The sequence below is a fragment of the Podarcis cretensis genome (genome assembly GCF_951804945.1).
Source record: "Podarcis cretensis genome assembly, chromosome: 5".
NCBI lineage: Eukaryota > Metazoa > Chordata > Lepidosauria > Squamata > Lacertidae > Podarcis > Podarcis cretensis.
Genome location: NC_137174.1, coordinates 1,582,342 through 1,822,285, shown reverse-complemented (window position 1 = coordinate 1,822,285; position 239,944 = coordinate 1,582,342). Strand labels below are relative to the sequence as shown.

Genomic DNA, 239,944 nt, shown 5'->3' with positions numbered 1-239,944 from the left:
GATCCTCATGGATCCTTATGCTTATTGCATTGGGCCAACCCAAATTCACCGTCAGATCACACATCATAGCCAGGGGCACAACCTGCACCACAAAAATCACGGATCCACGGCTTCCTGGCCATACCGTGGCCCAAAAATGTGGTTTTGAAACAGGGATCCTCATGGATCCTTACGCATTTTCCATTGGGCCAACCCAAACTCACCGTCAAATCACACATCATGTCCAGGGGCACAGCCTGGTAAAAGAAAATTAAATATGCTCAGAGTCCTGTAGTGATTTCATGCTCTTTATTGCAGCTTGTAAAACAGTGACTGAATTTCCCCCAAAACCTGAGGCTTTTATATACATTATTTACACAATGAGTCCCATCTGACTGGCTGATTCTGCTTCCCTCCTGGAGCCTGATTGGTCTTTTCCTGCAAGCCAATCAGTTCTTGCATTCTAGGATCCTACTTGCCTATTGTTCTAGGATCCAAGCTTAGTACATAACAGGGAAGGAGCTAGACAAAGAATGATCCAAGAAGTCCTCAACGGCAGAACAGGCAGGTGATAACAAGCCGTGTGTTACAACGGCTCTGAAGGCGGATGAAGGCTGCAGCAGATAGGATCCACCCGTTCGTCGTGACTACTCATGCCATCAGAACAGAGCCCTACGGCGAAGGCTGTGCGTTGGTCAGCGTGCACTGATCTACACACATAAAACAAATTCACGCACAGGCATCTTCCAAAAACCCAACCCAACCCCCCCAAACCGTCCCCCCATGGCGATCACTAAATGGCCACGGGGGCAGGAATGTGAAGCCCCTAGTCATGAACTGACACATGGGCGGTGGATACAGATTCAGTCATTCTGACTCAAGGAATGAGGCAGTTGAGCAGCTCAGCAGCTGTATCCATGACTGAGCAGCCCCTTTTAGGATCCACTATGCTCACCCCGAAAAGGGGAAGGGGCTGGAAACGGTGCCCTAAACATAGTCTGCCTCCCTTTTCCCTTGACTGGATTACCGTGCCCAGGTGGAATCTCTTTTCCCATAGTTTGAATCCATTATTCTGCATCCTAGTCTCTAGAACAGCAGAAAACAAGCTTGCTCCCTCTTCAACATGACATCCCTTCAAATATTTAAACATGGCTATCACGTCACTCCTTAATCTTCTCTTCTCTAGATTAAACAAATCCAGCTCCCTAAGTCTCTCCTCATAGGGCTTGGATTCCAGACCTTTTACATTTTGGTCACCCTCCTCTGGACATGCTCCAACTTGACAATATCCTTCTTCAACTGGACACAGTATTTCAGGTGTGGTCTGACCAACCAGAATAGTGTGGTGGCATTCCTTCACTTGATCTAGACACTATACTCCTATTGATGCAGCCCAGAATTGCATTGGTGTTCTTAGCTGCCACATCACACTGTTGACTCATATTCAGCTTGTGGTTGAGTAAGACTCCCAGATCCCTTTCACTGGTACTGTTGTCAAGCCAAGTGTCCCCCACCTGTGCATTTCATTTTTTCTATCCAGGTGTAGTACCTTACATTTCTCCCTATGGAACTCCATATAGTTGGTTTTGGCCCAGCTCTCTAGGCTATTCAGGTCATTTTGAATTCTGACCCTGTCCGCTGGTGTATTAGCAACCCCTCCCAGTTTGCAGTCATTTGCAAATTTGATTAGCACGCCCTCTATTCCATCATCCAAATCATTTATAAAAATATTGAATAGCACCAGGCCCAGGACAGAACCTTGTGGAACCCCAATAGTCATTTTTTTCCAGGATGAAGGTGAGCCACTGATGAGCCCTCTTTGGGTTCAGCCCGTCAACCAATTACAAATCCACCTAACAGTAGCTTTGTCTAGCCCACATATTACTAGTTTTTTTGCAATAATATCATGGGGGACCTTTTCAAAGGCCTTACTGAAGTCAAGGTAAGCTGGTACAAGGGAAAGCAGGATTGTAATTACCGTAAAAATTACTGATCATAGAATAGAATCATAGAGTTGGAAGAGACCACAAGGGCCATCGAGTCCAACCCCCTGCCAAGCAGGAACACCATCAGAGCACTCCTGTCAAGCCTCTGCTTAAAGACCTCCAAAGAAGGAGACTCCACCACACTCCTTGGCAGCAAATTCCACTGTCAAACAGCTCTTACTGTCAGGAAGGTCTTCCTAATGTTTAGGTGGAATCTTTTTTCTTGTAGTTTGGAACCATTGCTCCGTGTCCGCTTCTCTGGAGCAGCAGAAAACAACCTTTCTCCCTCCTCTATGTGACATCCTTTTATATATTTGAACATGGCTATCATATCACCCCTTAACCTCCTCTTCTCCAGGCTAAACATGCCCAGCTCCCTTAGCCGTTCCTCATAAGGCATCGTTTCCAGGCCTTTGACCATTTTGGTTGCCCTCCTCTGGACACGTTCCAGTTTGTCAGTGTCCTTCTTGAACTGTGGTGCCCAGAACTGGACACAGTACTCCAGGTGAGGTCTGACCAGTGGCACTATTACCCCTCTCGTTCTCCAGGCTTCAGGCAGCTATCCGCAAGCCTTCGGAGCGCAGCGGGAACTTGCGGTGCGCTCCAAAGGCTTCAGGCGGCTATCCCTGAAGCCTGGAGAGTGAGAGTGGTCGGTGCGCACCAACCCCTCTCGCTCTCCAGGCTTCAGCGAAAGCAACGCGTAGCCTCTGGAGTGCGGAGGGAGCGCTCCCTTTGCGCTTCGGAGGCTTTGTGTTGCTATCGCTGAGGCCAAGGAGCCTGCATTTGCTCCATAGGACGCACACACATTTCCCCTTAATTTTTTGAGGGTAAAAAGTGTGTCCGATAGAGCGAAAAATACGGTAGTCATATATTCTTCTATCGGCTCTAATAATAATATTGCAGTGGTGAAATTAACAGTGCATTTTTGTGATTTTTGTAGTGCAACTCATGATTTTTGTGGTGCAGGCTGTGCCCCTGGCTATGATGTGTGATTTGACAGTCAGTTTCTGGTGGCCCAATGCAAAAAGCGTGAGGATCCATGAAGATCCGTTCTTCAAAACCACGTTTTTGGGCCATGGTGTTGCCAGGAAGCCGTGGATCCTAGTTTTTTTGTGGTGCACGCTGTGCCCCTGGCCATGATGTGTGATTTGATGGTGAGTTTGGGCTGATCTAGTGCAAACAGTGTCAGGATCCATGAGGATCCGTGCTTCAAAACCACGTTTTTGGTCCATGGTGTTACCAGGAAGTCGTGGATCCGAGTTTTTTGTGGTGCAGGCTGTGCCCCTGGCCATGATGTGTGATTTGACGGTGAGTTTGGGTTGGCCCAATGCAAAAAGCATGAGGATCCATGAGGATCCGTGATTCAAAACCACGTTTTTGGACCACGGAGTGGCCAGGTAGCCATGGATCCGTGATTTTCGTGGTGCAGGCTGTGACCCTGCACATGATGTGTGATTTAACGGGGCGTTTGGGTTGGCCCAATGTGAAAAGTGTGAGGATCCATGAGGATCCGTGCTTCAAAACCACGTTTTTGGGCCGTGTTATGACCAGGAAACTGTGGATCCTAGGTTTTTGTGGTGCAAGTTGTATCCCTGGACATGATGTGTGATTTGACGGTGAGTTCGGGCTGGTCCAATGCAAAAAGTGTGAGGATCCATGAGGATCCGTGCTTCAAAACCACGTTTTTGGGCCACGGTGTTGCCAGGATGCTGTGGATCTGAATTTTTTGTTGTGCAGGCTGTGCCCCTGACCATGATGTTTGATCTGATGATGACTTTGGGCTGATCTTGTGCAAAAATCATGAGGATCCATGAGGATCCATGCTTCAAAACCACGTTTTTGGGCCACGGTATGGCCAGGAAGCCACGGATCCGTGATTTCTGTGGTGGATGCTGTGCCCCTGGACATGATGTGTAATTTGACAGTGAGTTTGGGATGATCTAGTGCAAAAATCATTAGGATTCATGAGGATCCGTGTTTTTTAACCATGTTTTTGCGCCATTGCGGCACCACAAAACAGTGGATGCGTGATTTTTTTGGTTCCTCCTACAGACTAAGATGTGGTCTACAGTAGCATGGTGTTTTTATTTTTTTTCAATATAAAAATCATATGAATTCATGAGGATCCGTGCCTCGGATCCATGTTTTTGTGGTGCTGCAGCGCGGAAAAGTGTTAGTCCACGTTTTTTATAGTCCAGTTTGTAGGCGTGCCTTTTAGGTGTGATTTGACATTGCATTTGTTGGAATTATTCTTTAAAAAGTGGAGGATCCATGAGGATCCGTGTAGATCCGCCTTTTACGCAGACCCCTTATAATCGTGCATTGGTTCACAGCAGCAGCAGCAGTAAAAACTATGCAGGCAAAATACTTACACTTTACAGTATATCACACTATAACCAGCTTCAGGCATGTGTTTAAAGCTGGAGCAAGTAGAGGCATGTCTGCATCCATTGCTGGTCAAAGTAAAAGAGAGGAGAGGAATACGGTGGGACCTCGGGTTAAGAACGGTCTGGTTTAAGAATGATTTGGTTTACAAATTCCACAAAACCGGAAATAGTGTCTTGCTTTGAGTATTATGGGAACTCTGTGGGCCTTACCTGAGCCATTTTTGATTGAAGCGGGGATCGCTCAGGAGTTTGCTTCCTTTGGGTGGGTTGTGTGCTTCTTGTAGGAAAGCAACGTGTGGTTTCATGGTGTTTACATATGAGGTGATGTGTTTTCTTTTGATAGGGTTTCCCAACCCCCACATTTAATGTAATTGCTTTTAAGCTAGCCATCTTGCTTATCTACTGTATAGGATGATTCCCTGCCAACTCGTCTGGGTTGCCCTGTGAACAAACGTCGGCTCCCTCGGCCAGTAAAGCGAGATGAGCTCCCCAATCCCAGAGTCATCCGTGACTGGACTTAACTGTTAGGAGTCCTTGACCTTGACCTTTAAAGGACCACCGCGGGGGGCATTACTGTTGAAAGTGGGTGGGGAGGTTTATGTAGGTAGGTATGTGATTTATTATTATTATTATTATTATTATTATTATTATTATTATTATTATTATATGTTTGGGGGGAGAAAAGAAAAGAGGAGAGGGGGGATGGAGGGGGGAATTTTTATTATTATTATTATTATTATTATTATTATTTATACCCCGCCCTCCCCAGCCAAGGCTGGGCTCGGGGCAGCTAACAAGCAATAATAAAAACAAGTTGAATGATTACAAACTTAAAAACAAGATTAAAATACAACAAATACAAAAGAATACAAATATTAAAATGCAGCCTCATCACAGGAGGAGAAAGGAAAAAGAAAGGGGGAGGGAATCAAATTAGCTCCAAGCCAAAGGCCAGGCGGAACAACACTGTCTTACAGGCCTTGCGGAAAGAAATCAGATCCTGCAGGGCCCTGGTCTCATGAGGCAGAGTGTTCCACCAGGCCAGAGCCAGGGTTGAAAAGGCCCTGGCTCTGGTTGAAGCTAATCGAACTTCCTTAGGACCTGGGACCACTAGGGTGTTGCTATTTATGGACCTTGAGGCTCTCCGTGGGGCATACTGGGAGAGGCGGTCCCGTAGGTACGAGGGTCCTAGGCCGTGAAGGGCTTGAAAGGTCAAAAGCAGCACCTTAAATCTGACCCTGTACTCCACCGGGAGCCAGTGCAGCTTGAAAAGCACTGGGTGAATATGCTCCCATGGCAGAGACCCCGTGAGGAGCCTCGCTGCAGCATTCTGCACCCGCTGGAGCTTCTGGGACAGCTTCAAGGGCAGCCCCGCGTAGAGCGAATTACAGTAGTCAAGCCTGGAGGTGACCATGACATGGATCACTGTGGCCAATTCGGGGCGGGAAAGGTAAGGGACCAACTGCTTGATGCAGCGAAGGTGGAAAAATGTCGCCTTGGCTGTTGCTGTAACCTCCACCTCCATGGAAAGGGAGGCATCAAGGATTACACCCAAACTCTTAACAGAAGGCAGTGGCACTAATTGGGCCCCCGCAAGAGAAGGGATTTGGTCCCTCATCCCCATGCCATCCCGACCCAGCCATAGGACCTTTGTCTTCGAAGGATTTAGTTTCAATCGGCTCCCACGAAACCATCCAGCCACAGCTTCCAAGCATCTGATCAGTGTGTCCGGGGCCGAGTCGGTGTGGCCATCCATCAGCAAATAGAGCTGAGTGTCATCAGCAACCCAGCCCAAAGCTCCGGACAATCTGGGCAAAGGGGCGCATAAAGATGTTAAAAAGCATCGGGGAGAGGATTGCGCCCTGCGGCACTCCACACACCAAGGAGTGGTGCGACTACATCTCCCTCCCAAGTGCCACCCTCTGTCCCCGACCAGAGATAAAAGAGCACAGCCATTTACGGGCTATGCCCTGTATCCCCACGTCGGCGAGGCAGTGGTCCAGAAGATCATGATTGACCATGTCAAAGGCTGCTGTTCGGGAGCAAGTGCGAACTTTTTTTAGCAGGGACTTTGCTGCGCAGCACCAGCTGCATCTACTCCTGCTTGACTTTCCCCTGCAAGTTACTATGATTTATGGGAGGGAGTTACTGGGGGGGAGTCACGCTTTAGACCCCTCCCATGAGAATGCGGATCTCCACGCACTTCGAGTCCATCACCTTTCACGTGGCCACATTGGCAGGGCCATTATACTGGGGATGAGTTGGTTGGCGTTGCATGACCCAGTGGTGTCGTGGCGCCAGCAGTCACTGACCTTCGGGTCAACCCACTGCCTAGAGCACTGTCTGGGAGGAGGGGAACCAAGGGAAAGGAAGGCCCAGGTGGCAACGGTATGTATGGGGGAGAAGGGCAATATCCCTCTGCAATATGTGGACTTTGAGGAGGTATTCAGCGAGAGGGAGGCTGACACGTTACCGCCTCATCAGCCATACGATTGCCAGATCAATTTGGTTCCGGGGGCCAAGCTACCGGCAGGTAAGCTGTACTCAATGTCTGTCCAAGAAATACAGGATTTGAATTAGTTTTTCGACAAAAACATGAGAAGGGGTTTTATCAGGGAGTCTAAGGCGGTTGAAGGGAGTCCCATGTTCTTTGTGGACAAGAGGGGGACGAAAGAACGCCGCCTAGTGGTTGACTTCAGAATGGTCAATTCATTGACGGAACCCGTAGCCTTCCCCACACCAAGAATTGACGACATTTTTGCGAGAGTCCGTAGGGGAAGGATTTTCACTAAGCTGGACCTCAGAGGGGTGTACAATCTCATCAGGGTGTGAGAGGGGGCCAAATGGAAAACAACCATGTTTACCCCCCTTGGAGCATTTGAATATCTTGTAATGCCTTTTGGATTACAAAGCGAAAGCCCATGTTTCCAGGCGTTCATGCACCACGTGCTGGGCCCGCTACTGTACCGTAACTGCACTTGCTTCTTGGACGGCATCTTGGTATTCTCAGAGAACGAAGAGCATGTTCGTGGCATGTTTCCATGCAGTGACAGCGGAGGAGACCGCCAAGATGTTCGTGGAGCACATTTTTCGACTGCATGGGGTTCCTTCAAGGGTAATTTCTTATCGGGGGAGGCAGTTCACCTCACGTTTTTGGCACAAGCTCATGAGTTTGTTGCAGGTAGAGGTGAGCTTCTCAACAGCGAGGCACCCCGAAACCAACGGACAAGCCGAGAGAGCAAATGCCATTTTGCAGCAGTACTTCTGCTGCTATGTCAGTCAGAGACGGAATGATTGGGTGGAGAAGTTAGCACTGGCAGAATTCGCCTACAACAACAATGAAAACGTGTCCACAGGAATGAGTCCCTTTCTTGCCAATTATGGGTGTCACCCCAGGGCTTTTCCAGGGCGGGGAGGGGGAAGACGTGTAGTGTGCCGGCCGCAGAACAATTTGCGGAAGAGATGGAGGCCATACACCAACAGCTCAAATTGAACTGGACAACATGAGGATCCACCCAGTCTTCCACAGGTCACTGTTGTCGCCTTACAGGGAGGGGGCAGGTAATGCCCACCACGCCAGACGTACTGGAGAGGGAGAAATGCAATGAGGTCATGGAGATACTGGACTCCAGGTGGAACGGGCAGCAACTAGATTATCTAGTTGCCTGGGAGGGGGCGCCCAGCTCGGAAAACACTTGGATTCCGGAGGGTTGTGTCACAGAGGAGTTTCTAGTGGAGGAGTTCTATGCTCTCTTCCCAGACACGCCGAAACCCCCGGGGAGATTCTTTAGGGAAGTGTTTGGTTCAACAGAGGACGAGGGGGATTTCGAAAGCTTCCCACCCTCGGAAAGGGACGAATGGGCACCTGAGGAGATCGCTGAAAGCTCTGATGCAGAGGGACACCCCAAGGATTGCCCCAAGCTAATGGGGCTGTGGGAGGGCTGGGAGGCGGTTTTTGAGGACATAGAAGAGGACAACGGCACCTTCCTAGGATTCCCTCGCTCTCCTCGTGAGGCCAGTGAAGGAGAGGTAGCCCTCAAGCCTGCCGACGGGGAGGGGTTTTTGAGGGGGGGGTGGATGTCAGGGATCTGCTTGCAGGGGAGGGGGGAGAGACAGGAACGTACAGAGAGCCTTCTCCTCTGTTGAGCAGCTGCACTTCGTCAGAGTCTGAGAAGGGGGAGCTTTCAGGAGACATGGAAGACGAGAGAAAGGGGAGCCTAAACCCTGCTACCAGGGAAGGGGATGTACAGCTTCTGTTGCATAGCTTTCCACGTAAGGAAAAGAGGCGGAGAGGGTTTTCCCGGGTTTCCATGCTGGAGGGGAAATAGGAAGAAGGCACTTCCGGAATCTGCTAGCGATTAAGGCAGACATGGTTTTGAAGCTTCTGCACTGTACATAAGTTTTGCACTCAATAAAATCTGAAAAGACAGGCTGGAGTCCACGCTGTTATCCTCGTGAACAACCACTCTCCCACCTTACAATAGTAGTGGGAGGGCAGGGGGAGGGAGGACTCCCCCCTTAAAAAATAAAAATAGAAAAATAAAAGAATCAGGTTTTTATTTCTGTTTTCTTTATTTTTCCTATTTAATTTTAAAAGATGAGTAATAAAGAATAAGTAGGAAGTCAGGGATGAAGCAGTGATCTCAGGAAGTGGCCTGTGTTGGTTTAGGGCTCCCTTCTGGTCACCACCATTTTGATTCTTAAGAGTTAGGGGGAAATGGAGGTTAGAAATTTGGGGAAGGGAAAGGGGAAAGATAAAAAAAAATTAAAATATTTTTGAAAAATTAAGGAAAAGGAATTAAAATAATAAAAAGAAGACAGATATAATAATAATAAAAATAGATTTTTTTAAAATTAAGAAAAATATATAAATACATTTAAAATATTATATAAAAATTATATAAAACCCAACAATTTCATTAAAAAATTACACTCTGGATGATAAATCCAATGTTAAATGTTATCAGCAGTCCATATGCAGTCTCACAATTATCATTACAATGGTCCAGGTTTTGACCTGAGGACACTGTTTTTTAAAATATTCTTTATAAGTTTCCCACTCCTTTCTGAAATTTTGGTTTGGCTGTCTCCTAATTGTCTCTGTCATTTTTGCCAATTTGAGATATTCAAATAATTTATCCTGACATTCCTCTTTTGTTGATACTAATTCTCCTCTCCATTTTCTGGCAATTAATATTCTTGCTGCTGTTGTAGCATATAAGAATATTCTCCTTTTTTCATTTGGAATATCTGAGTCTAAAATGCTCAAGAGAAAGGCTTCTGGTTTCTTTACAAAGGTTTGCTTGAACATTTTTTTTCAATTCCTCATAAATAATATCCCAGAAATTCTTATTTTTTTTGCAGCCGCACCACTTATGAAACAGTGTCCCTTCTACCTGTTTACACCTCCAGCAAGCATTAGATTTCTAATTTTATACATTTTGGGCAGTTTGCTGGGAGTTTATTTACCACATATAGGACATCTTCAAAAAAATTTCCTTTAGTGTATGACAGGCCGTTCTTTATTCCATACTCTTTCCCATGCTGATAGTTGAATATTTTTACCAAAATCTTTCACCTACTTCTTGCACCTCTTCATTTTTCACCTCCCGTTCTAAAAGAATCCTGTACATTCTGGATATTACTCTTTTCTGGATATTACTCCTTTCTTATTACTCTTTTCTTATTACTTTTGACTTATTACTTTTCTTATTACTCTTTTCTTATTACTTATTACTGGATATTACTCTTTTCTTATTTCTTATTTCTGGATATTACTCTTTTCTTATTTTCTGGATATTACTCTTTTCTTATTTTGTATTAATTCTTTCACCTACTTCTTACACCTCTTCATTTTTCACCTCCCGTTCTAAAAGAATCCTTTTTTTTTTTTTAAATAATTTTTATTCAATTTTCCATATATTTTTTAACAAATAAAACAAAACAACAAAAAACAATAAAATGCAACATGTATAATTTCCTGCTCTTAATTTCATATTTCTTACTCTCCCGACTTCCTCGTACCTCCCCTTTCTGCATTCTCATGTCAAATTAATTAATTAACAAATCCCTCCCTTACTTTCAAATTTATTATAAAAACATTCATTTTCTTCCACTTAGTCATAATCGCTGTTAACCCCTATTTTTCTTATTCAACATCAATCTAGCATTCACTAATTTTAGAGTATTTCTTTAAATAGTCTTTAATTTTTTTCCAATCTTCTTCCGCCGTTGCTCTTCCCTGGTCTCGGATTCTGCTCGTCATCTCTGCCAGGCCCATGTAGTCAATCACTTTCATCTGCCACTCTTCCACGGTGGGTAGGTCTTGTGTCTTCCAGTACTTTGCTATAAGAATTCTTGCTGCTGTTGTAGCATACATAAAAAAGTTCTATCCTTCTTTACAACCACTTGGCCGACCATGCCCAGGAGAAAGGCCTCTGGTTTCTTAGGAAAAGTGTACCTAAGTACCTTTTTCAGTTCATTATAGATCAGTTCCCAGAAAGCCTTAATCCTTGGGCATGTCCACCAAAGGTGAAAGAATGTTCCTTCTCTTTCTTTACATTTCCAACATTTGTTCTCGGGCGAATGATAGATTTTCGCAAGCTTGACTGGGGTCATGTACCACCTATAAATCATTTTCATAATATTTTCTCTCAAGGCACTACATGCCGTGAATTTAATCCCGGTGGTCCATAACTTTTCCCAGTCAGCAAACATTATGTCATGACCAACATCCTGGGCCCATTTAATCATTGCAGATTTAACCATTTCATCTTGTGTATTCCATTTCAACAGCAAGTTATACATTTTTGACAAGTTCTTAGTACTAGATTCTAACAGTTCAGTCTCTAATTTTGATTTTTCCACCTGGAAGCCGACTTTCCTGTCTAGTTTAAAAACTTCCATTATCTGATAATAATGCAGCCAGTCTCTCACTTTCCCTTTTAACTTCTCAAAACTTTGCAATTTCAGTCTGTCTCCTTCTTGCTCCAAAATTTCCCAATATCTCGGCCAATTAACCTCCATATTTAATTTTTTAACAGCTTTTGCCTCCATTGGCGACAACCACCTTGGAGTTTTACTTTCCAACAAATCTTTATATCTAATCCAGACATTATATAATGCTTTCCTGACAATATGATTTTTGAAACCCTTGTGAACTTTTACCTTGTCGTACCACAGGTATGCATGCCATCCAAAAAAATTGTCATAACCTTCTAAGTCCAAAATATCAGTATTCTCAAGAAGTAGCCATTCTTTCAACCAGCAAAACGCTGCTGATTCATAATACAATTTAAGGTCTGGCAGGGCAAATCCGCCCCTTTCTTTCGCATCAGTTAATATCTTAAATTTTATTCTAGGCTTCTTGCCCTGCCAGACAAACTTAGAAATATCTTTCTGCCATTTCTTAAAACAATCCATCTTATCCACTATTTGCAATGTTTGGAACAAAAACAACATTCTAGGCAGTACATTCATTTTTATAACTGAAATTCGACCCAACAAGGAAAACTTCATATTTGACCAAATTTCTAAGTCTTTTTTTTACTTCCGTCCAGGTTTTCTCATAATTATCTTTAAATAAATTCAAATTTTTAGATGTCATATTTATACCCAAATATTTCACTTTCTTAACCACAGTTAACCCTGTCTCCTTCTGAAACTTTTCTTTCTCCAATACTGTTAGATTTTTCTCCAAAACCTTCGTTTTAGACTTGTTTAGTTTAAATCCTGCAACTTGACCAAACTCTTGAATTAGTTCTAATACTCTTTTGGTACTAGATTCAGGCTCTTGCAGTGTAAGTACTAAATCATCTGCAAAGGCTCTCAATTTATATTGTTTAACTCCGACCTGTATTCCTTTAACCAACTGGTCCTTTCTAATCATATTCAGCAAAACCTCCAGGACCGATATAAAGAGTAATGGAGAGATTGGGCATCCTTGACGTGTCCCTTTTTCAATAGGAATTTCTTCTGTAACCACATTATTTACAATTAATTTTGCTTTTTGTTCAGAATATATCGCACTTATACCATTTTCAAACCCTTGACCTACCCCCATCCCCCGAAGATTTTTTATCATAAAACTCCATGAAATATTATCAAAAGCTTTTTCAGCGTCCACAAATATCAAAACAGCTTTAGTGTTAATATTCACTTCCAATTTTTCCAAAATATCAACTATGTTCCTTACATTATCTGACAAATGTCTTCTCGGAAGAAAGCCTGCTTGGTCCCTATGTATCTCCTCCATCAAAACTACTTTCAACCTTTTCGCTAAAATATCAGCAAAAATTTTGTAATCCACATTTAATAGGGAGATTGGGCGGTAGTTTTTAAGTTGAGTCTTTTCTATCTCAGTCTTTGGTATAAGTGTGATAAAGGCTTCTTTCCACGTGTCTGGTGCCTTCTTTCCCTCCAAAATTTCGTTACAAACTTCTTTCAAAGGTTGTATTAACCACTCTTTCAAAGTCTTATAATATTTAGAAGTCAATCCATCCGGTCCTGGAGATTTGCCCAATGCCATATTTTGAATGGCACCTTCTATTTCTTGCTCTGTTATTTTCTGATTCAAAATCCCTTTGCTTTCCTGAGAGATCTTTTTCAGTCCATTTTTCTCCAAAAACTGTTCTATATCCGTATCACTCTGAGGACCTTGTTTATACAATTGTCTAAAATATTTCTGGAAGCAATCCCTAATTTCTGTTGGTTTATAGATACTCTTTCCATCCACTTCTAAATTTGTAACTGTGTTCAATTTTTGTCTCTTCCTTATTTGCCAAGCCAGCAGTTTACCACATTTATCAGCCGATTCAAAAGTCTTCTGTCTCATTTGCTTAATTTTCCACTCTATTTCTTGATTCATCAGCTCCATATATTGTGTCTGATATAGTTTAATTTCTTTCAAAATATCCTGTGATTTTGGCTTTGATCTCAATTTCCTTTCCCCCTCTTTTATTTTCTCCAAGATTTTCTCTTTTTTTTCATTCTGGCTTTTCTTTTTAATTGCATTCTGTTGTATCAAAAATCCTCTCATCACTGCTTTGCTTGCGTCCCAGATAATTCTTTTTTCTATATTGGTCCTCATATTAATTTCAAAATAATCCTTCAAAGTCTTCTGTGCCTTTTTGCAAACTTCTTCATCTCTAAATAAGGTGTCATTCATCCTCCATCTAAAGGTACCAGTTGTTGTTAACTTCATCACCATCTTTACTGCATTGTGGTCGGAGCAAGTCTTTGGGCAGATTTCAACTTTTTTATCCTAGGTGCCATTCCTCTAGTAATCCATATTTGGTCAATTCTAGTCCATGTCATTTTAGCTTCAGAATAGAAAGTTCCCTCTCTTTCAAGTGGGTGTGTTGTTCTCCAAATATCCACTAGATCCATATTGTCAGTCATTTCAAAAAAGATTTTTGGCAGTCTTCCATCTTTTGTAACTACCTGTCTTTGAGATTTGTCCATGTTGGTCGATACTACTCCATTCATATCTCCCATCAATATTAGATTTGTGTCCGTATAGTCCATCAGTGTCTCATACAGCTTCTTAAAAAATTCAACTTTCCCCTCGTTTGGTGCATAAATTCCCACGATCAAAAATTTCTCTCCTTGATCTTGAATTTCAATTGCCAAATATCTTCCTTGTTCATCTTTAAATTTTAATTTCGGTTGCAATTTTTCCTTTGCGTATATTACCACTCCTCTTTTTTTAACTTTGTCTGATGAAATAAATTCTTGTCCTAATTTTTTATTAATGAGTAGTTTCCTATGTGACCTCGTCACGTGAGTTTCTTGTAGGCAGATCAAGTCCAATTGCTCTTTTTTTAATATGTGAAAAACATTTTTTCTCTTCCGGGGAATGTTTAGACCGTTACAGTTCCAACTTAGAAGTTGTAGAGCCATGGTCAATCTATTTATCTTCTCCTCCTGTCGCTCCTAGTAGTTCTTCTTCTTCTGTCGGTGGTTTCAGTCTATGTAATAGATTGTCTTTGTCCAAAGTTCCTCCTCCGGAGTGATCTTGTCCCAAATCCGCCCCCTTGCAGAGATCGTCTTCGTGTTGATGTAAGAACTTGTCTTTGTCTTCCACTGTCTTTATTTTCCTTTTCTTTCCCTTATATTTAAAAGATAGGCCTTGAGGAAACTCCCACCTGAATGGTATGTTATTCCTTTTCAGTAGGACCACCAAGTTCTGGAACTGTTTTCTAGCATCCAAAATTTGCTTTGGGATATCCTTAAAAATTTCCACGAAGGAATCCTCAATTCGTAGAGTTCTCTGATAGTGCAGATCCAAAATTTTGTCCCTCTCTTCTTTTGATCTTAACGTTATCAAGCAATCTCTTGGTTTATTCCTTCTTTGCCGTGTACCAAGTCTAAATGCACTCTCTATCTTAAATTCTTCCTTCTCCAAATCCTTTCGCCAAAACTCTAAAAACTCTTTTGTTAAATAGTCCACAAGGTTGTCTCCTTCGCTCTCGGGTATTGCTCTTATCCTTAAATTCCTCTCCTTCCTCTGCATCTCAATCATCGAGAGCGCCAAATCATGGTCCTCCAACTTCTTGATAACCGGTGGGAGTCTTTCGTCAGTTACGATTGCAATCTCTTTTGCTTCCTCTGCTATCTTCCGAATGGTGGATGTTTCCTCTAGTAACTTTCCAATATATTCTGTATTGGAATTCACTTTATTTCCAAGTTCAATTATACTTTTAGTATTAATGTCTATTTTTCCTGAGATCTCTGCTACAGTTTTATTTGTTTCAGCAACCTGTTTACTGGATTCAGCAACTTGTTTACTTGTTTCAGCTCCTTGCTTTTTTAATTCTGCACCTTGCTTTTTTAGCTGGTCTAAAGATTCATTTATTTTCCCCAGCAGTTTCGAAAGTGCTTCCTCAGACATAACTTTTGTCTTTTCTTGTGGAGTGGCTGCTGCCCCAGAAGCTCCAGATGTAGAAGGCCTCCTTTTCATGAAAGGCTCAATTCCGTATTGTCTACCAGACCTCAGTGCTTTTTCTTGAGGCTCTCCTTTATCTTGGTCACTTGCCATAACCGTATCTTACAGTCAAGGTCACTCTCACACTCATATCTCCCTTTTCCCAGCAGCTGGTTGAATTCCACTCTACAGCTGTAGTTAAGCTAAGCTCCTCCAGAGGGCGAATGTAACAATTCTTCTCTTTAGAATTTTTAAAATGGAGGAAATATTCCCAAAGCATTCAAAACAGTTCCCAAATCCTTCAAAGTCTCACAAAAGCTCTCAAACGGCCACAATATTAGTCTTTGACAGATTGAAACAAAGTCCCATCAAATCTGGCAAGAGCGTATCCTTTTAAAATACAATTTAATGCAACTTTGTAGCCTTAGCGTAGTAACAGTCCGCAGCCAGCTACCCTCTCCGGCAGTCCGCTCCAGGGTCAGAGCACAGCGGTATAAATTTTCCCCTTCTATACAAGCAGGAAGTTTGAAGCAATTTAAAATACAATCTCCCCCCCACTCCTGCCTTCGAGGGGGGAAGGGTCCCAGTCTTGGATCGATGATTTAGTTTTCAAAAAGAACTTTAAAGTTAAAGCTTAGTAGTTCTTTGCTTTGATGTTGCTGCAGATCGGAAAGGTAGACTTCCCTTTTAGACCTTTTCCGTTTCGGTATCCAAATTCACAATTTTTAGCTCCCAATTAGTCCTTAGATTTTATCCTACTCACGGATAGTAGATTCTTTTATTCCAATTCAGAAGAAGAAGTCAGCGCTCTCCGTCAATGGCGACGCGGCTTCACTCCGCAGGCTGGGTACGAGCGACTCTCAGCTCCACGCCACACACCCGCTGCCGTTCCAAAGCCTTTAAAAAGGCTTTTTCGCAACTTCGGGGGGGCGCAAACGGTGCCCACCGAGTCTCCAGTTCACAGGCTTCGTGCCTGTGACTTTTTAGAGTCCCCGCTTCGCCGTAGCTAGGGACCCGAACCCGCGGAGCCGATTCCCCTCAGGAGCTCCGAGGGAAACCCGCCATTAAACGATGGCGCTAACCGGAAGCCCCCGTTCTAAAAGAATCCTGTACATTCTGGATATTACTCTTTTCTTATTTTGTATTAATTCTTTATCTACTTTTGATTCTTCGGTTGCAAAACCCTTTTTCCTGTCTGTTTTAAAAAACCTCGTTTAATTGATAATATTGTAGCCAGTCCTTTAGGTAATGTCTGATTTCTTTGATTTTTTTCACTTTAAATTGATTATATTTTTCACTGCAATGGCCTCCAGAGGGGATAGCCACCAGGGAGTTTTTGGTTCCAGTAAATCTTTATACTTCTTCCATAATTTATATAGCGGTTTCCTTAAAGCACAAGAAATAAAAATTTAAAAAATTGTTTGTGCTGCCCTGATGCTAAACAGATTTACAGTACAATCCTAACCATGTCTACACAGATACTGTATTAAATTCATTGGAGCTTATACTCAGGTAAACTGGGGTAAGACTGTAGCCTTACTTAGCCATAAACACCATTTATGGTGTTATCACTTGCTGATCAGAAGGTTGGCAGTTCAAATCCCCTTGAGGGGGTGAGCTCCCGTTGCTCTATCCCAGCTTCTGCCAACCTAGCAGTTCGAAAGCATGTTAAAGTGCAAGTACAGTCATACTTTGGTTCTCAAATGGCTTAGTTGCCACACATATCGGCTCCCGAATGCCACAAACCTGGAAATAAGTGTTCCAGTTTGCGAATGTTTTTTGGAAGCCGAATGTCCGACGCGGTTTCCACTTGAGTGCAGGAAGCTCCTGCAGCCAATCGGAAGTCGCGCCTTGGTTTTCGAACGGTTTCAGGAGTCGAACAGACTCCCGGAACAGATTAAGTTTGAGAAACAACGTACCACTATAGATAAATAGGTACCAATGCGGTGGGAAGGTAAATGGTTTTTCTGTGTGCTCTGACACTTGTCACGGTTGGCACTTGTTGCACCAGAAGCAGCTTAGTCCTGCTGGCCACATGACCCAAAAGCTGTGAACAAACCCCGGATCCCTCAGCCTGAAGCGAGATGAGTGCTGCAACCCCAGAGTCACCTTTGACTGGACCTGGGACCAGGGGTCCTTTACTTTCTTTTTACTTTTTTATTATGTAATGTGTAATAATAAACTGAGCTTCTGTTACCACGTACATGCCAGGCTGGTTTCCCTCCAACTATAACATGCTTTTAAAAATAAAGTCCTCAATATGCTTCTGCTGGCCCAGGCACTGATGCTGGGTCTGCTTCATCTGCCTTGATCTGCTGCTCTTTGGGTAGCCACAGGTGGGGCGGGGCGGTGGGGCCATGGACTTTGGCTATTGGCTGCAGTCCTACCTGCACCACCTGATGAGATTGCTCCTACATGGCTGGCTATGTTCTTCCTCCACTGTTGGAGACAAGTGTGCTTCTGAATACCAGTTGCTGGAAACTGCAAAAGGGGTAAGTACTGTTACACTCAAGTTCTGCTTGCGGGCTTCCCATAAGCATATTGGAGGACCAGCAGCCAGCAACCTGGGTGAGGCTCTCTTCTTAACCCCATTGACTCTTCTACCCAATATGAGAGATGCAGGCAGGTCTGTACTGCCAAAGTAAGTCAGATTTCCGTTTCTAACACCAGTGTTATATATGGCCCAATCTCAGAACAGTGAAAAGATTCAGGGGTTCCAGTCCCTGCTGTTTCCTTTGAGTGAGGTCACAAGGTTTATGGCATTTCTTTCATGTAGGTGAAATCATAGTACTAGCAGCCCCAAAGAGCCTGTTCACCCATTAGTTTTCTAGGGAGTTTCCAGCACTGTTCAAGATGGTTCAGCTTTTGTGTCTGCTCTCTCCTTTTGACTCTGGGTCTCCTAAAACTACTAATCTATTTCCCTCTCTTGCACATAAACAGTCAGGGGGAACTGGGAAGGAAATCCTTGCCTCTTTTGCCATACTGGCTGTCAGCTTCCTAAAATGCCTCCATCTATTTAGTTTCAGTGGCTACAGCCACTAGCTTGCATTTCAGAAGGGGTTGCTTAATAGATTTGGCAAGGGCTGTTTACTTCACAAAAGAACTGGACTGCCCATTTTAGCCATCCTCCTCTTCTGCATAAGCCACTCTTGCAGCTATATTATAACATCACGGGGCTGGAGGGCATCCCAAGAGCTAGAAAAGGTTATAAGAAATAGGCTTCAAAAAGGAAAGTCCTGGCTAGAAAGTTGTACATAGGGCAGGCAACTGCTTTTCAATTGCTAAATTATTCAGCAGAATTATTAAAACATCTGAATAAATTTCTTATTATTGTACTGGAAGTACTTTAGGCTTCATTGGCAAAACATACTTTTTTTTTTGTTAACGAGATCGTGTTTTAACCACCAAGCCCTGAAACATTGTTTGTTTGAGCTTACAGAACATTCAAGAACATTCAGCACATGGGTTGCATTAACTAACATGCGAGTCCCTTTTAAACAACAGCAACTGCAAACAGCTTTCTTCTTAGAACTCTATAGAGGAATTCAACATTCTGCCCTGCACATCTCAGGAGACTGTAGATTGTGGTTTGCACTGCACCTTTAAAATGAAATAATTATATATGTATTGTAATTTATTTCTAGTATTGTAGTATACTTAGATCGGAACAATGGCAGAAGTCCATGCCTTTCAGCTTTGCAGATCAATCCTATGTTGGTGCTGTAGTCTAAACCACTGAGCCTCTTGAGCTTGCTGATTGGAAGGTCGGTGGTTTGAATCCGTGCAATGGAGTGAGCTCCAGTTGCTCTGTCCCAGCTTCTGCCAACCTAGCAGTTCAAAAGCATACCAGTGCTAGTAGATAAATAGGTACCGCTGCGGTGGGAAGGTAAACTGCATTTCTGTGCACTCTTGCACTTGTCATGGTGTTCCCTTGTGGCAGAAGCGGTGTAGTCATGCTGGCCACATGAACCGGAAAGCTATCTGTGGACAAACGCTGGCTCCCTCAATCTGAAAGTGAGATGAGTGCTGCACCCCATAGTCACCTTTGACTGGACCTAAGCATCCAGAGGTCCTTTACGTTTACCTTTATCTTTTAATCTTACAGGAGTAAAACCCACTGTTTAAATGTGAAGACAGACATGATACTTTTAAGTGTCCAATGTGTACCTTCACACTCCTGGAACACACATACATTTTTCTGCTCAAGATCAAGATCTATACACTGGTGGTGGTGGTATTGAACTCATCTTTTCTTTTTTCTTTTTAAATAATATTTATTCAAATTTTAAAGGTTACAAAAGGAAAAAAGAGAAAAAAGAAAAATAAATAATAAAAAAACAAAAGCAATACAATCAATTAAAAAATAAGTTAAAATACATCAAACCTTTACATAGCCTTCTTCCCTTTACTTATTTCCTTGACCTCCTCACACCTCCCATTTTTGTATTCTAATTCAAATTATTATTTCAGCAAATCCTTCCAACCTTATTATTATCTTAATAATTTATTTTAATATGCTATATTTTTACATTCTCTCTTACACCAATTCATTTTTACTTAAACCTTTATGTCATTACTGCCAAAACCACATAATTTTCTTTTTCCAACATCTTTCTATCCACCTTTACTTTATCCAGTCTTAGCTCTCATCCAAACCTATATATCTATACTTATTCTTAAAACATTTCCCTAAGGTCAAAAAATATTCCGTTCCACCAATTTCCCATCTCTCATTAAGAAAACAACAACAACAAAATTATACTATATACGCTTTGCATTCCCAATTTCCTTCCACCAGATCCCCTCCCCAGTTTTGGTCCCCAACAAAAGTCCATCAGTCTCGTAAAGCCCTCAACCCGGAGATCTTAAATCCGAGGCTCTTAAGTCTCTTTCATGTCCCCTCTGCCGGTCTTTTTGAAATTCTTTGGTATTGAAAACCAGATCTCGGGGAAGCTCCAGCCCAACGGTAATCATATTCCTTCCTGCCGAACTTCCATGGTTAAAAATAGGGCCTATAAGATATTCCAAAATTTGTTTCTCGCTCCTTTCAAACCCAAAGGCCCCCAAAACTCCAACCTCCACCTGGCGCAGATTTGTAATCCAAAGGTCATCTGATCTCCACATAAGGTGATCTCTCCAACTTTCATTTTCCAAACCAGGCCAGGCTTCCATCTCCAAAAATTTGCTTCTCCTTGTTGCCTTTATGTCAGGCCTCAAATTATAATTCACCATTTGCATCTGTAGGGTTACGGCTCCCCCTTTCTTCACTTCAATCACAGCATGATTCTCCTTCTCAAATTTCCCGGTTTGTTCAGTTGAAGGTTCCTGTGCCAAATTCTTATCGGGTTCTTTACTAATACCCTCTTTTGTTCCCAAAGTTATGACACTAGTAGACAAAACATTTATCCGGTCTTGCAACTTTCCCAAGAGAAAAAATGTCCTGTTCAATTCAAACTCAATTCCCTTCCCGATCACCATCGTTAAACAGTCCTAGGTCAAAAAACAATTTCCCAGCTGCTCCTTAAGACAATGTCCCAAAGCTCCCTCTAGAGGAATTTAAGTTCCATTTCACTCCTTTCAACAAAGACCCAAAAGTCCCATACGTTAAATTGTAACAGTCCTTCCTTCATTTAAAACATAGGCTTGTAACAAAGATAGACAATAGAAACAAAGTCCTTCTTTTATATCTTGACAGCTAACTTGACAGCTGTCAAATTGATCTATTCAACATCAACGGGCTCTCACGGACCACTCCCAGGTCCAGGGGGGTGGCACATCAAATCCCAAATCTTGTTCTTCTCCTGCAGGCTCCCCTGCTTCCAAGAAAAAATTCTGATAATCTCAATCAGTGGAATTAAAGTCCTTTACGAAAAGAAAAAACTCTCCACGACCTTAGTTGACAGGTTCTTTGCTTTAGTTTATTTACAGAAAGGGGAGGCGGACTTCCTGTTTGGACCTTCCCCGATCGGTGCCAAATTTAAGAATATTTTAAGAGTCCAATTTCCGTACTACTCACGGGTTGTTGTTTGAAATCCAAATGTCCACAGGAAAAAGTCAGTGCTCTCCGGCAACAGCTGTGCAGCTTCACTCCACGAAAATAGCAGTCGATTCGAAACACTGCGCCACTCACCCCACATCACTTCGGAACCCCCAAAAAGGGGTTTCCCTGTGAGTAGAGGGGGTGCTCCTGGTGTCCGCCGAATCCCACGTGCGATTTCTGTTCTCGTCCTGGGTTCTCCCTTCTGGCTTCCTACTCATTCTGTTAATAATGTCATGAATAAACAACACATGACATGGCACCATGGTGCTGTGAAATTCACTGTGCCGGATCAGTTTCATTGGCTTCCACTTATGGGGGAGGGCAGCAGAAACAGCCTAGATACTCATAGCACAATGACTTCAAAAACCTCAGGGGCTGAGAGACACCTGAAGTACATTATGAGAAAATGACCACGTTCCCAGGCTTCCTCCGCCTGGGATTTTTAGAGGGTCTCCGCCTTCGCCGCGGCGGCACGGCCTGATTTTTGCGGAGCGGGTTCCTCTGGATCAGAGGAATTCCGCCATTGCCGATGGCGCTAACCCGGAAGTCCTTGAACTCATCTTTTCAAGTGCAACAACACTACCTACATCTTCTTCAACATTAACTCTCCAAGCTGTTTTGAATTTATTTTTAAGGTGTTTATTAATTGGAGGGGGCATCAGATATATTATGTACATATGCATGTGATCATTTATTTTTTGAAACAAAACAGCAAAAAAGCAGCAGCCAAAGGCTTTGGACATGCCTCTGGCTTCCTACTCATTCTGTTAATAATGTCATGAATAAACAACACATGACATGGCACCATGGTGCTGTGAAATTCACTGTGCCGGATCAGTTTCATTGGCTTCCACTTATGGGGGAGGGCAGCAGAAACAGCCTAGATACTCATAGCACAATGACTTCAAAAACCTCAGGGGCTGAGACACCTGAAGTACAGCTGCTGCCCTAACTTGGGTGGCATAACCTGACCTTGATCACCTCTGCTCTGTTATTTTCAACTGGATTGTTGCAATTTGAACTAACTGGGCCTACTTCTAAAGATGGCGAAGAACCTTCAGCTGTTGCAGCAGGTTGCAGATTGGACTGGATATGTGACACCAATTTTCTGTGTGGCTCAGTTTGAACCATAGATAAGCCATTTATTGCTAGTACATACTGTGGTACCTCGGGTTACATACGCTTCAGGTTAGAGACTCCGCTAACCCAGGGTCAATTGCATTGGTATCTATTAATATTTAAGACCTTAAATGGTTTGGGACCAGGTTACCTAAAGGACAGCCTGCACATAATCTCTGCCCATAATCTAAGTTCTGCTTGGATAACTCTCTGGATAACACAGAAGAGTGGTATGAGACTTTGTACCAGCTAGAACAGTTTAACATCAAAGCACTAGAAACATCTGCGGGGTATATAAATTGAAACAGACTAGCTAAAACAAAATTTAATACCATTCCAAATAATGAAAACGTAGAATACAAATCAGTGTTACCGTAAGCCCGGATGTATTGCTATTAGAATATATTCTAAGACACACAAATTTCCAAGAGGAAATTTAAATAAATTATTATTTAAATAATAGATTTCTAATAGGAAATTAACCATCAGATTTGCTAATTTAAGAAAAGTGGGAACATAAATTTAAGGATTTAAAAGATAATAGAAGAATGGTAACCGGAATGAGATAGCTCAAATTGTGGAAGGATGGTTACCACCATGGTTTCAATATTTCCAGCAAAGGAGTATTGCTTTTGGCAGCTATAAGTCCTACATGGAAGATAATGAAGATGACAGCATGGGAAGTGCTAATAAAAATAATAAGTTGAAGGATCTGCTAGCAAAAGAACCCCAAGCCCCCTGTGGCCTGTTGTTGGAGTCAGTAGCCAGGTTAAGGTGGGGAGCGACAACTGGATTTCACCATCTAAGACTCAAGATAACCCTGGATATAGTGTTTTGTGAGATATCACCGAGTTTGTCAATATGTTAAGCTCAATTTAAACCTTTGCTGTTGGTATTTAAGTCCCATCAGGCTGAACGGAATGTATAAAGATTCTGGGTTTGAATGCTAGAAGTGTTTTGCAGTAAACATGCATCTAACACATATGTGGTGTGATTGCCAGTGTACCTCTGAATTTTGGAGATGAGTCTTGCATCGCATAATGTGAGACTCTATCCGATGTTGATTTTATTTCATTGGATCAATGAGAAGGTATCTGCAGAATCAGTAAAGATTTTATTGACTGCAGCAGTGGAAAGATTCTCCAACCATATGGGAATGGCTAAGGAAGTGTCTTGAATGAGCAGAAATGGACAAATTGACCTATTTGATTTATAAGAGGAATGATATGTTCTATGATTCAAATTTACAAAACATAATTTGGGCATTTTTTATATATTGCAATGCTGATTTTAGTAATATCAGATCTATTCATGTAAATTATTTCTGTGTAAATCATGATTTTATAAATAAAGACATATTTGTTTTGAAAAAGATCTGATTCTTAGGTGATATTGGTTATGCTGGTGAGCATATGGGACAGAGTCTTAACTCTTCCAGTTAATGTTTGCTTGGCCCCTTCAGTTTATTGAATTCTAATTCAATAAAACCTTAAACAATTTTGTTGTTGCCTTGCCTTTACAGAGCTTAGGTCAGTGAACATGTGTATTGCCACAGGTTCTTCATCTCTGGCTTAGAGGCTTCTAGCATTAGCATATTATAAGCCACTGTAAACAGCGACTCCCTCCAGCTACCTCTGGCACATGCCTTTTATGCTATGAAGCTTTGGTCTCTTTTAACTTCTTGTAACATATCCTGCATTTTCACTGCTGAATTCTTCCCCTCTCTCATTTGGACATTTGGAAGTTGCATGTTCCTGTGGTCTGGTGACTAAAAGTACCACACGCATGCTGTGACACACTGCTCAGATTTAAGAGTGTGCATGTCAAGCAAACCATTTTCACTTGTTTCAAGTCCATGTTTCATAATCAAATTACTTTTGAACTTTCCACAAATACAAAGACTCTTAGTGAGGTCTGCCTCAAGCAGTTTGCCAGACCAAAAGATCTTTCCAAGAACACTGATTGACAGGATGCTGCTCAGATCCTGCTATGAGTAGTCTGCTGCTATGCCAAGAGTCACACCAATCCTGATTCCCAGTGCTTTCTTAGTAGTAAGGAAAACATTCACTGCAGAACAAAGGCCACCATTGCAGTACCAGCAGACCGCGCCACCACATTTCTGGAAACTCCCAACACCACCCACTAATATAAGGTTGTTTACGGGTGCATCATAGTAGCCATGTTCAGAAAACACCCATCAGTATACTATGGTGGCCTAATGGACCCAGGACTTTACCTAACCCAGTTCTCACACGGCATAGAACCAGGCAGCCAGGAAAGTATCAGGGCTACTCCTTGCGCAAACTACCACAGTGCTGCAGGTAGGAGGCCGGCATGAAGAACTCCAGTTTTGCAGGAGAAAAAGATGAGACGTGCCTGCCCGCCCCTCGAGGGGTAAGTTTCAAGGCGCTCCCGCCATGCCTCCCTGCTCTGGGCTGGCGCTGCTGGGCTGAGCCGGCCTCGCCCCGGCCGGCCGGGCAGCTCCTTCCGCGCAGTCCAGTTTGATGGCGGGGGGGGGGAGCCCTGGCCAGGGGACTGACTCTCTCTCTTCCTTTTGGCAGGGAGGGAGGGGACTCCTTCCTGCGCCCCCTCCCCTCCCCTCCCCCAGGGGCTGAGCTCTGAGCATCGCGACCCCCGACGCTCCGGGCTGCGGAGGAGACGCGGCATCTCTGGCCGGCCGGGCCTCCCCTTCCCCAACGGCCACCGCTCGGCCAGCCCCGCTGCTCCCCCGCTGGCCTCGGCCTCTCGCCGCCCCAAGGCATTCCCCTTGCGACCCCCCAGGAGGAAGAGGCCAAGCCGGAAGGGGGGCCTGTCTCGGGTGATGGGGGGCGGCCTGCGGGCTTCCCCCTCGCTCCCGCTGTCACCACGATGCTGCCAACCAAACCCGGACATTTTGCAAAAATCAGAAAAAGCCGCCAGGATGTTGATTTCACACCCGGAATCCCCCGTATGTCCGGGAAATTCCGGGCACATGGCAACACAACCATGTGTGATGGTGTGCTATTATGTGCCACAGAGTCTCAAAATCCTATCCTTGATTGTAACTCTGAGGACAGTAATCCGGGGCTCTTTCTTTACTCTCATTGGAATGTTTCAACTTGCAGTGTAAGGCTACCTTCGTGTTGGGGGGCAGAACTTGCTCCTGGGTGGGATGTCCTCCCCCCTGTCCTCCCCTCCGCCCGTCTCCTGCCTTAGCAAATCCAGGTTGTCAGGGCTGTGCAGTGGCTGCTTCTCACCCACACAAGGATATTCCTCTAGTAGTGTAACTTCTCCACCAGTCTAGTGTTGCACCCCATTGGGGCAAGGTTTCATTTTGAACAACTCTGTTCCACCCCACAGACATAAAATGAGGACAATGAGCTATGAATTATTGGGGGGGGGTGCACAAACATATACACAATTTAACAGAAAAAGTTACCCAAGGTCTATCTGAGTAAAACTTAGTTGACTACCCATTTTCTATTGCTCAGTATTCAGCCGGTGTTGCTTTATTATATATCCTTGTTTGAATATTCATTTTATGCTTCATATTAAAAAGACTAGTTCAAACCCAAGATACATTGGATAATCACAAACATTTGGCTCTCTTTTCTGGAGGAGCAGTGTGTGGGCCTAGAATGTGGGGTTTTGGTAATATATTCTGTCTTTACAAAATCATTTATTTTTTGTCATTTTTTAGTTTACTGACATGTTTGCATTTTGTATATCTGTATTTCTAATGCTCTGTATTTCGGTGTTTTGAATGTTTTCTGTAAACTTCTTCAGGCACAGCTCATTGTGGAAAAGTGGCATTTAAATAAACTCAATTAATCAACATTTGAATAAATTCTTTTTAAAGTCTCTTATAAATATTACCTTTAAGCTGATGAAAAATTGCACAAGGAACCATGACTTTAGACAATAGCTTTTGAAATTATTAAGTACTGTTATAGACAGGATAAACCTAGAAAATAATAAATGCTAGGATTTTGGTTCCCCTTCATGGATCACTGCCTTGGCGTGGCGAAGGGGCTTGAATAACTCAGAGAAGCTATTGAAGGAATGGGTTTCTGTGCAGTCAGTTTAAAACTGACTCAACCCCCCCTCCCTTTCTTCTTTCTCCAAATGAGCACTCTAAAATGCATAAAACTTGAGCTGTTGAGCAAATGCATAACAAGAACACAGCTGCATAAACAAGGCTCTCTCCTTTATCAGTCTGTGACAATAAGGATGGCCTTGTCCACTCTAAAGTGGAACAGGGATGACACTCTAGGTCTTATCTTACCACAACCCTGACGCACAGACCTAAGTCCAGGAACAGAGCCAGAGTGTGTTCTCGGAGATGACGACCTCCAAGATAAGAGTAGGAAGAGGAAGATCCTTTTATGGTCAGAAGTAAAGGAAGGAATTCCCTTTTATGGTTAAGAATACCAAAGCAAGAACATATGTGATGTCAACCTGCGTACATAGGCTGAAGTGGTTGGATTTATATGGGAAGGAGGGGGAGGGTGCCTGGAGGGTATATATACTGCATGAAACTTGTCATTTCTTTGGACTTGCTGTGGACTCACCACGCAAGTGCCTTCTGCTATCTGGAGAGCAGAATAAACTCTTTCTTTGAATCAACCTTGGTGACGAGAACCCGCTCGCCATCCGTAAATAATCAGTCTCACACCATGATGGGTTGCAGAAATCTGGCCGCAGCTCTCCTCGAAGCTGCTGCAGCCCCAACCTTTTATTGTGAGCAGAAGAAGATACAAATTCAAGGAGAAAACTTTGCCTCAGTCAGCAGATTAAAGACAATACAATACATTAGTCTCATGTTCTCACACCAGACCACGCAGTTGATCATGCTATGCTACGTGAACCAATCATCGGATGGCATGAGCTGTCCACGCGTTGATCATGCTCCAAGCAATGCTTTCTGCTATGAAATCATCCTTGCAATAATAAACTTTTGCCCATGCTCTTATGGACAAATGACCACATTCCCACATCCCCTCTTTTCTTGTTTATATTATAAGAGAGACAATTTGTACAATTAGCAAAATTTTTCTTAACCATGTTCTATTAGGTAGCCAAGAAAACAACCATTCCATGGATCAAAACCTTCAGGTGGATTCAAAGGATAATCAGTAGTAGCAGAGATATTAGTCAATTGATCAGATATATACATACAACAATGAAAATGAATCAAGGCACAAACTCCACCTTTGGAAGCAAGGATTACATAAAAAAAGATTTTTTTTAAGCGCTACATCTCTTATTTCTGACATTTATTTCAAAATCATTTTTCTCAGCAGCTAAAAGGCACTAGCCAAGCATATCCCACTTGCTGTAACTAAAAAGATTGCAACAAGGTAGAGAACAGAGCCCATTGTCTTCTCAGGCCCTGCTAAAGAACCACATTGCAACTTGCTTTCTGTCCGGGAACCATGCCAAAGCACAAGAATGAAACAACTGGAACACACTGAAATCCCCTCACCCTCTTTCCTGCCAAGAGTCCACAACAGTTCCAAGACAGCTTTCTGTACACGCTCAGGGGAACACACCATGGGGCAGGACTCCTGAGGGAGGAGAAAAGAAGAAGAGATCTGGGGGGTAAAATCCAAGCGATGCCAGTATAGCGAGGGCATCCTTCAAAGCCAAGCTCAGTTCCCAAACAAGAGGCAGCAAAACTGTCATGATATTTGGTGGTTGAAGTAGCGTCCCAGGGAAAAAGGGGGGCCAATGCGGTAGAGATGAAGATGGCCTTTCAACGTGCCGGGAAACACTGGAACAGCTGTTGAAGGTGACTCCATCCCGGGCACGTCAATGGCAGCAAATCTGCGACCTGTAATGCACTAAAGGGCGCTTCAACACTTCCTCCTTCCTGAAGTGAAGTTCAGCAGGCGTAAAATCCCTTCTGTCAAATACCCAGGGTGGCCAGTGTGAGATCTAAGAAGTGCTTCATAAAATTGACAAGTCCTGGCCTGTATCAAAGATGGGGCACTTTGTGCTGGGGTGACATTGCTGTGCGATAGATCTGCACTGTGCATGAAAATGACCCACTTTGCCACATCCAAAACAGGTTTTATCCTTGGCAGGATTCTGAGACATGGTGGTGGACAAAGCCATGGCTAGCAGGCAAGCTTTATGCGTCTCAGTGCCCACTGACTGGCAGGCTTTAAGCATATCTGCAATGGCTATATTGGGAGTTGTCATCAAAGGGCGTAGTGCTTGCTTACAGTCCTCATTCGCATTATCAAACGCAAGCTGGCGAACAATCACTTCTTGGGCTGCCATGTCTTGAACTTGTCGCTTAAGGGTGTTATACAAGCGATCGACAAATTGTCCAGAAGACTCTGTAGGATCCTGTCTGACGCTGCCCCAATGGCCATCTCGCTCATTTTTGTCATCAGGTACAGAAGACAAAGCTTCCTTTATGAATCTCAAATCAAACTGTTCGTGCCGGGCTGGGCCTCCCCCCGGGGCGGCAGGAGCAATCACAGGAAAGAGATTTGGAGTATCAGAATCAAAAGCCAGCAACGGAGCGGCGGCACAGAGAGATCTTTGAAGAGGAGTTGTAGCTGATAATGTAGAAAGCGGAGGAGGGGCAGAAGGAGGCGAAGGAGACGAAGGAGAAAATTCCGGCGGTTTAGGAGTTACATAAACTGGTAGTTCCGAAGAAGGCAACGTGAGATATAGAGACGAAGGAGGGAGAGTAGGTGAAAAAGCCGATGCAGCAGCCAGGGGAATATTTGCAGGAGTTAAACTCGACATAGCTTTGTAGACTTTACACCAGGCATGTAACACTTTGACATCAATTTGAGGATGGTTCTGGAAAAATTGTCCTATTTTTTCCCAGTCTTTTAAATTCCAAGTGCCATTTTGAGGATACCAGGGGCAGTGGGTGTCCAGAGCTAATATAAGCGCTTTGAGGTCGGCATCAAGTACAACAAGGTTGTTACTGGCAAGAAGGAACTTAAGTTCATCAAAAAACTTCTTCTGTGGTGCAGAAAGAGACAGCCCCATGATAGTGAGAGTAGGGATCCACGAAGGATGAAAAGGAGCGAAACAAGGGAGCACTCACCAGGGATCCTAGGAAGGATGAATGGCGCCTGAAACCCTTGCCGGACGTGGTGGTGCTGAGAGAACCGTAGCGTCGTGAAGTCCGAAATCAGTCGAAGTCCGAAAGAGACTGCCCCACAAAGGCAGAAGGACAGGGAGCACTCACTGGGATCCGAAGCGGATGAAAAAGGTGTGGTGAGCGCTGGACGATGAGAAACAACGTGGAGTCCGAAGGTAGTCACACGGGGCACCAAATGATGAGAACCCGCTCGCCATCCGTAAATAATCAGTCTCACACTATGATGGGTTGCAGAAATCTGGCCGCAGCTCTCCTCGAAGCTGCTGCAGCCCCAACCTTTTATTGTGAGCAGAAGAAGATACAAATTCAAGGAGAAAACTTTGCCTCAGTCAGCAGATAAAAGACAATACAATACATTAGTCTCATGTTCTCACACCAGACCACGCAGTTGATCATGCTATGCTACGTGAACCAATCATCGGATGGCATGAGCTGTCCATGCGTTGATCATGCTCCAAGCAATGCTTTCTGCTATGAAATCATCCTTGCAATAATAAACTTTTGCCCATGCTCTTATGGACAAATGACCATATTCCCACACCTTGGTGTCATTTGACTTCCTTCCTCCTGTCCCGGAGCAACGCAGACCCAATTGGTGAACTCCAATAAGGCAACACTATGAGCTATGCTGTGCAGGGCCACCCAAGATGGACAGGTCATAGTGGAGAGTTTTGCCCAAACGTGATCCACCTGGAGGAGGAACCGACAAGCCACTCCAGTATCCCTGCCAAGAAAACTCCATGGACAAAGACAACAGGCATATAAAAGTTATGAGGCTGGAAGATGAGCCCCTCAGGTCGGAAGGTGTCCAACATGCTACTGAGGAAGAGCAGAGGACAAGTACAAGTAGATTCAGAGCTGATGAAGCAGCTGGGCCAAAGCCGAAAGGACGCTCAGTTGCAGATATGTCTGGAAGCGAAAGGAAAGTCCAATGCTGTAAAGAAAAATATTGCATAGGAACCTGGAATGCAAGAACCATGAACCTTGATAAGCTGGATGTGGTAAAAAATGAGATGGCAAGAATAAATATTGACATCCTGGGCATCAGTGAACTAAAATGGACGGAAATGGGCGAATTCAGTTCGGATGACCATCATATCTACTACTGTGGGCAAAAATCCCGTAAAATAAATGGAGTGGCCCTCATAGTCAACAAAAGAGTGGGAAAAGCTGTACTGGGATACAATCTAAAAAATGATAGAATGATCCCGATACGAATCCAAGGCAGACCTTTTAACATCACAGTAATCCAGGTTTATGCACCAACTACTGGTGCTGAAGAAACTGAAATTGACCAGTTCTATGAAGTCTTACAACACCTTACAGAAATGACACCAAAGAAGGATGTTCCTTTCATTATAGAGGATTGGAATGCTAAAGCAGGGAATCAAGAGATAAAAGGAACAACTGGCAAGTTTGGCCTTGGAGTTCAAAACGAAGCAGGGCAAAGGCTAATAGAGTTCTGCCAAGAGAACAAGCTAGTCATCACAAACACTCTTTTCCAACAACACAAGAGATGACTCTACACATGGACATCACCAGATGGGCAGCATCGAAATCAGATTGATTATATTCTCTGCAGCCAAAGATGGAGAAGCTCTATACAGTCAACAAAAACAAGACCTGGAGCTGACTGTGGCTCAGATCATCAGCTTCTTATAGCAAAATTCAAGCTTAAACTGAGGAAAGTAGGAAAAACCACTGGGCCGGTAAGATACAACCTAAATCAAATCCCTTATGAATACACAATGGAAGTGAGGAACAGGTTTAAGGATTTAGATTTGTTGGACAGAGTGCCTGAATAACTATGGATGGAGGCTCACAACATTATACAGGAGGCAGCGACAAAAACCATCCCAATGAAAAGGAAATGCAAGAAAGCAAAGTGGCTGTCCAACGAGGCCTTACAAACAGCGGGGAGAGAAGGCAAGCAAAATGCGAGGGAGATAGTGAAAGATACAGGAAATTGAATGCAGATTTCCAAAAAATAGCAAGGAGAGACAAGAAGGCCTTCTTAAATGAGCAATGCAAAGAAATAGAGGAAAACAATAGAATGGGAAAAACCAGAAATCTGTTCAAGAAAATTGGAGATATGAAAGGAACATTTCGTACAAAGATTACCATAATAAAGGACAAAAGTGGTAAGGACCTAACAGAAGCAGAAGACATCAAGAAGAAGTGGCAAGAATACACAGAGTAATTATACCAGAAAGATATGGCTGCCTCGTACACCCCAGGTAGTGTGGTTGCTGACCTTGAGCCAGACATCCTGGAGAGTGAACTCAAATGGCCCTTAGAAAGCACTGCTAATAACAAGACCAGTGGAAGTGATGATATTCCAGCTGAATTATTTAAATTTTTAAAAGATGATGCTGTTAAGGTGCTACACTCAATATGCCAGCAAGTTTGGAAAACTCAGCAGTGGCCAGAGGATTGGATAAGATCAATCTACATCCCAATCCCAAAGAAGGGCAGTGCCAAAGAATGCTCCAACTACCGCACAATTGCACTCATTTCACACGCTAGCAAGGTTATGCTTAAAAAAGCCACAAGGCAGGCTTAAGCAGTGAGTGGACTGAGAACTCCCAGAAGTGCAAGCTGGATTTCGAAGGGGCAGACCAAATTGCAAACATGCACTGGATTATGGAGAAAGCTAGAGAGTTCCAGAAAGACATCTACTTCTGCTTCATTGACTATACAAAAGGCTTTGACTGTGTCGACCACAGCAAACTATGGCAAGTTCTTAAAGAAATGGGACTGCCTGATCACCTCATCTGTCTCCTGAGAAATCTCTATGTGGGACAAGAAGCTACAGTTAGAACTGGATATGGAACAACTGATTGGTTCAAAATTGGGAAAGGAGTACGACAAGGCTGTATATTGTCTCCCTGCTTATTTAACTTATATGCAGAATTCATCATGCGAAAGGCTGGGCTGGATGAATCCCAAGCCGGAATTAAGATTGCTGGAAGAAATATCAACAACCTCGGATATGCAGATGACACAACCTTGATAGCAGAAAGTGAGGAGGAATTAAAGAACCTTTTAATGAGGGTGAAAGAGGAGAATGCAAAATATGGTCTGAAGCTCAACATCAAAAAAACGAAGATCATGGCCACTGGACCCATCACCTCCTGGCAAATAGAAGGGGAAGAAATGGAGGCAGTGACAGATTTTACTTTCTTGGGCTCCATGATCACTGCAGATGGTGACAGCAGTCACGAAATTAAAAGACGCCTGCTCCTTGGGAGAAAGCAAACCTAGACAGCATCTTAAAAAGCAGAGACATCACCTTGCCAACAAAGGTCCGTATAGTTAAAGCCATGGTTTTCCCAGTAGTGATGTATGGAAGTGAGAGCTGGACCATAAAGAAGGCTGATCGCCAAAGAATTGATGCTTTTGAATTATGGTGCTGGAGGAGACTCTTGAGAGTCCCATGGACTGCAAGAAGATCCAACCTCTCCATTCTGAAGGAAATCAGCCCTGAGTGCTCACTGGAAGGACAGATTGTGAAGCTGAGGCTCCAATACTCTGGCCACCTCATGAGAAGAGAAGACTCCCTGGAAAAGACCCTGATGTTGGGAAAGATGGGGGGCACAAGGAGAAGGGGACAACAGAGGACGAGATGGTTGGACAGTGTTCTCGAAGCAACCAGCATGAGTTTGACCAAACTGCGGGAGAGAGCCGGATGTGACTAAACGACTAAACAACAACAAAAGGATTTTGGTTATTTGTAGTAGGGAGAATGCCAGCTGCAAAGGAATTCCTGGGCTGAATTATGCAAACCAGCCTGGCTGGCTGGGGGAAGAGAAGACCTCTTCACATTACAAAAAGGTGTTGATGGGCCACAGAAGGATCCTTTGGCCTGGGGAGTCAGATGTCACAAAGGTTGCTGGGGTAACTGTGTGTTTGGGGGGACAGGAAAGGGGAGTTTTCTGGACAAGAGGAGAAAGTAAGGCTGAGATCCATCTTGGGGGAGGTTGCCTGCAATGCTTTGGGCCATGCTGTAGGATCTGGACTCCCTCCATGCAGACTGAATGTGTAAATAGGTGAAGAAACCATATTTCTTAAAGCACGACAGTGTCCGCCGTGTCTTCTATTCTCCAAAGGACACACATGGAGAGAGGCAGGTACCGGGCTTTTGTAACAGTACTAATGGCAGGGACTGAGCAGAAGAGTACATTGCCATGACATCAAGGGAAGTAGTAGTAATCTTGGTCAAACCACAACAGGAGTCCTGTGTCCAGTTCTGGGCACCACAATTTAAGAATGATATTGACAAGCCAGAAGGTGTGCAGAGGAGGTCAACCAAGATGATCAAGGGTCTGGAAACCAAGCCTTGTGAGGAGCGCTTGAAGGGTTGAGGGAGCTGGGTTTGTTTAGCCTGGGAAAGAGGAGACTGAGAGGAGATATGAGAGCCATCTTTAAATATCTTAAGGGCTGTCACATGGGAAATGGAACAAGTTTGTTTTCTCCTGCTCTAGAGGGTAAGACCTGAAGCAATGGATTTAAATTACAAGGAAGGAGATTCAGACGAAAGATCATTAAGAGCTATTTGACCATGGAACAGACTCTCCTTCCTTGGAGGTTTAGAAGCAGATGTTAAATAGCCATCTGTCAAGGTTGCTTTAGCTGAGATTACTGCATTGCAGGGAGTTGGACTAGATGACCCTCAGGATCCCTATGATTCTATTATTTTACATAAAAAGGTAAAGGAACCCTGACAGTTAAGTCCAGTCATGAATGACTCTGGGGTTGCGGCACTCATCTCGTTTTACTGGCCAAGGGAGCTGGCTTACAGCTTCTGGGTCATGTGGCCAGCATGACTAAGCCGCTTCTGGTGAAACCAGAGCAGCACACGGAAATGCTGTTTACCTTCCCACCGGAACGGTACCTATTTATCTACTTGCACTTTGACGTGCTTTCGAACTGCTAGGTTGGCAGGAGCTGGGACTGAGCAACGGGAGCTCACCCTGTCACGAGGATTCGAACCGCGACCTTCTGACTGGCAACCCCAAGGCTCAGTGGTTTAGACCACAGCGCCACCCACGTCCCAATTATTTTACATACATCACATTAAAAAGTATAAATTATCCATGTTTTCAGTTCCCAGTGGCAGAAATGAAAACTGCACACAAAAAGAGGACAAAACATGGCTGGATTATGTTATATTCTACAGTATCTCACTGCAATATCTCAGTATCTCTCATATCCCAAGTCTGTGTGACTACAAACTGTAAACTGCCCCCCCCCCAGACCTATGGATGAAGGGCAGGATACAAATTTAATAATAACAACTTTCCACCTCCCTGTGTAGCATAAATCACAGTGCTGAGTAGAGTATGTCTCCTGATTGGATATGATCTGTTTAGAGATTTTGAGGGTGCCATTCAGAATATGCAATTAGGCAAATCTCCAGGACCTGATGGTATTACCTCCAAGTATTACAAGACATTGAAAGATTTTTTGACACAACCACTAATGGAGGTTTGTAACCAGATCATGGAGGGGAAGAAGGCACCAGAATCGTGGAAAGAAGCTTTCATCACATTGATACCTAAAGTGGAATCTGAAAAGACTCAACTTAAGAACTACCGTCCCATCTCACTCCTAAATGTGGATTATAAAATCTTTGCGGATATTTTGGCAAGTAGATTTAAAAAAGTGCTAAATGAAGTAATTCATAAAGATCAGGCAGGCTTTCTTCCAGGTAGACATTTGTTTGATAATACCAGGAACATTATAGACATTTTGGAACTTTTGCAAACTAATATTAACACAAAAGCAGTGTTAATTTTTATTGATGCGGAGAAGGCCTTTGACAACATTTCTTGGAGGTTTATGAAGAAAAATTTGGAAGGGATGGGAGTGGGATGGGGGTTTGAAAATGGAATAGAGGCAATTTACTCAGAGCAAAAAGCTAAATTGATAGTTAACAATGTGGTGACAGAAGAGTTTAAAATTGAAAAAGGAACACGACAAGGTTGCCCCTTATCCCCTCTGTTATTTATTTCAGTCCTAGAGGTGAAAGCTTTTGCAGATGACTTGGTAATAACATTACAGGAGCCAGAATCTAGTACGAAAAGAGTTTTGGAACTGATATATGAGTTTGGTCGGGTGGCGGGATTCAAATTGAATAAGCAAAAAACTAAGGTTTTGGTAAAAAATTTGACATCTTTGGAAGCAGAAAGGTTTCAGAATGAGACAGAGTTAAATGTGGTTAAAAAAGTGAAGTACCTAGGGGTTAATTTGACTGCTAAAAATTTGAATTTATTTAAAGATAATTATGAAAAATGTTGGTCAGAAATTAAAAAGGATTTAGAAATTTGGTCAAGATTGAAACTTTCCTTGCTGGGTCGAATTGCAGCTATAAAGATGAATGTATTGCCAAAGATGTTGTTTTTGTTTCAAACTCTACAGATTGTGGACAGAGTGGAATGTTTTGGAAAATGGCAGAAAGATATTTCTAAGTTTATCTGGCAGGGCAAAAAGCCCCGAATAAAATTTAAAATATTAACTGATGCAAAAGAAAGAGGGGGGTTTGCCCTGTCAGATTTAAAGTTATATTATGAAGCTGCAGCTTTCTGCTGGATGAAAGATTGGTTACTTCTTGAGAACACTGATGTCCTAGATCTGGAAGGGTTTTACAATGCTTTTGGTTGGCATGCATACTTGTGGTACGACAAGGTAAAGATTCATAAAATGTTCAAAAACCATATTGTCAGAAAAGCAATATTTATTGTCTGGACAAAATATAAAGACTTATTAGAAAGTAAGACCCCGAGATGGCTATCACCAATGGAGGCTAAGGCCCGGAAAAGACTCAATATGGAGGCCTGCTGGCCGAAATATTGGGAAATAATAGAAAAAATTGGAGACAAATGGAGGTTGCAGAGCATGGAGAAATTAAAGAATAAGGTGCAAGAGTGGTTACATTACGCTCAAATTCAAGAGGTTTTTATATTGGATAAAAAGATAGGATTCCAGGTGGAGAAGTCGAAATTAGAGACAGAACTGTTGGAACCAAAGACTAAGGTACTTTCGAGAATGTATAACTTGCTGCTTAAATGGAACACACAGGATGAGACTGTTAAATCAGCCATGATAAAATGGGCTCAGGATATAGGGTATAACATTATGTTTGAGGACTGGGAAAGGTTATGGACCACCGGAATAAAATTCACGGCATGTAATGCCTTGAAGGAGAATATTATGAAAATGATATATAGGTGGTACATGACCCCAGTCAAGCTTGCAAAAATATATCACCTGTCTGATAATAAATGTTGGAAATGTAGAGAGGCTGAGGGGACATTCTTTCACCTCTGGTGGACATGCCCAAAAGTGAGGGTCTTCTGGGAAATGATCTATAATGAACTAAAAAAGGTATTTAAATATACCTTTGTTAAGAAACCGGAGGCCTTCCTCTTGGGCATTATCGGCCAGAAAGTGTCAAAGAAGGACAGAAATTTCTTTATGTATGCGACAACAGCAGCAAGAATACTTATTGCAAAGTATTGGAAGACACAAGACTTGCCCACACTGGAAGAGTGGCAGACGCAATTGATGGATTATATGGAATTGGCTGAAATGACTGGCAGAATCCGAGACTTGGGAGAAGAAACAACGGAAGAGGACTGGAAGAAGTTTAAGGACTATTTACAAAAACAATATAAGTTGTATGAATGTTAAGTATCTGCACGATTTAGAAAATCTCAGTTCCAGCAAATAGATTTTGTAAAATAGAAAATTAAGTTGTAAGTAAGAAAAGGTCGAAATTTAAGGTAACAATATGTTTAAATTTAAGGTATGAGTAAATGATAAAAATTATCTTAAATTTAGAAGTATAATATTTGGAAAGTACAAAATAAGGTATGAAACAAGGTAATAATTTGCTGATATTTTTAATATAAATAATGCAGGGTAAAGGAGATGTGAGGAAGTCCAGTTAGTTATATATATATAAAAAAAATTGTATTGAATGGTTGGTTTTTTCTCTTTTCCTTTTTTATCTTTTATTTCCTTTTTTCTATATGGTTTTTTGGTGTATTTGTTTTGGCTTTTTTGTGTATTATTTTTTGGTGAAGGGATCTTGTATGAAAATTTAATAAAATATTTTTTTAAAAAAGATCTGTTTAGAGATTTTAATGGGCAAACTTATTCGAGAATGTTTTATCTTTTAATCAGGATTGAAAAATTGAAAGTTCTAATCAGGTTCGATGCAGAAGTATTGCAGAATTATCTGAAACTTTCTTCTACCTGCAAAATCCAGACGGATTAGAATTTGGCAGGGTCACAGCAGTAAATAAAACAGGAATGAAACATATAACTTCTTCAGTGGATGAACTCCTCAGTTTTGAATTAATTTGTACCTTGTAACATGGCAGTGTGCACCCTGGCACAATAAAGGATTCAGCAGTAAAAACAGAATTATGTCTGAAGACAGACTATAATTTTAAAAGATTGCAATGTGGAATGCTAAAGCAATACCACCCAGTTTGTCTCACTATTGCTTCTGATCAATCTGGCAATGCAATTTCCAGAGTTCCACATAATTACAGAGATGATAGTGGGATGAGAGCAAAAAATACTTTCCTGCCTGCTTCAGCTCTTGTAATAAACGATTTCTCCGTTTCCACCATCGGACTCCCGTTAGCCATTGATGGAGATGGATGCTGACCACCCTGACATAAGCAAAGCCCTGTATGCAGAACAACAATTTAATCTATTTTTTATTTAAGCAGAAGTCAGTTGACCGATGACACCATACTGGACACTGTCTGAAATGGAAAACATGGACCTATGCTTCCCCCTTTTTTATATTCTCAGCTTTGCTTTTATTCTTTTATTCTGTGTAGAGTTATTTTTATGTACGCTAATGATTTAGTCACATATAAATGCCATATATATATGGTGGGGCAATAAATTGTTCCATCTTGAGCCCACTGGGACGTGGCTAATCTTTCTGAGCTCTCAGTGTCAGCAGAGTGAATATATTTGTTTGCCGTGTTAGGAGCCCCAGGCACCATTCCCCTGGGGAGCTTGTAGCCAGGGCTGCTGCAATAAACAGCTGTGCAAGCCTTTGGGAGGCAGACGCGTGAGAGTGCGAGGGCATCGGAGGAGGAAGGAAAAAGGGACAGAGGCCAGTGTCGCGCGCAGCACCCGACCAGTATTCCAGGCAGCCCAGGGTGACCTAGTAGGATACTCCGTTGAAGGTGGGTTTAGGATTGCAGCCTGCATATTAGCATATTTGCTGCCCTCTGGTGCTCACATAGAACATTAACTTTGCCCACTGTTCAGGGCCCCCCCTTCAAGAAATAGTACAGCGGTACCTCGGGTTACATACGCTTCAGGTTACATATGCTTCAGGTTACAGACTCCGCTAACCCAGAATTAGTGCTTCAGGTTAAGAACTTTGCTTCAGGATGAGAACAGAAATCGTGCCCCGGCGGTGCGGCGGCAGCAGGAGGCCCCTGTAGCTAAAGTGGTGCTTCAGGTTAAGAACAGTTTCAGGTTAAGAACGGACCTCCGGAACGAATTAAGTACTTAACCCGAGGTACCACTGTATCTGTAAGCAAATGTAAAGTGGAAAAAAAACTCACATTCAGTAGCAGAATATGGGGGTGGTGGTGTTCCTGCAAGCATTAGCTAACACTTATCTATATTGCTGTGAAAAGCTGATTTTGGCTGATCTAGTGGTAGACAGAGAAGCAGCAATGAATTCAAATAGCAGAAAAGCAGATTTAGGTTGCATATCAGGAATTGCAGACCAATGAATCAAAATGTCCAGAGAAAGTATCTGTACCAAGAATTTGAGCAGATGATTATGTTTAAAACATACAGAAACAGCAATAAACCGCTTAGAAAATCCAAATATGATTTGTTTTAATCTAATTACAAAATACATTGAAGCAGCTGTAGGCTATAGTCTTCAAGTGACTAAACAATGTTTTTAAAGGGGGAAATGTTATCTAAATTGTGCTTGGGTTTATTTTTTCAAAATTAATTGTTACAGCAAATGATGACGCAATATTTCCCATAAGAAAACCCTCATGGCAGAGCTATATGCTATTAATGTGGGACTGCTGCTAAAATGGGATACTCGTTTCAAGTTCTCCATAACTGACATCACTGTACTGCGTGTTGCGCTTGCCCTACCGCACAATGCAATGAGATCACAAGGAACATGGCAGGGAGTCCCCATTCGTAGCAGAGGCCCCATGTTTCTTTTAACATTTTGCTCTGCCCCATTTTGACTGAAGCCTGGTCTAAGTGTTCTACTTAGCACTTTGTGTGAGAAGCGAAATGGAAAATGGTTTGCTCTGAAAGCCTCTTGTGTGCTGTGTGGCATCTTGTCTCCAATCACACAGACGTTTGTGTTGATTTTTTACTGTGTGTGGAAATACAGTCAGACACAGACAGTATTTAAACTAAGTTCTGACTTCTGTTTCTGCAATGTCTAACATCACCACTCTTTTTGGGCAGACTGATTATCCCCTTCCTGCATGCCATATTCTCAACCATTCAGAGAAAGAGGTTGTCAGTCTGGTCAGTCTGGCTGCTGCACAAACTGCTCTGGCTAAATGTAAATGTTGCCCTTATTATGCAAGCAGGATAGAATGCCAAACTATCACAGACTTCTTGTTGCAGAAAGCAGGGGATTCGATATGCAACCAACACATGATACACACTGCAAACAAGCAAAGATACCACATGAGAACTCCATTCGTGAGGGAACTGAAACATTTAAACTTGACCTTGTAGGAAAGATAACATGTTCTCTGCTGTGACAAATCCAATCCATCTATAAAGCTTATAAATTTACCACTAATGTACTTCTTCATGTTTTTCCTCTGTCACATGTTCGCATACATGCCATTGATCAAGTAGTCTAGCTTAGTGTAACGCCTTCTCTGAAGAGATTCCAGCATCGTTCTACCTACCAGCACTGTAACTAAGAGAAAGAAAACCACCCCCAAAAGCAATGCAGCTATAAGTATGCTTTTGTCACCAAAGTGAGGGGAATGTTCCTTGCTGGGCTCTCCATTAATCATATGGCCTTTCAAGCCTTGTTGCCCATTGCCAAGATGGACATCATGTAAAGAAGCAGAAGAAATCTTCATAAGCAGTGGGCTGAGGCTACCAGCACTAGATCCAGCAGAGGTAGATGGGTTGGGAACAGTGGTACTTCTTCTTAGATTTGTAGTTGCCCAAGGTGCATTCTTATGATAAGCTGTAGTAGCCCTAGTGGTTGTTGCCTTTCTAGGAGACACGTGTGGAATTATAGTACCAGGCTGGGTGCCATTGGTAATAGTAGGTGACTTAACTGTAGGCTGTGCAGTGGGAATACCAGGCTCAATAGCATTTGGAGTACTTGGGGACAACAAACTCTTGAGTTCAGGCACTGTTGAAGAACCCAAGCTCTTTGAACCATTTGCCCTTCTGCTTTGTGGATGCTGGGAGTGTCCATCCATCTCATCTATGTGTTTATCATCTAAGTGGTTCAATATTTCCACACTCTTTGGGGAAATAGGCTTTTGCAAAGGACCTGACCCATGCAGAGGGCTTGTTGGGCTGTGAGGATTGAACATAGCAGCCAGTGCAGACACAGACTTCCCATTCACAGCTGGGTGGGAGAGCTGAACTGAAGAAGGAGTTGGCATGGGAACCTTTGCATCTAAAAAGGAAGAAAGGAGGTATATTATTATTTGTTAATACTCTCAACAAGCAAGTCCCCACACAAATACAAATTAAGGGTGAAGAGCCCTTAATTTATTTTAGAATCACTATCCTGCACCCCAGTAGAGGAGACACGCATTCTGATTCTGCTTACAGAGAACCCTAGAGATTGCAGATTCTGCAGGAATGTTGGGAATTATTATTATTATTATTATTACTCAGAATCCTATACACAACTACAATTTCCAGAATCCCTTGCTGGGGAACCATTACTGTCAAAAAGTTCACATGTATAGTTTAGACATGCCTTCAGTTCAATGGGATTTGCCTCCTGGTAGGGCTACAATCCTATGCACACTTGCTTGAGAGTAAGCCTTATTAAATTTGGTGGAAGTTACTTAAGAGTAAACTTTCCTAGGATCAAGTATGCTTAGATGCTCTAACACAACACTACAATGCACAAACTGTACAATCTGTGGAACATCCCTGTTGGTATGGTGAAGCTGTGTTGTCTGCAAATGGTCTGGCTAAAACAAGAACACACCACAACACTTACTTCATCTTAGAATCATATAACTGTAGGTTTTGGAGGGATCCCAAGGATCATTTAGTTGAACCCCCTACAGTGCAGAAATCACAGCTAAAGAATCTTTGACAGATTCAGTTTAACAGATTGCAATACATAATAAAATCAAAATTTATCATAGTATCAACATAACCCTGTTTAGGGAAGTTTTAATATTTGACGTTTTATTCTGTTTTTAGTGTTCTGCTGGGAGCTGCCCAGAGTAGCTGGGGAAACCCAGCCAGATGGGAAGGGTATAAATAATAAAAATTATTATTATTATTATAACCACCACGACCACCACAACTTCATTATCTATACTGCACCCATCTGGCTGGGTTTCCCCAGCTACCCTGGGCAACTTACAGCATATCTGAAAATATAATAAAAACATCAAACATTAAAAACTTCCCTAAATAGGGCTGCCTTCAGAGGTCTTCTAAAAGTCAGATAGTTGTTTATTTCCTTGACATCTGATGGGAGGGCATTCCACAGGGCAGGCACCACTACCAAGAAGGCCCTCTGCCTGGTTCCCTGTAACCTCACATCTTGCAGTGAGGGAACCGCCAGAAGGCCCTCGGAGCTGGATCTCAGCATCCGGGCTGAACGATGGGGAAGGAGATGCTCCTTCAGGTATATTGGGCTGAGGCCATTTAGGGCTTTAAAGGTCAACACCAACACTTTGAATAAAACAGTCAATAATAAAACAGCAACATGAAGCAAGAAAATCTTCCACTGTCAATCAACACTTTTTCTTTTTAAAAATCATTGTTTACCTTTTATCATTCGGTAGGTCACCAGTCCTGACACTTGTCTCACCAGGAAGGTTTCATTAGTGGGATAATAGAACAGGTAGCAATTTGTGTAATTTCCTTTGCTCCTGGTATTAAAGACCACATAGTTGCACTTCTTGCTGTCTGGAAAACACACACACAAACACACAACCTAAATATACTGTAACACTGGAGAGACTTTATATCTGATATATTTATGATAAGACATCTCAATCTAGAGTGGAATAGTCCTCAATATGCCACCTTGCTGGCTTAGTTCCCACTTGGGTGGGAAACCTGTTACTGGGCTGTACCATTCCAGAGTTTGTTCGTTCATGTGTGTGTAACTAGCTAGCTAGTCAGTGTCATTATTAGCCTAGCTTTCTACCCGATAGGCTAGTTTCTATATGAAGGAGAATTATTTTTTTCATATGGTGGAGCTCCCCTCATTCTGAAGTGGTATAGCCCAGTCATGACGTCACACTCACTATGAGAAGAATTCCAGACCTTTGTCAGGCTCCAGAAGTGCCACAGTTTAGGACAGCCCAATGTTAGTTGGAGATTCAGAGTTGCATCCAGCCAAGTTCAATTCCTAAGGGACGCAGGTGGCGCTGTGGGTTAAAGCCTCAGCGCCTAGGGCTTGCCGATCGAAAGGTCGGCGGTTCGAATCCCTGCGGCGGGGTGCGCTCCCGCTGCTCGGTCACAGCGCCTGCCAACCTAGCAGTTCGAAAGCACCTCCGGGTGCAAGTAGATAAATAGGGACCGCTTACCAGCGGGAAGGTAAATGGCGTTTCCGTGTGCGGCTCTGGCTCGCCAGAGCAGCGATGTCACGCTGGCCACGTGACCCGGAAGTGTCTCCGGACAGCGCTGGCCCCTGGCCTCTTAAGTGAGATGGGCGCACAACCCCAGAGTCTGTCAAGACTGGCCCGTACGGGCAGGGGTACCTTTACCTTTACCCTTTAAGTTCAATTCAGTGTAGACCCACTGAAATTAATGAAACTAAGTTTGTCATGGCCCTTAATTTTGATGGGTCTACTCTGAGCAATGGGTACCACTCTCATTCTCCTCCCCAGTGCCCTCTCTGAACTTGAGTCACAGACAGGGCAAACTCTGGTCTTTCAAATTTCAGTGGTGCTCTGTGCAAACCCCAAATTTGGTGCCACCTGCCTCTCGCCTTCCATTCTGTGTACTATGTCATGGTTGCAGTATCCTGCAGAGCCCCCCTTGGCTCGGTGCTGCCCCAAATCTGCCTCTGGGCGGAGAGGCTGAAAAAACTCAGAGAAACTGGTTCATTAACCTTTCGACTTATTTTGTGACATTTTTATCCCACCCTCCTTCTGGAGTACCAGGCAACCTGTGCTTTTTCTCCCATTCTGTACACTCATATACCCTGTAAGGTAGATTAGGTTGAAAAACCACACCAGCAGCTGGCTCTGTCCCATACTGAGAAGGAAAAGACTCCACTGTTATTAGCTATGCACTCACCAATCCATTCCTGCATTGCAGGGGACTGGACTAGATGACAATCACAAATTGTGGGCGTCACAATTTAATGATGTCAACAAGCTGGAACGTGTGTAGAGGAGGGCAACCAAGATAATCAAAGGTCTGGAAACCAAGCCTTGAGGGAGTTGGTATGGTTAGCCTGGAAAAGAGGAGACTGAGAGGAGATATGACAGCCATCTTCAAATATCTTAAGGGCTTTCACATGGAAGAGGGAGCATGCTCGTTTTCTGCTGCTCTGGAGGGTAGGACCAATGGCCTCAAGAAAAGAGATTCTGACTAAACATTTGGAAACCTTTCTGACAGTAAGAGCTGTTTGGCAGTGGAACACTCCCACTAGAGATGGTGGACTCTCCTTCCTGGGAGGTTCTTAAGCAGAGCTTGGATGACTGTCTGTCATGGATGCTTGAGTTGAGAGTCCTGCATTGAAAGGGGTTGGACTAGAGGACCTTGGGTCCCTTCCAACTCCATAATTCGATTATTCTATGATTCATCCTAGTCAGCAGAGCAGCTGTGAACTTGGCTTTCTAAAAGCAGCATGAATATGAACTCTGGGAGCATCTGTTCCCCATGTGTGCCAGACATAGCTGCTTTGAAAAAGCTAGGTAGTGAGACTACCAGCCATGATGAGGGTTAGATGGGCAGGTCTCCTGAGTCTTAAACCTGAGACTGAGGGGACAAAGCCTGGCAGAAAAGGAGTGAAACATTAGGGTCAGGAAGTGGGAAGTAGCTCCAGGGCAGGGGAGCTGAGGGTGCGGTCTGGTAAGCATCATGGAATAACTATTAGAGGGGGCAGATTAAAGCAAGACTCTAAGTCCTCTTATTGAATATACTCAACATTAAATTTTCTGTACTTCATGATTTCCAGAGATATAGATGCTCTTGACATATAGCTGCACGTGGCTGGAAACATGGGACTGAAGGAGGGGTGGGGAGAAGTCACATTTGGAGAGGGGATTAGAGGGAAATCACTAGCCATATCTGAGCTCCCACAATTGATTGCAAGCTCCAACTCAGTCCATCCCAGCTCATTTCAAGTGCAGTCAAGTGACACATCTATATGATAAACATAGACTGATTTTATGCCAGCTATAGCTGTCATGGATCCCCATAATCACCCCTCCCTCAATTCTGGGAACTGTAGTTTGGTGTAAGTGCTGAGAATTCTATAATTCACACACACACACACACACACACACACACACACAGGACAATAGTTCTCAGGGTTTCCTAGAGTGGGGAAATGACTGGCTGTCAAACCAATTTAAGCCTATAATGTAGATGCACCTAAAGAGCACCGTTTTTACCTGCACCCAAGCAGCAGACATCAACACAGGCTTCCCAAGATGAAGCATGGATTGGATCTTCCCCCCGGATGCCTTTGGAAAAGGCTGCTTTGATGTCAATAGTGATGTTCTCCATCTTCTCCGTGGAACACACTTGATTTTGGGATGGCTTTGGCAAGGTATAAAAGGCCATGGCAAAGAGGCAAGCAGAGCACCATGCAATCCGGATGGACATCTCTTTCCCTTAGCTGTGACAGACTCCTTACAGTTCTTTTGTTACCATCAGGGTGAGTAAAACTCAGGGTACAGCAGTTTTAAGAAAGCTGTGGTGTTTGCATTTGTTCTAGTGAAAAAATGATGAGATAATATCTTACTGTTTAATGTCACAAACAAAAATAAATTCTCATTTCCATTAATATTCACGTATAATTAATTTTTCAAACCAATTAAAAGGAAGTTTGTTGGCATCCATCTGTCTTGAAAGACAACAGAGTGCGCCTCCAGGGTGAAGTCAAACGGCTGTGTTAGCAGCACCCAAGTGACCTCCCCAGGGCGCCAGGCTGGGCAGTGAGTGCGGAGGTCCTGGGCTGCCCAGGTGACACCCCCCTCTCAGTCTCACTGATGTGGTCCAAAGCAAAGCAATTGGGTTGGCACCAGGTTGGCTGCAGGAGTTGCCAAAAGGAGGACTTACACCTTAGCCTTTCCTTCTCCCAAAGATATCCCACAAGACAGTGAATGTTTAGGGTCAGAGTTTTCCTTCTCTTAGATGGGCTACCTTTTCAGGTGGATGCTCCTCACTTCCCTCTACAGCATGTGCAGTAACTGCCTTCTTGATGGTTAGACCCACTCTTGGTCTCGTCTGCTCCATCCGCCAGAGCCGGTCTTCCCATGCAGGGGAAGTTCCTAACTCACTGAGGGTTTGAGACCCGTTGGCTACCCTCACCTGGTTTAGCTGGCCAGTTGAAGCTATTCCCAGGGTGTGGCCGTTGTCGCATGCTGACAGCTTCTAGAAGCCAACAGGTGAGAGCTGAGTGCAGGGTGGGGACTCCAGAAGGAGCATGACATGCCCCCCACCAGAGGCACAACACTTCCCCTTGCACCCCATACAGCCCTGAAAGCAGGTATGTGAACTAAAACAACAAAATTAATGTTAAGAGTAGAAAAAGGATGCACACAGGTCAATGTGCTGCTGGATAAAATCAAAGGCCCATTGAGTCCAGCCCCTTGCTCTCAAGGTGGTCAGACGCTTATCTGGCCTCAAGTGCAACAGCAGCCGTCTCCGCACTTGTGATTCTAAGCAACTGCTATTCAGAGGAATACTGCCTCTGACACTGGAGACAGAACATCACCCTCAGGTTTTGTAGCCATTGGTAGCCTTATTAATTTCTCTAATCTTCTTTTAAAGGCACCCCAAGTTGATGGCCATCATATCCTTTGGGAGTGAATTCCACAGCTCAACTATGCATTGTGTGCAGTAGTACTTTGCCTTTCACGTAGCTCATGAAAAACAACAGGCTTCATTTGTTGCAAATCAAGAGGTATACATTAGTTTCTCAGATATCTGCTTCTTGGCGGATTTTTATGCAAGACATTCATACTCTCAAACCAGTAGTTTATTTGGGACATTGAACGTACAAAAAAGGGAGAACCCCATATGCATGCGAGTTTCCACATGCCTCAACATTGCACTTAAAGGGCACAGAACCTCTGCACTTCCCTCTAAGCGAACAACACTCACACCACAGTGATCTGTGGCTAAGAAAGAAGCTGTGTTGGCTCAAAGTGTGTAATCCTATGAATGTCTCTTACAGGGCTCGGGAACAGATAAACAATTTGGAACTGTCCTCTTATATCATTTCCCTAGGTATAGTTACATTTGTAATCTCTTATTTATTGCACCCGATGTACATTACATCTAACATATGGTTGAAAACATGATGAGCATATTTGTTTAAGGTTTAAGAAAAAAGGCAAATTAAACACATTCTCTTTCCCATGCCACTTTTTCTTTTCTGGGTAGGCAACCTAGATATGAACCACTAGTCTTTCAAAAAATTTAGAATCATTCTTACAATGAGTGAAGGGATGAAAATGGAGGGGAAGGATAGTGAGAATAGTGAAGGAAAGGGGATATAATGAAGGGGCTCTTATCCTCACAGTAGCATAAAACATGTAACTCTTCCAGCTTTGCTTCTGATTGTATTTTAATGTCCTGACACTCTCAAATAACATATTCCAAGATTTCTGAAGCTTTTCTGCATTTGAGACCCACAATTTTTACAAGACTATCACAAACTGGAGTCTGCTAGGTCTGGCTCCCACCAGGTTTGTGGCAATTAAATACACTGAGAATTGGCATCCATCTGTCTTGGGAGACAATGGAGGAGCTGCACCTTTGGGGTGAAGTCAAACTGTTGGAAGGTTGCAGAACTTGTTGTGGCTGCAGAGACCAATTTGGGAAAGACATGTTTTGTTGCATTATATTATTAATTTTATTAAACTAATTAAACAATTTGCAATGAGTTTAATTTATTAAACTAATTAAACAATTTAGCTCAGCAATGGAAGAACCAGACTGAAAAACCCATGAACATATGCGAAAATATTATCTGGGATACAGCAATGTCTGAGCGTCTCACCAGACATAGGACAATTACAGGCTTAACAAATAGAGACACCTTCCATGGAACGTGGACCCCTTTCTTTTACTAGGTTAATGACCAAAATCAAGATCTCGTACCAACTGCTCAATATTCTCAGTGGAAAGGTTACATAAAGTAATATGTCTGAATGTCGAATGCTGGATAAGTGATTACTAGTTTTTGGATGTGCATTTGCATTAAAAAAACCAACAATAATAAAAAAAATGGTCCTAAAAAATATTAAACCAAGCAATTACAGCTGATCTGTATCAATTACCCAGCTGCTCAGTGTCAGATTCTTGCAGGTTTTATTGTAATTTTAGTAGCTCTTGGACATTCTGGAAGGTCTCCTGCTTCATTGAACCAGGACTCCACTGAAGGTCTTGCCTCCTGTCCCACCCATTCTGCTCAGGTGTGAGTCAGATGGAAGGCATAACACCACCACCATCACCTCAGGGATGTGTGACTCACACCACATAGGTGGTATTTGCGCAGTCTTCAGAGCACAGGTGGGGGCGAGAATGTAAGGATGTGTTTGGGCCCTCTCCTTCCTTCTTTCCTAGACCCGAGGCAGATTTCACCAAAGTAGCTGGATTTCCTGTGAAAATCCACTTTCCCAAAGAGAGCTTGCCAGAAAGGCTTCCTTCAGTTGGTTTATGTACTAAAATACTATGAATTGCCCTCTTGCCCATGTTACTTTAAGGAGTGCTAAAACGTTATATACATTTAATGTACATCTACGTTATACATTTAAAGGCACAAGCGCAGGGCCAGAGGAAAGATGGCAACCTTAGTTAGGAGGTAAAGGGAGAGCTTGAGAGGATTGGGGGAGAAATGGGAGGGTGCTTTGCACTACAGTTGCAATTGAAATCATTCAACCCCCATTGCAAATTGGGTTTATTATCAAAATTTACAGACTTTCTGCTATTTGCAATGAGCAAATCAAACAAAAACAATTGAAATAGCTCAACAAAACAGATGCTTCAAGGTGTTTCCCCACTTGAAGCATCCAAAGTCTCTAGGAACATTCAGTACCTTTAATATTTTGCTGTATCCTGCGCCTTGTTTGTGAAGCAAATTCCTTTGTTCCAGCCTCATACATATTGTCCGGGGGGGGGGGGGGAATCCTTATCATAATTTATCATCATCTCCCACGTAGTTCACGTGAGAGTTCATCTAATGTCTTCATCTAATGTCTTTCTCAACAGTCCGGCATACATAAATTACCGTATTTTTTGCTCTATAAGACTCACTTTTTCCCTCCTAAAAAGTAAGGGGAAATGTGTGTGCGTCTTATGGAGCGAATGCAGGCTGCGCAGCTATCCCAGAAGCCAGAACAGCAAGAGGGATTGCTGCTTTCGCTGCTCAGCGATCCCTCTTGCTGTTCTGGCTTCTGGGATTCAGAATATTTTTTTTCTTAAAATGGGCACAAGATATAGGATATAACATTATGTTTGCTGACTGGGAGAAGTTGTGGGCCACCGGGATTAAATTTACGGCATGTAATGCCCTAAGAGAGAACATTATGAAAATGATGTATAGGTGGTACATGACCCCAGTCAAGCTTGCAAAAATATATCATCTGCCCGATAACAAATGTTGGAAATGTAAAGAAACAGAAGGTACATTCTTTCACCTTTGGTGGACGTGCCCAAGGATTAAGGCTTTCTGGGAGACGATATATAATGAACTAAAAAAGGTACTTACCGTATTTTTCCTTCTATAACACGCTGATTTTTTCTCCTAAAAAGGAAGGGGAAATGTCTGTGCGTGTTATTGAGCAAATGTGTGGTCCCTGGAGCCAAATGGCGCGAGGGGAGGCAAAAAAAAGCAGGCAAAAATCAAACCGCGCGTCTCCTAGAAGGGAAACTTGAAAAGAGGAAGGGGCTGCTTTCCGGCATTCTGCCTCAGGGTCTTACTGCCCACCCACCTCTGTTTCCTTGCTGTGTTTGCTCAAACGGAACAAAGAGCAGGGAAAGCCCCTCCCCTCCAGGCAAGCAGAGGGGAAAGCTGAAAACATGCAGGAGGGAGAGAGAGAGAGAGCGGGCGAGCTGGCTGGCTGGCTTGGGTGGGTAGGTGAGGGAAAACTTTTGACTTCCTTTCCTCCCTACCCCTCTCCTGCATTCTTAGCCAGCTGCTTCTCTGCACACCCCTCTCCTGCTCCTTGTCCCTTCTGTGTTTTTCCTTCCCTCCCCACTTAAAATGTGGTTAAAAAGCATGGATCCACATGGATCCTCAGGATCTTTGCATTGGGTCAGCCCAAATTCACCATCAGATCACATAGCATGTCCATGGCTACAGCCTGCCCCCCAAAAACCACAAACCCACTGTTGCCTGGGGCTGCAATGGTGCAAAAATGTGGTTAAAATGCATGGATCCACATGGATCCTAAGGATCTTTGCATTGGGTCAGCCCAAATTCACCATCAGATCACATAGCATGTCCATGGCTACAGCCTGCCCCCCCCCAAAATCACGCACCCACTGTTGCCTGGGGCTGCAATGGTGCAAAAACGTGGTTAAAAAGCATGGATCTACATGGATCCTCAGGATCTTTGCATTGGGTCAGCCCAAATTCACCATCAGATCACATAACATGTCCATGACTACAGCCTGCCCCCCAAAAACCACACACCCACTGTTGCCTGGGGCTGCAATGGTGCAAAAACGTGGTTAAAAAGCATGGATCTACATGGATCCTCAGGATCTTTGCATTGGGTCAGCCCAAATTCACTATCAGAGCACATAGCATGTCCATGGCTACAGCCTGCCCCCAAAAAATCACGCACCCACTGTTGCCTGGGGCTGCAATGGTGCAAAAACGTGGTTACAAAACATGGATCCACATGGATCCTCAGGATCTTTGCATTGGGTCAGCCCAAATTCACCATCAGAGCACATAGCATGTCCATGGCTACAGCCTGCCCCCAAAAAATCACGCACCCACTGTTGCCTGGGGCTGCAATGGTGCAAAAACGTGGTTACAAAGCATGGATCCACAGGGATTCTCAGGATTTTTGCATTGGGTCACCCCAAATTCACCATCAGATCACATGTCTGTGGCCACAGCATGAAGCACAAAAATGATACATCCACTGTTTCATTCAGAATGTTTTTTTCCTTGTTTTCCTCCTCTAAAAACGATGTGCGTGTTATGGTCAGGTGCGTGTTATAGAGCGAAAAATACGGTAAGTACACTTTCCCTAAGAAACCAGAGGCCTTTCTCCTGGGCATAGTCGGCCAATTGGTGTTAAAGAAGGATAGAATTTTTTTTATGTACGCAACAGCAGCAGCAAGAATACTCATCGCAAAGCATTGGAAGACACAAGACCTACCCACTCTGGAAGAATGGCAGATGCAAGTAATAGAATATATGGAGATGGCGGAAATGACTGGCAGAATCCGAGACCAGGGAGAAGAGTCGGTGGAAGAAGACTGGAAGAAATTTAAAATTTATTTACAGAAATATTGTAAAATTTTTGAATGTTAATAGTATTGAAATGAACCGAAGGGGTTCCAGCAACGAGGTTAAAAACAAGATTGGATGGATAGTTAGATAAATAAATTGGATATGAATTTGCTGAATTAATTTTCAACAGGGATACAAAAAAGGGAGATGTGAGGAAGTCATGAAAATAAGTGAATCAAAGTTGAGAAGTAAAAAGAGGGATTTTTGTGTTTTTTCTTCTTCTTTTTTTTTAAAATGTGTTTTTTCTTTTCTTTTTCGAAATTATTTTTTCTTTTTTCTTATGTATTTTACAATTCTGTATTTTTGTGTATGTTTTTTCTTATGTTTCTTGTTGTCTTTTCTAAAATTTAATAAAATATTTTTGAAAAAAAAAACCAGAATATTTTTTTTCTTGTTTTCCTCCTCCAAAAACTAGGTGCGTCTTATGGTCTGGTGCATCTTATAGAGTGAAAAATACGGTAAGTCACTGGAGTGATGAAGTGATGCAGGCCCAGTGCAGATATGATGCTTTCATTTATCCTGGATTATATGTAGGTTTATAGTAGGGAATAAACCAGAGTTTCCCAGTTTGAATGTCACAGAAAACTGTGGTTTACCCAAGCACCTGAAACCTTTCTTATGGACTTGGAGTATGAGAAAAGAAAGGAGAGAACTCCTGGGCACACTTGTACTTGAGCGATTGTTACACTTGATTTAGGCTACATAACATTTATTTGCTTATTTGCTTATTTTTCTACCATCCTCAATCTGCACGATGCTTTACATAATATAGCAGGATAGACCTCTGCACTGAGGAGCTTACAATCTGTAAATCAGCACAAGAGAGACAAAGGAAGAGAAGGTGGGCACTGGAGGCAGGAGTAAATAGGCTTTAAAGATCAGCACCAACACTTTGAATTGTGCTCAGAAACGCACTAGGAGCCACTGAAGATTTTTTGGACCGGTGTTATATGGTCTTGGTGGCCACTCCCAGTCACCAGTCCAGCTGCCGCATTCTGGATTAGTTGTAGTTTCCGGGTCACCTTCAAAGGTAGCCCCACATAGAGCGCATTGCAGTAGTCCAAGCGGGAGATAACCAGAGCATGCACCACTCTGGCGAGGCAGTCCACAGGCAGATAGGGTCTCAGCCTGCGTACCAGATGGAGCTGGTAAACAGCTGCCCTGGACACAGATTTGACCTGCGCCTCCATGGACAGCTGTGAGTCCAGAATGACTCCCAGGCTGCATACCTGGTCCTTCAGGGGCACAGGACCAGGGAGTCCTCCACACCTGCCGCATCAAAAACTTCTGTCTTGTCAGGATTCAACCTCAATCTGTTAGCCGCCATCCATCCTCCAACCGCCTCCAGACACTCACACAGGTGGGCAAAGCTGGGTGAGACCAACTCCACCCTGTTCACCCACCCAGTTTCAATGATACATGCCAGATCAGCCTCCCCATCCATAATCAGATCATGGATGAGGGAGATTTTATTCTGGGCTGCCCAGGCACTCAACAGCAGCAGTCACAGACCTGAGGGCTGCCCCAGGTTGGAGGAGGGGCTGGCACACGGCACAGTCACTAACTGCCTGGGCTGTGTGCCCCCCACCCAGCCTGCCCCTCCTCCCTCACCATACCTACCCTAGAATCATAGAATCATAGAGTTGGAAGAGACCACAAGGGCCATCGAGTCCAACCCCCTGCCAAGTAGGAAACACCATCAGAGCACTCCTGACATATGGTTGTCAAGCCTCTGCTTAAAGACCTCCAAAGAAGGAGACTCCACCACACTCCTTGGCAGAAAATTCCACTGTCGAACAGCTCTTACTGTCAGGAAGTTCTTCCGAATGTTTAGGTGGAATCTTCTTTCTTGTAGTTTGGATCCATTGCTCCGTGTCCGCTTCTCTGGAGCAGCAGAAAACAACCTTTCTCCCTCCTCTATGTGACATCCTTTTATATATTTGAACATGGCTATCATATCACCCCTTAACCTCCTCTTCTCCAGACTAAACATGCCCAGCTCCCTTAGCCGTTCCTCATAAGGCATCGTTTCCAGGCCTTTGACCATTTTGGTTGCCCTCCTCTGGACATGTTCCAGTTTGTCAGTGTCCTTCTAGAACTGTGGTGCCCAGAACTGGACACAGTACTCCAGGTGAGGTCTGACCAGAGCAGAATACAGTGGCACTATTACTTCCCTTGATTTAGATGCTATACTCCTATTGATGCAGCCCAGAATTGCATTGGCTTTTTTAGCTGCCGCGTCACACTGTTGGCTCATGTCAAGTTTGTGGTCAACCAAGACTCCTAGATCCTTTTCACATGTACTGCTCTCAAGCCAGGTGTCACCCATCTTGTATTTGTGCCTCTCATTTTTTTGACCCAAGTGCAATACTTTACATTTCTCCCTGTTAAAATTCATCTTGTTTGTTTTGGCCCAGTTCTCTAATCTGTCAAGGTCATTTTGAAGTGTGATCCTGTCCTCTGGGGTGTTAGCCACCCCTCCCAGTTTGGTGTCATCTGCAAATTTGATCAGGATGCCCTTGAGTCCATCATCCAAGTCGTTGATAAAGATGTTGAATAAGACCGGGCCCAAGACAGAACCCTGTGGTACCCCACTAGTCACTCTTCTCCAGGATGAAGAGGAACCATTGATGAGCACCCTTTGGGTTCAGTCAGTCAGCCAGTTACAAATCCACTGAGTGGTAGCATAGTCAAGACCGCATTTTACCAGCTTCTTTACAAGAATATCATGGGGCACCTTGTCAAATGCCTTGCTGAAATCAAGGTAGGCTACATCCACTGCGTTCCCTTCATCTACCAGGCTTGTAATTCTGTCAAAAAACAAGATCAGGTTAGTCTGACATGACTTATTTTTCAGAAATCCATGCTGACTATTGGTGATCACAGCATTCCTGTCTAGGTCTCACAGACTGTTTGCTTAATGATCTGCTCCAGAATCTTTCCTGGTATTGATGTCAGACTGACTGGGCGGTAATTATTTGGGTCCTCTCTTTTCCCCTTTTTGAAAATAGGGACCACATTTGCCCTCCCCCAGTCTGCCAGGACTTCGCCTGTTCTCCAGGAATTCTCAAAGATGACTGCCAGTGGTTCTGAGATCACATCTGCCAGTTCTTTTAATACTCTTGGATGCAGTTCACCTGGCCCTGGAGACTTGAATACATCTAAACTAGCCAAGTATTCTTGTACTATCTCCTTAGTTATTCTGGGCTGTGTTTCCTCTGCTGAATCATTTGCTCCAAATTCTTCAGGTTGGGCATTGTTTTCTTTATCGGAGAAGACTGAGACAAAGAAGGCATTGAGGAGTTCAGCCCTTTCTGTGTCCCCTGTTTGCATTTCACCATCTTCTCCTCTGAGTGACCCCACGGTTTCTTTGTTCTTCCTTTTGCTACGAACATACCCATAAAAGTCTTTTTTGTTGCTTTTAACCTCTCTAGCAAGCCTGAGTTCATTCTGTGCTTTAGCTTTTCTGACTTTGTGTCTACACGTGCTGGCTATTTGTTTGAATTCCTCTTTGGTGCTTTCCCCCCTTTTCCATTTTTTGTACACATCCCTTTTTAATCTTAACTCAGTTAAAAGTTCTTTAGATAGCCACCCTGGCTTCTTTAGGCACCTTCCATGTTTCCGTATCATTGGTATTGCCTGAAGTTGTGCTTTTACTCTCTCCCTCTTAACAAACTCCCAGCCATCATGAACTCCCTTTCCTTTTAGTATTACTGTCCATGGGATCTCACCCAGCACTTCCCTAAGTTTTATGAAGTCGGCTTTCTTAAATTCAAGAAATTGAGTCCTAGTATGCTTGGCTGCTCCTTTCCGCTGTATAGTAAACTTCAGAACAGCATGATCACTCGTGCCTAATGATCCTTCCACTTCTACCCCACTAACCAGGTCATCAACATTGTTAGGACCAGATCTAAAATGGCTGTTCCTCTTGTTGCTTCTCCCACTTTCTGGACAACGAAGTTGTCTGCAAGGCCAGTGAGGAATCTGTTTGACCTTATGCTCTTGGCTGAGTTTGACATCCAACAAATATCCGGGTAATTGAAGTCCCCCATTACTACTATCTCCCTTCCTTTTGCATGCTTGGCCATCTGTTCCAGGAAGGCATCATCTATGTCCTTCGTTTGGCTTGGGGATCTATAGTAAACTCCCACAATGAGGTCACTGTTATTCTTCTCTCCCTTAATTTTGACCCAAATGCTCTCACTTTGGCTTTGAGGTTCTAAATCTTGGATCTCTTCACAGGTATACACATCCCTGACATATAACGCCACTCCTCCTCCTTTCTTGTCTGGTCTGTTTCTCTGAAATAGATTGTATCCCTCCATTATTACATTCCAATCGTGGGACTTATCCCACCAGGTTTCAGTGATGCCTATTATGTCATATTTAGTTTGCTGTACCAAGAGCTCAAGCTCATCTTGTTTATTTCCCATGCTTTGTGCATTAGTGTACAGACATTGAAGTCCATTAATCATTCCCCCGTGTCTCTTATTTAAGGATTTTTTCCTCCCACCACTAGGTCTGCGTGCTGTTTGCTCCATTTGACATTTGGATGATCATCTTCATCAATTGATAGACTCCTACCTTCAGGAGCATTGTCTCCCTCCCCCACATTAGTCAGTTTAAAGCCCTCCTGATGAGGTTTCTGAGATTTCTGAGATTACTTAGAACCCCTGTAACTGGGCCTCCCCCTGCTCTCTCCCGCTCCTCTCCTCCCAGGCCCATCCCACCAAGCGCCCTTACAAAACAAGTATCCAAGTCCCACCAAGCGCCCTTACAAAACAAGTATCCAAGTCAGATGGAGTTTTAAACTTATTAATTAAAACATTTCTGTACTCCTTTCCCATATTCCTTTCTGGCAGGGCTCAGGCACTTTTTAAACAGCTATAGATATGCATTTCCTCAAGACAGAGGAAACAAGTCTTTGCTTGTTGAATTTCTGCTTGCCAGGAAGAGAGCTATAATAATACTTAACTATTTTAACAGTAACAATATTTCATAGTTAAGTGGATCCAAAGCCCTGCCAGAAAAGGAAAAGGAAGTGACTCCAGATCCAACCCAGCCACTCCATATTATAAAGCAATACTTCCTTCTGGTGGGTCAGATTATTGGGTGTGTCAACAGATTTTTATCACAGGGCAATTCAGCACATACAGCTAAGAAAAGAACTTTATATGACTTAAAGGGTGTCTCCATAACAGATAAGATTGTGTTAAATCCACTGAGGGCAAGGGGGGCGGGCTGGGATCCACACCCTTCTTTTAAAAAACAGCGTAATTACCTGATGTGTGAGACAGAATCACACATTACATTATTATTAATACATCACACTTAATTTTCCTGGGGGAAATGTGATGGCTGAATAAGCCATTCTAAGAACAATATCCTGTGATTTATATGGCATTTCTCCTAATGCTTGAAGAATCTGAAGGACTAACAAGTTGAGGGAAAAGCCGTAAGACATCCTGACAAGACAGTAGCACAGGGGTGCTTCTCACTGGCCAGGAAATGGGTGTGCCCTCCATTCCAGATGGCCTTGCACTGAAAAAGCAGGCGCACAGCTGAGGAGACTTCTTGATCCAGGATCATACCCTTTAGCAGCAGCATTGCATTTTCTGGACAGGAATAGCTTGGCTACAGTGATCCATGCTCCCCCAGTTGCTTCACAGTGTTTACATATGGCTGCCTGTGAAGACGTCCCAGAAGTCGCAACCAATGCAGAATATAACAGGCAGAATGCAAACTGCCACAGCTAGATGGCATCATATTATTCTCAAAGAGCTGTACTAGTTACCTATTCACTTCAGAGCCCAGTTCCAGGTGGGCATCTTTACCTTAAAACCCTCAATGACTTAAGACCCAAATACCTCTCCCTATTTCAGTCTGCCCAGGCTGGCCAAGAATGTCCACAAAGGCCCTTCCTAGAGTTCCTTTGCCAAAGGAGGTGCATTAGGAAGCAACAAAGGCGTGGTGCCCCAGTTGTGTAACACCCTTTTAATTTGCCCAGGCATTTAAAATAGTCATCATCCTATATGTCTGTTCTCCTACATTCAGTGTTTCAGAATTGGTTTTACTTATTTCATTTTTTGTATTATTGCATTTTATTCTGGCATGATTACTTAACTCATGTCCATTGGGTGCTGCCCTGATATTTGCAAAGATGAAGTGCAGTTCAAAAACATTTTACATAAAATTATTTAACACTAAGAGAACTATAGTTTGTGCCTGTTCTGGAGCTCATTCACTCACTGATGGGCAGGGTTTGTCACTTTCCACTTTTGTACAGTGTCCGTGATGCACAGCTTACTTGGTAGAGCACGACTCTCTTAATCTCAGGGCCACATTGGGCAAAACATTTCTGTATTGCAAGTGGTTGGACTAGATGACCCTCGTGGTTCCCTCCAATTCTACAGTTCTATGATTCTAAGAATCTATTTCTTAAGCACCATTGACTATTACTAATTTGTACTGCATCACACCTCTGACATGAACTGGCTAAGCTGTTCCAACCGGCCCAGAATATTCAGGTACTCAAGGAGCAAAACAGTTTGCAGAACAAAGTCTATGAGGGAAGAGAACTGGTCAGTTTGGTTGTAATTAAAGCCCCAGGCAAGAGGTAGCTGTGGTGTGGTAAGAAGCCTTGGGATACGAAGAAGCAGACAAAGAGGCCTGGGTCTCATGAGGGGAAAGGGAGAGAGAGGGACCCTCCTGAAATACATAAGCTCACACAGCAATTCCCACCATCCCTGGACACTGGCCATGCTGGTGAGTCTGGAGGTGATAATGGTGGCTGCTTCATGCCCTAATTTTAGCCACATTATGCCCTCCCTTACTTTCTAAAAACCAAGAGCAGGGGGGGGGGGCTGCACAAAAGGTAAGGGCAATCCTTCTCCAGCCCCCTTGCTGCTTGAGGAAAAGGGCCACGGAAACATTAACTGAGCTAAGAACGCTGAAGAAACTCCACAAAGACCGGGAGGGGCCCTATGATGCGCCCAGGGAGAAGGAAGGGCCTTGTCTGGGTCAGGACAAGAGACAGAGTGCTGGAAAAGCAGGGACCAAAGAAAACTGGGGGGAGTGGAAGCACAGAGGAGCCCAGGAAGGAGGGCTGTGGCAAAACCTCATAGATGATGCAGTATTGTGGGCTGTGTTAAACTAGAATCCGATTCTTAACAGACACATGGTTTTTAATTAATATTTTGAGATTATTGTATTTTAATGATGTTATACACGCCCCTGGGCTCTGATGGGAGGAAGGCTGGTATGCAAATACAAATAGTAATCCTGGTGATGGAAGGGTGGAAGTTCACTGCCAAGAACCGATGTCGGTGGGACCACTGGACTACTGCATTCCCCTGCACACACGATAAATGTGAGGAGGTCCACACATATCCCTTCAGTTTCTATGAAAGCTGGAACCCTGTGCAGTTGGGGTTTCAGTTCCTGTGGAAATTATGTCTACACCCCTGGGCAGAAGCCTACAGACATCCACACTCAATGTGTGGACACTGGGGACAGGGGGAGGAAACATGACTCTGTTCACTGCATGAGTGGAGATTAATCTGCTTGTTGTGGTTTCTTCTGCCACTGCTGTATTTTGACCTGGCAACCACAAGAGGGCTACAAGGTCCAAGAAAAGGGGTGGAGGCCTGAATTTGCACATGAAGTTGAGCCAACCAGCTAATGTTTGGATGCAGGCTTCTAGTATTAATAATAGCCTTCTCACTTGCTGTTTTAGGGTAGAGGGCTGTGACTAAAAGACGACTGAGTGTGGTAGAAGCCGGAGCCCAGGCACAAAACAGGCTTCATCAAAATATAAAGTTCTGTTAGCTGACTTGCTTGGAGTTTTGGTGTTCCCAGAATGGACTATCAGAACTACTGCACAGTGGGAAACTATGGTCCAGAGCAGGGAAGGAGCCCTCCAGGCGCTCCAGATGCTGTTCGACTACAGCTCCCCTTGACCCTCGCCACTGGCCAGGTTGGCAGGGCCACAGATGCCCCATCCCTGACTTCGAGGCAACGGCGGCATCTGCCAAAGGCAGCACGAAGAGGACACGCCTCGTTCCTGGGCGTCTTGCGCTGCAGGTTGCAGGTTGCACCATGAATCCTAGAGATGCTTTGGAATCCGGATCTTTCTTCTCTTGTTCCGAGGAGCAGTGAAGCAGAGTCCGATCCCAAGCTCGGGTCTGCAACCCCACGCGCTCCCCCGGCCAAGAAGGCCACCAAGCGCTCTGCTCAACTCTGCTCCCATTTGGGGGGCTTACCTGGCAAGGCGAGCGGCGCGCTCCCTTCCTCGACCGCTGCGGGGGAAGAACTCGGCCTGCGAGTCAAGGGGGGAGGAGTTCGCGGAAAAGGAAGAGGAGGACCCGAGAAAAGCTGCACCCGAGCAGACGTCGCCTTCCCGCAGAAACAGGAGACGTTTCTTCAGAGGGGAGGGTTTCTCAGAGCGCCTGCCTTTATTCTGATGGGATTTCCTGCCAGTTGCCTTGAAGGCTGCGGCTCCAGGAATGTCTCCTGCTTGAAGCAAGCGCCGCTGAGCTCGCCGGGCTTTGCATGGCCGCGCCATCCGGCCGGGCGAAGAGGCCCCGCCTCGCCCTCCGCCGCTCCGCCTCCCGGCCTGGGCGAGGCTGACCCGGGAACCCAAAGCGGCTGGCTGCTGGGAAGGCGGAAGCGAGAGAGCTGCCTTTGCCCGGGTCTCGCCTGCCTGCGCCTGGCTGGCCAGCGCCGCCCTTCCTGCTCCGCCGGGGAGTTCTCTCGCCATGGGGGCCGAGCAGAGCGCAGAGGCGGAGAACCGGCACCCCGAGCCCAGCACTTCAGGTGGGGCTCCCTTTCCCTCCCCCGGCCGGGGGTTGCTTTGGGGGCGCGCGGGCTGCGCCTCTCCAGGCTGCTGCTCCGGAATGCTCCGCGCGGCAAACCGGGAGAAAGGCTCGCCTTCTGGGACGCGTCTCGGCTGCTCTCACGCTCCCAGCCGGGGAGCCGCATCCCATCAGCTAACCTGGCGGGCAGCGGTGAAACAAACTCGTGGAACTCACGTTTTTAAAATTACTTGCTACGAACGAACAGATCAGGCGGAGAGGAAAAGGTGTCTGTTCTAGGAGCCTTGCCCCCAATGCTCCAAAATGGCATCCCTGATCTGCCGCCTGAGCTGGTACTCTCTCCTCTGCTATCTGCCAGCCCGATCACCTTTCATTCAGCTTACAGGTGCAGACGAGACCTGGCTGATTTAACTGAGCTGAGTTGACCAGGAAGAGCAAGATAAAATGCCACATTCAGGGCCCAGTCCCATCTCAGGTTCCACTTTACAGCGGACACAGTTCATACATACATTTGCAAGTGAGACTTTCTGCAAAGTGATGGGCGTGCATGTAAGAATTGGACCTTGGCCTCCCAAAATAGAAGTTGCTAGAAGTAGAGACAAGAACAGAAAATGTGCAGTCTAATAAGAAATTAAATTTTACAAGTATTATAGTGAGAAATGTATACAGGCAACTCTTGATTTAGACGCCTCCAAATGATGCATGACGTGCCCAGCCCCGAACCTGGAAGTCTCCCCAAAACATCATAGAGATGTCGTGAGAAGGGGCAGAGTGGGCTCCAGAACGGAACTCCCACACAAAATGATGATGATTGCTTGTAATTCGCTCAGCGGCCTGTTTTGTGAAATCATGGTCTAAAATGGATTTTTGCCTGTCTCAAGCTAGTGTGCGTGGCTAATTCGTGCCCAAACCCCTGCTCCTTGTGCCACAGGGAAGAGGAAACAACCAACACACTGACTTTGTGTTACATGCAAACCACAAGTGGTAAGCCAAGGTCTGTTCTTGTGGTTTGTTTGGGAGACGTGCGTGTAGCATTATGTCAGGGGTCTGATTGCTCCCTCTCTGTGGCATAGGCAGAAGGGGCTGCGGGTGAATGAACACGGTGCACTGGCATGTTTCACATTTACAATAAACTGTGGTCTGCTTTAGACTATGGATTCAAATTATGTGCAAACCAGGCCAGTGGACCTTTCTATCACAATAATTGAGTGTGTGGGTGTTTTACGACAACACGCTGTTAAGTCGTTCTTTTTTGCTGGTACCAGATGAAGGGTAATCCTAGGTGTGCTTTGTGCTTCCTTATACTTGACTGGATATTTTCCCCAGCTTCTCCTTCACCGGCCAAGCAGCGAGCTAAAATGGATGATATTGTGGTGGTGGCACAAGGGACGCAGTCTTCGCGGAATGTCAGCAATGACCCAGATGTCATTAAGTTGCAGGAAATCCCAACTTTCCAACCCCTTCTGAAAGGTAAGATGTTACATGGAAAAATAAGGTTCCCAGGTCTGCCCCCCCACATTCCCCTTTGAGCCTCCTGGTTCATAACAGTGCCGATTTTTGATGATCCCATTTTACTCTTCTCATTTGTTTTGTCATGCATTGCTGAGTCCTCATGCTGCTATAAAGTGGTAGAGAGAACTGGGTAAAACATAAACATGTTTTAATGTATTGATGTGTTAAAGCTAGTGGTTTGTAGTTTGTCCAGAAAGCAGTTATATTTGTGCTTCTAGTTCTGTTGAGTCATTTTGTTCTGCAGTGTGAAGAGATGAACCTTATGGGAGGCTTGGGTTAAGGGTGGAGAACCCTTTTTGGACCCGGGATGCAAGTGGCAGGTGGGTCCACAGGCAAGATTAGGCGGGGAGCAATGAATGTACAGCTTCTACACACACTCCTCTGTTTCTCCTCTATCAAGGCAAGAAAGAAGTATTATTGGAGTCCAAGGACACATTCTAGTTAGGCAAAATCCCTCCAGGAGGGTGCAAAATAGATCTGGGGAGAAGGTGTGTGGCTGAGCAGGGAGGTGTAGCCTTGGGGAGAATTCTGTGGACCAGAGAGAGGCCTAGAGTGCTGCATTTGGAACCTAGGCGTGAGGCTTCCCACGCCTGGCCTGGGAATAAACTGGGAAACAGTAGTGCTTTAGTTAAGATGGTATTTTTATGCCCATTACCTCAGACTAGGCATCCCCTTGTTCATAATCTGACAGTGAATTCAGTAAACGTTGCTCTTGATTTTTGGGTGCCTGTGCTGCCTGCATGCTTGCTTCTGCACTCTTTCAACATCATCTTGATCTGTACATTGGTAAATAAAATGGCAGTTTTCCAGTTTTCTCCATGCCAAAGAGGGGGATCTTAAAAGACCGGGATTTGCTTTTTGAAAACGGTGTGGAAGTAATTTTAAAATTTGAGTCCATGGGTCCCTTGACCAACTACCTTCTTTCTGTGGGGCACAGGAGACCAGTTATGTCACCCCTTGCCTGCAGAGCTGGCAGCCCATCAACCCTTTTTGAACACCCTCCATGGTGGAGTGTTCCCTCAGCCTCCTCTCCCCTCTTCTTGGAAGTCCTCCGGGCAGCTGCAGCTGCTGCTTCTGGTCTCTGAGTCCCCCCCCCCCCGCCCCAAAGACAGGTGCCTCCTCACACTGCCCCACAGGGGCCGGGGAAGAGGATGCCCCCAGCCTTAGTGGCCCAATGGAGACTGTGAGGCCAGCACTTTACCTAGGAAGGCAGCCGGGCAGCAGAAGGCACTGCCAGGGCTGCATGGCGTAAAGGCTCCCCTTCAGCTCCCAGGCAGGCTTTGCACACAGCAGGCCAAAGAAAGGCCAGCGCAGCGCCTGCCTGCCTGGCTGCCCGGCCTCCCACATTCCCAACATCCAGGGCTGGCGGGCTGGGCTCCCTCACCCACTTGCTTGCTTACTCCAAGGCCACCTCAGCTCCTGGCAGCCAGCACCCCATGGTCCAGGGCTGCTGCAACAAACAGCCACACAAGCCTTTGGGAGGCAGAGATGCGAGAGGGCATCACAGGAGGGATGGAAGGAGAGAGGGACAGAGGCCAATGTTGCCCGTGGCACCCTTGACCAGCATTCAAGGCACCCCAAGGGTGCCATTGGCGCACTGGTTGAAAACCACTGTTTTAGGCAATCCATATATACTGACATCTGGTGCCTGTTGGGAAACACTTCAGCCAGTGTACCTTGTTTATTTATTTTGCTTATTCACCAAAATTTATATACTACTTGCTTGTAATAAAACTTCTAAGCATTTTACAAAAAATAGTGAGACATTTTGATTTGGGAATCTGCATTATTGTTATGTTATTGAAACACTAAGATGTGAGTGATTTTATTTTGTATTTTACTAACAGTCGGAACAGGATGAGTATATAATAGGAATATTCTATTGTGCATGGAATATACAACATAAATGGTAGAAGCATAATTGGAAACACAGCATTTATTAAATGTTCACAAAAACTAGAGCTCGGGGAAAAGTGCACAGCTGTTTTCTCTGCAAACTGTTCAGGAGGCCAGGCCTCAAACCTGAGCTGGTTCTGGTAACCAGCTCTTGCTTCCAATAGGCAATGCCTCCACAAAGGCAGGTAAGTTCGTTCCTTTTTGTACCTGCTACCCAGTGAGACAGTTTTGAAGGGGAGAAGTGGCAGGCGTCATGTGAGTGTACACCACCTTGAGCATGTTGGAGAAAAGGAGGGATATGCAATCGATCAATCAATCAATCAATCAATCAATACTGGACTAAGTCAGTGGTTTGACTCTGTACAAAACTCCTTCATATGGCCTTTGCATCATTGTGTCTGGCGGCAAGAACAGGAGTCCAATGCAAGTTTAAGACTCCATTAAACTAAAAATAATTTGTGTGGAAGTAAGCACAGTTGAGCATTTTTCCTTTATTGTTGCACATTTGCTGTTTTTTTCTTCATCTGCTCTCTTGCTGCATTACCAAGCAGAGACATTTTCCTCTTGGTTCTGAGGAATCTTCCTTCTCAGTCAGTGGGAAGTTAGAGTAAGCCCTGACAGGAACACTCTCTCTCCCTCTCTCTCTCTCTCTCTCTCTCTCTCACTCTCTCTCTCTCTCTCCCTCCCCCCCCCCCCCCAGGATCTCCACCCCTGAGTTACCTAACAGTTAGGTAACAAAAAAACACTCTCCCCAGTCCTAGACTGACACTCCAACCACTACCTCAACCCCTGGATTATTCTAAGGAAGGGTAGGCTAGACATTTCTTAAAATAAGTAAACATGTCACGTTGTCTGGGCATTTGTCCAGTTTGACCAGTCCTGGGGGAGCTCAGTTACATAACAGTGATCACATTTGGCAAAGAGCCACACTATTATTTTAATTGCATCAGGGTTTTTTTTTAAAGAGGCCTGTAAAACTGCATGGTCTACTTTCGCCCTAAGTTACTGTAAAGACTAGGCCCAAAGTGAGATTCATATACCCAGGCTGCAGGAATGTTGTGAAGTGCCCCAACCAGTTCACCACTGCAGCTCATAACATCATACTGTGAGTTGACGTTGTTTTCTGGGATGCCTGGTCTGATATTGTTGATCTTTTCAATTTGCCAATTCCAGTGCAGCCCACAGGTGGCCCTCTTCACTGCCTCTGGTGCCTTGCAGGGCTCCCAAGAGCAGCAGATGTTCAGAACTCAGTAAAATAATTTTATTTGGTAGGGACTCATGGTGTTTGCAGCAGAATAGCAATCTGCAAGCTCTAGAGGGAGGATTGAGTGAAGCCCTTTCCGTGTTAAACCCTCATGAAAAATTGGTTTTGTAATCATTTCTAAAACGGAGTGGAAATGAGGGAGAGGCTTGGAATGTGGCAGAAAAGCCCATGGCCCCAGATTCAGTCCCCAGTTCATAGTGTTGGGGAGCAGGGCTCAGAAAGAGCTCCCCCAGGACTGGTCAAACTGGACAAATGCCCAGACAGTCTAGGACTGGGGAGAGAGTTTTTTTGTTGCTGAGGTTCCTGGGCATATCAGCGCCACTTTCCGTGGTGTTAAGTACTACCTGTAGGTGAGTTTCAGAGTAAGTTCCCTTTTGGCTGATATGGAGATTAGATAGAATCATTATTTGCATCAGCCACTAGCCATAACAATAAAATAAAATAAAATGTACTGAAGATAACTATAGAAAATACATTTTGGGGTTTACATCAATAATCAAATAATAGATCTTATTCTAATTGCCCCGCTAAAAACCTTGCAGTTTTTGCTATCACCTGATCATCTTGATCTGCTAAAAGAATGGTTGAGCGACGACCCGACATGGACAATAGTAGAGGGGTAAGAACCTGATATGGACTTAAAGGGAAGTTTAGACCACATTCTAGTCCATTTGGTGGGGTTAATTTCATAGCCAATGTCATGCTCCCATTGTTCTTCGATTGCATCAAGGGGGGTTGTGGGATTCTGGAGCAGTATTTTGTACATTGTGGATGCCATCCCTTTGCCGTGTCCCTCTGCGGTCAGGAGAAGGTTTTCGAAGGTGGTCCAGGGCCTAGTGGCTGCTGATTTTACTGCTGGATTGTTTAAGAAGCGTATAGTTGACAATGTGTTAGCCAAGGTATTTGGGTGTCCCCTAGTTTGTCTTGTATTTCTTGTGCTGGTATGGATTTGTTGTTTTTGTAGAAGTCTTTTAGGCAGTGCAGGCCTTCGGCTTGCCAGGTCTTTATCTGGAGGTTTTGTGTTGTGTGTTGGAATAGTGGGTGTTAAGCCAGGGGGTTAGTGGGGATGGGGATAGTTTGCCTACTTTTCACTTCCTGTTCAGTGAACCTGTTCAGTATTGTGGGGATTTTCTTTAGTTTTTTTTGGAGAAATGGGTGTGCTGTTGTGGAGATGTTTTCAACGGTGTCTCTCTCCAAGACCCGTCCAAGACTCGTTTTCTAGAATATACGGGATTATGTGGTATACTTGGTTGCCGATGTAACATAATTCTATGTTGGGGATTCCCTATCCTCCTTCTGAGGAGGGGAGGTGCAGGTATTTAGGGCTTATTCTTGGCTCTTTGTGTGATAAAATAAACGAGTGTAGTTTTTTCTGCCACTTCTGGAGTTGGTTGGAGGAATCCAGATTGGGAGGATTTGGAATCAATAGGTTGGCTTTGAGAGAGTGATCATTTTGATCATGTCTATTTTGTCGGAGAAGGTGAAGTTGGCACTGTTCCATTTCCTCAAGTAACTGTTGATTTGTCGCCACAGGGGCTTGTAATTGTGGAGGTATAATTTGTTGTATGTGGGTAAAACCTCAGTGCCTAGGGCTTGCCGATCGCATGGTCGGCGGTTCGAATCTCCACAGCGGGGTGAGTTCCTGTCTTTCGGTCCCAGCTCCTGCCCACCTAGCAGTTCGAAAGCACCCCTAAGTGCAAGTAGATAAATAGGTACCGTTTTATAGCGGGAAGGTAAACGGCGTTTCCGTGTGCTGCGCTGGTGCTGGCTCGCCAGAGCGGCTTCGTCATGCTGGCCACGTGACCCGGAAGTGTCTCCGGACAGCGCTGGCCCCTGGCCTCTTAAGTGAGATGGGCGCACAACCCCAGAGTCTGTCAAGACTGGCCCGTACGGGCAGGGGTACCTTTACCTTTAATTTGTTGAGGTTTCTGGTTATTTGAACCCCTAGGTACCTGAATTTGGTGCGGCAAAGTTTTATCCTTGTGATGTTGGTGAATTCCTTTTGGGTATATGTGTGTGTGTGTGTGTGTGTGTGTGTGTGTGTGTGTGTGTTTAAGCACATAGCCTCAGTTTTTGCAAAGTTTACTTGCAGGCCCGACCCCATTGCGGATGTCTTGAGTTGCTGTGTTTATGGGGTCTGGCGTCGTGACCATCAGGTTGACCTGCGACCCTAGTTTATAGGTTTTACCTTTTATTTCCACACCCTTGATATCTGGGGCTGCTCAGAGTCGGATTGCAAGGGGTTCCAGGGCCAAGAGGAATAGGAAGGGAGACGGGGGCATCCTTGTCTTGTGCCTCTTTGGATTGCTATGGTATTGGAGTCCATATTGTTAATTCTGCATTTGGCTTAGGTTTGGGAGTAAATTTGTAGGAAGTTGGGCCCAAATTTCATGTTAGTTAATACTGCTAATAGATATTTCAATTCTAAGCAATCAAAGGCTTTAAAGATGTCTAGGGACCTGGGGGGCCACTAGGGGGTGCATCGGAAGATGGCTGACAATAACATCTCTCCGACCCACACGAGGTAATTTGGAGGCTATGATGGGAGTAATTAGCCTCCCTACCCCCCCCCCCCGGATGGTGGTGGAGGGACTGCCTTGCCTGCTGTGCCCTATACCACCCCCGAATTTGTGGGGATGGGGGCACTAGGCACAAAGCCCTCCTGTGGGATTCCGGCGCTCCTCGACGCCGTCCCTGATCCGCGCCACTAGCTGCAAGAACTTCAAAAGAAACAATTTGGATGAAGGAATGCACATATTTCAAGGAAGGAGGGGGAGTAAAGACTGCTAACAGAAGAGATCTCTGATAAAACAAGACAAGATTAAATCATGAGAAGATACGCCAAGACACGGTATGGCAAATGACTGATGGGGGAGGGGAAAAAAAAACTTTTCTTTCTTTCCTTATGTGATTAAACAAGAATCCCCTCCCTCACAAGTCAGAAATGTCTTTTTAAGGACTTAAGCTGTGGATTTAAGGCTGTGTGGAGATAAACCTTTGAACCAAAGCATGTTTTAAGAAGAGCGTGGAATGTATAAGAGCTTTGGAATGACGCAGTTAAAAATGCCGTCACCATATTGGGAAGTTCTGTCGGAGGACTTGAGTCTGGGAGGAGAAATAGAGAAATAGAGCTGTTTTTATATTGTGGGTGAAACTCCTCAGTGGGACTTAAGAGCGACAGTTTTGCGAGATTAATGATGGAAAGAGCGATGTTATCTAAGAAGGCGATGATATATGGAAACCATCTTGATTTGAGGATTGGAAGAACGGAAAAATTCACACAGGATTATTATTGATGTTTATCGGCTTAAGGAGACTATCAGAAGAGATCATAAAGAAAACAGAGAAAATATATGAACAAGAGGTGATGTGGAAACAGCAAGATAAGACTAGATAGAATTATGAACTCTGTTTGGACTGATTTGGATTGATTTGGACATTAACGCAGTAGCAAGAAGATGATCAGAATCCCCCTTCGGATCTTGAAATATGGGTCCCCCCAACAAAAATTTAAAATTCGGCTTTGTAATTCGGAATTTATGTGATGTGATTTAATTTGATTTGATTGGCTGGTTAATAAAAATTTATTTAAAAAATAAAGATGTCTAGGGACCTGATCGCTAGTGGGAATTTGGTCGTTTTGCTGTGTTCTGTCAGATTCAGTAGTTTCCTCCTGGGGTCTGTTACGTTGCAACCAGGAACAAAGCCTGCCTGGTCTGGAGTGATAAGTTTGTGTAGGAAGATTTTTAGGCGATTAGCCAGGATTGATGTGACTATCTTGTAGTCTTGGTTTATCAATGAGATTGGTTTGTATGATTCTATTTTGAGGCTATCTTTGAGTGCTTTGGGGATAGAGACTATTTTGGAAGAGGCCCAGATTCTGGGGATGAGGGCCCCTTTTATGATGTCGTTAAATAGGCGGGTCATGGAAGGCATTAGGGGTTCTTTGATTTTTTTGTATAATTCTGCTGTACAGCCATCTGGGCCTGGGGCTTTGTGTGCTTTCAGGTTTTTGAGTACTGTCTCTATTGCCTTTGGGGTGAGAGGGCTCTGCGTGAATTCTTGTTCCTCTGCAGATAAGGTTGGCATGGTCAGCCCTGCTAGGAGTCTTCTGATTTCTTGTTCAGTTGGGTTGCAGGAGGTGTATAGGTTGGCATAAAATTCAGCAAATTCTGAGGTTATTTCTTTGCTGGAGGATGTCATATTAAAGTCTTTTTTAGTGACACAGTGTATTCCTGTTTTGAGTGATTTTTTTCCTGCATCTATTTGCTAATAGTCTGGAGTTCTTCCCTCCATATTCGTAAAAGCATTGTTTAGAGTATAGGATGTTAATCATTGTTTTATTGGTTTCTAGAGAGTCAATTTCCCTTCTTTTTTGTTGTATAAGTTTAAGGAGTTTTATGAGTTTGGTTTTTTCGGCTCCTGTTTTTTGTAGTGAGATGAGAGGGTCGTAATGTCTTGTTCCAGTTTACCAATTTTTGAGGATGCCCTCTCCTTTATTCAGGCTCCTCTGATGACTTCTTTCATTGTGTCCCAGAGGAGGGGGGGGGTTGTAATGTCGCCCATATCGTTCTTTTGGAGAGTTTTCAGTTGACTCTCTCTAGCTAGTTGGCTTGTGGTTAGGATGGGTCTGAAGGACCACAATGGGGTAATTTGTGCTTCCTCTCCTATTTTGAGGGTAGTTTATACTGGGCCGTGGTCTGTGATTTTAATGTTACCAGTGTTTGTTGCTTCTACCAGGGGGAGCAGGCCTTGTGTGAGCAGAATGCGGTCCAGTCTGGACATTGTGCCATGGAGTCCAGACTGGAATGTGTGGCTGGTGTCTCCTGGGTTCTTTTCTCCCCAGATGTCATGAGACAACCAAAGGCAGAGCTTAATCATAATCAGGGTAAAAATACACACCACATGTTCCTAGAAGCTTGAGTAGATGGAGCCACTTAATCAGGTAGTAATAATCCATTGACTTTATAAAAAGTGTGTCTGGCACACAAATTGCTGCTAGGGAAAAGCAGTCTTATAAAACCTCAAAAGGCAAGTTAAAAAAAATCTATGAAAACCTCAACTTCAAAGGATTATTAACAAAGCTATAAAAAATGCAGCCATACCAACCTCAGAAGTTTAAAGCTGCAACACTATTTTCAGGGCGTATACCAAGCCAAGTGAATCTCGATAATTTGCCAGATACATACATTGCATTTCTGTAGTTTCCTAGAGATTTTGTGAATCCTAAATATTTCCAATCACAGCTTCCATTTTCTTATATATGATTTGATTCTGCATCTTAAAGAATGGGTCAATTAAAAGAAACCAACCAACCAACCCATAAGCCCCTAATCTGTATAGATACATGGGGGGGGGTAGCAGTTAATAGCATGTTGTCAATTCCTAATCTTTCTCTTCTGTTCCTCCATTGATGACATTCCTAATCAAAAAACATTTTGAATTGTTGGGGGCCCTTGCCATAGGGCATTGCACCATTGAATATTGGCTTCCATGCAGAGGCCGCAATGCAAAGGCTATAATGGCAATGAAACGGTGCAGTTTGAAATGGGCTGATAGTGGGACCACTCAGATAACATTTCCAGACCTGCCACGCAGCATGATAGCCTGGCCTGGGATAGCTCAGGCAATATAGCAGTAGAGCTCGGTCGTGGGTTCGAGCCCCACATTGGGTCAAAGATTCCTTCATTGCAGGGGTTGGACTAGATGACCTTTGTGGTCCCTTCCAATTCTATGGTTCTGTGAGGTGACATTGTGAGGGAATGAAGGGATAGATGAAGACAGTGTCAAATTGATGTTGCAAAACTGAAAGTGCTTCCTCTGATTCAGATTAACTTCCTCCTCTCCCAGGACTCTTGTTAGCTGCAAAGGGGGCAAAAAATAAGATAAAGCAGCTCTTGTGTTAGAAACTTAAGAGTGCAACAACTTGTACAAGATGTGAAAAGATGCTGGCTTTTTGGTGTGCTGCTGAAGTCAAAACGCATCCCTGTTGGTCTTAGTTTCAGACTTCTGAGGGTTGAAGCCAACCTGATTCTGAAGAAATGTCACTTTGCCCTCTGAAGCTTATGCATTGTATATATTGAAATTCTGCTCATTCTCCTTAGGCCAGTAATGTTCCTGCCTTAGCAGAATGCACACACAGAGAGAGAGTGCTGATGGAGAGAGTTTTTCTCAGTATTTCTGTTGTGATCATTAAACCCCTGAGCTGCACACCCTCGCCCATCTGCCTGCGTCTCTGCCCTAAATAAGCATTCATTTGGACAGTTTTCCTGCAAGAAAGATTTAAATTCTTCTGCAGCAGGTGATATTGCCTTTCATTTCACCAAAATTTTAGTTTACTCGTTAAGTGTGGCATTGTAGGAGTATTTTGCTACCTATACAATAAAAATTGAGACATTTCGCTAAAACTTGCTGCACAATTTTTCATGTGCCTGCAAGGGATAATGGTATTCAAAAATACCTTGATATTATCATGACAGTAATACCCCTCTTAATTTTCTTTTGCATCCAGCAAGTCTAATCCTGATAGATGTACATAGTCAGAGAACTTGCACATGTCCAGAATTGTTACCTGACAAGCAGTGTGTGTAGCCGGGTGCTGTTGTAGCAACAGAAGACAAGGATGCACAACCTCTTGCTGTTCTTGTGTTGTTCATCTACTGTACAACTTCAGCCTGCAGCTGTGGCCCCACACAGTTCAGGGCTCTCCGTGCAAAAAGAGAAAGAATCCTTGCAAATAGAAAGCTAGCTCAAACCATTCTGCCCCTCCCCCCATCTAGAGTTCTGTGGAGGATATTTTTTTATGAAAGAACATTCAGTCATATGAACAGTCAGAAGTGGTACAGCCCAGACACAGATTTACCAAGTTAGTGAGAAACTACTAAATCAGTTTCGTAGTGTGCTGGGAATATGGTCATAACTATGATGAGCCTTAAATGTTCTGCCTCTAGTCAAATTTTCAGGTATTTATTTTAGACTTGTTGCTATTTAAATGTGCAAATGAATAGTGACCAGTTCCTTTGCTGTGTCGTCTTGTAGGGACTTCATAACTCTTATTTTGCACTTGCATAAAATGATTTGGTTTGTGTCAGATGGCTGTTGTGGTTGCTCAAGAGTAACCAGGCAGGACTCCGGCCTGTCTTTTACAGGCTTTATTTTGGTGCAAACTATTTACAGTGAAGAGCATCATAAGTTCATGTCTGGCTCAGTCGCTAGCAGAATCCGGGAGTGATCTGTTTTTGTACCTCCCCCAACATAAAAGTTTCATTACCCCCAGCCGTTTCCACCCCTCCCTGCGCCTCAAACTACTGCGCAGGATGGGCGATGGCAAGGGCGTACCTCCCTCCTCTCCGGCTTGCTCAGGAGCGGTGTTACGGCTCCCACTAGCATCCTCTGGTCCTTGCACCTCTTCCCCCCTGGAGGTGGGGCTTTCCTCCTCGCTGGAAGAGGAACTGCTTTGCAAGATTTTCGGAGGCTCCCTGTGACACAACTGCCCTTCTATCTCTCGCCTCTGAGCCGATGGCAGTTCCCTGACAGTTTGACTCTTGTAAAAATGTTGTTCATAGGGAGGGTGATTTATTTAATACTTTTAATCTTGGGTGTAGTCCTGTATTGCATTTTTGACCATCTCTTGCTTCAGTATTGCACATTCCTTATGCAAAAAGACTCAAAAGTCACACTTGCTGTTGGGGGGTGGGGCGAGGGGGAACGAGTCCAAATTCCTGACAAAAGGCGTCTCCTAAAGACTGGCGCAGGGACCTGAAAGTGTCACATCTTTATTTTTAATGCTTCTTCCAGTATAATGACTTCTTGCATGAGCAAACCAAGTAAAGAATAATGAAAAAGAAGCAGCAAATGTAGCCAGCAACAAGGTGCCAATAACCTTGAGACTTTGAAACTTTGCAAATGTTTGCTTGAGTGAAATTCTCCTGTGTATCACCAAATAAGAATGAGCTGAGGTCACTCTTGGCAAGAGCAGGACTCTTTTCCCCCCTGCACAAACAGCATAACATGAGAAGAGGGAGTGGGTGAAGGAAGGGGGCAGGAAAAGGAATCAAGGAGGACTGGATAACATTGTAGACATAATTTTTGTTTGAACATACTATATACAAAAAAGCAGCTTGCTTTGTTTGCAGGCTTTGAGTAATAATAATAATAATAATTTATTATTTATACCCCGCCCATCTGGCTGGGTTTCCCCAGCCACTCTGGGCGGCTTCCAAAAGAATATTAAAATACTGTGACACATCAAACATTAAAAGCTTCCCTAAAAATACATAAATATACAAAAATTAGGGATGCTTTTGCTGTCTTTCTACACCATAGTATAACCATGGCACAGAATCCCCTACTTAAAGTTGCATAATTCTTTGTGGTTCTTGTCCGGTGATATTTTGGGGGCTGCCCTGATTTAAGTCTCTACTCCAGCAAAATTGCCAAAATTCAACAGCAAAATTTTTCCAGGCTTATGAAACTCATGGCAACTGCCGTTTATGAGTAGTCAACTGGCCACCTGATAGTTTGGATTTGAGTTTGGATTTGATATCCCACCTTTCACTCCCTTTAAGGAGTCTCAAAGTGGCTAACAATCTCCTTTCCCTTCCTCCCCCACAACAAACACCTTGTGAGGTGAGTGAGGCTGAGAGACTTCAGAGAAGTGTGACTGGCCCAAGGTCACCCAGCAGCTGCAGGTGGAGGAGCGGAGACACGAACCCGGTTCCCCAGATTACGAGACGACCGCTCTTAACCACTACACCACACTGGCTCTTGAGCCAGCTTGAGCCAGCCTCTGGCATCTGGGCCTGAGAAGCCCCTACTCCTAAAGAATTTTTCTGCTTTGTCACTTTCTCCTTTGTGAGATGAGGCACAGACCCCAAAGCCCCTTAAAACTTTCCTATATGCACCCTGTGAGCAGCAATGCAATTATGGCTGTTAGGCATGTCAGGTGTCTGCACTGGCAAGTGGAAGCCCAGGAAGGCAAAACAGCCGCTGCCACCAAGTTACAGACAGGCATCCAGACCCACGCAGAGAGCTGCCAAGCCTAACAAAGGAGAGGGCGGAGCAGTATCTGTGAAGCCATGACAGCAAGGCATTTGCGGAAGTTCAAGGGAAAGGGTACACGAGCAGCTCCCCAGTGGCTGTTTGGCAAACTAGTTTTATTTTTATTTGTTTTATTTTTAAAATTTCTATACTGCTTTATATTTTTAACCAAACTCTCAAAGCGGTTTACAGCATATTAATTCAATAAAACATAAATAAAACAATCTGAAGAAAGTTAAATACAGAGTATACACTCAAAGCAACATAACAGAAAACTAAAATATTTTCTTAAAGATTTCAAAATAAAACATTACAAAGGAGGTCAACTACAGAATACATATTTAACATAGTGGGGCTGGTGAGTCTAGGCCTCGCCCCCTAGGCCAGGTGGAAAGGGCCTTGCGGGGAGCGGCCTTCATGCCTCACAGCCAGGCCACGTTCCTAGCTGCAGATCAGGCACCTGGTAGCACAGGCTTTTATTTTCTTTAAGCTTCCAGTGCCATTGACCCACATGCCCTCTAGATGTCTATAGATTTCCCTGTGCAAATTATTTTACCTGGGCCACATTGCCAAAGTTGCTGTCATGTTAATGGTTTATGTGGTCTAAAGGGTACATTGCAAATGCTCTTTGTAGTGCCTTGTCTTTTGTTAAAATGTGTGCTTTGCCATGAAAGGCATTTAAATCTTGTACAGTGCATGTAAGTAATAAGGGGACAGATGCATACGATTCCCAGGGAGTTTTGCCCCTTGAATTAAATTTTGCATGCACAGTTTCACGTTTGCCCCCACAGCCGTTTACTTTGTGAGTAAAGATAAAGTACAAGTTAGACTCCCCCCAAAGAGCCCCCCCTGTGTTTCTCTGGAAGGGATGGCGGAGTGCTTCCTGAATGCACTCCGTGGGCAATTCTGCACCCACCCCTTTTATGTGGAGTTGGGGAAGAATTGCAGTATGTGATGTAGTGACACAGCAGGCACCCTCTTCTGTGGGTGGGCCCACAAGAGGCTTTTTAAATATGTAATTTAATTTATGTGGCACCAGCACTTCTCTAACAGCACACGGGATTGGGAATAAATAGTCTAAACTACCTCGCTCTTTATTTAGAAACTGAATAGCCAGAGGTGCTGTGTGTGAGGGAGTAAAACAGCTTTATGACTATTGAATGTGGGGAAGGGGAGGGGAAATAGAATATGATTGTTAGCAGACCTTCTGCATGGCTTTTCCTTTTTATAATTCAGCCACCCATGTTGTCTCTGCCTCCCAGAATATGATTGCAAATTGTTGTTGTTGTTTAGTCGTTTAGTCGTGTCCGACTCTTCGTGACCCCATGGACCAGAGAACGCCAGGCACTCCTGTCCTCCACTGCCCCCCGCAGCTTGGTCAGACTCATGCTGGTAACCTCGAAAACACTATCCAACCATCTCGTCCTCTGTCGCCCCCTTCTCCTTGTGCCCTCCATCTTTCCCAACATCAGGGTCTTCTCCAGGGAGTCTTCTCTTCTCATGAGAGAGCCAGTGTGGTGTAGTGGTTAAGAGCGGTAGTGTTTGTTGTGGGGGAGGAAGGGAAAGGAGAATGTTAGCCGCTTTGAGACTCCTTAAAGGGAGTGAAAGGCGGGATATCAAATCCAAACTCTTCTTCTTCTTCTTCTTCATGAGGTGGCCAAAGTACTGGAGCCTCAGCTTCACAATCTGTCCTTCCAGTGAGCACTCAGGGCTGATTTCCTTCAGAATGGAGAGGTTGGATCTTCTTGCAGTCCATGGGACTCTCAAGAGTCTCCTCCAGCACCAGAATTCAAAAACATCAATTCTTCGGCGATCAGCCTTCTTGATGGTCCAGCTCTCACTTCCATACATCACTACTGGGAAAACCATAGCTATAACTATACGGACCTTTGTTGGCAAGGTGATGTCTCTACTTCTCAAGATGCTGTCTAGGCCTGTCATTGCCCTTCTCCCAAGAAGCAGGCGTCTTTTAATTTCGTGGCTGCTGTCACCATCTGCAGTGATCATGATTGCAAATAGACATTTGGAAAAGCTGAGAATACGTTGCTGTTTTAAAAAACGAATAAAGCAAGGAAATAGTGTTACAGTTCTGTTAATGTAAGAGGCAACAATTTCAACAATTTTTTCTAGCAGCATGAGTAGAGTATGCGTGCAAATTACGTGGGGTGATGTCCTGGGGTATGCTCCTAAAGCCAAAATCTTGTAGTCAAAGCCCATTGGGTTCAATGACGGGTGGGATTGCCAAAGCCTTTTTTTAAAAAAAAAAAACTCCACCCTCTTTTGCTTCCCCCCTTTTGTACATTTTTTGCCATACGTGTATAGCTGAATGCACACAAGTTAAATGTGCATCAGTTGTGGGCTTACTGTATTCCTAATGGAAGATTTTTACATGCATGATGAGTAATTACTACCTAAGTGTCAGTCACTAGTTTCCAGAGAGTTCTCCCCAAAGCAATACAGTTATACCTCGAGTTGAAGTAGTTTCAGGATAAGTATTTTCGGGTTGTATGGTGCGGTGAGCCGGAAGTAACGGAGCACGTTACTTCCGGGTTTTGCCGTTCGCACATGCACAGACGGTCAAAATGATGTCACGCGCATGCGCGGAAGCGGGTGAATCGCGACCCGCACAGACGTGGGTTGCGTTCGCTTTTGGATGCGAACGGGGCTCCGGAACGGATCCCGTTCGCATCCAGAGGTACCACTGTATACAACATGTGGCCTGACAAAACACAGTAAAACACAATAATGAAATAAATGCTATAAACAGGCAAGAACACCACCCCAGCAGAAATGGTATGGTTTCTTTGGAGTCACAATAATAGTTTTGTAACACACAGAGTGGCCCTTCATGCCCTGGCTGGAAGGAAAGAAAGAAAGGAAAAGGGAGTTAGATAAAATCATTGTGCTGATTCGGAGGTGTTTAGTCCATCAGGTCATTTTTTCAATACCATGCCCCCACCCCCCCGGTCAGTCAGCTGACATCACTCTGATGGGTGGGGAACATCAGCTGATGGGCAGAGGGTAGAGTTCGATTTTGTGTTAGCTGCGTATACAGTATCAGGTTTACTCAAGTTCCCATTGCAGGCAGGTTTCCCACACAGTGCAAAGGGTCCCCCCCCCCCATTTTAGCAGTGTCTTGCTGCCTGCAAGGAGCTTTGAAGGCCTTTGTGTCCCACATGATAGATCACCAGTAAGCTGTTGAGCTGCTTCTGGATTTGTCTTTGTGTAACATGGTAAATGGCACTAAGAACAGGCTGATTACAACTGGGGATTTATGTGGAGATGCTGTTACATGTGTTTTGTTTTTGATCAAACCAATCCCTTTGCTAGTTCTGCTGTTAGCCATTTTAGTAAATTCCTTTGCTGTCAATTTTCTTCTAGGTCTTCTCAGTGGGCAGACAGCTCCTACCAACATAAAACTGGAGAAACTGGATTCTCAGCAAGTTCTACAGCTCTGCCTGCGATACCAAGACCACCTTCACCAATGCGCAGAAGCGGTTGCCTTTGACCAGAATGCTTTAGTCAAACGGATCAAAGAGGTATGGAATATGCTGGGGTTGGAGAAGCAAAGGGGGTTCTGTGAAGCCATCTTCAACAGCACTTGCCCTTTTGAGGCAAGAAAAGCCCTTCAGCTTTCCCACTTTATTCCCCCCACCTCTCATTTGTAACATGACTGGAGAAAACTGCTCTATAATTATGTCTCTCTGGGGGAGAGAACAGTAGTTTAAAGCAGGTTAAAGTCCTATTTACACTAGTTGTGTTGGACCAAAGTGGTGGTGTTACAAGGCGTTGCCCTGCTCCACCCCTCTTCCCACCATCATCCACTCTAAGCTGCTTCTGTCACAGCTTTCCTCAGTTCCATCCACGCAAAGGTCCATCTGCCTCTTCAGCCATGGAAGCCCCTCTTACCAGCTTTATTGAGGCAACCCCTTTATGGAGAGGAGGAATCCTCAGTCCAGGCTGTCATATGCGTTTTGGTCATCACTTTTGTTTTGATATTTTGCTTGGTATTTTTATTACACTTCATTGCATTGTAAATTACATCATGGAGACTTTATTTTTGTAGTAAAAAGTGATATACAAGTTAGATAAATCAAAGCAAGCTGCACTTTCCATTCTTCAGCTGCAGTCCTACTTTCTTCGTGTATCATCTGTTTTAGATTATAAACTCCTGTAAATACTGACCAATTTCTTGATTGTGTACATCTCCTAGCTGTTGTAGATGCTTGATAGTTGGCATTAATATTGCATTTGAGCAAATATGTGGAGAAAATCATTGACCAGTGAATGTTGTTATCACTTAGATTGTTAGATCATTGGCTTGTATTACACAATTCAACATACTCTGTTCTAAACAGGTAATAATTGTGCAAATGTCACGATCAGTGTTTCTGCCCACCTTTTGCAAAGTAGATTGTACCACTGTCTCTTTTCTCTCTTATTTTTCTCCCTTTCTTAAAATGAGCAATGAACATAACATGCTATTTTTATTGGGTGGTTGCTTAATCTTTACTTACTTTCCATACAGGGCAGCCAAGATTCATAGTTAGCATGACTCAGAACTCAGAACTTCCATATGGTTAGATGAACAATAATGTGATTCACTGCATTTATTGAATGCCTGCAATCATTTCATGCTGTGTTGAATCCCAGTTCAGATGTGAACCATTTTTATTTTTAAAAAGTATTTTGGTCAACACATAATCTGAAGCCAACTAATTACACAAGGTGTGAATGTATCTGCAGATGTTGATGACTCAGATTACTTCGATATCCAGCAATTTCTTTAATTGCCAACTTGAAGAAACTGTGCTAATTCAAATAAAGCCTGTAAACCTTCCTGAAACTAGATTCATCTTTCTGTCATTCTCTGATGGTGACTGCTCTTGCTTTTAGTTTGAGTGGAGAACTAACAGGGAAGTCTAACTGCCAACAGAGGGAAACAAAACAGCTTGTACAGTGGCCCCTCAGGTTAAGTACTTAATTCGTGCAGGAGGTCCGTTCTTAACCTGAACCTGTTCTTAACCTGAAGCACCACTTTAGCTAATAGGGCCTCCTGCTGCTGCCGCGCCACCATCGCATGATTAGGAAGTCTGTTCTGCGCAATGGTGTCGGAGGAAGTTACCCATTACATATCACACGAATGCCATATCTTAGTGTCCTTTAGGTGCTTCTTGAAGACTTTTCTCTATCAGAAAGTCTTATAAGTGAATATTGGTATCCACGTTCATATCTGCATTGGATTTGAAATTGATTTTATATATAGTAATAGTTTTTGGTGGTTTTTTTTAATAGTTTTGTATGTAATTGGGTTTTTGTTTTTAAAATTGTTTTATTTATGCTTTTGAGTTATCTCATAGGAAGTGATTCATGAATGAAATAATAATGTTTATTTTTTAACAACAGCAGCCTTCACGCCAGATTCCCCCAAGCATTCATGCTGCTGGCTTATTCCCTGAAAACAGAGAAGTAGTTTAGACATGCCTTGAGGAAGTGTGGTAACAGAATTTCAGAGAGGAAGAGAGCTCTCTACATGGGACTGCCTGTACTGGCTATCTGAACTGGAGGCCAGTGCAGTGCAGAGAGGCATTTGTAACATAATGTGTCTGTTTTCAGCGCCTTTTCCTACACAGCAGTAACTAAGGCCTAGTAAGAATGGATGAGAAAGCAGGGGCTCTCCTGATGTTGCTAATGATGGATGACCCTTCCATTCTTGTATGGTGCCCAGTTGTTGTATGTAAGTCACTGGAGCTGTAGACCCTGTAAGTAAACACCAGCCAAATTCAGTAGTAAAGAATGAGAGATTGGCACTGTGCCTCTTCCCAGAAACAGAGTTACTATTTAGCCTCCAAAGAATAAAGCGGGATGTTATTTGTGGCATAACTTTTTTTAAAATTGGAGTTGACTTTCCATTACCTCAGAAGCTTATACAAACCAGAAAATAAATGCTCTGGACACTATGCACACACCACAACTACACCCACCCAGCCCATAAATGGTTTCTACTAAAGCCAATAAATTGCTTCTTTGAAGCATAATTGTGGTGAGTGGGGCACAGCAGGGAAGAGGCTGGCAACAGCCCTGAAATCACCTACCTGCACTGCAGTTAGGCTTGAAAAAGCCTGTCTACTGGGTAAAATAGAAGGCTTTCCCAAGCCTATCATGTTCCAGTCTTACTCTGAGAGAGGTTGTGGGCATATTGAGCCCTTTTAAGCCCCTGCCTCCAGACCATCTCTTTCAGGCTCCACCACATTCTGGAGAACTTCCAGGTTCTTAAAGGGTCAACCTTCTGGGATGAAGATGGGCCCTTCTTCTCTATTCCATAGCTCCATGTGCTGCTGGAGCAGTGAGGTACTGTCAGCGGCATTTGTTTTTTCAGGAGAAGGTTCCCATGAGGTCCTGGTGGTATGGAAATTCTTCTGGGGGCTCAGACATAGTGGTCTCCTGAAGCAACAGACAGGGCCGTCTTAAGCATATCCAGTGCTGTGGTGCAAGGATCCCTCCAGCGCCGCCCCCCCCATTTTCCAGAGTTGTTGACCTTTTTTTAGGAAGCTGACACCCGCTTACGCATTGTCTCTGCTTGGGAAAAGAAAGCAGGATATATTCTCAGATGCATGTGAGCCAGCCAAAATCTGACAAGTCACTCCTGGTCTTAAATGGCATAGCTTAACCTGGCACCAAAATGAGAAAAAATGCTGAACTTAGATATACCTCAGTCAGTAAAGCATGAGACTCTTAATCCCAGGGGGTTGGACTAGATGACCGTGGTGGTTCCCTTCCAACTCTGAATGGTTCTGTTATTCTATCTGAAGGGAAGATGGAGCAGACTTGTTTTGTGAGAGATGCTTGTGCTGTGATTCCTGCGCTGGAGGGGGTTGGTCTAGAGGACCCTCGGGGTCCCTTCCAACCATCCAGTTCTGTGATACTATGATTAAAATACTCCAAGAAATAAATAAACGGGCTTCTCTGTGGCAGTCACTGGAAAGGGCTCCAGGGGTGGCCATCCCACAGAAAGTTTGGCATGTGCACTGTAGCCCAAGCCCCATTCACCAGGCGAGACCCGGTGGGCTGAAGGACCGCTCCTCAGTGGCAAGGGGGCTGCCCAGGAGAGCTGGAGTACGTGACGGCACGTCTGAGGGATCTAGGCCGGCCCCCTCAACGCCTCCCTTGCTCTGCCTCGGACTCTGGGCAGGCGGAGGGTGGCGGAGGCAAGGCTGGGCTGTGCGCCTAGTGGGAAGCACACAGCCTCTAGGCAGGCCAGCCACGCCTCCTGCTCGGCAGAGGCGTAGGAAGGTCAGGTGGGACCCGGTGCAGAAATTTTCTTGTCACCCCCCCATTGTGTTTTTTTTTTCACCTGCAAAAATGGTTTTATGTTATTTCATATTTTCTTACAAAGGAATGTGGATTCTGAGCCTCTGATAACAAGCAGGCGACTATGGACAGATACTTAAATCTACAGGATGGATTGTGTTTTGGCTTGTGTTATTTTATTTATATTTATTGTTTAATTTATTTAATAAAATTTATTTTAAAAAACCCTGCAAAGTGGTTTACCAAAACAAAAAACAAAAAAACACCACAGCAGTAAAATCAAGAAAAATTAATAATCCTACTTTAAAAGATACAAAAGCTACCGGTAAAATATTAAGATAAATATTACTTCAACTTCCTAAGCATCTAGGTATGCTTGCCTAAAGAAGAATGCTTTTAGCAGGTGCCTGGAAAGAGTCTAGCAAAGGCACATGCTTTGTTGAAATTTCAGCCTTCACAACATAGGAAAACGGCTAAGTAAACAGCTATTTTCATGGAGGAGGGTCAAGATATTAACTGATATGCATGAAATTTCATATGTAGCTATATAATCCCTAGTGTAGTAAGATAAGACCTTTGGAGCAGGCATTTTTTTTAAAAAAAACTTTTTTATGAACCACCCTAGCAGGGCAGTAATTGTTCCTTGATAATCTGTCACCCCTCCACCATCATGATGGCCCCTGGGGAGACCCGCCCCATTCCTATGCCCTGGCTGCTCGGCTGTTGAGCATCAGGAGCCCCACTCCTGAGGTGGCAGGTGGCGGAGGCTGCAAGGCCGGGCGCACTCAGCCTCTGGGCAGGCTGGCCACGCCTCAACCCCTCCTGCTTGGCACTCCTAAGCAGCAGCCGGAGCTTGAGTCCCGAATCGGCGGCGGAGGCTGCAAGGTCGGGTGCACAAAAAACAAGCATCGCTGCACGAGCCGAGGTGACTGTTGAAGCCGGCCAACGGAGCCCCGTGTGAGTAGCGCACCGCTGGGCTGGCCCTACACCAGTGGCGCGCAGGGGACGGAGCCGCTGAATAAGCAGAGAGGGAGCCGTTGCACCACTGGTTAGAGACGGGCCTGGCAACAGATCCAGAACCTGAACCTGATCTGGACTCCATAGCAGGAGACACTGAAGCCCTTGACTCTGTGTCTTGACCACTGCTGGACCATAGGGTCATTGTAAGGCCTAATTTCAGTCCAGAAACAGGACCTGGGCGCCTGTGGGTAAATGCCCTCGGACATCCCATTGACAACCTCTGCCAATGAACTGGTTAGAAAACCTTGGATCAGTTTTAAAAGGTGCCTTTGATTGATCACTAGACTTTTATTTATACAATTTGTAATGGATCCAGGGGGGTGGGGAGTTTTCCCCTTCCTTTCTGTTGAAGAATTCCCCATAAAAAGCATCACAACAGGGGGGCAGAATCTAAGCGAATGAAACCCAGGATAGTTTTCTGTTCCAAGCATCTCTGCAGGGTTCCCAATCCCAGGCACTCTTGATGCCACACTTGGTCTGCACCAGGTTGGTCATACAAATATTTTGAAAAGCCACAAGCCACAGACGAACAATTTAGATGATTAACTAAGAATACCTCTTTTAAGATGATTCCATTTCTGACACTTGCATGCTTAAAAAGAAAGATGTGCTTCTTTTGGCATTGTTTTTAATTATGTGCAGTGCATATAGTGAGGCTGTGCTCAAATACCCCCTCCCCCATCACAGCCTCCATTGTGAGCTGAATCATGCACAGATTCGGCTAATCTGGAAGACCTGGCGCACGCTGGAGTGTGTGTGGAAGAGGGACCTGTGCCTCCCTGTGCCACAGTGCCTTAGCGCAGCTTCCAGCTGAAATTATAAACTCTGGATAAGAGTTGTCATATATCTTATTCTTTGGCTGTAGAAAGCACCAGCTGCTAGCTGAACAGAAGAACCTGATTAACAGCAAATCAAAAGCCTGCAAATCAGATAGGATGAACTTTGACGACACATTTTACATAAAAATGTTTTGCCCTTGAAACAAAAGCTAAACTAAAAATATAGATTTTTAGTTTAACTTAGCTAAACTAAAAATCAGTTGAATTTTAGAAATAAAAATATTGAAAGATGTACATGTGGGGGGAATGGGAGGAGGAGGAGGACAGGATTTCGGTAAAGAATGCACTTGGGGAAAAATATGCTTAGAATCATAGAATCAGAGAGTCATGGAATCTTAGATTTGGAAGGGACCCCAGGGTCATCTAGTCCAACCCCTGCAACGCAGGAATCTCAGCTCAAGCATCCAGGACAGATGAGCATCCTGCTTCAAAACCTCCAAGGAAGGAGAGGCCACCACCTCTCATGGGAGTCTGTTCACTGCTAAGCAGCTCTTACTGTCAGAAAGTTTTTCCGAATGTTTAGTCGGAATCTACTTTCTTGCAACTTGAAGCCATTGGTTTGAGTCCTACTCTGCAGAGCAGGAGAAAACAAGCCCGCTCCCTCCTCCATGGGACAGCCCTTCCCTTCAGATATTTGACGATGGCTGTCATATCTCCTCTCAGTCTCCTCTTTTCCAGGCTAAACATACCCAGCTCCCTCAACTGTTTCTCGTAGCACTTGGTTTCCAGACCCTTAATCATCTTGTTCATGCTCCTCTGCACACGTTCCAGCTTGTCAACATCCTTCTTCAATTGTGATGCCCAGAATTGGACACAGTACTCCAGATGTAGTCTGACCAAGGCAAAATAGAATGGTACTTCCCTTGATCTGAACACTAGACTTTTCTTGATGTAACCTAGAATAGTGTTAGCTTTTTTTGCTGCTGCTGCTGTTGTCTCATGTTAAGCTTGTGTTTCATCACCAAGACCCCTAGATCCTTTTCACATGTACTGCTAGTAAGCCAGGTGTCCCCATCCAATATTTGTGCACCTGGTTCTTCCTGCCTAGGTGCAGAACCTTACATTGGTCCCTATTGAAATTCATTTTGTTAGCTTGGGCCCAGTTCTCCAATCTGTTAAGGTCATTTGAATTCTGATTCTGTCTTCTGCGGCATTAGCTGCAGTTTCGTGTCATCTGCAAATTTGATGAGCATCCCCTCAATTCCTTCATCCAAGTCATTTATAAAGACGTTGAACAACAACGGGCCCAGGACAGAACCCTGCGGCACCCCACTTGTCACTTTTTCCCAGGATGACGAGGAACTGTTAATGAGTGCTCTTTGGGTTCAGTCAGTCAACCAGCTACAAATCCACCTAACAGTTACCTCGTTCAACCCACATTTTACCAGCTTCACAAGAATATCATGGGGACTTTGTCAAAAGCCTTACTGAAATCAAGATACACTATCTCCACAGCATTTCCCTGATCCACCAAGTTTGTAATTCCATCAAAAAAAGAAAATAGATTGGTCTAGCATGACTTGTTTTTGAGAAACGCATGCTGGATCTTAGTAATCACAGCATCCTTTTCAAAATGCTCACAGCTCAACTGCTAAATTATCTGTTCTAGGACCTTCCCTGATGATGTGAAGCTCACTGGTCAGTAGTTACCTGGTCTTCCTTTACCCCCTTTTTGAAGATGAGGACAACATTTGCCCGCCTCCAGTCTGTAGGGACCTCACCTGTTCTCCAAGAATTCTCAAAGATAATAGACAAAGGCTCTGAAATTACATCTGCAAGCTCCTTTAGTACCCTTGGGATGCAGCTCATCAGACCCTGGAGATTCGAATCCATTTAAAGCAGCTAGGTGTTCCCTCACTACCTCTTTTCCTATCTTGGGCTACAGCTCCCTCTTATGTCACTTATTCTGTTATCACCAGGTTGGGCATCACTTTCCTTTTGGGTGAAGACAGAGGCAAAGTAGGTGTTGAGAAGTTCTGCCTTTTCTCTGTCATCCAATAGCATTTTTCCATCTTCCCCACACAGAGGACCTACCACTTGCTTGTTTTTCCTCTTACTTTGGACATAGCCAAATGAACTTTTTTTTAAACCTCTCTTTCAAGCCTGAGCTCATTCTGAGCTTTTGCCGGCCTGACCTTCCCCCTGTTGGCTACTCGTTGGCTCCTCCTCTGTGATTTCCTCTTTCTTCCATTTCTTATACATGCCCTTCTTAACCCTCAGCTCATCTGTAAGCTCCTTATGCAGCCACACCAGCTTTCTCTGACGCCTCTCACTTTTCTTTCTTGTTGGTATTGCCTGCATTTATGCCTTCAATATTTCTCCTTCTAGAAACTCCCATCCTTCTTGGACTCCCTTCACATTGAGTATTTCTGACCATGGGATCACACCCAGTAGCTCCTTCCGCTTTTCAAAATTGGCCTTCTTAAAGTCCAGAGTGCGTGTCCGACTACACTCGGTTTCTCTTTGCCTCTGTATCCTGAAACCCAGGAGAACATGATCACTTCCTCCCAAGTTTCCAAGCACTTCCACTTCAGCAATCAGTTCCTCCCTACTGGTGAGGACCAGGTCCAAGATAGACAATCCTCTTGTTGGTTCTTCCACCTTCTGAGAAATGAAATTGTCAGTGAGGCAATGGAGGAATTTATCAGACCTTACACTCTTGGCAGAGTCTGAGTCCCAACAGATATCGGGGAAGTTGAAGTCCCCCATGATTACTCTTTCTCTCCTTTTTGAATGCTCTAATAAGACATCATCTAAGTCTTCAGTCTGGCTTGGTGGTCTATAGCAGACACCCACAGTAAGGTCATTGTCGTTTCTCTCCCCTGCATTTTTTACCCATATGCTCTCAATCAGCTTTTCATGCTCCAGGTCATGGATTTCTTCACAAGTGTACCCATCCTTTATATATAATGCTGCTACTCCTCCCTTCCTGTTTGGTCTATTACTTTTTAACAGGTTATTCATCCTGATGTGCTGGAAGAAACCCAGAATTTGTCTTAATGTTAAATTGTCATTATGCATAACAGATTTCCAGCTGTGTCTGCCTCTAAAATTTCTAATGATGATTAATGTGTTGTCATTATTGGAAACAGGAGGCCTGTGACACTGCAGGTCATAATATTAAGGTGTAGAAAGCTAATGTTGTATAATATCTCTCTGCACTTTAATTTTCCTCTTTTTAATTTAAAATAGACAGCTGCTTCCTAATTTTTGTCCTACAGGGTCTTTCCTTCTCCAGAGTTCTTGTACTTCACAAACCTCTTGATGACTGAAGCAAACCTTTTTCTGAAATAAAATTGGGGGCATACTTCATTCTTTCAGCTGAATAGGGTAAGAGTCACCTGGCTCAGAGAAACTAACCACTCTTGTTTCAGCATGTCTTTATTTGGGACAGGGGTGTGTGGGAGGCATGTCTCTTCTGAGAGTAGATATGATGTGTTGGGGTTCAAGTGCCTCCAAAATGTGTAAAAGACACACTTGTTAACAGGCTGCCAATTACTTTGGATTCAGCTTGGATGAAAACCTCAATGAAAACCCGGCTGAAAAGAAGCCAAAAGGATGCCTCTTATATAGGGGTGTCTCAAAATGCATTAATAGAATGGGCACAGTCCATGTCTGGAGGTGGTTGGAGGATGGATGGCGGCTAAGAGATTGAGGTTAAATCCTGACAAGACAGAAGTACTGCTTTGGTGGGGCAGGGGGCAGACGGGTGTGAGGGACTCCCTGGTCCTGAAAGGGGTAACTGTGCCCCTGAAGGACCAGGTGCACAGCCTGGGAGTCATTTTGGACTCACAGTTGTCCATGGAGGTGCAGGTCAATTCTGTATCCTGGGCAGCTGTTTACCAGCTCCATCTGGCACGCAGGCTGAGACCCTACCTGCCCGCCGACTGTCTCGCCAGAGTGGGGCATTCTCTAGTTATCTGCCGCTTGGACTACTGCAATGCGCTCTACGTGGGGCTACCTTTGAAGGTGACCCGGACACTACAACTAATCCAGAATGTGGCAGCTAGACTGGTGACTGGGAGCAGCCACCAAGACCACATAACACTGTCTTGAAAGACCTACATTGGCTCCCAGTACGTTTCCGAGCACAATTCAAAGTGTTGGTGCTGACCTTTAAAGCCCTAAATGGCCTCAACCCAGTATAACTGAAGGAGTGTCTCCACCCCCATCGTTCTGCCCGGACACTGAGATCCAGTGCCAAGGGCCTTCTGGCGGTTCCCTCGCTGCGAGAAGCCAAGTTACAGGAAACCAGTCAGAGGACCTTCTCGGTAGTGGCGCCCGCCCTGTGGAATGCCCTCCCACCAGATGTCAAAGAGAAAAACAACTACCAGGCTTTTAGAAGACATCTGAAGGCAGCCCTGTTTAGGGAAGCTTTTAATGTTTGACAGATTATTGTATTTTAGTATTTTGTTGGAAGCCACCCAGAGTGGCTGGGCTAACCGAGCCAGATGGGTGGGGTATAAATAATAAATTATTATTATTATTATTACTATTACTATTACAGTGGTAGGGTAAAGGTAAAGGTACCCCTGCCCGTACGGGCCAGTCGTGTCCGACTCTAGGGTTGTGCGCCCATCTCACTTAAGAGGCCGGGGGCCAGCGCTGTCCGGAGACACTTCTGGGTCACGTCGCCAGCGTGACGAAGCTGCTCTGGCGAGCCAGCAATAGCACAGCACACGGAAACGCCGTTTACCTTCCCGCTATAAAGCGGTACCTATTTATCTACTTGCACTTAAGGGTGCTTTCGAACTGCTAGGTGCGCAGGAGCTGGGACCGAAAGACGGGAACTCACCCCGCCGTGGGGATTCGAACCGCCAACCATGCTATCGGCAAGCCCTAGGCGCTGAGGTTTTACCCACAACGCCACCCATGTCCCTGTATTACAGTGGTACCTCAGGTTAAGTACTTAATTCGTTCTGGAGGTCGGTACTTAACCTGAAACTGTTCTTAACCTGAAGCACCACTTTAGCTAATGGGACCTCCTGCTGCTGCCACGCCGCCGGAGCATGATTTCTGTTCTCATCCTGAAGCAAAGTTCTTAACCTAAAGCACTATTTCTGGGTTAGCGGCGTCTGTAACCTGAAGCGTATGTAACCTGAGGTACCACTGTATGATGATGATGATGATGATGATGATGAGTGGGAACTAATCTTCAGGCAGTAGTAGACTAATCTTGTGGCATTAGTAGACTGATATATATATAGAGAGAGAGAGAGTAACATAATTTTATTAAAATTTTATGGTGTGCATGGTATAAAAGTAAAAAATGTAGGTAATAAGTGTTGTGTATTGAGTCAAAGGATTTTATATCTGTATTATTATTGTCTGTATTTGCATTAGGGTAAAGTAACTGCCTTTTGGTTCCAGAGGGTACAGCTACTATTGGTTCATTTAAGTTGCTGTATTTGGATCCTCTGTCTTACTGGTTTCCTCCAAGAGGCAGGACTGTGATTGCCTGATATTGTTCCCTCCAAAATGTATCCTTTCTAGCTAGTTCCCTGTCCCTATAAATGTAGCTCTCCCCTCCTCAGGTCTCAGTCTTGTTGCTTTAATAAAGAAGTGTTACTAGAGAACTGTCTCCAGCATATTATGTCAAGAGAGCTGAAATCACAAACCCCACGTCACAACACCTGGCGACGAGGATGGGATCCGGAATGCTGAGGAGCGGTTAAACGCAGCCCTGCCTCAGAGTCCGGATTGTAGCCAAGAACAAGACTCATTGGCCAGCTGAGAAGACGACCCTGCCCACAGGACAATGGAGAGTCCAAGGGTATTGGAGCCCTTCCAGCCATCAGAGCCCCACACGTGGGAAGACTACGTCGAACACTTCGAGTTCTTCGCAGTGGCTCAAGGGATCACCGATGCCAGCAAAAGAAGGGCCACATTCCTGAGCTACTGTGGGCCTGAGATCTTCAAGCTGGCCAAGGCATTGCTTGCCCCAGCGAAGCTAAGTGAGACATCTCTCAAAGATATTCTTACCTGCCTAACAAGCCATTTAGCGCCTACTGAGACCAAGATGGCCCGGCGGATGGAGTTTCATAAGAGGCAGCAGTGTGCTGGGGAGTCTGTATCTGCATTTCTAGCTGAACTGCGGAAGCTCGCTCAGCACTGCGACTTCCAAGATCTGGAAGAGACTCTCCTGGATCGGTTTATCGGTGGTCTGAGCAGCAAGAAAGCCAGAAGACGCATCGTGGCCTACGAAGAGGTTACCCTTGCTTCAGCCTTGAAGGAGGCCACCGCCACGGAGAATTATGAAAGAGAGGAGCTTGATGCCAGTCGCAGGGCCCCTAAGCCACAGATAGAAGTTGCACATGCCATGGACGAGCTAGAGGCTACTCCGAGCCAGAGCCCAGTCCGTGGGGTCGAGTCAGTGCGTCAGGCCTGCACAGTGCACAAAGATCACCGAGGCAGGTGCCCTGGTTGTGGCGGAAACCATGAGCGGAAGAGTTGTCGTTTCCGGGATGCTATGTGCCGGACGTGCGGAAAGACAGGTCACATCGCCAGGGTCTGTAGATCGGTGGCGTTGGGAGCGACAGGAGCACCTAGACTGGAGCATCGCAGATCGGCCACAGCAAACCATGTTCTAAAGGACTGCCACTACGTAACGGAGATCAACGGGAGGGTCGTGCAGTTTCCAGCGCAAGGCAAGGCACACGTCAAGGTGAAGATTGAGGGTCAGCTGTGCGACATGGAGGTGGACTCCGGATCTGGATTCACTATCGTGTCGGACCAGACCGTGAGGACATTCTTCCCCAGGGGTAAGTTGCCCCCTCTGGAGCCCTTCCCGGCAACTTTGCAGTCATACTCAGCGGGCCGCATCCATGTCACGGGAATGTGTGCCGTGAGAGTACAGTTCCGGGACAAACAGGCGGTACTCAAACTGGTGATTGCGAAGGGCAGTCGCCCCAGTCTCCTGGGCACTGACTGGTTCCCCGCCCTGGGACTGAGTATATCAGGGCTTAATTCAATCTAAACCTGCCCTGAGATGAGTGAGGCATTATGCAAAGAATTTGCTGGTCTTTTTAATGGAAAACTGGGTTGTTATAAAGGGCCCCCAGTTGACTTCGAATTGGACCCTGGGGTGGCCCCAATCCGACTCAAACCAAGGCGAGTGCCATTTGCACTGCAACCCAAGATCGAAGCAGAGCTGGATAAATTGGTCAAGCAGGGAGTTCTCTCACCCGTGGACTCCGCTAAGTGGGAGACTCCAATCGTCACGCCCCTTAAAGCAAATGGGGAAGTCAGGATCTGTGCTGATTACAAATGTACTATCAATAAGGCACTTAGGGGAAACTCATACCCCATTCCAGTCGTATCACATCTGTTGGCTAAACTGGCTGGGGGCAAGGTGTTCGCCAAAATTGATCTGGCGGAAGCTTACCAACAGCTGCCAGTAACCCCACAATCAGCGGAAGCACAGACTATTGTCACACATAAAGGGGCGTTCAGAGTTAACAGATTACAATTTGGAGTTTGTGTGGTCCCAGGAATTTTTCAAGGGCTCATGGAACGCCTGTTAAGAGGTCTGCCGGGGGTCTTGCCATTTTTTGATGACGTTTTGATTGCTGGAAAAGACCCACAGGAACTGGTTGCGCGTGTCCGTGCCGTGTTGCTCAAGTTCAAGGAGGTGGGGTTGCAACTAAAAAAGGAAAAATGCAGTTTTGGGGTGCCAACTGTGGAATTCTTGGGGTTTAAAATTGATGCATCAGGCATACACCCCACAGATGCTAAGGTTAAGGCCATCATCGAGGCACCACGACCACAGAACAAGACGGAGTTGCAGTCATTCCTGGGACCTATTAACTTTTATCATTCGTTCTTACCCCAGAAAGCTTCAGTAGCTGAACCATTACATAGACTGTTGCAGAAAAAGAATGTGTGGCAATGGGGGCAGGAGCAGCAGAAGGCTTTTGACTCCTTGCGAGGAATGCTGAGTAGCAAGAGCGTCCTTGCTCATTATGATGAATCGAAGCCGCTGGTCCTGGCATGTGATGCCTCTCAATACGGCCTGGGGGCAGTGCTGAGTCATAGGGAACCGGATGGGTCGGAAAAGCCCATCTCTTTCTATTCCCATACGTTGTCGCCCACGGAGCGCAACTATGCTCAAATTGACAAAGAGGCGCTTGCAATTGTGGCGGGAATCAAAAAGTTCCATGATTATGTGTACGGTCGTCATTTCTCCATTGAAACGGACCACAAACCACTGTTGGGGTTGTTCAACCCGAACAAACAAATGCCACAAATTCTCTCCCCCAGAATGTTGCATTGGTCTATATTCCTGAACGGGTTCCAGTACACCTTGACCCATGTGCCGGGGAAACGGTTGTGCCACGCTGATGCGCTGAGTCGATTGCCCCTTCCTGGCGGGAGCAATGAGGATCCTGCTCCAGCGGAGCACATAATGATGCTGGAAACACTCCTGGGGGCTCCTGTAACGGCTGCTGATATTGCTGAGAAAACGAGGAAAGATGCTGAAAGAGAGCTGAAATCACAAACCCCACGTCACAACAATAAGAGTCATAAAACTAGAAGGAAACAATAATTAATTAGTGCAAGTCTGACACACTTAACTACTGTCCGTTCTTACCAGATGAACCCTCAAATACTGTGGTTTGGGACTGCACCATGTAGCAGTAGTTTTTGACTAGCAGCGGAAGCCAAAATGAAATGACATATAGACACTGCTTCCCCCTCAGGGTGTACTCAAGGGTACGAGGTACCCGTACCTCTTTTTTTTGGGGGGGGTTAAAAAGTGTAACACTTACTGTAACAACTTAATTATGAGTACCGGTACCTATTTTTCTAGGGAAAAAAGAGATGACATATGGTCTGGTGAGAAATATGAATATGAAAGATTTCCATGATTGTTGCTTCTTCCACATCTTGCTGGTATTCGGTTTATGTTTAGCAGCATACAATTCCAGGATGAACAATTCCAGTGATTTGCGCTCAAGAAATCTCTACTTTCAGAGAGACCTGTGGAAGGAAGTTACAGCAGATAAGAATATAGTTGTGCTTATATTGGCTCTAGAGAATATTAAAAGATCATGGCTTTGCCCATGAAAGAAATGGATCACAACACAAAATTGGTGATCTAGGAGGCAGATAGCCAAGGGAAGACCACCCTGTTAGTTCCTGAGAACATCAGATGAAGGCCTCCTAGTACTGCAGCCTTCAGAAAATAAATCATGCTGAAGGAGGGTCTTCCTAGTAGTAGCATCTTCCATCTGGAACAGCGTCCTCTTAGAAATAAGTTATGCGCCAATGGAATTATGTTTCCGGCACATCTTGAAAACGTATCTGTTTATTCAGGCATTTCCTGGCCATTAATACCATTCACCCAGATGGCTGGTTGCTGTGATTATTGTGAATTGTTATATTATGGTGGATCGTGTATTATTGTTTTAATGCAGTGGTAAGGAATATTTTCCAGCCAGAAAGCTGGATCCTGCGTCCCTCCTTAGATATTTATTATCTGCAGAGATATAATTTCTTCATTAAAGAAGTTATAGGAAAGGATGTTCGGGAACAATATTTTGCTCAGAACATTATAATCAGGGTTCTGTATACTCTCAATAAAAATCCTATTCCAGGAAAAGTTGAATTCCAAAACCCATATGTGTTATGCAAATTTTCCTAATTTGCACAGTTCTGCAACTTTTAGAGTTTTGCATTATTTGTTCTTGTTTTGCTAATTACAGATTTTAAAAAAGCGCTATACAGGACAGTGATCCTAATTCTCACTCAACTATTGGAAAACCTGTTTGGCTACTTCTCTGGCTTCTGAGATTCCTCCTTATGTCACACCTTCATATGTATATTTATAGCCACAAGAATTAGAAACTTGCTTTTCATGTAAGCTGAAGTTCCTGAGACATAGCCTGTGTTCTGGTAGACTGAGAGCAGGTACACAGCCCTAATTATATAAGGCACTGCATTAGGAGGGAGGTTTTAGCCCTGCCGTGTTCTTGTAAATGTACCAGTATAGTGATGTCTTTGTATTGAGTTGTGGTCAAGATAAAGCTACATAAGTGGAAGAGAAGGCGCTGGAATTGGATTTAGAGAATAAACCTAGATGAAAGGCGTCTGTTTGGTAGCTATCCAGGAAAACACTATTTTCAATTGACCCTGGCTGTTCAGCAGTGGGGTGAAGGCTTCCTGGCTGACTTTGTGTCTCCTTTGTGTTATGTATTGTTGGTTGGCTTGCTTGCCATGTTTCCTATTGTATTGAACTTCAAATTAAGTTCAGATGCTACATTTGAAGAGAAAACTCAATTCTGTGATCCGGAAGTTTGAAGGCACTTTCTTCCCTTACCATGCACAGAAGGTAACTTGCAAATTGAACTCTTTTGTATTTATCAGCCCTCAGGATTCCCTAGTCTTCCCAATCCTGGTGCATTTTCAATCTGAGGATTGGATCACAAGTACCCAGAGTTTCTGTCTGCACATAAATGCATTACTAGAGCATTTAAAATGCTACTTTCAATAATGTGCTAAGGGGAGGAGAAGATATTGCTGCTGCTTTCTTCCTGCTCTCTCTGGAAATTAGCATGTGTACAGGATTGTAGAATAGATACTAGCTAGGTTTTAACCAAACTTTCATTTGCTCAGGTATTAGTAGTCTGTCCTTCCTCATTCCAAAGCCTTGGAGTGAATTATAATGTTAAAAACAAGAACCTACACACCACACAAACCAAACAAAATCTCCAGTTCTCAAGGAAAAGAATGACAGCCCCCCTCTTCTGGACCAAGCTCTGGTTTTGAGAAATCTCCAATAGAAGAGAGTACCACAGCTGTAGGGCAGCCTCAGAGAACACCTCTCTCTGTGTTGTTGCTATTCCAACTTGGTTCTTGAATGGTAAAGTCAAGGAAGAAGTTTCTGCTGATCTGTTAACAATTGTGAGATAATAAAGCAAGCAGGTGGTCTCCAATAAGTGTTGGGCGTAAGGCCTAAAACTTTATGCAGCCCAGAGCTCCTTGGGGAGGAAGGGTGGGATATAAATTCAACAAATTCAGCAACAGCAGCAGCAGCAGCAGCAGCAGCAGCAGCAGCTGTGAGCTGGTAGAACGAACCCAGCACCTTGAAATGTGCCTTGAATTTTTTTTAGTGGGGGGACCAGGTTCATAAGCTAATCTGCTTGAACGTTTGCCCTTAAATTCCAATTTTCTGTCCATTTGATTTATGGCTAGGTTTATCAAAACCCTTAATTTACATTGTTTAAATTCCATATTTCCTCATTTGAATGAAAAGTTTTTCACTTCTTAGGAAACAAAGAGGTCCAGTTTTTGTGAGTCTCCAGGTGAAATGAATTCCAGAAGTGAGAGACTTTCCCTAAGTATTTCCTGGACAGCTTTATAGATTGTGATGACTCATAGGAATGTGGAAGTGGATTTATATGCCAAACCCAGGCCATTTAGGATTGTGTACATCATGGCCACCATTTTGACCTCATACTGGAAAGCAACAGGGAGACAGCGGAGACCCTAAAGTCCTGTTTCAGGGCACTCTGTGCAACTGAACCCCATCAGAAAGTGGGCTGCAGCATTCAAAGAGCAATCAATTTCCTGCTTATTAGTTGCCAGCTTTGGATGTTGTAATCGCAGTCCATTTTATACACCAGAGCATTGCAAAGCCACCCCAAGGCACTTATTTGGAGTCAGCCTTTCAAAAACCAAGAGTCCTTGTGTTGCTCTGTTTAATGAGCCATACGGTATACGTGGTTTTGGTAGCATTCTAGCTGGCTCCCATTCTGCAGCCCTGTCTCATTAGTTTAAAATTATGGCTTCCATTTGCTTCCATCCCAGACAACAGTTGACCTGCTGGTGGTCTGTTTTCCATTTTGCAATTCACATGGCTAACCCCAGTACACAAAAGTTTTTAAAGTCCAGTGTATCTATTTTTAATGGAAACTTATGCACAAAGCTTAAATTGTTTCCATGCCCAGCATGCTCTTTTTAATTTTGTTCCATGTGTGAAAAGAAAGGAAGCCACAAGAAAGAACAGGGGAAAGTGATGGTTTCAGCTCCTGCGTGAAAAAACCCCCAGGCTTTATCTACATGACCAAATGATAATCTTGAATTTGAGAACTTGCATTATGAATTTGGGGATGAGCAGAAGCCTTTTAAATCACCAGTTTAAAAGTCTTGCCAAAAAAGGTGTGTATACACACACACACATACACACACACACACACACAATCACAACCCCTATAGAAAAATTCACATTAACCCCACACTTTCTGTATTACTGCAGAGGAGCAGGGGAATATGCACATAACCCCACAAGAAAATTCACGTTCTCTTTGTGCGGGGGTTGCAGCAATGTGTTGGGATTGACTCACCCACAAAACCCCTGCTTGTTCAAGTGGTTTACTCATGTGAGCAGTGCATCGCTTGCATAGCATGCTGCCCTTTTCTTTCCAGGAGCTGGGGAATGGCAAGTTCCTTGTGTCATCTTGTAGAAACGTGCTGCTTCCTTGAGTAGTCCATTTCTAAGGCCAGTTTCTTTGTACAGCTTCTTTGGCCCATCAAATGGATGCTGCCGACTCTCACTTGCCCTTGAAAGTGTGAAGCAACCTCTACTCAACAGGTTTATGTTTAATGGAAGGCAACTCTTAGAATTTCTGTAATTGTGTGTCAGGTTCTATCTAGGGAGCTATTAAAAGGGGTGAAGGAATTGCAATCCAATCCCGTATCAGTGTCTAGCGTACTTTGGTTGACTTGCATGCATGGGGCCTCTTCAAAATTCTGAGAAACACCTTTAAGGCCTGAGTGTCCTGCTCAGCATAACGTGGAGAGAGACTGAGATTGCCTGGCTGAACTCTCATTATGGTCACTAATTTCAGCAAGAGATGATTTCAGAGAGTTTGGAATGAGACTCTTATGCTTGAGATTGTTCACTGAATGACACAGTTTTAAATAATGGAAGCAGGAACTTGGCCTGCCATGAATTTGTTATGACTGACTAACAGCGGAAACTCTGGGTTTTCTTTCTTTCTTTCTTTCTTTCTTTCTTTCTTTCTTTCTTTCTTTCTCTCTCTCTCTCTCTCTCTCTCTCTCTCTCTCTCTCTCTCTCTCTCTTTTTTTCTCTTTCTTTCTTTCTTTCTCTTAATTACTTCACTTTTTAACAGAGATGGTAAAAGGCAATAAATCATAAATGTACAGTTTTCATGAGGTGCCATGCAGTGCTTTTTTCCTAAAAAAATGTTTAGGGGTACTCTCATTTTCCTACTCACGTTGAAATACTGCCCCTCAATGAGGCCAAACTTAGATTCACAAAATGTTTAGGGGTATGCGTAGCCCTGCGTTCCCCGAGGGAAAAAACCTCTGGTGCCATGTATGTTGATACATTAACAATGTAAAAACAGACAGAAGAATTTGGTAGAGTTAATTCAGAAAGCAAATAAAAATCAATGAACATGCATAACCTTTCATACATGTGTTTAATGTGTGCAGGTACATTAACTATAGGTTTGCTTTGTTCTGTCATTACTCTGTCAATGTTGTGATCTCTCCAGGTATGGGGTGTTCAAATAAATTTTAAAAGTGCAGGACTGTAGTTGAAGTTCATCAAGGAGCTGCTCTGAAAAGAGCTGTCATACAAAACCACCAGTGCAAATTGCATGTGGATGGGTGGTATTGTGGTATTGTAAGCCAGTCTGAAGGTGGTGGGCCCCAAGGTTAGAAAAAGTACAAGATCATATTCCCAAAACACCACTGGTGGGATTGCGAAGCAGGATGGGCAGTTCAACAAAAAGAGGAACTGAACTTTATTGCCTGAATATTGCAAATCTGACATTGCCATCAGTTGGCATGTCATGGCTGTGATAAAGCTTATAACAATTTTAACCAGCACAAGCACAAGCTGGTTAAAATACAGTATTATTGTCTAATAAAAAGCACAGGGAGAAATTGGTGATATTGTTAGCCACCAGTACAGTACCTGGCTTGTGTCAGTGATTCCCAATCTCTGTGCTGCAAGAAATATGATGAAGGGGCCCTGTGATTCCATAGCACCTGTTCACAGATGAGGCTGCCCACTTGGCATGAGTATCTGCTCTGGTCTTGCTTTATTCAGATAAGTCTCCACTATAGTTGGGTGGTTCCAGTTACATTCCGACGTTCAGTCATTCCTAGAGTCAAGGCACAGCAGAATTAGCTACCCTCAGAGGAGGAGGCCAGTTGTGTGAGTTGTACTTCTGAACTTGCCATCTCTTAATCTAGAGTTATGCTCAAGACAGATTGAGGGAGGGGCTCTTCAGAGGTTGACTAACTCTAAAAAGTAATCATTTTCTAGTGTAAGTGTGCCTCCAATTTTATTTTTTATTTTTGGCGGGTGTTCCCAAACATTTAAGAAGCACAAACCAATGCACGAAGCAAGGTTACATCTGTCTACTTGGAAATTTCAAACCTATTATTGGGAGATAATGCAGTCCAAATTTGTTGGAACACTTTTGCTGATCCACCCCAAATCAGTGGTTAGAAAATGCATTACCTCACAGAAGTTAAAACAATAAATGGTTTTTCCGGAGGTGGTGATTGTTTTACAGGACCAACTTCTGAAAGTTTGGTGTATGACTAATCCTTACTACACTGTGTCTTTGTATATCTTCCTAATTTAAGAGAAGCGTCCTTTTTTTGGGGGGGGGGGGAATCTTGTAATGTTTGGTAGGACCAAGGCTTTTATCAGTCCCAGCACCTCTCAGGTGGGCGCCATTTGCATTCTAAGAGAACAAGGGAGGTGTTCATGGTGAGTTCCAGCACCTCTTGTGCTAGAAAAATAGCACTAGCTAGGACTAGCCAGAAGTTTATTTCTGCCTCTTATTGTTATGGCACAGTTCCATCAAGAGCTAAGAAAGCACAGCTCCCTGCCCCAAGGAGTTTACAAAGGGGCAGTAATACAGGGGGAGAGGCAAAAAATCGGGAAGACAAGGAAGGAGCAGTGTGAGAGGTGCAAACAAAAGGACAGAGAGGCTTTTAAAAATGGTTAATGACTTGTCAGTAATCTTGGTGGTTGCTGTGGAAGAGGTGGGGAAGCTTTCTCAACACAAGGACAACATTCCCCAAGGGCTTCCATCGGGGGCTCACATGTCAGTGGTGGGCAGGACCAGAGGCTTGTGTGAGTGTCTGGAGGCGGTTGGAGGATGGATTGAGGTTGAATCCTGACAAGACAGGAAGCGGGCAGGTGTGAGGGACTCCCTGGTCCTGAATGGGGTAACTGTGCACCTGAAGGACCAGGTGTGCAGCCTGGGAGTCATTCTGGACTCGCAGCTGTCCATGGAGGTGCAGGTCCAGGGCAGCTGTTTATCAGCTCCACCTTGTACGCAGGCTGAGACCCTCCCTGCCTGCAGACTGTCTCGCCAGAGTGGAGCATGCTCTGGTTATCTTTCGCTTGGAGAGTGGCTGGGGGGACCCAGCCAGATGGGCGGGGTATAAATAATAATAAATTATTATTATTATTATTATTATTATTATTATTATTATTATAAAAGCGAGCAGAATAATGGCAGCAACTATTGCCTCTGTACAGTTGGCTACATTCCAGTCATGCAAAAATCAGGAACTTTCTGCACTCCTCTCCCCATGCACACCCACCTGCCCACACCTCTTGTATATCCATATTGTGAGGAGCAGGCTGTGGTTGAGATGGGCCGGTTACAAAATCCAGGGAAAGTGCGGGTGGGAAATGGCTTCAGAGTGAACCAGAAAGTCCTTTCTCAATTGTCTGGAGAAAGGATTTATTTCCTGGTTAATTTTGAAGACATTTCCTAGTGTGTGTGTTATCAGCTGATTGTTGGTGCTTGCAAAGTGCAGTGCTTAGGGCTTTGTAGGGACCACTGATCAGCAGTGCCCGCAACCCCTTTTTGGCCCCAAACAGCTTCGTGGGCCAAATGGGACCTGGCAGGACTCATTAGGGCTGCTGACTGGAGATTCCTTACTGCTGTGCCTGGCCTGGTACAGCTAACCCCCATACTGTTGGGGGCTGGGAGAGATGGAGGGCAGAGGAAAAGTCTCAGGGGCCACATTTGGCTCCACACCCACAGTCCATGGAAAGAACATCTCGTTCCTCCAAGAGGTGACTAATTGAACACAACCGTCCTGTTGTTTTTGTAAACAGATGGATCTTTCGGTAGAAACCCTCTACAGCTTAATGCAGGAGCGCCAGAAAAGATATGCCAAATACGCTGAGCAGATCCAGAAGGTCAATGAGATGTCTGCCATCTTGCGTCGCATCCAGATGGGCGTCGACCTGACCATTCCCCTGATGGAGAGACTGAATGCCATGCTGCCCGAGAGCGAGAGGCTGGAACCGTTTACCATGAGCCCTGACAGGGAGCTCAAGCTGTAGTTTTCTGATACAGCCTTCAGTCATCTTTTTCCTGGACCCTACTTGATAAGGAACTTACTTGGAACACGCTTCACAAGCCAGAGTGAGTAGAGCAGAGGTATCAGTTCTGTGTTAGGTAGAAAGACTGTGTTTGGCTTGCTGGGAATGTTAAATACACACATCAACTTGGAATGAAATGCCATTTCTTACCTCTCCTGCTCCCAGCTGCTTGCCACCACTGCCTCCACCCACCAAAACATTGCTTTAACAAGGTTCAGATTTAAACCTTCACATCCTTCCTCTACTGTTGTGCACATTAGTGTGCTTACTGAGGAATCCTTCCAGCTGCAGAGGATTCTGGGGCATGCTCTAATGTAGTTTTTCAACTGTTTCTTGTAAGATTGGTGTTGGCAAACAAACTGCCCACAAGAGCTGCACCATCACTGCCAGCCTTCCTCTCTAACACACCTGAATTCTACAACTCACTCCTAGCAATTCCAGCATACACATGAGTGTGAAAAACACAGAGAAGAGGAAGTTTGATGGTCATTGTTCTAGAGCAGGGTCCCAGTTTGGGCCATGAGGCCATTTCCCCCAAACCATGTCCACCTGCACATCATGTGTGGGGCAGGTAGAGACCTGGCTAGATTCAGCTTTGCAACTTGTTCACACAGCCAGTCTCTGCAGAAAACAGCATTTCCATCCTGTGCTAAGTGCTTTGCACCATTATAGGGCAAACCCCCTTGTGCTGTGGTTCCCAAGCGCCCAGTAACCAGTAAGCTGTCAGTCACTTGAGAAGCGCTGTGGAAGGGACTTTGACAGAGGGGTGAGACAACCTGCCTGCCAATCATATGAAGTCATAAGTCAATCTGGTGATTGATAGGTGAGTCATCTTTCCCACCTGTTGTTGACCTGCGGTGGTGGGCAGGATCTCCCTCCTTTAGGTTTTTCTTTAAATTGGCTTCTTATTTTATAGGGCTATTAAATGTGCAACTGCTTGAGCTATGTGACTATCACAGCTTTGCAGGCTGCAGAGCTAGAGCCTGGGTGATGGTTTAGGCTGGTGTTTCCAACACCTGAATGAAAGGAGTGCCTCTTGCCCTATCCTATTAATTTGCTTTGCCAGATGATTCTTAACACGATGGATAAAGCATGACGAGGCCAGGTTATGTCCATATCCAAAGGAAACTGTAAAGCCTGCTAAGCTGGGAAAGGTTGGCTCATATGCCAAAGGCACCTCAGAGGTATGCCATAAAAATGCCACCTTGCTGTTTGCTGGCTGGGTCTGAGGAATCCTAATATTGTCATATTATCCAGTTTTGTTCTGGCACACTCGAATTCCCTCTTATCTCCAAGTCTTTGAAGGAAGGAATGGAAAGTTGCTTTTATCTGTTATTACTTAGCTTGAGAGATAAATCCAAGAGTGAAAAGGAAAAAGAAGACACTTGATACTCCTCTCTGTGGCAGTAGGGTCTACGTGGGGGTAGCCACTGGAGAAGGGACTCCTGGTGGGGAAAAAGGAAATCTGCTGTATTGCTCCAAGGCTGAAGAAGGGATTGGCAAAGTCTGTCTCCTACAGCTCTTACTACTGTATATGTTTCCAGAAGTGTGCACTCTTCCTTTGAAAAGGAGAAGTAACCACTAAATCATGATTAAGGAAGTGAGAGGGAAATGTCTAAAAAGGGCTATGCTTAACTATCAGAAATGATTATGAATAGTAGGAGAGCTTTTACCCAAATACACATGAGCAATCTGTGGTTCGAGGTCAGCGACAGAGTGCCTCTTCAGCTAGCAGAAGTTCCACACAGTGCCTAAGCATGCAACATCTTATTTTAAGGAATGCTTTTTCCAAAGAAGCTATTCATCAGGTCCTTTTCAAAAATAACCCTTGAGTTATGTAGTTCATGCCCCCTTGAATCCTGGTTGGCACACTCCTGCCCTCCCTTCTTTTAGAGGGAAGTATTTTATTGTGCCTTTTTTCTTTGATTTTACCTGATAGTTTTGGAGTTTGACAGCTGTACCATTGTTTTATATTTTTGTCTTCTGCATTATTTTGTTGGCACAATTGCTTATTAATTCTAAATAACTATTTTGGTTGAAAATTAGTATGGTAGACTTCCGGGTTAGCGCGATCGGCTAATGGCGGATTCCCTCTGAGCTCCGGAGGGAATCGGCTCTACTGAAGACGGGTCCTACCGCGCCGGCGACGCGGGGACCCTCAGAAACCGCAGGCGCGGAAGCCTGCGGACTTGGTGACTCGGTGGGCACCTTTAAGCGCCCTCCCTGACCCACAAAGAGCCTTTTTAAAGGCTACGGAGAGGGTACGGGGAGCGGCGTGGTGCTGAGAGTAGACCGCTACTTCAGTGGAGCGAAGCCACGAGCCATGGCCGGACAGCGCTGACTTTTTCCCCAAAATTCGGACTGGAAACAAATAACCTGTGAGTAGAATGGAATTTGGACTTTAAAATCTATATCTTTGAATTCGGTACAACCGGGGGATGTGCTAAAGGGAAGTCCGCACCCCCCCTATCTACAAACGATCTAAAGCAAGGATCGGTGGACTAAGGTGGAGAGTATTGTTTTTGGTGTTAGATAAAAAATACTTCCATGAGTTTGACAGAAGAAGTCTTTGTGCTGGAGAGAAAGTGAGGAGTTTTGGAAGCTTTTGTGTAAACCCCCCCCCCTCCCGAACCCGGGAGTGTCCTGTGTGTGAGCCGGAGGAAAAAGAACAAGGAGTTTGACAGCTGTCAAAGGAGCTGTCAAACGGGCGGCTAAAATTTAAGAACTTTGTTATTTAATAACTCTCTGAACTAAAAGTGTTGCTTTTGAACTGAGGTGGCTGGAAACAACGTAGTCATAAATAACAAAGTAACGGGCTGTTGGAAAAGGACTATCAAGCAACTGTAATCCCCCTAGGGGGAACTAGAGACATTACAATGGCTGCAGAGGGAAAATTACTGGCAGAAATAGAAAGAATGTTTTTTCTCGTGGGAATCCTGCAAGAGCAGAGTACGGCTATGAACAAAGAACTTATGACCTTGAATCCCAAAACAAACGACTCTGCTGAATGCATAAAGGATTTGTCTGATAAGGAATCTGCAGCTGAACCAGAAAAGACTTTTTTGGAACCGGTGGAGAGAAAAGAAGGAATGGAAAAAGTACAGGAAAATATCAATCAGAAGCCCATATTGCCAGGAAATAAAGAAGATCCTTGGATTACAAATCTGTGAAAGATGAGAAAGATGAAGGAGGAAGTCCCGGGAGCACTTGGAATATTGGAATTCGAAAGAGTAAAGAAATATGATTGGGACTTCCTCCTTGAGTATGGGAGATCAACTGACTTTTTGCAGCAACTGCTATTAAGTATCTTGGATGGAAGAAAATATGATGTGACTGTGATAGAATTCCTGTGATGTGACTGTGATAGAATTCCTTCGAGACCTGAGGACCAACAAAAAGGGCTACCAACAAAATCGGCAGAGAGAGACTGACAGAGACTTGAAGGCCTCTGACGTGAGGAATCCGGGCTAGGATAATTGTTTGGGAAGGGATGGAAACTGGGGTAGGGAGGGAGGGGAGAACAGAATTTCAAAATTTTATGATTTTTGTATTTGGCCATTATGACATATAATTAACAAAATTACAAAGGGAGAAATTCGTGGGTACAGGATTGAAGCCTTAAAGTATGGAGGGGAAAAATAAATGTCTTCATTATTCATTCTACTCCAAGCATGTATTCACAAAGCCGTCCACCATGGTGGAACTTGGTAGGCAAATGCACTGAATTCCTGAAATACATTGAATTGTATTGGGTGTTGAGAGCCAAATTTGGCACAGTGTTCCATTTAATTATGTGTAATAGCAGTAGAAAATGTAACATGTACAAATATATTGTGCATTGGACTCCTGTGTAAAAGTGCAAAGAGTTACGTAGTTAGCGAACCATCAAGGCCGGTGGGTATTTCGGTCCAAGCAGCCGATATGCCCGTGAGCTAGCAAGAGAGATGCCATATGCAGATTTCCAGACTGGATTGGGAACCCGGAAAGCATATCTGCTTTGCAGTGTGTATTTGGCTATGATGCAACCTCATCACTCTTAAATGTTAAGCATATTTCTATCCAGTTGGAATGCAGGTAGAAATGCATCTCTCTTACCATTTTCTCAATCTGCATTTGCGCTTTTTGAGTACAACTGTTATCTACTGTAATAATTTAATTCTTGTCTTGAGGAAAACCTGTAGGTGATCCTTACTGAGACTTGGCTTGCTAGGGTACCCAGATGTTAAAATGCTCTGCAGTGAAAACACATTGCTTGCCTACTTTTCCTAGATCAGTGGTTTTCAAAGTGGAATTTCCTTTTGGGGAAGTTGTCCCTCCAGGGGTCTGTGAAATGTGATCCTATGCTGTAATTTCTGCCCTCACAGTTCTGTCTAACACTTATGAAAACTGTGCTCTAGAACATGCCCCAGAAACTTCAGGGAATCCCCCCAGGCAGACGTGCAGCGTTCTTCAGGGTTTTTAAGTGCTTGCTGAAGGTGCACATTTGGACGTCTAATGTGTTCATATTTTTAGGCCTTGGAAATAGAGAAGGGGGAATCAGTGGTGGTGAAGCAGTTTCTGACAGCTTTGTCAGTTGCACTGTGCAGTTTCCTTTTATTGCAATGCAACTTGTACAAATTTGATGGGTCTTGCATTACATTGTGTGATGTAGATGCTACTCTAACACAATGTTATTTCAGCTGGGAATATTTATTACTGTTTGGTTTTATTATTAATTAAAGGACATGTGACATGCCAGCTTTCTTCTGGGTTGTGTTTCTGGTGTTTGTTTTTTAAGAAACAGCCCAGCTGTTCTATCAGCAGATGGAAAACCCTCCTTACTCCCACCATTTCCCAAAAACAGAGTCCCCTGAAGTCCTGCTGCTATAACTCCAGTTGTTCCCCACACTTCACTTCCCCCTGACTTGACAGTTGGGAGTAAGATGGTGTTTCTTAGTTGGCTGCATTTGGCTTTGTGTCTGCCAGTTGCTGACCTGTGCTTAAAAGAAATGTTTTAAGTATTTGTATATTATAAAATTGGACTAAGTACAGACTGTGACTCAATAGTGATGTGTGCTAGTACTACTGATCTCCCCAGAGTGATGTTAAAGGGAAGGCTACCTGCATGGCGTTGGGGTGCCCACTGACACCAATGGCTATGGGGAGGGAGGGGTTGCAATTCAGAAGCCATTTTGCCTTTAAAATTTGATCTTGACCATATTTTTGATTTGCTCTTTTGTTTAGATAAGGGAATCACATGGAATAGACAGATAGTATAGGACCAATTAAGACTTAATATTAACACTTCTTATACGTGGTCACAGTAACTCTGACATCCTAGCAAGGTAGGCAGTTAGCATCCCCATATTGCAGTTGAGGTGCTAAGGGTAAGATTGAGGCTTTCTCAGCCTCATGAGAGCCAGTGTGGTGTAGTGGTTAAGAGCGGTAAACTCGTAATCTGGGGAACCGGGTTCGCGTCTCCGCTCCTCCACATGCAGCTGCTGGGTGACCTTGGGCTAGTCACACTTCTTTGAAGTCTCTCAGCCCCACTCACCTCACAGAGGGTTTGTTGTGGGGGAGGAAGGGAAAGGAGAATGTGAGCCGCTTTGAGACTCCTGAAGGGAGTGAAAGGCGGGATATCAAATCCAAACTCCTCCTCCTCCTCCTCCTCTTTCTTCTTCTTCATGGTGGAGGTAAGATTTGAACTGGGGATGTCCTGGGTTAGTTTTCAACCATCAGCCTCCACTTAGAAGTGGTATGTATATGGTTTCTTCTGATATAATCCATGTAATTCTTTGATCCATCCATGTGGAAGCACAAACTAAACCCTCCTAGTAATGTATATGATTGTGTCCTAATAAAATTGAAATAAGATTACACTTGAAGTCTGATGTGCAACTGGGGTTGATACTACACACTTACTAGCAACTCAATCTGGTTGTGAAAGCTCTGATCAGTTTGATTTTGATTCCACCAGTTTCTCCAATATCCTCTTTTTTACAAGGACAGCAATGCATCACAGGCCCTTTGATCCTTGCTTCTTCAGCACAGACAGTTTGTACTTCGTTTTCAGCAAGGGGTACCAAAAGAATCCCTAGGTGTTTTTTGGCAAAATACATTTAGGGCAGCATCAGCAGTGAATGGCATTCCTAAAAGGCTGCACTATGCATGGAAACAGTGATTGGTGAAACGAAGTGTCCATGTTCCCCTCACAACTAGTGTCTTTTTGTATCTCATAACCACTGAGCATTAATGCTTTTTGTACTCTCCCTTCAATTTTTGAATGAGCCAGATGCCAATGTAATAATACATTCTCATATGAAACGAGTACATGACAGAGTTAGGTAGAGTTTCAACCCCTTCGACCTAGAGTTGAAAATAAACATTTGTAGAGGGGAGAATGAAGAGCACGATCTCTTCTCCGAAGTAGAAAGCCCTTCTCTTTAAGAGCAGCAGCTTGCACTGAAAACAGTGCTACCAAACTTTCTTGGAAAGCTGAAGGGCACCACCTAGTTGAATTTAGTTTTGAACAAAACAAAAACAAAGCTCCACCCCTTTGCCTCTTTTTGCTCCCCCTACAAAAAGCTCAGTTTTGCCATCAGTTGTTCCTGCCACAGGCAAAGATTTTATGCAGTTAGGGATAGGTTGTTATTTGGAAAAATTTAAAATCTATCCTAAAATCTTAACACACCTGTCTGCAATTGTATTTCTCTGCTGACCTGTTCAGTGCTTAAACCTAAACACCTGCTACTTGCATAATAGTTTTGATGAAGTTAGAAACTGAAGCATTCTCAGCTGACTTCTTCATCATCTTCACCACCACCCCCACCTTTCTAGAGAATGGTGATGTTTCTGGGTTGTATGACAGAAGTCAGATACCTGCTCTCCCTCCCTTGGCTATATAGTGGCAATTTTTTGAGGGGGTGTTTAATTGGAGACTCTCTGTTCCAAAAATGCTGGCTACATCAGATATTAGATTCTGACCTGATGCCTTAATTTTTCAATACACACCAGCTTCTCCAATAGTGCACAAGCTGGAAATCAGATGCAGGCATGCTGGGCACCATAAACATTTAATGCCATCCTTGATGCCAGCCAAAGAATATTTGTATGGGGTAGAGAACCTGAAATCCATCTGTCCTTTGAAAGAGCATCACTTGTCAATTAAAAGCCATCTATTTTTCAAATAGCATTACTTACTGACAGACAGGGAGCTGGAAACACCTGCTGAAGTCTCTTATTTTAAGAATATGATTTAGCAATCTAACTGGGTATTCAAAACTATCCAGACAAAATACATGCTAGTTTTCAGTCAAACTGCAATAGCACTGGGCAGTGTGAGTGTTGCATTCATTTTCCTCTCTTGAAGCAAGCCAGGGCCTTCCAGGTCTAAGCTGCATTGCTGAAGAAATGGGTGGATAATACCACGTGTGAGGTTCAGTTTAAATACTACTTCAAATGAACCATAAGATTTGCTTAGTTTACAAAGGAATATTTTTTAAAACACAGTAAAGTTGGACCATTTTTTACATCTCACTGCCCCAGCTGTTAAGGGAAATAAAAACATTAGGAGTACCTACACCTTCTGCCTTAAGCGAGGGGAGCAGGGAAATAGCAATTGCCCATTGCATGTATTAGACTTGTCATTTAGTTTTTCACTTGTGCACACATACAAACACACACAAACCTATTCACTTCCTTCACATTGAAGCCACACAATTTGCATTCTTTTCAAATTTCAGATTTACAGGGAATTGTTTGACACAGAAGAAAGGGAGAAATGTAAATCTTAGAATAGAGCTTCAAGATACTTCAATAATCTCCATGCTGCCTGAGAAGCTAGATTGGCTGCCCACTTTCCCAAGTTCCTCTCGGGACCTGTTCTCGGACATGATACTTTCCCCAAATTCCATCTGGCAGCTCCTTCTCTTGAACTGCTTCTCAAAGGAGCTCTCCTCATGCCAGCTGCGCCGCGAGTCCCCCCTGTCTCCATGCTTCTCCCTCCTGCGAACGGCATAGGCTTGCTCACACCCCGTGGGCAGCTGGCTGCAGCTATAGGCAGAGTAGGCTGTGCTGCTCCCATATATAGCTGATGCAGAATAAAAGCGAGAGGTGTCCGTAGCAAAATACCAGCTGTTGGCCAAAGGTGTCGCGGAAGCCTGTGGGGCTAAGATGTCTGAGTGCCAGCCCTTCAGACCCAGCCCAGCGGCAGACTTGGCCAAATGCTGCTGGCTGGTGGAAAGGCCAAAGAGGAAGTTAGTTTTATAGTTGTCTTCCATGCTGCCACTTCGATGCAGTGGGTACAAGAGTGACCTCTGGGTGGTGCTAGCGGTTCTCCCCAAGTGCTGCCATTTGCTGTGGCTGTCCAGCAGCCGGGTATTCTGGGACTTCTCTGGAAGCTTTGCTTCCTCTTTATCGGGGCTGCTTTCAGGAGTCTGTTCTGAGACCTCCTGAACAGGGGAGAACTGACATAGTTTGGCTCCACCTTCCAAGGTGGCTGAATGCTTGTAATATTCCAGTGTGTCCTCCAAGGAGGGGTAGCCCTCTCCTGAAGCAGCAACACAGGTGCTGGTTGCCACACATGACACAGATTTTATATCCAAGGAAAACGACCGCTTTAGCCTGTTATTGTCTTCAACTTTGTCCGAGGATATGTTTAGTCCAATTATGCCTTGTACCAATGGGCTGTCCTCTGATGATAGCAAAGGGGAACCTGGGTGGTTTCCAGATTCCACTGGCTTTTGCTCCACAGTCTCCGAGGTAGATGTAGCACAGAGCGGGAAAGAGGAAAGGCTGCTGCTGCTGCTGCTGCTGCTGCTCTGCCCGCTGTCCAGTCTCAGTCCATGATCACTGCTTTTTTCCAAATGCATAATCTTCAGTTTGCTAAGGGATCCAGATTGGCCACTTTGGTTCTTGATTTTCTTCTCAAAGTCTAGAAGCTGGCCAAGGAAGTTGAAGTTGGGAGAAATTGTTGGCCTCTTCTCTTTTACGAATCTAAACAGAAATGTGTGTTTAAAAAAAAAAAAAAAGAGTTCAGCCAATCCATTAGCCTATGACACCACAACTGAATTCTGCATGCAAGCCATGAGCTGAGGCTGACCAGAGCTCATGCGTTGCACACTAGGCTATACCAAGGTAAGGTGCACACATTAAGCAAATTCACCTCCTGCTATCCAAAATTATCCTATTCCCTCAAGCAACCCTGTCCTCTTCCCTGACAGTCCCTATAGCTGGAGCATCCTCCTTCCTTAAAGTTCTTCCTCCAATCTACCCTTGAAAGTGTTGGTTTAACCCCTTAGTCTTCATCTTCTCCTAGGCACATAACTGCATTTGCACAAACTAACCCATTTCCCCCATCCCCCTCTCCCTCATATTTGTAATTTAGATTGCAAACTTACTGGACCAGGAAGCTGTCTTTTCTGTTAGTGGAACACTCTGAAGCATCATTGTAACAGTAGTAGCAGTGCTAAGCACAATTTATGCAGAAAGTTTTCCTGCTCAGGACAATCAACTCATCTTTGGGAAGGACCAGAAACTATTGCAAAACCCCAACCCCTTGACCAGTAAAACCTCATATAAAAAGGTAAAGGTCCCCTGGATGGGTAAGTCCAGTCAAAGGCAACTATTATGGGGTTGTGGCGCTCATCTCGCTTTGAGGCCGAGGGAGCCAGCGTTTGTCCACAGACAGTTTTCTGTTTGTCCACAGACAGTTGTCCACAGACAGGACTAAACCGCTACTGGCCCATGGAGGACCGTGATGAGTGTCAGAGTGCACGGAAATGCCGTTTATCTTCCCGCCTCTGTTATTCACCACTATAGCAATAATTCATTCTTGAAGAGGAGAGCTGCTACAGAAGTAGTCTCCTCTACATTTTCCTCAGGATGGTGTGTGTTTTTTTTAAAAAAGTTGATCATTTGAACAGGTATGTATACAGGTATGTGTGGTGATACTTCAGTCACCTTTGTCTTGTAGGTGCACAAACAGTGGTGTGTGCACAGCATAGTCCCTTGAAAAGAAAGATGAGCTTGCATTACAGTTATATAGAATAAGGTAAACGGGGTCTAAATGGCAAGACTGGGGAGATATCTCCCAGATGCTGGCAGAATTGCTGTAGAGTACTTACTGCACACACTGTTCCATTTACATAGGAAGCCCAATCAAATAAACGTTACTGAAGCCATGCAGGGCCCATTGTGGGCCAAGCATCAACACACAGTCCTGGACTTCACTTTCAAAAAGCAGCTGAGTCCAGGAGCTACCAATTACCGGTAAATTTCACACAATGCCCAGGAAAAACACAATATCAGGGATATTTAATGGCTTCTGGGCATGCATGCCCCAATCACACTGAAACCATTGAAAGCAGCTGAGGCCATGAGAATATTTGAAGTCAGACCTTTGTGTTGGTTTCCTCAAGAAAAGGACCCTTCTTTCTTACCTGTAGGCCTCATCTAATGACATATCCATTCTTTTCATTATATATGCAATAGCAATGGTGGCAGAGCGAGATATCCCAGCTAAACAGTGGACTAGGACACGATCGTTTGAGGCTTTTGCCTTTTCTGTGGGAAACGAAAGAAAGCAGAAACCATTCAGTGCTCTAAAAGATGCTGAAAATGAGAAAAATCTGTTTAATCTCCCAGGGATCCACAGTCAAAAATAAAAATCAATAAACTGCAGCATACAGCCATTTTCAACTAGTTTTTTTAAAAAGCATATCTCCCTGCTCTCATGGTGACTTCACAATAGCCATAACCATGTGCAGTTTTATCCTGAAATGCTAAGCACAATCAACTATGACAAAACCTAAGAATGCATTGAATACTGGTAATAATCCTTGGAACTGTTTAAGTAAATCAAGCTATGGAGATAAACTGGATGAAGGTCTTGCGCCAAGCGGCTGCCTCTTTTCACCATCCATTAACATACATATAATCCTGCCTAAATGCCTGCAGGGCTGACTTGTCTCCACCCTCTCAGCCCCCAGACTCAGATTGCCAACATGGAGGGGCAACTAGCACAGATGGTCCAAAAAAATGTGATTGTTACCTGAAAAAAATGAAGTATGCTGAGGGGAAATGAAGGCGGAGCAGTTAATGTCCATAACCACCAGCCATTGTTCACATGCACCAAGACTCATTAAGAATATGCACATAATCCTTCCATGAAGAGGAAATTGTGCACATTTTCCAGTCAATATATATAATCACCAACAGGCCTTGGGAAATGTGTATATATTCAGGCAATACACACAGTCTCCAGTAAGTGCATAAAAAGTTAAAGGTAAAGGGACACCTGACCATTAGGTCCAGTCGTGGCCAACTCTGGGGTTGCGGTGCTCATCTTGCTTTATTGGCCAAGATCATGTGGCCAGCATGACTAAGCTGCTTCTGGCAAACCAGAGCAGCGCACGGAAACGCCGTTTACCTTCCCTCCGGAGCGGTACCTATTTATCTACTTGCACTTTGACGTGCTTTCAAACTGCTAGGTTGGCAGGAGCAGGGACCGAGCAACAGGAGCTCACCCCGTTGCGGGGATTAGAACTGCCTACCTTCTGATCAGCAAGTCCTAGGCTCTGGTTTAACCCACAGCACCACCCGTGTAGTCTCTAGAAAAATGCCATTTCCCGATTCCTTTTTGAGAAGCATGCAATTTGTGCCCTCCCAGCTGATTCTGGCCCATTGCCTAATCTTACATGGCTCACTGATTAGCCAAGCAAGATGGGAAGATACAGATTAGTATTTTGAGGCAGCAGGTCAGAATCAACAACCATGCATCCCAAGAGGCCCATCATGGTGCCATGATGGCTCTTGATAATCACTCACCACTTAAGGCTCTGTAGGTGATATTAATTCATACAAAGTGGATGCTTGGTAGCTTTACAAGATATGAGGAAGGATCAAAACAGGGAGTGAGTGAGAGGACATTCCCCTTTTCTGCATTTCCAGGATATTGTGCAACAGGAGGAGTTGTGCCTCTCTCCTGTAAGTGAGGTAAGAGGTGTCCACTTCCACATTGCATGCTCACACATAGCCTAAGGAAAGAGGAAAGCAACTCACTTCCACTTTCTCCTATTTTCTTTACTTCTTGCATAGCTTCTGAGCAACGTTTAAGGTTTTATTACTGATTTATCAATCCCTAAACAGCCTGGGACCAGGTCACTTGAGAGAATGCCTTCTTGCATATGGACCTGCCCACTCAATAAAACCTTTGCATGAGGCTCCCCTGGTTGAGCTACAGTATGTGGACCCTGAAGCATCCACAAGAGGAACTTTGGTGCTGCCTACCTTGTGTCTTCCTATCGATAGGAAGTGAGCTCCAGCTAGTAGGTTTTCAACCTATACCCAAAACACCCTGATCATTGCCGCTGCCCACTGTGGATGTTGTGACACAGGACTGTTATTTCAATACTGTTATTTCAGTGCTGTTTTAAAGTTTTAATGTGAACCACCTTGAAATTCTCTAAATAGAAAGCGATATAGAAATTTTTAAAAAAACAAAAACAAACTGTGCTGGAAATGTGAAGAGATTGAAGGATCTTTCATACATATGGGCAGTGTAAATATTCCCAAAAATATTGAGAGTTGGACTACGATGAGCTCAATTTTTTAAAATTAAAAAATACATTTCCAAAGAAAACAGAAGCCTTTGTATTAGCGATAATTGGTGATGAGCTCCCCCAAAGACTATGTCACAGCAGCGGCCAGCATACTCTATGCTAAAAGTTGGAAGGAAGAAGAAATACCAACAAAAGAACAATGGCTGTATTAATTGACAGAATATGCCAAACTTGTGAGCATGACAGCCAAAATAAGGAATCAGGATGGAAAACAAATAAATGGCAAATGGGAAACTTTTGGGGAGCACTAAAACAAAATTGATACTAAAAACTACAAGTAGGGGTAATTCTCTGAACAACAGTTAAATACAAAGAAGGACTAGGAAACAAAAAGTAGGGTGGATTAATATATGGATATTGTCAGGCAGCAGAGGAACCAACCCCAGGGCAGGTTGCCAGGAATAGATAAGATAAGGAAAAGTCTTTACCATCTGCTTTTATTCAATATTTCCAGAGAGAGGCTTGTGAATGCAGCCTCTTGGAATAATGGCATCCCGAGTAAATCTCCACTCCCATTCTCTCCCACGTCCTCATTCGTCATCCCTTCTGAGCCGTTTGCTCTCCTACTTTTATGGCTCGCCAGGTTCTGGGAGATGGAGGGTATAGAATGCTTTCTAGTGATAACATGTCAGCCAGCTGCTGCTCCGGCTCTGCTTCCTCCTCCTCTCCCATTATTTCCCAACTTTCCCCCCTCATCTTCCTCTAAGCTGTGACCTCCCTCAAACCCCTGTTGTAATTCTGAACTGTCTCCTTCTTCTCTGGAAGGGTCAGGCTGGAGAGGCGGTCTCACCATTCCTGCTCTGCCTAGTTCCTGACAGATATACAGCGATACTAGATCTATTACAAATGCCATGGAAGGCTAGGCTGGGAAGTCTATATGGAAAGAATATTTGACGGTAATGTATGATATGCAAATAGAAAAATGGGAATGATATAAAAAATAATAAAAATAAAAAGGAACATGTAAACTGCTCTAGGCCAACAAGATTTCACCCTGGGGTCCAACTTCAATGGCTACCACCAACCCTCCCTACTTATTTACATCCAGGACTCTCAACATGATACTACATACAGGTTCATATTGCCACTGGCTTCTTCACACCTGCATATGAATAATCAAATTTTAATTTTCAGTGGTACAGGAAGTCATAGTCATTGGTGCTGTAGCAGCTTCCTGTGCCTCTGGGGCCCATCCTTCTGCAGGCCCACCTGAAAGCGAACTTCTTGGGCTTCATGCTGAAAGCATCCCATCCCATCAGAAGTGTCAGCCATACTGTGAGAAGAGAGAAGTCATGCAAGCAGCGCAGAGTCAAGCAAACATGTTTCTGCTTGAAAAACATTTAGTGGAAGTAAATCATTTGGCATAGGTTTTCTTTTTCTTTTTTAAAAGAGACACCATCTTTTTACCTATAAAATCCACAGACTTGTCCAACCACGGAAAGATTTTCTCACAGAAGCTGTCATTCACAGGCACTCTTAAGAAGTGGGATTCCGGGATAAAGTCAGGCTTGGGGCAAGTATTACTGGCGTTCAGTACGTAGCCAATGTCGTTCTGCTGCATCAGCTCCTATTAAAGAAAGGAAGCCAATGCCAGCTGTTGCAAGTGTCACCACGTACAGATCAATATAAGAAAGAGAATGTTAATTGAAAATATATTTGAGGGGACCCCAAACTATTCCTGGTTTTCACAAATATTTTTGGCAGTGTAAAACAAACAAACAAATCCCTTTTCAATTATTTTTTCATGCAAATGTTCACCACACTATGTTATCATCTCTTGGTGTCACTCTCATTGTATCAGTGGTATCACTTAGCTCTATTTATCTGGCTATGTAGCATTGTGTTGTCATACAGGTTAAATGCAAGTTCTTCTTACGGAGAAAACTTTTCAGAATTGTGAAAATTTGCTGTTAAAAACATATTTTTTAAAATCAGAGTTGGTTAAGTGTGATAATATCACCAATTAAGGGAAATTAATTCAGCTTGACAGCGAAAGAAGTCAAGGTAACTGATTGGTGAGCATCGCATGAAAATGCATCGCCAGGGGGAGATTGTCCTTTGGGTCACTTATCAGTGCCATATTATTTCTGGGCACCCACCTTGTTGAGGACATCCCGCTGGCACCCAAGGTAAAGGTGAGGAAGAATCCGTGTTGGCCCAGTGTTGGAAACTGGTAAGCAGGGTTGAGAGATGCAAGAAGGCACCAGAATAGATTTTCCTTCACAAAGGCCAGGGAAACAACTGGAAAATTCAGCAAATCCACCTGAAGGAAACAACAGCCCCGGTTTCAGTTTTAAGTGTAGGATGGAAGAGTGATGCATAATGAAGCCTATTTTTTCTGTTTAAATCACCAGAGAAGACATCAAGGTGAGTCAAACATGTACATTAAGTCACATGATGGCTGAAATATCATTCATGCATATGCGAATGGGCCATTACAGAACTTACCTATTTCATACAACACGCTTGTCAATTGAATCAGTACACACATTCAGCACCAATCGTCAAGGATGTAAAATAAGGGCAGTAGATATATCAGCCGATGTACCTGGCTTCCCCCTCCAACTAAACTTTGCTATACAGTTTGGAACCGTGGTTAGAAGAGTGTTTGCAAACTAGAAGTTGTAGCCAATGCTAGTCCTACTCAGAGCAGACTCATTGATATTAATGGACATGGCTAACTTAGGTTCATTCATTTCCATGTTTCTACTCTGAGTATAACTTAGTTGGATACAACCTTATCGTTTGGGCTAACTATGGTTGGCTGAAGACCCAACTACAGCTATCAAGAATATGACGAATGTCTTCTTATGTAACGTTTCTAATCATATTATGTCCTCCTTGCATCTGCACACATTGAAAACAAGCAATTCTGTAACAGAGAGAGAGAGCACGCAAGATTGCAAAGATACAGCCTCATTTATTAACCTTTCCCCCTTCTGCCTATCTTGAAGTGGTATTTATGGATTTAGCTAATTAAAGACAATAAAAAGTTACTATTTTTGTGTGGATTACACAAGTTTCTTTATTATTGTATATTTTATTTCTACTCCATAGACAAAAACAAAAAACAAAAAAAACATAAACACCATTCCAAAACAGTGAATGAACTGATACAGGATATTTCTACTGCATGTTTCACGATTCACATAAATTGCAATATTATACAATAGATAAATATGATCATTTCTCAAATTTATTAGTCTTATAGTCCTTAATTATTTAGGATTACTTAGGAAATTTCCCCTAGCAAGGTATATGGATTTGCTTAGTTGTATTTTATTATTCCAGTACTGAACAAAAAAGGCTGTACTTCTCTATAAAGGTGACTATATATATATATATTTAACAAAATGGTATATACTGCTTGCCCCCCTCCCCCCCAAAAAACCTACAGAGTCTGCAAACTGCTTAGAGGGTTTTAGTTTTGCTACAAGTCCCCAGCCAGCAATGAGTTAGGGCTCATCCTAAAGTACCTTTCTGGGCACAGATCTGGGATTTCTGGGTCTGGGTCTCAGCCTTTTTGTTTTTTGCTCTGGCGCTTTCCCTGTGAAAACCTGTGTTTTACTGCTGAATCGGAGCAAACGGGAAACCCAATTACCATTTGTTCTGATTCAGTAGTTAAGATCAGTTTTCCTGGGGAAAGAGGTGGGACAAAAAGAAGAAGAACGCTAGGTAGGGCGTAGACTTGGAAAACCTGGACCCGTGCCTAAAAACATGGTGCAGAAGAAAGCCTGGATGAGCTCTTATCCTGCAGGTCATTTATGATGGAAAGGCCAGCCAGTGGCGGAGCTTCATGCTCCGGGGGGGGGGGGGGGAGGGCGGAGAGCAGGCAGGGGCGCGGCTGGCATGCGTCCCGGGGGGGGCGTGGCGTCTGTCCTGGGGGCGTGGCACGCCGCCTGTGGGTGTGTGGTGCCCAGCGGGGGGGGGGGGAGCCGTGATGGCACCCCACTGGGATCGTGCTGCCGGGGGCGGTGCACTCCCCCCTCCTCCTCTTCCTCCGCCAGTGGGGGCAGACATAGGAGCTGTGCAGCCAGCTAGCCAGCTCTGTTGCTGCACTTCTTCACACCACACTGGCAGGACCAAATATTTAACTCACAGAGGTGGGCCCAGATTTTGCACTGGCTCCCCCAGCTGCTTACTCCAGTGTAGGCAAAGGACAATGCAGAAACAAACAGTGGATCAGCATTGCCAGTGTAGTGCCCTCAAAATGTTACTGGACTCCCCATCATCCACAGCCAGCATGACAAATGGTCAAGGAAGATGGAAGCTGTAGACCAACAACATCTGGAGGGTATTACGTTGGCTGTCCTTGCAGCAGGGAAAGGACAGGGTGAAAGGCCAATTTTGTTTTAGATGTATTGTTTTCCAGCTTGGAAACACCCCCCCCCCAACAAATTAATAAGGTTATTATGCTATGCTGTCTACTTGGAACTCCACCCTTTTGCAAATTAACAGATGCGATTGTATGGCTAAATTTGGGATTATTTAACAGAGTGAGAATATCCTTGGTTCCCTTTGTTAGCTTGTAGAACAGAGAGGATACATCAATGGAAAGTCAGGGTGTCAGTTAAAAGACAATCCAGCTGTTTTATTTAGTTGGTGGTTTCTGGATATTTCCCCACATTAATGCAGCGTGCAACTTTTCCAGTGCTGGCTTGTTCAGTTTATTACTTGTGGCTGCAATTCTCAGATGGGAGTTTCTATGAAACCAACTTAAGGCGCCAAAAGCTGTTTGTGGTTGAGAAAACCCAAATTGCTTTTGTTTTCCAGTAACCAAATACCTCCCGGATCTTTGCTTGCAAAAAGCAGGCTCTCTCCCACTTCCATTTGCAGAAGCTTGCCAAGATCAAGTATCATACTTAATTATCAGGATGCAACAAGTGGGCATGAAAATATGGTGGTTTGAAAGTCTCTCTGTGATCAAAGCACAATGGAGTTTCCTCAAACCCTGCAAACATGTTTGTTATTGTTATAATTCCAAAGGTATGATCGATCACTTTACTTAGGGAATTCTCTGCACTGAAGAAGTGGCAATTACCTGCCACAGACACACATGCAGACTCTTCTGCAAGAAGAAAGAGGAGAACTAAGAATAAAACACATTGCAGATGTTTCATATTTCCCTGCTTTTGTTCTTTTTCTTTGGTAGCACTAAATCGGCTTTAAGAAAGTCATATATGTTTTATGCTAATCCGTAATAGTGCAGCTAGAATATCTTGATTTTTCTAATAAAAAATGTATTAAAATGGACCTCAGTTTTCTGTAGGTTCCATCCTAATATACTTTGGATGGAATGGGGAACCTTACTAAAGCTCTTGGCACCCCTAGCATTTAAGTTTCTTTTAATTTGACTTCATAGAGACCAAATTGTCTTTATCACACTAACAGCTTGTTATGTGAAAGTTACCATCAGCTGTAACAGTAACGTAACATTATGATTAGGCCTGATGGTTACAATACCACACGAAGCTCCACCTACGCAATTAGAGATTGTGGTGGAAGCAATGCTGACAAACTTAAGTTATGAGACTTGAGCTAAACCTTTGGTGAAGGTTTCTTTCTATCCAAAAGCACCAGGTGGGTTCATATTTTTAGCTGTTTTTATGGGATTTTGCCACTTTATAAACTTTCAATGTTTATGATAAAAGCATGCACATCATAACAGAATAAAGTCCACAGCAGAACAAATGAAGTTGCAAAGCACCCAGTTCTTATAAGCACGAACAACTCTTTAAGCAGCAGTCAATAAAAGCATAGTAAACTGGATTAAAATAAAACCATGCTTACCCTGGTGCCTAAAAGTGGCACTCAAAGACATAGATCTAAGGGAGGGCATTCTGATGAAACTCTGCTCAGAAGCAAGTAATGGGTCTTAAGGTAAAGGTAAAGGCACCCCTGCCCGTAGGGGCCAGTCTTGACAGACTCTGGGGTTGTGCGCCCATCTCACTTAAGAGGCCAGGGGCCAGCGCTGTCCGGAGACACTTCCGGGTCACGTGGCCAGCGTGACATCGCTGCTCTGGCGAGCCAGCACACGGGAACGCCGTTTACCTTTCCGCTAGTAAGCGGTCCCTATTCATCTACTTGCACCCGGAGGTGCTTTCGAACTGCTAGGTTGGCAGGCGCTGGGACCGAGCAGCGGGAGCGCACCCCGCCGCAGGGATTCGAACCGCCGACCTTTCGATCGGCAAGGCCTAGGCGCTGAGGCTTTTACCCACAGCACCACCTACACAATTATACTCCTTACACCAAACACCAGAGACTCTATAAGCAATGCTCGTTAGCAAATACAGTAAATAAAAACAATACTGAAACGTAACATGAATCAAATTTTACTTCTCCAGTCAGATAGAAACCATGGCAATATTAAGATATTATTTCTAAGGTTGAATCACAGTTGGAGGGGACCTTAAAGGTAATCTCAGGCAACTCCATGTCAATACAAGAATCCAACTGATGGGGACTTCCGACTTCCTGCTGTGGAAAATGGCTGCCTCCCACATGAACGGACCCCAGCTGTGCCAGTAATTCAGGGTTGATATGGGGGTAATTAGCCCTGGCAGACTGCCCAGGGTGGGGGAGGACTGTCTCACAGACCCCCAGATCATCCGTGATCTGTCGGCTCGCATTGAGGTGCAAGCTGCAGGGATGCTGGGTCTAAGAGCACAGCATGGCTGGCACTCTCCAGAGCCACTCCTACATGCAGGAGACACCTGTTTTATAAAATAACAAGATTTGGGGGAGAAACAGGCATGTTCCAGATGGAGGGAAAAAAGGGAAAAAACTGCCAAATTATACAGTCATTGGATGCTGAATTTCGGACATCAAATAGACTCTCATCTTGAAACGTGGATTAAACAGGTGAGTGACCACTATCTTTCCTTATTTGTTATATTACATCACGATTTGGCGAAGCTCATCCAGAAAGAATTTAATTACTTAAATGAAACACAAGAGGTGAAAATTTCCAACTCTTATGCTCCTGTTTGAACCTATTCCATTAAGATTTTAAAAAGTCAAAACCTGAAGTAAATCCAAGGAAGACAGATGGCACTCTGGCCAGGCAGGCGCAGAGCTGAACTGAAAGGAAGGGGGGCAGAGCAGCAGCGGGCAGCAATCATCTCTGGCAGCCAGAGGCAAAATTGCCAGCAGCAATAATGGAGGTTTTTGTTTTTTACTTGAGGCCCTGTCATAGAAGAGGAAGAATTTGACACAGCGTAAGTAACTGAGATAGGATAGGACACATACAATTTTTCTTATTTGTACTGTAAGGAAGGATAGGAAATGATTGACTGGAACATAAGAATATAACAGAAGAAAGGCAGAGTATAAATGTAATGTAATAAAATAATAAAATTCTACTAGTTGCTGACGAGGGTTATACACAGCATGGTACATGTACACGTGTGTTTGTGTAACCTTACTGTAAAAAAAAAAAGTTTAAATGTGATCAGGTAATCGAAATTATGTGACCTGTATGCATTATTATGCAAAACAATCAAATTTAAATAGCCCCCCTTTTACTTTTGCAGAATTCTTTCTGATTTTGCTAACAAAGAAATAAAGGGAACTCAGTCAGTAGCTTTTGAGATTTCAGCAAGTGTTGGGCACGCACTTGCAGTCTTAAGGACTAGAAACGTCTTTTAAAAAGTGAGCGGGAACTCAAATTTAAAATGTTCAGGAGCCAGTGTGGTGTGGTTAAGAGCGGTGGACTCGTAATCTGGTGAACCAGGTTTGCTTCCCCGCTCCTCCACATGCAGCTGCTGGGTGACCTTGGGCTAGTCACACTTCTCTGAAGTCTCTCAAAGAGCTCATCAAAGGCTTATCAAAGGCTCAGGTTGTTAATCACCATCGGAGGAGATTCTGGAGGATGAGCTTTTCAGCTCGGTCGTAGTGGAGGGGCCGACATTTTTTGGTTATGGGCCCAGAAGATGCCAGAACAGAATGCAGCTTATCTTCTCTGTGTGTCAAGAAGATTGATGAGAGGTTTGTGCTCATTGCCCCAGGAAGCCTGCTAGTCCCTAATCAATTGGCAATAAGGGTGGACTTTGAACTTTTAGCCAAAAGCACTGACCGGCCTGCAGAGGAAGATCAGCATAAGCAAAGGCCTCATGCAGTGTGCTTTGGAAACACAGCCGCTGGTAAAGAGACGCAGCCTGCTTTAAAGACACGAGATGGCTAATGCTAAAGTGACGGAAGCTCTTCAGTTTGCAATGGGAATACCGAAGCTTTCCAAGGGGAACTACCAGGATTGGTGCAGTATGCAGAAGCCCTGCTATGAAAAGAGGGTCTGCTTAATGTGATAATGCTTAATGTGATAATGCTTAATGTTATCACTCCCCTTCAGGAGTCTCAAAGCGGCTAACAATCTCCTTTCCCTTCCTCCCCCACAACAAACACTCTGTGAGGTGAGTGGGGCTGAGAGACTTCAGAGAAGTGTGACTAGCCCAGGGTCACCCAGCAGCTGCAGGTGGAGGAGCGGAGACGCGAACCTGATTCACCAGATTACGAGTCCACCGCTCTTAACCACTACACCACACTGGATGCATATGTAGAAAGTACATTGTGGAAAGCTAGTGGCAATTCTGCTTGATGCTGAGAACAGTACAACAGTGATTAGGAGGCAACCCCAGTTTACACAGGCAACAAAATGAGGTGATGCCATTTTTAAAGTCTTATCCACATAAAAGCAAAGCAAAATGAAACAAAAACTTATTTAAGTAAACACAAAAGAACAAAAACGAGCACAGCTAGCTTTCTACTTGCAGAGACCTTTGCACAAAGTGATATCCCCCACTTGCTACCTGGAATTGTGCACTCTATTATCTAATTCCAATACCATCCCTCAGTTGTTTCCATTTTTTTAGTATTACCATTTTAAAGCACTGCAACTATGCTAGAGAAAATGGAGACTGGCACAGCCTACAGAAACCCAGACAATGTTTACCAGCCTACAGAAACCCAGCCTACAATGTTTACCAGCCTACAGAAACCCAGCCTACAGAAACCCAGGCAGCCTACAGAAACCCAGGCAAGGGAAGTAATAGTGCCACTGTATTCTGCTCTGGTCAGACATCACCTGGAGTACTGTGTCCAGTTCTGGGCACCACAGTTCAAGAAGGACACTGACAAACTGGAACGTGTCCAGAGGAGGGCAACCCAAATGGTCAAAGGCCTGGAAACGATGCCTTATGAGGAACGGCTAAGGGAGCTGGGCATGTTTAGCCTGGAGAAGAGGAGGTTAAGGGGTGATATGATAGCCATGTTCAAATATATAAAAGGATGTCACATAGAGGAGGGAGAAAGGTTGTTTTCTGCTGCTCCAGAGAAGCGGACACGGAGCAATGGATCCAAACTACAAGAAAGAAGATTCCACCTAAACATTAGGAAGAACTTCCTGACAGTAAGAGCTGTTTGACAGTGGAATTTTCTGCCAAGGAGTGTGGTGGAGTCTCCTTCTTTGGAGGTCTTTAAGCAGAGGCTTGACAACCATATGTCAGGAGTGCTCTGATGGTGTTTCCTGCTTGGCAGGGGGTTGGACTCGATGGCCCTTGTGGTCTCTTCCAACTCTATGATTCTATGATTCTATGATTCTACAAACATTACAGTGAATGAAACCACTATTTGGCAAGGCAGACTTCCCTCTTTTCTGGGTACTCAAAATATTTTATAACTGTGTTGTAAATGAAATAGAGACTATGGCAGAAAAACTTTTAGCGTTTTGTATGGCTCACTGACCCCTGAACTCAAATATTTTGAGTCTGCCATCGACTTGCTGATATAAACACCCAATTTTCCAAAGAAGAGGGCAAGCAAGACTACACCAAACACTGTTCAGCTAATCTGTGCCTTAAAACATACTCAAGGGAAGAGCAGAAAACATCCAGAACAGAGTAAGCTCATGTTCTCAGGGTATTGCGAGGAGGAAATAGAATGTTACTGCTATTTCATTGCTTACCAAAGTTTAGTCTATACACCACTGTATCACTTGAGTGTGAAGAGCTGTTCCTTTTGTCTTGCTAACCTTATGTTTAAAAGAAAACAGAGCTGTTGACTCTGCGATTTACCGTATTTTCTTACATAAGTAACACTGGTGTAGACACGATATTTGTTGGGGAGGGCAGACTTTCATTAGTGGGGCGGAGAACCTCAGATATGTATTGATTGGGGGGGCAGCTGTCCCCCTGCCCCCCCCCAGCTACGCCCATGGTAAGTAAGAAATCTGGGGCCATTTGAACTGAAGATAAAGAAATGCACCAGAGTTAAGACAGCACCATTTGAACTGAGCTATGCCTTTTAAAGACAGATCTCTTTTCTTAACAGCTCACCCAATATTACACCAAGTGTCCAGCAACTAATCTAACCAACAGGTTGTTAAGTTAGTGGCTGTTACTTCTTCCTTATCTTGCTTCCTAACAACCACATTGTATGTTTGTGTTTCCACAAATATGAACACAAAAGTACTTTTTCTGGTTAATTAAGAAATGGAAAAGGAGCATGAGCCAGATTTATGAGGCCACTGCACAACCAGTCAGAGAGAAAGAAAGAAGAGTATTATAACAGCATCATCCAACCTTTTGCAAGATGCCAATTAACCTGAAGCAACCAGCTACAAGTGGTGCTCTATGTAGACAATAACTCAGTGGGACCAAAGAAAAAGTGTAAAATGTGGTACTATGGGACACAGAGATCAGCTCCCTGATAATCTCAGCTTTCAAAAACTAAAAACTTATCACCCTTAGAGCTACAAAGCTGTGCTTGTGAGAGAGTATACTCTACTTCCAGTGGTTTGGGGTGGACCTTCACTGCCATGTGTCAGGTAGTTCCTTACTCCAACTCATAACTAATTCCTCCACAAATAGACTCCGCCCCCCCAGCAAAAAAAATCCTTCATAAATTACTCCTATGGCACGGCAACATGGGCAGAAAGGTGCTGTGGAGTTGGGCCTCTTGCCTGGCAAAACAAAGCACAGCTCTTGCAGCCCCCTACTGTCCAGTTATTAGCACATATGTCTAAAAGGGGGAACCTACACACATAAGTTCCCTTGGACCTATACAATGACTGGTGAAGCTTACACACATAAAGTCTATGGACACGAACATCCTCATCTCAGACGTTCATGCTCATGCATAGATAGCATAGGATCTGTGCACTGTTGAAAGCAGTCTTGAGGAAGAAATACCGACAGCAGATAGAACAGACTCAAAAATATTTACTTGCATTCACAGAATCACAGAGCTGGAAGGAACCATGAGGGTCATCTAGTCCAACCCCTGCAATGCAGGAATCTTTTTGCCCAACATGCATCTCAAACCCATGACCCTGAAATTAAGAGTGCACCTTTTTATTCGTAAGAAACCCAGGAACAATAATAATTGTGAAGAAGCAACCCTTCTGAACCAAGGTAAGGCACTTAAATTCTATGAATTAACAAAACTGCAAAATTTAAAGTGCCCACTGTTTCTTTGCAAAAGTGAAGGGTAGGGAGAGAATTAGAACAGGTAAAGGACACATTACTTTTCTCCCTGTTAATTAATCTGAAGAAGCACCAACTTGATGAATTTCTGCTCTATGAAAACTTGCTTGTCTTCTGAACTTTTGAGAATCATCAAGAGCTGGCCTAAGACATTTTGCTGCCTGAGCAGGAGTAGCCAGTTTCTTCTAGCACCTGAGGCAGAAAAGCCAAAAAGTGCCTCTCCCGCTCCTTGTCCATAAAAAATATGCAGTAATAAATTAAAATCATTAACAACTTTCATGACATCCAAAATCAGCTGCCTAAGGCAGCCATCCCATTCTGATGATCAGGAATCTGCAGGAATCCTCACCAACATTTGCACCTCCATGCAAATAAAACCTTACCCCCCTCCCAGTTCTGCTGCACTGCTGTTTAAAGCGCTGCTTTCCCTTGAAAAGCAACAGCCTTGCTATTCCTTTTCCTGCAGCATTTTCCCGTGGCCTCTTCTTTTCTCCCACCTCACCTGTCAGCCTCCTCTTGACATCAAGCCATACACAGGATCCTGCTCCTTCCCACTAGCCTTCCACACCTGCCTGCCTGCCCTGCTTCTCCTCTCAGCTGCCTGCCCTGCCAGGCTACGGCTCCTGCCCACACCGAACAGCTGTAGAATGAGGAGAGAGCTGGAGGGGAGGGAGAAACTTCTCTGTTTCTCTCTCTATTTGGATACACAAGGCAGAGGCGTCTTGCCACCCCATTCACATGGCCGCAGAACATGCCGCTCAGGAGCTGAACCAGGGGTGAGATTTTTGCATCCCCTTGGGGCATGTGCCCTTGTTCGGGCCAGCTTGACCATCCCTTGGGTACATAAGACCCAGTTCATCAAATCATGGAATAAGCAGAGTAGCTCCTGCAGGTGATCTTACAGACAAGATGGTATTTCTCTGCCTCTCACCTGGCTTGCAATCTAAAAGAAAATGTATTGGGAAGTAGGAGGAAATAAACGTTGTTAAGTTGCAAGTTTTTCTAATGACCTTCTGGGGTGGAATAAGTTCAAGGAAGCACCAGAGGTTGCTGGTCTTCCAGTTGTGCTGATGGAGCATCCTTTTGTCAGTTTTCTCCCCTCCTGATGGGATGTTCACTGTCAGATGAAGGCTAGGCTAGGCCCATCCTTACTGAGATGCTTGTTTTCTCTGTGCAGGAATTTTCAGTATTGTTGTTGTTGCAGTCCACATACAGCTCACACATGCCTGTCTAAGAACGAAGCCCAGCTTCATGAGGCAGAAGTTGGAATGTCTCCACAAGGCAGGGCCGGAGGAAGGAAGGGTGCAGCCACTCCAAGTGTCACCATGGAGGGGGGTGACAAAATGCCGGGCGGCACTCACCGCAGTACGCCCGAGCCATGCATCTCTTCAGAGGTAGCTTTGGCGCGCGCAGGCTCTGCACTGCCCAAATGGTTTGCCCGCTGCCTCCCCCCCCCCCCAGCTGTAGGGCGGCTGAGCGGGAGGAGGCAGGCAGACTCCGGAGGCCCTGCGGTGTGCCCTGCCCCTATGGGCGGAGTGCCCCGTCCCTGGACGCGCCGCCCCAGGCGCCCAAGCGGCTTCCTCTGCCGCTGCCACAAGGCTCTGTCTAAGGGCTCCTCCTTGCTAGAGAGGTTAAAAGCAACAAAAAAGGCTTTTATGGGTATGTTCGTAGCAAAAGGAAGAACAAAGAAACCGTGAGGTCACTCAGAGGAGAAGATGGTGAAATGCAAACAGGGGACACAGAAAGGGCTGAACTCCTCAATGCCTTCTTTGTCTCAGTCTTCTCCGATAAAGAAAACAATGCCCGACCTGAAGAATTTGGAGCAAATGATTCAGCAGAGGAAACACAGCCCAGAATAACTAAGGAGATAGTACAAGAATACTTGGCTAGTTTAGATGTATTCAAGTCTCCAGGGCCAGGTGAACTGCATCCAAGAGTATTAAAAGAACTGGCAGATGTGATCTCAGAACCACTGGCAGTCATCTTTGAGAATTCCTGGAGAACAGGCGAAGTCCCGGCAGACTGGAAGAGGGCAAATGTTGTCCCTATTTTCAAAAAGGGGAAAAGAGAGGACCCAAATAATTACCGCCCAGTCAGTCTGACATCAATACCAGGGAAGATTCTGGAGCAGATCATTAAGCAAACAGTCTGTGAGCACCTAGAAAGGAATACTGTGATCACCAATAGTCAGCATGGATTTCTGAAAAATAAGTCATGTCAGACTAACCTGATCTCGTTTTTTGACACAATTACAAGCCTGGTAGATGAAGGGAACGCAGTGGATGTAGCCTACCTTGATTTCAGCAAGGCATTTGACAAGGTGCCCCATGATATTCTTATAAAGAAGCTGGTAAAATGCAGTCTTGACTATGCTACCACTCAGTGGATTTGTAACTGGCTGACTGACCGAACCCAAAGGGTGCTCATCAATGGTTCCTCTTCATCCTGGAGAAGAGTGACTAGTGGGGTGCCACAGGGTTCTGTCTTGGGCCCGGTCTTATTCAACATCTTTATCAACGACTTGGATGATGGACTGAAGGGCATCCTGATCAAATTTGCAGATGACACCAAACTGGGAGGGGTGGCTAACACCCCAGAGGACAGGATCACACTTCAAAACGACCTTGACAGATTAGAGAACTGGGCCAAAACAAACAAGATGAATTTTAACAGGGAGAAATGTAAAGTATTGCACTTGGGTCAAAAAAATGAGAGGCACAAATACAAGATGGGTGACACCTGGCTTGAGAGCAGTACGTGTGAAAAGGATCTAGGAGTCTTGGTTGACCACAAACTTGACATGAGCCAACAGTGTGACGCGGCAGCTAAAAAAGCCAATGCAATTCTGGGCTGCATCAATAGGAGCATAGCATCTAGATCAAGGGAAGTAATAGTGCCACTGTATTCTGCTCTGGTCAGACCTCACCTGGAGTACTGTGTCCAGTTCTGGGCACCACAGTTCAAGAAGGACACTGACAAACTGGAACGTGTCCAGAGGAGGGCAACCAAAATGGTCGAAGGCCTGGAAACGATGCCTCATGAGGAACGGCTAAGGGAGCTGGGCATGTTTAGCCTGGAGAAGAGGAGGTTAAGGGGTGATATGATAGCCATGTTCAAATATATAAAAGGATGTCACATAGAGGAGGGAGAAAGGTTGTTTTCTGCTGCTCCAGAGAAGCGGACACGGAGCAATGGTTCCAAACTACAAGAAAGAAGATTCCACCTAAACATTAGGAAGAACTTCCTGACAGTAAGAGCTGTTTGACAGTGGAATTTGCTGCCAAGGAGTGTGGTGGAGTCTCCTTCTTTGGAGGTCTTTAAGCAGAGGCTTGACAACCATATGTCAGGAGTGCTCTGATGGTGTTTCCTGCTTGGCAGGGGGTTGGACTCGATGGCCCTTGTGGTCTCTTCCAACTCTCTGATTCTATGATTCCTGATGACCTGTTTTTCAGCAGTCATCCTGGTTTGCTTGCGCAAAGATTACATATGACAATGACCTGCATTCATCCTGATTTCTTCCATTAGCCATTCATTCACCCACACGTTCTAGTGCATTTCCCCCATTATACATGGCTTTTTGTTTTTTAAAACAGGAACTTGTTATTCATACTTTTGCTTGCCCTGTATCTTGACACTATTTGTGCCCTGATTGATTTCCCCTCATACAGTTCCACAGCTGTGCCTCAAGAAAAACAAATCTTATCTGCTGAATCAGAAGGTTGGTAAGCAAAATCTCTTCAGATTTTCTGCATATCTGATAAGATCTGATTCAGCAGTTAAGTTCCTATTTTCACAAGGCACAACCACAGAGTAATAACAAACGGTCTCGGAGCTGGGGGAATCAACTGCTACACAACATGATCACAAAACAGGTCAAGCAAAAGTGTGGACAAGCCCAGAGTAGAGATGGGAAGGCCAGGGAAAAAAACAGAAAAATTGGGGGGAAATCCCAGTTTTTTTGTTGTTTTTTTGGTTTTTTTCCAAAGCCATTTTTTTTCCCTGGAAAAATTGAAAAAAAATAGTTTGATGTAGTTTGAATATTCCACACACTATTCCCCCCTCCCCAATTTTTCCTGAAAAAAATGGCTTTGGAAAAAAACCTGGAAAAAACCTGCCCCCCCCCCAGTTTTTCCATTCTCCCCCAGCCTTCCAGCACCCCCACTTTGGATCTCCCTGCCAACTGACACCAGGCAGGTGTTCTCACTGTACTCTTTCCGGCAACTGCTCAAAACATTTTTGTTAGGGCAGCCCATCTGAAGACGTAGAAGCTGCATGCGATTTACTTCCTTTTAACCACTGCTGACTTTAATCATCTTTTGAATACTCTTAAATACCTGCTTTTAACTGTGTTTTATCTATCATTTTAATGTTCTGTTGTATATTTTTGTAAACTGTTTAGAAGCTCTTTTACCATCATGCGGTTTATAATATATAGTAACAAATTCAATTTTAAAAACACACTCCTTTTCCTTTCAAACAGAGTTTGAGCCTTAGTGCAACATACTATTCAGTAACTTTGCCCCGGCTGTCCTCAAGTAGAGATGGGAAGGCCTGGAAAACCCCTGGAAAAAACAGTCCCGTCCCCCGTCCCCCCCTGTTTTCCCCCAAAGTGGCAGAGGAAGAAGAAATGGAAAATGATAGAAGTTCAGAAAATGAGATAGTATAAACTGCATGTATATGTTGTGTCTTCTGTTTTTTGTTTTTTTTAAGCACCACTCAAATGGTAGACCTTCTATGGAGCTTAAATATTGAGGCGGTTCTTAACTTTATTTGCTGTTGGTGCTAAGGGGCAAATCTGATTATTTTTTATGTTTTTGGATTCTTGGTTTTTTTGTTACTTTTGAGGGAAAGAGCGGTGGTTACCTGTATTATTGCAAGCAGAATACTTTTATGTACACTGCATTTCACGCAATTTGTAAAACTACTCCACACTGAACTTTTTTTCAATTTTTCCAAAATTTCCATTTTTTTCTGGGAAAAAACAGGAGGGTGGGAATAGTTTTTTCTCAGGGCTTCAAAATTTCTGGAAATTTTACATCTCTGGCCCAGAGTGCTTAAATCCACTTCAACTGCATAAAGCTAAAGTTCTAGTACACTCTTAAATCTCTCCTGCAAAATACCGACAGTTTGGAGAGGCCCCCAGCTTCCTGCATCAGTTCTCTATATGTAGAATCTCAGCCATTTGTCAACAGTATTACATTAAGGATAAACACAACTGAAATCTAACACAATAATCAGTCGTGAACACACACACAAACACTCACAAACATAATGAGCTTGTTGCACCAGCCAAACAGCCCATCTAGACTGAGTTCACATGGCAGTTTATTCCATTTCCCTAATATTTCCCTAACAGGGTTAGTGTTGTTGCATTTGGTCCAGGATTCAAATCCCCACTTGGCCATGAAGCACACTGAGTGACATTGACACAGCCACTGCCTCTCTCCTCTCTCTCTTTGCATTATATGCACTGCCCTATGTGTGTCACACTCATATGGTTTTCCAGGATCCTACCTGCAAGCAGGTGAACAGAGCTGAAGTTTTTCTCCAGTTTTCCCAGCAGGACAGTGAGGAATGAGTCAGATGAAACAGAAGCCACATTATTTGAGCTTTGGTCATACACCACAACTTCTTGCTTGCTGTCAATTTCAACCTGGAAAAAATAATTGGGGAGGATTGATCAGATGTAGTCAAGTTTTTAAAAACTTTAGCACTTTTTCAAAAGAAAGCTCTTATTTATATTCCTATTATTATTAATTCAGACCATATTAATCTTCCCTTGGATTTTGCTTTGTTGTGTCTTGGGTAACATGGCAGCAGCAGAACCAGGGGAGAAGTGAAGCAGCCACAACATTTGCTCTGTGCACTTGTACACTTGCTTGCTAGCTTGGGTTTAACATTATATGCTAACTGAGCTCATATGTCTTCGCTGGCAATCTTCCATCTCTAATTCTGTACCTATGCATAAGTGCATCTTAAAAAAAGGAATTTCACCAACACCCATCACTGCTTTACCTTGTGCTTTGCAGAATGCTGGATGAGCTCAGTGATCAGCACTTTATCTTGTTGCAGCCTTCGCTTCATGAGCTTGGAGCAGTTGATATTGATGGCATCCAAGATGTGTGATGTATTGTATTCCACAAAGGGGCGGCTGTCAATCACCAGCAATTTTTCTGTGCCGCTTTCCAGCAAAGCCACCAGCCTCTCACCAACTATCAGCTGAGTACCATTCATCTCATCAGCCATGACAACAGCAGAGGCCCTTCTTTTGCCACTGCCTTCTTTTTCCTCTCCAATTTGCAGCAGAGATGAAGAAGGTGATGTAATGGCTATTGACTTAAAGGCTTAGCCATTCCATTGTACTCAGTATATGAGGTCATACTGGCAGTGACTGGCAAGAGAAAAGTTAGACCCATTTTCTCTTGAGAGGGTCCTCCAAAGATGAATGCCCCGTCCGGCTCCCAGTTGATATTCTGGTTATATAGGGCTTGCTAAAGCAGCCCCTCACAACCCATTCATCCTGGGCTATAGAGTAGCCATTTCACAACTCAAACAAAAGCTGCTTTTCGACTGGTCCTGCCATTACATCATTCTTTACCTTTGTTCCCACATCATCGGCTTTTAGAGTGGACTAGGAGCCTGTTGAGACATGGAAAGAGGTGACAAGTGGCAGACAGAAAGAAAAGCAAAACAAACAAGACAGACTCTGGGAGTTTGCAACCCATAATCCCATCCCCCCTTAACTCTCCCTGTTGTCACAATAAAGTCTCACATGTGCTGTGAACCATCTTTTTCTTTTATTTTCTTAAAATAAATGCATACATGATAATTGATTCCATTACTTCATTTATTCCCCCACCTAAGGGCAAAACTAGATGTTTGGTGGAGAGACCTTGATCCAGAAACCTTGGTCTCCAAGGACACAGACCCTTTGGTTTTGGAGATGGAGAGGTAGCAGGTGAGTCCTACATTTCTCATGTACTGAGAAGTTGCTTTTTTCCTCAACACACGTGCCAGGGAAGAGCAGGGGAGTGGAGCACAGGGGGGAAGAGTTGGGCAGGAGAGAGAGAGAGGCACTCCTTCACCGACCCAGTCTTTCTGCTCCCCAAACGGCCTCATCTTTTCTCCCACTGCTTTTTAGGAGTTCAGCAGAGGCCTGGCTTTCTCACCCTGGTCTGCCACCAAAGTTCTAATTCTAACCCTAGTGTGCAGTTGGTCTGAGAATTTTCCAGTGTCTGCTGTAAGATTTTCCTTCAGTGAGGAAAAGTAGCCAGACCTGAATCTAGAAGACTGCTGCTGTGGCAAGTCCTTTGTGGGGGGAAAACTGTGCAGAAGAATGAGATGAAAGCATACTAAGTGGTAGAGACTTCACCACTACAGACAGCTGGTGGAGAATGCTGGTTTTCTTTAAATGCTCCTCACTGCTGAAAACAAAAACCTAAATATATCATAGAGCTTGCCCAGAAGAAAGGATCTAGCTTTCATGACTTGCTAGCTTTCTACTCGCAGGGAGGGCACTGGGTTTACGCACACCATCATCATCATTATGCAACACGTGTAGGTCCTGTTTTAATTATAGCATCGTAGTTGGTTAGAGGTGTACCAGATTTACATTTCCCCTGAGCTGTGCCAAACTAATGAGCTCAGAGGAAGAAACCTCAACTACTGTATTAAAAGGCTGAATGTACCCAACTGGAATGAAATGCTGACTGGAATAAGAACAGTCATTTCCTTAGGGTGTGTTTTATTCCCCAGTGATCCAGGGACCATAAATACCTTTTGCTGCACAAAAACCAAGCCCCTCATAGGTGATGAGAGTCTGTAATAGTCTGAAATTAATGGTATCAGCTAGCAGACAGCTTTGTCATTAGAGAAACTGGGCACTGTTGGAACATAGCAAAGATTTCTTTCTTTCTTTCTTTCTTTTTAAATTTTACTTATGATTTTCAGATTTATACATTTCAATAATTTTACAGTCATTTTAACAGTTCAATACTTGACTTTCTATCCTCTTTCTGTGGTTCCTTAAATTTATTTTTAATATATTTTCCATATCCAAATTTATTTGTTCATTTATTCATCTACTTTAAATATATACTCTTATGAAACTGCAGTAGATGAATAAATGAACAAAACTGCAGTTTCGTAAGATTTATTTCATTTTAAGAGATATGCAATTTAACTATATATTGAATAGCTCTTGTTCTTTCAAGCTGAAAAAGCATCCTTGCTCACATAGTTTTCATGTAAGCAGGGGAGATGATTTCTCCCATACCAATCAAAACATGGGGCCTAGTAACCAAATAAAATTGTTCTGGGTAGCAGTTATGGCCCATGTGCCATCAGTTGGTAGTTCTTGAATTAAAGAAATTATTATTTGGCGAAGATGAACTAAACTATGGGCAGTATTTCAACTAATGAGTTCTGTCACTGCAAGGATTTCCACTCGCACAATAGGACTTTCACTCTCTGCACATGCTTGCTCTGTGCCTTCCCCAAATCTGCTCCAGAGGAGGGAGGGGGGAACACCCAAAACAGATTTAGGGGGTCCTGAGGGGGAGGAGAGCTGCAGAACGTTTCATTGCACAAGCAGAAACCACCTTATCACTATGTTGAATTCCACTCCCATCTGTAACTACGTAATTAAAGAATTACTATTTTTCAAACAATTTTGATTTACCAACAGAAGCATAGTCAGACTTCTGCCTAAGCAGCCAATAAAAATAGTGAGCAACAAAGAAAATACAGATCTTGGGATACTAGTCACATCCCCATTTATGCATTTCTGAAGCACAAACCTTTGTCCTATGTTGTAAGGACATGCATCCAACCTCCAATGACACGAATTCAAGAGAAGGGAATTATGTGTGTTTATATATAGAATCTGCAAAGATATACTGCACTCTCCAGGGTTCTCTGCAATATACAAACTCACTACATCCACAGAAACACGTAGGTCATAATTATGAGTATTTTGCCAGTCGTGAAAGCATCGAGAATGTGGCAACTTCTTCCCAACAAAGATCCACTGTCTAAAATTAGCAAAATGTAGGGAAAAGAACAAAACCCATGGAGTGAGGCTTCCTGCACAATTCATGCCCTCCTCTTTGGAACAGAATGAGCTTCTACTTTCAAAGACTCTTGGGGACCTCATTACCTACCCACCCACAATTCTAATAGAAGTCGTTCTGTTTGCTTCAATGAGCAGAAGATCAGACCTGTTAATGAGGCAGCCAGACAGTCTGCTTGGATGTGGATAAAGACTAGAGTTTATGCCTGGCCAGTAGAAAAGGAAAACAGAAAAAATGTAATGAACTTTCTAAATGGATACTCCCCCCCCCCCTTTTATTAACCAACTTAGAAACTTTTAAACAGATATATTTTTTTAAAAGCCAAGCTAGTTACAGGCCTTTCTTTTGGGGAGCAGGGTGTTATGTTGTGATGGTATAAAAATATATCCCCAAATATCTTCTTCCAAGTCTATCAAAGTGCTCTTTGAGTAGTATTTCTCCCTCTAATACATACACATCAAAGAAAGCACTTTTAAAAAGTTGTGTGAAAGAACCTTGGTCTTTTTCCTAAACAGTAGTTTTGAAACTACAGCAACCCTTCCACGAGAAGATCAGTAATATTTGGAATATCATCAGTAATGATGGATGAGCTTCCATGAATAAGCCATTTGTTCACTGTACCAATCTTCTCCCACAATGCACTGCTGCAGTGGAGTACAGGGTGTGTCCCAGAATCACATTCCCAGTTCACTCAGGCCAACAGAGAGGTCCAACAGATATAGGCAGCGCCTTCTGCCAACCACATATGCACCCTAGGAGAAAAAGCTCCTTAGCAGATGGACAGGGTGCTTCGTCAGACAGGTCAATATGAGGAAGATTCCTTCCAAGGAAACCTTTGAAAACCACTGATCTAAAGTACAACTAATACCATGTTTGCAAGATAATCTTTATGAGCAGAGCAAAGCCACCTTCATACAGATGAGGTCAGCTGCCACATCATTTGTTGATATTCTGACAGGACGCTATCAGGCAATAAAAAACAAGTTTTGCCTGCTTGTTCTCTGAACGATGAACACCTTGATAAAACTGGAGCAACATTCTCAAGTTAGCAGGTGGGTCCATGAAACATCATCCTTTGAGGAAACTGTAGTGGAATCTACACGCATGTTAAAAAAACCTGTGAAAATGCTTTTTAAAAAACTGTTTTGAAAAATACAGTCCTGAATGCCTCCATTTTGGAACATTTCGGCTCCTGAACAATGAAAACCCGGAAGTAAATGCTCCAGTTTTTGAACGTTTTTCGGAAGCTGAATGTCCGACACGGCTTCTGCTTCAGTGCAAGAAGCTCCTGCAGCCAATTGGAAGCCGCGCCTTGGTTGTTGAACATTTAAGAAACCGAATGGGCTTCTGGAATGGATTACCGTATGTTTGACAACTGAGGTTTGACTGTACATTGAATTTTGCATAGCTCACTGCCGCCATCTAGTGTCACATTTGTTTATTGCACTTTACAACACATTTAAAACGTTTTATTTGCAGCTGTATAGCTGAGTCCCTAGTCAGTTGGCACTATCAGTACAGTGGTACCTTGGGTTAAGTACTTAATTCATTCTGGAGGTCCGTACTTAACCTGAAGCTGTTCTTAACCTGAAGCACCACTTTAGCTAATGGGGCCTCCCGCCCCCACCGCGGCTCCAGAGCACAATTTTTGTTCTTATCCTGAAGCAAAGTTCTGAACCCGAGGTACTATTTCTGGGTTAGCGGAGTCTGTAACCTGAAGCGTATGTAACCTGAAGCGTATGTAACCTGAAGCGTATGTAACCTGAGGTACCACTGTATAACAATACATCATAATTTTTACTACATGAAGAAGATCACAGCCCAATAAGTGTATGAAACAGACCTCTGAAATGTTTTATTTCAGCTGGATATTGTCCAATAATCGAGGCTGCTTATCTTCCTCCCGCAAATATATTTTGTTCCTCCGCAAATTATCATTTTTAGAAGAGTGTTCCATGGCTCCTGGGGATCCCTCCTCTCAACATATTTTATGTTATTTATATATGCATATCTTGCTGACTGCTTCCATAGGATCCCCATTGCAATGCCTACAGTTTTTTGTGGCTGTCCATGCCCCCTAAAATTTGTCTACTAAAAGAATATTAAAAGCTATTTTAAAGTTAATGTTTTTAAAAACATTTCCCTGGTCATAGTGTATGCATATGATTGTTTGTATTTTTTTTTTTTTTATAATAATTTTTATTAATTTTCCACACATAAAATAAAGAACAATGTAACACAATATAACTTCATACTCATCGGTTCATAACCTTTTTTCTTTGACTTCCCCATACCTCCCCATCCCCGCATCCTTGTTTAATAATTCTGTAGCAACCCTTAAGTCCATTGTCTTAATTCCTTTTCGTAAATATTTCTTAAGTTTTTTTGTTTACTGCTGCAATTCTTTACTTCTTACCCCCTGACATCTTAACATTCCTCAATTTTACAATTATTTTTAAGATATATTTTGAAATTCTTCCAGTCCTCTTCCACTGTCTCTTTCCCCTGGTCCCGGATTCTGCCCGTCATCTCAGCCAGTCCCATAAAGTCAATCACCTTTGTTTGCCATTCTTCCAGAGTAGGTAGTTCTCGCGTCTTCCAATACTTTGCCAGTAGAATTCTTGCTGCTGTAGTGGCATACATAAAGAAAGTCCTATCCTTCCTTAACACCACTTGGCCCACCATACCCAAGAGGAAAGCCTCTGGTTTCTTAGGAAAAGTCCACTTAAGGACCTTCTTAATTTCATTATAGATCATTTCCCAGAAAGCTTTAACCTTTGGGCAGGTCCACCAAAGGTGGTAGAAAGTGCCTTCAGTCTCATTACATTTCCAACACTTATTATTAGGCAAATGATAAATTTTTGCTAGCTTGACTGGGGTCATGTACCACCGGTAGATCATTTTCATAATATTTTCTTTCAAAGCATTACATGCAGTAAATTTAATACCGGTGGTCCATAATTGTTCCCAGTCAGCAAACATGATATCATGACCTATATCTTGTGCCCATTTGATCATAGCTGATTTCACCGTTTCATCCTGTGTATTCCATTTTAACAGCAAGTTATACATTCTTGATAAATTCTTAGTATTGGGTTCCAACAATTCTGTTTCTAATTTTGACTTCTCTTTCTGAAATCCTATTTTCCTGTCCTGTTTAAACGTCTCATTTATCTGATAGTAATGCAACCAATCTCGAACCTTAGGTTTTAGTTTCTCATAACTCTGAAGTTTCACCCTTTCACCATCGTATTCTATGATCTCATGATATTTTGGCCATTTAGAATCCATATTAAGCTTTTTTACTTCCCTAGCTTCCATTGGTGACACCCACCTAGGGGTTTTACTTTCCAACAAATCTTTGTATCTAATCCAAACGTTGTACAATGCTTTCCTTACAATATGGTTTTTAAAGCTTTTATACACCTTTACCTTGTCATACCATAAATATGCATGCCAACCAAAACTATTGTCATACCCTTCCAGATCCAAAATGTCAGTATTCTCAAGAAGTAGCCAGTGTTTCAACCAGCAGAAAGCTGCTGATTCATAATAAAGTCTTAAGTCCGGCAGGGCAAACCCCCCTCTATCCTTTGCATCAGTTAAAATCTTAAATTTAATTCTGGGCTTTTTGCCCTGCCAGACAAATTTTGATATGTCTTTCTGCCACTTCTTGAAACAGTCCATCTTGTCCACAATCTGCAACGTCTGGAATAAGAACAGCATTCTAGGCAATACATTCATCTTGATAGTAGCGATTCGGCCTAACAAGGAAAGTTTCAGCCTTGACCATATTTCCAGATCCTTTTTAACTTCTAACCAACATTTTTCATAATTATCCTTAAATAAGTTCACATTCTTGGATGTTAAGTTTACCCCCAGGTATTTTACCCTTTTTGTAATTTCCAAACCTGTTTCATTCTGAAAACTCTCTCTTTCTTCCATTGTTAAATTTTTTTCCAACACTTTCGTTTTTTGTCTATTCAATTTAAAACCTGCTACTCGACCAAATGTTTCAATTAGTTCTAATACTCTTTTAGTACTAGTGTCTGGCTGTTGCAAAGTCAATACTAGGTCATCTGCAAATGCTCTTAATTTATAATGTCTAACTCCGACCGCATATGATTGTTTGTAAGCAAGTCTCCTTTTACTTGAAGTTAATTTTCCCCACCCCTCATTTCTTTGTGAATGCCTTGTGAAAGTTTCTACTGTAATATGGGAACAAAAGCAAGCAAGGGAAAAATTAAAATTATTGTAGCAGCAGTAGGAAAAGTAAATGCTGTAACTGTTTTAAAAGCAACACTTCACTATTCTAAAATTTGGTTTTCAAACTGGATTCCCTTGAGCTAATCAGAGGGGTCTTCAGTCAGAGGATGAGTAATGACCGAAAACACTTTGCTGAAAGGACAGCTTGTATTTCTGCTGCTGAACATTTATTGCCATCTACAGCTGCATGAGAGCATTGGACGTGGTCTAGAACTCATTCAAGGGCACAATAATAAGCTCACAACTCTGTATGAACCAAATGCCACATATTTTAGTCCATTTAACCCAGGACTGACCTATTTTTTCAGAGCTCTGTTCCTCTAGTCTCCAAAACATACTGGAACAGCTAAGTTTGTGTCTTCAGTCTTCCTCTATTTTTGCATTGTGCAGTATATAAACTTAAGACCAGGGTGGGCATCTGTTTAAATGCTTAGCAAAGCAGCATACATAGATTTGTATAATGGATACCCAAGAACATGAGCATGTAAAAAACTGTAATTCTCACATAATTTGTGGTTCTGAGTTGTGAGATAAAAAAACTGGCAAAATATATTGAATGCATTTACTAATTCTTCCCCTTCCACTTTCCACAGACAAGTATTAGTTACATGCAGATTACATAATTTTACTACAGGTGATTTCTGCTTGATCGAGGCTGCCAAGAGCAACAATTTAAACTTGAAGGGGGAAGGGCAATGAAGGGCAGAAGGAGTTTGAGGGAGAGGATAACTTCTTGAGTCTCAAACACAGATAGCCTAGTCTACTATTTATTTTTGAAAATCGCTTGCCTGTTCACCATGGACTTTGACACCTCTTAAGATAATTGTAACCATATTTTGCACTATGGTTCCCAAGATCAAGGAGCAGGTGGTTTTCTATGTTTGGCTACAACTGGATACCATTTTGAGTCAATATGGCAGACTAGACCTTCCAAAACCGCACTGATTCAGAGTCCAGAGTGCTAACCATTCAGGAATGGAAAAGAGATATGGCGAGATTCATATGGAACGGGGAGAAACGGAGAATAACATACCAACTATTAACAGATAAAAAAGAGAGAGGAGGATTTGCACTTCCTGATTTAGAACTATACCACGCAGCCACAGGTCTTCTATGGCTCAAAGACTGGATAACATTAAGAGATTCAGATGTGTTGGATTTGGAGGGATACGATAATCGATATGGGTTGCATGCCTATCTAATTTATGAGAAGGTGAAGGTCCACAGGGGTTTATTGAATCGTCTAATAAGGAAATCATTATATAAGATCTGGATAAAATATAAAGGAATATTGGAACCAAAAATACCTCTGTGGACCTCGCCAACAGAAGCAATGGAAGTTAAAAAAAAAAAACATGGAGGGGGTACAGGGCCACATACTGAGTAATATTAGAAGAAAAACATTTTCTTTTTTGTTACAAACAAAAACAGAGAGTGTTATATAAATGTTGCATAAATGTATATTTTTTAAAATAATAAAGATTGGAGGGGAAAAACTGCACTGATTTTACCAAATTTGTGAGGTGATTTCTGAAATTAAGCAGGTTTTTCTCTATGTTTAGATAGAACTGGAACTATTTAGAATCAAGATGGCACACTGAAGCATGCAAAAGTGCACTGATTTCAAAACTGCACCGATTTTTTGATTTCTTATAATTCCTGAGAAATGGCAAGAATGAGGTTGCTCATGTTCTAATAAAACACACACACACACACCCTGGTACATACACACACACACACACACACACACACACACACACAAATGAATTGCCTCATTCCACTGTGCTATTAAGTTTAAAATAAATAGACTCCCTTTTTTTGGATGTGTAGGAGAGAAGAAGAAAGGAGGAGTGTGGGGTGAAAGATTGAAGGCTCAGTTCTTATAATAAAAATACTGCCTAAGTACATGCTCCGACGCAAACAGCTAGCAAATTTTAAATGTGTATGAATGCAGCAGACTGCAGTTGTTCAATAATGAGGGAAAGGCACTCTGCTAATGACTTGTCATTGTCTTCAATCCTTGCCTGAGGGCTTCCAAAGGCAGGCCGATGCCTTTTGTAGGATGCAAGATGAGATGGACCTTTGGACTAGAAGGACCTTTGGACAAGAAGGAAATTCTTGTGTTCTTACATGCTCATAGATCTTTTCCCCATATTGTAGGATTCAGTGCTGGTAACATAGGCATGGGGACGCAGGTGGCGCTGTGGGTTAAAGCCTCAGCGCCTAGGGCTTGCCGATCGAAAGGTCGGCGGTTCGAATCCCTGCGGCGGGGTGCGCTCCCGCTGCTCGGTCCCAGCGCCTGCCAACCTAGCAGTTCGAAAGCACCTCCGGGTGCAAGTAGATAAATAGGGACCGCTTACCAGCGGGAAGGTAAACGGCATTTCTGTGTGCGGCTCTGGCTCTGGCTCTGGCCAGAGCAGCGATGTCACGCTGGCCACGTGACCCGGAAGTGTCTCCGGACAGCGCTGGCCCCTGGCCTCTTAAGTGAGATGGGCGCACAACCCCAGAGTCTGTCAAGACTGGCCCGTACAGGCAGGGGTACCTTTACCTTTACCTTTAACATAGGCATAGCCAGGATTTTGTTAGGGGGGCAGGCTTTTGTTGGGAGGGGCAGAAGATCAGATCTGTATTGATTTGTACTGATGGGGGGACAGATGCCCCCTGCCCCACCCTTGGCTTTGACCATGGCTGGTACTGAACACAGATCCTAGACTGAATCCTGATGAGGTCTTGGCACAAATTATATAACGTAACAGGAAACAAGGAGAACTTCCCTGTAACAAGAAAGGGGAAAGGGACAGTTGTTGTACAAACAGCATGTTTTATGAAGAACTGCTTGAGGAGGGGAAATAAATTGCATATTGTGTGGACAACAAAATCCATATGTTCTCAAGTTGTAGTTTGCTTACAACAGAGGTACAGGTCCCTGCTTAATTTCCATAGAGAAGAGGGCTAGAGCTTTAATCTGTGTGGTAGATATACCATCATTATGTAAGCCTTGCTTCTTAATTTTAGGTAAGAATTCCAAATGTTATGAATATCACATAGTATGCATAGTAAACACACATAATAATTAAACACATGTTATATGTGTTTAATTTGTGTAGCTTGTCTCATTGCTTTCAACAACATACAAAGAGCAATACTGGATCAGCACATCTAGTTGAACACTTTGTCCTCACAGTGACCAGCTACATGTCCATGGGTGAGCACAACAGCAGCCTCCCCACTTGCAATCCCTGCTACCAACTTGTATTAGAGGCACACTGTACTGCCTCTGGTAATGGGGGGGGGGCACCCAGCTATCACGGCTATTTGCCATTGATAGCTTTATTCTTTGTAAATTTGTCTAATCTTCTTTTAAAGTCATCCCAGTTGATGGCCATCACTACCTAGTGTGGGAACAAACTCCACAGTTCAACTATGCACTGTGCGAAAAAGTACTTTCTTCTGTGTTTCCTGACTCCGTATACTTTCTCACACTTTTATTTCCCTTTTGATATTTATGACACAATTCATGAAATCTATATTGTGTTGCCCGATCATTATCCAGAAGCTACACAGCTGTTCCACTAAATGCTGCCTCTACCCCACACTCTCATGCACAGGAGCCTCCCTGTTTTCATCTGTGAAATGTTTTCAGATTTGCAGGTGTCAGATTCTTCCACAGCACACAAGAATTCCTCATCAAACAAACAGAATGGTTCCCTGAAGTAAACATTTTAATACCACTTTGCTAAAACCAGGGAACATTCAGGCTCAGTGACCCCATGTCTCCACATTCAAATAATACCACCCAGGAACCATTTACTGCATGATCTGTTATCTGCTGTTATCAGCTCCCAAGTTTGCAAGACTTGCCTCTGAATGGCATTTCTGAACAGCAGCCGCTGAAGGCTATTTCTGTCACCACACACCCCTCCAAAAATGCTGGTTCACATGTCCATAACTAACCTCACTTGCACTTAAGTTTGTAAATAAACCACATTAGTTCATTCAAATGTCAAAGTGGTTTCTGTGTTAAGAGCTGCTGGCCAGGGCTGCTCCACGTTAAGTCATGGGAAATACAACAGAGCCCTGCTGATTCACAGCATCATTTGGGTGCTTTTGCACTCAATTTCATTTCCTCATTTTATACGCCTCCCAGGTGCACCCCATAAAATTTTAGAGAGTACATAAGAACTTGGATCAGGCCAATGGCCCATCTAGTCCAGCATTTTGTTCTCACAGTACCCAGCCAGATGCTATCAGGGGCTGCACTGGGGAAAGGAGGGCTGGGCTCAGGAGAGGGAGGTAGTGGCCAGTGGGGAGGAAGAGAAGGAAGAGTGGGCAAGGCATGTGAAGGGCCGGGTGCTTCCCCACACACTCCTGCACCCGTTTCCCAGAACCAGTAGAGAATTGAAGTGGGTATCGGTCCTTGAGGTTTTGTTAAATATGATTAGAAAGGATCAAGAGGTTAAAGGTATACAAGTGGGAGCTAAACAGTACAAACTGAAAGCATTTGCTGATGACCTAGTATTGACTTTACAGAAACCAGAATCTAGTACTAAAAGGGTATTGGAACTGATTCGAGAATTTGGACAGGTAGCAGGTTTTAAGTTGAACAAGATGAAAACTAAGGTTTTAGAGAAAAATTTAACTGTGAATGAGAGAGAGAGGTTTCAGGAGGAGACAGGATTAACATTGGTTAAGAAAGTGAAATATTTAGGGGTTAATATGACTGCCAAAAATGTGAATTTATTTAAGGATAATTATGAAAAATGTTGGATTGAAGTGAAAAAGGATTTAGAAATATGGACAAATTTGAAGTTATCATTGTTAGGCCAAATTGCTGTGATAAAAATGAATGTGCTGCCAAGGATGTTGTTTTTGTTTCAAACATTGCAAATTTTGGATAAGATGGATTGTTTCAAGAAGTGGCAGAAAGATATTTCCAGATTTGTTTGGCAGGGCAAGAAGCCTCGAATAAAATTTAAGATATTAACTGATGTCAAAGAAAGAGGTGGATTTGCCCTGCCAGACCTTAAACTGTACTATGAATCAGCTGCTTTTTGCTGGCTGAGAGAATGGCTGCTTCTTGAAAACACTGGTGTGTTGGATCTAGAAGGTTTTAATAATGCTTTTGGCTGGCATGCATATTTGTGGTATGATAAGGTAAAAGCACATAAAGCTTTTAAAAATCATATTGTTAGAAAAGCATTGTTTAATGTTTGGATAAGATATAAGGATTTGTTAGAAAAGAAAACCCCAAGATGGTTGTCACCAATGGAAGCGAAGGCACAGAAAAAACTCAATATGGAGGCCAAATGGCCGAAATATTGGGAAATTTTGGAACAAGATGGAGACAGAATAAAATTGCAGAGTTTTGAAAAATTGAAAAATAAAGTGTGATGCCCTAAGAGAAAACTTAATGAAAATGATTTATAGGTGGTACATGACACCAGTCAAGCTTGCAAAAAATTACCATTTGCCCGATAATAAATATTGGAAATGTAATGAGATTGAAGGTACATTTTTTCACCTTTGGTGGACATGCCCAAGGATTAAGACATTCTGGGAGATGATTTATAACGAAATGAAAAAGGTATTCAAATATACCTTCCTGAAGAAACCAGAGGCCTTTCTCCTGGGCATGGTCGGCCAATTGGTGCCAAAGAAGGATAGAACATTTTTCATGTATGCAACAACAGCAGCAAGAGTACTCATCACGAAGTATTGGAAGACACAAGATTTACCCACCCGGGAAGAATGGCAGATGAAGTTGATGGACTATATGGAACTGGCGGAAATGACTGGCAGAATCCGAGACCAGGGAGAAGAGTCGGTGGAAGAAGACTGGAAAAAGTTTAAAGATTATTTACGGAAATACTGTAAAATTAATGAATGTTAGAAAAATGTTGGAATGAAGTTATATGGCTTTAGTAGAAATGTTATAAGGAATTAAGTATAAACAGATTAATAGAGTATTGAAGGAAAAATAAGGTTAGAATGTGCTAAGATAATTATAGGATAGAAAACAGAGGAAGATGGAAAGGAATTGCTGAAACAATTAACAGAAGTGGAATACAAAAAGGGAGGTGTGAGGAGGTCGCGGAAATAAGTGAATGAAAGATAAGATACTGAAATTATTTGATGTGTTTTAAACTGTTTTTGTTTTGTTTTGTTAGTTTAATGTGTTAGTGTTATGTAGTGTTTTTGTATTGTAATCTATTTTTTTTTGTAGTGTTTAAATTGCTGGAAAAGTAATAAACATTATTTTTTTAAAAAAAAAAGAGAGAGAGAGAATTGAAGCGGGAAGAGCAGAGGCAGCTTCCACATAGGCAGAGTCTCTGTCAGGGAAAGGTACATAAACAGGTGGAGGGGGAGTGATCCCAGTTGCTGCAACTGCTCCACAGAGCGCAGGAATAGCTTCCTAGACACTATATTGGTGTGCAGATGTCACGTGCGCCTTGAACCTGTTTAAAATAAAGGGACTTTAAAGTGGTTGGACTGATATGGTACTGTTATATCTATGTAGCATAGTTTTCAAAACTTGAAAGAACAAATGTGGGTTGGCTTAATTTTCAGTTGACAGTGCATTGTTCATTCAGTCCTGTGATGTCAGCCTCATGTTTAAACATGCCCCATTTAACACTGCTTAGTTTTCTTAACTCTTCTCATTCCCTTGTGCCTTTAACCTGACACACCACACTGACTTTAAGAAAGTCACATTGGCTTCCTGCCAAAAGACATTGCACAGGGATTTTTTGTTGCTTTAGTGAGGTAGGAGAGCTGGGGAAAAATGTGTGCCTTTGGTTTCAGATAGTACATTGGTAGACGAGTTTTAAAAGCCCAGGACGCAAACTTCTGTGGCTATGGTGGCTCATTTACCAAAAGTAATGTATTTAGCATCAACTCTGGAAGTGTATACTTGATAATGACCGAACAAGTATGGTCAGAATTAGTTTGATCAGAATTTTGCCCTTAAGTGAAGCGCTACCTTTTCCCTCAGACTTTTGGGAAAAGGTTAGGTACATTGGCTTGGGATTTTATTATTGCTGCATTATGATGAAATTTAATATTGTCTCATTTTTGTTTTAACTGTGTTATTTCTACCCTAGGACTTTAGGGTGAATATGGTCAACACAACAAACAAATATCACCTGGTTTGCTCTGGCTGGATGGTGTCACACACAGCCGGAGCCAGAATTTCTTAGCTGGACTTTTTGGGCTCAAAAAGGAGTCCTTAGATGGGGATGTTTTGTGTAAGGTCCTCTTTGCTCACCTTTTGCACTCCTCTGCTTCCTGCCTGTGGTCTTGGGAATGCCAACAACCATACTCCAGAAAGGACAAGACTTTTCCTTTTCTTTTACCCATGAGACTTCAGAGTGAGAGCAGAAAGCACTGACCCTTGGATTGATTTGACTTCATATCCAAAACACATTGGTTACATGGCTTTGTTATGAAACCAACTCAGAATAGGGGCAAAGCTTCCTGCCCTCACTCTGTGAGTAAAAGTAATAAAAACAGCACCAGGTAAGGGTGGGGCAAATACTTCAACAATGTTTACAGGGTCCCTGCAAAACAGTCAAAGAAGGAGTCACTAGCTGAAGCCTGCAAACAGTGGCAAAGCCAAGGTATATTAGGCTCAGTCATTGTCCGAATCCCTGACACCACACAAGCTGCCAGTTCAAGAGCCACTGCATGATCAAGTTCTAACAGGTATACAAGCACCAAGAAGTGGTGGCATAATAATATTATTACCCAAGTGCTTTCAAAACCAGGTGTTCTACAATAAATAAAGAGAGTTCTAAGGGAAATATTACACTCTGCTGTCAGTCTCACTGGGTCCACTGGGGCACTGGCATTTGCCCAGCCATGCCAAGGGCTGAGACCAGGCCTTCCAGCAATGTGGTTTTTGGGCTTTGTTTGCTTAACAGGGCCGAGTACAAGCTGGGTTCGTCTGGCCCTTGCCATTAGACAGAGTGAGGAGACTGCCCCAGGATGCTGATGTGCTGGCGGTAGTAGACCTCTGAACACCAGTTGCTGGGGATCTCAGGTGGGAATGCTGTTCCACTCAGTCCCATAGGCATTGGCTTGGCCACTGTGAAAACAGAGTGCTGGACTAAGCAGGGCGTTTGGTCTGGTCCACCAGGATTCTTCTTAGGACAGAGCCATGTGTGCCATAAAGTCTGTCCTGTATCCCCTAAACTAGGCTATTGTCCTCAGCTGAAGTGGAGGACCATGTTCCATCATCAGGGCTGATACACAGTTAGCCTCTGTATGTAGAACTGGTGGCCAGGTGGTGAGGGCACTATCTCATCCTGCATCTAAGAGACAGAAATGTCTTAGGTAGCTGCTGGCAGAATCTGAGCCCAGGAACTTGAACACACACTATAGGTCTGGATTTGGACAGAGCCATTCAAGTCCCCAGTGAGATTCTGACAACTTTATATATGAATTGGCTAAAAATGATCTGTAAAGTAAGGAGTTATACAGAGATCTCAGAGCAAAAATATTGTGAAAATTCCAGACACCCAGAGAAGTTCATGTTTTTACGTTAACTCTAAGAGAGAGTACAAGCTTCTCAGCAATTTCCCTTTCTGCATATAATGACAAGTGACAGGAGGAAATTACCACAACATTGTAAAATGTAGAAATTTATTTGGGATGGTTAATTACTCATTTATGTGGCAATAAGAAGAAAGAGGTGACAGAAAAACAACTTTGGGAGCCAAAGGTGAAGGCAAGGATTTATTTCATTAGCCAAATGAAATCACCACTTATTTCAAGGTTATGTCACAGTTACATCATTAAGCTTACAACATTCGGTTCCCAGAATTATTACAGAAAGAGGAAAGATTGCAAACAGAAGAAAGACACATATTAATATATAACCAACAAGCACGTAGCAAAGGATTATGGGCCAAAGCAAGTATTACTCTGAACTACTAATGAAGAAAAATATAGACCAGTAGTTTAATGTTCTAGAGTGGGCCTCAATGTAGCAACAACAGTTATGGGGAACATTTGACCTCGAAGATTTTACTGTATTTGTACAGGGCTGTCATGTTTATTGACATAATGCAGCATAGTCTTAAAGCAGCTAGGAAGGTCACTATCAAAGCTTCCATAAAACTGCTCAGCTGTTTTCAAAGGTCAACAGGTAAACTGTTAAAATCCATAACTAGTCAGCAAAATGCAAAGTGAAATTGAAGCAGAGAAGATCTGAGTATGATGTTTTAGGCCCACTGCAGACAGGTGAGCAAGACTGCTGGATACATGCAAAATCATGCCTCTTTGGCCTTTGAGTGTTACAACTGCAACGATTCTAAATATAGCAAAACTAGCCAAGATTCCTGTTTTCAGTGGTTGATTGTCCAGAGATCTTTCTAACACTGTGACAGATATATAACACACGCAAAACACACTCTTGCCAATAAAAACGCATGCCACGATAAATTTATCAGTCTTCAAAGTGCTGCAAACTTAGAGTGACAGTCAAATACAGCTACCTTTCTAGAACTAGCATAATAATGCTATTTATTATGAATAATCAGAAAGGAAATTTTATTTATTTTTAATTAACAAATAGTTAATTAGTATTGCTAATTAAACTCTGGTGCAGCTGATATACTGGTGCAAAGTCCTAACGAAAAGGAGACCAAAACTTCCTCATTGCTTAGAACAGAATTTAATTCTCCATAAAAACTACAGATAAGAGAATCACTGGGCATTTCCTCATATCTGAATTGGCTACTTTCTAGGGAATAATCCCACCATACGAGTAAAGAGGATTAGATCTAAGGATTGCTCAAAAGGATCAGCTGTTTAGAGTTGCCTAGTCTAAAATGCTGTTTTAACATAATCAGTTTCTTAAGCAAATGTGACTAGGTATGCATTACAAAACCATTATACTTGCACAGCATGAAATGGATATTTCAGCATTCTGCTGCTCGTCTCCAAGGCATGGTTTATATAAGCTCATATATTGCTTGGCTACTGTACATTATTGTACACTTGATGACTGAGAAATGAATGCAAAAACTGACTTGGGAAGAGGATAGACAGGTTACTAAACTTTGGAGCAATGTTTTGAGATGATGGAATGGGCACATTAATGGGCTCCTATGTGCTGTTATGCACCAGAGGTGGTTTGGTAGCCAAAAGACTCATGCAGTTGACTTCAGAGGTAGTAGGATTCCAGCCGGAGAGGAAGTCAGGCCCCACTGGTGGCAACAGAGTCCGACAGATTAGGGAATACTAGAAAACAGACTAGCAATATCTGGTTTTCAACGGTGTGATATATCAGCAACTAAACAGTGCAATATTCCAAAATCGGAGATCAGGAGTGGGAATGATAGAAGGAGCAGTCACGGAGATTGGGCAGGGGTGTTTGTGTGTGCAGATCAGCCAGAGGATAAGGGAAAAAGCAGCTGTGGAGATCAGATGGATGGGGAAAGGAGAGCAAGCCGAGTCACCCCCAGCACATGGTTTGAGGGGGAGGGGAGGGGGACAGGGGGGAAGCCAGTGGTGGCAGCCAGCAGAGATGCAATTCCACTGTGGCTCCTGCTGTTATCCTGCTGAGAAAAGCTTCTCGGCCTCAGTGTCAGGGGAAGGTAATGCCACGGTGCCCTGTTCTCCGTCAGTGTGAGGGAAGGCTGCAGCGCTATTGACTGCCCTGGTCTCCCTCAGCATAAAGGAAGGCAGCTCAGATCAGCAGTGTGATCGGCTGAGATCACTGTGCGATATCGGCAGTGCCTTGAAATTGGCAGCGATATATTGCTGCTTATTGCCAGGTCAAAATCGTTATCAAGGTGTGATTTCAAAACCGTTTTTGGCCAACATATTGAAAAATCACACAGCACTAAAACAGACAATAAAATTTGTGATATTACTTGTCAGGTACAGTGCTGAGGAGTGCTGCACTGAGGAGGAATGGTGGGAGCCTTCCCCTCCCCCTGCTCCTGATCAGGATCCTGAATCTTCCCAGGAGCAGGGAAGTAGTATAGATTTGGAATAGTGGTTTGCAGAGAGACATAGTTCAGAAGGCAGAAGCTGGGAAGTACTGGGTGGGGAAGTGGGTGGAACCCTTAATTGGGAGCACCTTCATTCCGAGGAATGGATTCTTTGTTCTCTCGTTGTGATCATTAAAATTTCTAACTGCTAAGAGACTCCTTTCACTTTGTTCTGCTTATCTACTGCCAAAGGGTGGGGGAGGAAGCCGAGTCCCTGAAGCCTGACATTACCATGCAAAAATGACAAAGCATAGTTTGGGGGGAGGCAAGGAATGGGGCCGCGGACTCCCTGGGTGCATTCTGCAAACCCCCAATTGGGAACCACTGGGCCAGACTGTCATTCTGCTTAGTTAATGCTGCAGTTAGAAACAAATCTTCAAGCAGGGCACTCATGCCAGATTTTCACTTTGGGGGAAGGAGGAAGTGAGCAATGGTTTCCCAGCAAAAGTTCTGGAATATTCTGAAGCTAGCTTTTCTGGGATGTACAAGTCACATGTAGAAGTGCTCAGAGACCCTATTCCCCTTCCTGTGTCATACACCTGAAGGATATCACATGATATAAAGGGCTGGGGCTCCATCAACAGCCCTGCCTCCAAGCTTGTTTAGCATCCCCTGCTCCTGATGACCACTAGTCCATATCATCAGAGCCACAGAAACCTATGCATGTAGATTTCCCTGGCTCAGGTATGGACATCTAACATCAGTGCTAGGGGAAGCCACATCACCTTATACAGTAGCAGGGGAAGCTGCACCCCACAACCCCTTTAGTTCTATGTTGCCCCTTCTTGCATACAGCGCATGAGAGGTGCTCTTTGTGAAGAAAGTTGCATCTGAGGTGAGGCAGTGTGAGATGAGACAGAACTGCTGTGTTGCAGCTGTGAGGACCTGCTTGTACACGCCAATCAACACATGAAACCACCAGCAAATGTTAAGTATTCAGTCAAGAGATGATCATCTGAACACAGAACTGGGCCAAAACAGCCCCCAAATAACCTTATTTGAGCTCTGGGGGTGGGAAGTAATGCTTCATTTAACATGCTACATTTTCATGCAGCTGTGTAAGATAATGGATTGCTAAATATAACTAAGCTCTAAGGCACCTGTCAGACTTTGGGGACTTGGCTTTCTCACCCCACCTTTGGCCGTAGATAAGCAGGACAAAGCAAAAAGCGTCGCTTACCATTTAAAGAGTCTTTAATGATCACAGCAAAAGAAGAAAGCAGCCATTCTTGGAATGACCAATTAAGGTTTCCACCCACTTCCTCCCTAGTCACTTCCGCCTCTTGCAAGCTGATCTTGCAACCATATGCTTTTTGTGTAGCTACCTTATCTGCTCTCCGTGACCTTGGGCGGATAGGCTGGACACTTTCCAGTGAGAGAGAGTCTGTTAGCTCTCTCTCTTCCAGTTCTTCTTCCACTGTTTGGGCTACAAACCCCCGGAAGATGCAGTGGTATTTGGGGCAGGAGTGCTGAGTAAGGAGAGCCAGCTGCCCGAAGAGTACTTATGTCATATCGGCTGTTTGGGTTGTTCTCGGCTGCAACTTACCGGTACTTATGGAAAGGGTGGTTCATAATATAAAAGCATTTTAACTTTATTTTTATATTTCTGTAATTTATTCATAAAACACTTTGAATGTTTATGAAAGTCAGCAGAATTTAATGCTTAATGATACTAGAAGTGACTACTTCCAATGATGCCTTATTGCCTAGCTAATTTGGCAACTCCACTGAACAAAATCTGTGGCCAGACAATTTTGGCAATTACTGCATCAAGTGACTCACACCCTAATCCTACCAATGGGCTGTGAACATCAGCTGGTCCATGCTCAAGAGGAAGCCCAAAGGAGTGAGAGAGAAACAAAGGCAGAGGTAAGACATCTTGGAGGAAAATCACTCTCCCCACAACTTGGTTGCTGAGTAAAACAAAACTGGGAAGGCTGGGGGCAGTTCTTTACTCTGGAAACTAATTGCAATTTTCATTCCTTCCCCTCTTTCTTCTTAAATCCCACCTCAGTTATTAAAAATCTACAAGAGCATTTCACAGAGACACAAAATGGAAGCCTGCCAGTCTATTCGGAGCCAACTCTGAGTAGGTCACTCTTGGCTCGGTAGCAAACCACAAATGGAGCACAAGGAAAGGACGAACCCTGTTCTCTCTCACACAAGCCTCCAGCCTAAATTCTTTTCTCCTCTTCCAAAACGTGGACCTGCTACAGTCATTGAAGAAAAAGTAATATACAGAGAGCCAAAAAGATCTCCACTAGGGAGTTCTAACAGTTGCCAATAAGTCATTGCATCCATTGCCCACCCACCCCCACCCAAGAAAACCAATAGCAGAAATGACTGCTATTAGAAGCAGAAGCTTCCCTGAATAATATTTTAGTTTTTCACACACCCAGCGAAGGATACTTTCATAATAAGTGTGAGCACCTCACCAAGCTTCTCTATCCATAGATCAAGGCTTTGCACCCGGGAACCTAGTAGGGAAGGGAAAGCAGCTGAAAAGCCAAGCGCCCCTTCTTTCTTCTGAGCTGCCCCTCCCAGAGCTGGTTTGACTTGACAGAAGTAGGAAAGGAGATGTCTGCTCTCAATGCCACTGATAAACAACACTTCAAGAAAATTTCAAAGTCCGTTTACAAAGTAAGAACATCAATTGAAATACACAAAAAACATAAAAACCAATTTAAAACACAAAAGCTAGCATAAGAAATCAGCAGCAGAAATAAGATAAATTCAAGTAGGAAATAGGAACGTCTTTATTTACTTCCCAAAAGAAACAAGTGATAAAATGAACTTCCTGAGGGTCAGGATTCCATCATTTCAGGGCCACCACAGGAGGAAAAAACCACTGCTTTGTTGCACAGATTTACATGTCGCAGGCACTTTTGTCCTTAAATCAAGCCCAAGAGCAACACTGTGGGCAAGTGCTTCTGTGAAGCATTAAAAAGGGACATTTCCCAGAGCTGAACTCTGCTTCCTTGTGAAATCTTGTGTGGCCATGTGGGTCATGAGTCCTTGGCTTTCCTGCCCAACTGATTCCTTCCCTTCGGGTAAAGCCTTGGTTTTTACACAGACTCTGATGTTTCCATTAATCACTGATAAAAAGGCAATGTAGAAATGCTATAAATGAAACAATGTCTAAGAAGCTGTCGCCTCTCCGCCTCTCCTTCCTTCCTTCCTTCCTTCTTTCCTTCCTTCCTTCCTTCCTCTTCTTCTTCTTCTTCTAACAACAGTTTTAGAGGGTTTTTCTTGTGTTTTTAAATGTTCATAGTCGTTCAAATATATGTTGGAAGTGTAAGAATAAGGAGGGGACATTTTAACATATGTGGTGGGATTGTAAGGTAATTAAAAAATTTTGGGAAATGATATACAACGAATTGAAGAAAATGTTCCATTTAACATTTGTTAAAAAACCCGAGGCATTTTTGTTGGGGATTGTAGGGAAAGACCTGCCAAAACAGAAATGAGAGCACAAAAGACACCAGGCTGACATGAGGTAGGATCTTGGATACTTAAGTCAATGCCCTCAGTATTATGACAGGTCAGACGCCCTTTCTTCAGGGATGAGACTAGAGGCACAAAGAAGGACAGGGAATTGCACTCTGAGCCAGCCCCAGAAGCACCTAAGAAACTAGAAGCAGTTGAAGACACAGAGTATGAGGTGCAAGAACTGGGGTAGAAGGGGTAGGGAGTAGGGAGAGTGTGGGAACACTGGGCTGGCAGTGGTGAGGAGCACAGAGAGGGGCTAGGGAGGGGCAGATGGGGCAGGGCTGCCCCAGGGGGCACTTGGCCGGTGGAGTGTGGTGGTGGGGAGCCACTGGACAGCTCCTTCGCTGTGCTGGCACTCTTCTTACCTGGCAACTAACTCTTTTCCTTTGAAGCAGAAGGGTGGGCTGCTGCTCTCTCTGGTTTTGCAACTGTGAGGGAAAGAAAACCTGGAGAGAGGAAGGGGTGGGGGCAGGCTGCTCTCTGAGCAAAGTTGGAGCAAACAGTAATGTGTACACAACCCAGCCAACCTCCTGAAATATCATTTCGTCTTGTTTTCTTCACCTCAATGTCCACCACCCCCTGTCCTTTTTGGAAACAGAATCTTTTGTCATGATTAAATAATTTAAATGGCAAGTTCACAAGATAAGCACTTGTTGCTTGCTTATAATGTGTGTGTGTGTGTGTGTGTGTGTGTGTGTGTGTGTTTGGATATAGAGGTCCACATACATGTTTACACCATGTGAATACATAATGAGGGCACTGCTGCAAACAATCAGCTACAAAAACTGAGTCTTGTTTATACTGAAAATAAAATACCTGCAATGAAAGAAATGTGACGCTGACATCCCTTCCTTTAATTTTCAAGGAAAATGTAGCCAATTCACTTTAAATTCTTTAATTGCAGTGGATCAGCAGCCAGCATTTTTTTAAGGAAACTTGTGGAGTGTTTATTTTGTTATTGTTTATTCTTTTATATTATTCTTTAGAGTTTTATACTGCAAGTCTTTACATGTCTACGCAGAAGTCCCACTGAATGAAGCCTACTCCTGGGCAACTGTGTAAAGATTGTGCAGTCGTATACTGCGACCTTAAGCATAATTACTCAGAATTAAGTCCCACTGAGTCCAACGGGATTTACTCAGATAGACCTCAGGTAGATAATCTGAAAATGGCCTCGGCCCAGTATACCTGAAGGAGCATCTCCTTCCCCATCGTTCAGCCCAGACACTGAGGTCCAGCTCCGAGGGCCTTCTGGCGGTTCCCTCACTGCGAGATGTGAGGTTACAGGGAATCAGGCAGAGGGCCTTCTTGGTAGTGGCGCCTGCCCTGTGGAACACCCTCCCATCAGACGTCAAGAAAATAAACAACTATCTGACTTTTAGAAGACATCTGAAGGCAGCCCTGTTTAGGGAAGTTTTTAATGTCTGATGTTTTATTGTATTTTTAATATTTTGTTGGAAGCCACCCAGAGTGGCTGGGGAAACCCAGCCAGATGGGTGGGGTATAAATAATTATAATTATAACTGTTGCACATGGAAGTTCTACTTTTGACAAACAATTCACTTTTACAGTCATAATACTTCTTAGGATTCGTCCAATGATCAATTAGTCTCTGAGGAGATCTACTTTTTAATGTGCTTTAAGAACAAATGTGTTGAGGGGTGTATAGATGTGCGTGTTGTGTATGCAAATGTGTGCTGGAAGGTGGGTGTGGGGGCCAAACAGAGTCTTTGACCCGGGTGCAAGAAAGCCTGGTTTTGTTTGACCACGCTTGACATGCTGGCTGTGGGGCTCCCAGATGAGGAACAGTGAGGGGGAGGCAAACTCAGTGACTGCCCCAGGTGGGAAAAGCCCCAGCTACGCCATTGTAGGGGAACCTGCACTTGTGCCTACCAGCAAACTGGTGCATTCCTGCCCTTGCCGCCTTCCTGTTCTGCCCCATCCCTGTCTGGCAAGCAGCAGAGGAGAGGGCAGCATACCAATACTGGCCAACATGCCCCCCTGGCAACTGGGCACTTTCACAAGAGCAGCCTGTGGTGCTCGCAGCTGCCTGGCCCAAGGCTGCCATGTCGTCCTCCTCTGACTCGGAAGAATTCATCTCAGACTGCTGCTGAAACAACAGCTAAGCTACTTGCAGCTTACAAGGTCAATGCTCACAGGAAAACACAAACAGATACAGCATGGTTTAAAGGGTGCAGTGTCAGCACCAGGGCTACAGGCTGAAGGAAAAAGGGAAGAGAAGAGAAAGAGGGCAGTACTGACAACAGAAGGAGGTGGTACAAAGGTGAGGAAAAAATGGTGAGTTGTCTCACATTTACAAAGCCAAGCTAGACCTGAACAAAACTGGAAGCTGAGAGACTCAGAGCAGACGGCCTGAGGGTGCTACTATACTGCTCTTATGGGACTTATGGGGCCAAGAAGATGAGAGAGGGAATTCGTGCAGGAGTCAGAATTGCTTCACACTCACTGGGACACTGGTGGATATGCGTGTGAAGGATAGATGTATATCCACGGACTCTATACATTTGCAAAGCTAAGCAGGGGCCAGTATGCTTTCAAATTTCACTTTTCTCTCAGATTCATTCTATAACCAGCCATATAAAGACAATAATAATGGCCAACTTACAGAATTGCCAGAAGGATTACTGGCCTGTGTCATGAAGCACTTTCAACATTCTAAACTACCCACAGAAAATACTGAGTAGTGTTTTTCACTGCCCCCAGATCCACATTCATATATTTGATTAAGAGATTACCAAAATGATCTAGAGGTGGGTGTGGGGAGGGGAGATCCCATCAATTCATGTGCTGCTGCTGCAGCAGCAGTGCGCACTTTAAGGAGCACATGCTGCACAGTAAACACTCATTGTGAATCTGTACTATATGATGTTTGCCTTGTCAACAGCTTCAGCTCACAGAGCAGATTAAAGAAGTCAAAGCAACAATGACTCCAGTATATTAGTTACTGTTTGGTAATAGCTAATTTGGAAAGTTATTTAAAAATAAAATTAAATCAGTGTTTTTTTGTGTGGTATGCGAGTATAGCTAGCTACAGATATAGATATTTTTGCTCAAATAATCCTTTGGTAAACAGTCATACTTAACATTTGAATAATGCAGTACCTTTATTTTTTTTTATATTGACCACTTATAACCATGCAGAACTGACCAAATCTTTGGAAAATAAATATTACTCAGCATGGGAAACTGAAGCCAGTTCTGACAGAGTGCTACAAACTTGGCTGAAACCTGCCTTGCAAATAAATTCACAGAAGTTAATAGCCAATTAATAGACCACAGAAAAATTATGAACCCGCTGGCCTACACATCTTCAACATTAAGCCATTTGTTTGAACATGTCATAACAATCTTTTTAAATTTTTGTTGTCACCTGGATGCAATTCTCACTTGCCACAAGCACCCAAGCAAATGACCATTGCAAAACCAAGATGAAAGTATATGAGCGAAGAAGTATCGTGAAGGGTATAAGCACAACGTGAATGACACCATTTCATTTTGGATTGGAATATCTGGAATAATTTCCATCCACAATGTATTCTGGTAATGTGCAGGACTCTCTCAGCAGTTATTCTGGCTGCATTATTGTTATAAAGATGCGCACAGGAGTCAATTTCTAAGTGTTTTAACAATGTTGTGATTAGCAGCATGGATTTGTCAAGAATAGATCCTGCCAGATAAATTTTATCTCTTTTTAAAAATATTGGTGGATTGTAGGAATGCTCTGGATCAAATCATCTTGATGTCAGCTCATATTTTGGTTAGCAAACTGTTTATAGTATAGATGGTGATACAAACAATACTCAATGAGTGCTCATCTATGATTTCCCATCAAATGGGGGGAGGCTCTGTTGTGGGCCCAAAACCTTTCAAGATGTCATTCAATTATTTAGGTGATGGGGTAGAGAAAATCCTTATCAAGTTTAGAGATGACAAAAACTCTGAGCAAAATCTAACACCTCCTCAGAATACAGCAATAAAATTCAAAATGACTTTGATAGGAGACTGGCCTGAAACAGACAAAAAGGAAAAGGAAATCTTAAGAATAAGATTCTGACTACACGTCAGGAAGAACTCTCTGATAATAAGAGCTGTTCAACAAAGGAACAGTCTTCCTTGGGAGGTGGTGGCCTCTCCTTCCTTGGAGGTTTTTAAGCCGAGGTTGGTTCTCCATCTGTCATGGATGCTTTAGCTGAGATTCCTGCACTGCAGGGGGTTGGACTCGATGACCCTTGGGATCCCTTCCAATTCTATAATTCTATGATTCTATGAAACCAACTTAAAAAGAGAGAGAAATGCAACATTCTGCATTTAGGCTAAAACTAAAATAAAACATGCAGGATTGGAGATACCTGGCTTGGCAGTGCTACATGTGAAAAGGAACTTGGGATTGTAGTCAATCACAAGTCAAATATAAATCAGCCGTGCAGCATAGTTACAATAAAGGATAATGTGATTTTAAGCTGTATTAATAGAACAGTTTCCAAGTTTTGGGGTGTAAAATATCCACTTTATTCTGCATTAGTACAATTGCATCTGGAGTACTGTGTCCAGTTCCAAGCACCACACTTTAAGAAAGGTATATGAATATGGAATGGATTCAGAAGCAAACAACAGAAATGTTCAATGGTATGGAAACAAGTCCTAGGAGGAAAGATGAAAGAAACTGACTATGTTTCGCCTGGAGAAGACTGATGGGGAATACTATACCCGAAGGGTTGCCACAAAAAGGGGGCAAAGACTTGTGTGTTTTTTTGCCCCAGGACAAGATCTAAAGGGCTCGGGTTACAATTAAGAAGTCTCCAGCTGAACTTCAGGAGAAACGTCTTGATGATATGAGCAGTTTGATAATAGAACTAAGGCCCTTAATAAACTGATTCTTGCACACCTAATGTCAGCACTCTTCACACAGTCAGTTCCAACCTGCACACAATCACTGCCGATATGAGCAAGCCCTAAAGTTGCATGGAGAAGTTGATGTTTATTCTCACTCATGACAGCCATGTATGTAGGTTATATTGTGCTGCCAGATTATCTTTTCTGAAATCAACATTTTATTAATTAGACATCTATTTCAAACAGGTGTACATATTTGCAATTTAAAAACAAACCAATTCCTGCCCTAAGGTAAGCATTGAAACTTTGTTGCCTTCAACAAGTATATGATCATTTTCCTCAAGTCCTGTTTTGTCCAAATTGTCAATTCACAAGTTACTCATCTACTGGTATAATTTCTAAGTATTATGGAAGTAAAGTATTGCAATGGCTACAATCCTGAATATTCCTGAACACACCAATGTAGAACTACTGTACTGTGTTTCCAGACAACTATGTATGGATTGAGAATTAACAGCTCAATATATTTCTTTTTACATAAAATTAATAAGTGAAACTAAACCTCTGCCTGTGGGCCAGAACTGTCTGCAATAGAATTACTGCACATACCTTACTCAGCAAAATATCAACTAGCTAAGATATTTCTCTCTCTGCCAATGACATTTTTGCAGAAGGCCCTACAATTTTTTTTAAACTATCAGCCAAATGAGGGTGACCAAAATTAAAAACAAAATCAGCTAATACCTGAACAGAAAGCAACAGGTTAGTCACCAACTACAGTATTTCTCTTTGTTTCTTTTACTGCAATACAGAGTTTTCTTAAAAATGTTCCATTCTCTCTGGGATGGTACTTTAGTGGAACTAGATACATGTAGCACTTTATTTAAATTAGTCAAAACCATAATATTTCCTCATAAAGACTAGAAGCAAGAATAACGAGTGTTTGTGAGGAGGGTCCCCCTATCCTTTGATAAGCAGAAATTCACCAGGTGAAGCTTCCAGCATAGAGTTTTACTGATAAGGAGACTTTAGAGCAGCTGATATAGGCACAGCCGTTCCGCCAGGGAGAAAAGGGAAGCAGCACTACTTGTGTACATTATACATTATCCAGACATCCTAGAATCATAGAACTGTGGAGTTGGAAGAGCCATCAGGTGCAGTGCAAGAATTTCAACTAAGTCATACCAGGAAGGAGAGTCCACCACCTCTCTGTGGACTAAGCTGCAATCCTAGAGTACCCACTTACTTAAATCCCATTGAACTCAACAGAATTTACATCTACACAAATATGTACTATAAGATGATCAATAAACTATCATTTAACCCAACATGATCTCTAGACAATTCTACATTTCTGAGGCACATTCCTTCTTCTGCCCCATTTTCCTATGTAAAAGTTTTAATATCGTAAAAGTCTGCATGTTTTGTCCTCTGTGAATAACCTGAGGCCACGATACTGAAAACTAGAGGAACAGGTGTCTGGATATTTGAAAAACAAAAGATCATTTTTAAAAAGATCTTATAAGATACATCATTTAAATATTTGTTTTTAGCGGCGCCTCACACTGATCCTCTTTGATTCCATGAGAGGGGACTTCATACAGACAACAGATAAAAATCCTAAAGGACAAACGAACCCCCAAAGCAACCGGAGAACAGAAGGAACAGAAAAGGAATGAGAGATCATAAAAACAATGCTAATAGTAGCAAGAATATAACTTTCTCTCACACACAGAAGCACACACAAAATCTTTGTATATGTGTAGTTTCTCATCCCATCTGAAATAACTGTGTGTGTGTGTGTGAAATAATAAAACTATTTTACAGCAGAACCATTTAAAGGAGGAAGAGCAGGCGTTTAACTCAAGTCAACAATGGAGAAGACATGGAGTGAAGATATTTCTAAGAAATCCAGGATTGTTTCTGTGCTTTAACAGGGGGTGGAGAACCTTTTATTTCTTTTCCATTTTCTTTAGAGGGAGAGGGACACACCAAACATTTTTTAGAACTCCCACCCATGTGGCTTCCAGGCAGTGACCCCAGAACTGCATATTGGGGGGGGGGGTGTGACCAGGACAACATCCCCCCTTCCTTGCCAACCCCCTTCTCCTCTTCGCCCTCCCCACCAAGACTTACTTTTTCCCCTCTTTCTAAGCTGGCTTGGCAGCTGCCCTCAGCCTCTTCTGACTCTGCCAGGCGGCGCTTCGGAGCCTCCTCTGCGGGGAGCGGGACCCCCTCTCCGCGGAGAGCAAGAGGGCAGCAGCAGCAGGAGGAAGAGGAGGAGGAAGCGCGGCGAGCGAGCTCTTTCTTCCTCACTGAAGATGACTCGAGGGGAGCCGGGGAGCCCGTCGCCCGGTCGCGTTCTCCAAAGCCGCGGCTCATAGGAAAGGCAGAGCCGACACCTTTAACAACTGAATGTGGGGAACAAAACAAACGGGGAGTTTGGCTGGTCAGTCAACTTGCAGGCTGCTGCTGCTGCTGCTGCGGCTGCCGCGGGGATGAGGTCATCGGTGTAAAAATAAAAGCGATGGCGTCATTGGAAACCAATCCCCGGGAATGAGCTCCGCCTGAGGGAAGAGGGGCGGCTCCGAGGGGGGGGAGGGAGGGGGGAGGCCAGCCCTTCCTGCGCAGAGACCTGCCCCCAGGCACCGGGAGGCAGAGGAGCCCGGGCAGCAGCTCCGCCAACTCGCCCGGCCGGGCCTGCAGCTCCCTCAACTCGCGGGCCTGAAGCTGGGACCAGAAAGAGAGAGAGAGGCCTCCCTCCCGCCCTCCCTCCCGCTGCTGCTCTCCCTCCCCCCCCCTTCTTCTTTAAATGTTTGTAATATGTCAGAGCATTTCTAAAGTGCCAAGTCACGGGGAAAGGCCGGGACTGCGTGCACCAAAGGCCTTGGTTAAAGCACATCCTAAAAGTGCCTAGAGGATCTCCTGGCCTCGTGGGAGGGCAAGCCCGGACTGCAGCAGCTGCACTTGGTCATTCCCTGGGGGTCCAGATTTGCACGTGGCAGTGAGCAGCCCAAGGGGCTGAGGAGGAGAGGCCCTCCGTCAACACCCCTGAGGGGCAAGCGAGGGCCAGGCTGAGCCCTGCCCTCATAGCTTGTGTCCAGCAGACCAGGGAGCAGAGGTCGCAGGCCAGTCCACCGCCCCCCAGACCGGGGGGGGGGCTGGAAAAAGAGGCGAGGGGGGCAGTTAGTCCTCCCCCCCCCAGACCCAGCCGCTGCTCTTACCTTCCCAGGGGCTGCCGCAGAGGGAGCTCCTGGGCTCGGCTCTCTGGCCCGCAGGGGCACCAGGGCGGGGGACAAGGGCTGGCTTCAGAGAGGGGCTGCTTAAAATGATGCCGAGCCCCCTCCTTGTACCACCATAAACCATTAAGACCATATTCATGGAAGTAAATCTTACTCTGCTATGAGTGATAGCCAAGGAAAGAAGATGATCCTAATTATAAAGATCAACTATTAACTTCCTCCCTGTGCACATCAAGTGCAAATCAAGTGCACATTCTAACCAATCGAGATTTTGCAGTCTGCATTGGAGACAGGGAAAATATCAAAATTCAGTTTTGGTCTCATGAAGGAATGAATTATATCTTAATTTAATCCTGTTACCTAAAAAATATTAACAGATTGTTCCTTTATTCACTTATCTAATGATGCATATAACCATCTAACATGGATATACATGTTACAATAACTAATGGCACCTTTTTTTCCAATGATGTGAGGAAGAAACAAATGCTGACCTGCAATGACTTACAGATTTAATTCATCTTTAGAAGTAGTTTGCAAATTACCTGAAGTGATTTGTTTTACATTTGAAGGAACTAAAATCATTCCCCATTGTTGTATTGAAAACATCTGTTGTTTCCTACATATTGGAGGGAAACAAAATGAGCACAAACTCCTGGAAAGATTGCAGAGTTAACAACCATTTTTTAAGCTGTCATCTTCATAGCATTTACAATAAGTGCGGGGCCAAGGTTGTTTGCCACTCTAGGTAGAGTGATTCATGAATGTGTATGAATTTTTTAAATAAAAGCCCTGCCAAATAAGACCATCGAATGCACATCCTGATTCGCACATGTGCCTCTGGAGAACTGAAAAGTAGATTCTGAAGGCTTACATTAATTCCATGGTGGGCCATCTCCACAACATGAACTTTCACTCCCCAAAGCTTGCTGGAAGACACATCTCTGTTCTGCTGTATGCAGACAATGCAGCAATACTCTCAAGAACACCTACTGGGTTCAAAAGAGCACTGAGAGCACTAACACAGTACTGCAAGCTAGAACTCAACTATCAGAAAACTAAGATCATGGCATTTGCCAAACGCCCTATGAGCTGCTCTTGGAGCATAGATGGCCACAAGATTGAGCAGGCCTCTTGTTTCAAATATCTGGGGGTAGTTTTTCATTCTGCTGGCAGTAGGAAAGCCCATGGGGGTTGTGTAGCTGATATTGCTCAGAGGAGCTCATCTGCAATCCTTAAATTTCTTAAAACGAGATGGCTACTATATACCTGCAGCATGCAAATTATTCGAAGCCAAACCAATAGCACAACTTCTCTATGGTGCCCAGCTGGGCCCCTTCTCCATTTTTGCACCCCTAGAACTTGTGCAAGTCCCAAAATGTGTCCCTAATGCCACCCTGAGACTAGAGACAGGTCGAGGCTAGAGTGTGGGTGACCATACTCAACTACTGGCTCAGACTATCTTTATTTCCCCTTGGACTTGCCCCACTAACTATGAATGATGATTTCCAATCCACATGGAAGCAGGCAGTGGCAACTAAAATCTCAACCCTGAGTTTCTCTCCAGGTTTGCTACTCAGCATGGGATACGAACAGGCCAAAGTTCTCATAAAACAACATGTTGTAGACACTGAGCACTGACTGGATCTAGCCAGGACCCCAACTTTTATTGCCAATGAATCCTCCAGGTACTCTGCCTCCCCTATGGCATATCTAGCTAAACTCAAAGTCCCTAAACACAGGAGGGCCTTTACCTTGGCTCATGCCCTCCCCTCTGCTGTCCTTGAAGGCTGATACAGAAAGATTGCTTACCTGGAGAGACAATGCCCCTGTGACTGGACAAATAGAACAACAGAGCATGTGCTTCTCCAGTGTCTTTATTATAGACATTCGTACTAGCCTCATTTTACCGTCTCTGCATAAGTACCCAGGGTGCATAGGACAATTCTGTACCGCCCTGCTGCCTTGAGAGACCAACCCTGCTACAACATACAACGTTGCCAGATTCTGCACAGCAGCATTCAAAATTCATCGAATGATGACCTGTGCCACAAACTAGATATAATGAGCACTTGTATTAGAGTGCTTTGTAGACTGATAGCTATAGTCTTATATATATTAACCCACTGCTTTTTTTCCTAAAAAAATGTTTAGGGGTACCCTCATTTTCCTACTCGTATTGAAATACTGCCCCTCAATGAGGCCAAACTTAGATTCACAAAATGTTTAGGGGTATGCGTACACCTGCTTCCCCCCAGAAAAAGCACTGTATTAACTTTTTATGCTCTTCTACTGTTGTCTAATGTTCCGAACCCTTGTTTTAGACTCTCTTAGCTTCTTTTCGATCCTTATAGATTTTGATATGTGCTTTCTGTTTTAACCCTTTTTAGTTTTTTAAAACTTTTTTTAGATTTTAAATTATTGTACCCCTCCCTCCTTATGCTGGTCTACGATCATAATAAAGATCTGTTGTTGTTGTAGACCAGGGGTCGGTAAACTATGGTCCCTGGGCCAAATCAGGCCCACCAGGCTCGTAAATCCAGCCCGTGGACCCTGCCGCCCACTCGGTCAGTCCCCGCACGCTGAGCTAAGCCGGTGCAGCATTTCCTTCAGAAGAAGCCGCAGACGCCTCACTGTGCGGGGACTGACTTCCGCAACACTGGCACTGCTTTGGATTGGCTGCAGGAATCTTTCTGATTTGAAAGAGATATAGAGCTGGGTATCATCCGCATACTGATGAACACCCAGCCCAAACCCCCTGATGATCTCTCCCAGCGGCTGCATGTAGATGTTGAAAAGCATGGGGGAGAGGACGGAACCCTGAGGCACCCCACAAGTGAGAACCCAGGGGTCTGAAAACTCCACCACCACTTTCTGAACACACCCCAGGAGGACTGAGTGGAACTACTATATAACAGCGCCCCCAGCTCCCAGCCTCTCTAGATGGTCCAGAAGGATGTTATGGTCAAAGGTGTCAAAAGCTGCTGAGAGATCCAGCAGAACTAGGAAACAGCTCTCACCTTTGTCCCTAGCCCGCCGAAGATCATCAACCAGTGCAACCAAGGCAGTTTCAGTCCCATGATGAGGCCTGAATCCCAACTGGAAGGGATCCAAATGGTCTGCTTCTTCCAGGCGTGCCTGGAGTTGTTCAGCAACCACCCACTCAATCACCTTGCCCAAGAATGGAATATTTGAGACTTGGCGATAGTTGGCTATATTGACCACATCTAAAGATGGTTTTTTAAGAAGCGGTTTGATAACCGCCTCTTTCAGCGGGTCTGGGAAGGCTCCCTCACAGAGAGAAGCATTCACCACCCTGTGAAGCCCATCGCCCAGTCCTTCCCGGCTAGCTTTTATAAGCCAGGATGGGCAAGGATCCAGGAGACAGGTGGTTGGCTTCACTCGTCCAAGCAGCCTGTCCACATCCTCGGAGGTAACAGATTGGAATTGATCCCACACAACTTGACCAGACAGGACTCTAGCACTCTCCCGCCCTAGCCCTGCTCCAATGGTGGAGTCTACCTCTTCCCGAATCTGAGCAAATTTATCTGCAAAAAACTTTAATTAATAAGTGGTACAGCTAGGACTGGACTTTGGAGCCTCCCTCACCCAAGCACCCAGAGCAGGGTCGGCCTGTTCATGAGGCAGACTAAGGCAGCTGCCTCAGGCAACAAAATCCAAGGGGCGTCTCTGTGGGTGTGTCCCCAATGCTGCTGCTATGGGAGAAGCAACAAGAAGCAGCTGCAGCAGCCTCCAGGTTCAGGAGAAAATGCACAACAGCCCTGTAAGATTGCATAAGAGCCCCACGAGATCTTGCCAGAACCTGGAAACTATGGCCTCACAACCCTGGTAAGCAAGGCTTCAGCAGGGGTGGCAAGCGGAGCAGGTGGCAGGCATGCAGCGAAGCACCTTCACATGTCACCATTGGCAGCGAAGCAGAACAGTCAGGATTTTTGTTAAGGGGGCAGGACTTTTGTGGGGGAGGGGCAGAACTGATGTGATTGGTCAGTTAAGTATTTCTATTGTTTTCTGGCTACGCCCATGCGTGCTGCCATGACTCAAAGTGGCAGGTGAAGGGAGCGGTAACAAGTATGCCTGGTGTCAGTACCTTAGGTGATGCTAGCTGCTACATAATCCATTCATTCTTCGTATTATTAAAAACAGTTTAGAGCTATGGGGCAGCCGGCCAGACATATATGTGGTAACCAAAGTAAATTTTATGATGTCTTCCTTTTAAAACTACATTATCCCCCTTCTATTATAAAATAAGGGACACGGGCGGCGCTGTGGTTAAACCACAGAGCCTAGGACTTACTGATCAGGAGGTTGGCAGTTCGAATCCCCGCAACCGGATGAGCTCCCGTTGCTCAGTCCCTGCTCCTGCCAACCTAGCAGTTCAAAAGCACGTCAAAGTGCAAGTAGATAAATAAGTACCGCTCTGGCGAGAAGGTAAAGGGCGTTTCCATGTGCTGCTCTGGTTTGCCAGAAGCGGCTTAATCATGCTGGCCACATGACCCGGAAGCTGTACGCCAGCTCCCTCGGCCAATAAAGTGAGATGAGCGCCGCAACCCCAGAGTCTGCCACGACTGGACCTAATGGTCAGTGGTCCCTTTACCTTTTTATTACAAAATAATGCTTATTCCCAAGTAAATGCCTTTAGGATCAGGGCAGAAGTAAAAATGCCACATTTTCTTCCTGTAGCTATGGTTGTGCTAGGATTTAAGTGGGTTAAGTGCCTGTGCTCACTGTTGATATATGTATAAGTCATTACTATATTGTTTGTTCATTTGCTCTAATATATCTAGAACGCAGAAGCCATTGCCAAATGGCATGGCCATGGAAAGGAAGGGTTTCAGAGAAGAGTGGGGTGTTAATTGTATGCTCCACAGGTGAAGTGGTCTGTGGAGCTATCCAAGGCTTGCTAAGGCTGTTAAGATGAGAGTCCCACATTACCTAGCTTTCATCACCACTGATCATCAGGACATACTTGCTTTCTCTCACAAGTTTGGAAATTGCTGACAAAGACAATATAGTAATTGGGCTAGGAGGACCAGTGACCTGAAGCATCTGATAAGGCATTTGAGAAAATTTGCAAATGATCTAATTGATTGGCTACTTTGTGTGTGGAGTGCTAAGCTGACCACCAGGCAGGTCGTGGCTTTCTGCCAACCTGTTCCATCTGAAAGGTCAGGAGTTAGTACTGTAGACCCATTGCCTCTTTGGTTAATGTTTATATGTGGGATATTATAGTAACAAAGTCTCTGGTTAATAAATAGCTTTGCTGTGTAAAGATTGAAGTGGAGCGGGGGAGGTATATTTTAGAAAAAGGCACACCTCTCTCCACTGTATAGCTCAAGTTTGATGTTTAAATTATTAAGCATTGTTTACGACTAGGAAATGTGGGTAATGTGAGTGGAAATGTGGCCATAAGGATAGGCTGAGAGGGTAGCTGAGTGCTGGTCATTGTTCACCTCCGTATGTCCACTTGACCATTTACAGTGGTACCTCGGGTTACATACACTTCGGGTTACATACACTTCAGGTTACAGACTCTGCTAACCCAGAAATAGTACCTCGGGTTAAGAACTTTGCTTCAGGATGAGAACAGAAATCGTGCTCCAGCGGCGCGGCAGCAGCGGGAGGCCCCATTAGCTTTCTCTCAGGTCTCTCAAGTGGTGCTTCAGGTTAAAAACGGACCTCCGGAACAAATTAAGTACTTAACCCGACGTACCACTGTATTTCCAGGTTACTAAGGATAACAGTCTTTGCCCCTTTTTTGATGAGAGAGTGGAGGTTGTTAATAATACTTCGCATTTATGCATCAATTTCAAGCTTTCCAATCACTTCACATATATTATCTAGTTGAAATCCCTGTAAAAGGGGCCAGGAAACATATGACTCTCCAGAATGTTTATTTAGCAAGGTTTGTACAGGGCTTAAATAAAAATCTCTAAGTGTATGGTATAGTATAAAATACAAAATTATCCTAATGAAAATTAAATCAACAGTTTTAAAAACAACTCTACATAATAAAATTATGTGTCTAGGTAGGCTTAACTAAACAAAAAAGGTTATAGCAGGCAGGGCTGTCTTAACCATATGCAGCGCTGGGGGGCAAAGATCTGCCCAGCAAGCCTCCCCGGTTTTTAGGGGGGGAACCCCAGAGTTGTCAACCTTTTTTGCAAACCAGCTGGAGGCGGTGGGCGGCTGTGGCTCATGGTGTGAGCAACATGCGCTGGGAGCGCCTCTTCACGGCCCTACGCCAATCCCAGGTGCACAGGAGGGTGGAGTGGGCCGGCCGGCTGCCTCAGCACCTCGCTGTCTCACTCACCCCCAACTCGTGGCGCAGAGCTACCCGCTCTAACCACTGTGCCATGCTGCCTCCACACTGACCCACCTGCCGGGGTCGGTGCACCTCTGCCAAATGCGGCTGCGGTCTCGGGCCCTGTGCGAATCCTGCGAGAGCAGCTCTTCTTGTTTACCTGGCAGCAGGAGAAGCCGCAACCCTCCTTCCTCCCAGGGAAGAAGTGGAGTGAAGATCTGCTTCGGGAGCATGCAGGGAAGAAAAAGCTGCCTGGGGATGTGCTGCCCGTGTGGACCCTGCTGCCGGCCTTCCCTCATGGCGGGGCCAGCCTACCTGGCAACCAGTCCCACCGGATGCTGTCGGCGGCATCCTTCCCAGCAAACACAGTACGACTCCCCATTCAAAGCGCGAACAGGATGCTGGGTAGCACCCTTTTCCTCAACAGGGCAATCGGGGGCTAAGCCTACGTCTCCAGCATGCAAGCAGAACATAGAAATGTGACAATATGGCATGAACAAAGGGCCAACCAGGCACCACTCGCCTCCCAAACGGTCTTTCTCCCGTTACTGGACCCCAGCCCTGAGGCGATGTTGTTTTCTTCGAGGTGGGGGAACTACACTGCCCATGAGACGGTGAAACCAAGCGGCGAAATAGAAGCTCCAATGGGCAGGCTCTTCCCTGGACTCCAACTCTTGGGCCCCGGACTCTTGGCCTGGCGCCCCTGGGTGCCCCGCACCCCTGGCACCTATGGTTAAGATGGCCCTGATAGCAGGCATAGAAGATTATACACCAAAGAAACCTGCCTAATATTAACAGACAGAGAGTTTGAGTTATTAACATCTGGTTTTATCAGTAATTTTCAATGTTTTAATTTTTTTTTACATAAACTATTTAGATTAAACAGGGATGTTTGTGAGGGCATTTTGATGGGGAAGCCCAGAGTGCTGCTTAATGGTATGCATGGTACCAAGAGACATGGATGCTGAGGGAACTGCTGCAGTGCCCTGCAACACCTGAACCAGGCTGTGAAAAACTATACCTGCAGCAAGTGCAAGGTGGTTGCCTTGCTGGAAGAGAAGCTACAAGAACATGAGCTTCACCTACAAACACTTTGAATATGGGACAAGATAAGAAATTTCCTAATAGAGCAGAGTGGACTGTCCACTCTTCTTCTTCTTCTTCTTCTTCTTCTTCTTCTTCTTAATAATAATAATAATAATTTAATTATACCCTGCCCATCTGGCTGGGTTTCCCCAGCAACTCTGGGCAGCTTCCAACAAAATATAAAAATATAATAGTCTGTTAAACATTAAAAGCTTCCCTAAACAGGCCATGTGGTGCTGCTGGAGCTGCAAATTCTGTGCCCTCACTTTGGACACCGATTCTGGGCTAGAGGAGCAAGCCAGCAGCTGCAGACCTCAGAATATACTGACGTGGCTATGGAAGGTACAAAACAATTCCTGCCACTCCCTAGAGGAGGAAGAGACATGTAAACGTGGTAGGTGACTCCCTACTGAGGGGGACTGGGGCAGCAGTGTGTGGAGGTAACAGGATGTCCCGGGAGCTGTGCTGTCTTCCAGGTGCAAAGAGTCATGATGTTACAGAGAAGCTGCAAGTCTTATAAAGCCTGCTGACCATTACCCCTTCCTTCTGATTCATGTGGGTACAAACAATATTGGCAAACACAGTCTTCAACATATAGCAAGGGACTACGGGCAGGAAGCTGAAGAGACTTAGAGCACAGATGGTATTTTCATTACTCCTTCCTGTCGAAGGTCATGGCCCAGAAAGACAGAGGAAAATACTGGAACTAAACCACTAGCTGTGCTGATTGTGTTATCAGGAAAGGTTTGGTTTTGGAGGCCATCGTCTCCGGCAGTGCTTTTTTCCCTAGAAAAAGAGGTGTCGGTACTCACCATGAAGTTGTTACAGTAAGTCCCACACTTTTTAACAACAACAAAAAATAGGTGCTGGTACTGTGTACCTTTGAGTACCCCCTGAAAAAAAGCACAGGTCTCCAGTTCCTTGAGGAAGGACTTGTGGCAAAATGGATTGCACCTTAACAGTGGTTAATAAGCGTGTGGTTGCTAAGAGTCTTGTGACCCAGATCAGGAGAGGTTTAAACTAAATCCTGAGGGAGAGGAAGACAATATTATGGACGACAGGGGAACACCTGGTACTGGGCATAATAGTTTCATTGATGCACAGGAAACTGTGGTGGTGCTACAGAAATCTGCTAAGGGACATGAAACTACAAGAAGGAAGCAGCTGGAGGGAATAGCTCATGGTTTCAGTTTTCTCTATACTAATGCACAGAGTATGGGAAACAATAAAGATGAATTCAAGCTTTTATTATAGAATGGCAAATATGACCTGGTAGGTAGGGTTGCCATATATTGAAGAGCAAAAAAGAGGATAGCCCAAGCAGGAGAAAGAAGCAGGTGAGCATGGGGGGGGGGGTTATTGTGGATGTGCGCCTCTTTCCCTGGCCCAGGCTGGCAGTGGCTGTGGCATGCAGAACAGCCCAAGATGCCTGAGCCCAAGCCACCCCCCCCAAACCCAGACATTTCCTTTAAAATGTAAAAATCCGCCCAGGTGGGCATGTTGGCCCCCAAAAGAGAACATGTCTGCATTTTCCTGGACATATGGCAACCCTATGGGTAGGCATTACTGAAACCTGGTGGGATGAGACACATGACTGGAATGTAGAAATGAAGGGGTATAACCTGTTCAAATGGAATAGATGAAACAGGAAAGAAGAAGTAGGAGCATTATATGTAAAAGATGTGTACAGTTGTGAAGAGATCCATGACTTGGAGCATTAAAAGCAGATTGAGAGTACCAGGTATTTGGGTAAAAATTGCAGGAGAGAGAAACAACTGTTACCTAACAACTGTTAGTGTGGGTCTCTACTACAGACTTCAAAGCCAGACTGAAGATTTGGATGATGTTTTCCTACAACAGATTATAACACATTCAAAAAGCAGACATATGATAGACATGGGAAACTCCAACCACCATTGCAGTGGTAGTTATCTATCATTCTAAGCAGCATATAAATCCTGTTAAATAAAATAAACTGGAAACTTTAAGCTGAGTTCTGTTGTAGTCAATGCATGGGGCTCTTAGGAATAAGAATATGACTGCAAAATCAGTTTAACCAGTATAGATTGTAATGTTTCTGTTTTTCCATGTAGAGACTCCTACTGCAGTTTACAAAAATTTCCTTGTCCTGTAATATAAGTCCTGGGACAGGCTGACCTGTGATCAAACTAAAGTGTTCTGAAACAGTGGCCTGCTTGAATAAAGGAAAAGACCTGTCACAAATGTCACAGTGCCAAATAGCAAATCAACTGGACTGAATAATAATCTGCAGCATGTTTTGGCAAGGTGTCTTCTTCACAAGCAAAAACATCCGCTGTTATGTACTGAAGTTCTCACCCTGGGCCAGCAGGGGGATACTGTAGATAGTTTTCACTCAGGTCCACATATACAAATAAGGGATCGAAAGTGACGTTCAGTGATTGGATAGTTACAGAAAATGGTTACTGTTGCGTTCTAGTGGAGCTCTATATAAGCAGGCTGGCTGAACCCTTCAGTTCAGTTCTGTTCTGGCCTGTGAATAAACAAGAGCTGTTTGAAAAATCGCTGTGTCGTCTGACACGTTCACCCACAACTTAACACTGGTGACGAGGATGGGATGGATGGACAACAGAGCACAGCCAGATGTGGCTGAATCACTGAGCTGAAACACCCAGCGAAATCACTGAACAGAACCAATTCAGAGCTGACCGTTCTGGCTAGAGCACTGTGTTCCATCCATCGCCTCCACATCAGCATCAGAACCATGGCTTCATTTGTGCCTCTACAGCCGTTTGCGCCAGCCTCTGAATCATGGGACTCCTACCTCGCTCGGTTCAACTGCTACCTCCAAGCCAACGAGCTGACGGAAGTATCACAGGAGCATAAGCTCAGCCTCTGTGGGCCTGAGGTGTTTGAGATGGTCCGAGCATTGGTTGCGCCTGTAGCAGTCCAGGCAACACCGTGGGACACGATTCAAGAGAAGCTCCGCAACCACTATGCGCCAAAGCCGTCCAAGATTGCTGCCCGCCATGCGTTCTACCTCTGGAACAGACACTTACAGATGGTGAGGCTCCACCTACACCTCCCTCACAAACTGCAGGCGTGGAGCTGAACCAAGCCGCTTCAGAGGGTCTGCCGGACTTCCCACAGACTCAGACCACTACCGTGCCTGACATTCCGCCAACTCCACTTGCAGATGTTCCACCCACAGCAGCGGATCCAGGGGACTTGGTTTCAATGCCACCTAGGGTCGCGCCACAGCCTCAGCAAGAATCGGGCGGCCCCCGGACCTGGGTACCGGTCCCCGGCGGTCTGGCAGAGTTTCCAAGTGCCCAACCTATTTATTTATTTATTTTTAAAATGATATTTATTAAAATTTCCAAAAAATCCAGAATAAAAAAAGAAAAAAGAAAAAGAAAAACATTTGCATTTAAAACCTTACTTTCATTAACATCTTTCCAGGACTTCCCCATCCCTCCCCCTCTTGTAGTCCATTTCCATTAGATTAATTCCACAAGTTCTTACCCCAAATTTTAAAACCTTATTATAATTATAGTTAGCCCATTGTTCAATTTAATTTATCTTGTATAACCATTTCTCTTTATATTTTTTATACTTCCCTAAGATCGACCCCAGTTCCCTTCCACGAATTCCCCCTTTTTTGTCACACAAAGTAAAACAAAAGAAAATAAAAAGATATAATTTTACAGCCTTTGGGTTCCTAATCTCCCTCCCCCCTTTCCCGGTTTCGATCCCCAAAATCCATCCATCTATCTACTGCCAGCCTGGAGATCCCACGTCCATATCTAAATCTCTCTCAATTCCACTTTGCCGTCTTTTTGGTAGTCTTTAGTTTCAAAAGGCCCAATCTCAGAGAAACTCTCAGAAAAGATCATTCTTCTTCCATCCAGACCTCTATATTTAAGAGTAAAACTCAAATTCTGTATCTTGATCCTTTTAAAGTCTGGATGTCCCAAATGTTCCAACTTCGAGCTTAGTCCAGTTCTTATTCCTCAGGTTTCTTTTCCTGTTCCGCTGCAAAAACTTTCTAATTCAAAAACTTCTAGTTCCTCTACAGAGGCTTTATTTGTTCAGGAACACAAACTTACGTCAAGTCCCTTCCATTCTTCAATAGATAAATCCATTGTCTCCTTTAGTGTAGAGACCTCTGTAGACAAAATAATGCTTCGTTTTTGCAGCTTTCCCAGGAGATAAAAAGTCCTATTCAATTCCATGAGTATTTTTCCACTTGCCACCATTCTTGCAATGTCCCAAAACTCCCTCTAGAGGGATTATAGTAACTTAGTTTCCTTCCAGATCACGCCCAACAGTCAAGTTAACTTGTTACCCTTGTTTTCAGTAATTTATATCCAAATTGTAACGAATCTAACCAGCAAAGTCATCATAACAAAGTTCTCTTTTATTCTCCCACTTTGACAGCTACTTTGACAGCTGTCAAAATTTCTATATCTCTTCACCAGTCTCTCATAACGGATCGTTCCCGGTTCCCGGGGGGTTACACTTTAGTTCTCACAAACCACTCTTCTCCTCCAGCACAATTACTTGTAATTTCCCTTCGTGAAATTAATAACTTTTTTCAAATAAACAGATTCTTCTCTCGATCTTAGTTGTCAAATCCTTGCGTTAAATCAACTACAACAGGGGGGAGGCGGACTTCCTTTTTGCACCTCCCCCGCTCGCTCCGAATTCATAAAACAAATTTTTCCTTTTAGGTCCGATAAATTTACTCACGGGTTGTTATTTTTAATCCAAATTTTCAAAAGAAGAAGTTGGCGCTCTCCGTCGAATGGCATGTGGCTTCGCTCAGCAGGGGAAGCAGTGGACTCATAGCACCACACCCCCCCCCGTTCCCCGCTCCGGAGCCTTTAAAAAGGCTCCTTCGCGGGTCGGGGGGGCACAAACGGTGCCCGCCGAGTCACCAAGTCCATGGGCATCACCGCCCATGGTTTTTGAGGGTCCCCGCGTCGCCGGCGCGGCGGGACCCAACCCCTGCCCAGCAGGCTCCCTCCGGAGCTCGGAGGGAGTCCGCCATTCGGCGCTGGCGCCAACCCGGAAGTTCCAAGCGCCCAACTTATTTAAAGGACTATGTTGTTGGACATGTAATACTGTCAGTCTAATGGAAGTAGGTGAAATGTAACCAATATGCTTTTGTGCCTAATTGAACCATTACGTGTAGTGCTGTATATAAGGAAACCATTACGATTGTAACTAACGCCTTATCTCGGTGGGGAGGGGTGTTATGTACTGAAGTTCTCACCCTGGGCTAGCAGGGGGATACTGTAGATAGTTTTCACTCAGGTCACATATACAAATAAGGGATCGAAAGTGACATTCAGTGATTGGATAGTTACAGAAAATGGTTACTGTTGCGTTCTAGTGGAGCTCTATATAAGCAGGCTGGCTGTTCTGGCCTGTGAATAATTCAGTTCAGTTCTGTTCTGGCCTGTGAATAAACAAGAGCTGTTTGAAGAATCGCTGTGTCGTCTGATATGTTCACCCACAACTTAACACCTGCCTCCTCTCAAAGCAGTGTTCTCCTTCAGGGTATATCTACTCAAGGACTTACAACAGTTTGATATGAGTTTAACTGCAGAGTTGTACCTAGGAGCTGGTAAAATCAAGGGTGCAGGCTGGAAGGGGGAGGGGGGCAAAAAATCACTCCAGAAATCCGTCTTCAGTTTTCTGTGTAAGATTGTATATTTAGACAAGAGCTGGGAGCTGAACAGTAGGAGAAATGACAAGGTGGTATGAAGGTTTACTGCTGGAGACTATGGAGTACATGATTGCTGCCGTTGTGGCGGTGAGAGGAAATGTGGGAAAGTTTCCTGTCCTCACATTGCAGCACAAAGGTGTGCAACTTTTTCTGTCTTTCCCCCTTGTCTCACCCTCACTCTGGATGCTTCAAGTACTTGGGTTGCATAAAATGTAGTCATTTCTAATGTTTCTATTGACAAAAAGTGATGGGAGGGGCGTTGTGTGTGTTGTGTATTGAGTCAAAGGATTTTATATCTGTATTATTATTTTCTGTATTTGCATTAGGGTAAAGTAACTGCCTTTTGGTTCCAGAGGGTACAGCTACTATTGGTTCATTTAAGCTGCTGTATTTGGATCCTCTGTCTTATTGGTTTCCTCCAAAAGGCAGGACTGTGATTGCCTGATATTGTTCCCTCCAAAATGTATCCTTTCTAGCTAGTTCCCTGTCCCTATAAATGTAGCTCTCCCCTCCTCAGGCCCCAGTCTTGTTGCTTAATAAAGAAGTGTTACTAGAGAACTGTCTCCAGCATACTATGTCAAGAGAGCTGAAATCACAAACCCCACGTCATAACAACTGGCGACGAAGGTGGGATCCGGAATGCTGAGGAGCGGTTAAATGCAGCCCTGCCTCAGAGTCCGGATTGTAGCTAAGAACAAGACTCACTGGCCAGCTGAGAAGACGACCCTGCCCACAGGACAATGGAGAGTCCAAGGGTATTGGAGCCCTTCCAGCCATCAGAGCCCCACACGTGGGAAGACTACGTCGAACGCTTCGAGTTCTTCGCAGTGGCTCAAGGGATCACCGATGCCAGCAAAAGAAGGGCCACATTCTTGAGCTACTGTGGGCCTGAGACCTTCAAGCTGGCCAAGGCATTGCTTGCCCCAGCGAAGCTAAGTGAGACATCTCTCAAAGATATTCTTGCCTGCCTAACAAGCCATTTAGCGCCTACTGAGACCGAGATGGCCCGCGGATGGAGTTTCATAAGAGGCAGCAGTGTGCTGGGGAGTCTGTATCTGCATTTCTAGCTGAACTGCGGAAGCTCGCTCAGCACTGCGACTTCCAAGATCTGGAAGAGACTCTCCTGGATCGGTTTGTCGGTGTCTGAGCAGCAAGAAAGCCAGAAGACGCATCGTGGCTAAAGAAGAGGTTACCCTTGCTTCAGTCTTGAAGGAGGCCACCGCCATAGAGAATTATGAAAGAGAGGAGCTTGATGCCAGTCGCAGGGCCCCTAAGCCACAGATAGAAGTTGCGCATGCCATGGACGAGCTAGAGGCTACTCCGAGCCAGAGCCCAGTCTGTGGGGTCGAGTCAGTGTGTCAGGCCTGCACAGTGCACAAAGATCACCGAGGCAGGTGCCCTGGTTGTGGCGGAAACCATGAGCGGAAGAGCTGTCGTTTCCGGGATGCTATGTGCCGGACGTGCGGAAAGACAGGTCACATCGCCAGGGTCTGTAGATCGGCGGCGTTGGGAGCGACAGGAGCACCTAGACTGGAGCATCGCAGATCGGCCACAGCAAACCATGTTCTAAAGGACTGCCACTACGTAACGGAGATCAACGGGAGGGTCGTGCAGTTCCCAGCGCAAGGCAAGGCACACGTCAAGGTGAAGATTGAGGGTCAGCTGTGTGACATGGAGGTGGACTCTGGATCTGGATTCACTATCGTGTCGGACCAGACCGCGAGGACATTCTTCCCCAGGGGTAAGTTGCCCCCTCTGGAGCCCTTCCCGGCAACTTTGCAGTCATACTCAGCGGGCCGCATCCATGTCATGGGAATGTGTGCCGTGAGAGTACAGTTCCAGGACAAACAGGCGGTACTCAAACTGGTGATTGCGAAGGGCAGTCGCCCCAGTCTCCTGGGCACTGACTGGTTCCCCGCCCTGGGACTGAGTATATCAGGGCTTAATTCAATCCAAACCTGCCCTGAGATGAGCGAGGCATTATGCAAAGAATTTGCTGGTCTCTTTAATGGAAAACTGGGTTGTTATAAAGGGCCCCCAGTTGACTTCGAATTGGACCCTGGGGTGGCCCCAATCCGACTCAAACCAAGGCGAGTGCCATTTGCGCTGCAACCCAAGATCGAAGCAGAGCTGGATAAATTGGTCAAGCAGGGAGTTCTCTCACCCGTGGACTCCGCTAAGTGGGAGACTCCAATCGTCACGCCCCTTAAAGCAAATGGGGAAGTCAGGATCTGTGCTGATTACAAATGTACTATCAATAAGGCACTTAGGGGAAACTCATACCCCATTCCAGTTGTATCACATCTGTTGGCTAAACTGGCTGGGGGCAAGGTGTTCGCCAAACTTGACCTGGCGCAAGCTTACCAACAGCTGCCAGTAACCCCACAATCAGCGGAAGCACAGACTATTGTCACACATAAAGGGGCGTTCAGAGTTAACAGATTAAAATCTGGAGTTTGTGTGGCCCCAGGGATTTTTCAAGGGCTCATGGAACGCCTGTTAAGAGGTCTGCTGGGGGTCTTGCCATTTTTTGATGACGTTTTGATTGCTGGAAAAGACCCACAGGAACTGGTTGCGCGTGTCCGTGCAGTGTTGCTCAAGTTCAAGGAGGTGGGGTTGCAACTAAAAAAAGAAAAATGCAATTTTGGGGTGCCAACTGTGGAATTCTTGGGGTTTAAAATTGATGCATCAGGCATCCACCCCACAGATGCTAAGGTTAAGGCCATCATCGAGGCACCACGACCACAGAACAAGACGGAGTTGCAGTCATTCCTGGGACTTATTAACTTTTATCATTCATTCTTACCCCAGAAAGCTTTGGTAGCTGAACCATTACATAGACTGTTGCAGAAAAAGAATGTGTGGCGATGGGGGCAGGAGCAGCAGAAGGCTTTTGACTCCTTGCGAGGAATGCTGAGTAGCAAGAGCGTCCTTGCTCATTATGATGAATCGAAGCCGCTGGTCCTGGCATGTGATGCCTCTCAATACGGCCTGGGGGCGGTGCTGAGTCATAGGGAACCGGATGGGTCGGAAAAGCCCATCTCTTTCTATTCCCGTACGTTGTCGCCCACGGAGCGCAACTATGCTCAAATTGACAAAGAGGTGCTTGCGATTGTGGCAGGAATCAAAAAGTTCCATGATTATGTGTACGGTCGTCATTTCTCCATTGAAACGGACCACAAACCACTGTTGGGGTTGTTCAACCCGAACAAACAAACGCCACAAATTCTCTCCCCCAGAATGTTGCGTTGGTCTATATTCCTGAACGGGTTCCAGTACACCTTGACCCATGTGCTGGGGAAACGGTTGTGCCACGCTGATGCGCTGAGTCGATTGCCCCTGATGCTGGAAACACTTCCGGGGGCTCCTGTAACGGCTGCTGATATTGCTGAGAAAACGAGGAAAGATGCTGTTCTCTCCCGTGTGCTCACTTGGGTGGGGAGGGGGTGGCCAGGTGGTCCGCATGAAGACAAATTCAGGCCTTATGCGACAAGGCAGCATGAGTTATCCATGCATAAGGGTTGTCTCCTGTGGGGAGATAGGGTGATCATCCCAGCACCACTGAGAAACAGGGTTCTTGAGACGCTTCACATGGGACACCCGGGAATGGTCAGGATGAAGTCGCTAGCCCGATGTTATGTGTGGTGGCCTGGAATGGACCAGAACATAGAACAATGGGTACGAACATGCAAGGCATGCCAAGAGGTGCGGCCAGAAGTGGCCAGAGCACCAGTTCACTGGTGGGAGCAGTCCAGATCTCCCTGGAGCCGGCTGCACTTAGATTTTGCTGGGCCATTCCAGGGGAAGGTTTTTTTGGTTATCGTCGATGCATATTCCAAACGGTTAGAAGTGGCGATGGTCCCTAGCATGGCATCAGCTGCCGTAATCAAGGTGTTGAGGCAGCTGTTTGCAACCCACGGGTTACCTGAGACCATTGTATCAGATAATGGGGCAGCTTTTGTATCCCAAGAATTCAGGGCATTCTTGGCTGATAACTTCATCAGAGGGGTCACATCCGCGCCCTTTCACCCATCCTCCAATGGGCAGGCGGAGCGCATGGTAAGAACAGCCAAAGAATCCATTGCGCGCTTAATGGAGGGTAACTGGTCAGCTCGCATCGCGCGAATGTTATTTTTGCAGCATGCGACACCGTGTACTGCGACGGGCAAGTCGCCAGCTGAGCTGCTCTTGGGTAGAAGATTGGTAACGGTGCTGGATTATGTCCACCTGGATAAAATGCCAAACTGTAATTCAAGAGCAATCCCCCAGGCTGAGACTGACACAACAAGGTATTTCGCCCCTGAAGATCTGGTCTGGGTGAGGAACTATTCACGAGGTTCACGGTGGGTGGCTGGTGTGGTCACCCGGACTAGTGGACCTGTGTCCTATTATGTGACCTTGGAAAATGGGCAGGTTTGGAAGAGACATATAGATCAGCTGAGGCGCCGGGCGCTCAGCAGGGAGGAGTCTGATAATTCATCCCTGGCTAACAACGCAGAGCTGCAAGACCAGAGTCAAAATGGCCCAGAGGTGCAATCACCAGGGGCTTCAGCAAATGAACCAGGGTCTGCTAGTCCTCAGGATGACGAGGTACAGGTAGGGGACCCTGAGATGTCTGGGACTCCATCTGTTCCTGACGAAACCCCTATAGCAGCCCCCCTACCACAGGTGACACCCAATCCAGAACCGGCAACACCTGTTGTCAGGAGAAGTTGTAGGACCCCACAGAACTTGAGAGATTACGTCTGCTGTGCTCACTAGGGGGGGAGGGGTGTTGTGTATTGAGTCAAAGGATTTTATATCTGTATTATTATTGTCTGTATTTGCATTAGGGTAAAGTAACTGCCTTTTGGTTCCAGAGGGTACAGCTACTATTGGTTCATTTAAGCTGCTGTATTTGGATCCTCTGTCTTATTGATTTCCTCCAAAAGGCAGGACTGTGATTGCCTGATATTGTTCGCTCCAAAATGTATCCTTTCTAGCTAGTTCCCTGTCCCTATAAATGTAGCTCTCCTCTCCTCAGGCCCCAGTCTTGTTGCTTTAATAAAGAAGTGTTACTAGAGAACTGTCTCCAGCATATTATGTCAAGAGAGCTGAAATCACAAACCCCACGTCACAACAGTGTGCAGATACAGCTCCTTACCAAGGGCGCAGGAACCCTAGGTACAACTCTGAATGGCTGCCTCCCATTAGGAATCCTGGCAATTGTAATTTGCTGGGTTTTCTCAGTATCCCAAGTCACTCCTCCCACAAAACTACCATTTTCAGCATTCACATGGAGCTAAACTATAGTTTAAGGCTGTTGTGTAGCTATTGAGTATATTCTCAGAGTTCTGGTTCTTATGGGGAATGTGCTCAAGGCACATTGTTGAAATGTGCAAGGCATTACTAATTTGTTGTTGCCCTTCTTTTCCTTCTGGTTTTAAAATATAGGCACGGACACATCCACAGCAGAGTCTGAAAGGGTCATTCATAGACCACAATGTGTTCTCTGGTTGTAATAGGTATGCATATATAGACATATTTCTCTGCGTAGGCCAAAGGAGTGAAAACACGTCAGAAAAATCTCTCTAGAACAAAAAGCAGCAAACAAAAACAAAAAATCAGCTCTGAGATGGAGCACATGTTTGAGCCTCTCTTGAAAATGAACAATGCACTTGTACAAAGCAAGTCACACCAAGCATACACCACTGAAGTGACTCATGCTTGTGGTGTCTGAGTTCACCTCAAGAATGTCATGAATTTCACATGACCCACCCACTTTTTTCTCTGTACCTCTGCAATTACCATATCAGCAGCCATAATTCCCTGTTGTTTAAGTGCCATATACACATATCAGCATGGCTGCAACACCCCTGAATGAACTACATTGTAATGCTCTACTTTGTTTGTTGATGCTGCTGCAAGGCCGACTTTTATCCATTTTCTAAATTCATAGAATTTAACCCCACCCTTTCTTATAGCCAGAGATTTTTCTTTCAAGTTGTGTATTTTAAATCCTTGTTAAAGTCTTTGCAAAAATCTCAGTGTTCCTTCCAGTGTATATTTTAATGCACTGATATATGCTGAGGTGCAGTGGTGAAGCCTCTGCACTTGCGTGGGGTTTGCGTTCCAGGTCATTTCATGTGATGGCAGAGCATGCCTAAGGCCACTCTGCCCCATTGCCCCCTGTTCAGCTTTCTTTGCTGCTGCCCTTCCAACCCCTGTTCCGTCTCCTTTTCCAGCCACTTCTGGGACTTGCTTCAGTTGGTTGTTGCCAGTAATTGGCTGAGATGCCCTTAACCTGAAGCACCACTTTAGCTAATGGAGCCTCCTGCTGCTGCCGCGCGGCCGGAGCATGATTTCTGTTCTCATCCTGAAGCAAAGTTCTTAACCTGAAGCACTATTTCTGGGTTAGTGGAGTCTGTAACCTGAAGCGTATGTAACCTGAGGTACCACTGTAGCTGCAAAGCACATCGCAGCAAAGTGCAGTTAAGTGTGGTATCTTCCATTCTGGGGCCATGACATGAGCGTAGCCAGGATTTTTGTTGGTGGGGCAGAACCTCAGTTAGTTAGTTATTTTATTTATTTATGGGGGCAACTGCCCCCTACCCCGCTTGGCTACGCCCATGGGACATGACCAATAATTTAAAATATATCCCTCCAGATTAGAGCTGGTTATCACTGAGCATCAGTAACACAGCCCATTCCGTTGTTATTATTATCATTATTATTCCTTGCCCTTCCTCCAAGGAGTTCATGGTTCTACTTCCTGTTATCCTCACCACTAAGTCCAGTGAGACTAACTCCAAGGTAAATGTGTTGTTATTGTTGTTGTTACATGAAGAGACGTGCAACCTCAGCCTGAAATGTTCATGCATGCTTAATTTTGAGAAAGTGCTGCAGAACATTGGCATACCTCTGAGAAAACAACAACCAAACCGTTAGGCCCTTTTGTGGAAAAGTTCTTGGTATCAGGTACACAAGTTTTGCAATATTATGTTGGAGAATTATTTTAATTATTTTAATAAATACATAATTTCTTGTTGACATACTGCAAACATCGTAATTTATGCTGTGTTAGAATCTCTGCTCCTTCAAATGATTCCTATACAATAAATGCAATTATGCATTAATCCCAAGGGATGAGAATTTCATAAACTGTTAGTATTGTCATAGAACTATGGAGCTGGAAAGGAGCCAAGGATCATCGAGTCCAACCCCCTGCAATACAGAAGTCTCAGCTGAATCACATCCGTGACAGAGGGCCGCCCCAAGGAAGGAGAGTCCGCCACCTCCCAAGGGAGACCCTTCCACTGTGGAACACCTCTTACTATCAGAAAGTTGGAATCTCCTTTCTTGGAACTTGAATCCATTGGTTCTAGTCCTCCCCTCCAGAGCGGAGGGCAGGGGCAAGAGCTCATCAAAAATATATTTATTTTGGTGGCATCCTCGGAAGCATGTTCCAGATCATATTTATGCCGTGTTATGCTTCCACCATCAAGCAACCTTGTCAGTTGTCAGAATATGACCTCAAGTATCATGGCTTTATCTATCTTCTAAGGTTCTCTAAGAGATGGCAGGAGGACCCACAGGGTCAGTGGATAGAGGTAGTAGGGTAGGCAAGTGGTTTTCAGCCAGTGTACTGTGGCACCCAGGAGTGCCTTGAATGCTGGTCAGGGGTGCCGCGGGCAACATTGGCCTCTGTCCCTCTTTCCTTCCCTCCCTCCTCTGATGCCCTCTCGCATCTCTGCCTCCCAAAGACTTCTGTGGCTGTTTGTTGCAGCAGCCCTGGCTACAAGCTCCCCAGGCGAAGGTGCCTCTGGGGCTGTCCATGGGATGCTGGTTGCCAGGAGCTGAGGTGGCCTCGGAGTAAGCAAGCAAATGGGTGAGGGAGCCCAGCCAGCCAGCCCACCTGTCGTGGTCCTGTGCTGCCAACCACGGCAGACCTCAATGGAGGGAGAAGCCAGCCAATCAGCCAACTCTCAGGGGGGTACTTTCCTGGAGGCAGTGTCCGTATACAAGGTCCAGTCCAGTCCTAAGATCAGAAGTATCTCAGTTCATGTAGTCAGACGATCCGGGGCTCAAGAAAGCCGAGGGTCACGAGGAGCACGAAGCAGCAAGGTCTGGTCAGGAACGAGGAAAGTTGTTTCCAGCAACTGACTGAGGCTGGAAACCCTGCTTCAGAAAGCTGGAACCAGCTGGTTCTCATCAGGAGCAAGAAGGCTGATCAGCAGAAGGTGGAGTCACTTTGCCTTCTGCTCCTTCAGGCTGCTGCTCAGCAGGTGAAGCCGACTCCTGGCCCATGATACCACTAGCTCTTGCTGTTGGGAACAGACGGACAAATGGGAGGCTGGGCAGGCGCCTTGTTGGCCTTTCTTGTGCTTGCTGTGTGCGATGCCTGCCTGGGAGTTGAGTCCCCCGCACCAAAGGGGAGTCTTTCTGCCATGCTGGCCCAGCAGTGTCCACTGCTGCCTCCCAGGGTGACTAAGCTGCTGGCCTCAATTCACCTTTGGCCAGTATCTGTCAGGGCAGCTAAGGCTGGGGGAATCCTCTTCCCGGGCCCCGGGTGTGTGTGTGTGTGGAGGAGGAGCCTCTCATTGGGGTGGGGGGGGGGTTTGGCTCAGACACCAGGGGCTGCCTGGAGGAGAGGAGGCTGAGGGAACACTCCACAAGGGAGGGTGTTCAAAAAGGGGTGAAGGGCTGCCAGCTCCTGCAGGCAAGGGGTGACATAACTGGGCTTCTGAGACCTGGAGCACATTTCCCCACAGGGGAGCAGCAGAAAGAACATTGTTGGTCTGGGGTTTTCTGCCTGATTTAATATACTTCACCTTGAGCCTCAAGACACAGCCAGGCTCTGCCCTCTATGAAGTATCATCACTTAGTCAAAAATGCTGTAATCTTTCACTCCACCCCCTTGGTTATTTCGGTCACCCTTTTTCCATTTTGAGGATGTCACTTCTTTACCTGTGAATGTCAAAGATGGGGCATGAATGTGCAGGAGGTTTTATACTTTTATTTCTGCTACATTCAAAACTTTCGGACAAAAGTTGTTTTCTTTAGGGCGATGAGGTGCAGAGGAGGCTAGGAATCTGTTATCTTTAATAGGTAGAACAGGGAATCTTGGCTCCAGCTTGTCAAGAAGATGTAAAAGCTGTATCTGAAAAAACACACATTTTTTTCATCTACTGTAGCAGGAACCCCCCACCCCAATCATTCAGTTTGTACAAACTTCACACACATTCACACTCACACTACATACGCTATGCTTCTGTTATAAATTCATAGAAAATCAACCATACATCGGTTTTGCACTGTTCCACTTTTATTTTACTTCATGAAGGAAGGAATACAAAATGGGGAAGGTTTGATACAGGGCAGCCATAATCCCTTGAGCATACCAGCACATCCACAGGAGCCCTGCCCAGTTGCTATGCCAACCCTGATGGTCCTAGACAGAAGACAATCAAGATCACAAAGAACTTGCATATGGGAGTGGATTCAGCATGGACTGGAACAAAGGACAATGATCAGATCTTCCCTCAGGAGGCAGGAAACTGCAAACTCTCCTTTGTCTCCTGGAAGTGACTCATGGGGAGGGGGAGAGAAGGGAACCAGCCAGGTGACAGGACACTCAGGTTACCACCACAACTCCTCCCTCAACCCCTCCTTTCTGTAATGTATGCATGATGTTTCTGGGGGTGGGCTTGACCTAGAGGAGGGGAATTTCAAAAGTTTTTATAAGGTCTTGCACACCATTTTTCTGTGTCTTTTCTCTCACCTGCAAGTGAGGGGAACACCCTGTTGCAACAGTTCAATAAAGGCCAAGCCTACAGGCTGCTGATTTGCTCCAATTTACTCTGGTTGGTGTCTTTACTTTTTGTCCAAGGGAGCCCTCGGATTTTTCCGGTAACATACAAAATGATTAAAAGGGAGCAGAACAGGAAACATATTCTTCTTTGCAACTGGCATCACTTTCATAACAAAAAACATACACATAAACATCACATTTCTGTATCTCCTAAGAGGCACAGATTCAGATTAGTGCCTTCATTTTTGCCTTCTTCGCCATCATAAAACATCCATATATAAAAATTTAAAATATATACAGACAAACAGCCACATAAAATATATAATAAGGATTTCCATTGGCCATCCTGGCTAGTAGGCATCAATAGCCCTCTCCTCCTCTATGCATTTGTCTAAGCCTCTATCGCTGCCTCCTGCAAGAGTGAGTTCCACAGTTTAAGTTTGCACTGCTTGAATTAGAATAATAGGATATAGAATATTAGAGCTTGAAGGGTCCCGAGGGTCATCTAGTCCAACCCCCCCTGCAATGCAGGGATCTGTGGTGCCCAGAACTGGGCACGGTATTCCAGGTGTGGTCTGACTAAGGCAGAATAGAGTGCTACTATTACATCCCTTGATCTATACCGACAAGACTTTTGTTGATGCAGCCTAGAATAGTGTTAGCTTTTTTTGCTGCTCCATCACACTGTTGACTCATGTTCAGCTTGGGGTCCCGCCAGACCCTAAATCCTTTTCACATGTACTGCTGGTAAGCCAGGTGTTCCCCAACTTATATTTGCGCACCCGGTTCTTCCTGTCTAAGTGCGGAACCTTCCATTGGTCCCTGCTGAAATTCCCTTTGTTAGCTGGCGCCCAGTTCCCCAATCTGCTCAGGTCCTATTGATTTCCGAGTCTGTCTTCCCCTCCGACTTCCCACCCCCCCTCCAGGATATCCTACGTCATTACGCAGCCGCGTCTCGCGCGCTGGGACGCCCCTCCTCCGTCTTGCTGGGCGGAGGACGCAGACGAGCGGGACTACAGCTCCCGAAATGCACTGGGCTGGCCGGACCTGCCCGCCGCCCCAACCCGCCTCACTCTCCGCCCCTCGCGCCAAAGAGCGTCACCGCCAGGAGCCGGAAGCGGCGGCCTAGGGCCGGCGGGCGGGGCTCCGGAGGCCTTGTCCCTCGCGGGAGGCGCTGGGCTGCACCCATGGACGACAGCAAAGTAAGTGGAGGCGCCGCGTCGAGCTGCTCGGGGCTCCGCGGGGGGGGGGGCGGCCCTTCTCCGTCCCGGGAGGCGGCGGCGGCGGGCCGAGGAGCTGCTGGACGACAACTCTCGTCCCCCGGCCAGCGGGCCTGAGAGCCGGGGGTCGTGGGAGTTGCTTGGACCCCCCCTCCCCCCCGAGGAAGGCGACTGGAAGGCAGGGCGTCTCTCCAAGCCAGAACATTCTTCTTCCCTATCAAATTTGTACATGCCTGAATCCCTGCGGGTGTCCCAGGCGCTCTGCTTTCAGGCCCCAGGAGGCAGCAGGAGCGCAGTCGAGGCACAAACATTCTCAAACCAAATTCGGCCCTGTTAGGAATTTTGAAGGAACCAGCACGGATAACTCTTCCTGATACTGCCCTGACCGAAGTCAAAGGTGTTTCTGCTTTCTAGGTGGCTGGAGGGAAAGTGAAGAAACCAGGGAAACGGGGCCGCAAACCAGCCAAAATAGATTTGAAAGCTAAACTTGAGAGGAGCCGGCAGAGCGCGAGAGAATGCCGGGCAAGGAAGAAGCTGAGGTACCAGTACCTGGAAGAGCTGGTTTCAAGCAGAGAGAGAGCCATATGCGCCCTTAGAGAAGAGCTGGAAATGGTAATATGCCTTTTCTCTTTTCCACCTTAGCCCCAGTTCTGAGTCCGTTCTTTGGGTCTAGAGCATAGTAACAGCTTCTGAGTTGTGTGCGTTCATGCAAGTACAGGCATACCTCTTGTTGCGTTTGCTTCAGGTTAAATCTTTTCAGGTTGCGTCCCACAGCGACCTGGAAGTAACGGAACGGGTTACTTCCGGACCTCGCCACTCGTGCCTGCGCAGACGCTCAGAATGACATCATGTGCAGAAGCGGCAACCCGCACACGCACAGGCGCAGCTTGTGTTCTGCTCATGTTGCAAACGGGGCTCCAGAACGGATCCTGTTTGCAACCAGAGGTACCACTGTATGCTGTTTTCCCCTGTGGCCAATGTCGTCATGTCCCCAGGATCTCTGCTTAGGTGTCTGAAAGCAGGGAGTTGCCACTTTCTACTTGGAAATGCTTACATGCCTGAAGGCATGTCCTGTTCAAGGAAGAGAACAGAAAACTCGTACAGGATATGATTTTTAAGATATTTTAATTATTACCCAGTTTTCTTATGAAAGCTGATTTGAAAACTCTTTATTGAAAGGCAGAATGTAATTACTGTAGCCGAATAAGGGTTGTTGGGACAGAAAAGTGAGATGCCCTGTACATCAACAGAGTTGTGTGTACTTAAACAAACAAACAAATCCAAATTAAACTCCAATAAAAGTTTGACACTATTTAAATTAAGCAGATTTGCCAGGTTTATTGATTTTTTTGTCATCCTTTATTCTGCCATTTTTGCCACTTGGCAAGAAACTTCGCAGGACACTGAAAATATGGTCCTTGACCAAGAAGAAAATCTTGCCAAGTGACCAACAGACAAGCAACCAAGAGAAGAACTTGCTGCAATGCCACATAGCCCTGCTGATGAACATTTCCACACCCCCAATCCAATAATCACACATGTACAACAGCAGAATTCTCTTTTTTAAAAATAAGATTTTATTAAAGCTTTTTCCTAAAACAAGAAAAGGAAAGAAACTAATCTAAATAAAAACAAAAATAAACAGAGAAAGAGAGAACAAAACAAAGGAAAACCAAAAAAAGAAGAAAAGAAAAGATGAGAAGAAAAATAAAAGGGACTTCTGATTTTCCATCTGTCAGTTACACAAAACAAAATATTCACTCTAGAATGACACCAAGCTGATCTGCCTTCTGTTAGGCAGTATCTCCGCAGTCTTCCAACCCAAATAGATTAATTCATCTTCCTTTTTACATAAAAAAAACAAAAAGAGACTCTCCATTATTAATAAATGTCAACACTTCTGGGGAGGAACATGGCAGACTGAACGTCTTCCTCAAGCAACTTCCCAATAGAACTAATTACATGCTGATTGATGATAGCCATGGCTTTAATCTTTGCTATTGAACAACAGAACTCTAATGATCACAACTGAAAGTAAAAAAGTGCAGCCCTCTGCTTTTGCAATCCAGTTTATTTTTATGTTTGTGTTTTTAGTACAAGCAGTGGTGCTTAGCAATGGATCAAGGGAAAATCCCCTCTGAAATTAAAGCTCTGCTAAGCGGGGAAGAGCAAAGCAAACCACAGCAGAACATGGCCAAGGTTGGCAAGGCTTCAAAGATGGATGCAAACAGTCACAGTTCCTGTAAGTACTAGTTTATGAAGGTTCTTATGGCTACGAGAGTAGACCAAGATGTGCAGATGGGGAAGAGGGGTCATATAGTCTTACTGTTAAGTGCCTCAAGTGCTACACACTGTACAGCAACTTACATTTAGAAAGAACATGCCTACCTGGAGGCTTATTAATAGGGTAATGTGAAAATAACAGCATAGGTCCATCACAAAATCGTGGATTGTCCTGTGAGACCCTGGCTGAGCAGATGTGAAGGAGAAGCTGTTTGAGTGCTTTTCTCTTTGTTACCCATTCCCTTTTTTATTAATTTGTGAACCTGCGGGGAGGCCAAGTTATTTTTTAATTCATTCACAGAGCTTAGAAAATTCCAGGTGCTTTCTTAAGGGCTTTAAAAAACGGGTTGAGGGACAGGGTAGCTCAAGGTCTGCCTTTTCCTGTCTTCTTGGTCTCCGTGATCGGTCTCAGAGGCCTTTCTGGTGAGCTGGGCAGTGACCAGTGATATGGCTTTTTCAGTTCTGACACCTGGACTCCCAGTGCCGCTGCCTGATGTCTTCTGAGGTGAAGACCTTTTTATTTGCCCTGACCTTCTAGGTCCAGTTTTTATGTATTGTTTTTGTCTGACTGCCCCTGGTTTTCTAACCATGGATTTGTTATTTCTGTGTATGTGCACATGTGCACACTTCTCCCTTTGGTAGCCACTATATGGGAAGCTTTTGCCTGAAGAATAGGGTGCAGGCCCCTCAAATTAAAAATAGAAGGCTATTCTGTCTTTTGTCCATCAAATTTTCTAGTCAGTACCTACCTAAGCACACTTACATGTAAGTTCTTGTTTTGCCTAGCCAATTACAGGTTCTTTAATGGATCTTTGATAGACAATAAAACACTTAATTGAGGGGAAAACTTTTGTTTGAACAAAATAAACTTCTAAACTTCCCCAATCAATGAACCACTCTCTTACACATAGAAACAATCCCAAATAAACTGTCCCCACAAGACCTTCACCCAGACAAACCAGATACAGCATCAGATCACCAAATTTCTTGTTCCAGCCATGGGGAGCCCCTGGAACAGCTGTGTCTGGTCCGTGATGCAGCAACATCAACTATGTTGCCCAAGCTCTACATCCAGGCTCTCTGCATCATTTATACTGGCCAACCCCAACCAGGCAGGGCTGGATCCTTCCACGGCTGCTACCTGTGGTGATTAGGGCTCCTTCTGGTCCCGTAATCTGGGCAATTGAGCCCCAGCTGGGGCACCCACAAGGTCAGGAGTGCTCCTGTGAGGACTTACAGCCTTAAAGGAAAGGTTGATTGCGCAAGGCCAATCCTATGCCTCACAGTGGGTTACTAGACAGAATATAAAAGCCTCTTTGCTCTTCTGCAGTCCTAAGCCATGACTTGCCTTAGCATGGTGCTTGAACCCGGTTGAGTTCTCCAAGGCAAACCACCACCTTTGGAAAAACTTGGGTTTGGGTTACAGGGTGTGGTTAGTGTGTGGAAAGCTAAACCAGGAGCCAAGCGATGATTTAGTACAGCAGAATTACCCAAAGGAGGAGCAAATCAGCCATTATTTCCTTTCTCAGAGCACATGCATTCATACTAAGATACAGTTTTAGCTTAGCATGTTGTGCAAGCCAGACCACTACATGCTTGGTGGGTTGTATTTTGAACTGAGCAAAGGCAGAGGGGTCATCAGGATTATCTCACTCCTACAGAAACTGAGTCACTGGCAAATGGCTCTTTAACCTTCTGTCAGATATTTTAATGCTGGCTATAACAAATGTAGATAAGATTTCTTGGCTGACTGGTTGAAATTGTGAATAGCCATAAAATATTGTTGTATTTTATTTCTCTTCCAGGGTGAAGGTGGAACAGCCAAGATCAAAGTCCCTATTTTATACTACCAACACTGATTTGTAGTCCTTATGCTAAGCTTCCCTTCCACTATGATGTGTGGCAATGCTGCAGCAGCAAAGAACTGGATCGTTGAGGTGAATTACCAAAATAACCCAATGGCAAGCCAACAACAGAATTAAACCTACAACTTAAAAAAAACCCAGTTTGTTATATAGATATACAAACTACAACTTACGTGTATGTAGATATTTCTGCTGTGACAGTGAAGGAAATTTCCGACCTTGCTGTTATAATTGCTCATGGTTTATGTGTTGGATTTTTCTGTTTAGTATTCATAAAGGTAAAGGTAAAGGTACCCCTGCCCGTACGGGCCAGTCTTGCCAGACTCTGGGGTTGGTGCGCCCATCTCACTCAAGAGGCCGGGGGCCAGCGCTGTCCGGAGACACTTCCGGGTCACGTGGCCAGCGTGACATCGCTGCTCTGGCCAGAGCCAGAGCCAGAGCCGCACACAGAAACGCCGTTTACCTTCCCGCTAGTAAGCGGTCCCCATTTATCTACTTGCACCCAGGGGTGCTTTTGAACTGCTAGGTTGGCAGGCGCTGGGACCGAACAACGGGAGCGCACCCCGCCGCAGGGATTCGAACCGCCGACCTTTCGATCGGCAAGCCCTAGGCGCTGAGGCTTTTACCCACAGCGCCACCTGCGTCCCCTTAGTATTCATAGGAGTGGCTATTTAAGAAACCATGTGCAGCAAAGGCTGAGATCTTGGCCATCTGGCATCAAAGTAGTCTGTTATGTGTATGGTATTTATCTGTGGTCCATGTTGTAATAATAATTCCAGTTTCCCACGGGTTTACACTTCTGTTATGTCTGACCTAGTGCAGCATTGTGGCTAAGAATAGGAGGTCCCTGGTTCAAATCTCGCCTCTGCTATGAATTCCCCTAGGCAAGGCAATTCAGAGGGATAATATTGACTTTCTTTCTACGGGGTTGCTTTAAGCATACAAGTGTTATCATGTCTGTGAGATGCTTTTTGCGTACATTCCTATGCAAAACTCCCTGCAGACAAAAAACTAGCACAGGTGCAGGTGGGAATGGGCTGTTATGCTAGGTGTGTGCTTGCTTTTTTGGTAGTAAGGAACCAATCAAAAACAGTATGTCCCACCTACTGTCTATAGTGCTAAAGTCCTTCTGTCACCTCAGTCTGCCACCTGTGTAGACCAGGCCTCAGTCAATGTTTCCCAGACATTTGACAGGCAGTGAACTGTAAATAAGTGTATTGTTAAATCAAGCTTGAAGGGAGACTTTCCATTCTTTTTCAAAAAGATATCTCTGTTTGCAGAATTAATGGACAGGCATTCTCCTTGCAGTTCCAGGGCAGCCCAGTTAACATGGCTTCCCACCCTCCCTTTTGCCCAGTCATCCAGGGATCGGGGATGGCACTGTGTTGGCTGGGCCATGCCAATACTCCTGGGATTCTCCCACACCCACCAGCTCTGGGGCAAGCTCCATTAGCAGCCCCCTGTGTCCCATTTCTCCTTTGGGATGATGTCACTGTCCACTTATTGGTAGAGAGCAGGGGAAGGCAGCCCCACACAGGACCGCTCTGCACTGAGCAGCATGAGAGTGGTGGTGAAGACGTCCCACATAGTGGCTTAAACGTACCTTTATAAAAATGGAGCCATGCTTGTGAGCCCTATTCCCACAGTTGGTGAATTGCTGTTCTATGCCACAGTCAGGACTCTTGGCCATCCTCCTCCCATTCAGGCATGCCACATGCCGGCACTCCTTAACCACTACGCCAGTGTGGTGTAGTGGTTAAGAGCGGTAGTCTCATAATCTGGGGAACCGGGTTCGCGTCTCCGCTCCTCCACCTGCAGCTGCTGGGTGACCTTGGGCTAGCCACACTTCTGTGAAGTCTCTCAGCCCCACTCACCTCACAGAGTGTTTCTTGTGGGGGAGGAAGGGAAAGGAGAATGTTTGCCGCTTTGAGACTCCTTAAAGGGAGTGAATGGCGGGATATCAAATCCAAACTCCTCTTCTTCTTCTTCTTAAGGCTCCCCTACTGCAGGCTTAACCAGCCATGGATTAATTTGACCTATTAAATTAAGTCTTTCAAGGTTCATTATTTCGTGACATGAGATGGCCCTTTTTACACCCAAGTGAAACTATCTCCTTGAAAGTAAAATGCTGCTGGAGTGTATCTGAACAGGCACCCTTTTGCTTTAGACTTCTTTAGCTTGTGTAACTGTGTGCCTGTTTGGAACCTGCTTATTGATACTATCATTGAGTCAAAACCTAATGCATTATTCCTTGCTTCCACCAAAGGAGCAGCTGAGTGGGAATGGGGTGGGATGGCATTTCTCACCTGGCTGGCTGACAGCTGGAGAAAGAGAGGAAGAGAAATGGTCTGCCTATCTCTCATCACATTGACTTTGCTCTTGCTGAAGTGACTTCATTAGCGGGACCGCACACAAATTAACGAGAGGGTGAACTGGGGTGGGGTGGGTATTTTAGGCAGCTTGTTGAGTAGATGTATTATAACAGGCTGACTCCATGCAGGGCTTTTGATGCAGGATGCCCTGCAGACTCCATTTAGAGCAGAGCTTTCCAAACTTTTCATGTTGGTGACACACTTTTTAGACATGCATCATTTCGTGACACAATAATTCAGTTTTACTAGCAAACTCGAGGTCAAACTAACCCCTTATGAGATTGTTCACGTGACACACCTACACACTAATGTGTTGCAACACACAGTTTGGAAAGCTCTGATTTGGAGTCTGACTGTAGCATTGTGCATCAGAAAGGGAAAATTTAATCTCTTTCAGCTTGATGTCTTGATCACTCACATCTATTTGCTGTGAAGAAAACACTTAAATTCTTGTAAGACTCCCAAGTCTGTCCTTTCTTGTTTTATATTAAAGTGGATGTAACTTCAAACATTTGTTCACTTTTTATTAGCAGGGGTAACAAAAAGCTCTTCATAGGGTGGGGGCAGAAAGAAGGACTGTGTTGCACATTGTCCTCTTCACTTCAGGGCCAGAACAGCTATGACCTTAAGTGCTTTTAGTATATTCCTGACCTGACCTGTCCCACCCCTTAACAAGGGTGTCAATGAAAGCTCCCATCTTGGGTCAAACGTGGGAGGGGAGGTTTTGGTGGAACTGGCAGAGATATAAAAACGTTAACCCCACATTCCCCAATACACTCTCTGGTCTGAACTTTGTTTGCCTTCGTCATGGTGACTGTTATTATTTAAGGGAAAATCAGTCCATTAAATGCATTCACGTGTTTAAAGTTACATATTTTGGGGCTTTCATACACTGGCCCATCTTGTGTAAGAGATTGAAGGCAGGTTTTCTTACCCATCTAAGGGTGTCCTCTAGTATAGCACTTTGCACATCTTAGTTGCCATGCTTCTTTCTTGTGCAGGGAAAAATCTAGGGCTGCAAGAAGGTTTCCTCGTTAACTCTCAGTGAAGGCTGGATCTCAGGGTTTCAGGATCCAGGGAAGTTATATGTGATGCACAAAGGCTTCACTAGATGTACTAAGGTGAATGACAAGAATGCCCAGTGGGAGATATCTGAGAGCCCATAGAAAGTTGTGAATACCAGTTAACATGACTGGGCTCCATTAAAATAAATGAAAGCTACATAGGTGCTATAAATCAACAAATGAATGGATTCTGACAAGTAGAAGGTCATATTACCCACATTGATGAAGAAATGATGGGGAATAGCATCCATGTCTGTCGTGAATCAATGCGTTGGACAGTGGGAAGCTGTGTCCTGCTGTGGCAGAACTAAGAGGCATCCCCCCCCCCTTTTCCTTCACATGTGTAAAATGTGAAAGGGGGTTTCTCTTCCCTGGGCTGGGCCACTCCCTAGCTGAAATAATTAAAAAAACAACCTTGGAGGCATCTTACCAAGGTAGCACCCAGCCTCCCCAGACTACAACATCTATACTTGAGTGTTTCAATCAGCATAGGATAGTCATTAATTCAGGGTTTACATTGTGCCTGCAAAGCCTAGAATGTGTAGAGCGGAACTATGAATTTCTTTAGATCCTATTATAATTTTATTAGGATTCTTAGAAGAAATTGGATCAGAAGCAGAAGAGGAATTAATTTATTCCTTCCCCTATTTTCATAACCTACTATTTGGTTTAACATATTTCAAGCTTGCCTTTTGTCAAAGTAAATCCAAGGGCAGGGTACAAACAATAAAATACCCTCCCCCCAAAGCATAAGAAAAAACTAATGTGCTTTAAGGAGGTGCTGCAATGAAGAAAAGGTCAGTGGTGGCTTTCTTCTTTTTAAAATTAAATAAACATTTATTCAAAAGTATACAGCTTTGTCCACTGCCATAATATCACAAAATGATCACTCCGATTCTCAATCCCACATCACTGGCATGTTAGCTTGCCAAATAGGAACCCAACTACAGATCAGGTGGGCTAGACATTTTCAATCAATATATCCCATCCACAAACACCTCTGTGATGATGGTGGCATTAAAATATCCTGTTCTTCAATAAAAGAGAAAAAGGGAGACCAGATCGTGCCAAAGGTATCTTTTTTGGAGATGCCTTTGATTAGTTGTGGCAGCCTTACTTCAAAGGATGTCTATAACGGTGACATCAAGGTCCCATGTCACGAGGCTCTGACAATCCTTTCGCTAGAAGCCCCCATTTCACAGGTCCATTTTCCTCAAAATGCATAGGCCTTGTGTACCGATGGACCTCCCAGGAGACAGGGCCACAGATGCCCACTCCGCTATATGACCACAGCTGCATAGCCATCTGTGCAGGTGTTTCCCTAGCCTTTGTCATAGGACCACAATTCTCAGAGATCCTCCCATGTTTAAACTCGGAACGGATCTGGCTTTACTTGAGGAGTAGCTGCAAGTCAAATGCATTTAGCAAGTTTTATTGTCAGTGTAGATTATTCCTGGGATGGGGGAAAGGAAGCAGTGCACTAGCGTTTCATGCCAATGTGTGTGCATTTACATGCTTACACACTACAGTCAAGATGCATCCTCTCGCTTAACTTCTAGATTGGGAAAGGGTGAAAACCACTTGGCTCTAGATCTCTTAAAAGGCTCCCCAACATATCCCCCAAAGGCCTAATAGAAGAGACATAACAAGATGGTCTGTCTTTAGCAGGACACTTGTGCTGTGAAGTAATTGATGAGTTTACTGCTTTTTACATTAACAGTTCAATCTGCAGTACTCCCATCAGTTGAAAAATAAATTTAAATTCAGAGAGCATGAAATAGTTATTTAAAACAAAAACAGAAAACATCCAGTATACAATAAATCAGTGGATTTAAGAAAACATTTATTCTCCCGGCCAAATTGTATGCAAACCCGCCCCCCAGCTCAAAATAGATCAAATCTTTTCATAGTTCTTTGCTCCAACTGTGCAAATAATTGTTGAAAGGACTGGAATTATTCAGAGAAATGTATTTGTTGGGTTTGAATTAATAGGCCAGGCAAGCTTCTTCTCTTTTGCTTCTCTATCAAATGAATCATATATGGAGTCTTTGGAAACAGTTTTGGCTGGTGCAGGGATTTCGGAGATCCCAACATAATTTTTTTTGGCTATCTTTGAACTGGTGGTGATGGTATATGCATTGCTCCGGTAGCATTTCATAGAGGACATGCAGAAGGTCTCTTTCATCCCTCTCCTGAAGTTTGCATTATACACAGAGTACAATGTAGGCTTTGAAGCAGAGGAACTGAAGGATATCCAAGTGACTGACATAAAGACCAAGGAGCTCTTTCTGTAGTCTGTCTCAAGTGGATGCCAAAGTTGAACCACATAAAATGGGAGCCACGAGAGCAGAAAAAGCAAATTTAACATTAGGAACATCTTGATAGTTTTCACCTTTGTTCTCGGAACTATATTCATAGTCCTCCGAACCGTCCTACCATCTGTACCTATCCGCCAAATATATTTTATTACTTTTTGGTAAAAAAGGATGATCAGAACAGATGGAATCAGAAAAGCCACCAACAAATGGATGGTACCATAAAGAGCCCCGTCCCAAGAATATGGCAGGAAAAAGTTGCAATGGTTGTCCCAACCTGACCCAAAAAAGAAGAAAGCTGGAGACACTAGTGCGGCATCGAAGATCCAAGATGCTGCAATCATTTTCTTGGCTTTTCCCCGGGATACCTTGAAACTTAGCGGGTAGACAATAGTATAGAATCTGTCAACACAGATGGAAAGCAACACGTAGTTCTGGACACCGGGTATGAGATACTGAAAATATCTTACTAGCTTACACATCATGCTCCCAAGTGCCCAGCTCCCAGAGGCTAGCTGAAGAAACATAAATGGAGCACTCCCTATGCTGAGCAGTAAGTCTGCACAGGCCATGGAGACCACAAAGTAATTGGTGGTAGACTGAGTCCGCCTGCTCCTGTGGATCACCAGGCAAACCAGGGAGTTTCCAAAGATGGAGAATAGCCATAAAGCTCCAAAAAGCAGGCTGGCTGCTATGATCTCTCCTTGCATCAACTCATACGGTGAGGCTGTACCATTTTTCTCAAGCCCGTGTTCCTTGGGTAAAGCAATCATTTCATTGCTTGCCAGAGGGCTAGAGGTTTCTTCATGGTGGCGGTTCTGCTGCAGTAGCAGCCCTGAAGTTGGGGTAAGAAGTAGAGCAGCGTTGGTATCCATATCATGGGCAAGCAACATATTCAGCCTTTGCTTCCAAGGGCTGCATGGAGAGAGAAGGCCAAGTGTTAGTCTGAATGGGGTGGGGGAAAGCACTCTTAGTAAAGAACAATATATTTTGTCTTTAAATATATACTGGATTAATCCTAGCTGAGTCCACTGCCCTAATCCTACTAAGCACTAGTTCTCAAAAGGTGTGGAGCTCCATCCTGGATGGCAAAGGTGAAGGGAAGATTCAAGGACAATCAAAGAAACATTTAAACATTTCAGGGTACTATAGGATAGTATCAAAATATTTTTATTTATTTGCAGAATATGGATAGATATATTTTCAAAAAGAGAGCAAGAGCATCAAGTGATACTGAGGACAATCTTAGTTGTAACCAGAAGCGCCGTTTGCTGGAGAGGACACATTTATAATTATATTTAGAGAATGATTCTTGTTCTTATATAGCTACATTGTTTTTTGGGTGTCCCATGATCACCTTATAAAGTAGTTGTGTTCTATATTATAAATCAAGCACTGTTTATCAATTAAAAATTTGGTGTGGTATGAGAAAATTTTTGTTCTGAAAGTTTGGCCCTGTGAAAAAAGTTTGAGAGCCACTGACTTCAAGCTACAACAAAGGAGATTAAAGATCAGGAAGAACTTTCTGATGGTAAGAGCTGTTTGACAGTGGACATTCTACTTACTTGGAGGTTTCTAAGCAGAGGTTGGATGGCCATCTATCATGAATGCTTTAGCTGAGATTCCTGCAATGCTGGGAGTTGGACTGGGTGACCCTCAGGGTCCCTTCCAAATCTATGATTCTATGAGTCTTTCTGTTTTATTTACACTTTTAAGCAATGCAAGTGGTGTGTAGCCCGTCCCATTTGCTGCTTGAGGCAAAACAGAAAGTGGAGCTGCTGCTGCTGCTGCTGCTGCTGCTGCTGCTGCTCAGGCCCCTTGCTCTGCTGCCACCATGTGCCCTGCTGCACCCACCACTCAGGGAGCACTGATTGGGGGCAAGATCATGCTGTTTTTTGGTGACATTGGCATGCCCTTGTCCAAAATGGTGCTGCTAACGGTTGCATTTCTCTACTGGTGGGTCTGCTGCCTGGGATGCTTTTGCTGCCTGAAGCAGTGCTCTCACCGTGCCCAATGGCCAAGCCGGCTCTGCTTCTTACAGGCTGTGGCCTCCCTTCTGGATACTGCATCCCACTCCAGGTTCAAATCTCTCTGGCAAAAATCTTCAGAATAAAACCGTTAAGTTCCTCTCTAAACACATCCCTATATATAGATATTCTACATACAGGTATCCTAAGGGTGCAATCCTATATCCACCTACTTTGGAGCAAACTCCATTGACCTCAGTGGGACTTAATTCTGAGTCATTATGCAGAGGATCATGATGCAAAGCTACCTGCATCACTATATTTAACAGCAGCACAGTTCATGTATAAATTATACATCAGAATAAAAGACATGACTTTATGAGTTCTTCTGTGGTCTGAGCTGAAAACATTACATGCTGACTCACCAAAGACACGCAATTTACTTTGGGCAAAAATCATCTTCTTTCAAAGACTTATTCGGAGATGTCAAACCTGCTTCTTTCTTCAGAGGAATATATAGGAAGCTCAGTTGCTTCAGCTTGTTGCCATTGGTCACATTTTCGTTGCAATTACGCTGGTCAGGTCATCCTTGACTGGCTGCAGGGTCACAGAATAGCCAGCTCTGATTCAGCATAAATTCCTTTGTTTTGGCACCACATTTTTCTTGCCTGCATGATTGATGTAGTTTGTAGAAAGAAAATATTCTCAGTCAAATAAAATAATTTTCATTTGATTAATCACTTGCTTTCATGAATTTAAAATATATTTGAGCATTCATTCAAAGCCTTAATGTAAATTGCCCCCACAAAACAGATCATGATCCTCTTGCTAACAATTACCAGTCGTACACTTCCAAAAAGCCTACAAGCTTCCTGAAGGCATGAAGCCTTCCCACATTTTTTGTTCTCTCTTAGGGTAGACTGCTGCTGAACATGGAGGGAACTGCCATTGATCAGTCCTCCAAGCAGTTTGCTAACTCTACTTTGGAAGCCATCAGTGCCCGTGGCCTGTGTCCCCCCCCCCCCAATAAAAACAGGTGACAGTACTCGCCATGAAGTTGTTACAGTAAGTGCCACACTTTTTAACAACAAAAAGGTGCCGGTACTGCATACCCTTGAGTACCTCCTGAAAAAAGCACTGGCAGTGGCTGTTACCGTATCTTGTGGCAGCAAGTTCCATATGCTTAATATCCATTGTGGGAAGAAATACTTTTCTTTTGTCTGTCCTGAATCTACAACCAATCAGATTAGTTTTATTGGCAAGAGAGTGCAGAGATTTGAGCTTTCAGGAGCAACTTCTCTCAATAAGACGAGTCAGTAAATGCCTGTAATCACTTCATGCCAATAATATTTAATTCCTGTGATGTTTAAGAATCACTCAGTACCTGTAATATTTTGCTGCAGTGGCAACAATGGCAACAGCAAGGACACTGCTGTGCTGGAGATGGGGGAGGCCTGTCCTTCCTGCGGCATCCGGGGGCCTGGGAAGCTACAGCAGCTGCGTTTCAAGTGTCAGGGGCGGAGGAAAGTACAGAGGAGGAGAAAGGGAGGAAGAGAGAGAGAATGGAAGACAAAAAACGAGAGGGGGAATAGGGAAGGCTTCAGGGCCACAGTGAGCTGGGTGGTGGCAGGGCAAGTGGGCCTCATTCATCTCCAGGGATGGTGTTTAAATTGTAATTTCGGGACCGGGATTTGAATTAACCAAGATGGTTTACTGATTTTAGCTCACTGTTCCAATCCAAAATTTAGTTGAAGGATAGCTACCCTTCAGTAGGGAATCATCCAGTAGTGAGTTTGTTAACAGTCTTCTGTGGAGTTTCTTGCTGCTGTTGTTACTATCAATTCATTAAATTTATATCTTATAACCTTGTTGTTCTTGTTCTAATGCTGTTGAGGCAATTCCCCCCCAGCAAAACCTACAAGGGTCCAAGTTTGGTAAAACTACCCTGTTTGTAAGACTTCTAATATGCTTGGCATTTCAGTGACAAATTTTTAATGACGTCTTGTTATTTCTTAACAGCTTCCTTTCAGGAACAGACCAGCTTCCATCCAGCATTCTGCATCAGTGCCTGTAGCTTCAAACCCACAAACATTTGCTACATTTCCCAAGATACATGGAATTCGCCTCCACTTCCTCCAGTCACTGGAGGAAGTTGTCATGAGGACATAGAGCTTAAGCTTTCAAAAGAGGATTTTCACTTTTTGTTTGTTTTTTACTTTTTCCCATCCTTCTAATTAGAAGAAATAAATTGGCTGCTTGGTATAAACTTCCTGTCCTGCATTTACTTTTGCTCAAATGCAATAAGTCCACCTTTGCAATTACCTGCTTGCAACAGGAGACCAGCTATAGGACTGCCTTGTGCAGAGTCTGACCATTGGTCCTGCTGGCCCAGTGTGGCCTGCTCCTACTCTTAGGGGCAGCAGCTCTCCAGCTGGGGTTTATTTTCCTGCACATTCTTTCATTGAATTAGAGATTGAACTGGAGATTGAACCTAGGACTTTATGCATTCAAATTTTGTGTCACTCCTAAAATCAGGAGAGCAAAATAGCAACTATGGAACACAAAGACATATTTATAAGACAATGAAGGGAGAGAACACATACACCTGTGGCTATATGGAAGCCCATTAGTGAAAGATAAAAGGGCTTGTAGTTCTTTTAGCTTAAGTCAAATTTCTGTTTAATCACTATTTTTGCACCAAGTAAAATTATCACTGGTGAAGTCACCTTTCTTATGTATTTAAGGGGCAAATTTCTATTTAAACAGGGGGTGGGGTGTATTTCAATTTTTTTTTTTTCTTATTCAGCTCTGCCAGGATGGATTTTAAAAAGCAGACTAGCAATGCTCAAAAAAAGCAACAAATGAATTCAGCAGCAAATCTGATTGCTGTTTCAAAGATTGAGAGAGCTGTCCTTCCCTTCTTTAACCAAACAATTTTCAAGGTTGAATAAGCCATACCTGCTTCTAAGTATAATCCAGAGTTCAGATGGGTTTTCCATTAGGATTTCTGTCACTCACTGTATCGTAGATCAAACACATGTTCACAGTTGCTCTGAAGACATCTACACCTGCACATTAATCCAACAGAGGTTTAAAAGGGAGACAATATTTTGTACAATCCTCCCTCCCTGTTGCTAATGGAACTGATCACATGAGAAATGGGTCACATGGCTCGCCCTCAACTGCCTTTTATTTAAGCAGGTAAATCTGTGGCCAAAACTGCCGGTTTATTACGCAACAGAAATAGCCCACCTCAAGAAAATGTTTTATTTCCAACCCTCTGCTTTTACCAGTACTTGCCTGCTGTCAAAGAAAAGAGTATATTATTCTGTGATTCCCCACTTCCACCATTTCCATTTTTAGAAGTCATTTTTGCCATTAAAAAAAAGATCAAAAAACCTGCAGCACCAAAGACAGCAATGGGGTCTCTGGAGGACGGCTGGTGAGTGAACCTGCTCTGCATGCCTCAAAAGTAATTGCCAGGCTGGCAAATAAATAATTTCATCAGCTCCTGTTCCAGCTCTCCAGCCACCCTCTTCCACAGCATAGCCAGCATCAAAATTAAAGGAAAAGCATTCCATCTAAAAAACAAAGCTGTTCACAACCACACCCTACCTTTGCAGTCACTGTGTTGAGAAATATCTCCCTTTATAACCACTGCTTTTGTCCATCATTCTCATTTCCCATGACACACACATTGCTTGCTCACCTCAAATGTTTCAGATCCCGAGGAAGGGCAGAAATTAGGATGGAAACCTGCAGCTGTCTCATGCTGACGTCCTGGTTGCTATGGAGCTGTGTGATTGTTGAAGGGGATTATTTTCTTCTGCAACAGTCACCATGCCCCCCTCCTGGCAATTAGAAGAAATAAAAAAGGGAGAAAACGGAGGGAGAAAATCTGTGCAGATGTGTAAAGAGGTAGGAGAACGCCTTCTGCTACTTCAGCAAAGCATGATTTGGGAAGCAGGTTAAAAGAGACAGGAGTATGGATCATAGCATAGAGATTTTAATCACCTTTATTCAGTCTGTTGTGCATTCTAATTTTGCTTAATCCTTTCTAAAAAGATGTTTAAAAGATAAAAGCTTGCTGGAATTGCAGCTTGTTTGATTCCCCTTTGTCTATGTATTGATTGCACTGATACCCTGTTCTTCCTCCCAAAGATCAGAGCTGCTTACAAGAGGTCCCCAGGAATGCTCTTCTCATGGCATTACTTGCAAAATGCATTAATTAAAATGTATGATGGGTGAGCAAGAAGTACACACACATGGCCTCTACTATGGTATATCCCATAGAGATTAGTATTCTAATGGAGCCAACATCAAGAAGCATGTGTACTTTGTATTAAAGTATAAACATAAGAAGATTCCTGCTGGATCAGACCAAAGGCCCATCTAGTTCAACTTCTGGTTTTCACAGATGCCCTTGGGAAGTCTGTAAGCATGACATGAGGTGTCTTCTGATCTACCACAAAGAAAAGTTATCCTCCCTAATGTTTAGGCAGGCTTACCTGTAGCATAGTATCATGTTTCCCCAACACCATTTTATATACCACTGTAGGAGCAAGGCAGGGAAACCACGCGGAAAAGTAAACCTAAATGTTTTGGGTTTTTTAAATCATTTTTATTAAGTTTCCCATTTTAACAATCCAATCAAATCACATTGAATGTTCTAAATTATACAAATACATATCAAATAGTCCAAATATTCTGCCTAAATTATAATTTTTTTGTTGGGACTCCCCATGCTTAGATGTTATCCTTCTTCCACTCCGTCTCTTTTCGCACCTCAGTGGCTGGCTTAATTGGCAGATTAATGTTCCCCTCCTCACTTGAAGCATGTCCAAAACTTAAATCCAATTTTTCATCTTAAGTAATGGAACTTGGTGCGCTCACGGCGACAGAGTCCAGGAGATCCAAACTCCCTGGGGGGATTTCCATCCAGTGCCCCCACCCCCTCCTTCTTTACAAACTTGGGGGTGGTTTATTGGGCATCCGCAGATGAGACTGCATCTTCCCATTCCCCAGGAAGAATTTGGGAGGCTGATTACTCCCATCTCAGCCTCTAATTACCCTGTGGGAGCTGGAGCGATGGTATTGTCAGCCATCTTCCTTGGCACCTCAAGCGGAAGTGGAAAAAAAAAAGACAATGTAAACCTAAATGTTATAGGGTGAAATGGGGAGAACACAATGTGGGGCTACATTTTGGTGCTAGTTCCATTTTGAGCAGAACATATAATTCCATCCTGAGACTGTAAAATGGAAGATCTATTTCCACCCAACAAGCTTGCTAGATCTCTTCAATGCTTGAAGAACAGGGAATAGATTGTCTCTTTGCCATCAGAAACTGAAAGCAGCTTGTCACCCATACTAGCTTCATTTTCTTCTTGTGTCATGATCTCAAAGCAGATGCTGAAAACAACCTGTGAGTTAGCAAGTTAAAACAGGGTAGCAACTTTAAGAAGACTAAGCATATAAGGTCTAGGTGTGATGATCCCCTCAAATTTTAATGAATTAATAATAAAATAAAAGAAGTATATGACAGAAAAATGGTAATTGTAATATAAAAGCCAGTTTCATGCAGATATACTGATTTCCACCAGGTGAGGCTGTGGGCCTTTTTTGATTAAATAGGAAAGAAGAGACAAATATTCAGTTTTACATGGTAGAATATATTTTCAGTACAGCTGATGGTATTTATGCACCATTCTTTTTCTCTCACCATTGTTGCTTAATTATTATCTTTCAATACTGAAGGCTATTTCTTAATAAATATTTTGTACATCAGTTTTGGAACCTTACAAATTAGCACAAATCACAACAGTTATGAAGGGAGCATCCTGCTTATATAAATAAGTTGTGGGATTTTTTTACCCTTAAATAGTGGTTTGACCTTTTCCTATTACCATTTGTATGCTTTTCTTAAGTCACAAATTTATTCAATATTAGTGTGATGAGGTGTGTGTTTTTTTTGGGGGGTGTTGTGGGGGGGGGGGCGAGAAGTAGGCTGTATGTGAGACCCTTCTAACGCCTGGATCCAGCAAGTGTTACAATATAAGCCTGGCTACCTTCCTGTGTTGAGGTGAGAGCCTGCATGATGGGCCATTAAGGGAAAGGGGCTCTGTGTGAGATGGCAAATGAGTGCAGCCCCTCTCTCAGCTTGCAGTTAGTTAGAAGGATAAAACCAGTTTAGAGTTGAGGTTTGCAGTGATGTGACCTAGAAGAAAGGCAGCATGCTGGAGAGAGTAAGGGCAACATTTCAGAGCAATGTTTGATTTCTGTTTGAATCCAAGGCTGTGGCTATGGGAGAAACAATACCTTTTTGGGTTGTTAATGCTGTGAATCCCTCCATCATAGGCTCAGCTTGTATATATATCTAAATAAGCCATATCTCATAAAGACGCCACAGTCTCCACTGTGGCTCATTTCCAAAAGGAAACACGAACCCTGGGTAAGTGCCTGGAACAGTGGCAGAATTTGGGTCTCAATTTTTTTAAAAAAATAATATTTTTATTAAATCCTACAGAAACAAACAAACAAAATCATTACATTAAAGAAAAACAAACATAAAATAAAACATTTATAACAACTGTATACACAATCAATATTAAATCCACACTGTGGGATTATTTGAATCCACCAACTTCTCTCCACTCCCTCTCTTGGTTCCTTTATATCATCTTCATTTATGTATGTCAATAAAGGATATCTCTAATTACCTCCAAATTTAAACATTGTCTATCACATTTCAAGTGTGTTTTTAAAAAAAATTCTGCTAATGTATTAACTTGCATACATTGCCTTTGTAAATATGCAATAATCATTTCCAATTCTTTTTTATATTTGTTATCATCTTAATTTCTATTTTTTCAAGTTAATTTAGCCATTTCTGCATATTCCATTAACTTAATTTGCCAATCTTCCTCAGTGAGGACTTTTTCTTCTTTCCAGTGTTGGGCTAGCAATATCTGAGCGGCCGTTGTTGCATATATGAACAAATTATTGTATTCTTTACGTAGATCCATTCCTGTGATACCTAGTAAGAAAGCTTCTGGTTGTTTAACAAAGGTTATTTTTAACATTCTTTTTTTCAATTCTTTATATATCTCCCCCCTTTTAAAAATAGCCTTACATTGCCTCCACATATGATAAAACGTACCTTTTACTTAGGGACGCGGGTGGCGCTGTGGGTAAAACCTCAGTGCCTAGGACTTGTTGATTGTAAGGTCAGCGGTTCGAATCCCCGCGGCGGGGTGAGTTCCCGTCTTTCGGTCCCAGCTCCTGCCCACCTAGCAGTTCAAAAGCACCCCTAAGTGCAAGTAGATAAATAGGTACCGCTTTATTTATTTTTTTTAAATAATTTTTATTAACAATTTTGTTTAAAATTACAGTGCCAATAAACAATACAATATAACATCTCTTAACATAGTTCTCTTCACTTCTTTGGACTCCCTCACATCTCCCGCTCCTGCGTTCCTGTTATAAATTTTTTTCCAGCAAATTTATCCCCTTATTTCTACTCTTGTTATCTAGTTTTCCAAAATTATATCTCTAATTTTTAACTATCCTTTGTTCAAATCATGAAAGATTTAAATATAACCTAGAACTTCCAAAATTTTTTATCCTTTCTTAAATTTAACTTATCTTCATATTTCACTTCATCTAGCTTAATGGTGCCCAGTTATTTATACTCTCGCATCCTTCTTAGCATTCATACAATTTACAATATTTTTGTAGATAAATCTTGAATTTCTTCCAATCTTCTTCCGCCGTCTCTTCTCCCAGGTCTCGGATTCTGCCAGTCATCTCAGCCAATTCCATATAGTCTATCAGTTGCATCTGCCATTCTTCCAGTGTGGGTAGATCTTGAGTTTTCCAATGCCTCGCGACAAGTATCCTTGCTGCTGTTGTTGCATACATAAAAAATGTTCGGTCCTTCTTTAACACGTTCTGGCCGACAATACCCAAAAGGAAGGCCTCTGGTTTCTTAGGGAAGGTATACTTAAATACCTTTTTCAACTCATTATATATCATTTCCCAGAAAGCCTTCACTCTAGGGCAAGTCCACCAGAGGTGAAAGAATGTTCCTTCATTTTCTTTACATTTCCAACATTTGTTATCAGACAAGTGGTATATTTTTGCGAGTTTGACTGGGGTCATATACCATCTATAGATCATTTTCATAACATTTTCTTTCAAAACAGTACATGCAGTAAACTTCAGCCCAGTAGTCCACAACCTCTCCCAGTCCTCAAACATAATATTATATCCAATGTCTTGTGCCCACTTTATCATAGCCGATTTAACCGTTTCATCTTGTGTATTCCACTTCAACAGCAAGTTATACATTTTTGAAAGTACCTTAGTCTTAGGCTCTAACAGTTCCGTTTCTAACTTCGATTTTTCCACCTGGAATCCTAGCTTTTTGTCAAGTTTAAAAACTTCTTTAATCTGAGCGTAATGTAGCCAATCTCGCACTTTGTCTTTCATTTTCTCCTGACTCTGCAATTTCCAATTATCTCCGTCTTTTTCTAATATTTCCCAATACTTCGGCCAATTGGCCTCCATATTGAGTCTTTTCCGGGCCTTAGCTTCCAATGGTGAAAGCCACCTTGGAGTTTTGTTTTCCAATAAATCTTTGTATTTTGTCCAGACATTAAACACTGCTTTTCTGACAATATGGTTCTTGAAAGTCTTGTTAATCTTAACCTTGTCATACCATAAATATGCATGCCAACCAAAAGCATTATTAAAACCTTCCAAATCTAATACATCAGTGTCTTCAAGAAGCAGCCAATCTTTTAGCCAGCAGAAAGCTGCGGCTTCATAGTACAACCTTAAGTCTGGCAGGGCAAAGCCCCCTCTTTCTTTCACATCAGTTAATATCTTAAACTTAATTCTGGGCTTTTTGCCCTGCCAGACAAATTTAGAAATATCTCTCTGCCACTTCCGAAAGCACTCTGTTTTGTCCACAATTTGCAAAGTTTGGAACAAGAACAGCATTTTTGGCAATACATTCATCTTTATAGCAGCGATGCGGCCTAACAAGGAAAGTTTCAATCTTGTCCAACTTTCTAGGTCTCTCTTAATTTCTGACCAACATTTCTCATAATTGTCCTTAAATAGACTCAGATTTTTAACTGTTATATTTACCCCTAGGTATTTTACTTTTTTAACCACATTTAACTCTGTCTCTTTCTGAAACCTTTCTGACTCTATAACTGTCAAATTTTTTTCTAATACCTTAGTTTTTTGCTTGTTTAATTTAAATCCCGCCACCCGGCCAAATTCTTGAATTAATTGTAATACTCTTTTCGTACTAGATTCTGGCTCCTGTAATGTCAAGACCAAGTCATCTGCAAAAGCTTTAAGTTTGTACTGTTTCTCTCCGACCCATATTCCTTCAACCAACCGGTCTCCTCTAATCATATTCAAGAGCACCTCCAGGACAGAAATAAATAACAAAGGGGAGATAGGGCAGCCTTGACGTGTTCCTTTTTCAATTTTAAATTCTTCTGTCACCACATTGTTAACTATCAGTTTAGCCTTCTGTTCTGAATAGATTGCATCTATCCCATTTTCAAATCCCCGTCCCACTCCCATCCCTTCCAAATTTTTCTTCATGAATTTCCAGGAGATATTGTCAAAGGCCTTCTCCGCATCTATGAAAATTAACACAGCTTTTGTATTAATATTTGTTTGCAGAAGTTCCAAAATGTCAATAATGTTCCTTGTATTAGCAAACAAATGTCTGCCTGGGAGAAAGCCTGCCTGATCTTTGTGAATTACTTCATTTAGGACTTTTTTAAATCTGCTTGCTAAAATGTCTGCAAAAATTTTATAATCCACATTTAGAAGGGAAATGGGACGGTAGTTCTTAAGTTGTGTCTTTTCAGTTTCTGACTTAGGTATCAATGTGATGAAAGCCTCTTTCCACGATTCCGGCGCCTTCTTCCCTTCCAAAATTTCATTGCCTACCTCCATCAGCGGTTGTATCAGATAGTCTTTCAATGTCTTATAGTACTTGGAGGTAAGCCCATCAAAATAGGTACCGCTTTATAGCGGGAAGGTAAACGGCGTTCCGTGTGCGGCGCTGGTGCTGGCTCGCCAGAGCAGCTTCGTCACGCTGGCCACGTGACCCGGAAGTGTCTTCAGACAGTGCTGGCTCCTGGCCTCTTGAGCGAGATGAGCGCGCAACCCCAGAGTCGGTCACGACTGGCCCGTACGGGCAGGGGTACCTTTACCCTTTACCTTTACTTACCTTTTACTTTATATTTCCAACACTTATTTCCCCTTGTTTTATACATTTTTGCCAATTAAATACCACCTATACATCATTTTCATATTGTTATGGAAAAATCTAGGTGTGAGGCTGCTCAGTCACCCAGCTTGTCAGCCCGCAGAGACCGCGGGTCCCTGAGGAATAAAGGAAGGAGTCCAGCCACCAACCGGAGCAAATAGCTGTAGACTAAAGTTTATTGTGCAACAGGTTCAAAGAGGAATTTTGAACCCAGAGGATGGGGTGACAAAGACATTTAAAACTTTCCCACCATATCCCAGAATACAGTTCGTACAGCATCATTGCTACATCATTGCTACATCACTGACATGTCACAAAGGGGTTACACTAGTTAAACCTTGGCAAACATGTCCAGACAAGTCCTTGGTACAAGATTAGCATAAGCAGATATGTCAGGGCAAGACCCAGGTATAAGATGAGCCCAGGCAAACACCTCTGAAGTCCCACCACCCAAAGTACAATAAAACTTCCTTTGCATGTCTGGATCCCAAGGCAAGTCTGGTGATGGGGTCTGGTGAGGGGATTAGGCTTCCCTTGGCCAACAATCAGCTCAGCAATTGTCACCTCTGGGAACTTCCTGGAGTCCCTTTTCAAGGGGAAAATAGCTTTGGAATGGAGTACACTGGCAAAGGAGTTGATTTTATATTATTTTAAAAGCTAGGTAACTTCCCTGAGCTGTCAAGTTGAAAGGATACATTCAGGCATAATATTTGTAGCATTTAACTTTAAAGATGCCCCCCCCTAATTTCTGTAACAATATAGTTCTCTTTAAGTAAGGTACATGCCTTATCATTCTTCCATAGTCTTTCCCAATCTGTCATCTGAATATTATGTCCCACGTCTTTTGCCCACTTTGTCATAATACACTTGACCTCTTCATCCTTAGTTTCCATTCTAACAATACATTGTACCTTTTTGATAATAATTTAATATCTTTCTATTATTTATCTCTGTAAATTTGAAATTACATAGGTGATTTTTTTCATCATTTTTGAATACTTCATTTAATTGGAAATATTGTAGCCAATCTGTTACCTTTCCTTTACTTCTTGAAATTCCTTCAATTTTAATTGGTTATCCCTTTCCGTTAACAGCTCTAGGCCGAATTGCTGTGATAAAGATGAATGTATTGCCAAGAATGTTGTTTTTGTTTCAAACACTGCAAATTTTGGACAAAGTGGATTGTTTCAAGAAGTGGCAGAGAGATATTTCTAGATTTGTCTGGCAGGGCAAGAAGCCCCGAATAAAATTTAAGATACTAACTGATGCTAAAGAAAGAGGTGGATTTGCCCTGCCAGACCTCAGGCTTTATTATGAATCAGCTGCATTTTGTTGGCTGAAAGAATGGCTGCTTCTTGAAAACACAGATATTTTGGACTTGGAAGGTTTTAATAATGTCTTTGGATGGCATGCATACTTGTGGTATGACAAGGTTAAAGCACATAAAGCGTTTAAAAACCATATTGTCAGGAAAGCACTGTTTAATGTCTGGATAAGATATAAGGATTTGCTTGAAAACAAAACTCCAAGGTGGTTGTCACCAATGGAAGCAAAGGCTCAGAAAAAGCTCAATATGGAGGCCAATTGGCCGAAATATTGGGAAATTTTGGAACAAGAAGGAGACAGATTAAAACTGCAGAGTTTTGAAAAACTAAAAAACAAAGTACGAGACTGGCTTCATTATTATCAAATAATGGAGGCCTATAATTTGGATAAGAAAATTGGTTTTCAGGTGGAAAAATCAAAATTGGAAATAGAACTGTTAGAACCTAAAACTAAAAATTTGTCAAGAATGTATAACTTGCTGTTGAAATAGAACACTCAGGATGAAACGGTGAAATCTGCTATGATTAAATGGGCACAAGATGTTGGACATAACATTATGATGGCTGACTGGGAACAGTTATGGACCACAGGTATGAAGTTTACGGCATGTAATGCCTTAAGAGAGAATATAATGAAAATGATATACAGGTGGTACATGACACCAGTCAAGCTTGCAAAAATCTACCATTTGCCCGATAATAAATGTTGGAAATGTAAAGAGACCGAAGGTACATTCTTTCACCTTTGGTGGACATGCCCAAGGATTAAGACTTTCTGGGAGATGATCTATAACGAAATGAAAAAGGTATTTACATATACCTTTCAGAAGAAACCAGAGGCCTTTCTCCTGGGCATGGTCAGCCAATTGCTGCCAAAGAAGGACAGAACTTTCTTTATGTATGCTACAACAGCAGCAAGAATACTTATTGCAAAGTACTGGAAGACACAAGATCTACCCACCCGGGAAGAATGGCAGATGAAGGTGATGAACTATATGGAACTGGTGGAAATGACTGGCAGAATCCGAGACCAGGGAGAAGAGTCGGTGGAGGAAGATTGGAAGAAATTTAAAGTTTATTTATAGAAATATTGTAAAATTAAGAAATGTTAGAGGGATGTTGGAATGAAGTTTTGTGGTCTTAGCAGAAATGATATAAAGGATTAAGTAAAAATAGATTGGTAATTAGTGAAAGAGGAGAATGTAAAAATATAGTATATTAAGATAAAAATTTTTAGGATATTAACAAGGATGGAAAGGATTTGCTGAAATATCTAATTGTACTAGTATACAAAAAAGGGAGGTGTGAGGAGGTCAAGGAAATAAGCAAAGGAAAGAAAGTTATGTAAAGGTTGGATTTGTGTGTTTTTTCTTTTTCTTTTTTCTTTTTTTCTTGGATTGTTTGTCTTTTTTGTAATCTTCAAAATTGGAATAAATATTATTTATATATATAAAAAAACCAGCTCTCTATATGTTGCCCAATTAGGTTTCATATTTACTTTTTTTCATGGATATTGCTTCCAGTGGGCAAAGCCACCATGGTGGTTTTTGTTCTAACAAATCTTTGTATTTTCCCCAAACTTTAAAAATCACATTTCTTATTATATGATTCTGGAAGCTTTTATGTACTTCTGTCTTCTGGTACCACAAATACACATACCAACCAAATCTATTATCATGTCCTTCTAAATCTAATAAATCTGTGTTTTTTTAATATTATCCAACCCCAGATCCAGCAAATGCAAGAAGCTTCATAATATAATTTTAAATCTGGTAAGGAAAAACCACCTCTGTCTTTAAGATCTGTTAATAATTTATATTTTATTCTTGGCTTCTTACCTTGCCAGATAAATCTTGCAATATCCTTCTGCCACTCTTTGAAGCAACTCACATTGCATATCACTGGGACTGATTGAAACAAAAATAACATTTTTGGCAATAAGTTCATCTTGATTACCGATATTTTTCCTAATAATGATAGATTTTTTCTTGTTCTGAGATATTTTTTATTAGGAGCTTGGTTTTGTTTTTATTCAATAAAGCCTGTTACTTGTCCAAATTCTTGTATTTTTTTTTACTACTTTTACTAATGAATTTATAGGGTCTTCCACCATGACCACCAGATAATCTGCAAATGCATTCAATTTATATGCTTTATTTTCTACTGTTATTCTAATGGTTTCGTCTGCTCTTTTATTCCTCACCAGGACAGTAAAATAAACAGTAATGGTGACAGGAGACATCCCTGTCTTGTCCCTTTCATTATTTTACATTCTTCTGTGATTATGTTATTAATTATTAAACTTGCTTGTTACTCTGAGTAAATGGCTTCTATTCCTCTTTTAAACATTTCTCCAAAATTCATCTCTTCCAGGACCTTAAGCATAAAAGTCCATGAAACATTATCAAAAGCTTTTTCAGCATCAATAAATATCATAGCTGCCTGCTTTTAATTTCTTACCTCCAGATAAATTATGTCTATTACATTCCTTATATTATCCTTCATGTGTTGCCCTGGAAGAAATCCTATTTGATCTTGATGAATTATTTCTAACAATATGTTCTTCATTCTGTTAGCTAATATATTTGTGTACTATTTAATTGCGTACTATTCACTATTTGTCCCAGCGCCTGCCAACCTAGCAGTTCGAAAGCACCTCCGGGTGCAAGTAGATAAATAGGGACCGCTTACCAGCGGGAAGGTAAGCGGCGTTTCCGTGTGCGGCTCTGGCTCTGGCCAAAGCAGCGATGTCACGCTGGCCACGTGACCTGGAAGTGTCTCCGAACAGCGCTGGCCCCTGGCCTCTTAAGTGAGATGGGCGCACAACCCCAGAGTCTGTCAAGACTGGCCCGTACGGGCAGGGGTACCTTTACCTTTACCTTTATTCACTATTTAATAGTGAAATTGGTCTATAATTTTTAACCTTCAAAGTATCTGTCTCTTGCTTTGGAATCAGAGTAATAAAAGCCTCTTTCCATGTCTTTGGTATTTTCCCTGCAATTAATATTTCATTCATTACATTTTGAAACATTACATTTTGAATTAAAAAACTTTAATAGCATCTGAAATCTCTGAAGTGTTAATTGGTGCATTTAAAGTAATTAATTTTTCATTTGGAATTTTTGGCATTTTTGTCAAATATATCTTTCAATTTCTATTTTCTTTTCTGATCCAGCTTGATATAGGTCTGTAAAATATTTAATAAATTGTTTTCTGATTTCTATTGGATTATCAGTTATTTTCCCTTCTGTTTTTATTTTATTTATCAAACTATTTGCTTTTCTTTTATTTAATTGCCATGCAAACAGCTTCCCTGGCTTGTTAGCATGTTCAAAGATTTTCTCTTTCATTCTTTTTATTTTCCACTCTACTTCTTGGTTTATTATTATTGAATATTGTGCTTGTAGTATTTTAATTGCTTGTTTTATTGTTTCCTTCTTAGGTTTGTTTACTAACTCTTTCTCCTTTTTAAATAGTTCTTCAATATTTCTTTTTTCTTCTGTTCTCTAATCTTCTTGTGGTATGCATGCTGATTTATGAAAAAAACCTCTAATTACCGCTTTACTAGCATCCCATACTATTTGCATGTCTGTACCTTTGTTACAATTTAACTCAAAATAATCTTTTAAAACTTTCTCAGCTTTTTCTATTATTTCCTGATTGTCTAGCAATTCTTAATTCAGTCTCTATCTAAACAGTGCATTCCTTTCTCCTTTTATTTCTATAGGTTTTGAATTATGGTCCAATAGAGTTCTTGGTAATATTTCTGCCCTTTTTATCATTAAGGATATTTCTTTGGAGGCCCATACTGAGATGATCCAGCCACTGGACCAGTGGACTTCAGAGAAGAAAGTATATTCTCTATCCAACAGGTGTTTAGATATCCAAACATCATTAAATTTAAATTTTCTATCAGATTAAAGAAGGTTAATGGTAGTTTCCCTTCCTTAGATTCAGTTTTTCTTATTGTTCTGTGCATTTCAAGTTAAACTACTTCGTTCATATCTATCATTACTAACATATTCTGGTCTGTGTATTCTAAAATATTATTTTCTAATTTTTAAAAGAATTCTGATTTCTTTTCATTAGGGTCATAAATTCCAACTATTATTAACTTTTCCTAGTTCATCTTTAATTAAGAGTTCGGCTCTAATTTTGACCTAATATACAAAATCACTCCTCGTTTTTTAGTTTTATCTGAGGTTATAAATTCCATTCCAATCCTTTTATTCATCAATATTCTCCTGTGTCTTTTAGCCACATGTGTTTCTTTCAAGCAAATTGTATCTAGGTTCTGTTTTAATATTACATGTTCAATTCTATGCCTTTTTGTTTTATTATTTAGTCCATTTACATTCTAGCTTAATATCCTCAAATCAGCCATGTTTAATTTAGTTATTCAAGTCTTGTCTTTTCCTTTTTTTACCTTTTACCTTTACCTTTTCCTTCCCTTCCTCTTATTCTTCTGTGCTATTATCTGTTATTTCTTGCTCCTGCCCTCCTACTGCTCATGCTGTATGGACTGAATTATCCCAGACCCTCCTGTGACCTTTCCAGAGCCCAGTAAGCAAGGAAAACCTTCTGGGTGCATGGGCTTTTGTGGGAAATTAATAAATGGAGAGTGGTGAACGGTGGGTTTCCTCTGCTCTCCACTTACTTATTACCCCACCTACGCACAGTAGCAATTGCTTATGTGAAAGCAGTCTAAGAGGCAGTTGCCTGTAACTCCCTTGAAATAAATGAAGTTTAGCATGGAGCTGTGCCTTTTCTGGGAGAGGAGGAAGTCTGCAGTTTTTATCTCAGGTGAGAGCTGGGGAACGAGTCACATCCAAGATTTATTTTTGTAAGTGCTTCCTAGTGGATTTTCTCCATGGTGTTTTCCTCTGCTGTGTGTTTGTGGTCAACAAGGCTGGTCAAGGGTGCCATGTATCTAGGCTAGGCAGAGGCACCGACTTGCACATGCATGACATCATGTGTGTGTCGTTGCATTATTGGGAGGAGGCCCAGTGCAGTGTGGCTTCAATGGCTGGCAGCTCCTCCTCTCTAGTGCTCCGGAGAAGCTGGCCAGTGAAGCCGTGTTGTGCTAGGCCCCATGCTCAGCTTCCTCCACACCCTCAACATTGAGGGGTCCCAGCCCATGCCCAAAAGATATTGGGAGGGGAGGGCTGAAGGCAACTTAGCCCCATAGAGTTGGCACACCTGAGGCCAGGGTAAAGGAGGGTGGGACTGCCATCCCTGGATGATAGGTTGGGGGACATATGGGGTGGATGAAGGTATATAGTATGGAGTAGGAGAGCAAAACCCTTGCCCCTTTGCTTGGCCTGCTGCACTTCAGAATCAGGCGATTCTGCTCAGCCAGCCCCCTGGCCTGGTATTTTTGTTGCTAAATCTTTATTTATTATTTCAACTGAATACACAAAGAAAGAAAAGGAAAACAAAACAAATGCAAACAGTAAAAAACATAAGTATAATACAAGGTAACTATAATAGCCATTCCAGGATGTCATTTCTCTACCTGAATACTGACCCTTCTGGGGTGAATCTCTTTCTATTATACTTTTGGTTTTTGATTTTGACTTCCATCAACCTCACAGTGGTTCATTTCCTATACGGTAACTAGTACCATTTCTCTGTGTTTCAATATATTCCTTATCTTGGTATGAGACATTTTCCCACTTATGGGTTTATTCTAAACACAACCAAACATTGGTTGTTGATTTTTGACTCGATAGGTGGTATTTAGACAATACCATTCCTTCTGGACTATTTTATTTTACTTGTTCCTTAAGGCTTCAGTCAACTTAGCGAGTTCCAAGTACTCAATTTTTGTAGCCATTCTTCTTTATTTGGTATATGGTCACCCTTCCAATATTTGGCTTTTTTGTTGCTAAATGCTAGGTCTGCCCTGTAGGGGGTTGGCTGGGTCTGGGAAGTGATTAATGGTTCATTGGAGAAGGGAGAAGGACCATCTGCCTCAAAGGAGGTAGTGTTGGTGCATAACCCTCCTTAAGAAGATCTCCCTGCATCCAGAAGTGTTAAACCACTATCACCCAGTGGTGAATTCCATTTTTTGGTGCAAGGTGCTTGCAAGGTGGCAGGGGTCCAGCTTCAGATATGCTTAGAAGAAACATAACCATTGCAGTCTGGCTTCAGGTCTGGTCATGAAACTGAAACAGCCTTGTTCACCCTGGTTGATGTCATTTGATGCGAGAGAAGTGCGGAAAATGCAATCTTGCTTGTTCTTCTCAACTTTTCAGCGGCTTTTGATACTGGAATATCTCAGGGAAATGTGGATTGAGGCCACTGTGCTTGTGGTTCTGCTCTTACCTCCAGGGCCATTTCCAGACAGCAGTTATGGGAACATACTGTTTTGCACCTTGGAAGCAGTGTTAGAAACTCAGATATATAAGCTAGGTGCTAAATGGCTTCTTAAACCAAGGTTACATTCACTAAAACAGATTGTCTAGTTGCCATTTTGGGGTAAGATGGCTGTAAAGTCTTATTTTTCAAATGATAGTGTTATGTAGTGAAGTTTCACCCTGGGCCAGCAGGGGGATACTGTAGATAGTTTTCACTCAGGTCTGTAGATAGTTTTCACTCAGGTCCACGTCAGTTATTTTAGGCGGGAAACTCTGGGTTGTTGTTGCTACAATGTTGACAGCCGGCTGCCTATAAAAGCAGGCCGGCTGAGCTGTTTGCTGTTCAGTTCTGTCCAGCTTGCAAGTAAAGAGCTGCTCTGGAGAAATCGCTGTGTCGTCTGCTGTGTTCGCCCACAACTTAACACTGGCGACGAGGATGGGATTGATGGACATCAGAGCACAGCCAGATGCAGCCACCTCTGAGCAGAGCTGAATCACTGAGCTGAATCACTGAGCGAAATCACTGAACAGAACCAATTCAGAGCTGACTGTTCTGGCTAGTGCATGGTGTTCCATCCATCGCCCTTCATGCCGGCATCGGAATCATGGCTTCACTTGTGCCTCTACCGCCATTTGCGCCAGCCTCTGAATCATGGAACTCCTACCTCGCTCGGTTCGACTGCTACCTCCAAGCCAACGAGCTGACGCAAGTATCACAGGAGCGTAAGCGGGGCCTATTCCTCAGCCTCTGTGGGCCTGAGGTGTTTGAGACAGCCTGAGCATTGGTTGCGCCTGAAGCAGTCCAGGCAACACCGTGGGACACGATTCAAGAGAAGCTCCGCAACCACTACGCACCAAAGCCGTCCAAGATTGCTGCCCGCCATGCGTTCTACCACCGGAACCAGGCAGAGGGGGAGTCAATCAACAACTACACCACTGCCCTGCGACAGGCTGCAATGCACTGCGAGTTCCAAGACTTAGACGATGCCCTGATGGATCGAATCGTCTGCGGGGTCCGGGACATCCATCTGCAATGGCGTCTCCTCGCCAAGCCAGACCTCACACTACAGAAAGCCACTGAGGAGGCTGTGGCCTCAGAAGCTGCTGAACGCTCCGCCCAGGAGATCCGCAAGTCCAGCAGCCCGCGTCTTGCTAGGAAGCCAGTTCCGGTGCATCATGAAGAGGCCAGCAGTGATGAGGCATCCTCCAGTGAAGACGATGACATGCACCAGACAAAGCGGGAGCGCAGGAAGTTCCAACAGAAGTCCAAGGGCCAACCGGAATGTGCCGGCTGTGGAGGCAACCATTCCCGTGCCAAGTGTCGATTCAGAGACGCCATCTGTAGGAAGTGTTCCAGAAGGGGCCATATCGCTAAGGTCTGCCGATCGGCTCTGTCTGACACCCCCCCCCTTCACCGACTCGCAAGTCCAAGTCTTCACTCCAGTCTGCCAAGGGAAGTTGTTTCACTCTCACCAACTGCCGCTGCCCGTCTGGAACCACGATTGGCCAAACTGACTCGCCTACGCGACGCAAGCTGAACGTCACGGTGCTCATTGAAGGAGCTCCATGTGACATGGAGATCGACACCGGGTCTGCCCTGTCCATCGTGTCTTGGAGCACCATCAAAAGACTGGTACCCAGAGTGTCCAAAAGGCAACTCGACTCTCACCGCGTACACCTGAGAGACTACCAGGGAAACGACATTCCCGTGGTAGACGTTGGCCGGTTCCGGATCGCCTTCAATGATTTTTCAGGCCTGCTCCAGTTGGTGGTGGTCGAAGGTCAGCGGCCAAGCCTCCTAGGGCTAGATTGGTTTGATGCCCTCGGCCTGGAAGTCACCGGCATCAACTGCATCTCTAACGCAGAGACTGAGGGTCTGGTCAAAGACTTTGCCGAGGTTTTTGACGGCACCTTGGGGCAATATACAGGTACGCCCATCTCCTGTAGCCTTGATCCACAAGTCGCCCCCATCAAGCTAAAGCCACGCCAGGTTCCCTTTGCTCTCAAGGCTAAGGTGGATGAACAACTGGACAAACTGATCGCCCAAGGAGTTTTGGAGCTGGTTGACCACGCCAAGTGGGAAACCCCCATCGTCACGCCTGTCAAGCCAGACGGGTCGGTGAGAATCTGCGCTGACTACAAGTGCACGATCAACAAGGCACTTCAGCAGCACGCTTATCCAGTTCCTGTTGTCCAACACCTGCTGCATTCCCTGGGTGAGGGTAAGGTCTTCGCTAAGCTGGACCTTGCCCAAGCCTATCAACAACTGCCCGTCGATGATGCCACTGCTGAAGCCCAGACGATCGTCACCCACCGAGGGGCTTCCGGGCGTGGTACCATATTTTGATGACGTCTTGGTGTCCGCAGACTCACACCAGCAGCTGTTCGAGCGCCTCCGTGCCGTGCTGACCAGGTTCCAAGAGGCCGGGCTCAAGGTAAAGAGGGAGAAGTGCCAGATCGCCGTTCCACAGGTACAGTTCCTGGGCTATCTTATCGACGCCTCCGGCCTTCACCTGACCACATCCAAGATCTGCGCTATCCAGCAGGCCCCCATCCCAAAGAACAAGACGGAGCTGCAGGCGTTCCTGGGGCTGCTGAACTTTTATAACATGTTCCTGCCCCACAAAGCCACAGTGGCTGAGCCTCTTCACTGACTCCTTAGCACAAACACGCCTTGGGCCTGGGGTCATCGGGAGACGGCAGCCTTCAACGCGGTCAAGGCTCTCCTTTCATCGGACCGTGTGCTGGTACAGCACAGTGAATCCAGGCCGCTGGTCCTTGCCTGCGACGCCTCACCTTTTGGCATCGGCGCTGTCCTTAGTCACCGTTTTCCAGACGGAAGAGAAGCACCGCTTGCCTACTTTTCCAGGACGCTATCTCCGACGGAACGGAATTACAGCCAGCTCGACAAGGAGGTGCTGGCACTTGTGGCTGGAGTGAAGAGGTTCCATGAATACCTCTATGGCAGGACTTTTGACCTCATCACTGACCACAAGCCACTCCTGGGCCTCCTCGCCGGTGATCGTCCAACTCCACCGGTCCTCTCGCCACGTATGCTGCGATGGACTGTTTTCCTGGCTGCCTACCACTACCGGCTCGTCCATCGCCCGGGGAAATCGATGGGCCATGCCAATGCCCTCAGCCGTTGCCCTCTCCCAGCATTTGTGGAAGACCAGGCTCCAGCTTCATTGCTCCTCCTGATTGAGGATCTTCCGGCAGCGCCTGTATTGGCTGCCACTGTGGCCTCCGCGTCTGCCCAGGATCGCACCATCAGCCGTGTGCTCAACTGGGTGTGGAGGGGGTGGCCACAAGGGCCTTTTGCATCGGAGTTCCAGCCCTTCGCAACCAGACAACATGAACTCTCGGCTCATCGCGGCTGTCTGCTGTGGGGAGACCGCGTCGTGATTCCCCAGGGACTCCGTCAGCGTGTCCTGGAGGCTCTGCACGTTGGCCACCCAGGAATTGTCAAAATGAAGGCATTGGCTCGGTGTTACGTCTGGTGGCCTAACATGGACGATGCCATCACTGCCTGGGTGTCCACCTGTCAAGTGTGCCAAGAGTCGAGGCCTGCACCACCGGCAAGTAAGGGACACACCTGGGAGACGCCAAAGACACCCTGGTCAAGGGTGCACATCGATCTGGCTGGCCCCTTTCACGGCCGGACCTTTATGGTAGTGGTGGACGCCTATTCCAAATGGCTGGAGGTGGCCCTGATGCCCTCCACCACTACCGAGGCCGTCATCCGGGTGCTGCGAGGCCTGTTTGCAATGCATGGGTGTCCTGATGTCCTTGTCTCCGACAACGGACCGCAGTTCACGTCAGGCACGTTTGAGCGGTATCTTTTGGGACTGGGCATCCGCCATGCCCTAACGGCACCCTTTCATCCATCCAGCAACGGGCAAGCGGAGAGAATGGTGCACTCGGCAAAAGAGGCACTGGCGTGCCTGGACCGGGGAGACTGGCACGAGCGGGTTGCCGAATACTTGTTCGTGCAACACATCACCCCTCATGCGGCCACAGGGAGGAGTCCTGCTGAACTGCTTATGGGCCTCAGGTCACTGCTCGACCGGCTGCACCCGGACTTTGCCATGGCCGAACCCAGGAAACCAGGTCTTTGCCCAGAACTATGTGGGGGACATTCCTTGGGTGCCAGCCACAGTAGTGGGAGTCACTGGACCTCGCTCATACCAGGTGGCACTCGAAGACGGACGCTTGTGGCGCCGGCACATAGACCGGCTTAGGCGCAGGGTTGGGGACTTGGACACTACCGTGGTGCCCCCAACTGCGCTTGTGGCTCCAGAAGAGACGCTTACAGATGGCGAGGCTCCACCTACACCTCCCTCGCAAACTGCCAGCGTGGAGCCGAACCAAGCCGCTTCAGAGGGTCTGCCAGACTTACCACAGACTCAGACCACTCCACTTGCGGAGGCTCCACCCACAGCAGCGGATCCAGGGGATTTGGTTTCAACGCCACCTAGGGTCGCACCACAGCCTCAGCAAGAACTGTGTGGCCCTCCGGACTTGGCTACCAGTCCCCTGGCAGAGTTTCCAAGCGCCCAACTTATTTAAAGGACTATGTTGTTGGACATGTATCACTGTTGGTCTAAGTATGGGAAATGTAACCGACATGCTTTTGTGCCTAATTGAACCATTACGCGTAGTGCTGTATATAAGGAAACCATTACGATTGTAACTAACGCCTTATCTCGGTGGGGAGGGGTGTTATGTAGTGAAGTTTCATCCTGGGCCAGCAGGGAGATACTGTAGATAGTTTTCACTCAGGTCCACGTCAGTTATTTTAGGCGGGAAACTCTGGGTTGTTGTTGCTACAATGTTGACAGCCGGCTGCCTATAAAAGCAGGCCGGCTGAGCTGTTTGCTCTTCAGTTCTGTCCAGCTTGCAAGTAAAGAGCTGCTCTGGAGAAATCGCTGTGTCGTTGGCTATGTTCGCCCACAACTTAACAGATAGACTGTGCTCGATTCTCAGTTAAACATCTGGCTGGTTCAGGTGACAACCTTGAGCTAGATTAAGAGCTTTGAGAATTTAAAGAAGAAAAGTCATTTCCTCCAGGGACAGCTCACATATCTATTGGCTGGCTCTGTTCCAACCTCTTTTTATGAATGGTAACTGTTCTTGCTTAGGCTGTACAGAAAAAACAAATTGACTCAAGAAATTCATTTCAATTCTGCAGATAAAATATATGGAACCCTGCGTGACATCACAGGACAACTCCATGCAATTTTTGAAATTAACCAGGCACATTTTGTACCTGGCTTTCAACCACTTGCAACCAAGTGAAGATGCCAGTGCACCAAGATGGCACCTGACATCACCATTTGGAGGTGCATGCCTGGGGATCATTGGATCTGGACTGTTTTCACACACTAGTACCACATCCTGTAGAATTGCACCTTTGCAAAGAACATATGAACATGCAGCCGGTTACCCAGTTTCCTAATCTTTGTTCCACATCTATAGACAAAACAGTTATTTGGCATTGCATGGCGGATGTCTGAAATATATGCCAGGACATACTGAAAAGGTGCCAAGAAATTGGGTGGTGTCAGAAGTTAGTAGGTGATCTGGGGTTACTGCTATTTATGACAACCAAGGTCTTAAGTTTATCTGTTCCATTGTTTAATGGCTATTTCTGACCATGGGGTCTCACCCAGTAGTTCTTAAGATTTTTTGAAATCAGCTGAAGTTCCAGAGTGCATGTCCAACTATACTCATCTTTCCCTTGTCTCTGTATAATGAAACCCAAGGATATGATCACATCTAGATGTGTGTGGAAATCTCTATGTGGGACAAGAAGCTACAGTTAGAACTGGAGATGGAACAACTGATTGGTTCAAAATTGGGAAAGGAGTACGACAAGGCTGTATATAGTCTCCCTGCTTATTTAACTTATATGCAGAATTCATCATGCAAAAGGTGGGGCTGGATGAATCCCTAGCCGGAATTAAGATTGCCGGAAGAAATATCAACAACCTCAGATATGCAGATGACACAACCTTGATGGCAGAAAGTGAGGAAGAATTAAAGAACCTTTTAATGAGGGTGAAAGAGGAGAGCGCAAAATATGGTCTGAAGCTCAACATAAAAAAAAGGAAGATCATGGCCACTGGGCCCATCACCTCCTGGCAAATAGAAGGGAAGAAATGGAGGCAGTGAGAGATTTTACTTTCTTGGGCTCCATGATCACTGCAGATGGTGACAGCAGCCACGAAATTAAGAGACGCCTGCTTCTTGGGAGAAAAGCAATGACAAACCTAGACAGCATCTTAAAAAGCAGAGACATCACCTTGCCAACAAAGGTCCGTATAGTTAAAGTTATGGTTTACCCAGTAGTGATGTATGGAAGTGAGAGCTGGACATAAAGAAAGCTGATCGCTGAAGAATTAATGCTGTTGAATTATGGTGCTGGAGGAGACTCTTGAGAGTCCCATGGACTGCAAGAAGATCAAACCTATCCATTCTTAAGGAAATCAGCCCTGAGTGCTCACTGGAAGGACAGATCCTGAAGCTGAGACTCCAATACTTTGGCCACCTCATGAGAAGAAGCCCCCAAAATAACGGACAGGCATTACAAGCTACAAGAATTTGCTGAAATGGCGCAGTTAACAAATACCCTGAGGACTTCCGGGTTAGCGCGATCGGCTAATGGTGGATTCCCTCCGAGCTCCGGAGGGAATCGGCTCTGCTGAAGACGGGTCCTACCGCACCGGCGACGCGGGGACCCTCAGAAACCGCAGACGCGGAAGCCTGCGGACTTGGTGACTCGGTGGGGACCTTTAAGCGCCCTCCCTGACCCACGAAGAGCCTTTTTAAAGGCTACGGAGAGGGTACGGGGTGCGGCGTGGTGCTGAGAGTAGACCGCTACTTCAGTGGAGCGAAGCCGCGTGCCATGGCCGGACAGCGCTGACTTTTTTCCCAAAATTCGGACTGGAAACAAATAACCCGTGAGTAGAATGGAATTTGGACTTTAAAATCTATACCTTTGAATTCGGTACAACCGGGGGATGTGCTAAAGGGAAGTCCGCACCCCCCTATCTACAAACGATCTAAAGCAAGGATCGGTGGACTAAGGTGGAGAGTATTGTTTTTGGTGTTAGATAAAAAATATTTCCATGAGTTTGACAGAAGAAGTATTTGTGCTGGAGAGAAAGTGAGGAGTTTTGGAAGCTTTTGTGTAAACCCCCCCCCCCCCGAACCCGGGAGCGTCCTGTGTGTGAGCCGGAGGAAAAAGAACAAGGAGTTTGACAGCTGTCAAAGGAGCTGTCAAACGGGCGGCTAAAATTTAAGAACTTTGTTATTTAATAACTCTCTGAACTAAAAGTGTTGCTTTTGAACTGAGGTGGCTGGAAATAACGTAGTCATAAACAACAAAGTAACGGGCTGTTGGAAAAGGACTATCAAGCAACTGTAATCCCCCTAGGGGGAACTAGAGACATTACAATGGCTGCAGAGGGAAAATTACTGGTAGAGATAGAAAGAATGTTTTTTCTCGTGGGAATCCTGCAAGAGCAGAGTACGGCTATGAACAAAGAACTTATGACCTTGAATCCCAAAACAAACGACTCTGCTGAATGCATAAAGGATTTGCCTGATAAGGAATCTGCAGCTGAACCAGAAAAGACTTTTTTGGAACCGGTGGAGAGAAAAGAAGGAATGGAAAAAGTGCAGGAAAATATCAATCAGAAGCCCATATTGTCAGGAAATAAAGAAGAAGATCTTTGGATTACAAATCTGCGAAAGATGAGAAAGATGAAGGAGGAAGTCCCGGGAGCACTTGGAATATTGGAATTCAAAAGAGTAAAGAAATATGATTGGGACTTCCTCCTTGAGTATGGAAGATCTTTTTGCAGCAACTGCTATTAAGTATCTTGGATGGAAGAAAATATGATGTGACTGTGACAGAATTCCTTCGAGACCTGAGGACCAACAAAAAGGGCTACCAACAAAATCGGCAGAGAGAGACTGACAGAGACTTGAAGGCCTCTGATGTGAGGAATCCGGGCTAGGATAATTGCTTGGGAAGGGATGGAAACTGGGGTAGGGAGGGAGGGGAGAACAGAATTTCAAAATTTTATGATTTTTGTATTTGGCCATTATGACATATAATTAACAAAAATACAAAGGGAGAAATTCGTGGAAGGGTAATTAGGTCGACCTTAGAAAAAAAAGATTTAATGTTTAAAAGAGAATTGGATAAATTAAATTTGGATAAGTAAAAAGGACTAAGTTTAAAAATAACAATAATATGTTAAAGATGTGAGATAAGAACTTGCTGAACTAATTATTGGAATTGGGATGTATGAAGAGGGGGTGGGGGGAAGTCAGGGAAAGGGGGTAATGAAAATAAGAGTTTAAAAATATATATGTTTTGTTTTTGTTTTTGTTTTTGTTTTATAAAATGTGAAAACCTAATAAAAAATTTTATATATAAAAAAAATACCCTGAGAGGCAATTCAAAACAAACATTTATGGAAAAGTGGGATAGATATAAAACATATGTTCAAAAATACAGTAAAGGTTCGCTATCTATGCTAGCATTTGATTGACGTTGGAGTGAGACTGAGCGGAGAAATAAGAAGAAATTAGAAAAGCTATAAAGAAAATGAAGATTGGGAAAGCTCCTGGGCCTGACGGCATTTCAACTAAATATTATAAGACATTAAGTGATGAAATAACTCCAGTTTTGTGCGATGTTATGAATAATATTTTAAAAGAGCGAAAAATACCAAACACGTGGAAAGAAGCTTATATCACTTTAATTCCAAAAAAAAAAAAAAAAAAAGACACTGATGGCTTAGAGGTTAAAAATTACAGACCTATTTCATTATTGAGGAATGATTATAAGTTATTCGCAGATGTGTTGGCTGAGAGATTAAAAAGACTCTTAAACAAAATAATCCATAAAGATCAAGCCGGGTTTTTACTGGGAAGGCAGCTAAAGGATAATGTTAGAAATGTAGTAGACATTATTGAATATCTAGAAAACAGAATTGACAAACAAGCTCCATTGATTTTCATTGATGCGGAAAAAGCGTTCGATAATGTCTCCTGGCGATTCATGAAAGAATTTTTTTAAAAAATGGGAATTGGAGAAGGGTTTATAAAAGGTATAGAAGCCATTTATCAAAACCAAACAGCTAAACTTATAATAAATAAGAATGTATCAGAACCCTTTTGAAATTTCTAAGGGAACTAGGCAGGGGTGCCCTTTGTCACCCCTGCTGTTTATAACGGTATTAGAGGTTCTTAATAAGATATTAAGAGAAGAACCAAAGGTGAAAGGAATCAAGGTGGGACATAAAGAATTCAAAATATTTTTTAAAAAAAGTTTTGAAAGTTACAGAAAAAAAAGAAAAAGAATTAAACATAACAAAACCATACAATACAATACAAAGACAAAAATACTACATATACATAACAAAAATAAAACAAAAACAATTAAAAAAACCACATCCAATACTTTCAATGTTATTAACTTTCTTTTACTTGTTTCAGCGACCTCCTCACACCTCCCTTTTTTTGTATTCCACTTCGATTAATTGTTTCAGCAAATGCTTTCCATCTTCCTCAATTTTCTGTCCTATCATTTAACATTCTAACATTATTTTTTCCTTTAATCCATTTACAATCTATTGTACTTAATTCTTTATAACATTTCTGCTAAAGCCATGTAACTTCATTCCAACATCTTTCTAACATTCCTTAATTTTACAATATTTCTGTAGATAATCTTTAAATTTCTTCCAATCTTCTTCCACCATCTCTTCTCCCTGGTCTCGGATTCTGCCAGTCATTTCCGCCAATTCCATGTAGTCCATCAACTTCAACTGCCATTCTTCCCGGGTGGGTAAATCTTGAGTCTTTCAATACTTTGCGATGAGTATTCTTGCTGCTGTTGTTGCATACATAAAAAATGTTCTATCCTTCTTTGGCACCATGCCCAGGAGAAAGGCCTCTGGTTTCTTCAGGAAGGTATATTTAAATACCTTTTTCATTTCATTATAAATCATCTCCCAGAATGTCTTAATCCTTGGGCATGTCCACCAAAGGTGAAAGAATGTACCTTCAGTCTTATTACATTTCCAACATTTGTTTTCGGGCAAATGATAAATTTTTGCAAGCTTGACTGGTGTCATGTACCACCTGTAAATCATTTTCATTAAATTCTCTCTTAAGGCATTACATGCCGTAAATTTCATACCTGTGGTCCATAACTGTTCCCAGTCAGCCATCATAATGTTATGTCCAACATCTTGTGCCCATTTAATCATAGCAGATTTCACCATTTCATCCTGAGTGTTCCATTTCAACAGCAAGTTATACATTCTTGACAAGTTCTTAGTTTTGGGATCTAACAATTCTGTTTCCAATTTTGATTTTTCCACCTGGAAGCCCAGTTTTTTATCTGTGTTATACCTCCATTATTTGGTAGTAATGGAGCCAATCTCGCACTCTATTTTTTAATTTTTCAAAACTCTGCAATTTTATTCTGTCTCCATCTTGTTCCAAAATTTCCCAATATTTTGGCCATTTGGCCTCCATATTGAGTTTTTTCTGAGCCTTCGCTTCCATTGGTGACAACCATCTTGGGGTTTTACTTTCTAACAGAACCTTGTATCTCATCCAAACATTAAACAGTGCTTTTCTAACAATATGGTTTTTTAACGCTTTGTGTGCTTTGACCTTGTCGTACCACAAATATGCATGCCAACCAAATACATTGTTAAAACCTTCCAGATCCAGCACATCAGTGTTTTCAAGAAGCAGCCATTCCTTCAGCCAGCAAAATGCAGCTGATTCATAATAAAGCTTAAGGTCTGGCAGGGCAAATCCACCTCTTTCTTTAGCATCAGTTAATATCTTAAATTTTATTCGAGGCTTCTTGCCCTGCCAGACAAATCTAGAAATATCTCTCTGTTACCTCTTGAAACAGTCCATTTTGTCTAGAATTTGCAATGTTTGAAATAAAAACAGCATCCTTGGCAATACATTCATTTTTATCACTGCAATTCGGCCTAACAATGATAACTTCAAATTTGACCATATTTCTAAATCCTTTTTCACTTCAATCCAACATTTTTCATAGTTATCCTTAAATAGATTCACATTCTTAGCAGTCATGTTTACCCCTAAGTATTTCACTTTCTTAACCAATGTTAATCCTGTCTCTTTCTGAAACTTATCTCTCTCAATCACAGTTAGATTTTTCTCTAAAACCTTAGTTTTCGTCTTGTTCAACTTAAAACCTGCTACCTGACCAAATTCTTGAATCAATTCCAATACCCTTTTAGTACTAGATTCTGGCTCCTGTAAAGTCAATACCAAATCGTCAGCAAAAGCTTTCAGTTTGTACTGTTTAGCTCCCACTTGTATACCCATAAAGAATTCAAAATAAAGGCATTTGTGGATGACATAGTTTTAACGCTTGTTGTTGTTGTTTAGTCGTTTAGTCGTGTCCGACTCTTCGTGACCCCATGGACCAGAGAACGCCAGGCACTCCTGTCCTCCACTGCCCCCCGCAGCTTGGTCAGACTCATGCTGGTAACCTCGAAAACACTATCCAACCATCTCGTCCTCTGTCGCCCCCTTCTCCTTGTGCCCTCCATCTTTCCCAACATCAGGGTCTTCTCCAGGGAGTCTTCTCTTCTCATGAGGTGGCCAAAGTACTGGAGCCTCAGCTTCGCAATCTGTCCTTCCAGTGAGCACTCAGGGCTGATTTCCTTCAGAATGGAGAGGTTTGATCTTCTTGCAGTCCATGGGACTCTCAAGAGTCTCCTCCAGCACCATAATTCAAAAGCATCAATTCTTCGGCGATCAGCCTTCTTGATGGTCCAGCTCTCACTTCCATACATCACTACTGGGAAAACCATAGCTTTAACTATACGGACCTTTGTTGGCAAGGTGATGTCTTCCCGTCCATTTTAGTTCACTGATGCCCAGGATGTCAATATTTATTCTTGCCATCTCATTTTTGACCACCTCCAACTTACCCATGTTCATGGTTCTTACATTCCAGGTTCCTATGCAATATTTTTCTTTACAGCATTGGACTTTCCTTTCGCTTCCAGGCATATCCGCAACTGAGCGTCCTTTCGGCTTTGGCCCAGCCGCTTCATCAGCTCTGGATCTACTTGTACTTGCCCTCCGCTCTTCCCCAGTAGCATGTTGGACGCCTTCCGACCTGAGGGGCTCATCTTCCAGCGTCATAACTTTTATATGCCTGTTGTCTTTGTCCATGGAGTTTTCTTGGCAGGGATACTGGAGTGGCTTGCCGGTTCCTCCTCCAGGTGGATCACGTTTGGTCAAAACTCTCCACTATGACCTGTTCATCTTGGGTGCCCTGCTCGGCATAGTTCATAGCTTCAAGTTCTTCAAGCCCCTTCGCCACGGCAAGGCAGTGATCCATGAAGGGGAGTTTTAACGCTAGAGGATCCAAAAAGAAGTGTACAAGAAGCTCTACAAAAAATAGAAGAATGTGGTAAAATGGCTGGGTTTAAATTAAACAAAATTAAAACAAAGATGTTAGTTAAGAATATAATTAGAGAAGAACTAGAAGAATTGCAAAGAGACTGGCATTACAGCAGCAAAGAAAAGCAAGTACCTAGGAATATGGCTGATGGCAAAAAATATAAATTTGTACAAGACAACTACGAACCTACATGGAAAGCTATAAAGAAGGACTTAGAGATATGGAACAGACTGAGGCTCTCCTTTTTAGGAAGAATATCAGTAATTAAAATGAATGTCCTACCCAGAATGTTATTCCTGTTCCAATCAATCCCAGTGATAAGAGGATTAAAACAATTTAAGGATTGGCAGAAGACACTAGCAAGATTTGTCTGGCAGGGCAAGAGGCCAAGAATAAAAATGAAGATTCTGGTTGATAAAAAAGAAAGAGGGGGCTTCGCTCTCCCAGACATGAAGATATATTATGAAGCATCATGTTTAACATGGATAAGGGATTGGATAAAATTGGAAAATACAGATCTCCTGGATTTAGAACGATATGATAACAGGTACGGGTGGCACTCGTACCTGTGGTATGATAAAGTGAGAGCCCATAGGGATTTTTTGAATCATATAATTAGGGGACCTTTATATGAAGTATGGGAGAGAAATAAGAGTTTGCTAGAAAGGAAAACCCCTTGGTGGATATCTCCAACAGAAGTATTAATCATAAAAAACCCAATATGGAAGAAAGGAGAGCCACATATGAAGAGTTTCTTAGAAAAATGGACCAGGGTCTAAAATTAAAGAAGTATGAAGAAGTGGAGAATTTATTGACTGGGTGGCTGCAATATCATCAAGTTAATGAGATACTGAAGGAAGACAAAAAGAGGTTGGGATTTGAGGACAAGAAATCAAAATTCCATATAGATATTATAGATGGGAAAGACAAATTGCTGTCAAAAACATATGACCTAGTGTACTGAATTGGTACACTAAAGATGAGGAGGTAAAGGAAGCCATGATCAAATGGGCCATAGATTTTGGTTACAATATTGAATTGGAAGCGTGGCAGGAATTGTGGAGTGAGAATTTAAAGTTTACAGCGTGTACGGCACTACAAGAGAATTTATGGAAAATGATTTTTAGGTGGCATCTTACGCCGGTAAAACTGGCAAAGATGTACAGAATGAAAAATAAGAAATGTTGGAAATGTGGAAAGGTAGATGGAGATCTCTACCACATGTGGTGGAAATGTGGAAAGGTGAAGGGCTTTTGGGATTTAATTTATAACGAGTTTAAAAAAATCTTTAAGTATACCTTTCAAAATAAACCCGAAGCCTTTCTTTTGGGATTAGTGGGAAAGGAGGTTAAAAAGAAGGATAAGAATTTATTTTTGTATGCCACAACGGCAGCAAGGATTATGTTGGCTCAGAATCGGAAGACAAATGTAATACCAACTATTTCGGACTGGCAGGTTAAATTGATAAATTATGTGGAACTGGCTAGATTATCAGGGAGAATTCGAGATCAGGAAGATCAGAAGTTTTCTGAAAATTGGAGTAAATATTTGGTGTATATAAGAGATAACTGTAAATCTTTAAAGACACTGGCAGGGTTTGATTAACTTCAACAGCATATGGTAAATTAGATAAATGAATAAAGTACGAGATGTAATGAAACTATAAGATACTTACCTAAGGGGGGGAAGGAAGTCTGAAGCTCGGCAGAGCTAAAGGTTGTATATGAGATCTATTTGTATAACAAATGTACATAAATGTATTCTGGTTGAAAATCAATAAAAAGTTAATTTTTTTAAAAAAGGAAAAGGCCAGTTCTCTTGTTGCCACCCTCTGCATCTGTCATGTAGGAGGCACACAAAGAAGGGCCTTAGATGATAATTGCAGGGTCCAGGTCAGTTCTTATTGGGAGAGGTGGTCCATTTCACGAAGCAGTATCTATTGTTTTGTGACTGACCTTGGAGCTCCTAATAATCTGCACACACCCTGTCAAACTCTGCCCCGACCATGATTCTCTTCCACTTGCCTATCCTGACTCCAACCCCTCCTCGCCAAACCCTGATTTTAACTTCATCTCCTCAGACAAAGGATCTCGACCTTTCCCCTGCGGATCCTTATACATTGTTATAAGTGGGGAGGAGAGAACTCTTTGACATATGCCCCCCAAAAAACTTTCAATAAATTATGGTATTTCAGGTTGGGTATAGACTGATGATATGTCCATCCCCTCGTTCTGTTGCTCTCCAACCACCATTGCCTACTGACCTGTCCAGGCAACAGGCAATAAGTGAATGAGCAGATGACAACAAATGTTCTTTCTCCCTTGTCCACACTTGCTTGCTCCCTCTATCACTGAAGGAAAAAGCTGGATGAGCAGACAGGTGGTGGTGCCAAGCAGCAAGAACTCGCAGTATGATGACCATGCAGTGGGAGGGTCCTTGTGCAAGTGCCCAGCAATGCCCAATAGTGCCCTTAATCCAGCGGTTCTCAACCTGTGGGTCCCCAGATGTTGTTGGACTACAACCCCCATCATCCCTGACCACAGGTCATGCTGGCTAGGAATGATGGGAGTTGTAGTCCAACAACATCTGGGGACCCACAGGTTGACATCATAGCAGATATTAATCTCATATCAATTAATGAGCCTACCTAAACATCTTTCTCAGCCTGGTATCTGAGGCTGACAGTGTGGGTGCCATGAATGTTTCCCTGGGAAACATTCATTCATTCTTAAATTGGAGGGAGTTTTCCCCATGGTAGTAAAGGTCTAGATCCATATTTGAGAAAGATCCTGGTAAAAGCCATCAGTAAGCAAAGCATGAGAGCTTGGGGAGAAGGCACTGGCGCAGGATCTCCCTTCCCAAATGGCATGTTTTCAAGCTCAGCACTGGCTGCCTGTATGCCTGAAGAAGAACAGAAATGAAGATACACACACACTTTACAGATGACAAATCAATATCAATATAATGTTGAAAAACCATATTTTATTGAAATGTATAATATAGAAACCATATTTTATTGAAAACATTGCAAATGTCTATAGTTTATAACCAGATGATATAATACACTAACATTCAGCTTATTTACATAATTCTGCACAATACTGCAAAAACCTAAACATAACAGAAAAAGTACCTGAAAAATAACAACAAATCTTACTCATTGAATAAAAAAAATAGAGGATTTCTGCTGTAACAAATGTACAGTGGTACCTCAGGTTAAGTACTTAATTCGTTCCAGAGGTCAGTTATTAACCTGAAACTGTTCTTAACATGAAGAACCACTTTAGCTAATGGGGCCTCCCGCTGCCACTGCCGCACAATTTCTGTTCTCGTCCTGAAGCAAAGTTCTCAACCCGAGGTACTATTTCTGGAGCAGATCATTAAGCAAACAGTCTGTGAGCACCTAGAAAGGAATACTGTGATCACCAATAGTCAGCATGGATTTCTGAAAAATAAGTCATGTCAGACTAACCTGATCTCGTTTTCTGACAGAATTACAAGCCTGGTAGATGAAGGGAACGCAGTGGATGTAGCCTACCTTGATTTCAGCAAGGCATTTGACAAGGTGCCCCATGATATTCTTGTAAAGAAGCTGGTAAAATGCGGACTTGACTATGCTACCACTCAGTGGATTTGTAACTGGCTGACTGACTGAACCCAAAGGGTGCTCATCAATGGTTCCTCTTCATCCTGGAGAAGAGTGACTAGTGGGGTGCCACAGGGTTCTGTCTTGGGCCCGGTCTTATTCAACATCTTTATCAATGACTTGGATGATGGACTCAAGGGCATCCTGATCAAATTTGCAGATGACAGCAAACTGGGAGGGGTGGCTAACACCCCAGAGGACAGGATCACACTTCAAAACGACCTTGACAGATTAGAGAACTGGGCCAAAACAAACAAGATGAATTTTAACAGGGAGAAATGTAAAGTATTGCACTTGGGCAAAAAAAATGAGAGGCACAAATACAAGATGGGTGACACCTGGCTTGAGAGCAGTACATGTGAAAAGGATCTAGGAGTCTTGGTTGACTACAAACTTGACATGAGCCAACAGTGTGATGCGGCAGCTAAAAAAGGCAATGCAATTCTGGGCTGCATCAATAGGAGTATAGCATCTAGATCAAGGGAAGTAATAGTGCCACTGTATTCTGCTCTGGTCAGACCTCACCTGGAGTACTGTGTCCAGTTCTGGGCACCACAGTTCAAGAAGGACACTGACAAACTGGAACGTGTCCAGAGGAGGGCAATCAAAATGGTCAAAGGCCTGGAAATGATGCCTTATGAGGAACGGCTAAGGGAGCTGGGCATGTTTAGCCTGGAGAAGAGGAGGTTAAGGGGTGATATGATAGCCATGTTCAAATATATAAAAGGATGTCACATAGAGGAGGGAGAAAGGTTGTTTTCTGCTGCTCCAGAGAAGCGGACACGGAGCAATGGTTCCAAACTACAAGAAAGAAGATTCCACCTAAACATTAGGAAGAACTTCCTGACAGTAAGAGCTGTTCGACAGTGGAATTTGCTGCCAAGGAGTGTGGTGGAGTCTCCTTCTTTGGTGGTCTTTAAGCAGAGGCTTGACAACCATATGTCAGGAGTGCTCTGATGGTGTTTCCTGCTTGGCAGGGGGTTGGACTCGATGGCCCTTGTGGTCTTTTCCAACTCTATGATTCTATGATTTCTGGGTTAGCGGAGTCTGTAACCTGAAGCGTCTGTAACCCGAGATACCACTGTATATAGAAATGCCAGGTACCATCTTAGCAGATGTGTATGAAATTCTGCTTAAACAATACATGCAAATATTATGCTTACCCTGACTATAACAAACAAGTATGTTGAATGTTCCAAGGACAGTTTTGCTTTATTAGGACAATAGTTTCATTTGTATTGGCCAAAACCTATATAAACAAGGCAGAGGCAGCTATTGTCTTTGTCCTGCTCTCTGCTAACACTGTGCTGTGCATGGACATATAAATGAAACCATGAGGCTCAGATGGTTCAACTGTCTTGGTTATCTAGTGCTCTAGTTTCATGCATTACTCAATCTGCAATTTCCTTTCTGCCAAGATTTTCTAAAGCAACTTTAGAAAGCTTTCTACGGCAACTTGACAGTTTTACAAGGCCCTCAACACGACTGCTGGGACGTCTCCTCATCAGCCACTAGGACAGCAAGAGGAACCAAGGCAGAAGGCAGGCCCACCCATTTCTCCCCCAACTGTTGATTGACCTTCATTATCCAGACTGGACTAATTCCTTCTGTCAGCCTTAGGGAGCCACCACAGGCCTCTCACACTGACCTAGTGCCTTTCCTTCACAGTAATCATCACTGGCAGCCAGAAGCTGTGTCTTTGACAAGCACTAAAGTGTGACACCAAAGAGAGCCCTTCAGCGTCAGACTCAGAGACTGCAAATGAGAATAGGGTCAGTAAGCTGGCTGTTAATGGAACTATGACAAACTGTAACCCAATTTATGGACAATTTCAGACAAGATTTCTGAATTTAGTTCTAATCCAGTTTTTCTCAAACTTGAGTCCCCAACTGTTGGACTACAACTCCCATCATCCCTGATTACTGGTTCTGCTAGCTAGGGATGATGGGAGCTGTAGTCCAACAACTCCTGCTGGAACTCAAGTTTGAGAAACACTGTTCTAATCTGAGTTGTGGATTGCTGTAAACTCTGCTAAAGCAAGACAGACTAACAGTAGATTCATCATTTCTAAATATTATGAAAAAACATGCACAGTGTTGCACCTAAAATCTATTTACTATATATCATAGAATCATAGAATCATAGAGCTGGAAGAGACCACAAGGGCCATCGAGTCCAACCCCCTGCCAAGCAGGAAACAGGTTTCTGAAACTTTCAGTTGCTGCAATTCCAATCACACTTACTAGAGGGAATAACTCCAACGATCTCAATAGGGTTTATCACTGAGGAAATACATTTGCCAGGAATATATTGCAAATAGGGCAATCCTTCTAAATGAATTTATTCCTATACTCTACTCGTGCATTTGTAATATTCTAGAATGTCTGTTTTAAAAGATTCACTTTTGATATTCCACATCAGTTGTTAAATACAGTTAATTGTCCACATTTTAAAGGCCACTGTGGTTAAAAGCAGAGATAATAATAATATAATAATAATTTATTATTTATACCCCACCCATCTGGCTGGGTATGGTTTCCCCATTAATTTCTGCCATAATACATGTTCTCTACATAGAGCACATAAGCTAATACTGATGACACCATTCTTGACCTTTTAAGAGAAACCTGCAAACAAGAATAAAGTGACATCAAAATGTCTTGATGCAACTTTCTTTGCACACCCAGTCGCAGACCACCCCCTCTGCAAGCTAGACCTCAGGTCGAGGAAACCACATGACAGCATATTTGGGATTAAAATGGCCACAACTTTATTAAATTTCAGATGTAGGAAAGCTTTGCTTAGGCATTGGGCGTATATCTCTCTCAGCGCCCAGCTGGGGGTCAGAGGCAAGACAGGGTCAATAGCGAATATGGGAGACTTGTTGGAAAACAAAACTCCAAGGTGGTTGTCGCCAATGGAGGCAAAGGCAGTGAAAAGGCTTAATATGGAATCTAAATGGCCGAAATATTGGGAAATTCTAGAACAAGAAGGGGACAAATTGAAATTGCAGAGTTTTGAGAAATTAAAAGATAAAGTGCGAGACTGGCTTCATTATTATCAAATAATGGAGGCTTATAAGTTGGACAGGAAAATTGGCTTCCAGGTGGAAAAATCAAAATTGGAAACAGAACTGTTAGAATCCAAAACTGAGAATTTGTCAAAAATGTATAATTTGCTGTTGAAATGGAATACGCAGGATGAAACGGTTAAATCAGCTATGATTAAGTGGGCACAAGATATCGGACACAACATTATGTTTGCTGACTGGGAAAGGTTGTGGACCACCGATATGGAATTTACAGCATGTAATGCCTTGAGAGAGAATATTATGAAAATGATTTATAGGTGGTACATGACCCCAGTCAAGCTTGCAAAGATCTACCACTTACCAGACAATAAATGTTGGAAATGTAAAGAAAATGAAGGTACATTCTTTCACCTTTGGTGGACGTGCCCAAGGATTAAGGCTTTCTGGGAGATGATATATAATGAAATGAAAAAGATTCCTTCCAGATGTATCCAAAGAAGTGTGCATGCACACGAAAGCTCATACCAAGAACTAACTTAGTTGGTCTTTAAGGTGCTACTGGAAGGAATTTTTTTATTTTGTTTTGACTATGGCAGACCAACACGGCTACCTATCTGTAACTGAAATGAAAAAGGTATTTAAATATACCTTCCTGAAAAAACCAGAGGCCTTTCTCCTGGGTATGGTCAGCCAAGTGGTGCTAAAGAAGGACAGAACATTTTTTATGTATGCTACAACAGCAGCAAGAATACTTAGTGCAAAGTATTGGAAGACACAAGATTTACCCACCTTGGAAGAATGGCAGATGAAGATGATAGACTACATGGGACTGGCAGAGATGACTGGCAGAATCCGGGACCAGGGGAAAGAGACGGTGGAGGAAGATTGGAAGAAATTCAAGGACTATTTTAGGAAACACTGTAAAATTAACAAATGTTAGAATGACATGGGTTTAGAAGTTAAGTGGTTTTCAGCGGTAATGATTAAATAAAAAGAAAAAGAAAGGCTAAAAATTAAATTGAGAATAAGGGAAAGGATTTGCTGATTTGATAAATAGAAATTGGAATACAGAAAGGGGAGGTATGAGGAGGTCGGGAAAGTAAGTCACAAGAAAAAAAAGAGATTGAAATTATACTTGTTTTTGTTTTTGTTTGTGTTGTTGTTTTGTTTATGTGCAAAATTTAAAACTTTAATAAATATCATTAAAAAAAACCACAATAGGGAATATGGGGACACTGCAAAACATGTGTTTAAACAGCTGGCCCCCTCCTGCATTGCTGTGCACTTGTGGTCAGAGACATTCCCCTCAAGACCCCTCTAACAGAGAACCCTGATATCACCGCCACAAAAGGTGTCAGTCACCACACTACCCCTTCCTTGATTGCTGGACTAAAGGATTCCACCCAAGGCCTAAAAAAACACAAAAGTTGTGACAATTGCTATGGGGAAAGCAAAACCTGCAGAACAGGGGAAATTCCTTCCTTGCTCTGAAAAACAGCAATTATCGTCCGACCGTAGCAATGCCCATGGACCTGGAAAGGAAAAAGGTCAGCCTGAAAGAAAAGATACAATTAGAGGAAGGGCTAGCTGGGGTGACGCTCCGGGGCTGACTGCGCTGCTGGCTTTTGGAGCGGACTGGAGTGAAGCCTGCTCAGTCATGGTCCACTCTTCTTGCCCGGCCCCCCACGCAGCCGTGGATAGGTCAATTTGAAAAAGGTTTGGCAGTAACCTCGAAAGCTTCATGGAAACCAAGGGGTGAAGCAACAGCCGCTGGAGTGGCGAGGCTGCAGGAGGACGACGGGGCTGCGTGCTGGGCCGCAAACCTCACCCACCACCGGACCGGTGAGCAGATATTTTTCTAATGTACCTTGTGGAGTCTCTTCCCCAAACCCTTACTATTGGACAGAAAAAAAAAATAAGTATTTCAAAATTATTTTCCCTTAATAATATTTAGTTTGGCAGTATACCTGAAGGAGCGTCTCCACCCACATCGTTCTGCCCAGACACTGAGGTCCAGCTCCGAGGGCCTTCTGGCAGTTCCCTCACTGCGAGAAGCCAAGTTACAGGGAACCAGGCAGAGGGCCTTCTTGGTAGTGGCCCCCGCCCTGTGGAATGCCCTCCTCTCAGATGTCAAGGAAAAAAACAACTATTGGACTTTTAGAAGGCATCTGAAGGCAGCCCTGTTTAGGGAAGCTTTTAATACTGGATGAATCAGCCAGATGGGCGGGGTATAAATAATAATAATAATAATAATATTATTATTATTATTATTATTAGGATATTGCAAGTCCCATTAACTTCATGGGCTTACTCTTCAGTAAGTGTGCATACTTGGGCACATGCCTGCTTGGCAATAAGTCTCACAAGGGGACTTACTTCCAGGTAAATGTAGTTAGGATCAGGGTTTTTATTAATGATACAGAATTAATTCAGTATAATATAATGAATGGCAGTCTCTTCTGCATTAGACTACAAACTCATCAAGGTTAGATTTCAAATCAAACTTTGGAGAGTTCTGCAACTATACAGCGCAGTTACTACAGCTGTTCAAAGTTGTACGTCACACCTGCTAGGTTTGAATTGCCATCTTTCTTTCCTGAGAAAGGCAGAACAGGAGAGTGGCACAATACTTTATGTACATCTCATCCATTCCCAGGACATCTTTTTCATGAATGCTAGTTGATGGCGACCAGCACTCTACTAACGTGAGCTCGTTGATTTTATCTTTTTATTCTTTCTTACTCCTTTCAAAGACTATTTTAATGAACATTGACCTTAGATAAATCTAAGCATCCCACCGCATTCTATCTCACTCTCTGTACTCCTGACTCCTCTTGGAAGTTTAAAGCTGAATTGACTATCTTATCACATTGCGAAGAGTTTACAGGAAGATTCATGGGCTGTTTCCACCACAAGTTTGAAGGCACAGACGGAGCATAATTTAGTGTTATGCCAGTAACCCTTGGCACATTGCTCCCCCTTGAATAGGATACTTTCAAGGAAAATACTCCCTCGACTCTTTGAAATACCTAGGGAAGATAGAAGAGTGAGGTAAAGAGAGAGATGACTCAGCAATTTGACAGCCCCGCTGATGCGAGGAGGGGGGTGGGAAAACGCTGCAGAGAATCTGAGGACTTAGAGGAAATGGCATGTTTGCCCCTCACTAAGCAAACCAAAATCAGCGAATTCTTTTATGGAAAAACAAAGGATATTTTTAATATACCGACTTCGAATAGCTTCTCTCCACTAGCAGAGATAACTGATAAGGAAACTTCACCGAAGGAACTATCTGCTAAACAACCCACTAACCCCTCAAGCAACACCATCACGAGACCAAAGGGTCCTAAAAAGGTTCCAACTATGCCCACTCAGGCGGAAGACTGCATCAGAGAACAAGAAAACCATCTCTCTGAATTACTATTTGAACACTCTACCACGTTAGACCTGGTGGCTAAAACCGTGGACTATATCTTTAAATACATAAGAGACATCAAAGGCTCCTTAGAGAAGATTGTATCCTTTGTATCCCCAAAAGCTAATGTCAGACCCGTAGATGCCTCACCGGAGGATAGGGCCGAACCAACACCCAGAGCACCTGTCCTACTGCGCTCAACTTCGCAGACTGGCTGCAAATTTGAAAATGAACAAACTATGGAAGAACTACACTCCATATCTTCCTATAATCTTTCACTGCAAGCCACTAGACTTTGTCTAATTATCCTCCCCTTCAAAGGTCAGGTTGTTAACTGGTCGTCCATACATGTCGCAAGAAGGCATCTAGCTGAACTTTTGGGCGTAAATCCCCTTTCCATCGATCTGAAATCCACTGCCCACATTTACAGCAAGCCACACATGCAGAGGATACTGCTCACCTTCGAATCTAAAAAGTTTCCAACCTATATGATGTCCCTACGAAGCTCCCTGACTAACTATGGAATTTTTATTACAAGAGTTTTTATCAACACTAAGATTTGCCCTCTTTTACCCTGCTCTCCAGCTAAAAGGAAAGCAACTAAAAATGAGGGCTCCCCATCTACTACGAGCTCTACATCTCCACCCTCAGACTTAATTAGTTGGACAGAGACCCCCATTCCCCTCCTATCAAAGGCTACTCATCTAGAGAATTCGATGGAGCAGGAGTTACTTGTCTCCTTCTCCCACCTGCCAAAAGCCGAACAAACAGAGATAACGGACAGACTAGATGAGCTATTACTCTACCTTCACAACTCTGAAGACCTAGCGCCCACAAATGAGGCAAATACTCCTAACTTGGACAAAGACGTTCTAACCTACGTATCACAGTTTAAGATCATCCTGCTCCAAGAAACCTGGATGCAAAACCCTTTTGAACTACACAATTATTTTGCTTTCCATTCCTGTGCCTCAGTTGGCCCAAAAGGCGGAAGACCGGCGGGAGGTCTGAGCACCTTTGTATCGACAGACCTAGGAACTTCCCCTACCCAATTGAAAATCGAAAAAAAAATGGATTTTGGCTGTTAAAATATTCTCTACCCACTTTAAGATCATATGCATCAATGTTTATATTCACCCACATATGAAACAAACTGATCTTAAAAACATCTGGAACGAACTGGAAGACTGCATTCTCCTTGTCTCAAATAAGTTTCCCTCTGCCTCCTTAATTATTGGTGGGGCTTTAATGCAAGGTTAGGCCATTCAGACGAACAGCTAATCAACGAAAGTGGAATGGGTCCCCTAAATGCTAATGATGAACACTGGCCCCTATTCAGGCGTCATTCACTTGACCCAGTTACCAATTTTGTGGGTACATGTCTTTTTCTAATGGCACTTAGATTAAACCTTGTTATTTTAAACGGCCTCTCCTCGGGAGACTGCCCTGGCCAATTTACTTATTGGTCAGGCTTAAGGCATTCTGTTCTTGACTACATTCTTGTCTCCCAAGAACTCTTTGATGAACATATTGAATTTACTGTAGATATAAGAACCGAAAATGACCATCTACCCCTAAATCTTAAAAGGACTGAATTTTGGGAACCCTCTAGATGTGGGCTCGCCCCACAGACACCCGATCCTAATGTTTTACAACAAATAGGCAGATCCAGAATTAAATGGTCCCCTTATGTTAATAACAACTTTAGCATTTGGACACAATCAGTGGAAGGTCAACTCCTCTGGGCTGATCTGACCTCCAACGATACTGAAGAGACCTCCCCAATTGACCATTATAATACATTAACCCGAAAACTCCAACCGTTATTGTCAAGACTCAGGAGATCTAGCCACAATGAGCTCCCTACCAACAAAAAATGGTTTGACCGCGAATGCATCCAGGCAAAACTTATACTCAGGGAATGCTTTAAGGTCTTCCAGCAAAATCCTAACCCTATAACTAAATTAGAGTTACAACTTAAAAAAAAGAACTACAAAGAGTTACTAAAAACCAAAAAAAAAGAACCGCAGACTCTCTCATCTGGCAGGCCCTCATAAAAGCATCAATAGAAAAAGACAATACCAACTTCTGGAAAATTATCTCCAGTCAAACCAAAACTCCTAACGAGGGCACAATAATCCCTGCAAACTCATGGGAAGAGCACAATAAAGTGCTGTTTAGGGAACATCGACCTCCTGCGCTGCTTAACATCCCTTTAGATAATGATATACCATGGCCCCCAACATCTGAAACTGAAATCACTTCGTTAATTCTACAAATGAAATCTGGCAAAGCCCCAGGAAGTGATTTCATTGTTGCTGAACTTCTGAAAGCGCAAATAAACTGGTGGGCCCCGGTTCTTGCAAATCTATTCTCATATATAGATAAGACAACTGAAATCCCTAAAGATTGGGGACTGGCTATAATTGTTCCTATATTTTAAAAGGGCAACCCCTCTGATCCATCTAATTATAGACCAATTAGTCTTCTGAATGTGATCTGCAAACTTTATACAAAACACCTATGCCTAAAATTGTGTGAATGGTTAGACCATAATGATTTGCTAGAAATTGAACAAGCAGGATTTACATCTGGACGTTCCACCATTGATCACTGCTTAGTGTTAGATTATTTTGTTTATAAGTATGTGAAAGTCATTGTATGCGGCCTTTGTGGACCTAAAGGCAGCATTTGATTCTGTATCCAGGGGTAGGCTCTGGGCCAAACAGGCCAATATGGGATTTGGATTGATCTTTATTACGGCCATTGGCCCGTTACACGACAGTTTCCCATACCAACATATTATACTTAGACCTCCAGATTTAAAATCGCCTAAACTTACAAAAGACAAACAGGAACCGAAGCAAAACAAAAACAAGGACGACCATCATACATTACAATAAATTTGTAACCTATATGGGTTTTAACAGAAGGTTACTACTTCTGATGATTAAGCTTCATGAGAACAATACCCTCCAGATAAGACTCGCACAGGACGGCAGACTCTCCAGAGAAATCCCAGTCCAAAGAGGAGTCAGACAAGGATGTCTATTAGTCCCATTCTTATTTAACATCTATGTTAACTCCCTGGTCACATGTTGCCGTGAAATCGAAACCCATCCCCCCGTGTTCTCTAACGGCAGAAAAGTACCAATTTTAATGTATGCGGATGACGCTGTTCTTCTCTCTCAAACCAAAGTGGGTCTGAAACGTGCCTTAGGAAAGTTTAGTGACCAATGTAACACTGAGCTGTTAACAATTAACTTTGCCAAAACCAAAATTGTACATTTTAACCGCTCCTTCAGGAAAGATAATTGGAGCGTAAAGGGAAACGCCATTGAACAGACTAAGATCTTCCAATACTTAGGCATTACTTTCTCTTATAATGCCAAATTGTCAACATACCTGACCACATCAGCTATATCAGCAGGAAGAAGTGCAAATGCCATCCTTAGATTATTCAGAAGGAAAGGAGCTGGCTTCCTCCCGATGGCCCTTAAAGTTTTCCAGGCAAAATCATTAGCCCAACTTCTGTATGGCTCTCAAATTAGCCTTTCTGCCAACCTGAAGACTCTTGAAACAGTACAATCAAAATTCTTAAGATCATTATTTGCTACCCCAAAGTGTACACCTAATGCAGTCTTAAGGCAAGAGGCAGGACTGCCCAGAGTGGAACTAAAAGTCTGGGAGCAAGCAATATCCCTGTGGCTGAAAATCCATTACAATCCTAAGGGACTGTCACCTTACCTCCTGGCCGCAGTTCCCTATCCTCCTTGGCTTATGCAAATAACTAACAAGATCAAACAAATTGGCCTAAACCCTGAAAATCTTCTTAATTGAACTCTGAACAAGG

The 239,944-nt window shown here is 43.8% G+C and overlaps 6 protein-coding genes and 2 long non-coding RNA genes across 18 annotated transcripts; 2 read left to right on the top strand and 6 right to left on the bottom strand.

Annotated features, from left to right (window-relative positions):
- Positions 1 to 38,258: 38,258 nt before the first annotated feature.
- LOC307215860 lies at positions 38,259 to 165,164 on the bottom strand. The gene is made up of 2 exons (XR_013838684.1): positions 165,069 to 165,164; positions 38,259 to 38,874 (listed from the first exon to the last, which is right to left on the bottom strand). It is a non-coding gene; the product is annotated as an uncharacterized lncRNA (long non-coding RNA).
- On the bottom strand, positions 39,403 to 45,691 carry MANSC1 (MANSC domain containing 1). 3 transcript variants are annotated; one of them, XM_079975376.1, is made up of 3 exons: positions 45,370 to 45,691; positions 42,563 to 42,703; positions 39,403 to 41,219 (listed from the first exon to the last, which is right to left on the bottom strand). In XM_079975376.1, the coding sequence occupies exons 1-3, from the start codon at positions 45,581 to 45,583 to the stop codon at positions 40,399 to 40,401; spliced, it is 1,176 nt and encodes a 391-aa protein (XP_079831502.1). In that variant the 5' UTR covers positions 45,584 to 45,691; the 3' UTR covers positions 39,403 to 40,398. The 3 variants fall into 3 exon arrangements, with proteins under 3 accessions (XP_079831502.1, XP_079831504.1, XP_079831503.1); XM_079975378.1 differs by lacking the exon at positions 45,370 to 45,691 and adding an exon at positions 44,045 to 44,290; XM_079975377.1 differs by lacking the exon at positions 45,370 to 45,691 and adding an exon at positions 42,824 to 43,072.
- On the bottom strand, positions 53,876 to 60,033 carry LOC307215795 (uncharacterized protein). The gene is made up of 2 exons (XM_079975527.1): positions 59,720 to 60,033; positions 53,876 to 54,268 (listed from the first exon to the last, which is right to left on the bottom strand). The coding sequence occupies exons 1-2, from the start codon at positions 60,019 to 60,021 to the stop codon at positions 54,106 to 54,108; spliced, it is 465 nt and encodes a 154-aa protein (XP_079831653.1). The 5' UTR covers positions 60,022 to 60,033; the 3' UTR covers positions 53,876 to 54,105.
- On the top strand, positions 60,119 to 104,279 carry BORCS5 (BLOC-1 related complex subunit 5). 3 transcript variants are annotated; one of them, XM_079975512.1, is made up of 5 exons: positions 60,136 to 60,272; positions 61,598 to 61,741; positions 77,364 to 77,521; positions 94,422 to 94,473; positions 99,273 to 99,480. In XM_079975512.1, exons 1-5 carry the CDS (start codon positions 60,215 to 60,217, stop codon positions 99,341 to 99,343), a joined length of 483 nt encoding a protein of 160 aa, XP_079831638.1. In that variant the 5' UTR covers positions 60,136 to 60,214; the 3' UTR covers positions 99,344 to 99,480. The 3 variants fall into 3 exon arrangements, with proteins under 3 accessions (XP_079831639.1, XP_079831638.1, XP_079831637.1); XM_079975513.1 differs by lacking the exon at positions 94,422 to 94,473 and having other exon boundaries at positions 60,119 to 60,272; positions 99,273 to 104,279; XM_079975511.1 differs by lacking the exons at positions 60,136 to 60,272; positions 94,422 to 94,473 and having other exon boundaries at positions 60,687 to 61,741; positions 99,273 to 104,279.
- Positions 107,247 to 130,266, bottom strand: DUSP16 (dual specificity phosphatase 16). Its single transcript, XM_079975205.1, has 6 exons — positions 129,634 to 130,266; positions 129,133 to 129,271; positions 114,241 to 114,404; positions 113,549 to 113,708; positions 109,961 to 110,084; positions 107,247 to 108,515 (listed from the first exon to the last, which is right to left on the bottom strand). The coding sequence occupies exons 1-6, from the start codon at positions 129,862 to 129,864 to the stop codon at positions 107,324 to 107,326; spliced, it is 2,010 nt and encodes a 669-aa protein (XP_079831331.1). The 5' UTR covers positions 129,865 to 130,266; the 3' UTR covers positions 107,247 to 107,323.
- Positions 165,165 to 180,575: 15,411 nt separating the features above from the next.
- Positions 180,576 to 187,988, top strand: CREBL2 (cAMP responsive element binding protein like 2). Of its 3 annotated transcripts, none has more exons than XM_079975519.1 (4): positions 180,576 to 180,662; positions 184,083 to 184,280; positions 185,763 to 185,910; positions 187,757 to 187,988. In XM_079975519.1, the coding sequence occupies exons 1-4, from the start codon at positions 180,591 to 180,593 to the stop codon at positions 187,759 to 187,761; spliced, it is 423 nt and encodes a 140-aa protein (XP_079831645.1). In that variant the 5' UTR covers positions 180,576 to 180,590; the 3' UTR covers positions 187,762 to 187,988. The 3 variants fall into 3 exon arrangements, with proteins under 3 accessions (XP_079831645.1, XP_079831644.1, XP_079831646.1); XM_079975518.1 differs by having other exon boundaries at positions 180,576 to 180,761; XM_079975520.1 differs by lacking the exon at positions 180,576 to 180,662 and adding an exon at positions 183,536 to 183,650.
- On the bottom strand, positions 180,783 to 183,342 carry LOC307215821. The gene is made up of 3 exons (XR_013838643.1): positions 182,552 to 183,342; positions 181,605 to 181,822; positions 180,783 to 180,961 (listed from the first exon to the last, which is right to left on the bottom strand). It is a non-coding gene; the product is annotated as an uncharacterized lncRNA (long non-coding RNA).
- Positions 187,989 to 188,464: 476 nt separating the features above from the next.
- Positions 188,465 to 202,773, bottom strand: GPR19 (G protein-coupled receptor 19). Of its 5 annotated transcripts, XM_079975362.1 has the most exons (5): positions 202,691 to 202,773; positions 199,244 to 199,385; positions 198,493 to 198,602; positions 195,960 to 196,202; positions 188,465 to 194,482 (listed from the first exon to the last, which is right to left on the bottom strand). In XM_079975362.1, exon 5 carries the CDS (start codon positions 194,458 to 194,460, stop codon positions 193,210 to 193,212), a length of 1,251 nt encoding a protein of 416 aa, XP_079831488.1. In that variant the 5' UTR covers positions 194,461 to 194,482; positions 195,960 to 196,202; positions 198,493 to 198,602; positions 199,244 to 199,385; positions 202,691 to 202,773; the 3' UTR covers positions 188,465 to 193,209. The 5 variants fall into 5 exon arrangements, with proteins under 5 accessions (XP_079831488.1, XP_079831489.1, XP_079831491.1 ...); XM_079975363.1 differs by lacking the exons at positions 199,244 to 199,385; positions 202,691 to 202,773 and adding an exon at positions 199,150 to 199,237; XM_079975365.1 differs by lacking the exons at positions 198,493 to 198,602; positions 199,244 to 199,385; positions 202,691 to 202,773 and adding exons at positions 196,919 to 197,031; positions 199,150 to 199,237.
- Positions 202,774 to 239,944: the final 37,171 nt, after the last annotated feature.

What these genes read in the sequence shown, in the direction of transcription:
- CREBL2 (XM_079975518.1), top strand. Translation starts at nt 180,591, where the DNA reads ATGGAGGGAGAAGCCAGCCAATCAGCCAACTCTCAGGGGGGTACTTTC. An exon ending in GAGGAGCACGAAGCAGCAAG is followed by an intron (nt 180,762 to 184,082) that starts GTCTGGTCAGGA and finishes TCTGCTTTCTAG; the next exon opens with GTGGCTGGAGGGAAAGTGAA. An exon ending in TTAGAGAAGAGCTGGAAATG is followed by an intron (nt 184,281 to 185,762) that starts GTAATATGCCTT and finishes TTGTGTTTTTAG; the next exon opens with TACAAGCAGTGGTGCTTAGC.
- DUSP16 (XM_079975205.1), bottom strand. Translation starts at nt 129,864, where the DNA reads ATGGCTGATGAGATGAATGGTACTCAGCTGATAGTTGGTGAGAGGCTG. An exon ending in CTCTGTTCACCTGCTTGCAG is followed by an intron (nt 114,405 to 129,132) that starts GTAGGATCCTGG and finishes TGTTTCCTTCAG; the next exon opens with GTGGATTTGCTGAATTTTCC. An exon ending in TCATTAGATGAGGCCTACAG is followed by an intron (nt 108,516 to 109,960) that starts GTAAGAAAGAAG and finishes ATTTCTGTTTAG; the next exon opens with ATTCGTAAAAGAGAAGAGGC.
- BORCS5 (XM_079975511.1), top strand. Translation starts at nt 61,537, where the DNA reads ATGAAGGGTAATCCTAGGTGTGCTTTGTGCTTCCTTATACTTGACTGG. An exon ending in TTTCCAACCCCTTCTGAAAG is followed by an intron (nt 61,742 to 77,363) that starts GTAAGATGTTAC and finishes ATTTTCTTCTAG; the next exon opens with GTCTTCTCAGTGGGCAGACA. An exon ending in TAGTCAAACGGATCAAAGAG is followed by an intron (nt 77,522 to 99,272) that starts GTATGGAATATG and finishes TTTTGTAAACAG; the next exon opens with ATGGATCTTTCGGTAGAAAC.
- LOC307215795 (XM_079975527.1), bottom strand. Translation starts at nt 60,021, where the DNA reads ATGGCGCGGCCATGCAAAGCCCGGCGAGCTCAGCGGCGCTTGCTTCAA. An exon ending in CGCGCCGCTCGCCTTGCCAG is followed by an intron (nt 54,269 to 59,719) that starts GTAAGCCCCCCA and finishes GTTTTTTGACAG; the next exon opens with AATTACAAGCCTGGTAGATG.
- GPR19 (XM_079975362.1), bottom strand. Translation starts at nt 194,460, where the DNA reads ATGTTGCTTGCCCATGATATGGATACCAACGCTGCTCTACTTCTTACC.
- MANSC1 (XM_079975376.1), bottom strand. Translation starts at nt 45,583, where the DNA reads ATGTCCATCCGGATTGCATGGTGCTCTGCTTGCCTCTTTGCCATGGCC. An exon ending in TGTCTGCTGCTTGGGTGCAG is followed by an intron (nt 42,704 to 45,369) that starts GTAAAAACGGTG and finishes TGTGTTTTCCAG; the next exon opens with ACAGCAAGAAGTGCAACTAT. An exon ending in GACCTACCGAATGATAAAAG is followed by an intron (nt 41,220 to 42,562) that starts GTAAACAATGAT and finishes CTTCCTTTTTAG; the next exon opens with ATGCAAAGGTTCCCATGCCA.